This window comes from Coenobita brevimanus, chromosome 57 (genome assembly GCF_032717465.1).
Source record: "Coenobita brevimanus isolate Jiangsu-jjx chromosome 57, ASM3271746v2, whole genome shotgun sequence".
In the NCBI taxonomy this organism is placed as follows: domain Eukaryota; kingdom Metazoa; phylum Arthropoda; class Malacostraca; order Decapoda; family Coenobitidae; genus Coenobita; species Coenobita brevimanus.
This window is the reverse complement of record NC_137010.1, coordinates 20,169,830-20,447,329: the sequence shown is the minus strand read 5'-3', so window position 1 is coordinate 20,447,329 and position 277,500 is coordinate 20,169,830. Positions and strand designations below refer to the sequence as shown.

Sequence of the window (277,500 nt, the reverse complement as noted above, 5' to 3'; positions counted from 1 at the left end):
CTGGCACCACCACACACTGCATCCTCTGTTCACTGATCCCTAGCACTAACAATACCTACCTCACTGAAACAGTTTTATCAATGACAGGATTACGCTCAAGTGAACAATATCGTCTGACTTAAGCCTAAATAAAATAATACAGTGATCCATTAGCGACCAAAGAGTTATTCGTGTTACTCTTTAACCCGCTGACAGCTGGAATTTTCCTTATATGAAGAAAACTGTGCAGCACCATCCTGAATATACATTAATGTTCAATCGTGTCCATAGCAGTGAAAATGTTAATCCAGACAGTCATTCACCCTTTGATTTCCTGAAGGAGTATATTCGTGGGCTCTGGAGGCTCCCTTGCACCTCATTCTTATCACCCCATTTATCTTCACATTAGCTCCTTCACTCCGATAACGTACTAATCATTATGTTCTTGATACCTCCAAACGACTGTGTTCAGCTTAGCAGATACTTTCCGAGTTGGAGGGATTAGATATTGTCAGTAGGCTAATCCTTTCACTACTAAAGGGGTCTCTAAGCCAAGTAAAATAGTGTGGTAGTGGTAATAAGAAAGTCTACAGTATGTCATCAAACGGAAAGGATTTATTCCTAGGTGATGATGATGATGTGTATGTGTGTGTGTGTGTGTGTGTGTGTGTGTGTGTGTGTGTGTGTGTGTGTGAGACAGACTTTATGATGATACCAGAAAAAGTGCAATAAACATACTCAAAATAAGGCGTAAATATGCGAGGTATACTGCTGAGGAACAGGTGCTTTAAGCCTCCTGGGTCCGAGGGAATACCCTGAAGTGAAGGGCTCGGCCACGCTCACCAACCAGCTTCAAGACGAAAAAAAGTAAATATATAAAAGAATTGCGGTGAGCTGGGGGAAGGGCATAGGAGTGAGTGAGTGAGGATGGAATATTAGTGTGTAAATTATAGTTACTTTCTGAGAGAGAGAGAGAGAGAGAGAGAGAGAGAGAGAGAGAGAGAGAGAGATTTTTTAATACGTTATGGCAATCCTTCCTATCTGTCTTCTTACTGTCAAAATCAAAGCTAACCCAGGGCGGCCGCAACTAATACCGTAAGTCTCTGAACTCATTCATCGTGCATCCTCTCCAGCCCCACTTGCCAAACCAAACAGCGCTCCTCCATATGCTCTTCTATTTTCTGAGTTGTAGTGTGCATTGCGATGATGACAAGACTATACCTGTTTTTCTTTGCTTGATTAATGAAGATAATCATGACGAACTAGCAAAGGAGAAGCTAATTCATGATGATGATGATGATGATGATGATGATGATAATGATGATGATGATGACCTGTGAGAAGGAAAAAGAGCGTGTGGTAGGTTAGGGAGCAAGGATCATGTGGGGTGGGAGAGGGTGGTAGGTGGGGTGGGTGGGAGATGGGGGATGCACTCAAAATAGAACTGTAAGAAAAACACGAATCTGCCCGGCGCTGTACCTGCCAACAACTTACCTCCCTCGCCTGACAGACCGGGGACCTTGAGGGGGACTTGGGGGGACCTGGGGGGGGAGATTTGGAGAGGGACCAGGGAGGGGCGTTGAAAGGGGGAACTCAGGACGAAGTTTGATTGCTGAAAATGGACCTAGATGCGTGACGGGGGACCTGGAAGGGGGCCTGAAGGGTGACTGGAATGGGACCTGGAGGGTGACTTGAATGGAGCCTGGAGAGCTACATGTAAGGGAGTTTGAGGGGGACTGTGGGCGAAATTTATGAACTGGTGAAAATGAACCTTGTGGCTGGAATAGGACTTGGAGGAGATTTAGAGGGAGACCTAGAAGGAGAATTGCAGGAGGAACTGGAAGAAGGCAAAGAGGGGAACCTAAGAGAGGATCTGGGCCAGGACTTGAAGGGGAGCCTGGAAGGGGATCCGGAAGAGGACTTAAAGGCAACCTGATGAACAACGATCCGCCGAAACTTGGATGGGAACCTGGGGATCTGGCTGTGGGGACTGACAGGCAGTTGGACAAGACATGAGAGAAACATGACTCCGCCAACCGCTCTACCTGCCACTGCCTTCCGTCCTCCATCCCCTGAAGAGAATCTGAAGGAGCACGTGTAGGGACCTGGAGACCCAAGTGCGAGAATTTGAGGGAGATATGAAGGGAGCTTTGAGCGGGGACCTGGTTAGGGACTGGGCAACTATGAGAGAACAGGTAGGAAACATCAATGCGGACCTCCTGAAAGGGGGCTTGTAGAAACGTGGAGGGAAGAGGAAACTAGAGGGTGAAGGGTGACCTAGAGTTGAAGGGGGAAGTTGGAGGGCCAGATGTGACCTGAAAGCGAAGGGGGAACTGGAGTGTGAAGGATGACCTGGAAGGTGAAGGTTGACCTAGAGTGAAGGGTGACCTGGAGGGTGGAGGGTGCTCTGGAGGGTTAAGGGTGACATGGAAGGTGAAGTGGGACCTGGAGAGTGAAGGGTGACCTAGAGGCTGAAAGGGAACCTGGAGAACGAAGGATAATCTTGAGGCTGAAGAATGACGTGGAGGGTGAAGGTGATCTGGATGGTGAAGGGTGACATGGAGGGTGAAGAGAGGCATGGGCGGTGAAAGGTAACTTTGAGGGTGATGGGGAACCTGGAGAGTGAAAGGTGACCTGGAGGCTGAAGGGTGACCTGGAAGGTGGAGGGTGATCTAGAGGGTGAAGGGGAACCTGGAAGGTGGACGGAGACCTGAAGGGTGGAGGGTGACCTGGAGACTGAAGGGTGACCTGGAGGCTGAAGGGTGACCAGACGGTCCACCTGGAGGGTGGACAGGGACCTGAAGAATGAAGGGTAACCTGGAGGGTGAAGAATGATCCGAAAGGTGAAGGGGGAACTAGAGGGTGAAGGGTGACCTGAAGAATGAAGGGTGACATGGATTATGATGAGGGAACTGGAGAGTGTAGGGGTTCCTGGAGGATGAAGTGTGACCTGGAGGGTGTGGGGGAATGTAGAAGGTGAAGAAAGATCTGGAGGATGAAGGATGACCTGGAGGGTGAAGGAGGACCTGAAAGATGAAGGGAAATTGAGGGTGAGGAGTAATCTGAAGGTGAAGGGTGACCTGGAGGGTGGAGGGGAACCTGGAGGGCGGAGGGGGACTTGGAATATGAAGGGGAACCTGGAGAGTGAAGGGGGAACTGGAAGGTGGAGGGTGACCTTAAGGATGAACAGGGAACTGGAGGGTGGACAAGGACCTGGAGGGTGATGGGTGAACTTAAAAGTAGAGGGAGACCTGGAGAGAGGAGAGGGACCCGGAGTGTTGAGAGGGACCTAGGGGTGGAGGGGGACCTAGGGGGTAAAGGAGAAATGGAAAGTGGAGAGGGAACTGGAATGCGACGTGGGAACTGGAAGGTGGAGGGAGACCTAGAGTGTGGAGGGAGACCTGGAGGGTGGAGGGGGACCTGGAAGGTGGAGGGAGACCTGGAGGGTGGAGGGGGACCTGGAGGGTGGAGGGGGACCTGGAGAGTAGAGGAAGACCTGGAGGGTGGGGGGGACCTGGAGGGTGGGGGGGGACATGGGGGATGGAGGGAGACCTGAGGGGCGGAGGAGGACCTGGGGGGCGGAGGGGGACCTGGGGGTGGAGGGGGACCTGGGGTGGAGGGGGACCTGGGGGTGGAGGGGGACCTGGAGGGTGGAGGGGGACCTGGGGGTGGAAGGGGACCTGGGGGTGAAGGGGGACCTGGATGTGGAGGGGGACCTGGGGGATGGAGGGGAACCTGGGGGATAGAGGGGGACCTGGGGGATAGAGGGGGACCTGAAAGGCGGAGGGGGACCTGGGGATGGAGGGGGACCTGGGGGATTGAGGGGGACCTGGGGGGTTGAGGGGGACCTGGGGGATGGAGGGGAACCTGGGGGATGGAGGGGAACCTGGAGGATGGAGGGGGACCTGGGGGGTGTAGGGAGACCTGGAGGGTGAAGGGGGACCTGGATGTGGAGGGGGATCTGGGGGTGGAGGGGGATCTGGGGGTGGAGGGGACCTAGGGGGTGGAGGGGGACCTAGGGGGTGGAGGGGGACCTAGGGGTGGAGGAGGACCTGGGGGTGGATGGGACCTGAAGGTGGATGGGGACCTGGGGGTGGAAGGGGACCTGAGGAGTGGAGGGGAATCTGGAGGGTGGAAGGGGACCTGGGGGGTGGAGGGGGACGTGGGGATGGAGGGGGACCTGGAGGGTGGAGGGGGACCGGGGGGTGAAGGGGGACCTGGAGGGTGGAGGGGACTTGGAGGTGGAAGGGGACCTGGAGGTGGAAGGGGACCTGGAGGGTGGAAGGGGACCTGGGGTGGAGGGGGACCTGGAGGGTGGAGGGGGACCTGGAGGGTGGAGGGGGACTTGGAGGTGGAAGGGGACCTGGGGATGGAAGGGGACCTGGGGGTGGAAGGGGACCTGGAGGGTGGAGGGGGACCTGGAGGGTGGAGGGGGACCTGGAGGGTGGAAGGGGACCTGGAGGGTGGAGGGGGACCTGGGGTGGAAGGGGACCTGGAGGATGGAAGGGGACCTGGGGTGGAAGTGGACCTGGGGTGGAAGGGGACCTGGGTGTGGAGGTCAAACTTTACACGTTACCCTCATCCGATTTTCGACTTTTCGTTAACATTTTCTAGTAGAACTGGTCATTCTAAGAATCTTTTCTTCTATGACATTTCTCTCGCAAATTGATAATAAACGAGTTACTTCCACCAATCACAATCACAGACGAGCACGCGCTCTGTCCGCTCACCCGCTCACATTTGAAAGTTTGTCCCCGAAGACCAAACTTTACACGTACTCCTCATGCGATTTTCGGCTTTTCTTTAACATTTTCATTTGTTTTTGTTAGTGATTTTCGACTTTTCTTTAACATTTTCAATAATTTTTGGTTAGTGTTACGATCTTTTCTTGAATCGTTTCTTGAATTGTTGTTGCCGTTTACCGCTACAGACGGCTCTTCAGATGCAGACGAGGAACTGTAAACTGCTATGTAAATGCATTATTTCTTATTACACTCAGTTAGGTTAGGTTAGATGAGGTTTGGTTAATGTCATGGGGGGTCTGGGGGGCGAAGCCCCCAGTTAGGAAGCACGGCCAGGGTTCGGGGGTCTGGGGGGCAAAGCCCCCCAGTTAGGAAGCACGGCCAAGGTTGGGGGGTCTGGGGGGCGAAGCCCCCCAGTTAGGAAACACGAATTCCCTAAGAAGCTGAAAATTATTTTCTTCCGAGGGATTTTAGTGTTTTTCATATGATTTTGATAACAGTTCCAGTAGGAAATCACTAGCTTTTGCGTTTTTCCCCCACCCAACACCCCGGTTTCCCACAGGTCCCCCAGTATTCCTGGGGGAGGGGGAAGAACCGCAAAAAATTACATTTCAAGTGATAACAAACATCCAACCTGAGTGTTTTCGGTTGTTTTTGGTGTGATTTTTGCTGATTTGGATCGGTCCTTTCCACTGGAAGTCGCTAGTGGCGTTCAACAAAAACTAGCGACTTGCGATAGAAACGAAGGTCAAAATCGATCGAATCACACCAAAAACAACAGGAAACACTAAGGTTGGATGAAAAAATCGGATGAGGGCAACGTGTAAAAATGAGGAGTACGTGTAAAGTTTGGTCTTCCGGGACAAACTTTCAAATGTGAGCGGGTGAGCGGACAGAGCGCGCGCTCGTCTGTGATTGTGATTGGTGGAAGTAAATCGCGTGTAACTCGTTTATTATCAATTTGCGAGAGAAATGTCATAGAAGAAAAGATTCTTAGAATGAATAGTTCTACTAGAAAATGTGAACGAAAAGTCGAAAATCGGATGAGGGTAACGTGTAAAAATTGACCGGTGTGGAAGGGGACCTGGGGGGTGGAGGGGGAGCTAGAGGTAGAAGGGGAGATGGGGGTGGAAGGGAACCAGGAGGTTGGAAGGGGACCTGGGGGTGGAGGGGACCTTGGGGTGGAAGGGGACCTGGAGGGTGGAGGGGTACCTGGGGGTGGAAGGGGACCCGGGGGTGGAAGGGGACCTGGGGGGTGGAGGGGGACCTGGAGATAGAAGGGGACCTGGGGGTGGAAGGGGACCCGGGGGTGGAGGGGGACCTGGGGGGTGGAGGGAGACCTGGGGGTGGAAGGGGACCTGGGGGTGGAGGGGACCTGGAGGTGGAAAGGGACCTGGGGGTGGAGGGGGACATGGGGGATGGAGAGGGACATGGGGAGTGGAGGGGGACCTGGGGAGTGGAGGGGGACCTGTGGAATGGAGAGGGACCTGGTGGGTGGAGGAGGGGGCCCTGGGGGTGGAGGAGGAGAAGGAACTCGGGGTGGAAGAGGGGGACCTGGGGGTGGGGGAGGGGAACCTGGAGGGTGGAGGGGACCTGGGGAGTGGAGGGGGACCTGGAGGGTGGAGGAGGAGGACCTGGAGGTGGAGGAAGGGGACCAGGGGGGTAGAAGGGGGACCTGGAGGGTGGAAGGGGACCTGGAGGGTGGAGGTGGACCTGGGGGTGGAAGGGGACCTGGAGGGTGGAGAAGGACCTGGGGTGGAAGGGGACCTGGAGGGTGGAGGGGGACCTGGGGGATGGAGGGGGACCTGGGGGTAGAGGGGGACCTGGAGGGTGGAGGGGGACCTGGAGGGTGGAGGGGGACCTGGAGGGTGGAGGGGGACCTGGAGGGTGAAAGGGAACCTGGGGTGGGGGGGGACCTGGAGGTGGAAGGGGACCCCGAGGGTGGAGGGGGACCTGGGGAATGGAAGGGGACCTGGGGTATGGAGAGGGACCTGGAGGGTGGAGGGGGACCTGGAGGGTGGAAGGGGACCTGGGGGTGGAGGGGGACTGAGGAGTGGAGGGGGACCTGGAGGGTAGAGGGGGACCTGGGGGGTTGAGGGGGACCTGGGAGGTTGAGGGGGACCTGGGGGTGGAGGGGGACCTGAAGGGTGAAGGCTGGAGGGTGGAAGGGGACCTGGAGGGTAGAGGGGGACCTGGGAGGTGGAGGGGGACCTGGGGAATGGAGAGGGACCTCGGGGTGGAAGGGGACCTGGAGAATGAAGGAGGAATTGAAAGAGCCTGATCTGCCTACCTTCCCAGGCAGGCAGGCAAACTGGTAGGCAGACAAGCAGGCAGGCAAGACGGAAGGCAGATAGACAAACTAACCGACAGGGAGGCAGCAAAGTAGGTACACAGAGAGACAAACAGACGGACTGGCAGACAAGCAGACAGGAAAGAAGACAAGCTTGACAGAAAGGAGAGAAGGGGGGGAGGTTAGCGGGCAGAAAGGGAGGTAGGAATAAGGGGGAAGGGAGGTACAGTAAGTAGGAAGGAAGTCCAGAGGAAGGGAAGAAGGAAGGAAGAAGGGGAAGAAGAAAAGTTATGTTCAAGGGACGGTTGGAGAGAAGGTAGAGAGGGAAGGTCAATATCTCTCCACCCCTTCCCTCTTCTCTCTAATGTATATTCATCTTCATTCTCAAAACCATTAGCTTTCCCCTCTCTCTCTCATTCCCAATCCTTTTCCTCTCCCCTTTTTCCTCCCTTCCCTCTCTCTCTTGACTCAAGCTTTCTCAAATCCTTCTCTTCTTCAGTCCTTTCCTCTCCCCATGCTTTCCTCCCTCTCTCCTTCCCCTGTTCTTCTCTCCTTCCTTCCCTCTCTCTTTTACAGTCTTCCCTCCCTCTTCCATGCACAATCTTCCCTCCCTCCCTCCCTCCCTCCCTATAACTACCTGTCTGCCTCCTCCCCCGGCGAGAAGAGAGTACAAAGGGTGAGTACAAAAGAAGTGTGAGTACAAAAAAGTATATTATTTTGATAAGAGGGAAGGTTTGGTGTTGTTCTGCCAGCCTCGGGGACCTCACGCCACCACCACTACCGACACTGCAACAACCACAATTACCACCATTACCAACATTGCAACCACATTACAGCCACCACAACTATAACCTTTACCAATACTGCAACCACCAACACCACTGACTACATTGCAATTGCCACACCTACTAACACTGTAATAATAATAATAACTGCCAGTACTGCAAGCATTATCAAAACTATCAATCTTCCTACCAGCAGTCCTACCAATATTCTCATCTCTACTGCCACAACAACTAAAGCTCAAACCACCATCGTTACAACCACCATCACCACCATCGTCACAATTACCGTACCAACATAAGAACCACCAAATTATTATCACCAGCACTACCAACATAACAATCACTATCACTACCAGCACTGCAACCATTATCACAACTATCAACATTATAACCACAACCACCACTACTAACATCGTAACCGCTGTCAAAACCACCCACATCACAGACACTTTTACAACTTCTACTTTTGGAAACACAGCCACAAGCACCACAACTACCACATCTACCAACATTTACAACCACTGTCAACTACCAACACTGCAACCACCATTTCCAGCAATATATCCACCACCACAACTACAACTCCCAATACTGCAACTACTCACGCCTAACATTAACATTATTACCATGACTACTTCGACAACTATCAACACTGGACCCACTAACACAGCTATTAACACCAACATTACCACCACTACCAACATTAACACCACTACCAACAGTACCACCATTACCAACACAACCATCACTACCAGCATTAACACCACTACCAACACAACCATCACTACCAGCATTAACACCACTACCAACAGTACCATCACTAACAAAATAACCATCACTACCAGCATTACCACCAAGTTCTCACACATTACTACCAACAGTGCCACCACCTGTTCCCCAGCTAATACCAGAACCACCAATGTCACACTCTACCACCAGTACTGTCATCAACGCAACCACTACTTCTACGAACAAAATGCTCTTCCTATTACTACACCAGCCAAATTAGCAACACCACCACTGCAACTACCAACATGTCCACCACTACCCCAAGCGCCAAAATTTCCAACCTGCCACAACATTACCACCACGACAACCAACATCACTATCATTACCACCACCATTACCACAACCAACATAACTACCACAACTACCTCCATCACCACACACCACAACAAGTACCATATTCCAGCCAAAAACAAAACGTCTAAATCTCATAAACGGGTAACTTCACTTGTTCAGAACGGAGGTCCTCGCAGGGAACACTCAGGTAATAATTTTTCATGCAAATAGTGAATGCAGTGTGTGTGTGTGTGTGTGTGTGTTGGAGAGGGGTGGTGAGAAGTGTGAGTGAGATTGGAATGAGTGAATTAAACAGAGAGAGAGTTATACCCGGTACATGGATACAAAGACAGCACAGACCTTCCAGTCCTTTACAGATGCTCCAACCTAAATACAGTATTAATAATATGAACCACTCATTATTTCATAAATGTTAAGAACAGCTACTATGGGTCGCGGAAGTATAGGCGCACGATATGCGTGAAACATCTGGAAACACAGAACGAAGGTCACTGAAATATGAGCGTCCGACCTAACACACGTTGACTTGACAGCCCTGATGTCGGGAGGTGTCACATATCGCCAACTAGCAAAATCATCTCGCAGACATATAGCACATGTTATGTTTATATAAACAGACATTGTTAATACACAATGAGAAGTTGGTAACGTACAACAGTTGTTTGAATGTTTTCGGCAGGCATCGGATCCCCTGTGCACCGATATTTTTGTGACCCATAGTATCTGTAGCAAAGTAGAAATCCCTCTTCCACCAACCTCCATAATCTCTAGCAACCACTTGGCAAGGCTGCGGCACTTAAGTAAATCTTACAGGAACGGAAGAATACAGTACGGTGCTAAAAAGGGATCTGCAGATTATTAACTAGTAATAAAAGCAATATTGATAATTCTCCATTTTACTTATCTTTTATTCATTTTTACTCAATGTTCGGGCTAGCGAACGAGACCATAATATTATTTTGGGGAAAAGAGCACACTACCAAAACACAGTTACTTGGGAAATTGTTGGCGCTACAGCGGATTATTCGTACAACTGTACAAAAAAGTATCGTTACAACGTTGTGCTAAACAATATGACAAACGACGATGATTTAGGAAAAACAGGCAGGGGGCTAGGAAACTGTTGGTACCCCTGCATATCCACCAATGTTGGTTATGCATGGGATACAAGAGGCATTTCCTGTGTTTGAGGTAATAAATGCGTCGGTATGAATGTATCAACCCTTCGGAAACAACAGCCATCGTAGTGTTCGTTACGTATCTATCGGACCCCTGAACAACGATACTTTTTTGTACAGTTGTACATCGTTGGAAACACACGAAAAATTTTTGCGTGTTGCTTGGGTGATGTTTCTCTAAATTTAACACCATACTGCAAACTTCTAAATATACAACTGATCTATACTCACTGTTGGAGAGCTCCTATAAAAATAATAGGTGTTGCTTTACAACTTTTCTCAGTACTTACTCACCATGGTCATACTGCCGAAAAAGCAAGGTCCTGTTAAACGTCAGAACTGTATAATCTCAGAAACCATTAAAGCTTCAGTGAACCTAAAGTACATCACTGGAGAGCTATGAAAAAGCTTAACATTATTCATGCTCAGGCACTTTGACCAAGCCTCCAGGGCATAATCGGTTATCAGTATGTAACTTATTAACCACTGCATTACAATGACGTAATTTTAAACCTGCACGTGAGAACGGGTGTGCACTGTATCACTTGATGTTTTTATCAGCTCAGACAGGTTCGATCCTTTAAAGGCCAAACTTGATGGAAGGGTCGAGGGTTAGCTAAGTATGAAGTGACCTGATTTTGAGAGCAATCAGTGAAAAGAAAAGGTCATAGGGAAAGGTCAAAGATTCGACCCTATAACTCGGAGTTTTTAATCAATTTAAACCAAACTTAATGGAAGTGTTGAATGTCAGCCAAGGATGAAACTTCAAATTAAGAAACAACACGTCAAGCTAAAGTTATAATAATAATAATAACTAGTTGCCAATTTACTTATTGTTCCGTATAGCTACAGTAAGGATGCTTTGCCATAACTATTTATGACACTGATTGTCTTTGAAGTTATGTAAATGGTGCTTTTGTTTTCACCGCCTAGAAACTTCATTTGAAGATAACAGATATTTGCACAATTTTATCTGGCTAACTATGCATAACTGTGACCATATTCTTTTCAGATATTGAAAGGGACCACAGCTATAGGCCTATTTTTGTAAAGTTACAGCTTTTCAGCTTTTATGGTTTTCTCTAAAACGTGTTAAAGAAAACACTGAGCAGATCTGAATTTGGTACTTTCCACTAGGCTAAATGGCAAAATATTTAGCCTAAATTCTCAGCCAATTTTTTTATCATAGGATTTTCAACCAAATAGCTGTATCTCAATTAGTTTCTGAGATATTTCAATTTCAAACATGCAATTTTTGCACCAAAAATGAGGATATGATCTTCAAAAGTAGGTCACGGTCATTTATACTTGGCACAAGTACTTGGGTTACCCTCGAGTACCTTCCTGTATAATACCGTCAAGATCTTAGGAAAAAAAAAAAGGTTTAAAGAAAATTAATAGTACATATACAACAACAACAATAATAATAATAATAATAATAATAATAAATCGCTTTGGGTCAAACATAGTGGCAGGTTTAAGGACTGGGCAAGGAGGAAATAATTCGATTTTGTGAGCAATCCGTCGAAGGTCAAGGTCACTGGGTAAGATCAAAATTTTGGCCCTTAAACGAACTGTAGGACAACGGTACTGTAATCTTTGAGTGCTCCCCCCCCTTTTTTTTTTCTTACTACCTCAAGATGACTTCATTTAGCTAAAATGAGCACTCTACCAATAAAGAGGTTAATCAAGGTTGTATCTACCCTGTCTGCTTCTAATATAAACATCAGGAAAATAAAAGCTAATAAAATTACGTACTCAGGCTGAAGGGCTAACGCTGGCTGAAGAGAAGAGAGTTAACCTTTACTGTTGAGGGAAGTTGCCTCTGACGTGTAAAACCGTCAGACAGCCAGAATACAATACCTGCGTCCCTGCCCTCTACAGAGTTAAATAATCTTTATTACGTACTTTCAGCAAAGTTGTTCAGGTTACATTATGTTATTACACCAGCAGTCATGTGTTGGCCTCATGTGTGTACCGGTACTTTAACCAAAAGCTTCAGTTAATAATTCTCAACATTCTTTGCTTTTTTGGTTACATTAATAATTCTCAATATTCTGTTTGTTTTTTGGTTATATTGTTTTATTGCTGGGATCATTTCGAGTCATGTGAGACTAACTCCCACAACAGCAGTGCAGGAGTGTATTGGACCTACTACCTACTGCCACATAGTTTCTTCATGGAATTTCGTACTGTACTACCGGCACGTTTCCCTGTTTGGCATAATCCTATTCTAAACTTCCATTTAGTGATGTGATTGACTTCCTGCTGTAGGCTTAGTTTTCTCTCTTAGTTATGACGAACTGAACATTTTACATACATAGAGAGAGAGAGAGAGAGAGAGAGAGAGAGAGTGTGTGTGTGTGTGTGTGTGTGTGTGTGTGTGTGTGTGTGAGAGAGAGAGAGAGAGAGAGAGAGAGAGAGGGTGGTAGTCACGCCTGAGTCAGTCAAAATGTCAGGGTGGTGGAGGAGTCGTGAGTACCGATAATGAACCACAACTAAACGCACTAACTATATATATATATATATATATATATATATATATATATATATATATATATATATATATATATATATAATTATCGTAACATACATTACATTAAAATAAATATGAAAAGGTAAAATAAATTAATTACGGTATATAGATAGATAAGTAAAGTTAAAAATAAATTATAAATAAATGCAAAGTATATTAATTATGTATATAAAAACAGACTAGTACGCAATCAAACAAATATAATAAAAATACTGTAAATATAAGGTAAATACCTCAAACTTACTTATCATTTTCACGCTCTCTCTCTCTCTCTCTCTCTCTAATCGGTATAGTATGGCATTATCAGGGAGGGGAGGAAAGGAGAAAGAGGAAGGGGAAAGGAGAGAGGAGGAGAGTAGAGAGGGGGAGAGTGGGTGTGGGAGTGGATGACAAATGGAAGGAGAGGGATAGGCTAGTGGGGATGGGAGAGAGATGGAAGGGGGACTGGGAAGGGAAGTAAAAATGTGGAAGGGAAGAGAAGGTGTTGGAGAGATAGGGTGAGGGAGTGTGTGGGAGAGGGGGAACATGTGCAAAGGTGGGACACAAGAGGAGGAGTAAAGGTGTATGAGGGTGAAAAGTGGGGGACTGGGAGGGGAAGGGAGTGTATGGGAGAGGAAACTGAGTGAGAGAGGGGTGGCAGAATATGAAGAGTCGATAGATGGAGTGTGGGGTTGAAAGGGAGGGGCGAGTGCAGAAAGGGGTGTAAAAGGTGGGTGGGGGAAGAGATGAGGGCGAGTTGATTAGGGGTACGGAAGGGGGGAGAGAAGGGTGGGAGTGGGAGCAGGCGGTGAAAAATAGAATAAGTGAGTAGGAAGTGTGTGGGAGAGGGAAGGGGAGGAGAAGGGGAAGAAAGGGGGGTGGGAAAGAGCGAAAAGTCGGTGGAAGAGAAAGGGAGGGGATAAAGAATGGTGTGGGAGAGGGAGGGGGTGAGAGTGTGTGGGAGTGAGAAAGGGAGGGGGAGGGGAGGTGTAAAGTGGTTCCTCGCGTGTCACCCCCCTCACCCCCTCCTAAACAACGGTCTGTCTCTCTCTGTCTGTCTGAAATTGGCAAAGCTCATAGTGTTATTTTTAATGTTGTTAATGATGTTGTTGCCATTGTTGTTTTTCTTGTTACATTAACAGCGCCGATACCTGGCGCTGTTAATGTCGTTGCTGCTGTTTTATACAATGTTGTTGTTAGTTACCTTTGCTGTTAGGATGATTTAATCGGTAATCAGTTCTTCATCTATACAACTGGTCAATCTGTCTCAACCTGTCTTTCCCACTGCCTACGACCTCCAGTCCTTTAAAAGTAATCTTTGCAACGCATATTATCGTCGTTGCTACTTTTATTGTTGTCGCTATCGTTGTTGTTTTTCTTATCTGCACAGAAATGACTTTTTGATATACATTATTGTTGTTGTTGCTGTTTCTTTTTTTTCTCCACAGAAATTACTATTTTAGTGTACATGTTGTAGTTGGTGGTGGTGGTGGTTTTTCCTCTTTCCTACAGAACTTATGTTTTTAGTGTACTTGTTATTGCTGCTGCTGCTGTTGTTGTTACTGTTGTGGTAGAATATAACACTAAAGTTCGTCCACCTAAACTTGGCGCAGATTTTCGTCCTTTTGCTACATATTCCGTAGTTCACTGGCAACGTCAGTACTACGAGTCTACAGCGTTCCCAATGCATTTTTCTTCGTTACAAGCACCGTTTTAAAGTGTCAGTCTCTTGCTACACTTTAGCATTCAAGATAGAGTGACAACAACATCTGGTTAAGTTAAAACGGACAGAAGGAACTTGAATTTCCCTGTTTCAAAGACATGTGACAGTGAAGGGGGGGAGGGGGAGGAGGGGGCTGGCGGCGTATTATAAACTGGGTACGGGAGAGGGTAGACCAAACTGCTAATCTCTGACGACCAATTTCAAAACACCAATGAGGATAAGGAACTGATGGCCTCAATTTCAAATCAGTGAGGATAAGAAACTGTTAACTTGCATTCCATCTTACACAATGCAATTAGCAGTGAGGCAAAAAGGTCAGAGTTCATTCATTTTCCATCGTGTTTAAAAACTGGGATGGATATTGTGTGTTTATCTTCTTCGTTGTCTCAGGTTAGCACTTTCAATTCCATGTGGTATTACGAGAGCCGTTTCCTAGGCTGAAAGAAATCGGTTGGAGGTAACAAGAATATCCCTATAAAACACCAAACTGAGGGGGTTAATAGTACGACCTAACTCCCTCTTTTGGTACTAAAGCACGGGTGTGTTGCAAGCAGCATCGTACCTCTTACAACACTGGAGGGGCGCATTGTACTCAGAGATTCCTTGCTCCTTTGAACATTGATCTCCCCACCCCTTGTGAACGTCCGGCGACTGATGATGATATTGCTGATGATGGTAGCTGTGTTCTCATTGTTACTGGCTGTATTATTACTGTTGTTATTATTATTATTTTTATTATTATTACTATTACTACCGTATAAAATAAAACTGTAACACTGGATCGCATAGTACCCGCTCTGAGCCAAATGGCCCAAGGCTTGGCTACCGTACGGATACAGTACTCCAGAACATTTAAAGAGTGAGAAACCAACCCACCGGCACGACTAAATATGGACGCATCATCATCATCATCATCATCATCAACCACTGCAAGTCCACTGCTGAACAAAGGCCTACCCCGATCTTCTCCACGAATTCCTTGACTAAGCCAATCTCTGCCACGTTTTGCCTGGAACATCTCTACCTCATCTCTCCACAATATGTCTCGCCTTTTTCTACTACGCTTACAAACTCTTAAAGGCCAGTCAGTCAGCCCCTTGCTCCATCGATTATCCCTTATTCTTACCACATGACCTGCCCACCTCCATTTATGTTCTATAACTTCTATAATGTCACTGACTTGCCTGCTCTCTCACCCAAGTTGATCTTTTCCTGACTCTTAAAGATATTCCCAACATTGACCTTTCCATTGCTCTTTGAGAACAGATTAGTTGATATTCCATCGATTTTGTTAGTTTCGAGGTCTCACAACCGAACGTCATAGCTGGAATTATACATTCGTTATTTTACTTTTCGTTTCATACATATCGGTAAGGTACATTCATGATGTCTATGTTTATCGAAAAAATTTCCATCCAATTGTAATGCGTCTTTTTATTTTGTTATCATGGTCTTTCGTTAGTTTTAGTATTTGCCCCAAGTAACTATCCTCTTCGACTTCTTCAAGAATTTCTTCACTTACTTTGAAAACGCTCTTTGGTGTATTTGGATTAAACACTAGTTTTACTCCGGTTCATTTACAGCCCTACTTTGAAACTTTCTCTGTTCAGGTCATTAAACATTTCTTGCAATGTCTGCTGTTTCTGAGATCAGGACAATGTCATCTGCAAACCATAAATGGTTTAGCTTTTCTCCATCTATGTTTACTCCTTTGTTTTCCCAGTCTAGCTTTCTTTTAATAATTTTGGCGAGACCGTATCTCCCGGATGCACGCCCTTCTCAATCTTCATTTTTCCGAGCCTTGTATTTTAACTGTAGCAGTTCCCTCTGTATACAAGCTTTTGAAGAGTTTTACAATGTTCTCATTCACTCCCTGCTCTTGCCATGAATTTATAATTGCTATGTGCTCCACTGAGTCGAAAGCCTTTTCGTAACCAACATAACCTAAGCACAGTGGTTTATTATGTTCTGTAGTTTTCTCAATTAGCTGATTCAGTGTTTGTAGATGATCAGTAGTCGAATACCCGCTTCGGAATCCTGCCTGTTCACGAGACTGGTTTTCTTCCAAATCTGGTTTTTATTCTGTTCATAAGGGCTTCAGTGAGGAGTTTGTAAATGACTGATAATATGCTAATGGGTCGATAGTTACTACGATCATTTGCGCCGCCTTTTTTGTACAGTAAAATAACAACTGCATTACACCATACTTTAGGAATTTTCTTTTTTATACACCTATAGCCTAGTCTATTTGATTGACCTGTGCACCTGAGATGTATGGGGCAAGTAGGGTGTGTTTGACTTGCGGCTGCTGATTGGCCGCTGATGTAATTACAGTAAATGCAGGCATGTACTGTTGTGCAATATCCGGACGTGGGTGTACACCGTGGGTGGATAATTTACATCAGGCGCCACTTATCGTTCATAAAACTTTACTTTCAACTTTAATTTTCTTTGGTAATAGTAAAATTTAAAGCTAATTTTGACCTCTTTAGCTTCGGAAATTATTCCATAATTAAAGTGGACGCTTATATTACAGGCAGTTTAAAAATAAAAATATATATGTGTTGAAATAAGAAGAGCTGTAGATTTACACAATCGGCGGCCAATCAGCGGCCGCGAAACAAACACACCCTACTCACCCCATACATCTCAGCTGCACAGGTCAATCAAACAGGGTATAGTAAATAAGTGGGCAAGCCTGTTTTCTACTTCTACTCCTGCATCCAATAGTAAATCTTCTATTATTCCATCTTCTGAGGCCTTCCCTATTTTCATATTTTCTCCCTCACTCTCTATGCAGAAGTTGAAACCTCTCTCTCTATCTATCTACCTACTGTATCTCTCTCTATCTATCTATCTACTGTATCTCTCTCTCTCTATCTATCTATCTATCTACTGTATCTCTCTCTCTCTCTCTCTCTCTCTCTCTCTGCAAAGGTTGAATCATCTCTCTTAATGCAAAGGTTGAAACCTCTCGCTTAATGCAAAGGTTGAAACCTGTCTGTCTGTCTGTCTGTCTGTCTCTCTCTCTCTCTCTCAGTGCAAAGATTGAACCCCCCCTCTCTCTCTCTGTGAAAAGGTTAAAACCTCTCTCTCTCTCTCTCTCTCTCTCTCTTAATGCAAAGGTTGAAACCTCTCTCTCTCTCTCTCTCTCTCTCTCTCTGCAAAGGTTGAAACATCTCTCTGTTAACGCAAAGGTTGAACCCCCCCCCTCTCTCTAGGCAAAGGTTGAAACATCTCTCTCTCTCTCTCTGCGAAGGTTGAAACCTCTCTCTCTCTCTCTCTCTCTCTCTCTCTCTCTCTTAATGCAAAGGTTGAAACATCTCTCTCTCTCTGCGAAGGTTGAAACATCTCTCTCTGTTAATGCAAAGGCTGAAACCCCCACCCCTCTCTCTCTAGGGAAAGGTTGAAACATCTCTCTCTCTCTCTCTCTCTCTCTCTCTCTCTCTCTCTCTAATGCAAAGGTTGAAACCTCTCTCTCTCTCTCTCTCTCTCTCTCTCTCTCTCTCTCTCTCTCAGGTGTTTCCGTCACCAAATTTCCCTCAGGAAGCTATCGAAAGAAAATGTACTCTGCTTCCTTTTGAATCCGCTGACGTAACTTTTTTTTTTTTTTTTTTTTTTTTTAGCATATTCTTGCGACTCCCTGACGATTTAATTCAACTCGGGACAAGACATTTTTTGAGATGGCAATAATGAAAGTTGTATCGAACCCCATCAGTTCGAAAACCCTCTCCTAAGCTGAATGAAACCGTCTGGAGGGAGGAAGAATAAAATGTGAAGCGACCACAGTGAAGGTTAAAGGTTGGCTCGTGGTGTGTGAAGGGGTATCCGAGCTGTGTGTTGTTGGTTTTGTTAGCATTATCAATATCACCATCATCGTCTTATTCTCTGCGGGTCGTGAAGAGAGAGAGAGAGAGAGAGAGAGACTGACCAGTCTCCTCCCAGTTATCATTTCAACATCCATCACTCTCTTTCATGTTATTCTCCTCACCCTTGGGCCATGTGCGTGTGTACTTGTCTCTGTATGTATGTATGTATGCACGTATGTGTATGTATGCATGCATGCATGCATGCATGCGCGCGCGTGCGTGCGTGCGTGCGTGCGTGTGTGTGTGTGTGTGTGTGTGTGTGTGTGTGTGTGTGTGTGTGTGTGTGTGTTTACAGGAATGAGTCAAGCTCGTACTCTCCTGTGTATTAAGCCATTTTTATCATACATATCCTTAAATTTATGAATAGTTTTGGCACACACTATTTTATTCGGCAGTGCATTCCACTGATCAATTGCTTTATTTGTGAAATTGAATTTTCTTAGGTCTTTTATCACCTCTCTTTTTGTACAGTTTTTTGTAGTGTCCTCTTCATGTTGCTTCCCCATATATTACATACTCATTTAGGTCTATTTTATCTTTTCCTGAAACATTTATATAACATAATCATGTCTCCTCTTTTCCTTCTCTCCTGTAATGTTGGTACGTTTAATTTTTCGAGTATTTCTTCATAGCTTAGATCCCTTAAGCTTGGTACCCATCTTGTAGCGGCCCTTTGTACCTTTTTAGTCATATCTATGTGTTTTATGAGATGTGGATCCCAGACTACTGATGCATACTCCAGAGTTGCTCTGATGAATGATGTTATTATCTTTCTCAGCATGTCTTCATTTATATATGTGATGCTGTCCACCTATTAGCAAGCAGTGTGTACATGTTCCTTACTTCTTCATTTATGTGGTCAGTCAGTGATAGTCTGTTACTGATAGTAACTCCTAAATCCTTTTCTCTTTCTGATGTGTGTTGGGTTGAACACTCTAACATAGCCCCAGTCTGGTCTTTTTTTCACTTTTACCAAATTTTATTACATGACATTTGTCTACACTGAATTCCATTTGCCATCTATTGCTCCATTCATTAAGCTTATTTTATTCCGCTTGTAGCCCTATGCAAGAGTCTGTGTTTGTAATTTCCCTTTGTATTTTTCATCATCAGCAAACATATTTAGGTAGCTTCCATTTCCAATGTTGCTGTCTGTCATTTATATATACCAAAAACATAATTGGTGCCAGCACCAAGCCCTGTGGAACTCTACTAAACGCACTGTTCTCATTTCCCTTTTACTGAGAAAATCTTGCATCCAATCGTACAGATTACCTTGGATTCCCCCTTGATGGTACGTTTCCGTAAGTCTTTTATGTGGAACTCTGTCAAATGCTTCCTTGAAATCCAAATATATGCTGTCTACCCAGCCATCGCTTTTCTGCATTATTTCTGCAACTCTATCATAGTGGCTTAATGGTTTAGTAACATGATTTTCCCTTTCTTAAACCAAACTGACTTTCCGTTATCACGTTGTGTTTTTGCAGGTGATTACCCAAATTCTTCGTATCAGTTTATCTAACGTCTTGCTTACGATGCTAGTCAGTGATACTGGTCGGTAGTTAAGTGGATTTTATCTATTTCCTTTCTTGAAAGGGGCACAATGTTTGCTTTCTTCCAAATATCAATTAGTTTTCCTTGCCTTAAGGATTCTCTGAATATTAAATGTAATGGACTGCTTAGCTCTTTTGCACATTCCTGTAATACCCAACACAAAATCTCGTCAGGGCCACTGGGTTTTCCCTTGTCTAACTTCCTTATCTCTTCCTGGACCTCATGTTTCGTTACACGTATATTTGTTAATATATGAGGGCATGCTTGTTCGTTTTCATCTCTCGCAAATCTCCTGTACTTTCTTTAGTAAAAACTGATTGGAAATTTTTGTTTAGTACTTCACAAATGTCTTCTTCATCGACACAGAGTTTTCCCCTCATCCATGATCGATTGTATTTTATCTTTAGCTTTTGTTTTGTTGCATTTGTAGCTGTAAAACAATTTCGGCTGATCAGTACTTTTATTTACAACGTCTTCCTCAAACTGCCTTTGAGCTTCTCGCCTTATTCCTGTATAATAATTTCTTGCCTGCTTGTAGTTATTATATGCTCTCTCTCTTTTATGTCGTCTGTATCTGATCCATAGCAAATCTCTTTTCTCTTGCATTTTTACAATCAGTATTAAACCAGTTCTTTATCCTTATTTCCGTTTCTCTGTGCAGTAGGACATAATTATGGATGCCTGTTTCGTAAAATTAACAATTTTTTTTTTTATAACATTTATATCTTGTCCACTTAACTCCTTTTCCCAATCTATACCCTTAAAGTACTTCTTTAGGTCATGATAGTTTCCCTTTTTATAGTTTAGCCTCTTTTTGTAATTTCCAATGCCTCTATCATATGCTATCCTGAAATTGTAATCTAATACTGCATGGTTGCTTTTTCCAAATGGGAGGAGACAGTTTATATTGTCAGTTTCATTTTCTTGCCCAGTAAATATGAGATCTAATATGAGGGGTCTTCTGTTCCTATTTTTCTGGTGTTTTCCTTTACATGTTGTGTTAGAAATAATCCTGTATAAGATCCAAAAGCTTTTGATCCCAACAACTTTCATGGCTTTCCAGTTTATATCTGTGTTAAAATCTCTCGTTAGTATAATTCTTTCAGATTTTTCTTCCATTCTGTATAGCAGTGTTCTTAAACTCTGAATTGTCTTTTCTGCCAGGTGGCATATATAGATTTGCCACAATTATTATCCCTTCTGGTATACTAATTTCTACTGCAATTAATTCTACTTGTGAGGGTATGTCTATTTCCATCTCTTTTACTTCGAGTCTTTTCTCTGTTAGTATCATAATTCCTCCTCATTTTTTTTTTCTATCTCTTCGCTAAATACTGTACTCATCCAAATTAAAGGAGTCGTTTGATATCCTTGCGGTTAATTTTGTTTCTGTTAGACAACTAATAGGCCATGAGGATCATTTTCTATGATGCCGGGTAGTCTTTTATCTCTAACAATTTGGATACCATTATCTACATTTGGGTACATAATTTAGCCATACTGTTCACATATTTGACATTGGTTGTCCGCTATCTTGCTTTTATTTAGTCCCTGCTGTTTATGTGCCATTTTTTTTACTTGTAATCCTACTACTTTAAAAAAATATACTTCTCTCTTCATCTGATCTTGCATCATTCTTTTTTTTTTTTGCTTCTTCCTTCATTTCCTTTAGTAATCCCCATTCCTCTTGAGTTAGGCACGTTTTTCTCCACACTTCTTTGTACTCCCTTGATTCTTTAAGTTTGTTAGCATTTTCAATACCTCATCTACTGTGTTCACACTTTGGAAGGTTACTTTCAGGGGTTTGACTTGCATCTCTCATATTTCCCTAATCTCTTAAAGTCCTCTACATCTTTCTCACAGATTTCCTCTGATACTACTTTCAATATCTTCATTGTATTTATCATCTTGTTATCTCCGGTGATTATATTCCTTATTTCTTCATCTTTACCAGTGATGACTATAGATTTGTTGGTATTATTTTACAAGTTGCCAATACGCAGTTCAGGGATATTATCACCATAAACGCATAGTATATTACCTAAGAATGCTAATGAACCCCCATAACCCCATTCGGAAATTGATATTTAGAGAATGATTAAAAAAAAAAAAAAAAAAAAAAACATACTTTAGATCTTGACTCGGCCAGTCCGCATAAAAAAATGCATGCATTCATACGTGTGTTTCTCCTTCCGTTGACTGCGCATGCATTTGCTAGGTCTATTTCACCCACTCATTGGCATACTTTGTCACATGACGGTATTCTACCAATCAATTTGAAGCGCGGTCTTTGATTCCTCCTGGGTGGAAAATTCAAATCCTTCTCGCTATAGCTTGCGACAACCAGTGCTGGGCAGGTGCACAAACACTTGCGCAAAGCACAATCGCGCACCGTTGCACTCCGGTGAATATCGTTTGCGCATTGCACACCGCATGAGACCATGCGCAATATTGCGCTTTCGCACATGAAAAGGTAGATGCGCATGCGCAAATTTAGTTGTGCTTGCACAACTAAATTTGCATGTGCTCACCTGCCTTGCACACCTGTCCTGTACACTAAACAATCCAAGGGACACATGGTCTTGGGAGCTTCCCATATGTGTGGACAAGAGATGGGGAAGCCTCAGGCGGGTCACAAAGGTTCTGGGGGAGGCGGGAGGGACCAACGGTAGTAGCATTTCTTAAAATGCTTCAACAGAGATAATGTATTTTAATACATATTAAATTATTATTATTAGTAAATAATAATAAATTAAAAATACATTATTTATTAAATGTAGCATATGCAATTCCTTACAAAAGTCATTAAAACCTATTATTTAAATCAAGTATCCACAGCCTAATAATTTATTAGGCTGTGGATATTTGATTTAAACATGTTTTAATGATTTTTGTAAGGAATTACACATGCTATTGTATATCTATAATGAATTATTAAATACAACATTGCAAAAATGCAGATAAAAGTAAAACTGGCAACATCACAGACTTTGTTTCTCTGTCCCTCCCCTCCACAGCCTGCTCACTCCTCTGTTTGGACTTCCACGAGTGAAAAAGCTGCTACATAACTGTGTTGTGATACCAACTCTAATGTACTGAAGTGAAGCTTTGCCCTTGTTGAAGGGTCAGAAGTCAAGAGAGAGAGCTGTGGAAATAAATGAGTTATATGAGAGGAGCATGTAAAGTTACATGGAGAGACAGACTGACAAATGAGAAGTGAAGGATCATTGTGGTGTGGATGTGGATGTGATAGGAAGCGTTAGGAGAAACACATCGAGGTGGTTTGGTCATATGGAGAGGATGGAGAGTGAAAGACTAACGAGGAGAGTGTAGGTGAGTGAGGTGAGGGGGGGAGAGGAAGGGGGAGGCCAAGGATGAGATGGAGCGGTGGAGTGGAGAAATATATGAGAGGGGGTTGTCAGCTTGGAGCAAGAAAGTGAAAAGGCAGAGGACAGGGTGACATGGAGGGGATTTGTTGCTTCTTTGTGGCCAGTGGCCACCCCTTACAGAATTAAGGCGTTTGGCAATAGATAAATAGATAGAATAATAATAAATAAAAGTATGCTAATTTATTTATCTATCTCAATATTTTACAGTAATTCCCAAAAATATATGCAAATGGTTTGCGCTAGCGCTTACGACCTTGCGCAAGCTAAATATTTGATTGAACACTTGCGCAAATTACAAATGACAGAAAATAATACATTAAGTAAATTAATATGCACGCCCCCGCCACCGGACCTCCCACCCCGCTACTGAGCCGCAGCCCTACAACCACCCCAAGAACACACCACGGCGGGCCAGGTGAGTGAGGGACTGGCCCAGAGCAAGATGGGCGCTGGGGCACCCCAACCTTGTATCCTTCTTCCCCTCAACATACCCAACCGCGACATCGCAGGAATGCAACACTACTTCTCAGCCATAGCAGCCCTCACCAGGATCGGGTGGGACTGCTCCAGATACAGTCCCACGCAACACCACGGTAACGGCCACTGTACATACCGGGGAGGGAACAGCCACTGTACATCCCTCAGTTGCTTCCCCCTGCAGCCCCGCGGTAATGGCCACTGTACGTACTGGGGAAGGAATGGCCACTGTACGTACTGGGGAAGGAATGGCCACTGTACGTACTGGGGAAGGAATGGCCACTGTACATCCTTCTGCTGCAGCCACATCTGGAGTCCGCCTCGGTGTGTTAGCTATTGAGCACACACCGACAGGCAAAGGCAGGAGGAGTGGAACCGCGACGACGGCCACTGTACGTCCCTCAGCTGCAACCACATCTGGAGACCGCCTCGGTGTGCTAGCTATTGAGCACACACCAACAGGCAAAGGCAGGAGGAGTGGAACTGTGATGACTGTCACTATACGTCCCTCAGCTGCAGCCACATCTGAAGACCACCTCGGTGTGCTAGCTATTGAGCACACACAGACAGGCAAAGGCAGGAGGAGTGGAACCGTGACAGCAGCCACTGTATGCGTCAGGTATGGAACAGCCACTGTACGTCCCTCATCCACTTTTTCCTCCTCCTCCTACGAGAGTAGCCCTGCGGTAACGGCCACTGTATGTACCGGGGAGGGAACGGCCACTGTACATCCCTCAGCTACTTCCCGTTGGGCAGGCAGACCCGCGGCAATGGCCACTGCACGTGCCGGGGAGGGAAGGGCCACTATACATCCCTCATCTGCCTCTTCCTCCTTCGGGAGCAGCACCGCAGTAGTGGCCACGGTACATACCGGGGAAGGAACGGCCACTGTACGTCCTTCTGCTGCTGCCCTTAGACACTGTGGAACCGCAATGATGGCCACTGTACACGTTGGGGAAGGGACGGCCACTGTACGTCCTTCATCCACAGTCTCGAGGGTTCTCCTGGAGGGGAAGGCCCCTTGCGCAGCCGGCTCACTACCTCTCGGCTGAGTGGGATGCCTTTCTCTGTCTCCCTCCAGGTGTGGTTCCCCGGAGGTGTTGCCGTTCCAGGAGTGGTGGCAAGGTCTTGTCCCCGAAGGCCGGATTCCTGCCCTACAGCCTGCCTCTGGATGTCGCCGGCCCCTGACGGACGCCCAGCAGGAGAGGTGCTGCAGCCAACCCCTGACAGCGCCCCAACCTGTAGGTGACCGCAGACCAGGCCTCCCAGGGCCAGCCTGCGGACCCCAAGGCAGGACCGCTCAGGCCTTGCTCTCCATCAGCCCTCTGCCCGGAGTAAGAAGTGGCGTGCCCGACTCCTGATGCTGTTTGGCCCCAGTCCCGAGGGCCACTTACCAGGTTGAGGCCCCCAGGCAGAAGGGCCTCCCTGCACCCCAGACCACCCCAGAAACGGTCCCAGGTTGTGACACCCTCAAGAGCTGTGCCGTGCTTCCTACAGAAGAGTTCTCCATAGGGGCCCCCTCCCACTCCCGGGCGCCACCTCAGTTAACCCCAGGCATCGGCAATCCAGTGACAACACCTTCAACCTCCAGAGTCGTGTTAAAGACTTAGTGAAAGTGAGTCAGTGAATGTGAACAGTGAGACAGAAACGATACACTAAAGTTCCTACTCTAGTTTACCCAAGGTACAGTGTTTATGCTCAAGCCCTTCGGAACCAGGATAATGTATTAGTGTGCGACCCAACACTAACCTACTAAGAACAATCCTAAAGATAAAACGTGTGATCAGTGTCGCCACAGCTAAGTGACATTCCCTCATGCCTTGACTCAGGTATAGACACCGGGCCTGTGTGATATGTATGCTAGTACTAATTAACTTGTCACTTCACTCTATTCATATGTAGTGTACCCTGACATGTATACTGAATGGAAATTGTGCACTAACTCTGACATCTATATTGTGTCCTTGTGATCTGTTATATACCGGTATGTGTATTGAAGTGAAGTGGTACACTGACTCAGACATCAAGACGTTGCCTATGAACACATTGTGCCTATGAACACATTGTACCAATATTAGTCACTCTGTCACTTTACCTCTTCCATATTCAGTACCGGTATATCTTTGTATGTGTATTGTAAGGAGTTTGAATTAAGAAAAAAAATGTGTTAACCCGAGGTATCCCATCGACGTATGGATACGTCGCAACATTTTGTTGCAGCTAGACCTGTCAACGTACTGGTACATCATGCAATTGCAAGGTTTATAATTTGCACAATTTTCAATTTTCGCACATGATTTTTGGTATGTATACATGGGACACCTTCCTCTATTCCCCTACAAGATGCCAGGCAGGGACAATGCCTTACCCTGCATGCCCTCCCCCCCCCTGCACTCCATTGTCTCGGCAATTCACCTGTTACCAGTGACATGGCCAATAAAGGCATTCAGGGACAGGGTGATTCCCCAATCGCTGATAATATGGAGGACAAAGTTTACGTAGCATTAGAGGAAGAAACAGTCAGAAATGATGATCAGGTAATGTCGCCAAAAAAGGTCCGGTATGTTGATGTGTTAGTGAGTGAAACAATGCTTATATTGCCTATATTACTTTTTGAAAAACAATATACTCTTGTACTACATATAAATTCGTACCAAATAAATACCGTTTATGAGTGGTGTGGAATAGTTACCCTCCCATAGAACTCGTTTTCTTTGGAGCCAGCCTGATAGAAAACCCAGTAAGGTAAGGAATACTGCTATCTGTATCGAGTATTTAAAACCTCAGGTGAGCGATTTCTCTATGAATTTTCAATGTTTCTCACCAAACGCGGAGGTTTGAGCCAATAAAATTTTTTTCCAAAATTGGTCGGGACTGGGGGGTGTCAGTGGTGGAAAATCGGTCAGGACGTGATGGGTTAAGGTATACTGCTGAGTTTTTATGCCCTGCTCCTTTGTGAGTGTTCTACTTCCGGTCTAGGAAGTGGACCCCTCTCAGTCGCTGGTGTCTTTAAGACAAGAGGTCGGGCTAAAAATACCCAGCACAACATAAATATACTATTTTATTTAAATATCTCAGTATTTTACAGTAATTCCCACAAATATATGCAAATGGTTTGCGCTTGCGCTTTGCGACATTGCGCAAGCTAAATATTTGTCAGATGTGCACTTGCGCTTGCGCAAGGTAGTGAACTGTGGATTGCGCATTGCGCTTGCGCAAGGTAGTGAACTGTGGATTGCGCATTGCGCTTGCGCAAGGTAGTGAACTGTGGATTGCGCATTGCGCTTGCGCAAGGTAGTGAACTGTGGATTGCGCATTGCGCTTGCGCAAGGTAGTGAACTGTGGATTGCGCATTGCGCTTGCGCAAGGTCCTTCTTCGTTTGCGCTGCCCGTGACTGGTGACAAAGTAGGACGTGATCTGTGCACCGGGTGTAATACTGTTTATTTACATGTTATTAAGCATTTCCCCTCGAAACCAGAGGAAGCCATTGAGTTATTGAGAAAACACAGTGTATTTTTTCTGGTAGTTTTTGATGAGATTTGAGTGACTTTGACCTTCATTTTTGTCAGAAATGCTTCATTCTGCCTCTTTTCCAATCATGAATTTTGACTGGATGAGGAGGTGAAATGAAGCATTTTCGACAGAAATTGAAGGCAAAAATAACTCAAAAAGCATAAAGAACCACCAGAAAAAGATACTGCACAACCTGGACCATTGTATCGCTAAGATAAGCATTCCACTGCAGCACGTTAGGTTAGGTTTGGTTAGTTTAGGGCTGTTTGGTTAGGTTAACCAGTTGTGCTGTATATTTTTCTGGTGGGTTTGATGCGATTTGAGTGATTTTTGCCTTCGTTTTCTGTCGGTTAGGATAGGTCTGTTTGTTTAGGTTAACTGGCTGTGCAGTATAGGCTATTTATCAGGTGGTTTTTGATGCGATTTGTGTGATTTTTCCCTTCGTTTTCTGTCGAAAATGCTTATTTCACCTCCTCATCCAAAGTTCATGATTGGAAATGAGGCAAAATGAAGCATTTCCGACAAAAATGAAGGTCAAAATCACTCAAATCTCATCAAAAACTACCAGAAAAATATACTGCACAACCTGGGGAGGGTATTTGCAACTTGTAAAAATTTACCAGAAAGTGCTCAGTTGAGCTTAGAAGTGGGCTATACAGGTGACCCTTTAAACACCTGACCGTGATCTCGAGCCGTGCTGCGGCTGTCATATTTTCTATGGTAGCGGTAACTATTGCAAACCACTCAGATTAGATAGATATTTGGGTAATTTTTTACAAGTGCACAGGGATGTCTTTTTGGGTGAAACCAAGGTATTTCTGATAGTTTTTGATGTGTTTTGAACGAATCTGACCTTCATTTCTGCCGCAAATCAGTATATTTCAAGATATCCCCCACCCCCCCTTCCCACCACAAGAATGGGGGAGATGGGCGAACCCATGGTTTTTGGGTGGGGGAAATCACATAATATATTGATCTGCGATAGAAATGAAGGTTAGAATAATTCACAGCACATCAAAAACCATTAGAAACACATTGGTTTCACCAGCCAGGCCGCTGCGCGCCGGGCCGTCTGGCCTACTCCCCACCGCCTTGCACCAACAATTGCCTGCCCACTGTCACCAGCAAACCATTATCTCCTAAGCTAAACCAAGCTAAGCCATAAAATTATATTTTTCTGTGCCAAGAACAATGGGGGACCTGTGGGAAAGCGGGGTTTTGGGTGGGGAAAACATGCAAAAAAAGAGTGATTTCCGACTGAAACTGTTATCAAATTCAAACCGAAAATACTAAAATCCTTTGGAAAAATGAAATTTTAAGCTTCTTAGGGAGTCCGTGTTTGCTAACTGGGAGGCTTTGCCCCCCAGACCCCCCAGCCCTGGCTGTGCTTTCTAACTGGGGGGCTTCGCCCCCCAGTCCCCCCCTGACATTAACCAAACCTCATCTAACCTAACCTAACCGGGTGTAAATACGAAATAATGCCTTTACTCACCAGTTTACACCTCTTGAAGTACTTACGGTAATTTTGCAGGCTTCACAGGTTGTGGCTGGAGACGAACTGACTTTCAAATCCTAGCGTACCTGAAATTCAAATTTGTGCGCCGGTTGTATCAGTTTGCACTTCATGCATGAGCAGATAGCGCGTGAAGTAACAGTAGACACATGCTTTAGCCCCACCCATAAGTCACGTGAACCGTGACGTGAGACAGGACCACAATGCATTAGGCATGCGCCACGATGGGTCTCACGTATCGCCAGACTATGTAGAGAGTAATTTTTTGGAAAATTTTTAAAAATCTTTTTCACATTAATATTTGCGGAAGTTGTTTCTAGGGTTCAAAATGTTTGCAATGGTGAGATTTAGATATCTGTAGGAGTAAAATTGAGATTCCAAATCCCTGTGCACTTGTAAAATAATACCGATATTTGTTCATTTGGTACGAATTTATATATAGTATAAGAATATATTGGGTTTTCACACAATAATATAGGTGATATAGCTAGGTGTTGTTTCACTCACTGAACACATCAACATACCGCACCTTCCTTGGCGATGTTGCCTCCTCATCACTTCTACTCATTTCTTCCTCTGGTGCTATATAATCATTGTCCTCCACTTTGTCACTGATTGGGGAATCACTCTCGCCTTGAATTTTGTCATCAGAGAAACCATGGCGCAATGTCTTTACTGGCCAGGTCACTGCTAACAGGCGAGTTGTGAGACAATGGCGTGCAGGGGGGGGGGCGGTGGTCAGGCAGTGTCGCCGCCTGGTGGTGGGTAGAGGAAGGTCTCCCACATATGCCTACCAAAAATCACCCACAAAACTTGAAAAATGTTCAAATGACGGACCTCACCATTTCAAAACGTATGGGTACATCGATGGGACTCAGCATGACAAAACGTTGTGACGTACATCAACAGGACACAGCAATTAAGAGGACTCTGTAAAAACTGTACAAAAAGAGGGGTGATAAGGAAGTAGGGAAATTCAGTTTCATAAATAGAGCAGTTGATCAGTGGAATGCACTACCAAATGAAAGTGTGCGAAAACAGTTCGTAAATATGATGACATGTATGATAAAAACGGTGCAAAACACGGGTCAGTACGAGCTTGACTCATTCTTGTAAAGATACAATTAGGTAAGAATACATACGAGTGAACACGGGACAGACCAGACGTGCGTCACTGCACTCAGCTCAACTGCATCAAAACACCTAAGTGCATCTAAAAATTAGTCAGGCTCGATACAAAGTTATAGATGACTGCAGATCAAGTCAAAGCGAAAAAGTGCATTCCAAAGAAAGTATATCAAATAACCAGAGCCCTAAGGAATTTACGGCATTAGCAGACACACAGACGAGTGCTGGGTAAATTCCAACACTTGACATAACAGAGATGCTAAACTGTAAGTAGAAAGTATATTTCTTTGAGATTGCGTACTTTCAAGAAGTGCATGTAGGTAAGAGAAAGGGAAACATTAAAAAACAAAATGATTACATATACCTGGTGGAACTGGTTACACTTCATAAAATTAGCATAGAAAGTGAATAATCTGGAGAAAACTTTCAAACGAATTGGACGAAATAAGGAAGGAACTGTACCAACAAAATGAAAAAAAAAAAAAAAATTAGGAACTGGTAAAGGAATTAAACAGAAAAGATGCAACAACAGGTGAGCTACAAGATGAGGTAGACATTTTGAGAAAGAAAATGAACGAAATGGGAAATACAATAGTCACCCATGAAAGAGTTTTGAAGTACAATAATGATAAAGACAATTAGACAAGCAGGTAATCTGACAAAGCAAAGCAGAGACATTGATGAGAAAATAACCCAGGCAAATGATATGAGAAAGTACAGAGGAAGTACAAAAGACATGGGCAAAAGTAGCCGAAACAAGTCAAGATCTAAAAAACAAGGCTGAAGCAAAAGCAATCAGAAGTGAGATGAAAGACATAAGGAAGAACCCAAGGCTGATAAAGGATAATTGGCACCTTATAAAATAATACTTTCCGAATTTTCGATGTTTCTCATAAAAAGCGGAGGTTTTAGCAAAAAAAAAAAAACGAAAATCTGCCGGAATTGGGGGGGTCATTGTTGAAAAATCTGCTCATATACGCCTATTGGTAAATTTTTATAAGTAACTTTTTAAATTATTTTTTGGTTTCCAATGGAAAATAGTGTGATTCAATTAATTTTGACCTTCATTTTTGGGGGAATCCCCCTTTTGAAATTCTGAGTAAGATTTCCAAAAGTGGGTTTATCCCCCAAAATCGACATCAAAATTAATTAAAAACACACTATCTTGCATTATACTAACCTAACCTGACCTGACCTACCTTTAAGGATATAGTTCCGAGTCGAAGGTCCAGGTTGAGAGTCATCTGGATCCACCTCCTCTTCCTCCAGTCCTGACGATTCTGGTTCTGGTTCCAGTTCTGCCACAGTGTACCGTCGCTGCGCTCGGGGTCGCTGTGGAGGGTACAATAATATATAGCCACCTCGAGGAGGAAGTCGTGGAAAGCGTCCTTAGGTGGCTTATGAAGGTATAACCAGGTATAACTTTAGAAGTAACCAACGTTACCAATTTTCATTATATTACGTCCCTGAACTATTCTAAGACTTACCTTTTAAGCCTAGTTTGAGTTGGAGGAACAAATTTTGTAGGGGTAGTCATATAGTGGCTTAGGCTATCGCTCAGTAGTGGATGAATGTCGCACCATATTGGCTGGTGCAGGCGTGTGCACTCAGTCTGTCAGGCCCTAGGTTAGGTTAGGTTAGTTAGGTTAGGGTAGGTTAGGTTAGGTTGTTAGTTTGGGTTAGTTTAATGCAAAATAGTGTGTTTTTAATTAATTTTGATCTTGATTTTGGGGGATAAAGCCTCTTTTGGAAATCATACTCAAAATTCCAAAAGGGGGAATTTCCCCCCAAAATGAAGGTCAAAACTATCTAAAGCACAGTATTTTGCATTGAAAAACATAAAAATAATAATAAAAGAAAACGTTGGTTACTTCTAAAAATTTACCCTATGATGGAACGTTAACTTCCAGCATGTCACTCTGTGCATATGACACCGCTCAGAGAAGTTTGGCTGTTTGGGGGGTATCGAGCGGGATAGTATGAAATTCTTCGTTGTCCCTTGGTTGATGAGGGTTTTAAATATCGCACTGCTGCTACTCTCACATACTACATTAAAAAATACATAAAGGAGGGCTCAACAATCATCAGTGACGGTTGGAGGGGGTACACGCCTGTACCACTGCAAGGGTACACTCGTCATTAATCACACTGACGATTACTGGATCCGTTTCACCCATTCATTCGCACACAAAATGTCGAGCGTTTGTGGAGGGACGTAAAGTAGTGGACCAAGAGGCAGGGCTTGAGGTTGGAGTATTTCAAGCAATAATTTTCCCGGGGGCGTCCACGTTCGTACTTAGCTCGGACAAAAAATGTCTCGTCCACCTCCACAATGATGTCCTGGCCACCTACTTGTTGTTGGTTATCCAACCACGACAACGTTAAATCCGAACAAAAAGGCCTCCAGTCCACGATTGTACAGGAACTCCACTTTAAGCATTCGATTACAGTTTCGTGATCCCACTTTTTTCTTAGCCAGTGATTAATAAAGAGCAGTACTTGCCACGGAGGTATGTGTGAATTATCTGGAAATGTACCTTTATAATCGTAAAGTGAATTTGCACTGGATCTTCCCCTTATTTTTCCGACTTTTATTCCACCGCCCGCAGTACCACTGATGTCTATCTTCCCGATATTTGCAGGGCAAATTACACTCTGTACACTGTACTGTCACTTGCCAAACCCTGTGTTTTCCTAGTAGTTCAATAGATGCTTCGTTATTACTATGGTAGTCCTAGATAATTTGCTAACAATCTGCGCTACATCCGATACAAGCTTGGAACTCGAAAACACGCTGCTCAGCACCAGAAGCATGATATGACTGACATTCAAATCGAACAGTGTTGCCACTTTCGTAAAAGCCATTTCCCACAGATTAGCATTTTTTTCCCCACAAATGTCAAGGAAAACCCCATGAAAATTCCCACAAGATAAAAAAATAAAAATTTGCCTTTTAATAATGCTCCAGAAAAAATGATTATTATTTCTCACAAAAAAAAAATAATAATAACTCAGTTGTTTAGTCATATGAAAACCAAATAACATTATTTGTATTCCTTAAAAAATGAAAACATAAAAGGTTAGCATATTTAATTTTCATTACCTTTATTAAATACATGCAAATTAGGAAAATTAAAGGAATTGCATATTCATTTTACAGTAAAAAAAAAAACACTGTTAAATCATTGTCTCAAGAGCAAGAATGTAAATTTCTCGTTTTCTTCCCCACAACCTTTTGCATTGAAATTTCTGAGCATATCATCAGAAGGCTCAAAATCTAGACATGTCTGAAAGTAATGAGACAGTCCATATTTAATTTGCAATAATGCCTCACCTGATCTAACACTGAGACTATTTCTCAGTTTAGAATGCACAACATTCATCTGAGAAAAGATTCTTTCTACTGAGGCATTAGAAAATGGAAGTCATAATAATGCCAGTACAAGACCACAAACATTTGGATTTTTTTTTTGTCCTGCAGTTTTTCTTTACATTCACCTCGGCCCAAAAAGTGATTGCATTACCCAGGCAACTTCTGGGCCATTGCTGAAGACCCATAGTGCTCCATTCATATTCAAGATCATCGAGATCCTCAAAAGTTGCCCTATACCCAGCACCAATAGGGGCAATAGAATCTATTTTTTATTTTTTTCCTGGGATGTGGTGAAATGCGTGGCTTTGACAGATACACATACAATACTCCGGAATATTCCGGAGAATACCGTAGTATCCCCGACATCGAGGCGAACCAGGAGCAGTGGAGTTCGCCCTCAAGAATGCCGACACCCCCACTCGGACCCCACGGAGTAGCCGCCGCCAGCCACCACCACTCCGGGCAACAACGGCGTATGTCAGCCCGGGCCGTGCGCCCCTGTGACACTCAACCACCACGCCGCCGCCACCGTAGGCAAAAGACACTACCTTCGTGTGGCGGAATCACCGAGTTAGCTAGGGGTGGAGTCAGAAACAATACTCCAGGCAGCGCCCCTCAGGTAGAGACGATCTATGGTCGCTCTGATAGTGCAAAGGTAGAGACGATCTATGGTCGCTCCCATAAAAACCCAGTAGAGACGATATATGGTCGCTCCCATAAAACCCCGGTAGAGACGATCAATGGTCGCTCCCGTAACACCCAGGTAGAGACAATCAATGGTCGCTCCCTTGGCCCTCCGGTAGAGACGATCTATGGTCGCTCCCATAAAACCCGGGTAGAGACGATCAATGGTCGCTCCCCTAAAACTCGGGTAGAGACGATCAACGGTCGCTCCCCCAAAACCCAGGTAGAGACGATCCATGGTCGCTCCCTTGGCCCCCCGGTAGAGACGATCAATGGTCGCTCCCCTGAAAACCAGGTAGAGACGATCTATGGTCGCTCCCCTAAAAATCAGGTAGAGACGATCAATGGTCGCTCCCCTAAAGCTCAGGTAGAGACGATCAACGGTCGCTCCCTCAGCACTCCGGTAGAGACGATCAATGGTCGCTCCCCTAAAAACCAGGTAGAGACGATCTATGGTCGCTCCCCTAAAAATCAGGTAGAGACAATCAATGGTCGCTCCCCTAAAGCTCAGGTAGAGATGATCAACGGTCGCTCCCTCAGCACTCCGGTAGAGACGATCAATGGTCGCTCCCCTAAAAACCTGGTAGAGACGATCTATGGTCGCTCCCCTAAAAATCAGGTAGAGACGATCAATGGTCGCTCCCCTAAAGCTCAGGTAGAGACGATCAAAGGTCGCTCCCTCAGCACTCCGGTAGAGACGATCGGTGGTCGCTCCCAGGGTATAGTGAGGAGAAAGACGTCTCCACGACCGGAGGTTGAACTCTAGGGGTCTCGCTCCGGAAATTCTCGGAGAGACCTCCCTGTTTCCCCCGGCCTCTGTTCTCTACGCGTGGCCTTTGAGAAGACCCACCTGTCGGGCCCCCGTGACAGCCGCTGCCGCAGTCCTCCCCTGACGGCGCCCCTGCTCGTGGGAGACCGCAGTCTGTCGCCTCTTCCGGCCCGCCCTAGGACACCCGGGCGAGACCTCACCACGCCCCCGCGACACCGGGACCTGACCCAGAGGTTCCTAGACCTCTTCGGCCCCAGTCCTAAGGGCCTTACACCGGAGCCCAGTCCGGAAACCCCCGGACGCGAGAGGACGCCCTCGCGAGTCGCCCCGTGCCCTCTCGGCTCGCCCCGCCCTGACGACGCCTTCCGTCCGACCGGATCACCGATGATGTGTCCGTGTTTCTCTCCATGAGGAAATACGAGTGACCCTGTAACAATCGTGAAGTAGGTTAAGTGTGACTCCTATTCTCTTAGAATAAGTATTGTGCAGTAACTTTATGTAATCTCAATTGGGGCAAACCAGGGCATAATACCCAGTTGAAGGACGAGAATGTGGGTTGAGACCTCAAGTGAAAATACGTGCGAGTGTCATCCCGAGGCTTTCTTAAGACATATCTCTAGAGCCCGAAGAAAGACTAAAATATTATTGGAGTGCTATTGGCTAATCTCTGAGTAATATGGTGGAGTAGTATTTACGAGTGTTCCGACTTTGTTACGCGTTGGGAAGCGAGAGTCTACATAACATATCTAGGAGATGTGTAATGAATAAGTTGTGCCTGCAGAAACCTATTTCCACCAAAACAACAAGGACGGCGAGTAATAACGATATTCCCCTCCTCCGCACATTATTCCTAAAAACTCTCTCCATTCCTCGTTCCCTCTCTTAAAGTCAAAGTAAGAATCAGAGTTAATTGTCAAAGAATCTTCGCCAACAGAAAACACCTAAACTCCCTTGCTAATATCGGGCATCCTTAAATATTACCATAACTGTCTCCTCGCCGTTTTAAGTCACTCTCCGTGTCTCCCCTACCTCCTCCTGGTGGATCACAAACCCCCCCCTCCCTACTCACGCGCTCCGCGCGCACCTGTATTTACTGCACTCCTAGTACTAAGATTTGTTGTATTGTCATTAGTATCTAGAAAGCTAGTATCCTGCGAGATACACAATATTTTAGATAAGGTTTTTGTATTGCTCTATATTGTGATGTAATGTCTGCTGAAGTGTCCTGTGTCTGACTGAAGTAATATACGTGTATGGTGTTGCCGAAGGTTTTTGTGTCCTACCTCTCTTTATTGCACTAGCTCCGGTCTCGAAAGAGGACCCCGCTCCGCGTTGAGTTGAATAGGTACGAGAAGTCGAGCCTAATTCAACTCAGCATTACACTGGTGGCCAGCGGTGGTTCTAGATCCGAGCGTAGAAGAGAGGTAAATAGGAAATATTTGGGAAAATGGCAACTAAACCGCACGTTCAGTTACCCAAGTTTGACCCTGACCAGTATGACATGCACACATATCTTGCAATAGTTAAACCCTTACTAGATATTGGCTTCGATAATGACCAACAAAAAATTGCAGTCACACTACCACTACTGGGTAAAGCCGCAGCGAATATTGCGCCAAAAATTGTCCCAGAACTCACCTGGCAGAACTTTACCAAGTTCGCGGTCCAAGCCATCACCCCATCACTAGGGAAAGTGGTGGCTCTATCCAAATTGGATAGCTTTACTTATGACGGGGATTTAGATAATACCCTGTTGCAGGCAAGAAGCCTGATTACTGCTGCCTACCCGGAGACAGACGAAGAAACCCGGGATCAGCACACCTTTAATACTCTGCTCCGAGTACTCCCAAGTGTTGTGAAGCAACACTTTACTATCCACGACCCGACAGGAGACATGGATAGGGATATACAGCTGATACGGCGCCTCCTGACCGCCTGCCCTCCTCCACAACAAATTAATGTTGTCAAGAAATTCCCCACCCGGCCCCCGGCTCCCCCAGCCGCACCACGTCCGCCCCTGCCCCACACCAGCCCGACCCCGACGCCTAGCCCACCCAGGGCGCACCCCTCTCGTCGGCGCCCCGCCCCGCGAGAAAACCCAAACTTAATTCTGATCAACCCGTGGGAATTCACAGCCTGCAACTCCCGTTGCCCCCTTCATGACATACGGGACCAGCTGAAAGCTGCTCGCCGCGAAAGCACAACCCCGGGTTCGCGTAAGGTCTCCGCCCTAGAAGGCGAAACCCCAGGGGACGAGCTGGCGCCGACGGACGACCCCCCATCAGGAGAATTAGAGCAGGAACAGGAGCACGAGAGCCCTAGCCAGCTGGATTTTTAGGCTCGCCCCCACACCAACCCACGGTGGCGGGGGCCATCACCCCTAAGTATCGCCCCCCGGTATACCACAAGATGAAAATCAACGGCGTGAAGGCCAGACTACTAGTTGATACGGGAGCAGCCAGATCCTGTCTTTACAGCCATTATTTCTCCCGCTACAAATCACGGTTTGGCCCGCTCCGCCCCACTACCACTCACCTTATAGACGCGGGGGATGGCCCCCTGCCCATCTGTGGGGAGACTCGGGCCCTATGGGTCGACACCCACCAGCCAGTATCTGCCCAGCACCCCTTCATCATTTTTTATTACTCCTGCCGGAGCTATGACGGATATTTAGGGCTAGACCTACTTCAAAAACTCGGAGCCACTATCGACTGTCACAACAGACAACTCCAGTTCCACCTCCCACCCCGCTCCACTCCAGCCGTTTGTACCTGCACGCCGCAGCCCCGGCTGGAGGACCCACACAAACCCCCCCCCCAGCACTCTTTCTCTTTTTTTTCCCCTTCTTCGCCTCCCCCTTCCCCCGCGCCACCGCACCCCACTCTTGCCCCCTCCTTCCCTGCCACCATTTCCGCCGCCATTACCATCCCCTCACACCACGAGGCATGGGTGCCCCTGAACAGGCCCTCGGGCCCATCCATTTTGTTCTCCCCCCTCCTCCCTGCCGGACCCCTTTCCGCCTGCCTCGTTTCCCCTACCTTTCTTCCCCCCACCGCGCTGCCATTCGCATCGCCAATCTCGCACCATCCCCTCTCACCCTCCCCAAAGGGCTTATCGTCGGAGAGATGGAAGAAGCCGAGCCCTGCGTCCCGTCCCCCCCCACCGCCCCGCCCCCCTTCCCCCCATCCCTGACCATCTCTCCGACCAACAGTCAGACGCCTTACGCCGCCTCCTCCTGGAGTTCCAGGATTTGTTTGCAGCAGGGCCCGCAGATATAGGACACACTATGTACCTGTCTCACGAGATCCATACGACAGGCCCTCCGATACGACAACCTTCCCGACGTAAGAACCCCCGACAGAGAGAAGAGGAGGACCGCCAAGTGCGCGAAATGGAAGAGGCGGGTGTTATTTCCCCCTCCACCAGCCCGTGGTCCTCCCCCGTCGTTCTAGTGAAAAAAAAAGACGGCACGATGCGGTTTTGCATCGATTACCGCCGCGTGAATGACGTCATGATTAAGGATGCTACTCCCCTCCCCCGCATCGACGATTCCCTAGACTCCCTATACGGGGCGTCTTGGTTTTCTACCCTTGACCTCCAGTCTGGATATTGGCAGGTCCCCGTCCACCCGGATCATCGAGGCAAGACGGCCTTCTCTACCAGTAATGGCCGACATTATGAATTTAATGTCCTGCCATTTGGCCTCTGCAATGCCCCTGCCACGTTTTCCAGGCTGATGGAATCTGTTTTAAGCGGCCTCACTTGGGAGATATGTTTGGCCTATCTTGATGATGTCATTGTTTTTAGCCAAACCTGGGCTGATCACTTGCAGTGCCTCCGCCGAGTTTTCACCCGAATTAGCCAGGCAGGCCTCAAGTTACATCCATCCAAATGTGTCCTGGCCGCAAAAACCGTCGCGTTTCTAGGCCATACCATTTCCCAAGCAGGAATTTCCCCAGACCCCGACAAGCTGCGTGCCATAGTGGACATACCACCTCCGCAGGATGTCCACGGCATCCGTGCCTTTTTGGGGCTCGCATCCTACTACCGCCGCTTCGTGAAGGGGTTTGCACAGATTGCTAAACCTCTTCATGACCTGACGAGAAAAGGGGAACCTTTCCTCTGGACAGAGGACCGACAAACCGCTTTCCAGCAGCTGAAAGACAAGCTTATCTCGGCCCCCATCGTGGCCTTCCCCGACTATGCCCTCCCTTTTCGCCTCTACACGGACATCTCCCTTGACACCATTGGCGCTGTTCTAGCCCAGGTACAGGCCGGTCGGGAACACATTATTGCTTGTGCCAGCCGCACACTGAACCCGGCCGAGAAAAATTATGCCGCCACCAAGCGAGAATGCCTCGGCATAATCTGGTCCCTCCAATATTTTAGGGCTTACCTTTCCGGGACCCAAGTCACTATAATAACCGACCACCAATCACTCCAGTGGCTGCGACAATCGGACTCCCAGAACGCTCAAACCGTCCGATGGCGTGACACCCTAGAGGAATTCCAATACGAGATCTCGTACAGACCCGGGAAGCTCCACACCAACGCAGATGCCCTCTCCCGCCTTCCCATCCGCGCGATCCAACCAGACCGGGACCTGCTAGAACTCTGGCACCACAAGGAACGCCCCCCCTGGATTCCGGCCTACCTGTTTCCCAAATTGTGCCGACAGGGCGACCACCTTTTAACCCTGTCTGGACACATCCTCTTGGCCCCCGATGCGGCACGTGACACCCTGCGCCAGTTACACACCCACAACGGCATCCATTTGGGCACAAAAAAATTGCTACAGGTGTTTAATGACGTCTACTGGGCCCCGAACCCCTCCACCCTCGCCAAGGAAATTATTCAAACTTGCCGCGCCTGCGCGCTCGGGAAAGACATTACCCGGACCGCCGGGCCTTCTGGCCATATCACCGCCCACAAACCCTGGCAGCTCCTAGCAGTCGACGTGGTAGGGCCTCTCCCTCCTAAATCGGGATATAAGTACGTGATCACTTTTGTCGACACGTACTCGAAGTTCGTAATAGCCTGCCCCACTAAAGAACATCACACCGTCGCTGTCGCTGATGCCTTACTCCGACACGTTTTCCCCTACTTTGGCATTCCCCAGGCCATCCATTCCGATAATGCCCCCGAATTCTCCGGGAAAGTCTGGGAAGAGCTGGCCAGGATTTTTGGATACGAAATCTCCCACTCCTCACCATATTGGCCTCAAGGGAACGCGGTATGTGAACGCAGCCATCGTACCATGGCAAATCAGCTACGGACCAGAATCGAGGCTACAAAAGACAACGATTGGCCAGCACATGTCAAAATCGTCCAGTGGGGCATGAATTCGTGCCCCCGAGAGGACGGGGTTTCCCCACACGAAAGGATCTTTGGCGAAACCCCCCTCCTACTACCTTTACGCCATCACCTGCAACCGCCCACCTCCACCCCTGCAACGGACCCACTACACTTGCTAAAAAGGTGGGTATACCACCTACAGCGGAACTTAGATCTTGAACCCGACACAGCCACCAACCCCTACAAGCAGGGTGACACCGTAGTCATCGCCCAACTCCCCACTCCCCACAAACTTGCCCCCCGTTTCACGGGCCCCCACACCATCACCAAGATCCCCAACCCTTACCAGGTGATCGTGGACTACCATGGCACTCCCCGTACCCTCCGAAACCGACACGTGCGCCCCTTCCGCACGCCCATTCCCCCCGCCCCGACCCAACCCCCCCAACCCCCCACGGCTCCCGCTCCACCCTCTACAACCACATATGAGTGCTACATCTCCTCCTCCCCTTCCCCCTCTCCCCCCTACCACCTCCGCCTCTCCTGCCCCAGGCACCTCACCTGACGTCTCCCCCGCCACCCCCCCTCCCCCTCGCCCCACCCATCCGTGGCTTGCCCCTCAGTCCTCACTCCCCCATCTCCGGCCCCTGCCGCCACCCCCTCCCCCTAGCCCATCACCACCCCTTCCGCCCACACCACCACCCCTTCACCACAACCCTCTTCCACCCCCCTTCCCCTGCCCACCACCCGGACGCCCACTCCACCAATACCACGTTCTACCACGCCCATGGCACGAAAGACAACACGCCCACACCTAACGCCCCCCTCCCGCCCACCCCTACCCGCACCACCACCACCCCTTCACCACCACCCCCTTCACCACCACCCCCTTCTCCCCCCCTTCCCCTGCCCACCACCCGTACGCCCACTCCACCAATACCACGTTCTACCACGCCCGCGGCACGAAAGACAACACGCCCACACCCAACGCCCCCCTCCCCCCCACCCCTACCCTCACCACCACCACCACCCGCTCGGGCCGCCTCTCACGCCCACCCGCCCAATATTCCCACACCCCTACACCACCCACCTCCCCACGACTTCACACCGTCCAGCTACATCGGGCCCAAATCCCTCCTACCTGCACTCCCCAGAGACTCAACGCCGCATTACTACCGCACAAAACCCGGCCTTCACCCACTCTGTCCGGCATTCCACCTCCAACCACACCGACAACCACACCAAGCAACATGAGGATTAAGCGAGCTGTATGGGCCCCTTCCTTTGCCAAGAACCACCGGCTCCGCGGGCCCCACCACCTGTTAAATATCCTCAAGCACACCACCACCCCCTCCGCCCTCTTCCTCACCTATGACCAAGCACAAGAGGAAAATTCTTACACTGCCGCCTGGCAGCACACACTCCGACACCTCCAGCCCGTTTACACCACCTCCAACACTCTAGCATTCCACCTCCAGCCACAGGGACGTGACTTTTTTCAAGAGCACGGTGGTGAAATGAGTGGCTTTGACAGATACACATACAATACTCCGGAATATTCCGGAGAATACCGTAGTATCCCCGACATCGAGGCGAACCAGGAGCAGTGAAGTTCGCCCTCAAGAATGCTGACACCCCCACTCGGACCCCACGGGGTAGCCGCCGCCAGCCACCACCACTCCGGGCAACAACGGCGTATGTCAGCCCGGGCCGTGCGCCCCTGTGACACTCAACCACCACGCCGCCGCCACCGTAGGCGAAAGAAACTACCTTTGTGTGGCGGAATCACCGAGTTAGCTAGAGGTGGAGTCAGAAACAATACTCCAGGCAGCGCCCCTCAGGTAGAGACGATCTATGGTCGCTCTGATAGTGCAAAGGTAGAGACGATCTATGGTCGCTCCCATAAAAACCCGGTAGAGACGATCTATGGTCGCTCCCATAAAACCCCGGTAGAGACGATCAATGGTCGCTCCCGTAACACCCAGGTAGAGACGATCAATGGTCGCTCCCGTAACACCCAGGTAGAGACGATCTATGGTCGCTCCCATAAAACCCCGGTAGAGACGATCAATGGTCGCTCCCCTAAAACTCGGGTAGAGACGATCAACGGTCGCTCCCCCAAAACCCAGGTAGAGACGATCCATGGTCGCTCCCTTGGCCCCCCGGTAGAGACGATCAATGGTCGCTCCCCTAAAAACCAGGTAGAGACGATCTATGGTCGCTCCCCTAAAAATCAGGTAGAGACGATCAATGGTCGCTCCCAAAGCACTCCGGTAGAGACGATCAATGGTCGCTCCCTTTTCACCCCGGTAGAGACGATCAATGGTCGCTCCCCTAAAAACCAGGTAGAGACGATCTATGGTCGCTCCCCTAAAAATCAGGTAGAGACGATCAATGGTCGCTCCCCTAAAGCTCAGGTAGAGACGATCAACGGTCGCTCCCTCAGCACTCCGGTAGAGACGATCAATGGTCGCTCCCCTAAAAACCAGGTAGAGACGATCTATGGTCGCTCCCCTAAAAATCAGGTAGAGACGATCAATGGTCGCTCCCCTAAAGCTCAGGTAGAGACGATCAACGGTCGCTCCCTCAGCACTCCGGTAGAGACGATCAATGGTCGCTCCCCTAAAAACCAGGTAGAGACGATCTATGGTCGCTCCCCTAAAAATCAGGTAGAGACGATCAATGGTCGCTCCCCTAAAGCTCAGGTAGAGACGATCAACGGTCGCTCCCTCAGCACTCCGGTAGAGACGATCGGTGGTCGCTCCCAGGGTATAGTGAGGAGAAAGACGTCTCCACGACCGGAGGTTGAACTCCAGGGGACTCGCTCCGGAAATTCTCGGAGAGACCTCCCTGTTTCCCCCGGCCTCTGTTCCCTACGCGTGGCCTTTGAGAAGACCCACCTGTCGGGCCCCTGTGACAGCCGCTGCCGCAGTCCTCCCCTGACGGCGCCCCTGCTCGTGGGAGACCGCAGTCTGTCGCCTCTTCCGGCCCGCCCTAGGACACCCGGGCGAGACCTCACCACGCCCCCGCGACACCGGGACCTGACCCAGAGGTTCCTAGACCTCTTCGGCCCCAGTCCTAAGGGCCTTACACCGGAGCCCAGTCCGGAAACCCCCGGACGCGAGAGGACACCCTCGCGAGTCGCCCCGTGCCCTCTCGGCTCGCCCCGCCCTGACGACGCCCTCAGTCCGACCGGATCACCGATGATGTGTCCGTGTTTCTCTCCATGAGGAAATACGAGTGACCCTGTAACAATCGTGAAGTAGGTTAAGTGTGACTCCTTTTCTCTTAGAATAAGTATTGTGCAGTAACTTTATGTAATCTCAACTGGGGCAAACCAGGGCATAATACCCAGTTGAAGGACGAGAATGTGGGTTGAGACCTCAAGTGAAAATACGTGCGAGTGTCATCCCGAAGCTTTCTAAAGACATATCTCTAGAGCCCGAAGAAAGACTAAAATATTATTGGAGTGCTGTTGGCTAATCTCTGAGTAATATGGTGGAGTAGTATTTACGAGTGTTCCGACTTTGTTACGCGTTGGGAAGCGAGAGTCTACATAACATATCTAGGAGATGTGTAATGAATAAGTTGTGCCTGCAGAAACCTATTTCCACCAAAACAACAAGGACGGCGAGTAATAACGATATTCCCCTCCTCCGCACATTATTCCTAAAAACTCTCTCCATTCCTCGCTCCCTCTCTTAAAGTCAAAGTAAGAATCAGAGTTAATTGTCAAAGAATCTTCGCCAACAGAAAACACCTAAACTCCCTTGCTAATATCGGGCATCCTTAAATATTACCATAACTGTCTCCTCGCCGTTTTAAGTCACTCTCCGTGTCTCCCCTACCTCCTCCTGGTGGATCACAAACCCCCCCCCTCCCTACTCACGCGCTCCGCGCGCACCTGTATTTACTGCACTCCTAGTACTAAGATTTGTTGTATTGTCATTAGTATCTAGAAAGCTAGTATCCTGCGAGATACACAATATTTTAGATAAGGTTTTTGTATTGCTCTATACTGTGATGTAATGTCTGCTGAAGTGTCCTGTGTCTGACTGAAGTAATATACGTGTATGGTGTTGCCGAAGGTTTTTATGTCCTACCTCTCTTTATTGCACTAGCTCCGGTCTCGAAAGAGGACCCCGCTCCGCGTTGAGTTGAATAGGTACGAGAAGTCGAGCCTAATTCAACTCAGCATTACATGTGGCATAGGATGGATGAAAACTTTTCAGCATTAGAAGAATGTCTACATATTCTGATAAACGCATCTGAACTTGGTTTATGAGTTGTTACAAATGTTTTGCACCTGTCCTTATACTTGATTTGAGCTTCGTTTAAAGAACAGGCTGCTGCACATGTGGTTAGCTCATAACCAAAGTTCATTGCTTCAGAAGACAAAATATGGTCCGGGCGGCAGCCGGCAGTGCGGCTGGGACCTGAGTAGAGGCACGGCTGTACGAGACTAAAACTTATACCATACGGATCAAATCTTTCACAAGGAAGGGAAGCTCCAATTCAGACATGACTCATTTAACACCATCTGATTAATCATTTCCATAATACCCAAATTCTCCTTTTTTGTGTGTGTGGAAATAACAGTTAGTTTCTGGCAAACTTTGTAGATTCCATTGAATTTCCCACAATGCTTACTAATTCCCAAGACAATTCCCACAGTTTAAGTGAGAAATTTGCTCCCTCACAAACAGTCCTACGTCAGGCCATTTGTCCCACAGATTTGTGGGAAATTCCCATGCAGTGGCAACATTGATCTTGAGCGTCCCAGCGTCACCCACAAATACTTTACGGTGATTGGCTAGTTTGACTTACTACTATTGAAATTGGCTGGCTTCAAAAGCCTCTGTTGCTTGGGAACGTCCGATTGGCTACTTTTAAAACTCACATGCATACGAAAGTGCACGCCAACTTCGCCAAGTACACTACACTCGAGTCCAGCCGACATAGACCGAGTGCACACTCATGCACCACTGAGCTCTATAGTATGGAGATGCTATCTCTGCCGCGGGCGTGTGATTTGGGCCTCCATATTGAAACACCAGCACTCTAATCAAATTCAATTACCTTATTTCCACTAAGCAGTGGGAAATACCAGCCGTGGCAACTAGGGACACAACAACATCCCCAGGAGGCGACTACGGAGGGGTTTCGAGGGCGCGCACACGGCCCGTGCAGTAAGGCATATGTCCCATGCGGCTGCGCCCCTATTCCACAGATCCTGCCCGACACAAACACCGCATTCCCGGTACGTTACCCTCCTGCCGAACCAGCCCTCGTCAGGGTCAGGGTGGAGCTGAAAGATCAGCTCCTGGCAGCACCCCAGTGACGGCCTGTAGATGCACACCAATAGAGACGGCCTGTAGCCTCACAAAAACAGCAACGGCCTGTAGCCGCTCTGGTGCAGCCCACATCCCCCCCTGCAGAACCAGTGACGGCCTGCAGCCACACTTGGGGAGAGTACGGTACACCCCCTCTCCTTCTGCAGTTGCCTCGAGGAGCACGACACCGGTGACGGCCTGTAGCCGCACCAGTAGGCAGGAGACGGCTGGTAGCCGCTCCCTGCCTACACGTCGCTCCTTATACAGGACACCGGCGATGGCCTGTAGCGGCGCCCATGGTCAGGTGATGACCTTTAGCTGCACTTCATCCACGGTCCCATCAGAAAGTCAGGCCCCGGTGATGGCCTGTAGCCACACCGACGGGGAAGGGACAGCCTGTAGCCACCCTCCCCGTGTTGTCCATGGGACCTCGGTGATGGCCTGTATCTATGCCAGGGAGAGACGCCACTCAAAAAGTCTCCCGCCCCCTGTGACTTGGCAACCAGAGGGCGACCTTTGCTCAGCCCGCCTTTCCTGTGGCAGAATGGGTCGTTCCTCTATCTCCCCCAACAGAGGCAGCCCCCAGAAGGAGAACCTCAGCCTAGAGGACGTGTGGAGAGACCCTGTGTTATCCCCGGGAGTGTGCACCATCCAGTTGGCGCCCAAGGGAGATGAGAGCCTGACGGACTCCTGCTGGAGGCGACGCCGCAGTCTGATGGCGACCTGATGGAAGAGAGACCGCAGATGGCAGGTCCTCGGTGGCGCCCCCAGAACCCCAGGGCACATCCTCTCCAGTCCCAGGTGACGGCAACTTCCTCCCCAAGGCAGGTGCCGGCAAGAGTGCCTGCTCAAGTTGTTCAGCCTCAGCCCAAAGGGCCAGACTCCCCTACCGAGCCCTATGAGTGAGAGGCCCTTCACCACGCCCGACCGTAGTCCACGACAGGCGACAACACCACTGCAGGAAGTCCCATGGCCCTTGCAAGAAGGGACACCTGCCGGGACTCCACCAACATCTGACCGATAACTGCAAGACCCCGGGCCCTCTCCGCCCAGCCAGAACCCCCGGCCCTATCCCACTAAACAGTGACTACTTCCCCCGTGAGTGCAGTTACTGTGCCCGTGCCCTATACAGTGAGGAAACATGGTGCCCTAGACAGTGAGTGTTGAAAGTAGTATTCTTGTGGCTACACCCCGAACAGTGCATATCTCTCAATCTACAGTGTCAGAATAGTGCTCTATCACCATACCTAGTGTATAACGGGACGCCTATACCCAGATTGTGAAATACACAGCCCTAGACCAATATCGTGTACAAACTCCACTCACCTATTACGTAGTGTCCATCCTGTATCTTCGTGACTGGAAGTATCCTGCGAGATACTTATACCTTAGCAGCCAGTCCGAATCCCTAACCTGTCTAACACCTCCCGACATTGTATAGTGTACTGTGTATCTTTGTATTGTATTCTGGAGAATATAGTAATATACGTGTAAGTTAGTTGCCCAGAGTTTTTATGCCCTGTTCCTCTCGTGGTGCATCCTAGCTCCGGTCTAGACAAAGGACCCGGCTATACAATAGGTGTTTCCAGGACGTCAAGCCGACCTAAAAACATCTAGCATAACACGGTGATTATTAATAATGATACACACGTCGCTTATAATACAATATCATATATGAATCATTTTTTTTTTTTTTTTTGGTCTAGTTCAACGAATAATATTGGGTATATTTAGGCAATGAGTATAAAACGCCATAGGTTCCTGCAGTGCAGAATTTATCCTTTATGGCAATATCCATGTCATGAAACCGAATGTCCAGATTGATAAAAGCCGGAAGAACCATGGAAATATCAACAAGAGAGTGTGAACAGAAGAGAAGAGGACATGGAGAGAAAGACTGGAGATAAATGGGTCCGTTTTAGTGGCCTCTTTCATGCAGGGATACTGGGGAAGAATATTCCCGCCCCACCCCTGGGGGCAGTAATGTTACAGAATTAGCAGCAATATACATTTCTTGTGAAATGTAACTCCATCTCTCTTCGATGAATTCCTGTGCCCATTTTTGTATCCGTAAGCTGTACAGTGGACCATGGCACTGTATTTTCCGGAACCATCAGCTGCTAACAAAAACCCACAGAGCGGCTCAGTACAAAAACGTGGGCATCAGGAGTGGTGTAACATGGCTGCCGTTACAACAGCGGCGGCTACATCAATTACGCGGTGCTACTCATGAGAAAGCCTCTCCATACTCCATACTACAGAGCTTAGTGAGTGCGCTTGATCATGAGTGTTTTGGTGCTACCCACCCGCTATAAGGGGGGAGGGATGTAAGCAGACAAGAACAGCATCCATTGATTAAGATTTGATGGATGATCTGCGTGAGGTTCACAGTACCAGCTCGGGAGTAAGAAAGGTGTATGATGTCTCTGCTGTTTATCTGCATATGTATATGGATGGGGTTATGAGACATGTTAAAACTCATGTTGTGGAAATGGCGTTAAGGATGATGAATAATGGTGAAGGGTGAAATATCTCAAATCTGATGAATGAAGATGATGCTGTGTTGGCTGCTAAAAGTCACCATCCAGCACCTTTGCAGGCTGGTTCAGAGTTTTGTGAATAATTGTTCTGTGAATGCCATCATGACAGTCTGAAAGTATATGTACAGTCAGGGAAAGTTCCGCATTACCCACTGTTCGGAGCATTGGTCGACGAAGAGTCACGAAGCAGCAGCCAAACCCCACTCGTCTGGTAACTGTGAGTGAGAGGGAGGGTGGCCGGGGGTGGGAGGGTTCGGAGAGTTGCTCATATCACAGTACCAATACATGTTTACTGTCAAAGGTATGCTTCTTTGGCTTCGTTTTGTGATGTTCGATAGGAATGATAGTTAAAGAGACCGATCTTATAATTAGGACTTCCCATGTCATTCTGTCTATAGAAAAACGAAAAATCTGTTAATCGCTTATATAAGTATTCTTATTTAGTATTGCTATTGCACATTACTCTTAACTAAGTTCGAGATGAATATTTACCAGAATAACACTGAAAATGTTTGTAGGCGGATGTTTACAGTGGGACGACAGAGGATAAATAAATCTGTACGAATTTACATAAATACATATACATAGAGAGAGAGGGGGGGGGGATTGACTGATAATATAGTGGTGTTGTTTTCGAGTCAACACAAAATACAAAAATATGTTATAGCCTATCATTATTATGAATATCTCCTGGGGAAACGTCTCATGTTAAATGAAATGAATGAAAGCATTCAAACCTCTGTCCGAACCCAGCAAACTTCCATAACTTTCCTGACAACACTAGCTCTAGACATTTATGCAATTTTCTTCATAAAATGTTAACATCATACAGTCATCTATCCTTACTAAATTAACTCAAAAACACCGTCCAAATCTAACGCTGGACACCTACACGTGATTCCTAATCCATCACTAGACCCTCCCCTGCCCCCAGTCCCCCACCTCCCCCTCCTTCACACTCACAGTTACCAGACATATGAGGTCTGGCTGCTGCCTCACATTCACCCGTCTCACAACAGTGCTTCGCGAGGTGGATAATGCGGAACTTTCCCTGACTGTAAAATAAAGTGACTTAACGAAGAGAGCGGGTGATTCAGTGTAATGTGCTGGTGAAAGAAGAGGGACGATGTGAAGGTTATAGTACAATGCATGCCATTTCCCTCAACTGAGTTGAGTTTGGACATGTGGAGAGGATGGAGACTAACAAGGAGAGTGTAATGAAATGGGGGAGAGGGAGGAGGAGGCCAAGGATGAGATGAAAGGATGGGGTGTGGAGAAGTATATGAGAGAAGGGGCTGTGAGCTGGGGGGAGGGCAGAGAAATGGCAGGGGACAGGGCGACATGGAGTCGATTTGTTTGTGGCCACCCCTTCCGAGATTAAAGCGTCTGGCAATAGTTAGACAGATAGATAAGAGTTAACAGCATCTAACATCATCTGTGAAGGGGTTGGGTTGGGATGGGGTTAGGTCAAAGTAAATCTATCAGGTATAAATTTGACTGTGATTGATAAGAAATCTCATCTCAACTCCAATCCACCACAAGTGATGTGAAATGCTGCTGACCAAGCCAAGAAACTTTGGCCCGAGTTGCAGCTTAATGATGCATCAGATAAAAGGGGATAGGGAAATGTGCAAAGGAAGTGACTCAGGGCATAATAATGGTCAGTGCTATGAGGGTCTTCATATGATTCAGTGCTAGGAGGGTCTTCATATGAAACAAAGTACTGAACATAAAGGTAAGAGGAGGATGGCACGAAGGTGTGCTATCACTCACATTAACAGATGGGTGAGACTAGTATGGATTTAGTAAAGAGTGGGAACAATGGAAATGGGACTGTTAAGGAATATATGTGGGTTGCAATGGTTTGATAAGTAGTAATATTAGTTACAATCCCAGGCTCATCTGCGTATGAGATCACTGGATTGCAGGCTGAAGTTAATTCTACAGCCCACCATCCTACTTATGGGAAATAGGAAGGGAGTTCAGGGACATAATTATAACCAGGCAGCAGGGCCACCCAGTTAACCGGTTACGTCAGTGCCACCATTTGATGGTGTCCCTCTCCAGCACTTGGCTGGATAAGAAACAGATTTAAGAAAGATATAAGTATATAAGTCTGTTGATAACAGTTAGGACAAGAGTGTGCTTAGATGGTATGGTCACATGAAAAGAACTGATTTAAATATGGTGGTGGAATGGGTATTTGTGAATCTGTAGGTGGAAGGTGGAGTGGTAAGCACAGAAGCTAGTGGATGATTATGATAAAAAGGTATTTAAAAAAGTGAGGTATGGTAGCCGATGACGCAAGAAAATTGAAAGGAAATTAAAGTTCGTTTGACAAGAATATGTGAAGGCACATGACAACTTGGCAGTAAAAAAAAAAAAAAAAAAAAAAAACTATCCCACACGCAGTTGTAACTGCATCTAAAAATAATAGTAAAAATGCATATGATTTTTGCCAGTAGGAATAATCCAAGGTCTCAAAGGTTTGAACTATATATGGGAGACTGTGTGGGCCATTTCACTGGGCATTCCGTTAATATTCTTCTGTACTTTCTCTTCCCTGTTTCTTTATGCTACAAACACCAATCTTTAGTATAATGCTCCTTTATGAAAAAGAAAAATTGGTCATTTCATAAGGACATGGGAGAACTACTTGTTGTCATCATTGTTGCTCTACCCTGGTTTGTCTGGTCAAGCAGACCAGTTGACCACAAGCAAGCAATTGCCTCGTCAGGGTTCTTCCACATGGCTAGATGCAGGTGAAATGGATGAGGCATAGTTTTTACGATACAGGAGATATGCATGAGCAGTAGTCTCAATCCAGACTTTGATTACTTCCCTGCCAGCTACCAGGCCTTGGGCCCATGTCACTTCCATGACCATATTCCATGCATATTGTAAAAGGCTACTTTAGGTGGAAGGGATGATCTTGAAATTTGTGTTGCCCTGAACTATTAGCCCAGGGTTGCAGCAGCACCACCATTCAACACTACAGTGCCCTGTAGTATGCAGCATACTGCTTTCCTACAGCATGAAAAAAAGTGAACTGAACTTAAGGCTTCTCTATTTTCAGAGGCATTATCCCTTAAAAAATTACATTTTCTCTGTTTCCCCAATCCACCTGAACACAGGAAATGAGTTAAGACAATGATGATGATAATTTCACTTTTATCAAATACCGTACTTTTATGTTGACACTGTTCACAATCAGTGTCTCATTTGGCAGTGGTGGCTGACAGGTGAGGACACGGGAAGTAAGACTTATTATTTAAAATCACTGAGCCCACCCATTCTCACCACAGAGGTGGGGAAGTTCATTAAGGATGTGGAGTATTCTAAACTAGAAGGTATTTCTTTCAAGCCCATATTATTATGCTGCTTCATGACAGTTCAAATTCTGACACAATGTGTTTTACAAATAAGTATTTTTAATCTCCCTTGAGGATGGAAGGCTACAGCCGTATCATTAAGTAACTGTCCTTTCATCACAAAAATATGATCAACTTCTCTTGATATACACTGTGCAACTCAGGAATACAGAGTTCCTCTGTCCAATACACATATGTACCATCACATGATGAGCAGCATTTGAATTTCAACTAATTATAATGTGCCTTTTATTACCCATTTTAAAACTTCATAAGGTCTCATCTCTATATGCATACAAATTCTGTTATCAATTATATATATATACAGAAAGACTAATCTAATTCTAAAGGTCCTAGACACTGAAAGTGTGCTATAACCAACCTAGAGAGTACTGTATGTACATTCAGGCCAAAGTGAAAATGTGTGTGGAGTACAAACATCTTTTATTACATTAAATAAGCACAGCATACAATCAGGCCTGCCATCCCTCCACTTTCACTTTGCCAAATCTGTTAGTCATCATTCAAAACTGTGTGATGGACAGTTCCATCTATCTGGTTACACATCCACTCTGTCCAGGGGTTTGTGCTGCATAATTCACTGGTCTGTAGTTAGAATGGGTCAGTGTGGAGACCAACACATACAAACCACTAGTCTTGGAAACATTCTCTTATACAGCACAAACTTTCTCAACTGTGTCAACATAGCCACACTAGCAGAGCTGTCCAATGCCACAGGATCAGAGGCAGGGAGATGTTGTGCTTTCATTCTTCCTACACTGAGCTAAACTTAACTCTTTGGAGAAAAAAAAAAAAAAAATATATCACCTCTACTGGAAATCAATTTTTTAACAATGGTGAAAAACCTCTGGTTTTAATGTACAATAAATAAACTGGCCTGGTAGAGGCCATATTCATAACTAGGTCAGGTGTCTTATCTGGAATAGCAACCCTTTACTAGACTATCAAAAACTTCAAATGCTTGGTACTCTATTCAGTTCCTGTACCTTACACTATACTTCTTGTAGTCATGCTCCCCTTATCTGCTGTCATCATTCAAAATTAATTTCTAAGGGACTGAACTTGAATATATTAGGCCTATGTGACATGCAAAAAGAAGAAAAATAATAATTATAATAAATAAGTAAACAATAAACATGTTAAGGTTTCCACGAGGATCTCCTTGCAGTGCCGAAAACACACACAACACACCATGTTCATGGTTCAACATTGTAAAGTCAACACTGTCAACAGGAACAGAGGAATATACTCACTGCAAAAGACCTGAAAATTAGCATATATATATATATATATATATATATATATATATATATATTTAAAAAAAAAAAAAAAAAAAATGAAAGAAAAAAAAGACAACTCTGCCTGCTACTGAAACGATGAAAGTATGTGTAGATGAAGATGCTGTTTGAGGCCGTATGTTAATTATTGACTTTTGAAATAGCACATACCCTAAAAACCAGACTGAAAGATTTATTAATATTATCTGAGGGAAAGTGGAAAACTCAAGAGATCTGATTCAACCTGGAAACTTCAATGAAAGATCAGGTCCATATGAAACCAGATGTGTTTTTGAAATTGGCAATTTTTTTTTTTTTTTGGTAAAATGTGTGAAGCCTAAATTAGACTGTGGCTATGTCAGAGAAGATCAAAGAAGAACTGAAGTCAAGATGATGCTGGAAGGATTAGGAATGAACAACAGACAAGACCAACAGAAGGCGAGGATGATAAAACTAAACAAAGAAACACTGCGGTGAGCAGCGACATACTGACTGAAATCTGGCAAACAAAAATGGGGCACCAATGAACATATCAACATGTGAGAAGAAAATACAGGTTATCTCAGCATGACATGTAAGGAACGGATATTAAGCACTACATTTTAACTGCCATTTTGAGCATCATCATTAACCCTTTGTGACCAAAATGTAATGCTCTTCCAGTTGTTTATATATCAATATGAGACTGCCTGTATTATCAAAAGTTCTATTGGACAAGCCAGGAAGAATTTATGATGCAATCAGAACATCAAGCTGGGCAGGCAGGCAGAGTAGGCTAGTAACATCTTAAAGTGGGTGATGAGAGGAGGTCAAGAATTATTGACACAGGTTGCAGAAATCTTGTAATATAATACACAGCAACGCCACCATTTTCATACGAAACTTATCCAGCTCACCAACTGTTGCAACTCTGAATTATGAGGCTAAAATCAACCACAGTGGATACAAGCTTGGGTCAAGTGAACATTAAAAACTTCAAACATTAAAAATCCAGCAAATGTTGGTGAATTGGGCCATCTGTCTCCTTATCTGACCCCCTCCCAACACAAGAGTCAACAAGTGCACAGGGCACACCTCACAGGTCCCGTTTGACACACAAATGGGTACTGGCTGCAATAATGAACAATTCTTCTCAGTACAAAATTTACCATTAGCTATGTCCCACTTAATGCAAACAAAGTATTGCAAGAGAAAAGTACCAGTACATGCTTTAAATACTGAAAACATTAAAGTTGAATAAATTATCTCAAAATAAAATTTATGTCTAATCACACAAGAGGCTGGAGAAAGAAGAATGCATGTGATCACATCCGATGACTGCAGATTTTAATTTACAAATCTTGACGGATCCTTGATGACTGATGAAGCTTTGAGTCGACCGCTCACCTCTCCAAAAAAAACCCCTTGCCACAGCGTCACTTACAAGAGGGGAGGAGAGGGGTGCATACACTTGGCTGGGTATGGACCGATGTGCACTTGTACACTTGTTTCATCTGTACACTTGAAGGATGATCACTTGGGAGTACCATACCTTGCACACCACCACTGCATTTGAGTGGGCGTGCCAGCTTCCCTCGGTGTGTTGACTGCGCCGCGGACGGAAGCCTGAGTCGCACGCACCTACCTGTGGCATCGTTGTATCGCACCTTCCCATGTGACTCATGTACCTCTTGGACAATGTCTCACATCGTGACTCTATCATGCCAGTCTTCCTTACTTAATTGACGATTACTTGGGACTTACTCCTCTCTCTCCCTCTCTCTCTCTCTCTTTTTTTTTTTTTTTCTGGTTTGTGATATGCAGCTTTTGATAACTGAAGAGACATTAACATTTTACTAGATCTTCAAAGTCTGATTAATTCTCAATCATTGTAAGTCCACAAAGTTACCTGCTGGTTCATTCATTTTTGCTTATTTTTCAATACATACAAAAACATCTTTGGACAAATGAAATGTGCCAAAATATACAAAATAGCTTAAAATTTATTAAATTGACTTTAAAATGAAAAACAGTAAAAAAGTTTAAAATATCATACAGGTTATCTTTGATAAAACAACAAGATCACAGCCAGAAGGTACTGAGTCACCCGCCTGAGAAATATAAATAATTGCATCAATCACCAATCACAGGTAGAGCGTCACCTGCAGCATCACTGATATGACTTCCAGGCTTCTCGTCCCAGTGTGTCTGTGTGCCTAAAATTAAACACACAACAGACCTCTGTAACTTTCCCTCCCTCACGAGTCTAACTCAGAGTTCAAGTGTTTTCACAGCACTTCAACCAATGACATGAGACACTCAACTTTGCACTTTAATTCAATTGTACAGAGCATATGTTCCCTGCTCACACTACACTTCATTGTTTAGGCACACATCTATCATAAACACCAGGTGCAACTGTGTCGTCGACACAAAATTATATCCCGCATATGCATTACGAGGTTGTCAATTATCATGCTAACCCAACAAGCCAAACTGTCAGATCATATAAAAATCTGAGCAGTAAAACATGTCAAACAGCATAATATAGACAAAATGCTGCCAGACTATATGACAGTGACTTACAAGCCAGCCAGAATATAATGCTCTGACTATGGCACAGCACTTGGCTAGTCTTCATTGAGGGGACCATCATCCTCATACTCCCTCTCCTCCTGTTGCTGCTGTTCCTCATCTGCCACACTATCCTGTTCCATCTCACACCCTTCATTAGCCCGGCCATCTCCATCACTCACATCACAGTTGTTTTGTGGACTATTGGGATCACCATACTCGGCTGTGTGAGACCTAGAATCTTGTAACTGTGGTTCTTCAGAGTCTATCCTTTCACTATCTAACTCCTGGGTTTCACTGTACTCAGCTCTTTGACAGGATTCCTCAGGACCAGCATCCTCTGCTCCCGAATAGCTTTCCTCAGGCCTACTGTACTCTGCTGCATTATATGACTCTTGGGGCTCACTGCCTTCTGCTCCTCTAAATGAGTCATCAGGACCACTGTCATCCCTTTTTCGGTAAGGCTCCTGGGGTTCTTCAGAACATTCTTCCTTGACGGACTCCTGTGCCACTTCTGAATTCTCTACTTTATTGAAACCTTCTTGATTCTCACTATTCTCCTCTCTACCTTGCTCAGGAGGCTTGGAAGTAATCTCCTCGTGCCTCATTTCCTCCGCCCAACCTGACATCTCATGGTCTTGCTCTTGGCTCTGATGCTGTGACTGGTGTTCCATAGGTTCTACTTGAGGGTTCTCTGGAAACTCTCTTGGTTGATTGTCTTCATCTGTACAAGTGTCCATCTCTTGGACATGTTCCATTTGTTGAGTTAATTGCTCAGGGGGTTGATTTTCATGTTCTTCCACCACAGGGCAATCCTGTTGGGTTTGAACTTCCTCCTGAGGAGGTTCATCTTGAGGAACTGTATTTGCTGTCTCCTCCTGGGATTTACTGGTATTCTCCATGTGTTGATCCGCTTCCACTACAGCATCTTCAGACCTCCTCTCCTCCTCTGTGGTTGGCTGAGAAGGTGGTTGGTCATCTTGTGACTGGGTGCAAGGTGGTTGCTGTGTGTCTGAGGAGGCTGGGGTGATCTCAGACTCCCTGGTTTTTACTACCTCCTCCACACCTGCACTTGCCTTGGGGGTCTCATCATCACTGTTTATCTGGATGACATCCTTTGGTATGTCCGGTGAGTCCCGTGGGCGTGAATGTCTTGATCTGTCTTCCCTACGGCCATCATCCTTCACGGGTCGATCACTGGGTCCTTGGTTGCCTGTAGCCATCATGGCCCAGACATCCCAACTGCCCGGACCTGCTGCATCTCCACCCTCAGGCACTGGCTCTTCCTGGTCGTCTCGGGGTGCCCAGCGAGATTTGTCCCATGGCCGGCGCTCGTCTCTTCGTCGGTCGCTCTCCCACCCCTTGTCCCACGAGCGGTCCTCTCTCCCACGGTCATCCCGAGACTGGTCGTCCTTCCCCCGCTCGTCCCTTGACCTACTATCACGCATTCTGTCATCTCTACCCCGGTCATCCCTGGACCGGTCATCCCTGGATCGGTCACTTCTGTATCGGTCACTTCTAGATCGATCATCACGTGACCTGTCATCTCTAGACCTATCATCCCTAGATCGGTCACTCCTCGAGCGATCATCCCTCGATCTGTCATCTCTAGACCGGTCATCTCGGAATCGGTCATCTCGTGAGCGATCATCACGTGAACGGTCATTTCTGGAGCGATCATCTCGAGAGCGGTCATCTCTCGATCTGTCATTTCTGGCACGATCATCTAACCCACGATCATCCATAGGCCGGTCATCCATGGGTGGTCGGTCTATTGAGCGCTGATCTAGATTACGATCACGGTCACGGTCCATGGGTGGTCGGTCTGGACCGCCACGGTCACGATCACGGTCCATATCCCGCGATCTATCATCATCTCGGGATCGATCTCCATCTCTGAAGCGGTCCATGTCCTGGTCCCTGGAGCGGTCACTGTCCCAAGGGCGGTCAGCAAGGCCTTCCCTACCTCCCGGCGGTGGTCCGTGCGGCATGTCGTGACCCTGGAACCTGGGGCCTGGACCAGGACCAGGGCCAGGACCAGGGCCAGGACCCTCTAGCCACACACCTGCCGGCAGAAGACTTATCAACATCATATTATAACACAAAAACCAATTTCTACACTAGGTCAACTTATACTTGCAGGCATTCTTAACTTATAATCTAGTAGGCAGATGCAAAATACTATTTCCAGTGAATTATCTTCAGTAATACATGGTTCTCATTATTATGCAGCTGTAAGCATAAAAATCAGAAATTTCTGGAACTGAAACACATCAAAGGGAACTAAATATAATTTGAAGTCAAAATTAAAACTGATTTGTATGGAGATTAAACACTAATATTTCTAAACATCCATTCATAAACTGTGTGGAGAGGATCCAGAAAGAAGATGACAGAAAGCCATAAAAGTAGAGCAACCAACAAAGTGATCAGTGAAATAGGCCATAAAACCATTCATTCATCACGCAACCCTTTGAAATTACATGGCAACAATTCACATAAAATACCGGTATGTTTTACAGGATTAAATTATTTTCATAATATTTGTCGGGTAGAGATCATTCTGTCAACTGACTGCTTAACACATAATACAACCACTGCCATGTGTTTAACTACACATACTTCATCCATTCTTGTTTTTTTTTCATTAAGCACTTTACTTCCTCAACTTCTTTACCTCTCTTTTTCAGACCTTCAACCATCTCTTTGGCCTTCCACACCTCCTTCCAAATTTAAATTCATTCATACCAGGTATATACCCTTGTCACCACCCTTTTCACGTCCACTCTCTCTCCATGATCATTTAAGTGCACTCACTTCTACTCCTGCTCAACAAATATCAGTACTCCATATACTATAGTTTAGGAATCTATCTTCCTCACCCTGTTAAAACAACAAAACTTATACTTATTTTAAACTGCAAAACTCATACATATTTATTTATTTATTTATTTTTTTTATGAACTAAATTCTACTGCTCTCTTAATTTCTGATAACCATACTGAAATCTCACACCCATACATTAATACCAACACTAACACAACTTCATGTGGTCCTGGTGAAGTCTCAGTACTAAATTCTTTATTTCACAGGAAGGCTTTCATAACAATTTCCACATTCTTCCCAAAACCACATTGTTTTCCACATTGATTACACATATACCTCAATTTTCTATCGGTGCACCAAGACAAAATTTAAAATTATCAAAAAATTCTAGTCTCTCCATGCACCAGCATACCATAAGCCCTTTCTCTCAATAATCAACACTTTACTATCATCTACAATAACTTTTTTACTTCACTGCTCACAGATATTTAAAAAAAACCCTGAGCCTGTCTCCAGAGATGTAATTTAATATTAACAACTAGTACAGTATCATCTGAATAAATCTGAATTGAAACATTCCATCCCTCACCATTCATTACCAGCTTCACTCCCTTTCAATATATATATATATGTATATAAATTCATCCATCCATCCATCATCTACTCCTGTGTCACCCCATGAGAAGCGTAGGAGGCCAGGGCTAGGCAAGTTGGTCCTTACATTTACGATGAGACTGACCAGCCTCACTCATCCCTGAGCGGCACTACATAAGCAATAAACCCCAACCACCCCTTGGACATAAACCTGCACCGGCTCAATCCAGTTGGAACGCCTTCATTACCCATTAAACCACCAGGCACCATAATTTGGCAGTATATGGTTACCACCCAGCAAAATAAATGGTTTCCTGGTGTGTGTGTGTGTGTGTGTGTGTGTATATATATATATATATATATATATATATATATATATATATACATACCTGTCATAATGCCATCCAAATATAGTGGAGTACCAAACAATGGGGTCATCACACAGTAATGTTCACTCTACCACAAATCCTGAACCTTACATTCCATCATCTTTCTACATAATGCTTACTGATTTACTTTAATTACATCACAAAAACTTCAGTGTTAAACAGTTTTTCTTCTATCCCTTACATTAGTAACACCACATATACTTCCTCCCAATTAACCTATCATCCACTTTTTAAAATCAAGAAATGCTATAAACATGTTGCAATCCTTATCACATGCTCTCTACACTGTTCTAATACAAATATTTGATCTACAGGTCCCCTAACACTGAAAACCACCACTTTCTTACTAACATTCTGAACCTATCTTACCTTCTCCATCATTATTCTTCCATAACTGTTCAACAACATTCTCCTGACTTATCCCCTAATAATATCTGCAATGGCTTCCGGTCACCTTAACTTCTGCACAAAGGCTCAACTCCACTGTACAGATTATCTAACATCTTTATCATAAACAGCTGACCGAACACTCTTCATGTCATTACCCCTAAGCATACCCAATCAACACCTGCTGCCTTTCCTTCTTCAACCTTTTCCTAATTTACTTAATTTCTGCTGCTGCTGTAATGTTCTCAGGCACCATATTCCTTCCTTGTGTGCATTCATATCCAGCATGTTTATAACTGCTCAGCTCTCATCATTCCCATTCATCAGCCTTTCCATCTGGCCCTAATTTCTCTTTCACTACTTAGCACCCTATGCATTTTCCCACTGTGATCTTACATTTCGATCCCTTCAAGCATGTACAGGCTATGCAGTTGCAATGCATACCATATCATTATTTTATATATCTTTCTCTATATATATACACAGATAGATGGACAGATATAGAGTATATAACTGGCACTCATATAATACAGTAGACACCTGTATACTGCAATCATATACGACATTTCTTTCTGGACAGTTTACAGTACAATAGTGCACTGTGTTCACTACCATATCTACAGTACCCTCGCATCCAGTATGCGTTTGTCCAGTACTATTCTCGTCCAGTACGGTTGGCAAAAAAAAATAAAAAATAATTTATTATTCTAGTACAGATTTGTTGGGCTAGTATGGGTCAGCCGTGCAAAGTGAGCCAAATCCGAGGAGTTCTTCTCTTGTACTGACGTGCTGCATCCAGTAGTATTACCCACGCGCGCGCGGGAAGATGGCCAACACCAAGGATCATTTCCCTAGTACTGCAGCACCAGTCCAGTATGCTTTCCTCGTGACTTGTGACATGTGCCAGTCAAATTGCAGTATTGCACTTCCCCCGATGACGGAGACAACGACGTGTCAGTGTGCGACTATGAAGGATTCATGAGGGAGGTTAAGGCAGAGAGGCCTCCTCAGGATTCTGAAGGGGGTCAGTAGGACCTTTTACAGCCTTGGATACTCCTCCCCCTTCCCCCCCAAGCCCATCACCACACACCTTAAACTTTGGTATAATCTTCATTGTGTCAAAATGTAAAGTTGAATTTCGGGGGGTCTTTTTTAAAGCTTGTCTGACATTATTAATTTTTCCCATAAGGTCTGTTGTTTGGCCAGTACGGATTTAGTCCAGTAAGGTAGTACTGTCTGACAAAAATACTGTACTGCATGCGAGGGTACTGTACAATTCTGGACATGTATTCCTTTCCACACTCCTATCTCTAATCTGTAAACATGACACAGTCACATATAATCTTGGAATATAAAACAAAAAGAATGCAGCTGCACAGTAACTGGTCTTAGTCAGTATTGCATACATTCACGGAACAAGTATGACTCTGCCATATTTACATATTTGAGATATCAGGGTGGGAAGAAATACCTGGCAAAAATTGTACATGCACAGATTATTTTATAATCCCCAACTCATACGACTCCAACAAATTTTCCCAAATACTGTAAACTGAACCACAGGCTGAAGTATCAAGAAACTCTCTTATAGAGCTACTGAAAACCTGTGAATGTCAGGTCTCAGCATTTTTTTTTTCTTTTCTTTTTTAGAACAGGTCTTTCCCCTATCAGTTTGATACAGGGAAGTTTTACTTACTATACCCTGTACTGTACATAGCTATAAATGCTGCATTTATAACTTTTCACAGCAAGAATATCAGCAAAAAATACTATTTGTATACTCACATGCACATACAGTAGACCCTTGCTATTATGAACCACAGTATAGTGGATACTGGATTTAATGGATGCCATGAAGTCCACTGAACTTTCATTGGCTATAATGAACAATGTCCATTTAAATGGGATGTAATGCATGTGTTTCCCACTCTTTATACTCCACCCGGGCCTGAAATTGCTCACTTCCCATTGTGGTTGCTGAGTTGTAATAAGAGACTAGTAATACTGCACAAGTCATGAAGAAGTGCTATGACATGGATGTAAACTAAACTGAAAAAGGGCAAAATTATAGGCCAAGTTAGTGTAACATAGGCATAATTTATATTTTCGGAGCTAGAAAATGCTACTGTGCTCATTTATTTTCAAACATGCCTGAACTCCCACTTCAGGGGGGAACCCTCAGATATAATGGACTATTGGCTTTACAAGACCTGACTTTCCCCTAATTAGCCCATTATAACAAGCCTGTATTGTTTGTATATGTATATATATACCGGTATACTGTGGAACCCCAGAATTCGTATGTCTCTCTACTCGTACAACTCGGTTTTCGTACAGTTTTTTCGTCGAAAAATCACTCCAGTTTTCGTACAGGAACCTGCTATTCTACTAAGAAACGCAGTGTCGTAGGTGCCATGTGGTTGCCAGTCCCACTTTGTCTTCCGCTAGCTACGCATCAGTCATACAGGCTCCATTATACTTTGTCATAAATTATGTATTTTTGTTACAAAATTGTACATAATCAATGTACAGTACAATCAATAAGCAATGCCACAACCCCAAGCATCTCCCCAACCCCAAGCATCTCCTCGTCCAAAGTGACAGAAAAAAAAACACCAGAAGGGCAGTTACCTATAGTTCTCATGGAAGGTGACTCCCCTTCCAAAAACTAACACCCCTCCTCCTCCTCCTCCTCTCCACATCCATCCACTTAAGCCATTAGCTCTCCTCCATACAGGTAAGATGCAGTAAAATTATCATTTATATCATCTATAGGGTATAATTCTTTATTTTAAAGGTTTTATGTACGGATTAATGTAAAATACATTGTTTCTTATGGAAAAAAATGATCCAGTTTTCGAACAATTCGCAACTCATACAGCCTCTAGAAATGAACTGTGTACAAATTCCAGGGTTCTTCTGTGTGTGTGTGTGTGTGTGTGTGTGTGTCTGTGTGTGTGTGTGTGTGTGTGTGTGTGTGTGTGTGTGTGTGTGTGTGTGTGTGTGTGTGTGTGTATACAGTAAACCCTCGATAGAACGAACCCGGGTACTGAAAATTTCGGATATAGCGAACGACCAAATCATGACCAAACCTCCAGATTTTGCAAACAAAGGTCGCTAAATGCGGAGGAAGTTTGAGAATCAGCCAATGGTGACAACAGCATCCCTTCCTGACACAGTAAGTGTACTTCAACAGCATTTCTTCCTGGCACAGTAAGTGCACTGTTACAGTACTACATTATACTGTACAGTAATACCTCGATATATGATACCCCTAGATGAGATACCCTGCCTTAACAATGGCAGTAGAAATATCACCATACCCAGGTTAATGATGGCCAAACCCTGGTTTAACGATGGGTTTTGATTTTTTGTTACTGATTTTAATGTTATTTTAGACTAAAATTGTGTGTTTAGGTTGATTTATAAACTGTTTTTAGACTTAGATTAATGTGTTTCAGCCACAGGTGGGGTGAACATTGTCATTTTAGGGTACAGAATACTAAGCTTGATTTTTTCCAGACTTACAATATATTTGACGATTTTCAGATTTTAGTTGTTGGTTTTAGTGAGTTATTTACAGGTTTTAGGCTTTGGTTAGCTTCTTTTACAGCTGTTAAGCCATTTAAATTGGCTTTGAACTTGTTTGGGGGTTCATTTGGGTGGGTTATGGACTTGGTTGGGGGGGGGGAACCCAAGGCTGGTAAATACTCCCCATTACTTTCCATGCTAAAAGTACCCCGATATATGATACCCCGCCTAACGATGGGGTTTTTATCTAACCAATTACGTTGTTAAACCTGGGTATGCCTGTATTCTTATTATAGGTATTGTATTTATATGTACAACTTCATACAATATTGTATTTACATGTACAGCTTCATAAACCATTGAATTCTCCATGTAAACCTTCATAGAGTAAGTTTAGGTTGTGGTTGCGGACGTAGGACCGAATGACTCCCCAGATATTGCGAATTATAGGATACAACGACTCACCCTTCCCCCTAAATAGTTCGTTATATTGAGGGTCTACTGTATATATACACCAGGCCCTCCACATTCGCAGGGGTTAGGGGACACAGACCCCTGCGAAAGTGGAATTTCCGCGAATGTTTGGTGCACCCTCCCGTAAATGCCTCTACAGCCGCAAATCACTCCCTGTGAGCAAGTGTACACATACTGTATCTAATAAACCATACCTGGGACCTGAAAGCAGCATAAAATATCCCAAATAGCTGATGACTTGCCCAAACTCACGTGTGAGCAAGTCATCAGCTACATATATACCCCAACTTCTTACAATCATACCCATTAAATTCAGTCCTGGCTCCATAGAGGGACAATCCATGAATGTGCGAAGCCCACGAAAGTAGAATCCGCAATTGTGGAGGGCCTGGTGTATATAAATATTTATTTATCTCTCTATCTATCTATCGGATACATTTATGTGAAGCTACAGAACGTGGTGAATGTTTCTGGCATATCAGATACAGACAGGATTCCAGGGGCTTGAATGGTGAGTGAATGGATGCGTGGCCCACTGGACTGAGCAAATCTGGGCTGTCTGGAGATTGCTACTCCTCACCCTGCCCTAGGGTGGGAAAGGAGGTCCAGATGATGATGATATATGTACTGTATATATATCTATATCTATCTATCTATCCATCTATATATACAGTGCCCTCACGCAGTAAACATATTCTGAGTAAACGATTCACCTAGTGAACAAGCAAGGGGTAACCAGGTCCACAAAACCATAATGAACAAGTTGAACCCTGAGTGAACAAAATCGGGGGAAACAGTAGACCATAACTGCCATCTCCCATACTAAACGACCCCCTTCCCCCAAGCAGATGCTGCACAAGAGGCCAGATCTGAGCATGCTTTTGAGCAGAACCCAATGGAGGACGAAGATCTGCCTATGTCTATATGCCTAAGCTCAGTAAAATTCTAGCAGCAATGTAAGCTGAAATGTTCTGAGAGAAGAAGTAAAGACAATTGAAACCAGCTACCTTAGGACACAGGAAGTGCTCAGTGGAGCAGAAACCACTTTTTGTTATTGTACTGAAAGGCACAACGTGGAAGTCAACAGAAGAAACAAACACTCATCACACGCTACCACCAAACTCAAGAACAACAGGAACCAGTTGCCTCTACATCATCTGATACACTTCCTGGGGAAGGCAATGATGATGTGATGTCAGTGGTGTCATCTTTGGACTTTGAAGGTTTTATGGAAGAGGTGAATGAGGGAGAGGCACGTGGGGAAGTGGTTCAGTCAAGTGATGAGGGCGAGACTGGTGATGGGAATTAGGGAGTGGAGGGTGATGTGGTGAGGACAAACTAAGTGTATCTCCCTGCTTAAGAACCACCTGTATTCAGGAATCAGGGCCACCAACCGCTTCATTTAAGGTAGGGTAAATAACCCTGTGTTTTATATTTTATATATCTGAACTGTATGTGTTTGAAATGTGTACATTTCAGTACATCCCTATGGCTCAAAAAGTGAACTCTGAGGGAGCAGTGCTGCCCACATGCTGTTTTTTCCACATGTTCACAGTGAACGAATTCACTTTGAATGAGCTCTTCTGCCGCCCATAAACTTGTTCACTGTACGAGGACACTGTATATACAGTACATCCCCTTAGTATGCGCCTATATGGGCGGCAAAGGATGTCGCGTACTAGGAATTTGCATACTGTGAGTACATAAACTTATGGGAAAAATTACATACGAGCAGCACCCCCCTTCACGGGCAACCCTTGAGATGCCTTTCAGACCTAAATATTGTACTATACAGGGAAACTATCTAAGACATATTACCTAAGATAAAGTAAACCAACAAGATTATGAGTTTAAATCAACAAGGATATGGCTTAACTAAACCAACATGAATGTGGCTGCTCACCTTTACCCATGAGAACAATAGGCGTGATGGAGGTAAGAAGAGGATCCAAGGCAGGATGAGGCACCTAGCATGCATCTCCTGCATCACCCACCACACCACCTTCCTCGCCACTTTTGTCACCAGCACTCTCGACACTTTCACTACCTAATGAACTCACTTTGTTCATAAACTCTTCAAAGTCTGTTTCTGACACCTCAGACATCGAATCAGCCTCGTGATCCTCCTCATGATATAGCTCTTCTGATGCTGAAGGGAGTGACTCCTCACTTTATTCAAGCCAAAGGAAATGGGTGATGAGTGTTTGCTTCCGTCTGTTTACTTCCTGGTTGTGCTTGTCGGTGTAGTAGCGGAAGGTTCTGTCCAGTGAAGACATCACCTCCTCCACTCACAACTGAGAGCGTTCAATGTTCTTGAATTCTTCCTTGAATTTATCAAGCGCACACAGTACCCAGCTGATCTCCATCATGATCAAATCTTCACTCTCCATCACTGGTGTTGTTGCCCCTTCTGCTGCTTATCTCCTACTCAAAGTGGGCGGAGTGTAGGCAACCGTTATCGCTTCTTGGGGGGGCAATGTTGCGTACTCGAAGTAACCCCGGATTGGGGCCATTCTTCGCTGCCCGTCTTGCGTACAAGGAGTTCAATTCACGTACTAAAAAAAAAAAAAAAAAAAAAAAAAGGTCCTCGCATACAAGGGGGATCGCGTACTGTAGGGATGTACTGTATATATGTTAGTGACTTGTTTGGGCAAGAACACTCCGCAATCATACTATAGAACTGATCCTATCTTTCCTTCCATCCTCTTCTGTCTTTCTTTCCTTCATTCTTTCCTCGTCCTTCAGCTTATGGGTGACTTTACATTCCCTCTTCCATCTTTTTTTCCTTCATTCTTTCCTCTTCCTTCTGCCTGTGGGTGACTCTACACTGAGAGACAAGCCAAATGGTTTCCTGTACAGCAGGAAACAATTTACTATGCTGCATGGTAACTGTAACCAAATTTTGGCACCTGGTAGTTTCGTGGGTATTTATGGCACCCCAAATGGACTGAACCGGTGAAGATTTATATCCAAGGGGTGGTTGAGGTTTACTGCTAACATAATGCCACTCAGGGATGAGTGAAGCTGGTCACTCTAATCTTAAATGTCAGGCCCAACTTGCCTAGTCCCGGGCTCCTCGGTCCTCATGGAGCAACATAGGATTCGATGATGAATGAACGTATGAATATATATATATATATTTTCTGTGATGAGTGGGGGCGCTCACCATCCACTCACTCAATGTAGTGCTGCTTTGGGTGTCTGCCCTTTCCTCTCTTCCTTCCTTCCTCTTCCACCTTTCTTTCCTTCATTCTTGCCTCCTCCCTTCTTTCTACAAGTGACTTTTCACTCCCTCTTCTGCCTGTCTTTCCTCCATTCTTTCTTCTTCTTCTGCCTATGGGTGACTTTACATTGAGTGACAAGCCAAATGGTTTTCTGTACACCAGGAAACCATTTACTGTGCTGGGTGGTAACCGTATCACCAAACTATGGCACCTGGTGGTTTAGTGAGCAATTAAGGCACTCCAATCGGACTAGGCTGGTGCATGTTTATATCCGAGGGGTGGTTGGAGTTTACTGCTCGTTTAATGCCACTCAGGGATGAGTGAAGCTGCTCACTCTCATATCAAATGTCAGGACCAACTTGCCTAGCCACAGGCTCCTACACTCCTCATACAGCAACAAAGGACTGGATGATGGATAGACATACATATACATATTATATATGTATATATATATATGGAGCCTCTGTGGTACAGTGGTAGAGTGTGCATTTCGCACGCTGGTGAGCGCGGGTTCGCCTCCCGCCAGAATTGTAAAAACTTTGGGAAGCGTTCACCAAGCCACTTGCTACTTTGGCGGACACAAGGGGTGCTGTGGGTGAACCAGTGTCGCATACTAGTATGCTTGCACCCAATCAGCTTAAGGCGGGCCGATTACACTTGGTTCACAGACTACACACACATCCAAAGACACTACAACACTACAATCACACTCACAAGCACTTCTCACCCTACATACAGTCTCTACCAGACAGCCTAAGCCACTAGGTAGAGATACATTGGCTGTATCGTCCCTGCTTCGGTAGGGATAGGCCGGTCCTGCAGTGGACCTCAACGGCTGATGATGATGATGATGATGATGATATATATATATATATATCTCCATCATCCAGTCCTATGTTGCCTAGCCACAGGCTCCTACGCTCTTCATGCGGCAACATAGGACTGGATGATGGAGATACCCTATATATATATATATATACAGCAGCTCCTCATGTGGCAACATAGAACTGGATGATGGATATATATATATATATATATATATATATATATATATATATATATGTACCGGTATATACATCCATCCATCATCCAATCTTACACTGCCCCAGGAGGAGTGTAGGAGTCCGGGGCTAGGCAGTTGGTCCTGACATTTAAGATAAGAGTGACCAACCTCACTCATCCCTGCATGGCATTATGTGGGCAATAAACCCCAAACACCCCTTGGATAGAAACTTTCACTGGCTCAATCCAATTGGAGCACAATAATTACCCACTAAACCACCAGGCGCCAAAATTTGGTTATATGGTTACCACCCAGATCATCCAGGCCTATGTTGCCGCATGAGAAGCGTAGGAGCCTGTGGCTAGGCAAGTTGGTCCTGACATTTAGTATGAGAGTGAGCTACCTCACTCATCCCTGAGTGGCATTAAGCGAGCAGGAAACCCCAACCACCCCTTGGACATAAACATGCCCCGGCTAAGTCCGACTGGAGTGCCTTACTCACTCACTAAACCACCAGGCACCATAATCTGGTGATATGGTTACCACCCAGCACAGTAAATGACTTCCTGGTGTACAGAAAACCATTTGGCTTGTCACTCAATGTATATACTCTGTATATACTGTATATCTTACCACCTGGCACTAATGATTCTAAAGTAAAGCTGGATAACATAATGAAGTATGCAGTCTTGACTGATGACACTGCAGTAGAAGCCACACTGAGAAAAACATTTATAAAATACTGGATGGTTCAGATTATGCCCTTCAGCTCTGTGCACTATGGGAAGGCTCAGTCTGCTGACATGAGGACAGCAGACATTCTGGGTATTTTGTGAATATATTAATGAGCCATGCAATCAATGGACAAGAAAAAGCATATGCAATAAAACATGGAGAGGTTTATGGAATGCAGAAACTGAAGTAACCAAGGCAGTAAAGACTGATCCATACCTGCAACACACAAAACTTAGAATATACAATATATGGATCACCCAGCACATAACTAAGACATCAGTACTGACCTGGCCTCTGCCCAGGCATGCCTCCTGGCCCCCTCATGCCCCCTGCACCACCCCCTGGCATGTCTCCCATCAGTGGAGGCCGGCTGCCCATCAGAGAGCCAATGCCCATGGGTGGAGGTCCCAGCAGACCCCGGGGGCCATTGAATCCACCGTGCATACCTCTAGGGCCAAAGCCTGAAAGCAGAGAAAAAATAATTAACTTCAAAATAATTAAGGGTGTGATTTTCGAGAGAGAGAGAGCACCTGCGAGTTTCTCACACCTACGCTGTCCTTTCAGGTGACCGCAAAGAGTACAAACTGCCAACAGGTTTTGTGTCACTATATACTGTGTGTTCCCCCTGCACACTGAACTCTTTCCCTTTTAGGAGAGTTCTCTGATGCATGCACGGAGAGAAAGATGGGACCTTTAAGCTGTGTACTACTGTAGTGAATTTCTCTAGCTGCCCTCCTACAATTTTTAGACACTCATGTGGTCCAGAGGGTTAAGGTTCTCTAGCCGTATGTGGCTCAAAACTGTTTATTTCCAAGGAGTGGTTGACATTTTTTGTTCAGACAATACCACTTCCAGTCTGCCATCACCACCCCAGAATTACAATAATTTAATCTTCAAAATTCATCAGTAGTTTGTTGGGTGGTAACCTTAAAAACAATTTCTGGGGTACATGAGCAAGAATAGTTTTCTTCCATCCTTTCTCTTCAGACTTTCATTCCTTCATTCTTTCTTCTGCCTACAGGCTTTACATTCCCTCTTCTGTCTTTCCTTCATTCTTTCTTCTTCCTTCTGCCTGTGTGTGACTCTGAGTGCCAAGCCAAATGGTTTCCACTACACCAGGAAACCATTTACTAGGCTGTGTGGTAACCATATAACCAAATTATGGCACCTGGTGGTTTAGTGGGTAATTAGGGAGCTTCAATCGGATTGAGCCCAAGTAGGTTTATATCCAAGGGGTGGTTGGGGTTTATTGGTCACATAATGCCACTCAGGGATGAGTAAGGCTGGTCGTTCTCATCTTATGTCAGGACCAACTTGCCTAGCCCAGGGCTCCTACGTTCCTAATGGGGCAACGTAGGATTGGATGATGGACGGATGGATGGTAACCTCAGTATGTTTAACTGGTGAAAAGGGAGAGGATGATGCTGATTGGGATCTCCCACCATCTACTCTTCCCTTTGGATCTGGCTCCTGTACCTATTCAGGAGACATGAAAAATAATTAGGCATGTAGGGCTGTGTGGTATACGAGAACATGAAAGGTATGAATAATGAATGTAAATGAGTGAAAACTGTGAAAGTGTTTGAGGAGACTGGGTAGGGTGTAATGGTACTGTGTGAATGATGGAATAAACCAATTTACTTGGGAACTAAACTAGCAACTATACAGTTTGTACATTTCATTTTTACTGTTTCTGAAATCTACCCAATCATTTTATTGGTGTGAAATATAAAAGAAAATGATAATGATGATGCCTCTGAGGAACTAACAAGGTATATGGAGACTCCTACCTGGTCCGGGCTGGCCAGACATCATGCCCATGCCCATGGGCCCAAATCCCTCGTTCCTCATGCCTCCAGGTCCGTGTGGCCCTGGTGGTCCAGTCATCAAACCAGGAGGTCCTCCCTGGTTCCCACCATGTGGATTAAAGCCCTGCACAGGGACAAAGTTGTTGAAGCCTCCAGGCCCCACTGGACCATTAGGGCCACTACCATCTGGCCGGAAGTTTGGTGGCCCATCCGGTGGTCCACGCTGACCCTGCTGGGGAAATCCTGGTGGTGGCCCACTGAACCCTTCACCACCAAACCGACCACCTGTAACAAAAAAACAAGTGCATCAGCCACTTAGATTGCGAAACTCCTCTGAAGGTGCATAAGTCTCACTCTGCCAATAACAAAACTACTGTACTGGTACCTGTATTTATCTAAACAACAACACACATGATAAGCAGAGATCAGAATGTCCGGCAAATGACATACAGTAGTTTTGAAAAAGTGGTCAGGATGTGTGAACTGAATGTCTATGGTAAAAGCAACTGAGGACAAGGCATAAAAGACAGACTGAAATAAGCAGGGCAATTATGTAGTATCAGGAAAGAGCACATGTTAAGGTGTGCATGGAGGAATTAGGGCATGTATTACATATGTAAACTATGATGGTAGTGAGGCAATGGGAGCATTCACAAACTGAGGAGTTGCCAGTAATCACTAGGCAATTTAATTATGAACTCGGTCAACTAATCCCGGCTAGCCCAGTCACATATAATCTAAAATCCCTTCCATGATAATTAGTGATGCTATAAATTCTTCATTACTGTAATCAATGGTTATTATTCTAGCTTTTGATATATGATTTACTAAATAAAATACTGCAGAACAGTTACCTGAATGCATAAAATGACACATGGTCCATTAGCATTCATCACAAAAAAAAAAAATTGTAAGTCTCACACCATGTTTAATTTGAAATGCTTATCATTTAGTTATCAAACAGATTAGTGTTTCATCTGGCAAGTGCTGAAAAGAATGTACTGACTAATAGTTATACGGAAAAAAAAAAAAAAAAAAAAAAAAAAGCATAATTTGTGGAGCTGATACCATGCAAAGATGAAGCCGCTGACTGAAATCACAAGTACTGTACACCAAGCCCTTGTTTTTCGACCAACTGTTATTCAACATTTTGTTGTTGTGACATATATAAATCTAAACCCTTTTTCATTGTTCGACATGGTTATCCCAGCCATTTCAACAATTCAAACCGAGCACCACCAGGCAGACCGTCTAGGCTGCCTCAGTCTCCTGCGCTCTGACCTGCTGAGTGGCTGCCTCTTCATCTGTCTGCATTTCTATTTGACCACGTGGAATACTACAGCACCATCATGGCTCCACCCAGGACCCCTACTATTACCCTTGTCAAGCGCAGTTATGTGCTCACCAGCCTGAGTGAGCATTTCGCCATTGCACTGTGCCAATGATTAACGAATGCTCTTAACACACAATACTGTTTTGGCGCCAGTTTTACGTAATGCACATCATACTTTGCACTTGGTTAGGTACGTTATAATCACTGAGGGGTCTTGGAGGTGAAGCCCCCCAGTTAAGTTTCAGTGTTTCCAGTTAGGCTTCCACAGCTATTTATGGTTTTAAATTGTGTACATTTGAGTCTGTTTGGTGTGGTGACATCATGTCCAGTCAGAGGGATCAGCAGTAAACATGCAATCGAAGGCATTCAGGTGGCTTTCTGTAATGTTGATAAGTAGGTATATTTTGTTTGTTCTCCAGTATTTTTTTGATCGAAAATCGAATGTCAGTCATCTGAGATGTATGTAGTCTATCTATCTATCTATCTATTGCCTGATGCCATAATCCCGTTAGGGGTGGCCATTTGACTCCGAGTTATTTGTTTTACAGGAAGGGGCACTAACCCTCCACCAACCCACTTGATGACACGTAGGGAGCACGTAATTGTTTGGTTATATGGTTACCACCCAGCGTTATAAATGGTTTCTTGGCTTCCAGGAAACCATTAGGCTTGTCACTCAATGTAAAGCCACCTGTAAAGGAAAGAAAAGCAATAAGAAGTGACAGGAAAGATGGGAGAAATAGGAAGAGAGGAGGGCAGGCACAGAAAAAGAATGATAAAGGCTGAGGAAGAAGTAGGCAGCACTACATCAAGTGAGTGGATGATGGTCGCCACCACCTACCACTAGTGTATGTAGTACGGTACTAAAATAATTTTCCTCGAGAAAACAGGTCTATACAAAAACAGCTCAAACCCGTGTCACTTTCTTTCATATTTATCAGTATTTATTCCACCTTTATTGAATATTTTTTGAATGATGAAGGTGGTCAGGAACCTAACCCCCAATTTCTTAACACTCTTATGGGAAAAATAGGTTCGTTATATGACCAGTTCGTTATTCAACTCCTGTTGTATATATAATCTTAATCTGATCTCTATAAATATTTTGCAGGCAAATGACTTTATATTAGCATTATATACAGACATACGTCTGAGGATTATTTTTGATTAAATTTATATTAAAAGACATGACTGGGACTGAGAATAATCACTTTTAAGCTACAAAAATATTTGTCCTGAGGGTTTGATGGTATTGTATATTAGTTTCAGTTTTGTGATTCCCATCAACTTTATCACACTGAAGCTCTTTTTCATTTTACTGAGTAAATGATATGTTCAAAAGATCATACTTCTGAACAAAGTGATAAAGGAAACATACAAAACTGCAGTTTTGTTGCCTGCATTTTTATTTTTCAAATTATCAGGTGAAAATTAGTAACTTTTGGGAGTTTGTGAAAACTCCCAATGTGAAAACAGAAGATTGAATGGCTCAATTCCGTACTAAAGTAAAAAAAAAAAATATAATGTCACCAATGTTGTTCAGTACACACAGTACTGTATACAGATGAGGTCAAAACATGTGTGCAATTAAGAAATGAAGCTGCTGATAAAAGATGATGGATGGAACAATTCATGTCTGATGTATGCAAGTGATGCTGTGCTACTTGCTAACACTGCATGAGTTATTTTCATATATAGTTCAGTGTTCTGACTGTTTGTTAGCAGTAAGGTTTGAATGTAAACCTCTCACTTTAACGGACTAACTGGCGGAAAGCCAGGTCCGTTGAAGCCAATAGTCTGTTATATCTCAGAGTCCTCCTTTGGGGTGGGATTTGAAGCACAAATTTGGAAGGTGTGTCCAAAATATTCACATAAAAAATCTATGCAGCATGAGAGGTGGTGTGCGAGATGAAGAGAAAACAAAAGGGGGCACAAGGAACAGCATGGTGGAAAGAAGAGGTGAGACAGGATGTGGCACAAAAGAAGAAAGCATATATGTAGGGATGCAAGCAGACAGTTCAGAGGAGCAGTGACCATGGAAGTAGCGACAGAAAAGAGATAAAGAGGCAACAGTGAAGTGAAGAGACAGAGGTTGAAGGGAGCCAGTAAGAGGTGTAGAGTTAATGAGATGAAAAGCCTTTAACTCCACCCTATTGAGCAAAGCTGTACGTGGGGAGCCTCCCCACACATGAGAGTTGAACTCTACACAAGGGCGAATAAAACCCGTGTATAAAGTCAACAACTGTGCAGGGGTAAAGAAGGTACGGAGTCGGCTTAGCACACCTAATCTCCTGGAAGCTGATTTTACAAAAGATGTAATATGATCTTTCCAAGATAAATCCCAAGTGAATGAAGCCCCAAGCATGTGCAAGGACAATGCAGGATTGAACTGGATATTATTAAATATAAGTGGGTATTCCTGTGGAAGATTCTGTCGGGTTGATAGGTGTAAAAACTGAGTTTTTGATGCATTAAAAACAACAAAATTATTTTTACCCCAGTCAGAGATACGAACCAAGTCAGATATTAGGTGTACCATAGCCTTATCCTTTGTTTGTTGAAGTAACTGCTGGGATGGATGTTGCGGGAACTGAATGGCAAGGTGAAGGGTAGAATCATCAGCTACGAGTGGATAGGGTTAGATGTACAGCTTAGAAGATCGTTGATGAATAAAAGGAAGAGAGTTGGTGAGAGGACAGAGCCCTGAGGAACACCACTGTTGATAGATCCAGGAGAAGAACAATGGCCGTCTACAACAGCAGCTACAGAACGACCAGAAGGGAAGCTGTAGATGAAGGTGCAGATAGAAGGATACAAACCATAAGAGTGTAGTTTGGAAAATAAAGATTTATGCCAGACTCAATCGAAAGCCTTTGAGATGTCAAGTGTGATGGCAAAGCTTTCGCCAAAGTCCCAAATGGAGGATGACCGGGAGTCTGAAAGGTAGGCAAGAAGATCGCCCCTATGTCAATAAGTGTGCTACCTATGGTAATATACTTATTGACAGAGCTGGGGAAATAACAAAGGAATTAAATGGAGAAGCATAGGGAGGTTTTAGGAAGGGATGAGGTTATGTAGATCAGATATTTATTCTCAGGTCTTTAATGGAAAGTTTCTAGAGAAGGGAAAGAAGTTGCCTGTGGCCTTCATGGAATTGGAGAAAGCATATGACCGAGTGGACAGACAAGGATTGTGGCAAGTATTAAGAATATATGGAGGAAATGGGAAGTAGTTGAATGCCATGAAGAATATGTATAAGGGTGCTATGGCTGCAGTGCGTGTGGACAGTGAACTGAGTGAATTCTTCTATTTGAAGGTTGGATTGAAACAGGAATGTGTCATGACTCCATGGTTGTTTAATCTGTATATGGATGGGGTTATAATAGAGACACAAGGTAGGGCAGTGGATGCTGGAGTGGCCCTAATGAGAGAGGGCACTGTGTGGAAACTCCCTGTACTGTTGTTTGCAGATGATAATGTGTTGTAAAGAGAAGATGAAGGGGAGCTGCAAGGCTTGTTGAATGAGACTGTTAGTGTAAGAAACGGAATCTAAAGGTCAAAGTAAGGAAGAGTAAAGTTATGGTCTTCAAGAGCAGTGAAGTCACTGAATGTACAGTGAGGTCGGATGAGAAGGAAATGAAAAATGTGAGTGCGTTTACGTACTTGGGTACTGTGATGAGTAAATATGGAAGTTTAGAGGGTGAGGTGCTTGAAAGGTACAACAAGGAAGAAAGGGTGTTGGTTCATTGAAAGCAGTGATATGAAACAGGGAAGTGAGCATGGAAGTGAAAAAGTTACTGCATGACAGTATTGTGATAACAACTCTAACGTATGGAAGCGAAGCTTGGACCTTGAAGGGATACAAGTCAAGAGTGAGGGCAGTGGAAATGAGTTATTTGACAGGAGCATGTGGAGTCACATGGAGAGACAGACTGACAAATGAGGAAGTGAATGAGCATCATGGCATGGATGTGGATGTGATAGGATGTGTTAGGTGAAAAACATCGAGGTGGTTTGGCCATGTGGAGAGGATGGAGAGCGAAAGAATGACGAGGAGAGTGCATGCGAGTGAGGTGGAGGGGGGGAGGGAGGAGGAGGCCAAGGATAGAGGGATGGAGTGTAGAGGTAAATGAGAGAGGGGGTGTGTGAGCTGGGAACAGGGCAGTGAAATGACAGCAGACGGGGCAACATGGAGCCGATTTGTTTGTGGCCACCCCTTACGGGAGTAAGGTGTCTGGCAATAGACAGATAGCTAAGTAGCTAGATAAATATATATATACAGAATGTATGTATATATATATATAAATATATAGTGTGTATCTATCTATCTATCTATTTATATATATACAGTAATCCCTCACCTATCTGATGTAATAGAGCCAAAGGCATGTCTGGAAAGTGGGCCCCTGGCTCCTGGACTGGTACTTAAGGACCCTAACCCAGCCTAACTTTGAAAGCCACCTAAATAACTCCCTACTGGACATGCATAGCACTTATTGAAACCTATTTAAGACCCTACTCACACTAATAATGGACATAAAGCATGAAATAAATGAAAAGGAACCAAAAAATGAGGAATTAGAAGTGACTGTACCTCAGCCAGGGTACTTACAGCACATCTGTGGCTGCCTTCTCTAAAGGCTTTGGCAGTGGTGAAAATGTTCTTGAAGCACGTACAGCATTCCAGTGTTGTGCTACACTTACAGTAATTCTTTGCACTGAGTTACAATTGTTTAACACTGCACATTGTTAATTGCACCACGCCAGTTTCAACTGCCAGTTTAAACAGCCAGTTTGCACTCCACAGTTAATCCTTTACACTCTAAATTCTAATTACTTAACACTGCACACCTGTTCATTCCCGTGTGGTCTAGTGGCGAGGTATTGCAGTTTATTCACTGTTTATTCACAAAAACCAAGCATGTGTGGCACCCACTGTGATAGGCATCTACTCATGATCGCAGTTATGCAGTAACTGGTGGTGAGGAAGGAGCAGGGTTGCCAGATCAGAACTAGGCCACATTACCACTCCTCAATTTTCATTATCAAATTTAACTTTTCTTTACCAAATTCAATAGAGCTAGCATTTATTCTTCACTAATTATATATACAAGTGGAAATAAATGTAATCACTCTCCTTATAATTAACAGCATGTTGATTATTTTCACGCTATGTAGGCTAGCAAATTAATCAGAGACAGCAGACAATCCACAATCTCCATCCTGTGTATCCTCATACATAAGAAAAATCTGTTTGGTAATGCATTATTCTCATTCATTACCAAATGAATTTTTCATTACCAAATTGGTCTACATTTGGTAATGAAAAATACCAAATGACAACTCTGACAGGGGAGGGGGGAGGAAGGAAGGGGTGAAGGGGCTGTGGTGTAAACAGCTGTTCGGTGCTGGGTAGCAATTTCAAATTACGGGTGGGAAAAAAATTGGATTTTGGGGGGATTTTCTTCTTTTTTTGGCCATTTTTGGGTTCCAAAGCCCCAGGCCCATAATGTCCGAAAAGTGGGATGTCCAGAAAGTGGGCATCCTCCAGATAGTATAAGGATTACAGTATATATTATATACATATATATATATATATAGATAGATAGATAGATAGATAGATAGATATAGATATAGACATATAGATAGATAGATATATATATATACATACATTATATATATATATATATATATATATATATATATATATATATATATATATATATATATATATATACACACACAATAAAAGTCCAATTATTTGGCATCTATGGGACCGGGCTGATGCCAAGAAACTGGATTTGCCAAATAATCGAAAAACCTACCCATTCAGTACCTTAAACGTATAAGTGAAAACTGCCATCACCACTTATGGTATTACAATTGTGTTTGAAGAGAGTACTGTATACTGTACAATACTGTAATCAATACAGTACTATACCTGAATCTGAAATACCCTGTACAGGTATATATAAATTAGTGAACATATACAAGTGTAATGACACAGTAGGCCTACAAGTCACAGATAACACTTCCAGGATGGCCGAAATCTCTATCTATCTATCTATTGCCAGAGCCTCAATCCCGTTTGGGGTGGCCACAAACAAATTGCCTCCACGTCTCCCTGTCCCCCGCCATTTCACTGCCCTGCTCCCAACTCACCCCTCCCTCTCTCATATACCTCTCCACCCCATCCCTCCAACTCATCCTTGGCCTCTCCCTCCCTCTTCCCCCCTCCACCTCACTAACATACACTCTCTTCGTCAGTCTTGCACCCTCCATCCTCTCCACATGGCCAAACCACCTCAGTGTGTTCCTCATAACGCTTTCTATCACATCCACATCCACACCACAGCGTTCCTTTATATCCCCATTCATCAGCCTGTCTCTCCATGTGACTCCACAGGCTCCTCTCAAATAACTCATTTCCACTGCTCTCACTCTTGACTTGTGTCCTTCCAACAACGTCCAAGCTTCACTTCCATACGTTAGAGTTGGTATCACAATACTGTCATGTAGTAACTTTTTAACTTCCATGCTCACTTCCCTGTTACTTATCACTGCTTTCAAGGAACCAGCAACCTTTCTTCCCTGCTGTACCCTTTCAAGCACTTCACCCTCCAAACCTCCATCCTTACTCATCGCACTACCCAAGTACTTAAACGTACTCACAATTTCCAATTCCTCACCATCCAATCTTGCTGTACATTCACTGACGTCACCTCTCTCAAAGACCATCACTTTACTCTTCCCTACATTCACCTTTAGATTCCGTTTCTTACACACTCTCCCAAACTCATCCACCATGCCTTGCAGCTCCCCTTCGTCTTCACTCAACAACACAGTATTATCTGCAAACAACAGTACAGGGAGTTTCCAAACACTATCCTCTCTCACCAGGGCCACTCCAACATCCACTACTCTACCTTGTACCTCTTATTACCCCATCCATGAACAGATTGAACAACCATGGAGACATGACACATCCCTGTTTCAACCAAACCTCCAAAGAGAAAAATTCACTTAGTTCACCATCCACACGCACTGCAGCCTTAGCATCATCATACATACTCTTCAAAGCATTCAACAACTTCCCATCTACTCCATATATTCGTAATACTTTCCACAATCCTTGTCTATCCACCCTCTCATTTGCTTTCTCCAAATCCATGAAAGCCGCATACAACTTCTTTCCCTTCTCTAGAAACTTTTCCACTAAAGATCTAAGAATGAATATCTGATCTACACAACCTCTTCCCTTCCTAAAGCCTCCCTGTTCTTCTCCAACTAATTCCTCCGTTCTTTCTCTAACTCTGTCAATAAGTATCCAACCATACACTTTTCCTATTATACTAAGAAGACAAATACCCCTATGATTACCACACACTTCTTTTTCCCCTTTTCCTTTGTACAAGGGAATAATTATACCTGACTTCCAATCCTCTGGGACTCTACCTTCCTCCCAGGCAAATCTGCACATTTTCCACATCCATTCTACTACTATCTCTCCCCCATGCTTCAGCATTTCCCCACACACTCCATCAATTCCTGGGGCTTTCCTCAATTTAACTTTCTTCATTGCTTCCACAACTTCTATCCTACTGATTTCTTCCTGTCTTCTCACCTCCCTCCTTCTCCCAGCCATTCTCCAGCCACTTATACTCGCATTACTTCCATCCTCTACGTTCAACAAATCCTTAAAGTGTTCTCTCCATCTGCTCACTTTTTCTCCCTTCTCCACTAGTAATCTACCATTTTTATCTTTCACTCCCCTGCTAACTTCATTTCCACCCTGTCTTACTCTTTTCACCTCTTTCCAGAACATTTTCTTACAGTCCCTCCACTTAACACTCAAATTCCTTCCAAACTCCTTATCCACTCTCTTCTTACTCTCTCTTACTAATCTTTTCACCTCTCTCTTTCTTTCTACATATAACTCTCTCTTCCGCCTCTCAATTTCTTCCATGCCCCTATTTCTCATCCATTCATTGTATGCTTTCTTCTTTTGTGCCACAGCCTGTTTCACCTCTTCAGTCCACCACGCTGTTCCTTGCACCCCCCTCCGTCTTCTCTTCCTTCCACACACCACATCACATGCTGCACATATTTCTCCTATAAATATCCTACACACACCTTCCATGTCTCCCATCTGCTCCAATTCATATTTGCCCAATCGTTCCTCCACTTCTCTCTTATACTGTGCCATTTTCTCATCCTCTTGTAACCTTTCCACTCTCCTTGCAACTACTCCTTCCTCTCGTCTTTCCCTTCTTCTGTTCCTCCATCTTACTTGAATTCTCATTCTGGCCACCACCAAGTAGTGGTCAGAAAGTCCACTCCCCCAACCTCTATAAACTCTTGCATCCATTACACATCTTCGCATCCTTTCATCCAAACACACATAATCAATCATTGCCTTCCTTTCATTCAGTTCACCACCCACCCTTCTCATCACTCGCCATGTATTCCTGTGGATCATTTTATGCCTGAAGTGGGTATTGGCTATCACCAACCCCCTCCCAGCACAAATGTCCACTAATGCACTCCCATTCTCATCTATCTCAGCAGGCACACCCCACTCACCAACTATTCCATCCACCTTCACATTCCCAACTGTACCATTCATATCACCAATCAAAAACACTCTCTCATTCCTTCCCAACTTATCCATGCACACTTCTACATTTGTCCAGAACTCCTCTCACTCTTCTAGCACGATCTTGCGTTGGCGCATACACACACACAATCACCCACATTTGTCTTCCAACTTTCAACTTTACCCACACAATCCTTGACCCAACTGATCCATACTGTCTTATGCTCCTCTTCCATCTTTTACTCACAACTATACATACTCCTTCCTTTGCCCTCTCATTCTCACCTACTCCTGCACATATACCCCATCCATGCTTCCATTCTCTCACATTTTCTCCTCTCCATTTTGTTTCAGATATTCCACATACATCCACTTTCGCACCCTCAAGCACCTGGACAATCTCTCTCTCTTTCACCTCATCATTCGCTTCCAACTTAAAAAGAAAAAAAAAATCTGTTAGCAAATAAAGTGAAAGACGTGTCTTTTTTGATCAGCTGACTGGCACAAACAATGCTCTTGCACTCCATACCTCTGATGTAATGGTATTTTCTCACATCCAATCTCAACTTATACCGTCAATGTGATAAGAAACTATTGTAATTCACCCCTGATGCCTCATTACCTATGGACAACACATTTGCATCCTTAAATGAAAAACATTGCTTTAAAAAAAAAAAAAAAAAAAAAAAAAAAAAGGGCACAAAACATGCTCTTGTATAGGCTGCACCATTTTGTCACCATCACTAATTATGCACTCCCACTAACTTCTAAATACCTCCACAATAATATCAAAATGTAGAACTTGTATGCACACAATACAACAAAATTCATATCTACAATGATTTACAACTGATGTTCAATGCTACTATACTTTTGGTGAACAGAGTAGGCAGCTGTCTCTATCCTCTTCTCTCACTACCACTATCTCACTGTCAATTATGTTTGCCTCAACACAAAAAATTTACAAATCATACTTAACTGATCAGAATTTAATAAAAACATGCTGTCATTCATGTCAAAACAGCACCTCCTTTTGTTCTATATGTAATCTATATACCATTACAACAATAAACATTTCAATCAAATCTGGTAAAGCGAAAACTTCTACTGGTACGCCTGGTAACACTGCTGCCTCCTAGCTGTTACACGTTCACACACGTACACATACATGCAAGCACTTGCTCACCTCTGAGCTTACATTAACTGTACTACATCAGTAACAGTTTGGGGGTACTGGTAACTTCATTATCTGCCAAAGATAATACTGTACTGGTAAAGCACGTTTGGTTGTACAGCATCAATACTGGCCACACAAATGAATATCATCACATGAAGGGCAATAAACTAACCTTTACAACAATAAACATTTCAATCAATCAACCAACATCTTAAGCATTTTATTCATCCTTAAAATAGCAAGGTCAGTATGAAGCTACATGACTGCATTCTCCCTTCAGTACAAGGTATTTCTTCTGAATAAAATACTCTGGCAAGCAAGAATAAAATACCCTATATAAGATGATACAGGGCTGAGGGGATTATACGAAGCAGCTCATTGTGTCCCAACCTGGCTTTCTCCCTCCCATCCCTCTTTAACCACATGCATGAGTGTGTACACACACACACACACACACACACACACACACACACACACACACACACACACACAAACACACACACACACAAACACACACACACACAAGAACACACACAAGAACACACACACACACACACACACACACACACACACACACAAACACACACACACACAAACACACACACACACAAGAACACACACAAGAACACACACACACACACACACACACACACACACACACACACACACACATGCATTTGCCCTATGATAATCATGACAGCTTTGCTGAGGCAGCAGCAAGGTGAAGGGTGAACAGGTGTGATCACAGACCACTTGTCTGTCACTCTGCTGTGAGGACAACAAAAATGGCAGACGAGGCTATGAATATCAATTAAGTATTGCTAATTTCAAATACAGTGTTGTATTAATTATACTACTCAGAAAATTTATTCCATTTTCATAACAAAGTACTGTACTGCAATTGGCTATGTCCTGAGTGGCTTAGCCATAAGTCATAGCAGAGGAGCTATGATTTCAGGCTGTAGTTAAACATTAAAACTTTTTCATGGTTTCTACTAATATAAGACTGCTTCCTTCTAGGATACTCTTGTCTTGGATAAAACAAAATATCAGTAAGAGAAGCCAGTCTAACAAGGGTGATTGAATTTCCATACATGACCAAAGTTTATGTTGACTCACCATTGTCTCGCTAGCCATAATCTCTCCAACATTATTACTATGCTAATGGACTGGTTGATGGTAGATTTTTTTTTTTTAAGTAAACAATTTATTTGAGTGATAAATGTGCTGAATTATCCTATTATAAAGTTAATTTGACAAATCAAAGTAAAAACTGGGTGATATAAGCCTTCAAAGTTGCACAAAAAGAGGTTGATGGAAGTACGAGCCTTGAGTGGCTGTGACGTCATAGGCCACCAAGCCCAGGGCCTGGAGATAAAACACGACTGTGATCGCCAGCTTTGTGATTGTGGTGCTGCTGATTAGCCATGCTTTGCTTCATCATGGCCAAGACAACAAATAACCACCATTGGAGCTTTGTTCCACTGTACAAGAACATAAGTAGAATCACACCAGACAAGATTCATCACTCTTTCAAGAGATGAAAGCCAGGCAGCTGTGGTGGGAAGCAGAGTGTTGGGAGTACACCATCACAAATGACAACTCCTACTGTTGTGCGGCGGTGTGAGGAAATACTGAATCGGTGGTCACTTTAAAATGGAAAACATCATAACTTTAATCACATTATACGTTCATGCACACCTAATTATCTGAAATCCAGTAAAAAATTAGTGCTAAATATGATTTAATAAAAAAAATCAGGTTTCAGGGCTAAAAGATGCTAAAATTAGAGGATACTTCACCTTCAGATCGTGAACACGCACTGACAGACTTCCATTTTGCATAAATATTGTTTTAACCCCTTAAACGCGGATTGTCTCGTTTGCGACGCTCGGCAAAAAGGACATAACGGCGGATCGTCGCATTTGCGATTCTTGTAAATTTTGAATAACCGCGGGCAAGCAGGCTCCAGCTGGTATTGTCTATCAGTACCACCACCCTTTAGCTACAACTAGCATACTTTACCTTTGTACTACTGACCTCAGTTGTTGCCAAGTATCGCGTTTTTCCCCCGTCTCCCCCCCACCACGGCCCGGCCAGCCTGGCTGTGATACATGGCAGCGCTCTGAGCGCTCAGAACTGTAAATCTGCGCTCTCCTCTCACAAGCAGTTTATGCTAATATGAAACGCTTGTTTCCCCAGTTGTAACACTAGCTTTTTTTCTCACGGTTTGCCCCTGTTTAGCATCAGTTTGCTGCAGGCTTTCAAAGTGACATTATGGCGAGTTCTAGCTCTTCCCAGTCAGTGCAAGCGACCGACAGGAACGAGAATAAAGTGGCGGGCGTAAGGCAGAATAAAAAGCGCGCCGTGGTGATCTTTTGGGAAGTAATATGATTGAAAATAATGTAGTATACATGTTTTTAGCTGTGAAAATGGAAATGTTTGTTGAGTGACGGCAAGACCACCGCCACGGTGCGTGTCGGCTGTACGCTCTGCTGATTTTAGTCTTATTTTCAGTGCTTATTGTACAAATACGGATTCCAAACTACCTTTACGTTGTAGTATAAAGTTTACTGTGACAGAATGAGGCTGTGGTAGAGGGGAAACCGGGTTGCTGGAGGTATGAAAGTGAATTTGGTTACCCCACTTTGCAAGTCTCCACAAGTCCTTGGGTAGTCCACAAAGGCTCAACACCTGTCTCTGGAGAAAGCTGAATGTAAGTACTATCTGCCATACCAAGTATAATGTTCTAGGGTTAATCTCTGATCTTTGGCTAATATTTTCCGACAGGTACTCAGACCGCGATACAACCCCACCACTCGGGGGGGGGAGCGACTGTTCACGGCCGCGTTTAAGGGGTTAAGGCACAAATAAATGTATTCACATTGTTAATCAATACTTACACATAACAGAAGTCTGTCAAGGCAACTTGTCAAGCTATAGGTGAAACACTTTTACTAACTTTAGCAAATTTTGAATCCTGAATTTTTACTAATAGTCAAATTAAACACAAATTTTTGACCAGATTTCAGATAATTAGGTGTGTATGAGCCTATATGGTGATAAAAATTATAATAACATATACTACTTAACCTAACCTAACCTAACAGTCACTTGACAAGCAAAATCAACCCTAACTTTGACTTAAGGCATTGGCAGGGATGTGAAAATCTTATTACCCAGATCATACTGGTTGTTACTAAAATGATTTTCAAACATCATCAGTACATAAGACCAAGAAATCAGATAACCGAATACTCCAAAGAGGTCTAGCTGTCCATGGTCAGGCCTATCTAGAAGGAAAAAACATTGAAATATTTCGGTCTCTGACATCTTCCCTATGTGTAACTGCCCAGTTTTAGGGCTATATGCCCCTGGAGTCTGGACCTAGCAATACTTATACTGATTCAGTTCATAAATCACTTCATTACTTTATCTAATCTAATCTTAGTGCTACCAAGTTGTCCTACAGGTACCTGGTTGTCACAGGGTTCGCCATCACTACTAGCCTCTAAAACCAACAAAACTCTTCATTAAAGCACACACATAGCATACTTCATCTTTATCACACTAAGATTTACATGCCTATCATGATAATAACAGCTGAACATCACAGAATCTTCCCTTTACTGGACTGGCATAGAATTCCCAAACATTGTTGTGAGTGGTGGTCAGCTGTGGCAATGGTATGGGTTGTGACGTCACAGCGAGGGTGCATGTTTCTCACAAGGTACGATAATCTCCAACTCTGACTATTTTTTTTCATAAATATTAAATCAGAGAGAAAAATTAATGATAATTTGACAATTACAAGTGACCATTTTATTACTTTATGTAACTTGTACACGACCATCAACCAGTACATTATTGAGTGAACAGCTAGCCAAGTGATCATGACTGCCTTTCTGAAAGTTAGCTGGCAGTTCACCACTGATCATGTCAGCTCACTAGAATAGAGTGTACGCTAGACACAAAACTACTATAATGCTAAACTGCTACACACGCGGCTAGTTGTAAACAAACGAGTAATTTGTGTGTTCTTCTTGCATGTTTCCAGAATCTGTTCAGTATATATTCAAGTGCATCTTATTTTTTTACACTAAATCAAGTGTTTATAATCTTGAAATCAACTGTGACTAAGCAGTGATCATCATCTGCGTAATGTTTCCTATAAATCGAGCCAAGCTAACCCTTGCCTAATTCATCACCTCTTGCCTTGAGGATGCATGGAGATATTTCAAGGTAACTTTCAGTCAAAAAAGTGAGTCTCAGATGCCGCAAAATACCTGAGTTGAGCTTGAAGTAAGGGGTTCTGAGGCTAGGGGGTGGAGAGTTAGTGGTCTCCACCACTCGGGATTAACTCCTCGAGTAAGGCCTCATCTCTGAATCCCTCAATGCCATCAAAAACCACAGACACTGCACCAGTGCTGCTGGCAGAAGCCAGCATGATAACGGTATGAGTGCAGATTTTCATCTTGTAATGATTACAAAAACTACTGTAACATATTTTTCTGGAAGGAGAAAAAATATTAATAATAATAATCCTACCAAAGGGTTTTGTGATGAGAGCATACGTGGTTGGAATATCAACAAAGGACTCACTGGGCTCACGTGGCCTCATGCCGGCATCACGGTCTCTGTCACGATCATCTCTCTCCTGCATGTCTCGGTCCCTGCGGTCTCTTTCATGGTCACGATCCCTTCTGTCGAAGCGGTCCCTCTGTGGCTCTAAGTCCCCACGGTCACCCCCACCTGAGGCCAGGTTCCTCAGCCTCTCCACTAGTCCCCCCTTCTCACCTCCACCCCCTTGTGACACCTGGGGCGGAGGTGACCGACCTCCCGGACGTTCAAATCGAGATGGCCGATCTCTCTCACGACGACGATCACCACGGTCATCCTTGTCTTTAGATGGTAGCCCATTTTCCTTCCTGCAAGGAGAGAAAGAGACTGGTTAAAAGCATTCATTCCTGAACAGAAAGCCACAGCGTAACAATTCCACAAAATCATCATCAGAGTAGCCGTTTTCCAATACAAATTTTATTAGGTAGGATCCCTTCCTCATTCCCCAACAGGACAGTATAAAGGCAGAAAACTGTCAGTTATGTGCCTAATAAATAAGTAAGAACAAAAAAGTATCATCTTAATTAATATCTATCTACACGCCTATCTATAGCCTGACGCCCTAATCCCACAAAGGGTGGCTGCAGACAAAACGCCTCCAAGTCGCTCTGTCACCCATCATTTGACTACCCTCCCCCAACTCACCCCCCCCATCCCTCATATACCTCTCAACTCCATCCCTCCACCTCATCATCGGTCTACCCCTCCCTCTCTCCCTCCCTCCACCTCACCTACATACACCCTCTTAGTCAGTCTTTCATTCTCCATTCACTCCACATGTCCAAACCACCTCAGTGTATTTCTCCTAATCTTCTCAACCACATCCATCCCACAACATTCCTTCACTTCTTCATTCGTCAACCTGTCCCTCCACGTCACTCCACATGCTCCTCTCAAGTAACTCATTTCCACTGTCCTCACTCATGACTTGTTCCCCTCTTGCAAGATCCACGTCTCGCTTCCATACGTCAGGGTAGGGATCACAATACTATCATGCAGTGACTTCTTAACTTCCATACTCACCTCCCTATTTCCCATCACTGCTTTCAGTGAACCAACAACCTTCCTTCCCTGCTGTACCCTTTCACGCACTTCATCCCCCAAACTTCCATCCTTACTCATCACACTACCCAAGTACTTGAATGCACTCATATTCTCCATATCTTCACCATCCAACCTCACTGTACATACCACTCCCTCTCCCTCCCTCCACCTCACCTACATACACCCTCTTAGTCAGTCTTTCATTCTCCATTCTCTCCACATGTCCAAACCACCTCAGTGTATTTCTCCTAATCTTCTCAACCACATCCACAGCCACATCACAACGTTCCTTCACTTCTTCATTCGTCAACCTGTCCCTCCATGTCAATCCACATGCTCCTCTCAAGTAACTCATTTCCACTGCTCTCACTCTTGACTTGTTCCCCTCTTGCAAGGTCCACGCCTCGCTTCCATACGTCAGGGTAGGGATCACAATACTATCATGCAGTGACTTCTTAACTTCCATACTCACCTTCCTATTTCCCATCACTGCTTTCAGTGAACCAACAACCTTCCTTCCCTGCTGTACCCTTTCACACACTTCATCCCCCAAAGTTCCATCCTGACTCATCACACTACCCAAGTACTTGAATGCACTCATATTCTCCATATCCTCACCATCCAACCTCACTGTACATACCCCTCCCTCTCCCTCCCTCCACCTCACCTACATACACCCTCTTAGTCAGTCTTTCATTTACATTCTCCATTCTCTCCACATGTCCAAACCACCTCAGTGTATTTCTCCTAATCTTCTCAACCACATCCACATCCACCCCACAACGTTCCTTCACTTCTTCATTCGTCAACCTGTCCCTTCATGTCACTCCACATGCTCCTCTCAAGTAACTCATTTCCACTGCTCTCACTCTTGACTTGTTCCCCTCTTGCAAGGTCCACGCCTCGCTTCAATACGTCAGGGTAGGGATCACAATACTATCATGCACTGACTTCTTAACTTCCATACTCACCTCCCTATTTCCCATCACTGCTTTCAGTGAACCAACAACCTTCCTTCCCTGCTGTACCCTTTCACGCACTTCATCCCCCAAACTTCCATCCTGACTCATCACACTACCCAAGTACTTGAATGCACTCATATTCTCCATATCCTCACCATCCAACCTCACTGTACATACCCCTCCTTCTCCCTCCCTCCACCTCACCTACATACACCCTGTTAGTCAGTCTTTCATTTACATTCTCCATTCTCTCCACATGTCCAAACCACCTCAGTGTATTTCTCCTAATCTTCTCAACCACATCCACATCCACCCCACAACGTTCCTTCGCTTCTTCATTCGTCAACCTGTCCCTTCATGTCACTCCACATGCTCCTCTCAAGTAACTCATTTCCACTGCTCTCACTCTTGACTTGTTCCCCTCTTGCAAGGTCCACGCCTCGCTTCAATACGTCAGGGTAGGGATCACAATACTATCATGCACTGACTTCTTAACTTCCATACTCACCTCCCTATTTCTCATCACTGCTTTCAGTGAACCAACAACCTTCCTTCCCTGCTGTACCCTTTCACGCACTTCATCCCCCAAAGTTCCATCCTTACTCATCACACTACCCAAGTACTTGAATGCACTCATATTCTCCATATCCTCAACATCCAACCTCATTGTACATTCTGTGACTTCATTCTTCTCAAACACCATAACTTTACTTTTGTTTACATTAACTCTCAGATTCCTCCTCCTACACACTGTCTCAAATTCATTCACCAAACCTTGCAACTCCCATTCATCTTCACTCAACAATACTGTATCATCAGCAAACAGCAACACCGGAATCTTCCAAATCTCACCCTCATTCATTAGAGCCACCCCCACATCCACTGCCCTACCTTGCACCTCCTTTACAACCCCATCCATGTATATATTAAACAGCCATGGAGACATCACACAACCCTGTTTCAGTCCCACACTGAGATCAAAGAACTCACTCAGCTCACCATCCACTCGCACCGTAGCCCTAGCTCCTTCGTACGTACTCTTCATAGCACTCAACAATTTCCCCTCCACTCCATATATTCTTAACAACTTCCACATACCTTGCCTATCTATTCTGTCATAAGCTTTCTCCAAGTTCATGAAGGCAGCATACACTTCACTTCTTTCCCTTCTCTAGATACCTCTCCACTAAACATCTTAGAACAAATATCTGATCTACACACCCTTTTCCCTTCCTAAATCCCCCTTGTTCTTCTCCAACTAGCTCCTCTGTCATATGCCTAACCCTATCAATGAGTATTCTACCATATATTTAATTAATATGGTCGCAAGAAAAAAATAGCCAAACCCACAATACATTATATGGGCCACAGAGGGACCAAGGCTAGGCTACAACAGTCTACATTATCTATAGGTAGTAGGCCATCCTATGCTCCAAGAAACATTATACAAGTTAGGAAACCTCCAGCAACCTCTCTGAAACATGGCCATCGGCAGCCTAAGACTTCAGACACCAGACATTAAGTTAATCACTAGTAAAGTATGCTAATTCATTTTACATCAACTCAAGCCCTGAATCCATCATTACCTTACCATCTGTCTTTCTTGAATTACCCAACAAATTTTTAATACTAAAAACATTACACTGGTATTACACTCTTCATCCTTTATCTATCTATCTATTGCCAAACTCCTTAAGCTCAGACAGAGTGGTCTCAAATAAATCTCCACATCATCCTGATCCCTGCTACGAGGCTGTCTTTCCTACAATACAAACTTTCATTCCCACACATCTCTACTCTATCCCTCCACTTCATCCTCAGTCTCTGCCTCCCCCTTCACCTCATACTATCTTAGTCGAGCTCTCAATCTCCATTTGCTCCGCATGACCAAACCATCTCAAGGTGTCCTCACACTGTCCAGTACAACTACATCAATAATGCTCCATGACTTCCTCATTTGTCTGTCTCTCCATGCAATTCCATACGCTCCTCTCAAATAACTCATTCCATTCCTCTCACCCTTGACTTCTGTCCTTTCACCAAAATCCAAGCTTCACTTCCATACATTTAGATGGGGATCAGAATATTGCTTTTGTATTCTCCTCTAAATTTTCATATGCAATAATGTAAAATGTATACCATTTTTTCATTTTTCTTTTTTTACAACGTGGCAGACTTGCAGATGAATACCAAGAAAAATTAGTGAAGTAGTTGGAACCAATGAACTGGGAACAAATGGATCTTGACAACTTGTGGAATGCATATTGGGAATGTTTAGTTAGGAATGCAAAAGCAGAATGTGGTGTTACGAGGTTCACAAATAAGAGGGTATGATGTGGTGCAATGATGAGGTTCAATGAGTAGTGGAGAAAGCTGATGAAATTCTCTTTCTAAAAATGTAATACAGTACACCCTCATTATCGACGTTTTTTTATTGACGGATTTGATTATCGACGTTTTTTTTTCTCCTGGGAGTTAAATTATTATTATTAAAAGAATAAAAAAATAAAGAATTGTATTGGCACCTCCTAGCAAGTTTGCACGCCATCCCGCCAGGTGTCTCTGGCTGCTCGCGGCATGTTCCCGCCGACCCAACAAACAACAGTATCAGTACACGTTTGTCTGTTGTTCTCATATCGTGTTCGGCCACATCTATCATGCTTTCGCGATCATCATGGCTCTGAAGCGCCCTTGTAACACTCCAACTGGAAATAAGGCAGCTAAGAGAGCAAGGAAAGTACAGTAATCCCTCTAATATCCGGACGCCCAATAACCGAACATCCCCACTAACCGAACCTTATCGTCCTGGGATCAAACATTCCCAAAATGGTCCGAAAATCCAAAAAAATTGGAAAAAAAATCGATTTTTTGCCGTCCGTAATTTGAACTTGCCGCGCGCGCCGCGTGAGAGCATTGTTTTGGTTCGTCATTCCTCCGACGTCCGATAGAGCGCCGCTGCATCCTCCCTACTTCCCGCCTGTCTCTCACCGCGACAAGACCTACGCTCTTCGCCATGGCTTGGGAAAAGTTAATGTGCAACACTTAAATTTAATGGAACATTATTTGGACTAAAGTGAACACTGTGAAAAGAACGGACTTCTGTGTGTTAGTGACTAAGTTCAGTGCAAGACTTCAGGAAGAGTGTAGTGCAAGTGCTTCAGGAAATCGTTCTTACTGTCAGAGTCCGAGAGGAGGCGGTTATTCATCGAGGTGGCCAGGGACTTGCTGTAAGTAGCCAAAATGTTTCATGTTGTACTATTTTCCATACTATATTTACCAGAATGTTTCATATTGTATTTTTTCCCATACTATACTTACCAGAAAGTGTCATACTGTACTTCTTTCCATACTAAACTTACCTCATGCATGTGCAGTAGGAATGTGTTTTTCAGAGTTCGGTTAGGTTCGGTTAGGTTAGGTTCGGTTAGAGTCCATAAGTACCAGAATGTTTATTAATGTATGAACATACTTCTAAACCCACATTTTATGTGTCTATTGCATTTATTTCAGTCATTTATGTGCCTTATTGGTGTGATTTGGGTGTTAAATAGGTGCTATGCATGTCCGGAGGGAGTTGTATAGGTGTTTCTCTGTGTTAGGGTCCGTAAGTACAAGTCCATAAGCTGGGGCCCAATATCCGGACAAAACCAATATCCGAACCTACCGATGGCTCTATTGATCCGGATATTGGAGTGATTACTGTACTTACCTTGGAAGTAATGAACGAAATATTACAAAAACTTAGAAGTGGAATGAGCTATGCAGCGGTTGGTCGTGAGTATGGCATGAATGAGTCCAGTGTTCATGGCATAAAACGGAGAGAAAAAGACATTAAAGATGCTCTGGCTTCGTGCACACCAGGATCGGCTAAAGTAACGATGCATGTGAGAGATGATGCCTTGGTAAAAATGGAAAAGGCACTGAATATTTGGATTGAGGACATAAACTGTCGACACGTGCTGCTAGACTCCCAGTTCATAAGAAACAAAGCAAAACAACTTTATGCTCGGTTTGCTGGTGAGAGCAATGGTGTTGGTGAAGATAATGGTGATGAAAGTGAGGCAGGTGAAAATAGTGATGATGGTGATGAAAGTAATGACGATGGTGATAGGCTTAGTATTGTTGGTGCTTCTAGGCAAAAGAAATTTGCAGCCAGCAAGGGCTGGTTCGAGAATTTTAAGAAAAGGTATGGTCTACATAACATTAGGATGACTGGTGAAGCAGCTTCAGCAGATCAGATAGCAGGAGAATCGTACCCACGTGACTTTGCTGAACTTATAAGGGAGAAAGGGTACAGGCCTGAACAAGTGTTTAATGCGGACGAAACAGGCCTGTGGTGGAAGAAAATGCCTAAAAGAACGTACATTTCAAAGGAGGAGAAAAGTGCGCCAGGCTTTAAAGCAGCAAAAGATCGTGTGTCTGTGCTGTTGTGTGGTAATGCAGCAGGACATATGATAAAACCCATGCTCCTGTATCATTTGTTATAATGTTAAAGACGAGTTGAATTTTTTGTCAATAAAGGATATTTCTTGCAAAAGTTAAGCAGAGATTAAATATGAAATATATGAGCATAAGGAGAGTTGAATTTTCCTAAAAGAAGATCCTAGCGAAAGCTAGACTAAGATTTATCTTTGATAGCATAAACTGCCATACAGTCGTGAAAATTTAGGTCTGGGAGAAATGGAATATCAAGAATGAAAGGAAGCTCTTGAGAATGAAAGTAAATAGGAGAGCGTGGTCTCTCTGGTATGAGCTAGCAGCACCACGCGTGTGTTGTGAAGAGCGGTGCGAACAGCTGATCTAACGTAACACTTGCCTCACACTCTCAGTTATTAGAACGTATGAATGACCACCACTGCTGCTTTCGTTCCCCCCCCCCCACTCGGTTATGTAAACGTATGGATGGCTACAACTGCTGGTTTCGCCTTTTATTTTTAGATGGAGTGAGGTGTAAGTGGAGAGAGAAGTGATGATACAGCAGCCATTACAAGTTGAGGTCCAGTGTACGACCACTATGCATCAACATCAGAGATTATGCTATTTTTTCCATAATTCTTTACTTAATATAAGTAGTTTTATTATGATATACAGTTTTTCAATTGCTTAACTAATTTATTTCTAAGAAACACTAAAACTAAACTGCATATTACATAAGAGTGATTGAAGGGATACTAAAATATATAAACAAAGGGTACCTGACCAGACGAAAATTGTTATCGACGGTTTTAGGCATCGACGGGTATCTTAGGTACCTAACCCCCGTCGATAATGAGGGTGTACTGTAACAGTAAGAAGTATGATGGAAAACATTTGAGCTATGATGCTGAGAAGTGAGACTGATGTTCCCAGATGTTTATTCACAAAGGCCTAATGTACCTCCACTCATACTTTTCTGTAAGCTTTTTTTGCTTATCGGCTAGAACAAATATCGACAAATAAGATGATGTAGTTTTTATGGCAATATAAGTATGTTTGGGTGGTGAAAATAAGGGGAGAATACATGTTTTCATAGGTGTGGGGGGGGGGGCGCGGGCAGAAAGGGGGGTGGAATAAAATTGTGAGCCAGGAAACTTACCGAAACTTACTGAGCGCGAGACGGTTAACAGTCTCTCTAGGGATGTGGTTAAGTGGGTAATGAGAAAGCTTAGGACTGAGGAGTGGCTGGTTAGAGTGGCTGTGGCAATGTATGTGGGTGCTCACACCCAGGTGAGAGTGAATGAAGATTTGAGTGGTGAGTTTTCCATGAATGTTGAGGTGCATCACGGGTCAATCTTGAGCCCCTTATTGTTTATCATGGTGCTTGAAGCTCTCATGTGATTTCAGAAATGGACTCCCATGGGAAATGTTGTATGTTGATGACTTGGTGTTGGCTGCAAAGAATGAAGGGGAGGCAGAGGAAAGATTTAGGAAGTGCGGAGACAAAATGGGGCACAAGGGTCTGAGAGTAATGCAGATGAAATAAAAGTGGTGATATCCAGGACTAGTGGTGGTATTGTCAAGGCAGGAGAGTGGCCATGTGCAGTTTGCCACAACAGAGAGAGAGGTAACTCCATCTTGTGCAGTACTTGTGATAAGTGGGTGTATAAGAGATGTAGTAGCATTAGTGGTAGGCTACAAGACAATGCTGATTTCGTGTATGCTGTGTGTCGGGAAGAGCATGTATAGATTTTGAGGTGTGAAAGGTTTGACCATACTGATGAGTCTCTTGGGTGTGTGGAAGTATTCTGTTATTTGGGGGATGTTATGTGCTCGAGGTAAGGCTGAAGCTAGCTCTGGCTAGGGTCAGGTCCGTTATTTCCCCTGACACTGAGAAGGCTCTCTCTCTATGCTCTGGGATTTTTGTATGTAGCATGTGTTACGAGTGTAATGCTGTATGGTAATGAGACCTGGGCAGTAAAAGAGGAGGATATTAATAAGCTCAAATGTTCAGAAAAAACAATGATTAGATGGATGTGTGGTACATCCTTAAATGTGAGGTCTGGAGAGGCTAGTTTACAACAAAAGAGTTAAAAGGAAGTGTGTGTGTGTGTGTGTGTGTTTGTGTGTGTGTAATTCACCGGGTCGGTCAGGATCACTTGATGGTCGTGATCGTCAGCTTTTACCCTCCCGGAAGGGAGCTGAGAGCTCATATAGTCCGATCTAAGGGCAAGGCTGTGGCCTTCACACATGCACACACCCGTCCCCTTGCTCAAGGGGGACAGTAACCACCCACTTCGTCAGTTAAACTTTTCGCAACCTGAGCGAGGCGCGAACTCCCGTCCACCAGTTGGCAAGCGAGAGCGTTACCACTGCACCAGCGAGCGCTGTGTGTGTGTGTGTGTGTGTGTGTGTGTGTGTGAGAGAGAGAGAGAGAGAGAGAGAGAGAGAGAGAGAGAGAGAGAGAGAGAGAGAGAGACGACGAAGCAACCAAAGGCCACGAGCCTGCAATAACTGTTCCCTCCAAGAGAAAAACAAAATACAAGAGAGAGCCAAATTCAAGATCATGTGGAGACAAAGGAGGATCACAAATGGGTGTGGAAAGTGAAAGTGTGAACATCAGGGGTAGGGTTGCAAGGGACAGACCAGAAAAGACCTGGGAAAAGTCCATAGATTGTGACCTCAGGGATAAGGGACTGAAAAGAGAGGCTGCCAGAGATCGAGCAGCATGGAGAGCAGCCATTTGGCGACTAAGGCCGACATATGCATGCATGTTGGCGCCTTTATAAACAAAACGAAACTTCACTACATCCACAATGAAACTTCGCTACGTCCACATTTAAACTCACCAACTTCACTACATAAGGATCATCACCTAATTTCTCTGAGTGTTTTAACTACCCTAGCCTACTCCTATGCAGCAATGAGGCGCTGTCAACTGTAAGAGAACACTGGTTCATTATGCAGGATAGTACTGCAGGGGTGGCTGCTGGGCCACAGTTGATGGGTCTGCACAGCCAGACAAACCATGGTTGATCAACAACAACAACTATGTCAAACCTTGAGAATTTTTTTAACCTAGATTACCCTTACACATCAATCAACCTACCATTCAACATTACTCATCCAATATTGTTCTTATTCATATCTACTCCCCCACAAAACTTTGTGAATATGTTTTAACCTAGCTTAACCCTCCAAAGTGATCCATCTACCGTTCAAAAAAAACATAATTCATCTAATATTCTTATCCACATCAACTCCTCTGCAGAACCCACTGAGTGTGTTCTAAATCTAGCTTACCTCTCCACTCTGCTTAATTTACCTCTCAATAACATGCTACTCACCCAATGTCATTTTTATCCACATCCTCCATTTCGATGTCCATGTCGTTGGAGTCATGTGAATGAGAGTTTGTGTTCACAATGTTGGCGTTGGTGTTGGCAGAGTTTATGTTACCCTGCATATCTCCCCCAGGGCCCACTGGAGAGAGACACCAAGGGCATTAGTTGCATCAGGTTGGCAGATAATTAAAGAATATATACACCATGGGAAAGATAATGAGGCAACAAAGCAGGGAAGCTGCAGGAGACTGAGCAGTGAAAACAACTATCAGATGAAACTAACTGATTTGCAAAAACAAATCTATCTACAGTACAAGTACCATTATTCGGCATCTATGGGACCAGGATGATGCCGAGAAATTAGATTTGCCGAATAATCAAAAACCTACCCACTCAGTACCTTAAATATATTGGTGAACACTCATCACCACTTATGGTACAGTATTACAACTGTGTTTGGAGAGAGTACTGTGTACTGTACAATACTGCAATCAATACAGTACTATACCTGAATCTGAAATATATATATATATAAATTAGTGAACTTATACAAGGGTAATGACACAGTAGGCCTACAAGTCAGATAACACTTCCTGGATGGCCGAAATGATACGGAATATTACCTACCAGCTCAGTACACCATTTGTATTGGTGAACTCATCACTACTTATATTATTACAAATACGTTTGGAGTGAGGACTGTATACAGTACTTTTTCCAAACAAAGTAAAATAGTTGGAAAATTGCATAAAATAAAGGGATCTGAAATGGTAAGGTCTTTCTGATGAAAGTTATAACTTACATTTAGCTCTCACCCTTTTGTTCATTTTTTTGTTTACATGTGAAAGGAGAGTACTGATGGAAACAGTAATGTATTCCATGAACCCCTTAATAACCTCCGACATTGAACAACCCTTTACAGTACCGATGTAGAGTTAGTGAGCTATGGAAAAACTGTGAACAATTATGGGAATGGAACGAAGGTCACTGGTATGTTTACACGACTCTAAGCTACGATTCCAAGCAGTCAGGGGGTCAGTTAATCTCAGATGTTTTCGCCCATTTGGTAAATGCACCGTAGCTTTATCAATTCTCCAGTCAATCATAGCGAATCATAGCATGGGTTTAGGAAGCTAAATAACACATTTCTAGGTGCGCCAGACGATTATCTTCACATTTGATAAGAAAATGGAAGAAATTAAATCCCTCTCTGAGTACGTAAAGTTCTTCCATTCTTCTGAAATCAATTTATTTTTCTTAAAGATGGGAAGATAATCGTCTGGCTCACCTAGCAATGTGTTATTTAGCTTCCTAAACCCATGCTATGATTCGCTATGAGTCACGGAAAGATTGATAAAGTTACGGTGTATTTACCAAATGGGCAAAAACATCTGAGATTAACCGACCGCCTAACTGCTTGGAATCGTAGCGTAGTCATGTAAACATACCACTGACCTTCGTTCCCTCCCCATAATTGTTCAGTTTTCTTTATAGCTCACACTAACTTAACATCACTGACATTGGTACTGTAAAAGGTTGTTCAGTGCCGAAGGTTATTAACCCTTTAACCGCGGGTGTCATTCCAGAATGACGTTGCAAAAACTGGACCAAACCGCGGGTGTCATTCTCGAATGTTTGTGAATATTTTGAATACCCCGCGTTTTTTCCGTACGCCAATTGTTTCAAGGGAGAGTAGCTATTAAGTTCTTTCACTCCAGCCGACCCCCACCTCCCTCTTCCCCCCCCTGGGGCCCCACCTCCCACCCCCTGGGCCCCCCACCCCACCCCTGACCAAGCGCGCATCAGTATCTGTCCAGCTGTGTGAGTGACAACACATGTTGATGTGGCAGTGAAGTGCAGGCAATTACAGTGCCTTTTACCTGTCTCAGTGAACACAGAGTGGGTGTTTATCGTATGTGCAGTGTTCATATATGTTTATAGTATTATTATCAGAATGTGATTGGCATTTGGTAATGGTGTGTGAGCGAAAAATAGTGATTACAACACCGCTGATGTGGCAGTGAAGTGCAGGCAATTACAGTGCCTTTTACCTGCCTCAGTGAACACAGAGTGGGTGTTTATCGTATGTGCAGTGTTCATATATGTTTATAGTATTATTATCAGAATGAGGTTGGCATTTGGTAATGGTGTGTGAGCGAAAAATAGTGATTACAACACCGCTGATGTGGCAGTGAAGTGCAGGTAATTACAGTGCCTTTTACCTGCCTCAGTGAACACAGAGTGGGTGTTTATCGTATGTGCAGTGTTCATATATGTTTATAGTATTATTATCAGAATGAGGTTGGCATTTGGTAATGGTGTATGAGCGAAGGTAATGATGTGTGAGCGAAAAATAGTGATTTTACACCCCTCACTTCTAACGGCACTGCCCGTTCTGTGAAAGTCAACAAAGTCATGAAACCTACATCAATGGAAAGCTGAAGGTTAGTACTTTCTAATGGTACCTTATTTTTTTCTCTAGCTTTATTCTGTGCAGAGTTATTAAGGTTTAAAGGTTTGTTTACATTTGGCTGAAACCCCCGCGGGAGAGGACAGTCAGACCAAAACAATACCCGCGGTTAAAGGGTTAAGGGGTTAATAGGATATATTACTGTTTGCATCAATGCTCTCTCTTTCATGTTAAGCACAAAAACAAACAAAAGAATGAGCACTAAATGTACGTTTAACTTTCATCAGAGACCTTAGCAATTCATATTCCTCCAGTTTATTTTTAAGTATTTTTCTGACTTTAGGTTAGGTTAGGTTTGGTTAAATTATTAGGTACAGTTTAACTCGGTTAGGTTAGGTTCAGTTAAACAGGACAGTCCCTTCCACCATTATGCTGAGGAATAAAAATACTAGAGCGGTCACAAAGGTACAGCTAAAAACAACGGGAAAACTGATTTAACAAGCAACATTTATTTATGGGTAATGCATTACAGTGTCAGTGGTTCATGGGCTACTCAATTACCGGTAAGTGTCATTTTCAGGAAGGCATCAAGAAAAAGAATTTCAAGAATTAGCGTGAGGGCTTGGAACGTAACCCTCGCTAATTTGGTGGGGGTGGTTACTGTAGTGTATGATACTGTGGAATATTGTAATCAATACAGTACTATATCTGAATCTGAATAAAAATATAGAAATTAGTGAACATACAGAAGTGTAATGAAACATTAGGCCTACAAGCCACAGATAACACTTCCTAGGCTGCCGAGATGATTCCGGACATCTGCCGAACAATCAATGATTTTCGTAAATGGGACTATTTCTCAAAACTGCCGAAATGTCGGATCTACCAAACAATCAGTTGCCGAATAATAGGACTTTTACTGTATCTACTGCCAGATACCTCAATCCCACAAGAGGTAGTCACAAACAAATTGCCTCCATGTCACCCTGTCCTCTGCCATTTCACTGCCCTCCCCCCAGCTCACACTCCCCCCCCTTCTCTCTCTCTCTCATAAACCTCCCCACTCCATCCCTCCATCTCATCCTCAACTTCCCCCTCCCTCTCCCTCCCCTCCACCTCACTCACATACACTCTTGTCATTAGTCTATCAATCTCCATCCTCTCCACATGGCCAAACCACCACAGTGTATTTCTCCAAATGCTTTCTATCACATAAAAAAAAATAAATAAATAAATTGCTTTTAAATTTTTTTCCTGTTTTAAGGAATCCACAAGCAGTACCAGGGTTCTGCAGTGAGGAATGCAAGATAAAAGCTGTCTGTGCTGCTGATAAAAAAAAAAAGTGTTGAGAAGATCAGCCTATATAACTCAGAAAGAGAGAGAGAGACTGGTACCAACATGTTTGTTTCTTCTTAAACACTCTTCCATCAGACATTCAGGATTCTTAAATATATCTTCTATTAATGTAAACTAAATATGAATTGAATATAAACTTACTAAGGCCCCTGTTGGGCATGTTGGGTGCCATGCTGACAGGCGGTGGGATGGCTCCAATCAGTGGTTGACCTAATATGGAGGACACTGGAGGGTGGACACCCAGAGGAGGAAGTCCTAGGGGTGGGGGCACTCCCAGAGGGGGCAGGTTGGGAGGCACAAACCCCTGGGGGAGAGGTGGTATCCCTCCTGGCCCAGGACCTGGTCCCACTTGTGGTGCTGTTAAGGAAAAGAAATGATTGGTTACCACCACCATCTTAGTCCCCCATTCCCTTTAATTTATATGGAATGGGCAGGATCTAACAAAAATAGGCAAAACATCCAATCACTCTTAGTTCCAGCCTTTAAAAATTACAATGGTTTCTCATTATCTCCGGCTTCACTATTGTTGGCTATGGTTATTTGAGGATTAATAAATAAATTCAAAATACATTAATTTAGGGTGTATTTTGGAATCTGGCAATAGATAGATAGATAGTATTTTGGAATTATTTAACTTGTTAACTGAACCTAGGGAAATGCTGAAGTGCCATACAAGGGGGGGTGGATCAACTAATTTGGTCATACTGGCTCATAAAGAAGTGATGAAATACTATATTGGTGTTTCAATTTTTAGGTTGACATGTGCAACAGTTTAAAGTTACAGAGTCCCGAGGTTATGAATTTTTCACATAAAAAAGTCAAAATACAGGTACAAGTATTTTCATTTCCTAGTTCTATATGTATAGTATGAAAGTGGGCACACTGCAAAATGAGTAGACATATTTCCAGGTAAATCTACTATACTTATGCAGCAATGAGTATCATAAAAATAAACACACGAGAAATTCAAATTTATCTGGTCTACATTAAGGTATCCCCCAACCTGAGCCACATCCTATACTGAGGTATACAATCTCAGTTATCCAAGAAGCTTGGGGACTTTGCCTTCCCATTTACTGAATTTTCCTGGATATACAACAAACTTTTATACACATGCTATATCACTGCAACATATACAGTACTCACCACTTATATCCAGGGACACACATATTCCATTTGAAACATTACCTCCTCTTATAACACACCCAACAGACGTAACACACGTGCTTGCAGTGTCCTGCAGCAGTGCACAATGCACATAAACATTATTTGTTATTTTATTCATAATAACATGGAAAAATAAATTTTAAAAATAAGTCTAGAGCATTTACTGGTGAACTAATGATCTGGAGGGAAAGATTGTAGAGTAGAATTATCACAACTCCCAAACTTACACATCAGCTGTGTATATGGCCATGACACACCCATTTCTTCCTCACCTGACTGCCTTTTGCAGATAATAAATACATAGGAATTACAAGCACAGCAATTTTGTCTAACAACACCAACATTCATTTCAATCAATTACAGGTTATCTTCTCAGCCAGTGGAGAGGCATACTATGATGATGTATAAATTCATCTTAGAATGCATTTGCACTGCTAGAGATAAAAACTAGTTAGAAACAAAGGTTTGTGTCGTTGGGTAAAATTACCATGCTTGCGATTCCTACATATGTATTACCTACAAAACATCTAAGTAACGAGTGAGGGGTGGAGTGACAATGGTCAGGTGAGGAAGTAATGGGCGGGTCATGGTCATATACACAGCTAACGCGTGAGCATGGAAGTCGTGATAATTCCCCTGTGCAACGCTTCTTTCCAAATCATCAATTCATAAATAAATGCTTAATTAATTTCTTTAGTTAATTTTTCTATGTTTTTATGAATAAAATACAGTATAATCCAAATTGTCTGGTTACCATGCAACAGGAATTATCGGAGAAAAGGTAAATTCATGGACTGGCAAGTGTATAAATAATATAACAGTGTGTGCCACTTTGATTGGCCACCCCTGTACAGGTTAGTCACACGAGACTGGGTGAAGTCAGGGGACGTGAAGTGAAGGCTTTTCCGGTCAAGGTCATTTCCTAGTTAATCCCCTTTCCAACCCTCCTCCCCTATTTTCCCCTCCTCCAGTTTAGTTACCCTACATACTTCCACAAATCACCAGTCAGCCTTCCACTGTCAGTCAGTAAACTAGCGCTCTTGCTGTTGTGTTGTGTTGTCCTGATTCATGATTTGTACTTTGAAGCCTAAAGGGCAAACTAATCTTGACACACTGTGGCCACCTTGAAACATAAGCTGGAAAAGTGCAACAGTCTTGAAAATGGTGAACATTGTAAGGCACTGATAACAGATTTTAACGTAGGAAATTCCATAATTTATGATACGAAGTCCCAGAGACCCAAGCTATTTTTCTGTGTGTGTGTGTGTGTGTGTGTGTGTGTGTGTGTGTGTGTGTGTGTGAAAAGCAAGATGAATAATTCCTCTGAAAAAACGTATACCCTTCATTAGCCGAAAATGTGTAGTACAAGCATAGTTTCCTACCTAGCCAACCAACTTTAACTACCTTCAAGCTTCCAATATCTTACAGGACCTTGGCAAGTTCATTCTGTTAAATATTAATCATTTTATTCATAAAAACTCTCTATCTATCTATCTATCTATTGCCAGACACCATAATCTCGTATGGGGTGGCCATTTGACGTTGAGTTATTTCTTTTTCAGGGAGGGGCACTAACCCTCCACCAACCCACTTGTTGACATGTAGGGAGCATGTATGGCTTGGTTATATGGTTACCACCCAGCGCTGTAAATGGTTTCTTGGTTTACAGGAAACCATTTGGCTTGTCACTCAATGCAAAGTCACCTGTAAAGGAAAGAAAAGTTAAAAGAAGTGACAGGAAAGAAGGGAGAAATGGGAAGAGAGGAGGGCAGGCACAGAAAAAGAATGATAAAAGCTAAGGAAGAAGTAGGAAACACTACATCAAGTGAGTAGATGATGGTCACCACCACCTACCACCATTCACAAAAACATGGAAAAATAAACTATAGGAATAAATCTTGAGCATATATTGGAGAACTGATGATTTGGAAAGAAGTATTCAACAGTAGAGTATCACAAGTTCATGAATCCCTTGCTCAGTTGTGTGTATGTGTCCTCACTGACTGCCATCACTCCACCCCTCACTCGCCACTCAGCTGTTTTGCAAATAATACAATAAATACTGTAAAAAGGAACTGCAAGTACATTAATTTCATCACAAAAAACAAATGATTCATTTCTATTAGCTAGAGTTTATCTTTTCTGCCAATGCAAATGCAATGTAAAATTATGTCATCTTAGAAAGCATTTGCATTGTCATCAAATGTTATGTCATCTTAAAATGCATTTGCAAAGGCATCAAATACATCTTACGATGATTTAATCTTAAAAAACATTTGCTGGCATCAAATGTGTTACAAGACTGTCATCTTAGAATGCATCTGCATTGTCATCAAATGCGTTCCAAGATGACGTCACCTTAACCCTTTGAGATTCCGATGCCGATTTAGAGTGTCGTTTCAAATCCAGTCTCAGAGATTCCGATGACGATTTTAATCATTTTAAGATAGTTTCGTAAAATATTCACCATACAGTGCTCGTCAGAAGTATTCAGCGTTGTCCGCCGGGCGCGCAATACTTATGGCCCAAAAAGAATCACCCATTTTTGGGGGTAAGAATTGAGCCATAAGTTTGAGCTCCGAGCATGACGTCACGGTAGCCTGAGGCCTTCTGACGCGCTGGTTGGTTCCCGCCTCAGTCGCCCACGGGCTGCCTGAGAGAGAGGAACTCCGCCGAGTGTCCCTCTCAAATTGCGCCATTTTTTACCGAGTGTCCCGCAGTGTTTTGGCCTTCAAAACTTTGTTATGGCACCTACCCGTGAACTATCGAGTGAAATCATATCCCAGATCATTGCTCTAAAGGAGGCAGGCCACCACACAAAGGAAATTAGTGAATTGGTTGGTGTGGCACGATCGACAATGCGTCGTTGGTGTGCGCGGTTTTGGGAGGAAAATGGTGGCGAAGTTCCCACAAAGAAACCGAGGTCTGGTAGGCCTAGGAAAACTTCCCCAAGGTCTGTTAATGTTTTAAAACGTGCAGTGGAGTTTAATCCTTGTGTGAGTGCAAGGAAAATTAAGGAGAGCAACCTGGAAGTGTTTGGTGAGGTGTCAGTGAGAACAGTGTCTCGTAGGGTGCATGAGCTTGGTTACACAAGTCACAGGCCTGTGAAAAAGCCTCTTCTCTCTAGCAGCCAGAGAATTCGTAGGCTTGCCTTTGCTAATAAATATCTAAATTGAGGTGAGGAGCAATGGTTGTCAGTGTTGTGGTCTGATGAGGCAACATTTAGTGTTACCTGTAACAGAGGAGCATGCAAAGGTAGTGACCCACTTGACCCACGGTATGTAGAAAGCACAGTTAAACATCCTGATTCACTCATGGTATGGGGTTGTTTCTCAGGGAAGGGTTTGGGGAAGCTTGTTGTACTTCCCAAGAACCTCAGAGTGAATCAGGATGTTTACCTGGAGCTTCTGTGTGATCATTTACCAGACTCCTTCGAGCTAACAGGTGCACGAGAGTTTCAGCAGGACAGTGCACCTGCTCACAAGGCCAAATCGGTCACCAATTGACTTCGTGACTGCGAGGTATCATTCATGACAGACTGGCCAGGAAATAGCCCAGACCTCAACCCGATTGAAAACCTTTGGTACGTCGTAAAGAAGAGTCTCCAAGGGAAGGACGTGAGCTCTCTGCCTAAGCTGGAAGCCGCCATTCGTGACTCCTGGGACAAAATACCCCTCCAGCACCTCAGGAGCCTTGTCCTTTCATTTCCAAGATGTCTCAGGTCCGTGAAGAAACGTAAAGGCTACACTACGAAGCACTAAAGGTAAACAAAATGCATTATTTATATGTTTTTTCAATGTTGAAAGGTTTGTTTCTCAGGAGGGACGCAGGGCGCCCCATACTTCTGACGAGCACTGTACTCTGCATTTACGCATCATAACAAAGACTCTAAGGCACGATGTCGTGGGATGGTTGCTTTGTCCATGGCGGGCAGTGTGTGTTTGGTATGACTCATGGCTTTGTCTCAGGGCAGGGAACAAAGGCAGTTGCGCTGCAGCTATCGTGATGGTCAGACGTCACGTAATTGCCTCGCACTTTTCCAAGCTCTATCTTCGTTATTTCTAGATTTTTTTTTTTTTTCTGTGGTTGTGTAAAAGGCCTTGGTGAACATATTCACAATGCCCAAGTGTGTAAGAGCGCTGTTTTCTAAGGGCAAGGCCTCTCAGAAACAAGGGGGTGAACGACCTGAGCAAGCAGGTACCAGTGGGATGGCGCCTAACTGCTTCTATATATCCCAGCTTAGTGAATTACAAATGCATTCACTGACCCCTAGCAGGTATCAGAAGGTGCTAGACTGTTTTTCAAGTGATGTAGAAGAAAGTGATGATAGTGGTGATGAATATGTGATGCGGAAGAGTGATGAAGGAAGCAACAGTGAGAACGATGTTGCAATCCCTTGTGTGTCATGAGGCATGCATGGCTCCAGTCGAGGTATAGCGACACGTCTCCGATATGGGGGAGGATGAGCACCCTCTTCCCTTCCCTCAACCTCTGACCCAACCACTGCTACAACCTCTGACCCTTGTGAGGAAGATAAAGAGGGATGGACCATGGACCCAGAGCCCCCTCCACCAACTTATTTACCACTTCACCAGGCATGACAGTTCCAGTGCCGCAGACTCCTCTAGGGTTTATTCAACTTTTTATAACACATTCCTCTTCATCCTTCTTTCCTTCCATTCTCTTCTGTCTTTCTCTCCTTCATTCTTTCCTTGTCCTTCTGCCTACGGGTGACTTTACACGCCCTATTCTTTCTTTCTTTCCTCATTCTTTCCACTTCCTTCAGCCCGTGGGTGACTCTACACTGAGTGACAAGCCAAGTGGTTTCCTGTGCACCAAGAAACCATTTACTACGCTGGGTGGTAACCATATAACCAAATTTTGGTGCCTGGTGGTTTAGTGGGTAAATATTGCGCTCCAATCGGATTGAGCCGGTGAAGGTTTATATCCAAGGGGTTGTTGGAGTTTGATTGCTCATGTAATGCCACTCAGGGATGAGTGAGGCTGGTCACTATCATCTTAAATGTCGGGACCAACTGCCCAGCCCCAGGCTCCTACGCTCCTCATGGGGCAATGCAGGATTGGATGATGGATGAATTTATAACACATGAACTCCAGCAATATTTGATGGAGGAGATGAATGAGTATGCTAAGTATTGCAGGGACGTCCTTCATCAAGGGTCAATGTACAAGTGGGAGGAGGTGGCTCAATCGGTAGAGAGGTGGCCTGCAGTTCTCTAGGACCCAGGTTCAAATCTCAGCTGGGGCAGGGAACAGTTTACGGATTTGAATTTCATTAAATCAGGCTTTACTGATCTACCAGAAGAACCGCCGACATGTCATAAAAATACCCCCAGTAATACCAATACACCAGTCCTGTATGAGACAGCCCTAGCATGTATTCAATGTGGACAGTGGGTGTTAGCGCCGAAGTGGTGACATGTAGAAGTGTATGGTATGTAGGAGGACTGCTGGGCCTTGATAGCAGGCTGTGAAGCCTATGCCCAGGGTTGAACACATCAAAAAAAAAAAAAAAAAAAAAAAAAAAAAAACAAGGCTGGGGTGCAATGTTATTGATACTGTACCTTTATATTACCTGGGTATACGAATTTTGATGGGAGTGCTGAAATTCCCCCAAGAACGTATACAGTGCTCGTCACAAGTATCGAGCGCCTATGGCAAGGAGCGCAATACTTTTGGCGAAAAAAGAATCACCCATTTTTGGTACTAAAAATTGAGCCAGATGTTTGGGGCGCTAGCATGATGTCACGGCAGCCTGAGGCCTTACTGCACGCTGGTTGGCTCCCGCCTGAGTTGCCTATGGGCTGCCTGAGAGAGAGGAACTCCGCCGCGTCTCCCTCTCTTCTTGCGCCATTTTTTACCTAGTGTCCCGCAGTGTTTTGGCTTTCGCCACTTTGTTATGGCCCCTACCTGTGAACTTTCGAGTGAAATCATATCCCAGATCATTGCTCTAAAGGATGCAGGCCACCCCACAAAGGAAATTAGTGAAATGGTTGGTGTGGCTTGATCGACAGTGCGTAGGTGGTGCGCCCATTTTCGAGTGGAAAATAGTGGTGACGTTCCCACAAAGAAACCGCGGTCTGGTAGCCCCACGAAAACCTCCCCGAGGTATGTTAATGTTTTAAAATGTGCAGTGGAGTCTAATCCTCATGTGAGTGCAAGGAAAATTAAGGAGAGCAACCCGGAAGTGTTTGGTGAGGTTTCTGTGTCCACGGTGTCTCGAAGAGTCCATGAACTTGGTTACACAAGCCACAGACCTGTGAGAAAGCCTCTTCTTACACGTTACCAGCGACTTCGTAGGCTTGCCTTTGCTAACAAGTACCTTAACTGGGGTGAGGACCAATGGTTGTCAGTGTTGGGGTCTGATGAGGCAACGTTTAGTGTTACCTGTAATCGAGGAGCAAGGGTGTACCGGCGCAAAGGTAGTGACCCGCTTGACCCCCGTTACGTGGAGTGCACAGTTAAACACCCTGATTCACTAATGGTATGGGCTTGTTTCTCTGGTAAAGGTTTGGGGAAGCTTGTTGTGCTTCCCAAGAACTGCAGAGTGAATCAGGACATTCATCTGGAGCTTCTTTGTGATCATTTACCTGAGTCCTTCCAGCTCACAGGTGCACGAGTGTTTCAGCTGGACAGTGCACCTGCTCATAAAGCCAAATCGGTCACCAACTGGCTTCGTGACTGCGAGGTATCATTCATGAAAGACTGGCCAGGCAATAGCCCAGACCTCAACCTGATAGAAAACCTCTGGTACCTCATAAAGAAGAATCTCCAAGGGAAGGACGTGAGCTCTCTGCCTAAGCTGGAAGCAGCCATTCGTGACTCCTGGGACAAAATACCACTCCAGCAAAATTACTGTGCTTGCAATTCCTTTGCATTTACTGTGTTATCTGCAGAACAGCTGAGTGGCAAGTGAGTAGTGAAGTGACGGCAGTCAAGTGAGAATGGGTAGGCCAAGGCACATATAAACAACCGTAAGCAAGGGAGTCATAGAACTGTACTGTAGAACACTTCTTTCCAAATCATCTGTTCAACAATAAATGCTCAAGATTTATTACTTTATTTTTCCGTGTCTGATGAATAAAATACCGTGTAATGAATAATATTTAACAAAATAGACTTACAGTGTGCATTCTGCACAACCCCAAGACACTGCAACCAAGTGTGTTAAGTCAATGAGGGTGTGTTTTAGGTTATTTCAATTGAAAAAAGTTAGTCTGGCCTGAATATGAGTGGTATTGTATATTAATGCAATGATTTAGCCTATGTATCAGTACTGTATTTGCCAGTGTATAAGACTACTCTCAATATTTCCATACAAAATGTGGGTTCTGAGGTATACCAGTACTCTGTGCATAAGACGAACCCCAACTCTTTGGACACAGGGAGCTTGCTGCCCCAGTAACCCCAGTCCTTTATTACTCTTCCCACCGACCAGTGAAGTGATACTATTAAAAGGTTGCTATGCAACACAACCTTTGGTTAGGTTTCACTTTAAACCAGCTTCTTCTATGGGTTTTACAGGCTATCTAGGCTGCATGTGCCACCTCCAATATCACAATGGATTATACATTTCATATTCAAGTATAAACTCAAGGTGTATTAAAAACTTAAAATCATGTTACTGTGAGTTTTATACAATCGGTGAAAAGAAAGTTACATATTATTAAGTCATCACATCAACTGTCAGTGATTAAAAACCTTCATAATCAGTGTCATCCACATCTGACATCATCAGTTCATTAACTTTATCCTGCATTAAACTTTGCAGTTCTTCGTTTTAAGGATCAAACTCTGAAATCAAAGGAGTAGCTTCGGCATCGGCTTCCTCTTCCGCCCACAAAATGTCATCCTCTATGCCATCCACTGAACTGAATATTCCACATTTCTTGAAAGAGCTGATGACTGTTTCCAAAGAAATATCATTCCATGCCTTGATAATAAAATCACAGCTCATCCAGACTTCAAGCATGCATATTCTCACCACTTGTACACGACTTTTTACAACTAATCATTCACTCACTCCATTGCTCACAGATGTGGTTTTTGAATAGTTTATTCAGAAAGACATCAAGTGGCAGTAGTACTGAAGTTAATCGTTTTCATTTTTGAAGGCTCCAACATGCTTGCATGTGTCAGCCTTGGTCACCTAATGGTGGCTCTCCAAGCTGCTCAATCTATGGCAGCCTCCCTGTTCAATCCCTTAACCCTGAGGTCACACTTAATGACCTCATCCCACGTCTTTCTCGGTTTACCCCTCGCAAACCCACCCCCATTATTAACGCTTCTCATTTTCTGCACCCAATTATCATTCCTCATCCTCTTCTCATACCCAAACCATCTTAATCTACCTCTCCTCATCACAACACCAATACACTCCAGTCCCATCCTACCCCTCAACTCTTCCATCGTAAACCCAGCCCTCCCACGCCTTGCATGGTGGGACGCACTGCACATTCACCTAATCATTGTCATTTCTGTATGTCTGAGCCTGCGAATATCTTCTTCCTTTACTGCCCAGGTCTCACTACCATACAGCATTACACTCCTAACATGCTGCGTACAAAGACTCCTTAGCACGTATGGAGAGTTCTCTCAATGCCAGGAGAGGCAACAGCTCCCTGAACTTCTTCCAACCACTTCTCACCCTAGCCACAGAGCTAGCTCCAGCCCTACCTCCAGCACAAAACATGTCTCCCAAATAACAAAACTCTTCCACACACTCAAGAAACTCACCAGCAAGTTCAATCCTTTCACGCATGACAATCTCCACCTGCTCTCCCCGGCACGTCACACACATAAAATCAGCACTATCTCACAGTCCACCGCTAATACCACTACATCTCTTGTGTACCCACTTATCACAAACACTGCACAAGACAGAATTACTTCCCATGCCTTTAAGGCAAATTGCACATGGCCACTCTCCCTCTTCTTTGACAGTACCACCACCAACCCTAGATATCATCGCTTTTGTTTTATCTGCATTTACTCTTAAGCCCTTGTGCCCCATAACATCTCTCCACTTCCTAAATCTTTCCTCCACCTCCCTTTCATTTTCTGCAATCAACACCAAATCATCAGCATTCAACACCTCCCACGGGAGTCCATTTCCGAAGTCATATGAGAGGGCTTCAAATACCACGATAAATAACAGACTCAAAACTGACCCCTGATGCACACTAACATTCACAGAAAACTCGTCACTCAAATTTCCATTCACTCTTACATGGGTGTGAGCATCCACATACATGGCCATGACCACCCTAACCAGCCACTCCATCCCAAGCTTTCTCATTGCCCACTTCACCACCCCTCTAGGGACTGTCAATGGCCTTCTCCAAATCAACAAAAACAAAGTACAATTCCCTTTTCTTTCCTAAATATTTTTCCTGAAGCTGTCAAACAATATGGCATCAGTGGTCCCCCTGCCTGGCATAAACCCAAACTGCATCTCATCAATATTCACTCTTTCTCGAATCATACCTTCTAGAACTCTCTCCAATACCTTCATTATCTGATCTAAAACCTTTATACCTCTATACTGCTAATTTCCTCTTTCCATGACATCACCCTTCCCTTTTGTACATATTTACAATTACACTCATCAGCCAATCATCTGGGAAAACACACTCATATATAATCACATTTATCATAACAGCAATGTCACTGTTGTTTATCACTGTTGGTAATCAGCCCTGCTTCAGATATGGCAACCCTGCGCTTGATGGTAATTTGCAAACAACCTAGCCAGTCGCTACCGAGACACATGATGGTGTTCATGGTGTGGGCTCAACAGGTTACTCATCTTTTTTATGCCCTCATGGCCATATCCATGGAGATATTTTCTTTATAAAAGATTGCCTTCATATAGAAAACAAGTTGTGTTTGATGATGATGATGGTAATTTCAACCGTTTTTGACAGTATATGCACTATACTCATGGAAACAAGGGTCAAGGTGAGTGTTTGGCGATGTTAGTTGTCACGCCTATGGATCCCATAACCACAGGATGTAGAAGTTAGGATTTTATACCCGGTGTTTAGGACAACTCACAATTTTGGGCATTTTTTTACGAAATTCAAGAGTCGCCCTATACACTGGCAAATATGGTATATAATATCAGCTACACGGGAAAAGTTGGTAACCAGGAGGGAAAATTTCCCAAGCTACTCAGTTAACTTGAGTTGTACTGTAATGAGTAATATTTAACAGAATGTAGTTCATTAGGCAGAAAACCGTATAAGAACCACACATTTTCGGCCAATGAAGAATGTGCCTTCTTTCAGTGGATCTGTTCATCTTGCTTTTCCTGACAAAGTCCTTGAGCTTGGATCCCTGGGACCTGATAGAGTAAAATGTGGAATTTCCAACACTAAATTCTGCCATCAGTGTCTTATAATGTTCACTTTTTTTCAAACCTACTGATATGTCCAGCTTCTGTTTCAAGGTGAGCACAATTCACTAAGATTAATTTGCACTTAAGGCATCACAAAATGTAGAATTCATCCATCCATCATCCAATCCTACATTGCCCCACTAGGAGCATAGGAGCCCAAGGCTAGGCAGTTGGTCTTGACATTTAAGATGAGAGTGACCAGCCTCACTCATCCCTCAGTGGCATTACATGAGCAATCAACCCCAACCATCCCTTGGATATAAACCTTTACCAGCTCAATCTGACTGGAGTGCAATAATTACCCACTAGACCACCAGGTGCCAAAATTTGGTTATATAGTTACCACCCAGCATAGTAAATGGTTTCCTGGTGTACAGGAAACCATTTGGCTTGTCACTCAGTAATCACCATCTATTATGACAAGACAACAACACCGAGAGTGCTTGTCTACTGACTGGCGGTGGTTTACAGACAGGTGATCTATGGAGGTATGGAGTGTGGACTGAATTAGAGGAGGGGAAAGTGGGGAGGGGGGGGGACGTAGGGCTGGGAAGGGGATTCATTAGGAAATGACCTTGACCAGAAATGCCTTCACGTCACCCTGCCTGACTTCACTGTCTCACATGACATGTAACTATCCTATGCAGGAGTGGACATTCAAGTGGCATTCACTGTTATATTTTTATTTATATATTTGCCAGTATGTGAATTTTTCTGGTTGTCTGATAATCCCAGTTATCTAGATACCGGATATCCACGACTGTACTGTATTTGCAATCAAAGCCAAGTCTCATAATTATGGCGAGTTGCAATTTACAGGCTGAAAATCTATCTTACTGAATCATCTGATAATACACTTTAATGAAGTAGATTCTCACATATGGTGACCTCCTGGGTCACTAAAATGAATTTTCAGGCAATTTCAAACTGTAATAAAATTTTCACTGTAAGGTTCTTTTTAGACAGGCTTAATTATTCAGTGGATTATGTTCCCTGATGCATGTAAGTAGTTGAGGACCACAATACATCATTATCATTATAACCATTGTTTTCACCTAAAAAGATGGGGTGAGGTTTAGATTCAGGGTTAAGATTCTGAAACTATGAGAGAAAGCAAAAAGCTAAGGACCTTTCAGCAGCAAGCCCAGTGAAATAGGACGAAACAGTCACTCACATCTCATTCCATTATAAGGAATCCTGGTTCCACTTCAAAAGCCTAACCAGCTTCCCCCCACCCCCCCTCCCAGACAAGATGTGCTTCACAAGCACCTCCCAGAGAGTCAGTGTCAAGAGTTACCTATTAGATGCCAAACCTGTTGTATGTGCTTCTCCAGACACACTTCACCCATCCATTTCCATTATTTATCAATCCCTTAGCATCTTTAACTTTCATATCCAGCTTCTGCACATATTCATCATATTCATCCATTTTCTTAGTCTACCAAGTCTCCTCACCATTTCAAACTCACACCCTTACACCCACTTTAACACCCACCAATTCTTTCTACATGATAATACCTTTTACACACACTCTTATCTTTAATAGCTTTCAAGCCATTCCACAAAGACATTAACAAAATCCTGACTCAACTGGTCTAATATAATCCTGTTCATTTGCAAGCTGCAAATTACCATCTCCATGAATCATATTAGTATTACCCACTCTTCACTTTTCATCACATATCTTTTTATCATAGCTGTTTTTATTTCTCTCTCTCACACAGATACTAAACAATCGTGGGCTCACACAGATACTAAACAATCATGGGGATATCACACATTCTTGTCTTACTCCAACACTGACAATGAACCACTCTCCTAACATTCATCTACTTCACATCCATCATAAAAACTCTTTCCAGTATTCACCGACTTTCCATCCACAACACACATAGTGAACACCTTGCACAGAACCTCCTTATTTGTATTGTCATTATGCTTTTTCCAGATTCATTAAGTCATTAATATCTTTCAATTTTTCTCACAAACTTTATCAGCTACATGCCTTATGGCATATATCCAATTCAAATATCCCCTACTGCTCCACAAATCATGCTGTTCATCTCTTTCCCACATACTTTAATATTTTCCTTTCTTTATTTTTCCATATATTTTTCCTACAACAAGGCAAACTTAAGCAGCATAATATTTCTGTACTCACTCCAATTACCTATTCTTCAGTACAGTACAAGGGTACAATTACTGTCCAGTGAGCCCTTGTTTTATGCAGGTGGTGAAGGGAGTAAGGTCCTCATGAAAACAAATTTCATGTAAATGGTTATATATGATACAATGTTATACGGCTAATGTGGCCGCTCTATCTCACAATTGTAAAAGTAAAAATGAGTGTTGAGAACTAGTGAATTCCTTAGGAAGAGCTGGCGCTTTTGAGAGAGAGAGAGAGAGAAAAAAAAAAGATTATTATTAATCCATCTATTCATCATCCAATCCTAAGTCGCCCCACAGAGGAGCGTAGGAACATGGGGCTGGGAAAGTTGTTTGCAAACTGTGTGAAAATATGTCCTAGTAATGGGAAAAAGTAGTAAAAGACCTAGTTATGAGTATAAAATGGGATGAGAGAGGATCAGTAAAGCAAGGAGAGAGAATGATCTAAGAGTGATCATACATGCTAATATATTACCAGAGAGGCATGTAAGATCATTGGAGGGGCATATAGACTGATGGTCAATTTAAGAGTGGTTTTCAGCTATCTGGATGAGGAAATCTGAATATGCAGCAGTGATATGGTCATCGCATTTGAAGAAGCATGTAAAAAAATTGGAAAAGGTACAGAGGATGGCAACTAGAATGTTACCAACGCTGAGAGAAATGCTATAAGAAGAGAGACTGAAGTTGAAGTTCCCAATGCTCTGTGAGAGAAAAGAAAGAGTAAACTTGACTATGATGTTTAAGGGAATTAGAAAACTGGAAAAGATGGATACACAAGATGTTTGTGGACGATGATGGAAGCGCAGGAGTTTCACAAACAGAAGTACAGTCATAAAGAACAGTGTGAAAGAGAAGACGGTGCATGCAAAGAACATCAGTGTGTTGAAAAGTAGACTGAAAATTTCAAGATACAGAGACAGGACAACATGAGCTGAGCTCAAATCCTGCATACTACGACTTTAGTCGTTTTTTTTCCAGTTGACGTATATGTCGACAATCGTCATCCAACCACCTGAGCTAGGAAGGAAATACATAATCTCTTTATTTCCCTACAAATCCTTCTAAGCACAAGCACATTCCAAGCATTTTCACTCTCATGATGGTTATGAATAAGTGTAGGAGCAATCTAGAAAAAAAGAAAAATGTTTATCAAGCTTAAATGCAAAGAAAATCTATCTATCTATCTATCTGTTGCCAGACGCCTCAATCCCGTTTCGGGTGGCCACAAACAAATCGCCTCCAAGTCGCCCTGTCCCCCGCCATTTCACTGCCCTGCTCCCAACTCACCCCCCCCCTCTCTCATATACCTCTCCACCCCATCCCTCCATCTCATCCTCGGTCTCCCCCTCCCTCTTCCACCCTCCACCTCACTCGCATACACTCTCTTCGTCAGTCTTTCACCCTCCATCCTCTCCACATGGCCAAACCACCTCAGTGTGTTCCTCACAACGCTTCCTATCACATCCACATCCACACCACAATGCTCCTTTATATCCTCATTCGTCAGCCTGTCTCTCCACGTGACTCCACAGGCTCCTCTTAAATAACTCATTTCCACTGCTCTCACTCTTGACTTGTGTCCTTCCAACAATGTCCAAGCTTCACTTCCGTACGTTAGAGTTGGTATCACAATACTGTCATGTAGTAACTTTTTAACTTCCATGCTCACTTCCCTGTTTCTTATCACTGCTTTCAAGGAACCAGCAACCTTTCTTCCCTGCTGTACCCTTTCAAGCACTTCACCCTCCAAACCTCCATCCTTACTCATCACACTACCCAAATACTTAAACGTACTCACATTTTCCAATTCCTCACCATCCAACCTCGCTGTACATTCACTGACTTCACCTCTCTCAAAGACCATCACTTTACTCTTCCCTACATTCACCTTTAGGTTCCGTTTCTTACACACTCTCTCAAACTCATCCACCAAGCCTTGCAGCTCCCCTTCGTCTTCACTCAACAACACAGTATCATCTGCAAACAACAGTACAGGGAGTTTCCAAACACTATCCTCTCTCACTAGGGCCACTCCAACATCCACTACCCTACCTTGTACCTCTTTTATTACCCAATCCATGTACAGATTGAACAACCATGGAGACATGACACATCCCAGTTTCAAACCAACTTTCAAAGAGAAAAATTCACTTAGTTCACCATCCACATGCACTGCAGCCTTCGCACCATCGTTCATACTCTTCACAGCATTCAACAACTTCCCATCTACTCCATATATTCTTAACACTTTCCACAATCCTTGTATATCCACCCTGTCATATGCTTTCTCCAAATCCATGAAAGCCGCATACAACTTCTTTCCCTTCTCTAGAAACTTTTCCACTAAAGATCTAAGAATGAATATCTGATCTACACAACCTCTTCCCTTCCTAAAGCCTCCCTGTTCTTCTCCAACTAATTTCTCTGTTCTTTCTCTAACTCTGTCTATAAGTATCCTACCATACACTTTTCCTATTATACTAAGAAGACAAATGCCCCTATGATTACCACACACTTCTTTTTCCCCTTTTCCATTGTACATGGAAATACTTATACCTGACTTCCAATCCTCCGGGACTCTACCTTCCTCCCAGGCCAATCTGCACATCTTCCACATCCATTCTACTACTATCTCTCCCCCATGTTTCAGCATTTCACCACACACTCCATCAATTCCTGGGGCTTTCCCCGATTTAACTTTCTTCATTGCTTCCACAACTTCTATCCTACTGATTTCTTCCTGTCTTCTCACCTCCCTCCTTCTCCCAGCCATTCCCCAGCCACTTATACTCGCATTACTTCCATCCTCTACGTTCAACAATTCCTTAAATTGTTCTCTCCATCTGCTCACTTTTTCTCCCTTCTTCACTAGTAATCTACCATTTTTATCTTTCACTCCCCTGCTAACTTCACTTCCACCCTGTCTTACTCTTTTCACTTCTCTCCAGAACATTTTCTTACAGTCTCTCCACTTTACACTCAAATTCCTTCCAAATTCCTCATCCACTCTCTTCTTACTCTCTCTTACTAATCTTTTCACCTCTCTCTTCCTTTCCACATATAACTCTCTCTTCCGCCTCTCAACTTCTTTCACGCCCCTATTTCTCATCCATTCATTGTATGCTTTCTTCTTTTGTGCCACAGCCTGTTTCACCTCTTCAGTTCACCACGCTGTTCCTTGCACCCCCCTCTGTCTTCTCTTCCTTCCACACACCACATCACATGCTGCACATATTTCTTCTGTAAATATCTTACACACACCTTCCACGTCTCCCATCTGCTCCAATTCATATTTGCCCAATCGTTCCTCCACTTTTCTCTTATACTCTGCCTTTTTCTCATCCTCTTGTAACCTTTCCACTCTCCTTGCAACTACTCCTTCCTCTCGTCTTTCCCTTCTTCTATTCCTCCATCTTACTTGCATCCTAATTCTGGCCACCACCAAGTAGTGGTCAGAAAGTCCACTCCCCCAACCTCTATACACTCTTGCATCCTTTACACATCTTCGCATCCTTTCATCCACACACACATAATCAATCATTGCCTTCCTTTCATTCAGTTCACCACCCACCCTTCTCATCACTCGCCATGTATACCTGTGGATCATTTTATGCCTGAAGAGGGTATTGGCTATCACCAACCCCCTCCCAGCACAAATGTCCACTAACGCACTCCCATTCTCATCTATCTCAGCAGGCACACCCCACTCACCAACTATTCCATTCACCTTCACATTACCAACTTTACCATTCATTTCACCAATCAAAAACACTCTCTCATTCCTTCCAAACTTTTCCATGCATACTTCCACATTTGTCCAGAACTCTTCTCTCACTCTTCTAGCACGATCTTGCGTTGGCGCATACACACACACAATCGCCCACATTTGTATTCCAACTTTCAACTTTACCCACACAATCCTTGACCCAACCGATCCATACTGTCTTATGCTCTTCTTCCATCTTTTACTCACAACTATACACACTCCTTCCTTTGCCCTCTCATTCTCATCTACTCCTGCACATATACCCCATCCATACTCCCATTCTCTCACACTTTCTCCTCTCCATTTTGTTTCAGTTATTCCACATACATCCACTTTCGCATCCTCAAGCACCTGGACAATCTCTCTCTCTTTCACCTCATCATTCGCTCCTCTTACATTCCATGTACACATTACCAAGTCCTTTGTCCGGTCCTGGGTCGTCAACGTTTGGTCAGTCCTTGTCCGAGGCTTCTTGTTTGTTTTTTTTAGTTAGTTGTTTTCCGGGGAGGGGCACTAACCCTCCGCCAACCCTTTTAGTCGCCTTTTACGACAAGCAGGGATACTGGGGGAGTATTCTTGAAAACCCCCCTACCTCCACGACAATACTTGCTTTTTCGGTCATCCAGAGGCGTTTACTGTATCATCTTTCATGACTGAAATGACTTTGGATTTCGTTTCATATTAACAGTGGTTAATGCATTGAGCTAACGTGAATGAATATCAGCATTTTCTAGTGTCTGATTTTATGAATGAGGTGACGATGGATTTTGAATCAATGGTAAATACATTGAGCTAATGTGAAGAAATGTATTGTTAATTCCTATCTGCATTATACAATGAAAATAAAAATTAAAAAATACTTCAAAATGTTAATTAGGGAAAAAATACAAACAAAAGGAAAACTGGCCGCAAAAGTTAGCGCCCGTGCAGTATTTTGAAATATACCATATCCCACTATTTCTCAGTGCCTCCCACCATTCCCTCCACTTCCAACCTCCACTCCTACCATTCTCTCCCAAAACCACTCCCTCCTCTCACAACAGTAAGAGTGTACAATATAATTATAGGTTTCATTAGTAACTTGTTTTATTATTGCTTTAAAGGCCCCCAGCTAATTTTTTATATGCCAATACAACAATATGTGGCAACTCCGTGCCCAGTAGGTCGTTAAAATTTTAACCGCTGCCCATTGGGTCAGACTTAGTATCCACCAGGATGTGACAGGGGATGCATGTATTAAGTCATACTTCATTTTTTTTTTTACTCCTTGTTGTTCAGTGATTCTCCAGGCATGGCTTGTTGTAGCATTAGCTGCTCTCACCAAGGAAACAATGTTTTGGGCTGGAATGGAATGACAGGACATGTTATCCTTTTTAGATATTAAATGAGATCAAGAATCCGTGCATATTTACCGTACTATTTTGACTAGATAAGTGATCATGAAAACACATGTGAAAATTATGTGTATACACAAAATCATACCGAAATCAGCGAGGCTCATAAAGAATTGAGTATGGTGTAGAGAGGTGTTGACGGCAGCACTGTCCGAAGGCGAGAGGTAATGTTCATGACTGTTAACTCTGGCAGGAGGGATGTCAATTGCCGACATTTATGTCAGCTGGAAAAAAACTGACTACAGGTAATTGCACAGTTACTGAAACAGGATATACAGTAGGGCATTTAAACCTTGGACAGATGTATTTAAAAAACTCACGTGGCATGTTGGGAAGTCCAAATGGTGGGGGTAACATTGTAGGTGGGAGTCCTGGAGCATTGGCTGGCATAGGTGGCGGTGGACCTTCCCGGGGCACCTCCTGGGCCTTTTCCACTGGGGGTGGGGGAAGAGGTGGGAGGGGGGCCACCAGCTCCTGACTGCGAGTGTTGGGAGGATGGCCTGGGGGTACTCCAATCGGTACAAACCCTGGGGGTGGACCTGGTGGTGCTCCTTCTAGCCCATACCGTCCTGACCACAGAGAACACCATCAAACAATAATGGATACACAGTTTTTACTGTAGAAGAGCAATCATTAATTTCTCAATAACAATTCAGCTAATAAGACAAACTACTGGTCTGCAAGAGACAGACTACCTGTAATAATGTTATCAAACACCATTATGATCTCCACCTCTAACGATGATTACCAAATGCTAAGCTCAGTATGATACATAACCCCTTTTGCCCATGGGCAAATTTTATTTTATTCTGGCTAATGCTTGATTATTTTATTCACCTTGAGAGAAATGTAATATGCTGTAGAGGTTAGAAATAATACCAATAACCCCCTTTGGCCTAAGATTTTCTTTACTTTATTCAGGCAAATGTCTTATGCCTTAACCTACTTTCCCAGGCAGTATGCATTAAAGCAATAACAATGAACAAGAATGAATTATTGTTACTTCTACCATGGCATTTTACAAGTAAATGGTAACATTATGCTAAACATTCCTAACTTCATCATTATCAACCAAACCCTCCTTCCCATTATACAATGAGCTGAAGGAAACCAGATATGGAAAATGGGAAGCACAAACAGAATATTTTCTTACATTCCCTCCACTTTACATTCAAATTCCTTCCAAATTCCTCATCCACTCTCTTCATACTCTCTTTTACTAATCTTTTCATCTCTCTCTTCCTCTCTATATCACTCTTCCATCTCTCAACTTCCTCCATGCCCCTGTTTCTCATCCACTCACTATATGCTTTCTTCTTTTATGCCACAGCCTCTGTCATCTCTTCATTCCACCATGCTCATCCCTGCATCCCATTTTGTCTTCTCTTCATCCCACACACAACCTCACATGCTGCACAGATTTCTTCCATGAATATCTTGCACACACCTTCCGTGTGCCCTATCTGCTCCAATCCATATTTAACCAATCGCTTCTCCACTTCACTCTTATATTCTGCCTTTTCTCCACCCTCCTGCAAACTTTCCACCCTCCTTGTATGAACTACTTCCTCCGGTCCTTCCCTTCCTCTAATCTCCATATCATTTGGACCTTGATTCTCACCACCAAGTGGTGGTCAGAAACTCCGCTCCCCCAACTTCTATATGCTTTTGCATCCATTACACACCTCATCCTTTCATTCACACACATATAATCAATCAGTGTCTTTCATTCATTCAGTTCACCACCCAGCCTCGGATTATCCCTAATCCAGATTATGGGGCCACAAAGCTATGCTTGCACTATAATCTGACCTTTGAATGAACCCCTCTCTATGGTTAACTAAATTTCAGTTATCTATTCATATATATGCAGCTTCTGGCGATTTTCCGATTCTTTTGTTTAGATCTTTCTTGATAATTTTTGAGTTTTCCCAATCTGGAAGGTTATTATATTTCTCTATATGCAGTACAAGAGAGTCTGATGTTCTGTGATGTTTGACATCTCTCTTACGTCCTTCAAATCTCTTTTCTAGACCTTGTCCTGTTTCCCCTATGTATATGGCTTCACATCCTTTGCATGGTATCTGATAAATGACACTTTTATCATTCTTTCTCTTATTTTGTATAGCCTTTACCAATTCACCTGTCCTTATACCTGATGAACAAACAATATTCAGTTTTCTTTATGCAGGTATCTATCTATGACAGACACCATATCTGGGTCTGGGGCAGAGATATCTCTCTCAGTCTTGTTCCTTGTCTTATTACCATCATTCCTTTTCTTCATAATTATGTTTAAGGCTTTGTTCTTAAGTTGTAATGGTAAGCTTTAAGGATACCATACCTTCTTAAAGGACTCTAAGATATATTTGATTTCTTCTTCAATGAATTCTTCACTACCTATTTGGTTTGCTCTCAAGAAGAATCTTATTACCATACCTGATTTTATCTTATCACTATGGGCAGATAAATATTGAATGTAGTCATCCTTAACGGTTGGTTTCATGTACACAGAGAACTTAACCCTTTGAGATTTTCAGCCCTCCGCCGATTGTGTTTGTGCCAGATTCAGCTGGGTACACATAGAGCACTCCGTCACGCAGCAATATTTGTACTTAATCAGCTACTGTACACTAACTTTTTATGCTAGACTAATGAATGTGGTACCGTTTTAAAGTTGAGTAGTTGCTCTTTATCATAGTATGGTTGAAACAGGTAAATACGATAGCTAAAAGGCCAATAGGACAAGAAGTATTTAGCCGAAAGGGAAAAATCGTACACCCTTCCATAGAAAAATATTTGTAAAAAAAAAAAAAAAAAAAAAAAGTATTATAGTTACGTGAAACTTGATAGCATCTTGTCAATCTACAGTAAATTCCCTTTCTATTGATATATAGGTTATGGCAATTTATGATAGTTTTCACAGAGAAAAGCAAAAGCTCTCGCTGTCACGCTGCCAAAAATCCATGCTGGTAATACCAATATTATTCATGGTAAAAACCTATTCATTATGCATACCTATCTGATGTACTCGTCACTGTAAAAACAAATAGTTGGAAAAGGATAAACAGGATAGTGTATGTGGAATAAGGCCACATAGGACACAGAAGACATGCAAAAAAAAAAAACAGTTTCGTATGACTCAAATTTGAGTCATCAGAATCTCAACGGTTGGATTTACGATGACGCAAAATTGTGCTGTCAGAATCTCAAAGGTTTAACTGTCTTCTTGCCTCTCCAAATTGCCATAAATAAGATTGACAAATTGCCGTTCTTAGATACAGTAATTTGGAGAGGCAAGACAGTTAAATTTTCAGTATACAGGAAACCAACCAACAAGGATGACTACGTATGCTTGAGTTAATGTGTGTCTAGAGCACTTGGCAATTTGCCGCAAGCTGAATGTTGAAGGATCTCGAAGAGCAACATGTTTGTGTGAAACTCTATTTCAGGTTAGAAAAAATTTTACTTTCTGAAAAATGCTATAACAGGTAATGCAATGTCAGTGTATGGCTATGATATCAAAACAAAATGGCAGTCACTGCCGTGGGCTGAAACATCATCACTGCGACCAAAAAAAGCAGGTTAGTGTCACTCATATGTGAAGGTGATTATCTTTTTTTATTGGAAGGGCAATGTTTATCATGAGTTCTTCCACATGGATAGACAGTCAGTTTTACTAGGATGACTTGAAGCTGCACCATGACAATGCACCAGCTAACAAGCCGTTCCTTAACTGTGACCTTTTGGTGAAGCAAAAGACAACTATCGTCCCTGAGATATCCTACTCTCCGGATTTGGCGATTTGGCCCCTGTGGACTCCCCCCCTCCCTCCCCAAGCAGTTGAAATCCACCCTGAAAGGTTGCTGATTTCAGACGATAGAAGGGATAGAGAAATTCTTGCCAAGCATACTAAACAGGTCCACTCAAGTTTATGTACCATGATGACTTAATGATGCAGTACAATGCAGTTAGTGTTAGACTAAAGCTCAAAGTCGCCACTACACAGCGTTCCTGTCATGGTCACGATACAGCTGCCAGTTGGTGCTGGTGCGCTACTCAGAATGTTCAGTTTCTTTTTGGACAGACCTTGCACACTGCTGTTTCTGCTACTCACCAAAATTTCACACAAAACTTTTCGAAATTATTACAACACTTGACAGTAAATGATATCTACATGATGGGGTTATGTAAAGTGACAACCCTTCATATGGCAATTTATTCTATCGAGACACAAATATAATGTTTTCAATGGGGATGTTTTTGGCCAAGGGTCACCCACCCATGTCAGCTTCTAGCTTTCTGGTAGAAAATAACCATTTTGCAATACAAAGTATGTGAGGGAGAACAACCAGGAGAGCAAGCAGCCAATGATCACTATGTGGAGATGCTACTTTTTGTATGTTCATTAATCATTAAGGGAATTTACACATAAGAATGTCAGTGTACTACTGCTGTGTAGAGACTGTTCTGCATTCCCTTAGAATTTTGGTAGTCATTTATTCACTTTGTGAATTATGTGGACAGTATTCTTAAAAATTAAAGTGAGATACTGCTTACTCTTAAGGAAAATTAGTGTTATTACATTACCCCTTCCTCATTGATAAAATAAACACTGATATAACAGATATTGAATTTAACAAACACCATAAAGCCTACTGAACAATCCAACAGCTAAACTGAACAATTTTCATTAAATGAGGAGCATCACGTGGCCCTTCTGAGCACCTCTGAGCCCACCAAACAGCTTCTTGGCTATAACATACAATGTTAAACAGGGTGCATCACATTGCCCTTACAAACCCTTTCCTGTATGTGTGGTGTCTCAGAATGCAGTTATCAGGCTGGCATCAGTTTTTTCCACCCACTTGGGCTAGTTTGGAAGTCTGCAGGTGGGAACAGATGATAAGCTGTACACGTTGGCCTGGGCGGGACCAGAGTCTATAGACACACTATACTGTACATAATCAGCCTCAGACTTTCTGCATCTTTCAATGAATTCAGACAATCGCATGCACATTTCCCATCTCTCGACTTTGACAAGTATTTTCCCACTGTGATTGTGAAAAATGACACTTAACTCAGTGTACAGCCTACAAGAAAAGTGGAAGTGAAAGCAGTATAGAGCCATCTCGACACATACAGTGTACATGTGTTTCCTGCCCATTTTACTCTAACCTGGCCTGAAAATGCCCACTCTCCATCATGAATGTTGAGTGGTAATAACAGACTACATTATATACTGCACTAATCATGATGAGGTGTTATGACAAGGCTGTGATATAAGCTGCAAAAGGATGACATTTTGAGCCAAGTTTATGAAAAATGAGTATCATTTATATTTTTTGAACTAGAATTGCTACTGGACTCATTTACAGTAGACCCTTGCTTTAACAAACTGTGACAGACTGGATATCAGATTTAATGAACACTACAAAGGTTACTGAACTTCTATCAGCTATAATGAACGTTAGTTAAATGGGTCGCAATTTGATTCTTGAGTGTAATAACAGACTACAGTAATACTGTACCAACAATGAAGAAGTGTTATGAAAAGGATGTGAAATAAGCCGCAAAAGGGTGACATTATGAGACAAGTTCGTACAAAATAGGTATTGTTTACATTTTTTGTACAGTACTAGAATGTTACTGTGTTAATTTACAAGACCCTCAGTTTAATGGACCTTGACAGACTGGATGTCAAATTTAACGGATATTACAAGGGTCACTGAACCTCCATCAACTATAATGAACAATGTCAGTTAAATGGGGCACAATATGTGGGGGCATCCCCTTACCCCCATACCCTGTAGCTATACTGCTGCACTCTCTCAAAGACTCCACTTTTCTCTCTTATTGTGCTGCTCCATGCTCTTCTTCCACGCCAATGAGGTCACAGCATCACCTGCTAACTCAGTAATTCATAATACTACACATAAATGAAAATTCCAATTCTCAAGTGTTGTGGGGACGGATCAGTCAGCATTACCACTTTTGGTCCTTCATTATTTTCTAACTCCCATTGCCCTTTTCATGCTTTATCATGTCTGCTTTTTACATACACTGACAGCATGTTTGATTAGCAACTTCTTGAAGCAGCCGAAAAATCTGCACTTCTAATACCTGTGGATTGAGCCATCCCTGCAAGATACACAATAAGAGAGCGCAATATATGGGCCACCATGTACACTCGTGGTACTATACCTTTAAGCCAATCAGGGACAGTCTCCTCATCAATCATGCCACCCTCCTCCAGGTTATCAAGGTCAATGCTGCTCATGGTGATCAGCTTGTGGAAGGGAACATAGGAACATCCCACCTCTACCTCCCAATAGTCCTTGAACTCCTTGCCCTTCACTCCCTTCCCTGGTGCCCATGCCAAGGTGATTGCTTTGTTCTGTAACAAATAATTCAATTTTAACTGGAAGTGTATTACAGTACCCTCGCGCCCAACATGGTAATATTGTCATGCATGGGTCCTGTGTTGGACCAAAAACGTGTTGGACAAACAACAGAGCTTATGGGGAAAAATGAATTAAGTCAGCAACCCTAGGAAAAGTCACCCTAAATACCTACCATATATCTATACATATATTGGTACTACTGTAATTATAATAAATGGTACTGTACTATGAATGATAACTAACCTTTTAGGACAGTGTTGGTGGGCTTGCTGGGAATGGAAGGTGATATCCGAGGCTGTAGGTATTCCTACTGGGTCCCTGGAGGATGGCTGCTGGTGTCACTAGCGGATAATGGCTGCTGCTCCTCCTCAACCTCCCTCATAAACCCTTTGAAATTCCTCTCCCCTTTCTTCTGTCTCTCAATGAATTCTAGCTTGGTGGCCTGAGGGAGGTGCCACCACTTCTTGGGGTTCTCAGAAGGCTTCCTAGGCATCGTGAGCAGGGTAAAATGCAATAGCAAGGGCAGAAAATGGAGCAAAAAAAAAGCACCGTCCAATGTGAATTATGCAACTGAATGGCACTGTGGCGGGAGAAATTTAAACAAAACATCACGTGAGAGCAGAAGTGTTTTTCATTGGGCGACATCACGATCACGTCATGATAGCGGGTGGGGGATTCTACTTGATCGGAAGTTTTGATTGGCTGTCAGCGTCACAGGAATGTCCAGTATGACCGTGTTGGATCAGGGGTGATCGTGCTAGAGGCGAACTCTGCGGATTTTGCCCACTTCTCGAAGCTCCGTCAGTGTTATGCATACGCACCCGTTTTATAGTACTTAAATTGTATTAAATAAAACTAATTTTTTGCTCTCCGTGCTGGACGCAAATCGTGCTGGACAAACGCGTGTTGGACACGAGGGTACTGTACTGTACTTCCTCAATGGAAGCATTCACAAACTCCCAAAAGCTGCCAATTCTCACCTTCTCACCTGACAGCTTAATCTGAAAAATAAAAACCCAGTCAACTAAGCTACTGCTCTGTAGGTGTTTCCTTTATCACTCTGTTCATATGTATACTTTTATGAACACATTTACTCAATAAAATGAAGAAAAACAGATTCAGTATGATAAAAGTCGAAAGGAATCACTAATTAACTTTACATACCATCTAAACCTTGGGACTTATAGTCCTCACTGCTTAAAGGTCATTATTCACATTCTCAGTCATGTCTTTTAACATAATCTTAATCTTAATATTTTTTTCAGGCATATACTATCTATCTATTGCCAGACGCCTCAATCCCATACGGGGTGGCCACAAACAAATCACCTCCACGTCACCCTGTCCCCCACCATTTCACTGCCCTGCTCCCAACTCACACCCCCCACTTTCATACATCTCTCCACTCCATCCCTCCATCTCATCCTCAGCCTCCCCCTCCCTCTCCCCCCCTCCACCTCACTCACATACACTCTCCTCATCAGTCTGTCACCCCCCATCCTGTCCACATAGCCAAACCACCTCAGTGTGTTCCTCCTAACACTTCCTATCACATCCACATCCACATCATAACACTCCTTCACATCCTCATTTGTCAGCCTGTCTCTCCATGTGACACCACAGGCTCCTCTTAAATAACTCATTTCCACTGTTCTCACTCTTGACTTGTGTCCTTCCAACAACATCCAAGCTTCACTTCCATACGTTAGAGTTGGTATCACAATACTGTCATGTAGTAACTTTTTCACTTCCATGCTCACTTCCCTGTTTCTTATCACTGCTTTCAAGGAACAGCAACCTTTCTTCCTTGTTGTACCCTTTCAAGCACTTCACCCTCCAAACTTCCATTATTACACATCACACTACCCAAGTACTTAAACGAAATCACACTTTCCATTTCCTCACCATCCAACCTCACTGTACATTCACTGACTTCGCCTCTCTCAAAGACCATCACTCTACTCTTCCCTACATTCAACTTTAAATTTTGTTTCTTACACACTCCCCCAGACTCATCCACCAAGCCTTGCAGATCCCCTTCATCCTCACTCAACAACACAGTATCATCTGCAAACAACAGTACAGGGAGTTTCCAAACACTATCCTCTCTCACTAGGGCCACTCCCACATCCACTGCCCTACCTTGTACCTCTTTTATTACCTCATCCATGTACAGACTGAACAACCATGAAGATATGACACATCCCTGTTTCAAGCCAACCTTCAAAGAGAAAAATTCACTCAGTTCACCATCCACACGCACTGCAGCCTTAGCACCATCATACATACTCTTCACAGCATTCAGCAACTTCCCATCTACTCCATATATTCGTAATACTTTCCACAATCCTTGTCTATCCACCCTGTCATATGAGTTCTCCAAATCCATGAAAGCCGCATACAACTTCTTTCCCTTCTCTAGAAACTTTTCCACTAAAGATCTAAGAATGAATATCTGATCTACACAACCTCTTCCCTTCCTAAAGCCTCCCGGTTCTTCTCCAATTATATTCTCTGTTCTTTCCCCGACTCTGTCAATAAGTATCCTACCATACACTTTTCCTATTACACTAAGAAGACAAATGCTCCTATGATTACCACACACTTCTTTTTCCTCTTTTCCATTGTACATGGAAATACTTATACCTGACTTCCAATCCTCCGGGACTCTACCTTCCTCCCAGGCCAATCTGCACATCTTCCACATCCCTTCTACTACTATCTCTCCCCCATGCTTTAGCATTTCACCACACACTCCATCAATTCCTGCAGCTTTCCCCAATTTGACTTTCTTCATTGCTTCCATAACTTCTACCCTACTGATTTCTTCCTGTCTTCTCACCTCCCTGTTTCTCCTAGCCATTCCCCAGCCACTTATACTTGCATTACTTCCATCCTCTATGTTCAACAATTCCTTAAAGTGTTCTCTCCATCTGCTCACTTTTTCTCCCTTCTCCACTAGTAATCTACCATTTCTATCTTTCACTCCTGCTAACTTCACTGCCACCCTGTCTTACTCTCTTCATCTCTTTCCAGAACATTTTCTTATAGTCCCTCCACTTTTCACTCAAATTCCTTCCAAATTCCTCATCCACTCTCTTCTTACTCTTACTAATTGTTTCACCTCTCTCTTCCTTTCTACATATAACTCTCTCTTCCGCCTCTCAACTTCTTCCACGCCCCTATTTCTCATCCATTTATTGTATGCTTTCTTCTTTTGTGCCACAGCCTGTCTCACCTCTTCATTCCACCATGCTGTTCCTTGCACCCCCCTCCGTCTTCTCCCCACACACATCACATGCTGCACATATTTCTTTTGTGAATATCCTGCACACACCTTCCATGTCCCCTATCTGCTCCAATTCATATTTACCCAATCATTCCTCCACATATATGCCTCAGACATATACGCCTGTATATAATATAAACATAAAGTCGTTTGGATGCAAAATATTTATAGGGGTCAGATGAAGATTATAATCACATGCCCATGTAAAGCTTTGTTGTTGACTTCCTGGAAAACATCAGCACTTGCGATTCCGGTTGGCGGCTTTGTCTTCACATGATTTTGGCTTCATAAATTATTATTAAGATTATTTCTGTGGTACGTGGGGGCGCTCACCATCCACTCACTGGATGTAGTGCTGCTCTCAGGTGTCTGCCCTTTTCTCTCCTCCATCCTTCTTTCCTTCCATCCTCTTCTGTCTTTCTTTCCTTCATTCTTTCCTCGTCCTTCTGCTTAAGGGTGACTTTACACTCCCTCTTCTGTCTTTCATTCTTTCAGTCTTTCTTTGTTGTTCTGCCTGTGGGTGACTCTACACTGAGCGACAGGCTAAACGGTTTCCTGTACACCAGGAAACCATTTACTATGCTGGGTGATAACCATACAACCAAATTTTGGCGCCTGGTGGTTTAGTGGGTAACTACGGCGCTCCAATCAGACTGAGACAGTGAAGGTTTATATCCAAGGGGTAGCTGGGGTTTTTTGCTCACGTAATGCCACTAAGGGATGAGTGAGGCTGGTCACTCTCATCTTCGTCAGGACCAACTTGCTTAGCCCCGGGTTCCTACGCTCCTCATGGGGAAATGCAGGATTGGATGATGATGGATGATTATTTTTAAATTATTAAAATAGTTAGTACATTCTCTTTAGCACTTGCTGGATGAAACATTAACCTCTTTGATAACTAGATGTTAAGTATTTCAAATCAAACATGCAATGAGACTTCTAAGGCAATGTGATGAATGTTAATGGACCATTTGTTGCTTTATGCATTAAAGTATCAGCAAAAAACCTTGAGACCCGGCAACAAAGACACGATAATTCCGCATAAACGGGTAATAAGACATGATTACATTTACTGACAATTACTACTTAATTATATGGTCTTTGGCTTTGATGACCTTCTCTAGTTTGTATGGAATGTTTCTGGCGAGATTCTCAAAATAGTGGGAGTCTAATGTGATCCATCGGCATTACAGGGCTTCCATCAGGCGGGGAACTGCCGAGGTGTCCTTGTCCTCCAAAACATTCTTAAACCTAGCCCACTTGTTTTCTATTGGATTCAGGTCCAGATAATTATAGTGCCTGGCAAGTCTAACACAGCGATTTTGTGGTCTGCAAGCCAATTCATAATTTTCTTTGATTTGTAACATGGAGCTGAATCTTGCATAAAAGAAATTGCTCTTGTGGTTTTCATATCATGAGAGCAATTTTTTCCTCTAGCACATGGATACAGAAGTCTGAGTTCACTGTTGTGTTGTGTGAGAGGAAGTACAGGCTCCCACATCCTTTTAAACCAGTGAAGAAGCCCCAGACCATGACTGAATGTGAGTGCTTGACCATCTTGATGGCCCTGTCCATTCCTACTGACCATTTCAGCTACCTTGCTTACTCCTGATGCATCTGAAAGTGCATTCATCACTGAACATGACTCGTTCCCACATCTCAGGTGTCCAGTCTTTATACTGATGGGCAAATTTCAGTCAATTGTGCCTCATTTTGCAAGTTATTAATGGCTTAAGGGAAGCACTGTGGGATGACAAGCAGAGATCCTTCTGTTGCCAATGACATATGGGCTACGTGGAGATGTTCTTGAGCAGACTGGGGTTGTTCTGTTTTATCTGAGTGAATGTAATTATGGTCTCCTTCAATATATCCCTCTTTATGATTACATCTGGCTGCAGCAATGCCTTCCTAGGGCAACCACGGATTGGCTTGTGGGCAAGAATATCATTCAGCACCAGCTTCCAGGCAGCAGCAAGGCGGTAGGATGTGGTGGCTCTTGGGCGCCCTACATGTGCACATATATCCATGACTGGAACATTCTACTCCCTTAGAGTGAGAATATGGACCCTCTCTTCCTTGCTCAAATACTTGTTACGCATCCTGCAGTAAATTATAAATTTTGTGGCACATTATGGCTGATAAGTCCTAAACCATCAAGAATGGAAAGATATGCAGTCATGCATGCCCACCCTTTGACTACTATAGAGACACTATGCAAGTTTCGGAGGGTTGGGTGTGTTGCCACGCCCCTCTACCCTGCCTGCAAAATGTGCGATCAACTGCTAGCCACCCACGTAGGGTACACAGTAAACCCCCTCATACAAAATGTTCCTGTTTCAGTTGCAGGGTCTCAAGGTTTTTTGCCAATGCCATATAGTGACTGTTCTGCAGTATCTGACTTAATGAATCATATCCAGTATACAGAAAACTGACATAATAACCAATGATTACGGTACAGAAGAATGTATACACTGTTCATCACTTAGTATCATGGAAGTATATGTGACTGTGAGCCGGCAAGAATTAACTAAGTTCCTATTTAAATTACCCGCTGATCACTGGCAACTCCTCAATTTGTGAATGCTCCCATTAACCTCTACCCCCTGGGGGACAGGTGCAGCTGCTACAAAACAGATGGACGGAGACTGTCGGGTGACAGAAGGAGCCGCAAATGTGATCCCATCAAAGTTTGAACTGGATGCCATTTGATCTTGGCACCAAAGGGTAGGGAGAGATTCCAGCCACCCGATGCAAGTGTACCTCAGTCTTCTCTGTGACTCTGTCAGGAGTAGAATGACGTTTTCTGAAACCTCCTCATCTGATTCCATTTCTGCCTCATGCAGGCCACCTCCCTCATTCACCCTTGCTAAGCCTCTTTCCAGGGATACTAGGAAAGGGCTCCATGTTAGTGCCATAGGGTGTGCCTTGGACACCACTGTTTCTAGTTTATCTAGTAGGCGAGAAGTTATCACGTTGAAAGCGAAGCAACGGTTGGGGCCACGCACACACACACAAGTACATCCTGCCTCAAGCACCGAAAATTACTGATCTCTTTCATGCTGTTACTCATCTATGCGACCACCTGCAAACCTCAGGATGCTTTCACTAGCCAGAAAATGAGTTGGAGAGTAATACGGTCTTTAATTTGTTTCCCTAACTGCTATACTTCCCCAGATATGCAGGTTTGAAAAAAGGCTATTTTGAGAAATATGCCTGTACGGAGAAGGTAGCGCGCACCCAAAATATTCCCAGCGTCTAGGTGTTAACAAGCATTAACTTCACATGTACTATGAGGCTGCTCATTAACACAGGAACTACTTTCATGTAATATGTCACTGTTCACTATTAAATGATCAAGGTGTCTGAATATACAGTACATATGTATATCACTTATATCTAAGTTACAGTACATACAGATTAACATTTATTACACGTACACCCAACAAACCACTACATACAAACTGATACAAACTGCAGCCTTGAATAAGATCTTTTTAATACCTAAATTTTAGAAGATAATAATTTATGTGGAAAATAATCCTCAAAAAAGCAAATTCACTTAACATGGTGGTGGTAGGTGATGGAGACCACCAACCACTTACTTGATGTAGTGATGCCTATTTTTTCCTTTCCCTCTCTCATTTCCTCCTTGTCTGACCTCTTATCTTCCTATTTCCCCTTTTCCTTCCTGTCAGTCTTTATTACTCTTCTTCCCACTTCATATGGTTCTACACTGAGTGACATGTTTAATGGTTTCCTGTGGCCCAGTAAACCATTTACAAAACTGGATGGTATCCACATAACCAAATTACAGGGTGTGGTAGAGCCTGCTATGGTGTCCCACTTAAATGGATGGAGAGACATAAATGCAGCATCTGTCCAAGAACCAAATCTCCACCTCTTCTCCTTGCTGTGACAAGGCACTGTCAGCCACAAGGGAACATCGTGACAGTTAGGGAAAGTTCCGCATTACCCACTGTTCAGAGCACTGATGGTTGACGAATAGTCACGAAGCAGAAGCCAGATCCCACGTGTCTGGTAACTGTGAGTGTCAGGGAGGGTGGCCGGGGGTGGGGGGATTTGGAGAGTTGCACACGTCACAGTATCAATACAAGTTTACTGTCAAAGGTATGCTTCTTTGCCTTCCTTTTGTACTGTTTGATAGGAATGATGGTTACAGAGACTGATCATATAACTAGGACTTCCCATGTTATTCAGTCTAAAGGAAAATGAGAAACCTGTTGATCGCTCATACTGATTTTTTTTTTTTTTGTATTATTACACACTGATCTTGACTCAAAGTTCAAGATAAATAATTACCGGAATAACACTCGAAATGTTTGCAGGCGGCTGTTTACAGTGGGATGAGAGGATAAATATATAAATAAACAAATTTATAAGAATTTGCATATATACTGTAGACAGACAGACAGATAGATAGATAGTCTATTGCCAAATGCCTTAATCCCATACGATAGGTAGATAAAATAGCGGCATTGTTTTCAAGTCAACACAAAATATATTTTTTATCGTTACGAGTATATCCTGGGGAAATGTCTTATGTTAAAGTCAAGAGGGAATGAAAGCATTCAAACCTCTGTCTGAACCCAGCAAGTTGAGTATATCCTGGGGAAATGTCTTATGTTAAAGTCAAGAGGGAATGAAAGCATTCAAACCTCTGTCTGAACCCAGCAAGTTGAGTATATCCTGGGGAAATGTCTTATGTTAAAGTCAAGAGGGAATGAAAGCATTCAAACCTCTGTCTGAACCCAGCAAACTTCCATAACTTTCCTGACGACACTAACTCTACCGACACCTACGTCTTTCTATTTAGTTTTTTTTTCTTTTTAGTGCTAGCATCATATTGTCATCTATCCTTACTAAAGTAACTTAAACACACTGTCCAAGTCATCCACTGCAGACTTGCACAGGATTCCCAACCTATCACCAAACCCTCCTGTGCCCCCAATCCCCCACCTCCCCTTCTTTCACATCACAGTTACCAGACATATGAGGTTTGGCTGCCACTTCGCATTCATCCGTCTCACACCAGTGCTTCGGGAGGTGGGCAATGCAGAACTTTCCCCAACTGTACATTGCAGGTAGTGGCCCTGCAGGGAAAATTGCTTGCCTGCAGTTGATGGGTCTGCTTGGCCAGAGAAAATGGGACTGATCAAAAACAACGCAACATGGTACAGTAGGATCTCGCTAATAACATCTAATTGGTGCCAGAAAAACGTTGTCATTAGCGAAAACATTATTTGCGTGACATCAAAATACATGTATAAAGGGTTTATTGGTGCTGCCACCCCAGGACTTTTACACATTTGAAACCTTCCTATCACTACTTTTTTTAGCTGAAATAATAAGATTAGTTATTAAATCATCATGAGTAATATAAAACTTACCTTAACCCCTACACCGCGGGCTTGTTTACCAATGACTTGCGTGTCCCGCAGGGTTATTTGGGCTCCGACAGACTCTCAAAAAATATTTGCCAAAAATCAGTTATTAGTCCTAGAATAATAAAATTACATATGCTTATGGCACAAACCTTCAGCTTTCTCCTGGAATGATTGTTGAGCCTTCGTCGGTTACCGTAGGACTTGTGGAGACCTCTGAAGTAGGGTAACGAAGTCTCCACTTTACACTTCCCGACAACCCGTAATATGATTACCACAGCCAGATACAAACACTATAAACACTATTCTACATTTTTTAAGTAGTTTGGGATCCATACTCAAAAAAAAAAAAAAAACACTGTGAAAGCAATGGAAATTACGAGCGCATCTGATCGTCGCACTGGCACTAGTTCGCTCTTGGTACTCTGTCATTTATTATTCATAAGACCCCTCACACTTTATATTTCTATTACTATATAACACTTATATATATCTACAGTCTTTATCCATAAGTTTCCTTCAGTAGTATTAGTTTATTGTCACTGTAGGGATTCAATTTCTTTCAGTAAAATACGCAGCATTCACTTTCTCGTCCTGTTTACTAGCATTGAGAGTGAATGTCACTTTCATCTTCACTCTCATAACTCATAGCATTCAGACATGCTAGAGTGAAACTTTCACTTTCATTACTCCTAGGGTATATACTCGTATTCTTATAATACTACTCATTTACATTTCTATTTACGTTCTCTATTTTATTTACGTTATTTACATTTCTATTTTATTTACACTGTGTTATGCACTGTCACTTGAAGTAACTTATAAAACTATTTTCCATTGTTCACGTATATTTACATTCATTACTTTCACTTGCTGTTTACACATTATTTACACATTATTTACAATTCCACTTGCACTGTTTTACTCAATAGAAAGATCGTAGTCACTCTTTTATCAATTGTCAGCCCTTTACCTCTTTCCACACGAGGTTTAGTAGGGGGTAAAGGTCACAGGGCCCTTTGCATGGGGGTGAAAAAAGTCCTTGAAGTCAGCAAGAAGAAACATAAGTACTCTCACTTCGGAAGATGAGAGTAAACTGATAACGGAGGGCCGGGGTGGAGGCCTATTTAGGGGTTATTCAGAGCTACCAATGTTAGCTCTTGAAACAGCTCTGTCTAGCACTGAAATGACTGGCAGGAAATCTAGACAATACATTATAAATTAGGTAGTTCCAGGTGAATGTAAATATCACTTAGGCTTCTCCCTTCCCTCCTTACATGTATATTTATTACGAAAATAGATTAGAGGCCTACTTAGGGTATATTCAGAGCTACCAATGTTAGCTCTTGAAACAACTATGTCTAGCACTGAAATGATTAGCAGGAAATCTAGACAATACATTATAAATTAGGTAGTTCCAGGTGAATGTAAATATCACTTAGGCTTCTCCCTTCCCTCCTTACATGTATATTTATTACAAAAATAGATAATACGGCATATTTCAAGGGGAAAAAAACAGCGAAAATTAGCGAACGAGTGCACGTGAGGTGCTGTCAGGTGATAATTAGCCAATTCCAGGTGTATGGCACTCTCACTTACCTTATTTCTTTCTTGTATATATTATTTGGTATAAGAATAGGACATAGGGCTATTTCGATGGATGAAATCAGTGAAAAATTCCAGGGAAGATTTACTTAGCGCAGCACGGCCGGGCAGGCAAGAGGATAGGGTAATGGAGGGGGGATAGGGAGGGGAGTCAAGAACGGGGAGAAATGGCTAAATTATCAACAATGGATGGGAGTACAGATGAGATTAGGAGTGCTGACTAGTGTTGGACATTGGCAGTACTGATAGATGATACAAGCCCCCACTTGGAAGCCCGGGTGAATTCAAAATAACACAGAATCACAAAAGCGACGCCCCGCGGTATGATCCCTTGCTCCCAAGCGTCACGAAAGTGACGCCCTGCGGTTAAGGGGTTAAAGGAGTTAATGAGGTGTCTGGTGTGATGACTGTTCCGAGGCTTGCACATGGAGGCTACTGCAGTGTACCCCGACCTCGCTGGCCTCGTCCCCACTCCCGCCTCTCGCGCCAGGGTCACCCACTTCCATCAACACTTCATCAAACCCCACAAAGTCGAAATCTTCAGGCAGGTCCCCAATGTCAACAAAGTCTTCATCTACTTCAACCCCCCTCTGCTGTTCTTCCTCGGCTGGCGGTTGTTGTGAAAGAAACCGAGTGATGAGTGACTGTTGTCAGGCATTCACTTGGTTGTAATACTGTTTCTGGTATTTGCTTAAAATCTGACTTACAAGTCCAACCATTTACTCCCTTTCGCTTGAGTCACTCTCATGTCTTGAAGGCTGGAGCAGACACCCAATTGGAGTGACAGCTTCTGTGTCGTCACTTTTCTCTGCTTAGGTTCTTCTGAATCACTCACTGCTTCACCACTATCACCACCTTCTTCATCCACTAGATCCTCAATGTTGTCAGCATTGCCATCGTGCAGCATTTCTTCTAATTCTTCATGAGTCACTTCTTCAAATCCTGGGGCTGGGAGATTGTGGACAGCGTCTAAGACTTGAGTCATTAATTTTGATGGCCGCTCTCTCTCCATCTCAGCAGCCTTGAGTTGTGGTAGGAGTGCCGACCAGGCATGTTTAACAGTTGCCATTGTTGTATTATTCCAGGCTTTGACGAAGAAATTTACTGCCTGTCGAATGTTAAATTTCTTCCAGAATGCTGCAACAGTCATTATGGTGGGAGTTGCAGGTATGCCACATGGGGCAGGTGAGTCAGGTGGGGATGTGGAGGTGGAGGGGCAGGCAGCAGGTGAGTCAGGTGGGGCAGTGAAGGTGGAGGAGTTGGCAGTGAGGGGAGGATCCTTCATCTCCTCCTCACTACTGCTCACATTTTCGTCTATTTCCTTCATCCCTTCTTGTTTGTCTGTTTCATTCCTCATCTTGTCATGGACGTATTTGTAAAACAACAACCTGGCATTCGCAATAATTTCTTGGTCTAACGGTTGTAGTTTGGAGGTTGTATTAGGGAGCAGAAAAACAACCTGAACTCCAGGGTGTCGTCCTAATAGAAATCGTGCATGACCGGGGGCACTGTCTAGAAACAGCACTACTTTGAAGGCTCGATTCTTCTTCCGACAGTACTCTCTATCATCTTTAACAAAACATTCATCAAACCACCTTCTCAACAACTCAGTGGACATGCAGCCTTTCTTTGTCTGCTCCCAATAGACATTAAGTTTTGCCATATCACATCCCTTGTATGCCCTTGGCCTTTTATATCTGTAAATCACCATAGGCTTCATGAGACAGTCACCCAATGCATTGCATGTTAAGAGGAGACTAAATCGATCCTTGGCCATTTTCACTCCTTTTGCTTGTTTTTCTTTCGTTTAAATAAATATTGATCTGGGTGATTTTTTCCAATATAATCCTGTCTCATCACAGTTAAAAATCTGATCTAGGGTGTAACTTCCCTCTTGAATAATCCGAGTGGCAACTGCAGGGAAAGAATCTGCGGCCACCAAGTCAGTTAATGAAACCTCACTTTGATATACTGCATGTTGTGTGCCACTTCTATCCTTAAATTTGTGCAGCCACCCTACTGAGGCATTGAAAGGAGGGGAACACTTAATGTTTTTCTTTCATGCAACTGCAGCATATAAGGCCCTTGCCTGATCTCGTATCAGAGTACCACTAACACTTGCATTTTCCCTCATTCTTCGAGCTAACCATTTCATTAGATAATACTCGGTTATTACTAACATATGTTTCTATCACCTTTGTCATTCATAGCTTGCCTGGCGTTACCATCACTGCTGTAATATTTTTTAGCCAGTGCAATACTCTTCGATTTCTCCTCTAAGTTTCTCTTTATATTTCGCACTGTAGACTCAGGACAGTTCAATTTCTTCACAAAGTCAATGTTTCATGCACCACTTTCAATCAATTCAACAATCTTTTCCTCATCCTTGACCAAATATGCACGCTTCTTGTGGCTTTGTCTTTTTACCTTTGAGTTCTTTTTTTGGCAGTCACTTTAGAAGTTCTTGGGTGTTCTGACCGCTGATCATTCCCTCCACCCCAACCCCCAGTCCCCAAAGGTACAGTAGAGGCCATTATCAACCACCAACCCTTGCAACCACTGGTTATAGAGGCGAAAGTAACACACGTGTCTCTGCACAGTACAGCTGTACTCCACAAAGCCTGGTGAACTTATGCTGCACATGTGACTCTGTGTGAGCTGTGTGAGCATTTGAGCAAGTTTGAGCAAAAGGAGGGTAAAGGAACGCTTTATACGAAGCAATAGAAGCACCTAATGAAATCAGTTCTTCTTCTTCATGATAGTTCGTTATATTATTCTCATTATTTCTGGGCTGGTAAATAAACATTTCTTGTAAAACTTATTTCCCCCGTAGTTTTTAGCAATGTTCCACTGTGCCAACTCATTTGAGTTTTCAATCATAATGGCGGAAGAGACTGCCCTAACCTAAGCGTTAACTAAAACCTAACCTAGCTTAACTGTACCTAATAACCTAACCTAACCAAGCATTCAGCTGAGAAGTTGGGAAACAAAATCCACATTTCAGTACCGAGTAAAATTCTTCCATTACGCCATTGACAAACAACCGAAGGTACAGCTTAAGGACCATAATGATAAAAAGTGGGACACCTTTCATCAGGAAATATACAGAAAACGTACTAGAAGAATATGACTTGAGTTCGTAAGGTCCTTCTACTGCTTCTAGTAAAGTGTACCTTTACCTGAAGGAGCAACAACGTCATCAAGATGACAGCCAACGAACGCTATCCAAGATGCACCTGGACATTTCCCATGAAATAACCGTTAATCGAGTGAATCCAAATGTTGTTATGGAAACTGGGTATCTATTATAACTTACCATTACTGCCGAAAACGTTATTGTTGAAATCGTTATTGGCAAGATCCTGCTGTAGTTTTTAGGAAAATCCAGTGCTGGGTGACAAGTCCTTGAATGCAAGGCCTAGTGAGGCTAGGACTACAACTGAAGTGTTGAGAGGAAGGACGGGACTGGACTGTATCGGTGCTGTGATGAGGAGGGGTAGATTCGGATGGTTTGGGCCAGTTCTGAGGATGAAGTATAACAAATGGGTGCGGATGGTGAGAAGTGTCTATTTAGCTCTATTACAGAGCTAAATTTTTTGGCAATTAACTTAAGAGGGAGAAAAAAAATGAATGAAGGTATGGAGGAAAGGGAAGGAGAGAATACAGCTTAAGCAAGGTTTAATACTCGGGAGGTGGTGACTGCATCGAGTACGGTGAAGCCATGTCTTGCATGAGAAAGGATCTACCTATCTATTGCCAGACACCTAAACCCCACAAGGGGTGGCCACAAACAAATCATCTCCATGTCACCTGGTCCCCTGCCATTTCACTGACCTGCTCCCAGCTCACACACCCCTCTCTCATATACCTCTCCACTCCGTCTCTTCATCTCATCTTTGGCCTCCCCTTTCCTCTCTCTCCCTCCACCTCACTCACATACACTCTCCTCATTAGTCTCTCGCTCTCCATCCTCTCCACATGGCCAAAGCGGCTCAATGTGTTTCACATCCACATCCACACCACAATGCTCCTTCACTTCCTCATTTGTCAGTTTGTCTCTCCATGTAACTCCACAAGCTCCTCTCAAATAACCCATTTCCACTGCTCTCGCTCTTGACTTGTGTCCTTCCAACAAAGTCCAAGCTTCACCTCCATCTGTCAGAGTTAGTATCACAATACTGTTCTGTCATGCTGCAAATTTTTTACTTCCATCCTCACTTCCCTGTTTCTTATCACTGCTTTCAAAGAACCAGCAACCTTTCCTTCTTGCTGTATCCTTTCAAGCACTTCACCCTCCAAACTTCCATCCTTACTCATCACACCACCGAACTACTTAAATGCACTCACATTTTCATTTCCTCATCATCCAACCTCACTGTACACCCAGTGCCTTCACTTCTCTCGAAGACCATAACTTTACTTTTCCCTATATTCACCTTTAGATAACGTTTCTTACACACTCTTACAAACTCATTCACCAAGACTTGCAGCTCCCCTTTGTCTTCACTTAACAACACGTATCATCTGCAGACAACAGTATGGGGAGTTTCCAAACGTTACCCTCTCATATTCAAGCTGCTCCATCATCCACTGCCAGAATTTGTATCTCTTTATAACCTCATCCATATACAGACTGAACAACAACAGGAACATGACATTCCTGCTTCAACATTCAGATAGAAAAACTTACCCAATCACACGCACTACAGCCTTAGCTCTCTCTTACATACTCTTCATGGCATTCAGCAACTTCCCACTTACCTCATTTATTCTTAATATTTTCCACATTCTATGTCTATCCACCTTGTCATAAGCTTTCTCCAAATCCGTGAAGGCCACACACAACTTCATTCCTTTCTCTAGAAACTTCTCCCCTAAAGACCTAAGAATGAATATCTGATGTAAACAACATTTTCCCTTCCTAAAACCTCCCTGTACTTCACCAACCAATTCCTCTGTTATTTATCTGATGTACACAACCTCTTCCCTTCCTAAAACCTCCCTGTACTTCACAAACCAATTCCTCTGTTATTTCCCTAACTCTGTCAATAAGTATCCTACCATACACTTTTCCTATTACACTAAGAAGACAAATGCCCCTATAATTACCATTGCCACACACTTCTTTTCCCCCCTTTTTCCTTGCACAGCGGAATGATTATACCCGACTTCCAATCCTCTGGGACTCGACCTTCCTCCCAGGCTAATCTGCACAACTTCCATATCCATCCTACTACTACCTCTTCCCCATGCTTTTGTATTTCACCACACACTTCATCAATTCCTGAGGCTTTCCCTTCTTTGACTTACTTCATTGCTTCCTCAACTTCTATCCTACTGATTTCCTCCTCTCTTCTCACCTCCCTCCTCCTCTCAACCATTCCCTAGCCACTTATCTTCAAATCACTTGCATTCTCTATGTTTAACAGTTCCTGAAAGTGTTTTCTCCATCTGCTCACTTTTTCTCCCTTCCCCATTAGCAATTTACCAGTTTCATCATTTACTACCCGTTTAACTTCTTTATCTCCGTATCTAACTCTCTTTACCTCTTTCCACAACATTTTCTTACATTCCCTCCACTTTACACTCAAATTCCTTCCAAATTCCTCATCCACTTTCTTCTTACTCTCTCTTACCAATATATTCACCTCTCTCTTCCTCTCTGCATAGAACTCTCTCTTCCGTCTCTAAACTTCCTCCACACCCCTGCTTCCCGTCCACTCACTATATATATGCTTTCTACTTTTGCACTATAGCCTGTCTCACCTCTTCATTCCACCATGCTGTTCCTTGCACCCCCTATTGTCTTCTCTTCATCTAACACACCACCTCAAATGCTGCACAGATTTCTTCCATGAATATTTTGCACACACCTTCTGCCACCCCCATCGGCTCCAAATCATATTTACCCAATTGCTCCTCCACATTTCTTTTATATTCTGCCTTTTTTCCATCCTCTTGCTGCCTTTCTACTGTCCTTGTATGGACTACTACTTCCTGTCCTTCCCTCCTCCTATTCCTCCATTGCAATTGAACCTTGACTTTCACCACCACCACATGATGGTCATAAAGTCCCTACTTCTGTATGCTCTTGCATCCATTACACATCTTCTCATTCTGTCATCCACACACACACATAATCAATCTCTGCCTTCCGTTTGTTCAATTCACCACCCACCCTTCTCATCACTTGCCACGTATACTTGTGGGCAATGAGAGAGTGAAAAATTATAGCCGCAACTGTACAGTACAGTACTGTATATACAGGTTGACCCTGCTATAACCATGAGATGCGTTTGGGAAAATCCATCACTTTGCCAGAGTACCATTAAACGGGGATGTTATAGAAAGTATTTGGATGCGTTTGGGAGACTTGGGATTCCCCTCCCCACCACCAAGTCCAAAGCCCACCCAAATGAGTCCAAAAACAAGTTTCAAGCTCACCTAAACCCCCAGATAGCTTTAAAACAAGCTAATTTAAGTCCAGAAGCAGTTTATATTTCACCTAAACCTAAAATCGATCTATCTATTGCCAGACGCCTCAATCCTGTAAGGGGTGGCCAAAAACAAATCACCTCCATGTCACCCTGTCCAATGCCTTTATAATGACTTGCTCCCAAAAATAAAATCTGAAAATCATAAAAAATAAGTCTGGAAAAAATCAACCTTAATATGTTGTAACCAAAATTGACAGTGTTCACCCCACTTATGACTAAAACACATTATTCTAAGTCTAAAAACAGTTTATAAATCAACCTAAACACAAAATTTAAGTCTAAAACATCATCAAAGTTGGTAAAACAAAAAAACACACACACACACACACATATATCGGATAACCGGGGACTGGCCACTGATAAGCAGGGAAGGGTGTTAATTTTTTCACGTCGTTAAGGCGGGGTACCGTATAGCAGGGAATAAAGTCAACCCTCGATTCAATGGATTAATAGGGAGGGATGAGTGTCTGTTGCTTGAAAATGAAGGGAACAATAGCCTAAAACTCGAAAAATAGCAAAAGAAATACGATGGTACTGAAGATGAAGTGCAGCGACACTATTGTGGACTAGTTTACCTCACAATACCCCGTTCTCTATGGCCCCATTATATTACGACTTGCCTCATGGTGTACTGTGCAGTATAGTACAGTATGATGTTAGTTATCTTTTATGTTCAACTACAGTATCATTTATTTTTGTACTTGTAAAGAGAAATACTGTACATAGTTAGAAATAAAAAAAGATGTAGTGTATTATGACTAGCTTCATGGTGTACTGCACAGTACAGTACTGTGTTACGGTAATTTATGTTCAACTACAGTATCATTTATTTTTGTACCTATAAAGGGGAACTCTGTATGTAATTAGAAATGGAAAAAGATGTACCTGTAATGAAAAAATCAGAACAACAGAATTACAGTAGAGTAGTTGCTTTTATTACGTACCTTAAAGTATTTACAGAAGTATTTATGTATACAGAGATAGCCCGATTATCCGGGCTATATGGTGTTAAGGGGTGCCTGATTAATCCGAAAGCACGATTAATCCGGCGGAAACACAAGTACTGCACTGTTAGACTGATTTATTTACCGGTAAATGTACACTTAAGTACCAGAAAGACCTTTCCAGTTCAACGTAGATTCTGCCAGCTTGTTTCAGTATTTTTCAGACTATATTCAGTTCGGTAAATCACGTTTTCTTACTGAAAGATTTCCTCCCTGTTAGTATCGTCACGTTCTAAAGCTGTACCTACGATTGTTTCCAGCACAATGGACGAAACTCATCGTACTCAAATGTGGACTTCGTTTCCCAACTTCCCAATTGAAGATTAGGTTAGGTTACAGTATTAGGTGCAGTTAAGCTAGGTTAGGCCAGGTTTAAACACTTAGATTAGAACAGTGTCTTCTGCCATTACGTTAACGAATCAAAGAGTCGTCGCACCAGAACAGATAAAAACAGCGGGGAAAGATTTAACAAGAAATGTTTATTTACCAATCCAGAAATAATCAGAAAAATATAACAGACTATCAGGATGAACTGATTTGGTAAGGTGCTCTTACTGCTTACAGCAAAGCGTATGTTTACCCCCCTCAAATACTCAATGTTCGTGAGTTTAGAAATTTGTGTGCTCCCGTGGCAGACCTTGAAACCATTTTTTCAAAGTTATAAAGTCAGTTTCTTTTTCTTACAGATGTGAAAAGACTCGTCTGGTACACCTGGCTTTTTCCCCTCCTCCCTAAACCCATCTTGTGATTTGTTATGATTCGTGAAAGAAAATTAGGGGGCATGTTACATTAGAATTTAAACATAAAGTTAGGGTGCATGTTACTTTAGCATTTAAACATATCGGCGAAAACATCTAGGATGAAAGGACCGCCAAGCTGTTTGGGATGGTAGAGTAGGGTCGTATAAACATACCAGTGACCTTGGTTCCCTTCCCAAATTGTTCACAGTTTTTATGGCTCTCCCTAACTTAACGTTACTGACACCGGTACAGTAAAGCATTGTTCAAGGCTAGCAGCCATAAGGGGTTAATGGAATACATTATTGTTTGTATCAATACTCTCTCTTTCACACATACACGAACGAACAAAAGAATGTGCAATAAATGTACACTTAACTGTAAGGAGCAGAAATAACTGTATGCTCTGTCGGTCCCAAATGTGTTGGGAAGCGACATCGAACAAAGAATGTGGAACTGAATGCCACCTTACGAGAACACTTGAGATGAAAGTATTTTTTCTTATTAGTAAACATAATTGTTCCATTTCGTCCCCTATAATTGTGAAACTCGTAAATTTTCGTCCAAGCATACAGCCTAATAACCTTACCAATTCAATTCATATTCTCTAGTTTGTTTTTGTATTTTTCTAGTTTGTTTTCTTATTATCATAACGTTCCTTAAGCCTTACCTATGTTTGTTTCCGGCATATTGGAAGAAACTTACTCATAATTAGGGTGCATGTTACATTAGCATTTAAACATATCGGCGAAAACATCTGAGATGAAGTGGCAGGCCGCCTGACTGTTTGCGATGGTAGAGGAGGGTCGTGAAAACATACCAGTGACCTTCGTTCCCTTCCCATAATTGTTCGCAGTTTTTTATAGCTCTCCCTAACCCAACATCCCTGACACCGGTACAGTAAAGCATTGTTCAAGGCTGACAGCTATGATGGGGTTAATGGAATGCATTATTGTTTGTATTAATACTCTCTTTCACACATACAGTACACTTAAGAACGAACAAAAGAGTGAACAGTAAATGTAAGAGGAAGAAATAACAATGCTCTGTTGGTCCGAAATGTGTTGGGAGGCGCGATACCTAACAAAGAATGCAGAACTGAATGCTAACTTACGAGAACATGAGATGAGTATTTTTTTTTTTTTTTTTCTGATTAGCAGACATTCTTGTTTCATTTCGTTCCCTAAAACTAGGAAACCCATTACTTTTCGTCTAAGCATACAGTCTAAAGACCTCACCAATTCACTTCATATTCCTCCAGTTTGTTTTCTGTGATTTTCTATTTTGAGGGTAGTAAATTACCTTCTCTTGCTGAAAGATTTTCTTTTATCACGTTCTTTCAGCCGTACCTACGATTGCTTCGGGCATAATGGAAGAAACTCATCGTACACAAAAGTGGATTTAGTTTCCCAATTTCCCAACTGGAGCCCTGGTTAGGTTAAATTAGGTTAAATTATTAAGTAGTTAAGCAAGGTTAGGCTACGTCAGGAGTATCAGTTGCCTCACCAAACTCCATCCTACCACCCTTGTGATCGAGTTGTGAGCAGGAGGTGTGGGTGGGGGCAGGGTGAGAAAGACTCTCTCTGGTTTATCCATGCCTCTCTCCCTAGAAACTGGATGCTTCCTGTTTAAACCGGAGCTATCGTACGGATAATTCTATGAATTACTGTACCACTGAACCATTGGGTCACGGCCCGGATATACCGAAAGCTGGATAATCCGAGCCTGGATAATCGAGCTTCCACTGTACTATGTACAGGACTCGAGTTTCTTGGCAGGAAACATCTATCATCTCACACTGCCATCTACCGGCCTACCGGACAAACTTTCAGATAATGGACAAATGACCAGTGTCCAAACGATTCTCTGCCAGCAGATATTGTCCGTTGCTTCCAAAATCCGTTGATTCAGGGTCTGTCGAATCAAGGGTCGACTGTACCTGTAAACTGTGCGAGGTCTGTTCAAAAAGCATCTGGCCTCATTTCCCCCCCCCCCCCTCAGCAACCAGCTGTCACGCAGTGCAGGACCTTCACGCACATGCGTGATTAATGCCAGCCATCATGAGTGGCACGGTGGCTGTCAATAAGCTTGTGCTTATGGTCATGTGCCTCATGCTCGTCAGGTTCTCGCGTTCATAACATTGACCGAAAAAGTCGACCAACATTACTGCAACGAATTTTGCCAGAAAGTAGGTAATACCCAAGCTGAAACTAACAGGATGATCCAGCAAGCTTTGAAGAATGAAGCCATGGGGGTAACACAAAATAAGGAGTGGTACCATTGCTTTAAAAATAACCAAATGTCAGTTGAAAATGATCCACGTCCTGAGAAGACATCAACAAGCAGGACTGCTGAAAATGTGAAGAAAGTCTGTGATTTGGTTATAGGAAATTGTTGGCTGACTGTCAGACAAACTGCTAATGAAACTGGAATCAGCAATGGATCAGCACACAAAGTTTTATTGCATAATTTGGGCATGCGTACAGTTGCTGCCAAGTTCATTCCAAAGCTCCTTTCAGGTCAGACTGTCAACAAACATTACTACCACGACGTTATCCGCTGTCTTCATGATGCAGTTCACCGGAAAAGACCAGACCTATGGAAAGTGGCAAGTTGGAAGCTGCACCATAACAACGCACACCAGACATGGTTCCGTGCGACTTTTGTTTATTTCCCATGCTCAAGACTCTGCTGAAGGGTTCCTGATTTGATAAGAGAGAAAATATCATGACAAATGTGACAAAGCACCTGTAGGAGACAGATATGGGGTCTATTACTGGGTTTCTACTACTACTGTATTACTATTACTATTAATTTCAATTGCACTCTATTATATTACTATTATGATTACTTTCGTGGTCATCTATTACTATTACTTGGTCATCTATTAGTATTACTATTACTACTGATATATTATTTATGATAACGGTATTGACTAAACTGAAAATGGTTTTTATTTTCATTATCGCTGGGAGGCTGTTCCACTGAATGCACAAGTGTGTCCAGATCACCTGATGGCCTGTTGACCACTCTCCATTCTGCATGGTCTCCTGTGTACCTGCAGCTTGGAGAGCAGCCAACAAGTAACCAAGGTGAGAAGGCTGTTTTTATTGATTATGGTAAATGGTATTAAAGAAGTGTCTGTAATGGGAAAGTAATATACAATTATCTATTACTTTGCCTTCTATTACTATTACAATTACTATTACAGCCAGGAACTTGTGATCTATTACTATTACTATTACTTTGAAAACCCTGTAATAGTCTATTACTATTACTAATACCCCACGTCTGGTAGGAGATACTGAAAATCGACTTTGAAAAATGTTTCAGGCAGTGAAAAGAACGCTGTGCCACGTGTGTCAAGTCAGAAGGAGGCTACTTTGGGGGGGATTAGCGTCCTAGCTCAACAGGTTACCTGTTTATTATAAAACCTAAGGTCGGATACTTTCTGAACAAACCCTGTATAGGGAATTGGCATCCCTTTGCAACACACAGCGCTTCACCATGGTCAGACCAGGGTCTTTTCCTATAGTAAGATGCAGAGAAATATGAGGAGGGTTGGTTCCATGTGGATACAGAAGCTGTTTCACTTTACCTATAGTGCACTGTGCCACCAAGTGTAGCCACCACATCAGCAATGTTAACAAGGTAACATTATACTGTAACTGTTGTGAACCCTAGCTGATCTGGAAATGATCTCTCAAACGAGAGCTGAAATTAACAGCTGGATACTTCCATGTATCTTCTGGAGAAGCTTGGTAGATGGCCTGTCTGTTCTGAGAGTGAGGAGCATGAGGTAAATCAGTGTTGTGTGGTGTAAGTGGTAGCATAGACTGGTAATATGATGCATTTGGATAAAAAGAGAAATTAAAGTAGTACAGCAGAAAGTTTTAAGACAGAACACAAAACCAGCACAACATACATGCATTTTGTGGTTCTTGAGCTTGGAGAGTGCCCTGGCCGCATCCTGGCGGCGATTCATGCAGATGAAGGCACATCCACGGGGAGGGATCAAGTCAATGGATACAATATCACCATACTCGCCAAATGTGTCACTTAATTCCTCTTGATGCACCAACTGAAAGAAACCAAGATACAATTTGGTTATCCCTCTCCAGACTAATAACATCATACTGAGTTCATAACAATAAAACTTACAAGTTGTTTCTTTGTTACCTCACCCAATGAAGCTGGAGAAGGTTATGTATTCACCTATGTTTGTCTGTTTGTTTGTTTGCCCACATGATATCTTCAAAAGTTCTCCATGAATTTCAATTAGGTTTTGTTGAAGGGTGAGCCATGGGCCAAGAAAGAGTTGATTAAATTTGGGGGCAGATTCAGAACTGGATCTGGATCCTGCAATGGCATTGGCGGAGGTATGCACTCTCTGAGTGCTTTCTAGTTTTAAATGTTTTCCATAGAAAGCTGTTGCTCAACTTCGGAAAATCTGTTTTACATGACATGCCATTTTTTCAGTATAAGTCGACAGGATGTCAGTGAACAGTCAGGGCTGAAACAGCACATATAATTATTTCACCTTAACATGGTTTAGAATTCCATCATTTTGCTGCTCATTTCACACAGTTCAGTGGTAGCAAAAAACACTACTACTGCTCAACTAGTACTGTAACCGATACGATTTGACGAACTGATATATCGCCCATACAGTAATGTATTTGCATTTTTCTGAGGGAGAACCGATACTGATATTTACTGTCAATATTGGGATATCAGATATGGACAGAAGAAACATTAAAATGACTTTTATTGAGGATTTAGTTCATTGTTTTGCCTGATTCTGTGTGAAAGAATGTTGTTACCTTGATACTGTTTTGCAGCTTAATAGTCTTCCTCAGAATCTTTAATGATTCATAATAATAAGTGGGTGAGAAAGAAGAGAGAAAGAGAAAAAAGGGAACTGAAGGTCGAAAGCAGCGAGCTGAGAGTGAGTCCGCTGATCAGGTGACTGACCAAAACATAAAAGATGACAGAGACTCCCTGGTCCAGCACTGACTGAAGGTTATTTGATGAAGTCTGTATGCTCAAATGTCAACAAAACTCACATTTAACACATTAATAATCATTCTTATATACAGTACATGACGATGATGATGGGAGGCATTACTGTATATGGTACTTCATCTTAGCTCAGAGGTAGGTGCTTCGTCACTAACCAGCTCATACCGGTTTTACAAATGACTGAATTATACCCAAGTAGACACAAGGCTGATCACCCTCCCGTTTTTTGTGCCTGTCGTTATGTGTAATACTTGCACTGACTGATTGCTTGATTGTGTGCCTGTGTACAGTGGGGGCAAATGGTGAAAAGTGGGGTGAGAAGGGGGATTTTGGATGAATGTCCAGAACCAAATTCAATTTTTCCCATAAGTTTAGTTATTTCTATGGCGCGGGATTGTTCCAGAAGTGGGCAATGAGAAAGCTTGGCTTGGAGGAGTGGCTGGTTAGGGTGGTTATGGCTATGTATGTGGGTGCTCACACCCAGGTAAGAGTGAATGGAGATTTGAGTGATGAGTTTTCTGTGAATGTTGGTGTGCATCAGGAGTCAGTCTTGAGTCCCATGTTGTTTATCATGGTACTGCAAGATAATCCTGATTTTATGTGTACTGCGTGCCGGGGTGAGCAGGTGGAGATTGTCAGACGTGAAAGGATTGAACTTGCTGGTGAATCTCTTGAGTGTGTGGAAGAGTTTTGTTATTTGGGAGACATGTTGTGTGCTGCAGGTGGAGTTGGAGCTAGCTCTGTGGCTAGGGTGAGAAGTGGTTGGAAGAAGCTCAGGGAGCTCTTGCCTCTCCTGACATTGAGAGGGCCCTCCCTACGTGCTAAGGGGTCTTTGTATGCAGCAAGTGTTAGGAGTGTAATGCTGTATGGTAGTGAGACCTGAGCAGTGAAGAAGGAAGATATTTGCCAGCTCCGATGTACAGAAATGACAATGATTAGGTGGATGTGCAGTGCGTCCCTGCGTCCAAGGCCTGGAGGGGCTGGGTTTACGATGGAAGAGTTGAGGGGTAGGATGGGACTGGAGTGTATTGGTGTTGTGATGAGGAGAGGTAGATTGAGGTGGTTTGGACATGTGGAGAGGATGGGGGATGATAATTGGGTGAGGAAGGTGGGAAGTGTTAATATTGGGGGTGGGGTTATGAGGGGTAGACCGAGAAAGACATGGGACGAGGTCATTAAGTGTGACCTTAGGGTTAAGGGACTGAACAGGGAGGCTGCAATGGATCGTGCAGTGTGGAGAGCTGCCATTAGGTGACCAAGGCCGACACATGCAAGCATGTTGGAGCCTTTAAAAACAAAACAAAAAAATGAAACGAAACGAAACGAAACGAAAAAGAACGATCCCTTGGATATAAACCTTCACCGGCTCAATCCGACTGGAGTGCTGCAATTACCCACTAAACCACCAGGCGCCATAATTTGGTTATATGGTTACCACCCAGCATAGTAAATGGTTTCCTGGTGAACAGGAAACCATTTGGCTTGTCGCTCAGTGTAGAGTCACCCATAGGCAGAAGGAACAGGAAAGAATGAAGGAAAAAAAGACAAAAGAAGGAGTGTAAAGTCACCCATAGGCAGAAGGACGAGGAATGCATGAAGTAAAGAAAGACAGAAGAGGAAGGAAGGAAAAGAGGGAGGAGAGAAAAGGGCAGACACCTGAGAGCAACTCTACATCGAGTGAGTGGATGGTGAACATTACATTAGCATGAAAACATCGGCGAAAACATCTGAGATGAAGTGAACGCCTTCCCATAATTGTTCGCAGTTTTCTATAGCTCGCCCTAACTCAACATCACTGACATCAGTCCAGTAAAGCATCGTTCGAGACAGGCAGCTACGAAGGGGTTAATGGAATACATTATTGTTTGTATCAGTACTCTCTCTTTCACACATACACATAAGAACAAACAAAAAAACGAGCAGTAAATGTACACTTGACCCTATCAGGTTTCTGGGCCACCACATTATCTATGTGCTATACTCAGCCATTCGCATGCTGACCATCTTTGCGGCTCGATATTTTTCTTTGATCCCTCTGTAATGTTGGTTTTGGTGTCATTTTAAAGCTAAACAATTGTACACTATTGTAATATGTTCAAAAAAGGAGAACTGAGAAAATACAATGTCAAAATGATGAGTTGAAGTTAGGTGAAAACCAAAAATTGTATACCTTGCTGTAGAAAAACATTCAGAAAAAAAAAAAAAAACTAATATGGATATACAAATCTGGTTTAAACCATGCAAAACAACAATAAATTATCTTTACAAAGGTATACAGACTATGGTAATTTTTTATTTTATCGCGCAGTAAAGCAAAAAGGAAAGAGATGCACAATTTTATTTTAGTCTCAGAAACACATTCGCTTTGCAATCTTTTTCTTTGATCGTTCAGTGAAAATACACTTTTTATGACAGGATGCTGGTTGTGGTGTTATTCTGAAGCTGAATAATTGTCTATCTATCTACCCATCTACTGCCAGACACCATAATCCCGTAAAGGGTGGCCATTTGAGTTTGAGTTATTTGTTTTACGGGGAGGGTCACTAACTCTCCACCAACCCACTTGCTGACACATAGGGAGCACGTATGATTTGGTTATATGATTACCACCCTGTGTTGTAAATGGTTTCTTGGCTTACAGGAAACCATTTGGCTTGTCACTCAATGTAAAGCCACCTGTAAAGGAAAGAAAAGCAATAAGAAGTGACAGGAAACATGAGAGAAACAGGAAGAGAGGAGGGCAGGCACAGAAAAAGAATGATACAGGCTAAGGTAGAAGTAAGCAGCACTACATCATGTGAGTGGATGATGGTCGCCACCACCTACCGCTTCCTGTACTTTATCATAGTATATTCAAAAAAGGAAAACAAGAAAATAAAAAGTCAAAGTGATGAAAACCCCCCTGGGGGTAGGGGGGGTTTTCAAGAATACTCCCCCAGTATCCCTGCTTGTCGTAAAAGGCGACTAAAAGGGTTGGCGGAGGGTTAGTGCCTCTCCCCAGAAAACAACTAACTAAAAAAACAAACAATAAGCCTCGGACAAGGACTGACAAAACGATGACAACCAAGGACCAGACAAAGGACATGGTTATCGGAACGTGGAATGTAAGGGGAACGAATGATGAGGTGAAAGAGAGAGAGATTGTCCAGGTGCTTGAGAGTGCGAAAGTGGATGTATGTGGAATAACTGAAACAAAATGGAGAGGAGAAAGTGTGAGAGAATGGGAGTATGGATGGGGTATATGTGCAGGAGTAGGTGAGAAAGAGAGGGCAAAGGAAGGAGTATGTATAGTTGTGAGTAAAAGATGGAAGAGGAGCATAAGACAGTATGAATCAGTTGGGTCAAGGATTGTGTGGGTAAAGTTGAAAGTTGGAATACAAATCTGGGCGATTGTGTGTGTGTATGCGCCAACGCAAGCTCGTGCTAGAAGAGTGAGAGAAGAGTTCTGGACAAATGTAGAGGTGTGCATGGAAAAGTTTGGAAGGAATGAGAGTGTTTTTGATTGGAGATATGAATGGTAAAGTTGGGAATGTGAAGGTGGATCGAATAGTTGGTGAGTGGGGTGTGCCTGCTGAGATAGATGAGAATGGGAGTGCGTTAGTGGACATTTGTGCTGGGAGGGAGTTGGTGATAGCCAATACCCTCTTCAGGCATAAAATGATCCACAGGTATACATGGCGAGTGATGAGAAGGGTGGGTGGTGAACTGAATGAAAGGAAGCCAATGATTGATTATGTGTGTGTGGATGAAAGGATGCGAAGATGTGTAATGGATGCATGAGTTTATAGAGGTTGGGGGAGTGGACTTTCTGACCACTACTTGGTGGCGGCCAGAATTAGAATTCAAGTAAGATGGAGGAATAGAAGAAGAGAAAGACGAGAGGAAGTAGTTGCAAGGAGAGTGGAAAGGTTACAAGAGGATGAGAAAAAGGCAGAGTATAAGAGAGAAGTGGAGGGATACTGGGCAAATATGAATTGGAGCAGATGGGAGACGTGGAAGGAGTGTGTAGGATATTTACAGAAGAAATATGTGCAGCATGTGATGTGGTGTGTGGAAGGAAGAGAAGACGGAGGGGGATGCAAGGAACAGCGTGGTGGACTGAAGAGGTGAAACAGGCTGTGGCACAAAAGAAGAAAGCATACAATGAATGGATGAGAAATAGGGGCGTGGAAGAAGTTGAGAGGCGGAAGAGAGAGTTATATGTAGAAAGAAAGAGAGAGGTGAAAAGATTAGTAAGAGAGAGTAAGAAGAGAGTGGATGAGGAATTTGGAAGGAATTTGAGTGTAAAGTGGAGGGACTGTAAGAAAATGTTCTGGAAAGAGGTGAAAAGAATAAGACAGGGTGGAAGTGAAGTTAGCAGGGGAGTGAAAGATAAAAATGGTAGATTACTAGTGGAGTAGGGAGAAAAAGTGAACAGATGGAGAGAACACTTTAAGGAACTGCTGAACGTAGAGGATGGAAGTAATGCGAGTATAAGTGGCTGGGGAATGGCTGGGAGAAGGAGGGAGGTGAGAAGACAGGAAGAAATCAGTAGGATAGAAGTTGTGGAAGCAATGAAGAAAGTTAAATCGGGGAAAGCCCCAGGAATTGATGGAGTGTGTGGTGAAATGCTGAAGCATGGGGGAGAGATAGTAGTAGAAGGGATGTGGAAGATATGCAGATTGGCCCGGGAGGAAGGTAGAGTCCCGGAGGATTGGAAGTCAGGTATAATTATTCCCTTGTACAAAGGAAAAGGGGAAAAAGAAGTGTGTGGTAATCATAGGGGCATTTGTCTTCTTAGTATAATAGGAAAAGTGTATGGTAGGATACTTATTGACAGAGTTAGAGAAAGAACAGAGAAATTAGTTGGAGAAGAACAGGGAGGCTTTAGGAAGGGAAGAGGTTGTGTAGATCAGATATTCATTCTTAGATCTTTAGTGGAAAAGTTTCTAGAGAAGGGAAAGAAGGTGTATGCGGCTTTCATGGATTTGGAGAAAGCATATGACAGGGTGGATAGACAAGGATTGTGGAAAGTGTTAAGAATATATGGAGTAGATGGGAAGTTGTTGAATGCTGTGAAGAGTATGTACGATGGTGCGAAGGCTGCAGTGTGTGTGGAAGGTGAACTAAGTGAACTTTTCTCTTTGAAAGTTGGGTTGAAACAGGGATGTGTCATGTCTCCATGGTTGTTCAATCTGTACATGGATGGGGTAATAAAAGAGGTACAAGGTAGGGTAGTGGATGTTGGAGTGGCCCTGGTGAGAGAGGATAGTGTTTGGAAACTCCCTGTACTGTTGTTTGCAGATGATACTGTGTCGTTGAGTGAAGACGAAGGGGAGCTGCAAGGCTTGGTGGATGAGTTTGGGAGAGTGTGTAAGAAACGGAATCTAAAGATGAATGTAGGGAAGGGTAAAGTGATGGTCTTTGAGAGAGGTGAAGTCAGTGAATGTACAGCGAGGTTGGATGGTGAGGAATTGGAAAATGTGAGTACGTTTAAGTACTTGGGTAGTGTGATGAGTAAGGATGGAGGTTTGGAGGGTGAAGTGCTTGAAAGGGTACAGCAGGGAAGAAAGGTTGCTGGTTCTTTGAAAGCAGTGATAAGAAACTGGGAAGTGAGCATGGAAGTGAAAAAGTTACTACACAACAGTATTGTGATACCAACTCTAACGTACAGAAGTGAAGCTTGGACGTTGTTGGAAGGACACAAGTCAAGAGTGAGAGCAGTGGAAATGAGTTATTTAAGAGGAGCCTGTGGAGTCACATCGAGAGACAGGCTGACGAATGAGGATATAAAGGAGCATTGTGGTGTTGATATGGATGTGATAGGAAGCGTTATGAGGAACACACTGAGGTGGTTTGGCCATGTGGAGAGGATGGAGGGTGAAAGACTGACGAAGAGAGTGTATGTGAGTGAGGTGGAGGGGGGAAGAGGGAGGGGAAGGCCGAGGATGAGATGGAGGGATGGGGTGGAGAGGTATATGAGAGAGGGGGGTGTGAGTTGGGAGCAGGGCAGTGAAATGGCGGGGGACAGGGCGACTTGGAGGCAATTTGTTTGTGGCCACCCCAAATGGGATTGAGGCATCTGGCAATAGATAGACAGATAGACAGAGATGAGTTATAGTAAGACTAAAACCAAAAATTTTATACCTTGCTGTAGGAACATATTCGCCGAAAATAAAATGATAAAGACACAAAGCCATGAGTCAGACCAGCTGTGCAGTAATCACCACACATTGAGCAACCACTCCGTGACGTCAAATTCGAGTCTCTTTGTTATGAAGCGTAAATGCAAATTATGGTGAATATTTTACGAAAGTTTGTTACAATGATGATTAAAAGCGTCATCAGAATATCTGAGGTTGGATCTGAAATGACGATCAAAATCATCATTGGAATCTCAAAGGGTTAACTTTAACTCCTATGCGTTGGCTGACGTGTATAGCCGTCACAATTTTGGGCACAGAGCAATGCTGGTTGAAATGTATAGCTGCAAGCGCCTTCCCACCACCCTTTGAAATTTAACTTATCCTTACTCATCAATGAGACCACCTGGACACGTGGGGATACTTTCAATTGAAAGAGGAAGAGTTGGTGAGTCTTATGTATCTTTATTTTCTTCTGTAGCTGTTGTAATTTGGCAGATATTACAGTTTGAAGTATGGGTATTTTTTTTCCATCATTGTGGTAGGTGGGGGCATTCACCATCCACTCACTCGATGTAGTGCTGCTCTCAGGTGTCTGCCCTTTCCTCTCCATCCTTCTTTCCTTCCATTCTCTTCTGTCTTTCTTTCCTTCAATCTTTCCTTGTCCTTCTGCCTATGGGTGACTTTACACTCCCTCTTCTGTCCTTCTTTCCTTCATTCTTTCCACTTCCTTCAGCCTGTGGATGACTCAATACTGAGTGACAAGCCAAATGGTTTCCTGTGCACCAGGAAACCATTTACTATGCTGGGTGGTAACCATATAACCAAATTTTGGCACTTGGTGGCTTAGTGGGTAATTACTGCACTCCAATCGGATTGAGCTGGTGAAGGTTTATATCCAAGGGGTGGTTGGGGTTGATTGCTCATGTAATGCCACTCAGGGATGAGTGAGGCTGGTCACTCTCATCTTAAATGTCGGGACCAACTGCCTAGCCCCGGGCTCCTACGCTCCTCATGGGGCAATGTAGGATTGGATGATGGACGGATGGATATCCCCCGTATGGAGGAGTGTGCGACATTGGAAGAACCCCAGCGTGTAGGGGTTAAGGAGAAGAAAAAACTGTATGCTCAGTCGGTACGAAATGTGTTGGGAAGAGCGACATCAAACAAAAAATGTGGAACTGAATGCTAACTTACTAGAACATGTGGGATAAAAGTAATATTTTTCTGATTAGCAAAAACATTTTTGGTCCATTTCATCCCCTAAATTTGTGAAACCCATAAATTTTCATCTATAAACACAGCCTAAAGACCTTACTAATTCAATTCATATTCCTCTAGTTTGTTCTCCGTACTTTTCTATTTTGAGGGTGGTAAATTATCTTCTTTGCTGAAGTGTTTCCTCCCTCATCATCATCACACCTTAAGCCGTACCTACAACTGTTTCCGATATAATGGAAGAAACTCAAAATTAGCATGTAAACATCAGCGAAAACACCAGGGATGAAATGAACGCCTGGCTGCTTGGGAAGGCGGAGTAGGGTGGTGTAAACACACTGGTGACCTTCGTTCCATTACCACAATTGTTCGCAGTTTTTTATAGCTCGCCCTATTTAAATGTCACTGACATCAATACGGTAAAGCATTGTTCAAGGCCAGCAGCTATGAAGGGGTTACTGGAATACATCATTGTTTGTATCAATACTCTCTCTCTCTCACATATACACTTAAGAATGAACAATGGCAGTAAATGTAGACTTAACTTTAAGGAGGAGAATAACTATGCTCAGTCAGTCTGAAATGTGTTGGAAAGAGTGATATCTAACGAAGAATGTGGAACTCTAACGAAGGATGTGGAACTGAATGCTAAAGTACAAGAACATGTGGGATGAAAGAGTAATTTTTTTTTTATTAGCAAACATTTTTATTCCATTTCGTCCCCTACAACTGTGAAACCCATAAATTTTCGTCTATGCACACAGCCTAAAGACCTTACCAATTCATTTCATATTCCTCTAGTTTTCTATACTTTTCTAACTATTTTGAGGGTAGTAAATTACCTTCTCTTGCTGAAAGATTTCCTCCCTTAACGTACTCAAAGGTGGATTTTGTTTCCCACTTTCACAGCTGGAGCCCAGGCTAGGTTGGGTTAGGTTAAATTATTAGGTAGTTAAGCTTGGTTAGGTTAGGTTATCAGTCCCCTCACCAGACTCTGCCCCACCACCCTTGTGATCGAGTTGGGAGGAGGAGGTGTGAGTGGAGCGTAGACTCACACTCGTTTACCTGTGGCTCACTCGCTAGCAACCGGATGCTTGTTGTTTAAACAGGAGCTATCATACGGATGATTCAATGTATGTATCACTGTACCACTGAACCATTTGGTCAAGGCCTGGACATACCAAAACCAGGATAATCCGAACCTGGATAATCGAGCTTTCACTGTACTCATTACTCTTTGTCACTCACGGACAAACATTTTATAGATCTAAGAAACTGAGTCAGACCTCACCACACTCATTTTATCATTTAATCTGATGTTTTGCCTTTTGAGAACCTTATCTACATCATCATCAAAAATAATCTCTGATATTAGAAAATACTGTTCTCTTACAGCAATTATCATTAAAGATAGTGGTTATGGTCTTCATACTATGCTGGTCACACTGTAGTTGTTCAGATTTTTAAAACTTCCTTTCAATGGATAAAATATTATCACAGTCAAGAGGAATGAAGTCAATGAATGCACAGTGTGGCTGGATAGTGAGGAAATAGAAAATGTGAGTGCATTTAAGTACTGTACTTGGGTAGTGTGATGTGTAAGGATGGAAGTTTAGAGGATGATGTGCTTGAAAGGGTACAGCAGGGAAGAATGAGAGCTTGTTCAATGAAAGCAATGATACGAAACAGGGAAGTGAGCATGGAAATAAAAGAGTTGCTGCATGACAGTATTGTGATCCCCACTCTAACACATGGAAGCGAAGCTTGGCCCTTGTTGGAAGGACATGTCAAGGGTGAGAGCAGTGGAAATGAGTTACTTGAAAGGAGCATGTGGAATTACATGGACAGAGGAACTGACAAATGAGGAAGTGAAGGAGCATTATGGTGTGGATGAGACAGAAAAGATAAGGAGAAATACATGGAAGTGGTTTGGCCATGTGGAGGATGGAGAGAGAGAGAGACTGACTGGGAGAGGGTATGTGAGTGAAGTGGAGGGGGGGAGATGGAGGACAAGACCATGGATGAGATGGAGGGATGGAGTGGAGAGGTACCAGTATACGAGAGAGGGAGATGTAGATTGGGTGAGAGGGCGAAGAAATAGCAGGGGACAGGGAGACATGGAGACAATTTGTTTGTGGTCACCCCTTACAGAATTCAAGCATTTGGCTATATATAGATAAATCTTCCAAACACTCTTCAATGCGGTGGCATTCCTCTAGTTATTCATGATCCACATGAAACATGGTACAATTGGTTCTTGGGCACATACCCCTTGACATCTTTTTCACTGTTTGGATTTGGGCCTTTCAAAGGGTTTTAAGGGTAAGGATCAAACAATACACACACACACACATATTTTGGGATCTTAACTTCACAATTCATTAATCATTATAGCAATCTGCACAGAAATTTTGCCTTTTCTATATGTCTGTGTACTGCACCTGCATGGAGATCAGCCTGCACTCCCCTGGGAATGTTAGCACTCTTTATTCTAGAACACATTCACCATTTATTCAAGCCATCAAAATTCTCAGCTACTACTTGCAAGAAAATATTAAACAGCATACCTTGGATAAGTGTCCAACCCAAAGCGTGGTGGAACATACACTGAGGTGCTCTTTCTTGACTGGTGGAAGACCTCGTTTCTTCCTCTCCCTCTCCTTCTCTCGTTCCCTTTCCCGTTCCCTCTCTTTCTCTGGATCTAGCTTCTCCTTCTCTCTCTCTTTTTCACGTTCTCTCTCACGGTCGCGGTCACGGTCTCTGTCTCGGTCTCTTCTGTCTCTATCACGGTCACGTTCCCTGTCTCGAGATCGTGATCTGTAAGGGAATGCAATATTATTAACACTATTAAATAACTTAAAACTAAACATTACGAGGTCTCTTCAATGTGTCTGACTTTAAGCTCTAAAAAAAATAAATAGCTAACCTGTTGAGCTAGGACACTAATCCCCCTCAAAGTAGGCCCCTTCTGACTTGATTCACGTAGCCTAGTGTTCTTTCCACTGCCTGAAACATTTTTCAAAGTCAGTTTTTGGTATCTCCTGCAGATGTGTCATTGCATTTATCATGATTTTGTCTCTCAAATGAACATTGCTCAAGACATGTTGGAGTGTGCAAATCATGATCCACTCTTTCTGAATATGCTCAAGACATTTTGGAGCGTGCAAATCACGATCCACTCTTTCTGAATGTGCTCAAGACATGTTGGAGTGTGCAAATTGCAATCCAGACTTTCTGAATAGTTATCACTGGAGATGAGACTTGGGTATACAGATATGACACAGAAACCAAAGCATAGTCATCCCAGTGGAAGCATCCAGGGTCGCCTCGGCCAAAAATAGCTCAACATGTCCGCACCAAGATGAAATGCACGTTGACAGTTTTTTTCAAATATCTTGGTGTTGTGCATCATGAATACACACCAGAAGGTCAGACTATCAACAAACACTACTATCTTGACATTATCTCTTGTCTTCATGATGCAGTTTTGCGGAAAAGACCAGACATTTGGAATGCGGCAAGTTGGAACCTGCACCATAACAATGCCCCCATCCGTTCCTCTCAACTGATTCAGGAATTTTTGGCCAAGCACAACATCCTGCAGGTCTGGTAGGCTCCCTACTCATCACACATTGCTCTGTGCAACTTTTGGTTATTCCCCAAGCTCAAAACTCCACTGAAGAGTTCCCAGTCTGAGACGAGACGAGATCACAACAAATGTGATGAAGCACCTGCAGGATATATCAAAAACCAACTTTGAAAAATGTTTCAGGCAGTGGAAAGAACGCTGCGCTGCCTGTGTCTAGCCGGAAGGGGCCAATTTTGAGGGAGATTAAAGTCCTAGTTCAACAGGTTGGCTATTTATTTTTTCAGAGCCTAAGGTCGGACACTTACTGAACAGACCTCATATAGCTGTTAAATACATACACACATGATGTATTGCAGCACAAATCAGCTGTCTGTGTAAATGAGAGCCCTTAAGCAGTCCACTGAAACACAAGACCTCTCCATGGAGGAAGGGATGTATCCAAAAATTTGCTCATCCCATTGCTGGCCAAGTACCATACAAACTATGAAGGAATGTTGGTAATGAGATGTTCATTGCTCTGCTTGAATGTACGGACTTTATTCACCCAATAGCAGTATCTTTAAATCCAATTTAGATCCTCCAGTCTCTCTAAATGTCCTGCTTGTGGAGTTCTATCTTGCAGCAGTGAGCAGGGGTGAGTACTTCAACCTAGTAGGGCCAGACTAAATATGTGCAACCATACCAGAAGGGCCTACTAGCGAGAGGCAAACTAAAAGCACTCTTCCCCCCTCACTTCCCCCATTGGAGATGTCAATAAGCCAAGATGGGTATGTATAATGTTCCCCCTTCCCCCATCTCTCAATACCCTCAGAGTCAGAGCCCCAGCTTAAAAGGGTGGTGGCCCTTCGGGGATGGGGACGAGGAGGGTGTAGAGGAGAATGGCAAGGCCACCTCTCCCTCGATCCTCTTGAGCTGGAGCCCCAGCCAGAAAATGTGGAGGCCTTTCAGGGGTACAGACAAGAGGAGTAAAGAGGAAGATAGTCTTGACAGACTAGTGCGGAGTTTTGAATATGTCAGTGAGCATCGTACCCTGAGAGTAAATGAAGAAAAGAGTAAAGTGATGGTTACTGAGACAGAAAGTGCCTCCCGGTGTGATGTTAGTGAGAAAGGAGAGAGACTGGAACTGGTGAGAGATTTCATATACCTGGGTACATTGATAGAAAAAGAGAGGAAAATGTGCAAAAGAAGTGGAAAGTAGAATGCCACAAGGAAGGAAAGCAGTTGGTGCTAAGAAGGCCTTGAAAAAAATAAGGCTTGAGTGTTGCAGCTGCACGAGGCTTCCACGATGGAGTGTTAATGTCAACTTTAATATACGGATAAGAGACCATGGTGTGGCATGAAAATGAAATGTCAAGGGTAAGAGCAATGGAAATGGGACTGCTGAGGAGTACAGAGAGTGGATAGGATACGAAATAATATGATTCGTAAAAGATGCGGAGTGAGGAAATCTCTGGACACCAGAATCAAAGAGTGTACTGAGATAGTATAGTCGCTTGGAGAGAATGGATAAAAACTGAGTAGTGAAAATAGTATATCTGAGCGAATTTGAAGGAGGGAGGAGGTGAGGTGGAGAAGGTGGAGGGATATGATGAATGAGTATCTGAGGAGAGGTATGGAAGTCAGTGAGACTAGGGGACTGCCTAGACATTGGGTTGGCTGGGTGAATGTTGTGAGAAGAAGTGCACGATCAGTGATTTGGTACTCCTTTTAACCCGTTATCACCCGACCAGTCCAAGATGCCAACAAGAGGCCTATTTTGCCTTGTGGACAAGACGGTGTTAGGCCTATGAGGCTGGTTGCCCATGACATCTCAGTTTGAGACATGCTCTTGCCATGTGAGGTGCAACTGTGTGGTTCCTGTCTCTACCATAGAGTTAGAGCCCCATTGTCCAGAATCCCAGACATGCCTGGTGCACAGAAACATATCCTTCATTTTGCAACATAGCAAACAGCAACCCATGCAAGGAACTAGAGCGTCACATGCGGCGTGTGGACTCCACGTGTGCCAAGTTTCAGTGGCATACCTCAAAACTGAGGCTGGCTGTGATCCTTAGAAGATAAAAGTCATTTTTTCTCCCATTTTTGACAACATTTTTTTTTTTTTTTTTTTTTTTTTTTTTTTTATGCTAGTTTCATTTTGAAATGTAAGTAACAGATAATTTACTTCAGAAATGGATGCATTTCAAGTAAGAAATATAGGAATAAAATTTGTGCCATTTCTACAGTATACAGTATATATATTTTTTTACCAACAAAGTTTGTCGGGAATCCCGTAAATGCCTGGTATTAACGGAAGATTCCTAGGTCTGGTGATTAAGGGTTAACGTGACAGCGTTTGGATTGACTCCATCAGTTAAGCTACAGAATGTTGTGAAAGTTTTGGGCGTATCATATTAAGCCAAGATTCCGGGGGCTTGAATGATGAGTGAATGGGAGGCGTGGCCCATTGAACTGGGCAAACTTGGGATGTCAGGACACTGCTTCTCCTCACCCTGCCCTACGGTGGGAAAGGAGGCACGGATGATGATGATGATTATGATGATGATGATGACGATGATATATATCCTGTATATATATTTTGTGTATACCTCCATATATAGGTACCGGGTATACCTCAATATACAATACCCCTAGATGGGATAACCTGACTTAACGATGGAGGTAGAAATACCACCATACCCCACCCACGATGGCCAAACCCCAGTTTAATGATGGGTGTTCATTTTTTTCTACTGATTTTCAATATATTTTAGACTAAAATTGTGTGTTTAGGTTGATTTATAAACTGTTTTTAGACTTAGATTAATGTGTTTTAGCCACTGCTGTTGTGAACATTGTCACTTGGGGGTACAGTTTACTAAGCCTGATATTTTCCTGACTTATACTTGACAATTTTCAGGTTTTATTTCTTAGTTGTAGTGAGTTACTTACAGGTGTTAGGATTGGGTTAGCTTCTTTTATGGCTGTTAGGCCATTTAGATTGGCCTTAAACTTGGTTTTGGACTCATTTGGGTGAGTTTAGTACTTGGTTGGGGAGCAAACCCAAGGCTCAAAAACGCAACCCTATACCTTACACGTTAAATCTACCCCGAGATACGATACCCCGGCAAACGATGGGTTTTTACTTAACCAAATGCGTTGTAAAACCGCGGTACTGATTATATATATACTGTACTGGTATATATACACTGCATACTTATACTGTGTATATGTGAATGTACATCTATCTATCTACTGCCAGATGCCTTAATCCCTTATACGGGGTGGTCACAAACAAATCACCTCCACGTCACCCTGTCCCCCGCCATTTCAATGCCCCGCTCCCAATTCACACACTCCTCTCTCATATACATCTCCACTCCATCCATCCATCTCATCCTTGGCCTTCCCTTCCCACTCTCTCCCTCCACCTCACTCACATACACTCTCCTTGTCAGTCTCTCACTCATTTCCACTGCTCTCACTCTTGACTTGTGTCCCTCCAACAATGTCCAAGCTTCACTTCCATATGTCAGAGTCGGTATAACAATACTGTCATGTACCGTAATAACTTTTTCACTTCCATGCTCACCTCCCTACTTCTTATCACTGTCATCAAGGAACCAGCAACCTTTCTTCCTTGTTGTACCCTTTCATGCACTTCACCCTCCAAACTTCCACCCTTACTCATCACACTACCCAAGTACTTAAACGTACTCACATTCTCCATTTCCTCCCCATCCACTCTCACTGTACATTCACTGACTTCACTTCTCTCAAAGACCATCACTTTACTCTTCCCTACATTCACCTTAAATTCTGTTTCTTACACATTCTCCCAAACTCATCCACAAAGCCTTGCAGCTCCCCTTCGTCTTCACTTAACAACACAGTATCATCCGGAAACAACAGTACAGGGAGTTTCAAAACACTATCCTCTCTCACTAGGGACACTCCAACATCCACTGCCCTACCTTGTATCTCCTTTATAACCCCATCAATATACAGACTGAACAACCATGGAGACATGACATCCTTGTTTCAATCCAACCTTCAAAGAGAAAAATTCACTCAGTTCACCATCCACATGCACTGTAGCTTTAGCACCCTCATACGTATTTTTCACGGCCTTCAACAACTTCACATCTACTCCATATGTTCTTAATACTTTCCACAATCTTTGTCTATCCACCCTCTCATATGCTTTATCCAAATCCATGAAGGCCGCATACAAATTCTTTCCTTTCTCTAGAAACTTTTCCACTAAAGATATAAGAATGAATATCAGATCTACACAACCTCTTCCCTTCCTAAAACCTTCCTGTTCTTCTCCAACTAATTCCTCTGTTATTTCCCTAACTCTGTCAATAAGTATCCTACTAAGTACTTTTCCTGTTACATTAAGAAGGCAAATGCCCCTATGATTACCACACACTTCTTTTTCCTTTTTCCTTTGTACAGGGGAATAACTACACCTGACTTCCAATCCTCTGGGACTATACCTTCCTCCCAGGCCAATTTGCACATCTTCCACATCCATTCTACTACTACCTCTCCCACATGCTTTAGTATTTCACCACACACTCTATAAATTCCTGGTGCTTTCCACATTTTAACTTTCTTCATTGCCTCCACAACTTCCATCCTACTGATTTCTTCCTCTCTGCTCACATCCCTCCTTCTACCAGCCATTCCCCAGCCACTTATACTTGCATTACTTTGATTCTCTATGTTCAACAATTCATTAATGTGTTCTCTCCATCTGCTCACTTTTTCTCCCTTGTCCACCAGTAATCTACCATTTCTATCTTTCACTTCCCGACTAACTTCTTTAACACCCTGTCTAACTCTCTTTGCCTCTTTCAAGAACATTTTCTTACATTCCTTTCACTTTACACTCAAATTCCTTCCATATTCTTTATCCACTATCTTCTTACTCTCTCTTACTAATCTATTCACATCTCTACATATAACTCTCTCTTCCGTCTCTCAATTTCTTCGACGCCCGTTTCCACTCACTATATGCTTTCTTCTTTTGTGCCACAACCTCTCTCACCTCATCAGTCCACCATGCTATTCCCTGCATCCCCTTTCATCTTCTCTTCACCCCCCACACCACCTCACATGCTGCACAGATTTCTTCTGTGAATATCTTGCACACACCTTCCACGTCCCCCATCTGCTCCAATCTTTAATGGTATTTACCCAATCGTTCCTCCACTTCCGTCTTATATTCTGCCTTTTTTCCAACCTCTTGTAGCTTTTCTACCCTCCTTGTAAGAACTACTTCCTCCTGTCCTTCCCTTCTTCTATTTCTCCATTTTGTTTGGACTTTGATTCTGACCACCACCAAATATTCATTAACAATAGTTTTCACGGGAAATGCATCAAACTTCGATGTGTCATAGAGGTGTGTATGCTTGCTCTGTGAAATGATTGGCAACACTGTCTCGTCTATTTCGTGGTTGCCAGAGAAGATAATGCAATCATGTGTTGCCAGCATTTTTTTTTTTTTTTTTTTTTTTAATAGCTTTAGGCGATTTAGTCAAAAACTGTTGGTAGTATCAAAACTTCAAAAACAAGTTGAAAAAGCTCATGAAATTCTACATCTAGACAGATGCAGTGCTCTTGCATGGTGCATGCAAAATTTCTCACAAGGATGGCAGGAATATTTTTCAAAGTGATTTTTACCCTTGATCAGTTTATTCTCACTGCATTTCTGTAATTCACTCAACAGTTTTGTGTGTAATTATTTGCTTATGTTACAGAAGAAACACTATTGATATAACTAATTTCCAGGGGCTAATTTGTCCACTGAACCTTTTCTTTTCAGGCAGCTCCCTAAGCTGGGTTCTCTACTCTGTTTATGTTCCAGAAACTTATTGGAAACTTACAGTTCCCGAGAGGGTTAACACAATATGACTGACCTCCTCCTGCGTGATCGTGATGATGATCGTCGGCCTCTGGAGCGTGACCTGGAACGGCGGTGACGTGATCGAGACCGAGATCGTGACCGTGACCTGCTCCTTCGTCTCCGCCTTGACCTTGATCTTGACCGTGAACGGCTGCGGCGGCGACGTTCACTGTCACGCTCCTCATGATGGCTGAGGAAAGATAATGGTCATATGCTAGAATAACCTGCAGTTAAAAACACCATCACCACCACCATCCCAACCCTAAATCCCAACTAAACAACTGGGTGATGGAATTCACTAACAAAAAGAAATACGGTAAATGTATCATTAAGGTAGAAGAAAGGTAGAAGAACTAACACACAATATTCTGACTCCAACTCAAAATAAAAACCACATTCATATACAGGTCTGTTCAAGAAGTATCCAACCTTAGGCTCTAAAAAAAATAAATAGCTAACCTGTTGAGCTAGGACACTAATCCCCCTCGAAGTAGTAGGCCCCTTTTGACTTGACACAAGTAGCCCAGCATTCTTTCCACTGACTGAAACATTTTTCTAAGTCAGTTTTCAGTATCTCCTGCAGGTACAGTAGAAGCTTGATTTAACAAACACCGATTTAGTGGAAGCCCGAGATAATGGAATCTTCTTCATTTTCTTCCTTTTTTTTTAAGGTGGGGGCGCCCATCACACACCCAATTAGTGTGGCGGTACTCTTGTTTTAGGGTAGCTCTACACTGAGCGGCAAACCAAATGATTTCCTGTATACCAGGAAATCACTGACAACACTGGGTGGTAACCTTGTAACTAACTAACATGTGTTCCCTACATGACAAGTGGGTTGGTGGAGGGTTAGTGCCCCTCCCAGGGAAACAACTAAAAATACACACAGGAAGCCTCAGACCAGGACTGACCAACAGGTGACGACTAAGGATCGAACAAAGGACATGATACGGATTGCGACGTGGAATGTACGGGATGCAAATGATGAGGTGAAAGACAGAAAGATTGTCCAGGTGCTTGAGGGAACAAAAGTGAATGTATGTGGATTAACTGAAACTAAATGGAGAGGTGTGACAGTGAGAGAATGGGAGCATGGATGGGGCAGGTTATATGCCCCGGAGTGGGTGAGAATGAGAGGGCAAAAGGAGGAGTGTGTATTGTTGTGAGTAACCGATGGAAGGAGAACATAAAAGAGTATGGATCAGTTGGCTCAAGGATTGTGTGGGTAAGACTGAAAGTTGAACTACAAATGTGTGTGTGTGTGTGTGTGTGTGTGTGTGTGTGTGTGTGTGTGTGTGTGTGTGTGTGTGTGTGTGTGTGTGTGTGTGTGTGTGCACGCGCGCGCACCAATGCAAAATTATGCAAGCAGTGAAAGAAGAATTCTGGACAAATGTGGAAGCATGCATGGAAAAGTCTGAAAGGAATGAGAGAGTGTTCTTGATTGGAGATATGAATGAAAAAAGCAGGGAATGTGAAAGTGGATGGAGTAGCTGGTGAGTGGGGTGTGCCTGCAGAAGTGGATGAGAATGGCAGTTCTCTAGTGGACATTGTGCCGGGAGGGGGTTGGTGATAGCCAATACCCTCTTCAGACATAAAATCATCCACAGGTATACATGGAGAGTGATGAGAAGGGTGCATGGTGAACTGAATGAACGGAAGACAATGATCGATAATGTGTGTGTGGATGATACAATGAGGTGTGTAATAGATGCAAGAGCACATAGAGATTGGGGGAATGGACTCTCTGACCACCACTTGGCGGTGGTTAAAGTCAGGTTTCAAATGAAATGGAGGAATTGAAGAAGGAAAGGACAGGAGGAAGTAGTTCATACAACGAAGGTAGAAAGGTTACAAGAGGATGGACAAAAGGTAGAATATAAGAGAGAAATGGAGGAGCGATTAGGTAAATATGATTTAGAGCACATGGGGGACGTGGAAGGTGCATGCAAGATATTTGCAGAAATCTGTGCAGCATGTGAGGTGGTGTGGGGAGTGAAGAGAAGATGAAAGGGGGTGCAAGAAACAGCATGGTGGAATGAAGAGGTGAGACAGGTTGTGGCACACAAGAGGAAAGCATATAGTGAGTCGATGAGAAACGGGTGTGAAGGAAGTTAAGAGACAGAAGAGAGAGGTGAAATGAATAGTATGAGAGAGTAAGAAGAGAGTGGATGCGGAATTTGGAAGGAAATTAAAAGTGGAGGGAATGTAACAAAATGTTCTAGAAAGAGGTAATGAGAGTCAGACAGGGTTATACAGAAGTTGATCAGGGAGCGAAAGATAAAAGTGGTAGATTACTGGTGGACAAGGGAGAAAAAGTGAGCAGATGGAGAGAACACTTTAACCCCTAAAACGCGGCTGTGTACGGGCGATCCCCCCGCTGTGGCGGGGTTGTAGCGGGGTCTGAGTACCTGTGGAAAAATATTTGCCAAAAATCATAGATTAACCCTAGAGCATTAAAATTTTTATGGCATATAGTACTTACATTCAGCTTTCTCCTGAGCCACGTGTTGAGCCTTCGTTGACTACCAAAGGACTTGTGAAGACTTGCAAAGTTGGGTAACAAAGTCTTCACTCTCACACCTCCAGAAACCCGGTTTTCTTTCTACCACAGCCTCAATCTGTCACAGTACACTTTATACAACAACGTACAGGTTGTTTGGAATCCGTATTTGTAAATAAGCACTGAAAATAAGGCTAAAATGAACGGAGCGCACGGCCGACATGCAGCGCGGTGGCGATCTTCCCGTCAATATTGTCACATTTGCCTTTTCTCGGCAAAAAACACGTATACTACATTTTTTTTCATCATAGGACTTCGCAAACGTTTGCCTGTCACTATTACGGCCATAAAAATCACTGTCACTGCCAGTATTGTGGATTGGGACTGAGGAAGACCACCGCGGCGCAAGTTTATTCAGCCTTACGGCAGGCACTTTATTCTCGCTCCTGTCGGCCACTCGCACTTCATTTCTATCGCTCACTTTCACTGTATCTGTTCTTTTTTTTTGCCTTATTCATCAGTGTCACTGTCCAGTGTTATAAAAATAATATTTTCTAGACAACAAACTGTCACTGTCAGAACATAGAATAGGAAAATATGCTTTCATCTTCTTACACCGGAGTGACTGTCACTCGCAATACTTATATTATTACTATGTACAATTATTTACACCAAAAAACACTGTCACTGTCAGTGCTTTTACAAGTACATACACTAATTTACACTCATCAGGCTGTCACTGTCAGCACGTAAAAGAAAACTAAACAATATTATCACTGTCACTCTCAGTATTATTTCAAAGAATCTTACCCTTATTTTCAAAATCTACTTAGGTTGTGGTAGTCAAAGAAACACGGGTAAGCACAGAGGGGAACTTTGCACTCTTTGCACTGCAAGGAGGTGCGCCTAAAGGTTCTTTCCTGCCTGGTAGTGTGGCTGCACACATGACACCTCCTCAGTGCTTTCCCCCTCTTTGCAGTGGCTGGCAGTGGCTCCAGGCGGTGTCGCTGAAGGCAGGCCATACACTGTAGGCGGTCTGGAGGTGTGTGAGGGTGGCGTTTGGGACCTGTAGAAAGAACCTGGCCGTAACGCTGAAGCAGCTGGTAGACACAAGTCTTGGAAAATCGTCTGAGAGAGTAGTTGGCTGGCTTCCTGTTCTTGATTTTGTACAGGATGAAGGCGTTCAACATGCACATATCAATCAAGTGCAAGAACACCTTCCTGTACCAACGACGATTTTTCCTCAGGCAGTCAATCTCTCCAATCATCATATCAGACTTGTCCACCAGCCGCATATTGACGTTATGGTCAATGACAGCATCAGGCTTCATCACAGGCTCGCCAGTCCTTCTGTCGACCTTCCCTGTTGCCAGCATTTCACCCTTGTGTACCGTGGTGAGCATGTTCACGGATCTCTTATCATGCCACCTGATCGCAAGCATCTTGTCAGATTTCTTCAGGTGCACGTCTCCCCGCTTTGACTTTTCAGCCTCGGGGAAGGCAGGGTAATGTGCCCTTTTACTTCTGACAGTGCCACAGGAGCCGACGCCGTGTTCAGAAAGGTACTTGGCGAGTTTAGGAGCGGTATAGTAATTGTCCATATACAGGACATGATTCTCGCCAAAGTACTTTTCCAAAAGCACTTTCACCACAGAACCAGAGAATCCAAGGGGGTCAGTCTTATCCAAATCGACATTGCTGGCGGTGTAAATGACGAAGTCAAGGATGAACCCCGTCTTGCAGTCGCACAGCACGAAAAACTTGATTCCAAAGCGGTGGCGTTTGCTTGGAATGTACTGGACGAACCGAAGACGGCCCCTGAACAATACCAAAGACTCGTCAATCACGACTTTCTTGAACGGGCGCAAGAACCTCGTAAACTTATCCTTGATCGTGTTCAGGATTCCCCTCACTTTCCATAATGGGTCAGTTTGGGAAGGCTCATCATTGTTCGCGAAGTGAAGATAAGTCATCAGCTGCCTAAAACGATCGCGGCTCATGTATTTATTGAAAATGGGTGTTGGGCACAGCTCGTCGGAAGTCCAGTATTCTTCTAACTTGTGTTTCCAGTTGTGCGGCATTAGCAACATCAATCCAATAAATACAAAAAGCTCGCGGATCGTAAGAGGCACCCATGCTGCCATCCGCGACGTGGATGGCGTGGCCGCCTCACCTTCTCCTTCGCGAACTGGAGCACATTGCCCCTCGTACCTGTTTGTCTCGGTACAGATGTGCTCCATAACCTCGTCGTCAAGGAAGGCCAACAGGTAGTCAAGGCATTCACCATCCTCGTCCACAGGGAAGTCAGCCTGAAGTCCACACTCACTGTCGTCAAAGGGCAGATCCTCAGGCACAAAATCTGATCCCTCTGACCACACGAAGGCATCCAGCATTCCCTGCCTAGGCTGGGAGGTGCTTGGGGCGGCGGGGGGTGAGGCAGGTCGTGTGGGAGTGGGTGAGGCAGGCGGGGCAACAGTAGGTGAGGCAGAGGCTATCCCAGGTCGTGTTGGTGTTGTGGTGGTGGTGGTGGTGGTGGTGGTGGGAGGGACATTATCACTGGGCTCAAGGTCACTCGCGGTGGCGTGACTCCTGAGTTGCCTAGTGCGAGTTAGCCCTATACTAGGGGACTTAACTCTACCAACACGAACACTAGGCCTACGAAAACCTCTCAAACGTAAAGATGCTCTTTTACTTCCCTTTCTCGGTGGTGAAGGAGACTCCGACGACTCAAGAGACAGGACAGCAGAGGAGGAGGACGAGAGAACAGGGCTGGGAGTACGTGGCGGGCTTGCGGTGGCGTGACGTGGCGTAGGGGACAATGGCGGTGAGCTGGGGTCACCGCTCCTTTTCCGTTTTTCCCCCTTCCCATACTCGAGGCCCCTTCTCACCGGAGCCTTCCCTGTTGAGGTGCTGGGCACTGACACAGTCTCCTCCGGCACAGAAACAATCACTTCTGGCCCGGACTCTGCACTGGATTGTGTGTCAGACTCAGCCAGGCTCGACCACACACCGACGTCACTGCCATAGTCCATTGAGGCTTTCAAAAGTTCTGAGGCTATTGCAGAGTCACTTAGCCCCTTAGTAGTTCCTGGTAAGGTTTTGAAGGGGGTTGTGGTCACAAAACCCTTTTTCGGAGGGCTAGAAGGCACAGACTTGGAAGAGCTCGAGTTAGACATGGTGTCACCGTGGCAGATTTGCGTGGACTGACGCTATTCTGGGGCAAACCGCGTGAAAAAATGACAGTGTGACAACTGGGGAAACAAGCGTTTCCCAGTAGTAAAAAGTGCTTGCGAGATGACGGCGCAGATTGACACGTATCAGCCGTCCGCGCGTTGCCATATCGCACGACGAGGGAGGGCCGCGCATCTGTGCGTCGGTGGGTTAAAAAAATGAGACTCGGCAACAACCGAGGTCAGTAGTACAAAGGTCAAGTGTGCTAAACGTAGCTCACGGGTGGCGGGACTGATAGACAATACCAGCTGGAGCATGCTTGCCCGCGGTTATTCAAAATTAACTCAAATCGCAAACGCGACGACCCGCCGTTCTGCCCTTTGGGCCGACCGTCGCAAATGCGACGATCCGCGTTTTAGGGGTTAAGGAACTGCTGAACATAAAGAATGAATGCAATGCAAGTATAAGTGGCTAGGGAATGGCTGGGAGAAGGAGGGATGTGCGAAGAGAGGAGGAAATCAGTAGGATGGAGGTTATGGAAGCAATGAATAAAGTCAAAATGAGGAAAGCACCAGGAATTGATGAAGTGTGTGGTGAAATGCTGAAGCATGGGGGAGAGATAGTATTAGAATGGATGTGGATGATGTGCAGATTGGCCTAGGAGGAAGGTAAAGTCCCGGAGGATTGGAAGTCGGGTATAATTATTCCCCTATTCAATGGAAATGGGGAAAAAGAAGTGTGTGGTAACCACAGAAGCATTTGTCTACATAGTGTAAGTGGAGAAGTATATGGTAGGATACTTACTGACTGAGTTAGGGAAATAACAGAGGAATTATATAGAGAAGAACAGGGAGATTTTAGGAAGGAAGTGGTTGTGTAGATCAGATAATCGTTCTTAGGCCTTTAGTGAAAAAGTTTCTAGAGAGGGGAATGAAGTTGTATGTGGCCTTCATGGATTTGGATAAAGCATATGACAGGGTGGATAGGCATGGATTGTGGAAAGTATTAAGAATACAGTAAAAGTCCCCTCATTCAGTATCTGGTCTTACGGTATTTCCGGTCTTTTGGTGGTTTTAATAAGTACAGTAGTCCCATTACGAAAGCTCTCTGCTCATCCAGCAAACATGCTGAGACAATCGGCACCCGTGACGGGATCGCCAGCTCGTCGCTGGTAACGTGCACTCATAGTTGCAAACTTGGTGCTGTTGGCGCTAGATCCAACACTTTTCATAATAAGTTAGTGCCAATAAATATTAAATTTTCTTCTACAGTATATCAAGTGTGTTCCGAAGTCCAATTAACCGCGAAAATTTGAACAGTTTACCTGTAGCTTAGTGCATTTTAAAGTTGAGCTTAGCGCTTTTAAAGATTTCTGCTTGCCAGCAACGCATGCGTCATCGGCCATCATAACTTGTGAGTGACTGGCTTTGTGAGTGGGACCTTTCAAAAATTTGGAAACTTTGTTGTGCTATTTTATGATGTACACCTGAAAGTACTAATTTCTCCACCCCTCCCCAGTAGTCGAAGTCATGGCCAGTGAGCGACCGGGTTATCAAACAGCCCACACTCACCACCCGTACCGAACCCAGACATTTTCACTTGTAAACACTTTTAAAACTCTGGACCTGTCTGCAAAGATATCATTCACTATTAGCAATGAGCAACACATCCTCTGTCTTCACCAGATGTGAAATATTGTCCCTCACCAGCTTCACATATGTAATACAATACTAAGGGGAGGGGGGGAATCACTAGGAAAAAGAGTAAAAAATTAAAACATTCAGCATTATAATTACTAAAGCCAATTTTTTTTTTTTTTTTTTTTTTTTTAATGTACTACCCTTTTGGTTTCATTGAGAGAGAGAGAGAGAGACAGACAGAGAGAGAGCACTGCATTATACACACCCCAATTTAGAAGACAATAATAAAAAACAGCTAGGTGAGCATAATACAATCAATACAATAAGCACTCGAGCTATGATGGATCTTCTTGGGACAATTCAGCTTTACGACATTATCAGAGTTAGAAGTGAGCGGCAACCATCATCTACTCGCTTGATGTAGTGCTGCCTACTTCTTCCTTCATCTTTATCATTCTTTTTCTGTGTCTACCCTCCTCTCTTCCTATTTCTCCCATCTTTCCTGTCACTTTTTATTACACTTCTTCTTTAAGTGGCTTTACATTGAGTCACAAGCCTAATGGTCTCCTTTAAACCGGGAAACCATTTACAACTTTGGGTGGTACCCATATAACCAACCCATATGCATTCCCTACGTGTCAACAAGCGGGTTGGCAGGGGGTCAGTGTCCGTCCCCATAAAAGAACTAACTCAAAAGACAAATGGCCATCCTTTTGGGGATTACGGTGTCTGACTGCAGATACATAGAATGACATTCAAGTTACACTTATAAGAACTTTGTATTAATGCTGAAATTTTGCCATTAATAATTAGTAAGTACAGAAAAGATAAAAATATAGTAAGTCACATAATTAATGGTGTGTATAGTGTCAGCTGTTCATGTGGTCAAGGAAGCAGCCTCACATGGGGCAAGAATGCAGTCAAAGACGTTCAGTCCTGATTTAGTCTCGGCAAAAGAACACAAGAATAGAGTGTCGAATATTGCAAACTACAGAGCAACATTAAAAATGAGGGGAATAAAGAGATGTATGAAAATACAGAATCATAATACTGCATATACCAACTACAATGTGCTTTCTGTGTACCCTTCTTTTGCAACTCAGTCCCAATCAAGCCCCTGCGAAAATGATATGATGAGCAGCATCATATATCGGAAATTATTTATGGACAACATAACATTAAAGTTTAGTGGAGTAATGACATTCAAAGAATGGTTATGCAAGTATCAGCTCCGTGCATTTTGAGTATCCTTTCTGTTAGACCTAGTCCCCACCAAATCAACATGTGAATAGCAGCATTATACAATCACATCACATTACTTACAGGCAATACAAAACTGAAAACGAGAGCAATAAAGACACTGAGTGAACACAGGTAACAGCTATGTATATTCTGTGCATTCATTCTTTTGCAACAAAATGTATTTATTGCTATCAGACAAACCAGGATAAAATACCCTAACCTAGTGGATAATGAATCTTGAGCAGAGTACAAATAAAAAACTAACTGAACTACCTAACCCAACTTTCACTGACAATAACCGTTTTGCGAAGAGCTGAAATAAAAGATAATATATGACAACTAACAAGTATTAGAGGCTATGATACAACCACACACATCAGCGATGGAACTCAGATGAAGGTGATAACTGGGAGGTGCCAGTATGTTCCAGCTGATCAACTTCTTCCAGCTTTAATGTTTACAAAATTCTGACCATTGCTATGACATGGCAACATATATAGTATGTTGTTGTTAACAATCCAGTGGCAAGTATTTATTCCCTGGGCAATAATTGGTAAAGGAGATAGCGTAAATAGTTAGTTTGTAACTTATTTATATTTTGTGTACTGATTAAACAGACATAAAGATTCCCTGATGCGACAAACCGCTTAATGTCACATAACTGAAGAGCACATGTCCGTCATAAGTTGAGGGTGTACTGTATTTACTGCAATAAAAATAAACTTTTCTTTCAGCCTGATAACCACACTAATGATCAGGAATTAATCATAAACCAAATGTGCATTTATTAAGTCAGATACGGAAAATTCACTTTTTACGGAACTGCACTGGATGTGAAACACAGTAATATACCTCAACTCGTGCAAGACGTGAAGACCCGAAAACCAACGGCAGCAGAGTACAAGGGAGCACACTTAGTCATACTGGAGAGAATAAGTATATACTGTAATGGGTGGTGAAAAGGGTACATGTGAGTGTGCGTGAAGGTAGGGTGAGACACAGTAGGACTAGAAGAACAGATATGGTAAATGAGCATATGAGGAAGCAAGGTATGGAGGTTGATGAGGCTAGGGAACTATCACAGGACTGACCTGGGTGGATGAATTTCTATGCAGTAGTGCATGAGAAGGGTGTCACAACAATTTTTTCATATGGCTAATCATTGGATTGACTCAACAGGTACCAATAAATATAAAGTGCCCAGGTATGGAAAGATGTGCCTGTGATGTGAAGTAAGATTTCCTAGGGTTCGAATGGTCAGTGAATAAGAGTGTGGCCCATTTTGCTGGGCATGCAGTAGTCCTGATTAGGAAAAAGAAGCATGGTGATTATGATGGAATACCCAACTGTAATAATCTAAAACAGCACCTATTAGATTCAAAATCTATAAAAACATAGGTTTACCAGTCTCCATGCCCTCAGGCCAGCATGCTTTTAACATACAGTATTCAATATAAATATATGCATCCGTTGATGACAGTTGTGTAAGAAAGTGTTCACATTTATCCTAATGTTTTGTAATACAGTACATTATTTCACAGTCTATTTGGAAAATTGGTTAATTTGGATTTTTTTTTTTTTTTTTTTTTTTTTACAAGGCCCACCGTCTCCTGGTTAACAGTGTTTGTTTCCTTTCATGTGGAATCTGGTTTATCTGGAAACTTTATTAATTTGGACTAGCTCCCTCTTCTGTCTTTCTTTCCTTCATTCTTTCCTCTTCCTTCTGCCTATGGGTGACTCAACACTGAGCGACAAGCCAAATGGTTTCCTGTACACCAGGAAACCATTTACTACACTAGGTGGTAAACTGGTAACCATATACCCAAATTATGGTGCCTGGTGGTTTAGTGGGTAATTAAGGCACTACAATCGAACTGAGCCAGTTCTGGTTTATATCCAAGGGATGGTTGGGGTTTATTGCTCATGTAATGCCACTCAGGGATGAGTGAGGCTGGTCACTCTCACCTTAAATGTCAGGACCAACCTGCCAAGCCCTGGGCTCCTAAGCTCCTCCTGAAGCAACGTAGGAATAGATGGATGGAGTAGCTTTCCCCTTGATTAGTCTGGATTTACCAGACTGTATTATGCCATATTCCAATAAATTTAATTCAATGATTAATGTGAGAATTACATTATAATCATGACCAGCTGCTTATGGCTGGAATGAAACTTTTATACTAGTACAGTACGTAATGACCTTTCCCACAATTCAATAGTACAATATCATGAAGTAAACAGTATGCTGTCAATGACACCAGGATATGAAAACAGTATTTTACGCTATGCTTATCTAAATGTTATATAATGAGTTAACTCGTGGATTGTGCAATTACGGTAATCCCTCGATATACGATACCCCTAGATGCGATGCCCCGGCTTAACCCCTACACCGCGGGCTTGTTTACCAATGACTTGCGTGTGCCGCGGGGTTATTTGGGCTCCGACAGACTCTCAAAAAATATTTGCCAAAAATCAGTTATTAGTCCTAGAATAATAAAATTACATATGCTTATGGCACAAACCTTCAGCTTTCTCCTGGAATGATTGTTGAGCCTTTGTCTGTTACCGTAGGACTTGTGGAGACCTCTGAAGTAGGGTAACGAAGTCTCCACTTTACACTTCCCGACAACCCGTAATATGATTACCACAGCCAGATACAAACACTATAAACACTATTCTACAATTTTCAAGTAGTTTGGGATCCATACTAAAAAAAAAAAAAAAACACTGTGAAAGCAATGGAAATTACGAGCGCGTCTGATCGTCGCACTGGCACTAGTTCGCTTTTGTTACTCTGTCATTTATTATTCATAAAACCCCTCACACTTTATATTCCTATTACTATATAACACTTATATATATCGACAGTCTTTATCCATAAGTTTCCTTCAGTAGTATTAGTTTATTGTCACTGTAGGGATTCAATTTCTTTCAGTAAAATACGTAGCATTCACTTTCTCGTCCTGTATACTGGCACTGAGAGTGAATGTCACTTTCATCTTCACTCTCATAACCCATAGCATTCAGACATGCTAGAGTGAACTTTCACTTTCATTACTCCTAGGGTATATACTCGTATTCTTATAATACTACTCATTTACATTTCTATTTACGTTCTCTATTTTATTTACGTTATTTACATTTCTATTTTATTTACACTGTGTTGTGCACTGTCACTTGAAATAACTTATAAAACTATTTTCCATTGTTCACGTATATTTACATTCATTACTTTCACTTGCTGTTTACACATTATTTACACATTATTTACAATTCCACTTGCACTGTTTTACTCAATAGAAAGATCGTAGTCACTCTTTTATCAATTGTCAGCCCTTTACCTCTTTCCACACGAGGTTTAGTAGGGGGTAAAGGTCACAGAGCCATTTGCATGGGGGTGAAAAAAGGCCTTGAAGTCAGCAAGAAGAAACATAAGTCCCCTCACTTCGGAAGATGAGAGTAAACTGATAACGCAGGGCCAGCCTGGAGGCCTGTTTAGGGGTTATTCAGAGTTACCAATATTGGTTCTTGAAACAGCTAAGTCTAGCACGCATATGATTGGCAGGAAATCTAGACAATACATTATAAATTTGGTAGTTCCAGGTGAATGTAAATATCACTTAGGCTTCTCCCTTCCCTCCTTACATGTATATTTATTACGAAAATAGATTAGAGGCCTACTTAGGAGATATATGATCAGAGCTACCAATGTTAAATCTTGAAACAGCTTTGTGTAGCACTGATATGATTGGCAGGAAATCTAGACAATACATTATAAATTAGGTAGTTCCAGGTGAATGTAAATATCACTTAGGCTTCTCCCTTCCCTCCTTACATGTATATTTATTACGAAAATAGATTACACGGCATATTTCAAGGGGAAAAAAACAGCAAAAATTAGCGAACGAGTGCACGTGAGGTGTTGTCAGGTGATAATTAGCCAATTCCAGGTGTATGGCACTCTCACTTACCTTATTTCTTTCTTGTATATATTATTTGGTATAAGAATACGACATAGGGCTTATTTCAATGGATGAAATCAGTGAAAAATTCCAGGGAAGATTTACTTAGCGTAGCATGGCCGGGCAGGCAAGAGGATAGGGTAATGGAGGGGGGGTAGGGAGGGGAGTCAAGAACGGGGAGAAATGGCTAAACTGTCAACAATGGATGGGAGTACAGATGAGATTAGGAGTGCTGACTAGTGTTGGACATTGGCAGTACTGATAGATGATACAAGCCCCCACTTGGAAGCCCGGGTGAATTCAAAATAACACAGAATCACAAAAGCGACGCCCCGCGGTATGATCCCTTGCTCCCAAGCGTCACGAAAGTGACGCCCCGCGGTTAAGGGGTTAACGATGGGGGTAGAAATACCACCATACCCCCGCCTAACGATGCCCAAACCCCAGCTGAACAATGGTTCCAATTTTTTTTTTTTTTTTTTACCGATTTTGATGATACAGACTAATATTGTGTTTAGGTTGATTCATAAACTGTTTTTAGACTTAGAGTAATGTGTTTTAGCCATAGTTGGGGTGAACATTATCAATTTGGGATACAGATTACTAAGCTTGATTTTTTTCCAGACTTATATTTGACAATTTTCAGATTTTATTTGTCAGTTTCTGCGATTCATTTACAGGTGTTAGGCTTAGGTTCGCTTCCTTGACAGCTGTTAGGCCATTTAGATTGGCTTTAAACTTGTTTTGGGGCTCATTTGGGTGGGTTTTGGGCTTGGTTTAGGGGGGAACCCAAGGCTGGTAAACAGTTCACATTGAAATAGATGTTAAAAGTACACCGATACACAGTACCTGCCTAATGACAGGGTTTTACCTAACCAATTATACTGTTAAACCAGGGTATGCTTGTACCTTATTTATTCCACCCCGTGGTGCGCAGAAAATGAAGGATTTTTTTATTTATATGTATATATATATATATATATATATATATATATATGCTTGAAGGTAAACATCCAGGGCATCATCTGGTGAAAAAAAGAATAATAATAATCTCTCTCCATCTTTGCATACGGCCATGCATAAGTTTACGTAGTGGAGTGGTGAAAAAATAATTAAAAAAAAAATTTGTTCTTGTTTATTATAAACTTGAAGATAAACATCCAGGGCATCATCTGGTGAAAAAAAATATATATATATATCTCTCTATCTTTGCATAACGCCATTCGTAAGTTTGCGTAGGGGTCGAGTAGTTAACGATGATGCACAGCCAGCACAGCCTGAGCTGTGGATCACAGTGCGACACTACCCAGCCTAAGCTGTGGCTTGCAATCCACGGGTTAAACTGGGATCAATGCTATAAACCTTCAATTCACTAACAAAATCTGGAGGTGCCCTACTATGATACCTGAAACAATACTGATACGTCGTTCTGCTAAACAATCCCAGTTTACCAAAATTGGTGATATCTCCAGCCATTTTTATTTTAACCGTATGCCATTTAGGAAAAAGCACTTGGAAATTAATGTTCTGGATATCAACTCCATATTTCTATAGTACTGTTAGTGGAATGCTTCCAAAAACCTATAATGGTTTGTACTTTTGGCACTTTAAAAAGTTTACATATTGATTCTGCACATGATAAGATGGACACTGTATTGGACAAATGATAATATCAACAGAAATTTACTGAAGAATCAGTAACTTTTTCTTTGTAATAAAAACATACATTATTAAAAATTTACATCTACACTACACAGCAGACATTTTACAGCATTGCACATACCAGAATTCCATCACCAACACTCAGCATATGGGACACTGGGATGTTCTATGTGACATGATATGGGGAAAAAATTCATCTTATTAGCCATGATATTTGGTAAATTTGCATGTAAACTTAAGAGGGGATCATTTCCAACTTGTTTTCCACTGCAAGATGAAAATCTACACTCCTGCCATTATCATGCATATTTTGGCTTAAAAAAAAAAAAAAAAAAAAAAAAAAATGGTTATTGCTCACCTGAGCTGGCTTCTGCTGACAATGATCATGCAGTAACTGTGGTTTATGATGGCTCTGAAGGATTCGAAGATGAAGCCCTACTCAACAAATTAATCCCAGGTGGTAGAGACCACTATCTCTCCACCCCCTAGTTTCAAAACCCCTTAACTCAAGCCCATCTCCAGTCTCTATATGGTATGTGTCCTTAGGGTGCCCTTTTCATCAATTTCTATTAACCTAACCATATTTATGTGTGTTACTCATTCTTACCATAACAACAGTATGTATTTAGTGGGTATAAATTGTTGTAAACTAGAAAATTTGGGTTTACAAGTGGGTTGATGGGTACCATCTAGGCTAAATCCCATAGATTCTGTGCTTTCGTTATCGCGTATTTCATTACCACACACTAAGCTCAGTACCAATAAAGTGCAATAATCATGGGATCACTGTACTTCACTGCTTCAGTCATACCACAAGGCAAGCAATCTATACTGAGTTCTTAATGGATAAACATCTCCTTAGATAAATGACAGTTTTGTGCTTCAGTAAACATGTTTGTCATGACCCTACCCCTGAATACAGCAGTGAATAACCATGTAATTACAGTAATCCCTGCAATATCCGGACCTCCAATAACTGGACATCCCACTACCCGGACATTATGGGTCCGGGCCTTGGGGACCCCCCCCCCCCCCATTTCAACCGTACTTTGAACTTGGCGCTGAACAGCTGTGTTTACGCGTGCCCCTTGCTTTTCCATCCCTAGTTACAGCCTAACTACCATCCTGACTAGACGCTCATCGCAATGCATGCTGCACGTGCTCATTTTTGTGAATAAACAGTGTACAAACTGCAATACCTCACCACTAGGCAACATGGGAATTTAGTGTTGTGCATCATCATCATCATCACCCGGACCTCCTTTCCCACCCAAGGGCAGGGTGAGGAGTAACAATGTCCAGACAGCACAAACTTGCCCAATCCAATAGGCCACACTTCCATTCACTCATCATTCAAGCCCCCAGAATCCTGGCTCAACCGGATAAGCCAGAAACATTCACCACGTTCTGCAACTTCACACAAACGTATCTGATTGAGTCAATCCAGACGTTGCCATGCTCACAAGGGGTGCCAAAATTCCTGATCATGCACTTCTCTTCCCAACGTTCATCCTGCCAGCTCGATCTCTTGCCAGTTCCCTAGCCTCACCAACTTTCAAACCTCTCTTCTTCAAACACTCCTCCACCATATCTCTCCACCTTCTCCTTGGCCTACCTCGCCTCCTCCCTCCTTCAAATTAGCTCAGGTATACCTTTTTTCACCACTCTATTAGTATCCATTCTTTCCACATGACCATACCATCTCAGGACACTCTCTTCAATTCTGATGTCCACCGACTTCCTCACTCCTCACCTTTCACAAATCATATTAATTCGTATCCTATCCACCCTCTGTACTCCACATACATTCTCCAGCAATCCCATCTCCACTGCTCTTACTTTTGCTTTTTCATTTTCATGCCACACCATAGTCTCACACCCATATGTTAAAGCTGGCACTAACACTCCCTCATGTAAGCCTTGTGCAACTGCAACACTCAAGCCACTGTTTCTTATCAAGGCCTTCATTGCATCAGCTGCCTTTCTTCCTTTTGTCACTCTACTTTCCGCTTCTTTTGCACATTTTCCTCTCTTTTCTATCATTGTATCCAAGTATTTGAACTCTCTCACCAATTCCAGTCTCTCTCCATTCACTGTGACATCACTCTGGGAGTCACCTTCTCTCTGAATAACCAACACTTTACTCTTCTCTACATTTACTCTCAAGGCATGACACTCACAGACATCAGCAAAACTCTGCACTAGTCTACCAAGTTCTTGTCCGGTACTTGCAAGCAGTACTGCATCATCTGCATACAACAAATTTGAGATATTCCATCTAAAACCCTTCATTACCAATGCCATCCCTCTTTCCATTACTCATGTTTTTACTTCTCTCATCACCCCATCCATATATATATGAAACAACCATGGTGACATCACACAACCTTGTCACATGTCCACACCGATCGTGAACCATTCACTTAGATGCCCATTATCCCTTGCACATGCTTTGCTACCATCATAATAACTCTTGACAGCACCTAGCAGCTTACCATCTACACCATACATGCAAAAAACTTTCCACAATCCTTCTCTGTCTACTTTGTTGTATGCTTTTTCCAGATCCATGGAAGCCATAAAATCCTTATGGTCCTTGTCACAAGCCTTCTCTGCTATCTGTCTCACTGCAAATACTTGATCCACACATCCTTTGCCACTCCTAAAACCACCCTGTTCATCACTCACTAGGACTTCTGATATCTCTCTTACTTTCTCTATAATAATTCTTCCATATACATACCCTACCACACTCAATAAACTTATGCCACGATAATTCTTGCACGCTTCACTTACCTTTATTTTTGTACAGGGGTATAATCACAGCCTTATTCCACTCTGCAGGTTCAGTTTCACTCATCCATGCCTTCTTACATATCTCCATCATGCACTTCATTCCACCCTCTCCCCTACACTTAAGCATCTCTGCATACACCTCATCAACCCCAGCTGCTTTCCCATTTTTCAGCCGCTTCACAGCACTCTTCTACCTGTGCAAGTGCCACGTCTCCTGGCACTGCATTTCTTCTCTGCACACCCCCAAAACCAATTATGTTTACAGCCGCTCTGCTCTCTCTATTCCCATTCATCAGGCTTTCAAAATATTCTTTCCATCTGGTCCTTACTTCATCTCCATGGGTTAGTAACCTGCCACCTGCATCCTTCACACCATCTCATTTCTTTCCGCTTTCACTTCTACATTTCTGCACCTCTTTCCAGAATAACTTCCTATTTTCAGAGTAGTTCGCATTCATTTTTCTTCCCAGATCATCATTTACCTCATTTTTCCTCTTCACTAGTCTCTTTACGTGCTTCTTGCTCTCGATATACTCAGTTCTTATTTCAACTGAACCCCTATCCTGTAACCACAGCCACTTCTTCTTTTCCTCCACTGCTCTCTTAACCTCCTCATCCCACCATGCCGTACGAAATTAGAATTCAGAGTGCAAAGATTAAGTACAGAGTGCAAACTGGCGGCTGAAACTGGCATGGCACAAATAAGAATAGAATGTGCAGTGTTAAACATTATAACTCACAGTGCAAAGGATTAAGTGCAGCACAACACTAGATTACTCTATGTGGTTCAAGAACATTTTCAACACTGACAGTGCCTTAGAGGAGGTGGGTTAACCTTCGCAACAAATGGCCATAAGTGTGTTGTAAGTACAGTACAATCCTAGTTAACCGGGAGGCTTGGGGAATTAACCTTCCCGATTACAGATTTTTCCCGTATTTCTGATATTCAAATCAAGTCTATACAAAGGCTATAATTCTTACAGTAGTAAATACAATTCAGGTACTCAACACTCACATCAAGGGGTAAACACACACCATGGTCATAATGCACATGCATGCAATACCTAGTAGTACAGCAAAATGCACAACTCTTCTATTAACTACCGAATTATTCGGTGTATGTACTGTAGTCATAGAAATGGAAAAATAAAGAAAACCTTGAACATTTATTGGTGAACTGAAAATCTTGATCATTTATTAGTGAACCGATGTTAAGACTGCACTGTAGAATTATCACGACACCTGTTTCCCCACGAGCTTTGTTTACGGTCCCGGCCCCAACTGACCGCCACCTTTCCACCCCTCACCCACCAGTCAGCTGTTTTGCACCATTCTGTTAACTACCGAAGTATTCATTGTATGTATTGTACTAATGAAAATGGAAAAATAAAGAAATAAAATCTTGAACATTTATTGGTGAACTGATGTTAAGACTGCACTGTAGAATTATCACGACACCTGTGCCCCCACATGAGCATTGTTTATATTCCCAGCCCCAACTGTTCTTCCTAACCTGACCACCACCATTCCACCCCTCACCAGTCAATCAGCTGTTTTGCACAAAATAAAATAAATGATGTACAAAGTGCAAGCATATTATTTTTTTTCTTCCAACAAAGTAAACATTCATTCCTATTAACATTTTGTTTTTCAACTCTGCCAGTGCAAATAAGTTCTAACACGAATTAATGTGGTGCAAGTTAGAGTCAGTCGGTTAGGTTAGGAAGAAAAACGCACCGGTGTTTGCTGATTTGCTCTACCGAGATGTCTGGTTTATGAATTCCATGCCTGTCTTTGAGACGATTTAACCGTCCAATACTGAAATCACACTTGACTTCTATATTCATTTTACTGTGAAACTCTTTTGCTTTTTCTTGTATAAGAGGACCAGAAATAATGTGCTTCCTTAGATCTTGCTAAGCAAAACAACTCGTACGATGAAGAGTATGCCATTTTTTCAATTGACTTCTTTTTTTCGCTTTCCATGAAAAATTCATTGAGCTTGGATGCTTGGGTCTTCATATCATAAATCATTGAATTTCCTACATTATATTCAGTCATCAGTGTTTTATAATGTTCGCCATTTTCAAGTCTATTGCATATGTCCAGCTTCTGTTTCAAGGTAAGCATGACACGCTTACGTTTAGTTTGCTCTTTAGGCATTTTGGAGTGTAGAAATTACCGTCCAACAGAGCAACACAACAGCAAGAGAGCTTGTTTACTGTCTGGTGGTAAAAAGCAGACTGGTGATTTGTGGAGGGTGTGGAGGATGACTGGGAAAGAGGGGGAGAGGAGGGGTGGTTAAGAGGATTTACTAGGGATTTACATTAGCCGAAAATGCCTTCACCTCACTTTGTCCAACTTCACTCAGCCTCGCATGACACGATAAAATGGCAGTTTGGCGATCCACTCAAATTGGCGTACAGTTATAACTTACTGACACATTCACCAGCCCTTGAATTTACCCGTTTTTCTGAGTATTCCGTTTCTCTGGATACCGGATAGCAGGGACTGTACTGTACCCTGTACACTGCTAAATATTTTCCATACTCACTTCTAATTCCTCATTCTGTAGTTCCTTTCCATTTCTTTCATGCTTTCTGTCCATTATTTAAGTGAATAGGGTCTTAAACAGGTGCTATGCATGTCCGGTAGGGAGTTACATAGGTAGTTTTCTGAGTTAGGCTGGGTTAGGGTCCATAAGTACCAGTCCAGGAGGCGGGGGCCCACTATCCGGACGAACCTACCTTCCGGACATGCCTTTGGCATAATGGGATGATTATTGTATTTGGATAATCAGTTTCACTATACAGTACCAGTACTGTACTGGTAACATGATGGTGGACTACAGAAAATCTTTAACTTTTGAGCACTTGTTTACAGGTGCTTGAAGAAACATCTGAGGTACTGAATTAGCACGACCAGACACCATAAAAAAACAGCAAGCTTGTAATACTGCACGAACTATTAATCTATCTATCTATTGCCAGATGCCTTAATCCCATACGGGTAGGCCACAAATAAATCGTCTCCACGTCGCCCTGTCCCCCGCCATTTTACTGCCCTGCTCCCAACTCACACCCCCCTCTCTCATATACGAAATATTAATCAAATTATTATGTACTGCATTAAAATCTCCATGTTCTTGGTGAAATACCGTTGTGAATCACTTATTTACAAATACAAAGCATGATACATCAGTGCCTGTAACCTTCATCTGCTCGAATACAAAGCACACAAATAACAGTAATCAGCTAAAAAAGTTGCACTCAAGTGAAACAGGACTTACAATGTGAGAAGTTATGTTGGTAGTGCTTTGTGTGAAGACCAGCGAGGTACAGAAAAGGATGCTGGTGTTGGATGCCTGCATCTCCCACTCTCATGTCCAAGCTTGTGTACACAGAAAACATTGGCCAGTCATTCATGCCAAGATGCACAGAACTATTCTTTAGCAGTTTTTAAAAAGGAAGGATGCAAACAGTACAGTCTCAACAGAATCTTAGCCTTGAAATCAAGATACACTCATGTTAATGCAGTAATGTATATGAATTACTATCTTCCAGAATATAAAGACCCCAACAGAACTACTCTAAATACATTCCTCACGTGAAAAGTGTGAAAATCTATTTCTTTGAGGATGAATTCAACACTTGAAGCTTTGTTTCTGGCTACTGCCAGATGATTTTACAAGGCTGACTTCCAGAGATCAGCAATTCATGCTCGAAGGTATTCAACTTTAAATGATGAAAAAGATCAGCAAAAATCTCAAGGACTGATGGACATCATAATCATAAAAGGTTGTTGAGCAACCTTTGTTAGTGATGGCCAATCCCAATTCACTAATTCCTCATTCAGCAAACTCTCACTTAATATGTTTTTCATTATACAGCACATCCTCAAGAACAGCATTTCTGGCACCCTAAAAATCTCACATGGATACAATTAATTTGGGTCAAAAGGTCTTCCATGTCTGACTACTTTCACCTGTTTCCCCAAATTCTGACTTCATGTCTGCATTAATACAAATTAAGAGTAAACCAATAGATGTACAATGAACATAGTATATATGTATGTATATATATATATATATATATATATATATATATATATATATATATACATATATAAACATTCATATATATAATTATATATACGGTATATAGATATATAAACAAGTGCTCATGGGCCCTTCGGGCCCCTTGCACTTGCTCCTGCGGAGGGCTCTCCTGCTGCTATAGTACAGTATATTTTAGATGTAGCTATGGGCAAAAAATTCTACAGAGATCCTATGTCGGGCACCTGGAGCGATGTTTTTTGGTCAGAATGTGATTGCTCATTAAATACAGTACAGTAAAAGTTTCTTAATCATGATGGGACCAAGTTTTTTCACGTCAGCAAATTTTTTGCGATTTTTGTGTGATTTGAATGTGTAGTTTCGGCTGCCCAAAACACACACACACATGGCCAGTGCTATAGTATATTAGATATACAAACATATTATAAATATATATATATATATATATATATATATATATATATATATATATATATATATATATATATATATATATATCCATCCATCATCCAATCCTATGTTGCCCAATGAGGAGGGTAGGAGGCCAGGGCCAGACAAGTTGGTCCTGACATTTAAGATGAGAGTGACCAGCCTCACTCATCCCTGAGTGGCATTACGTGAGCAATAAACCCCAACCACCCCTTGGATATAAACCTGCACTGGCTCAATCCGACTAGAGCGCCATAATTACCCACTAAATCACCACGCACCAAAATTTGGTTATATGGTTACCACCCAGCATAGTAAATGGTTTCCTGGTGTACAGGAAACCATCTGGCTTGTCACTCAGTGTAGAGGCACCCACAGGCAGAAGGAAGGGAAAAGAATGAAGGAAAGGCAGGCAAAACAGGGAGTGTAAAGTCACCCATGGGCAGAAGGACAAGGAAAGAATTAAGGAAAGACAGAAGAGGACGGAAGGAAAGAAGGATGGAGGAGTTGAAAGGGCAGACACCCGAGAGCAGCACTACATCAAGTGAGTGGATGTTGAGCACCCTCACCTATATCTGCAAACTTACTGTACTTGTATGACTACACATCATGGACTCCACTGTTCTTAAGATGAAAGCCTATTGTTTTAATTTGATTTTTCAGTAGATGTACGAATATCACCAAGACTCCACGTATTACCTGCACTCATTTGTCCTTTCTTTCAGGTGGCTGAAAATTGTGGCAGCTGGTGGTGACCATCAATCACTCACTCAATGTTGTGCTGCCTACTTCTTCCTTCACCTTTATCATTCTTTTTCTGTGTCTACCTTCCTATCTTCCTGCTTCTCCAACCTTTCCTGTCACTTTTTATTACTCTTCTTTCCTTGTCAGGTGAATTTACATTGAATGACAAGCCAGATGGTTTCCTGTAAGCAAGGATACCATTTACAACGTTGGGTGGTAACCATATAACCAACCTATCCGTGTTCCCTACATGTCAGCTCGTAGGTTAGTGGAGAGTTAGTACCCCTCCCCATAAAACAACTAAAAGACATATGGCCATCCCTTATGGGATTATGGCATCAAGCAATAGTTAGATAGAAAGAAAATTCTGACAACAACATGTACAGTGAGAACCTGACAACTGAATTAGTCTCTTGGTGAACGTCACCCATCATCCATGAGGAAGAAATGGACCTTACAAAGGCAATCAAAGTACTGTACAGTAGACCTTTGCTATAAAGGACTACGTTGCGGGGAAGCCTGATTTGATAAAACCGATATTCTGTTATATCCTCTGGTCCCCACCTAAGTTGGGACTTCAAGCACGTGCCTGAAATTAAATGAGTACAATACCATATTCTAGTACTAAAAATGAAAACTATAGTCACTTTACACAAAGTAGGCCCATAATTTCAACCTTCTGTTGTTTATGTCCTTGTCACAGGACTTCATGACTAGTAGTTATTACTATGGTCTGTTATAACAAATCAGCAATCATGATGGGGAGAGGGCAACTGCAGGCCAAGATGGAGCAAAAAGGGTAGGAAACACATATACTGCACCCCATTTAATGGGCACTGTTCATAATACCTGACAGATGTTCAGTGGCCTTCACTGTGTCAATTAAATCTGATATAATGGTCCATTAAAGCGAGGGTCTACTGTACTGTAATCATAAAACAGAGGAAAACTACAGGAGCTAAACAGATAATTCTCCTAAGAATTCCACAGGCCAAATTCACTAGTCCAAGCTCACAGATGGATGACATATACAGACATCCAATGGAGTCACACTAAAGATGTGATACTGTATGCACAATAAGCGTAAACAAGACTGAGCATTCAAAGAGCAAATACCATCCCCTCCAACTGATTGACTGACTGGCTAATTATACTACAAAGATCATGGCAGTGTAATAACAGAGGTCATTATCACTGTAAAACAGAAGTAAAGCAGAGCACAGATACCTAAAATATATACAGTTATATACTAAATATACAGTATATAATTATATACATATACTGGTAACAACATAATATCCATCCATCCATCATCCAATCCTACGTTGCCCCATGAGGGGCGTAGGAGCCCGGGACTATGCAAGTTGGTCCTGACAGTTAAGATGAGAGTGACCAGCCTCACTCATCCCTGAGTCCACTAAACCACCAGGGGCCTTAATTTGGCTACATGGTTACCACCCAGAGCAGTAAATGGTTTCCTGGGGTACAGGAAATCATTTGGCTTGCCATTCAGTGTAGAGTCACCCACAGGCAGACGAAAGAGGAAAGAATGAAGGAAAGAAAGACACAAGAGGGAGTGTAAAGTCGCCCGTAGGCAGCAGGAAGAGGAAAGAAGGAAGGAATGAAAGACAGACGAGGAAGGAAAGAAGAGAGGAAAGGGCAGGCACCTGAGAGCAGCACTACATCAAGGGAGCTGATGGCGAGCGCCCCCACCTACCACTAACAACATAATAACAATAGTTAAAATAACCATCTAACATTGCCCTCTAAATGTCGAGCTGTTTATAGTGCAACTGTTCTCTCACTATGGGCATTTTTTTGAAAATAGCCAATTTTCAAACCTCAGTATCTTGGAAACACATAGCTGTTAGGGAAGCATATCAAAGACCATATTACTCAACAATTCCTCTTGCAAATGAAAGTATCTCCAGGTCTGTAGGTCGTTGCGCTGAAGAGTAAGGACGCGATGAAGAGTAATTTTTGGCACGGGAGGTCGAATGTATTCATGTGTGCACATGGCCCTGATTTTGGCTTTGCTCTCAACGTGATAACTTCTCCATTACTGGATAAACTAGACACAGTGGCAGCCAAGGCATGTCCTATGGCACTATCATTGAGTCCTATCCTAGTATCCTTGGAAAGAGGCTTGGCAAAGGTGGATAAGGCAAAGGTCCATTTGAGGCAGGAATGGATGAGGCAGGAATGGAATCAGATAAGACGGTTAAGAAAACACAATCTTACACTGGCAAAGTCACAGAGGCAACTGACGTATGGTTGGCTCAACTAGTGGGAGTCCATCCCTAGCTTTTGGTGACGAGATCAAGTGGCAGCCACTGCAAACTCTGCCGGGAAAACAATTGCGGTTCTTACCAAAACTCGGCAGCCTCCCGCTACCTCTTTTGTGTTGGTCCATACCGATATCAAGCAGTTATGAGTTAAAGCCTGCTTCCTAAAGTGAGAAGATAGCTCCTCCCATCATACATGCCTCCACTCCAATGACTGAGGACAGAAAATAAGACCCATCTCCCACCCTTAACTTGGGGAGGTATTGAAGGTGGGCATCCCCCACATTGTAGAACTCAAGTAAGAGGTGCTGCACAGTCAGTGGGAATAAACAGCTTTCACAACACAGATGGGGTATTCCCTCAAGGAGATAGCAATGCATTATGCGTGCATGACCAATCAATGCGGGTCATGGTAACTTCCTAATGACAGGGCATGGCTTAACAGATCCATGAACTAGCTGCCACTGTCACTTCCCCATAGCTTGCCTGGAAAAGGAAGTATATCTCAAACATGCTGCCAGGAGGTCCAGACAGCAGCCTTAATCACTGGGAACTAATGTCTATAGAGGAAAGGTCTGACAATGGCATCAAGGGTAGATGCAGCCCTTGCTGCGTATCTGGACATTCATTTATCTGCAGTTCAACATGGGCTGGCACCCAACAAAACAGACTCTGGCCATGGCAGCCCACAAGGAGGAGCTTTACAAAGATTTCCACAATCAAGGGATGGCGAGTTAAAATGCTCTACGGCAAATAAGGCTGCCCCAGGGTCACTAAAAATGGTACAATTAATTCTCTCACTGGTATGGATAAGCTGGAGAGCCATCAGAACTGCTGACAGGTCAGCAGTAAAAACTGCGGCGGAGGAGGGTAGGATGCCAATCCAGCTAAAATTAGGGAAGACAAGCCCAAATCCAACACCAACATCAGACTTTGTGACATCATTAAAAACTGAGACATATCCAGTACGGACAGCCACATGAGGTAAACACTGGATGCAGATCACTACATCTGATGCCACAGACTTGGGAGCAGAACATACTAGCAAAAGCTTTCTTCAAGCAACACCCAAGAGAACACCAGTTGTCTCCATACTTTAGACTGGATTACGTGGGAGACTGAGTAGCCATGACTTCGTCCGGGCAATAGCTAAAGAAGTAAGGATACTGCAAATGAAGGAAATAAAAAGTGTGCTGGGCAGAACTAACAACACAGTCATATATTGGAGTCTCATGAGGCCTCTGGACTCTGTATCAGCACCTCACTATATGGGACCGACGCCACAGCTCCACCCCATTACTCCTGCATCCACAAACTGGCTTGGGACAGGGGAGATGTGAAATGCTTCTGTAGCCAAACGAAGGACTGTGTGATGTAAAGAGTCATAGATGCATAACCAAGCAAGGGTAGCTGAGGAATACACCTCACAACCATACTCCAGCCTGGATAGCACCAGGACTTGATGGAGCAGAAGGAGGGTATGTCTGTCAGAACCCCATCCAGTATGAGTCAGAACCTTTTAAAGGTTCAAAACCTTTGGGCATGAAGCCTTTACAGTAAACTTTCAATTATCCATCATCACAATATCCAGCCCAATCATATCTGGCACTGTTTGCTCAGCTCTATTAAGACAATATCCAGTGGAATTTGGCAATATCTGGCACCAAAATGGGAAGCAATTAGTGGTTACTACGAATTTTTCAGCAGTACTGTGTATTATCTGGCTCACATATGGGACCTAATCAGCCCGCAGGCAGACCCCACAGCACAGCAACACGTCAGCCAATCACAATGCACTGCGGAGAAGCCCACCCAACGTGCCAAGCCAATCATCACCCTCCCCCCTAGGCCTCGCTCATTGTTGTAGTGCTGTGAAATGTAATCTAGCCCTGCATGATGGCTGAGTTTGTCACTGAGTTTGTCATTTTTGTGGCAGTGCCAATACTAGGTGAGTATGATAATGATTACAATAAGTATGGTATTACTGTGCAGTACTATATGTACACTCACAAGAACTAGTTTCTGTTCAGGGCTGCCCCCTTCCTACCCCTGTATACCAAGAGGGGAGGGGGGTAGATGAAGTGAACTCCACTCCCCTCTACCCCAAATCCCAACCCTCCTGCACAACCCTAACCTCCCACATATCATTCTTAACTGGCCGTTACATATCAAGCTTACTTATTACTCAAAACTCTTGGTAACAATAATATTACACAAACTAACAGCACTATGACATATAAAAACATATAATATAACCATCAACATGCTGCAGCAAGAAATTAATGCTTTATAACAATGGCCACTCCTTATGCGATTATCTCTATCTATCTATCTATCTATATACCTAGGCTGCTTCCCCCAAGGAAAGGGAGGTAGCCGAGACAGGACGACACACTCCCCATTTACTCATCCATTCAAACACATTCATTCGCATCTTAGCCCCAAAGGGGAGAATGGACAGATCCTCACCACACCACACAGCACAAGGGTCAACTATGCAATGCAATCAGTGACATCCGCAGCAGGGCCCGACAGCAGAACTGGTTTACCCCTACCACATCATAACAGACCCGCGATTATACCGTCTGGCAATAGATAGATAGATAGATAGATAGCACTGAGACCAAAACAATAGTGTAAACAACAGCCATCTAAGGCCTCATGTGCTGGGCTCAATGTTTGTTTTGAATGTGCACACACACACACACACACACACACACACACACACACACACACACACAATTTTTTTCGTATCTGTGGATTTTTCGTTAGTCGATCCTTCGTAAGTAGGGGTCTGACTGTATTCCAAAAAACAATAGTTCAACCAGTTGGGTGTCAAAAAATTTAGGCCCAAATCAGATCTAATGAGTTTTAGTTACAATAATTCCTCACTTTGGAAAGGGGAAAGGGTGAATATTGATGAGATGCAGTTTGGGTTTATGCCAAGCAAAGGAACCACTTATGCTACATTCACTGTCTGACAGCTTCAGGAAAAATACACAGGAAAGAAAAGGGTACCGACTTTTTGTTAGTTTGGAGAATGCCTCTGACAGAGTCCATAAGGTGGTGGTGAAGTAAGCAGTGGGAAAGCTTGAGACCACAAGTGGCTGGCTAGAGTGGTTTTGGCAGTGTGTGGGTTCTCACACCCACGTGAGAGTGAATGAAGATTTGAGTAATGAGTTTTCCATGAATGTTGGCATCATCACGGATTTGTCTTGAACCCCTTACTGTTTATCATGGTGCTTGAAGCCCTCTCACGTGACTTAGCGAAATGCACTACCGTGGGTATGTTACATGCTGTTGACTTGGTGTTAATTTGGTGCTGCTGTTTGCTGATGATACAGTATTCCTGAGTGAAGATGAATGGGAGTTGCAAGGTTTGGTGAATGAATTCGGAACAGTGTGTAGGAAGAGGAATCTGAAAGTTAATATAAACAAGAGTAAAGTTATGGTGTTTGAGAGGAATGAAGTCACAGAATGCACAGTAAGGCTGCATGGTGAGGATATGGAGAATGTGAGTGCATTGAAGTACTTGGGTAGTGTGATGAGTAAGGATGGAACTTTTAGGGATGAAGTGCTTGAAAGGGTACAGCAGGGAAGGAAGGCTGTTGGTTCCCTGAAAGCAGTGATAAGAAATAGGGAGGTGAGTATGGAAGTTAAGTCACTGCATGATAGTACTGTGATCCCTACACTAATGTATGGAACCGAGGCATGGACTTTGCTAGAGGGGAACAAGTCTGGAGTGAGAGCAGTGGAAATGAGTTACCTGAGAGGAGTATGTGGAGTGACATCGAGGGACAGGTTGACGAATGAAGTGAAGGAACGTTGTGGGGTGGATGTGGATGTGAATGTGGTTGATAAAATTAGGAGAAACACACTAAGGTGGTTTGGACATGTGGAGAGAATGGAGAATGAAAGACTGGCTAAGAGGGTGTATTCAGGTGAAGTAGAGGGAGGGAGAGGGAGGGGAAGACTGAGGATGAGGCGGAGGGATGGAGTTGAGAGGTATATGAGGGAGGGGGGAGTGAGATGGGGGGAGGGCAGTCAAATGGTGGGTAAGAGAGTGACTTGGAGGCGTTTTGTCTGTGGCCACCCTCTGCGGGATTAGGGTGTTGGGTTATAGATAGACAGACAGATAGATTTAGTGTTGACCGCAAAGAATGAAAGGAAAGTTGGGGAAAGATTTAGGAAGTAGAGAGATGGTATGGGGCACAAGGGCTCAAGAGTAAATGCAGATAAAACAAAGGTGATGGTATCTAGAGTTGGTGGTGGTACTGTCAAAGAAAGGGGAGAGTGGCCATATGCAGTTTGCCACAAAGGTGTGGGAAGTAATTCCATCTTGCGCAGTGTTTGTGATAAGTGGGTGCATAAGAGATGTACTGGCATTAAAGGTACAGTAATCCCTCGATTATCCAACATAATGGAGCCCAAGTCATGTCCGGAAAATGGATCCATCTGGATAGTGGACTCCTCTCATGGCCCCCCTTCGTACATAAGCTAACCTTGAAAGTCACTGTAAAAGGCCACTATAGTACACTGTACATTACTTGTTCTTGTTGTTTAACACTATCTGGTCAAGCAGAACTATAAACCACAGCCAAGTAATTACCAAAGTCAAGCAGACCCATCAACCACAGACAAGCAATCACCAATGCTGAGCCATATCCTGCATGGACATGAAAAAAAACATGAAAAAATCGTTACAGATGAAAAATGCAGTGGGAACACAAAACATAATGGTAACATGGAATAAAATCATGGTAAAAGAAAATAAAACCATGGTACAGTACAGTAAGCTAGAATTAAATCAACGTCAATATTCATATGATTCGACCATCCCACATCAATCTTACGCACACTCTCCCACTTCTTCTCCAGAGTCAGCACTACCCTCTCTCTTTTTCCTGGTGGAGAGGCCAACATCACACACCCTAGGAAGGGGCATGCAAGGAACAGCATCACCTGAAGCAGGTAGGATACAGCCACAAAAGCCACCATGTGAGCCACCACAACAACAGTCTGAGAGGAGCTGTTCACTACACGGTCACTGGGTGGGAACTGGGAACGACCGAAGGGGGTCTCTAGCAGATCAGATGCTGGATGAACTACTAGCTAGACAGAGAGATGCCACCGGGCTATTCCTGCTCGGTCAGGTGAAAATGTTCATGCAACCATAATTTCCACCCAGATGCAAGCATTTTGTTTGGATAAAACAGAAAAATGTACGAATAATGGTTTCAAACAACCAGTTCACAGCATCTGGGAAATGAATTGCTAGGTAACAGATGTCTGGATAATAAAGGATTGCTGTGGTCTGCGAGATAATGTTGATTTCGTGTGTGTGTGTCAGAGACAGCACGTGGAGACTGCCAGACATGAAAGGACTGATCTTGCTGGTGAGTTTCTTGAGTGTGTGGAAGAGTTATGTTACTTGAGAGATGTGTTATGTCCTGGAGATGGAGCTGGAGCTAGATCTGTGGCTAGAGTAGAGAGTGGTTGGAGGAAGTTCAGGGAGCTGTTACCTCTCCTGACACTGAGAGGGCTCTCCCTCTGTGCTAGGAGATTTTTGTATGCAGCATGTGTTAGGAGTGGAATGCTGTATGAAAGTGAGACCTGGACAGCAAAAGAAGAGATATTCACAGACTCAAACATACAGAAATGACAATGAATTTGGTGGATGTGCAGTGTGTCCTTAAATGCGAGGTCTGGGGGGGCTAGGTTTACGATGGAAGAGTTAAGTGGAAGAATGGCCTGGAATGTACTGGTGCTGAGATGAGCAGAGGTAGGTTGAAATGCTGTGGGCATATGAAGAGGATGAGGGATGACAGTTTGGTGCAGAAAGTGAGAATTTTAAATATTGAGAGTGGGGTTGTGAGGGGCAGATAGAAGACTTGGGACAAGGGCACAGAGAGCGGCCTCTGGGATACGGGACTGAATAGGGAGGCTGCCAGAGATCGAGAAGCATGGTGAGCTGCCATTAGTAATCAAGGCTGACGCATGCCAACACATTGGAGCCTTTATAAATGAAACAAAACAAAATTGGGCAGTCAAAGACAGCAAAATCTATGAATGTCAGTGACCGTGAGTGCATCAATGAAACTGCAGCTTCAATATTCACTAGTGTTTCTGTGAGAGTTCCAATGAGATTGCTGATATCAATACTCACTACGGTCGTGGTGCACGACTCTGAGGTTATTATCTTACCTTGGTAACCTACCCCTCAACAGTGTGCCCAATTTCGTGTATAATGTGATACAGTTGTGATTCAAGTATAGTATGTTCGTGTATAATAATACTCGTGTACAATGAATCAGTGCATAATAATATGATTTGTGTATAATATGATACGAAATCAAAGGCACTTCTGAATGGCAGGTTGCCAAGGTACGATAATGTCAACCTCAGAGTCGTGCACCGCGGCTGTAGTATATGCACTCGTTTATTTATGAGTGCTAAATATTAATTCTTTCTTACTGCCATCTGCTTTTTAGTTGCTCTTCTTTCTGCTTCAATATTCTTACTATACCCTGGGGAGATTTATCTGGGTAGCACAGCACTGGATAAGAGGGAAGTTTATTAGATCTTGCGAACAAAACTGTGATAAATGTATCCAAGGACTTTCTGATGAAGTATGCAAAGCCTGTGAATGGCTAAAGGGACCTAAGTGAGATGGACTAATCTTTTCCCTGAAATTTTCTCTGAAGTCAATGAATACCAAATGCCATTTCCTTATTCAACGCACCATCATCATCTTAACCAAATCTTCCAATGATATGTGAAATGGGTATGATCCAAAAACAGGAAAAGAAAATTATGCATGAACCATCAACACCACCCGTGAGAGTCCAAACCTCATTCTCTAAGCTTTCAATAGGTCTAGGTTCTATTATGCCCAACTACATCTACCTGTCCCAAGTACCCTCCCATTGCTGTACTACTAGAACAGTCTACCTCTAACAGTGTGCTCTTAAAATATGTAAATGGGACTGGGAAATGAGAAACACAGAATTCCCAAATATTCCTAGCATTTTAACAAAAGGTAACAAAAGGGGTGGGGGTCCATCCTTTTTAGGGTAGCACAAGGATATATGGCCATATGGAGAGGATGGAGAGAGTGAGGCTGATGAGGAGAGTAGTGTGTACATGAGTGAGGTGGAGGGGGGTAAAGGGAGGGGAAGGCCAAGGATGAAATGGAGGGATGGAGTACAGAGATATATGAGAGAGGGGGTGTGAGCTGGGAGCAAGACAGTGAAATGGTGGGGGACAGGGTGACATGGAGGCGATATGTTTGTGGCCACCCCTTAAGGGATTAGGGTGCCTGGGAATAGACAGAAATAGACAAGGATATGATACTCCCACTACCCACATGTTGTGTACCAAAAGCCCTCACATCTTCTTCATCATAAAAGACTAGACTGCTTTAAGCTAACTTTCATACTTTAGTCATGTCTCAAATGACATTAAATAGCTATGCTGTGGCTATCCCTTGCATTTTAGCAACAGACACTGGATGATGAATATGACAGAATGATCATAATGATGGTGCTAATGATGATGATGATTGATGATGATGATGGTGATGATAATGATGATGATCATGATGATGATGATGGTTAGTGATATGAACTGTGCCTTCTTGTACTCACATCTCCTTGATATCATCACTGTCGTCCGAGTGTTCTCCCTCTTCCCGTGGACTCTTGGGCTGCTCAGGTGGTGGTGGGTGTACTGGTGGAAACTCCATAGCAGGAGGAGGGACAGCCATGGGGGCAGGAGGTGGCATCCCTCCCAAGAAAGGCCCCTGGGGGAGGTACCCAGGTGGTGGCTGTGATGTGTCAACAGCAAGGAATGGGATTGACCGTCCATCATAGTCACCTGTCGGCATATTAATAAAACAGTACAGTAACCCCAACATCACTGAATTTTACCAAGCATATCAAACTATACATATGGTACCAGCGAAACCCATGCCATATGGCTAAGTGGAATGGTGAAATCCAAAAATTCTCCCAAACTCCCCCCCGGGAAATGTGATGCTCACACGGGTGAAGAATTATGTGAAGCGGCTGAAAAACAGGAAGGCAGCTGGGGTTCAGGAAGTGTATGCAGAGATGTTAAGTGTAGAGAACAGAATGAAGTGTTTGTTGGATGTAAGAGGGTAAAGATAAATGAAACACTGCAAGTGCAGGTGGAGTAGACTGTAGCACCAGTCAGGCAGGGCAGTGCGCCCAAGGTGGATGGAAAGCTGATGATAGGGAGAGCTGGAGCTCCCGTTTCATCAGCCCTCGGGACTAGGTCCCGACCATCCCCCTTTGCTGAACTCTTTTAGTGTCTCAGTAACACAAAGAGTAGGCCAGCATGCTCTCCAGTACAAGTTTCTCTAACTATCAGCACCAAACTACATGCACAGTACACACCACACTTCCTTTTCAAAATTTAAAAAGAAAAAAATGGCATCGAATAACATAGCCTCGGAGTCCCGGGGGGGGGGGGGAACATAAATGGCCCCACCTTCTGCCCCTCTCCCGGTGACGACTCTAGATGCCTGGAACCACTGTCTGACTCTCTTCTTCTTCATTTCTGCAACATTAGTGGCCTTTCCTCTAACTTTCGCTCTGTTGAGCACCACCTCTCCTTCTCTAAACCTCACCTTCTTTTTCTAACTGAGACTCAGCTGTCTGAGGCAACTGACAGCAGACCCTTTTCTGTATCCTCCTTCTTTCTCTATACTCATTTCAAAGCCAAAGGTGGCTGTTGTGTATATATACGCAACAACTTATCCTGCTCTCGTGTTCCTGAACTTGATTCTTCCAAATTCTCTACACTCTGGCTTCGGCTTTCCTGTCATTCTCTGACTAAATATATCTGTGCTGTTTACTTATCTCCTAATTCTACTGACTATCAAAAATTCTTTGACTATCTTACTTCTACGATGGAACACATTCTATCCATTTCTCCTTTCTCTGAAATCTCCATTATAGGAGATTTCAATGTTCACCACCACCTTTGGCTCTCCTCTCCTTTCACTGATCCACCTGGTGAACAAGCTTACATCTTTTCTATCCTTAATGACCTAGAGCAGCTTGTACAGCACCCTACCCGTATCCCTGACCGCCTTGGAGAGAGCTCCAACATACTTGACCTCTTCCTCACAACTAATCTTTCTGCTTACTCTGTTAATCTTTTCCCTCCGTTGGGCTCCTCTGATCACAACCTTATTACCTTAACCTGTCCTATCACTCCGGTACGGCCTGTGAACCCTCCAGGGAAACGTCGTCTGTGGCATTTTGGAGCCGCGGACTGGGAGGCCCTCAGGCAGTACTTCTTCGATTTTCCCTGGAATGATTATTGCTTCCATGCCCGGGAGCCATCTGAGTGTGCCTTGCGCATTACGGAGGTTATTCTCTCGGGCATGGAAGCATACATTCCTTTCTCATATCCTTTGACTAACGCAAGAAAGCCTTGGTTTAATCATGCTTGTTCTAATGCTGTCCGCATCAAGGAGAGGGCCTACAAAAGGTACCGGAGCCAACCCACCCCTGAATCACATCATCTTTACGTTTCTGCCCGGAATCGTGCTAAGTCTGTTCTTCGCTCTACTAAAAATAATTTCATCCATACTAAATGCTCTCAACTCTCCAACTCGAATTCTTCCCGCTCCTTCTGGCACCTTGCCAAAAATCTTTCTAACAACTTTACCTCATCATCCTTCCCTCCTCTTTTCTACTCTGATGGTTCTGTAGCTATTTCTTCTACTGATAAAGCAGATCTCTTCGCACAGACTTTCTCCTCCAATTCCACCTTAGACGATTCCGGTGCTGTTCCTCCATCACTTCCCCCCTCTGACTTCCACATGGCTGACATTAAAATTTCTTCAGTTGATGTACTTTCTGCCATCACTGGCCTCAGTACTAACAAGGCATATGGGCCTGATGGGGTCCCTCCTGTTGTTCTCAAGAACTGTGCTTCTGTGCTTACACCCTGCCTAGGCAAACTCTTTCGCCTTTGTCTGTCAACTTGTACCTTTCCTTCTTGCTGGAAGTTTGCTCTCATTCAGCCAGTCCCAAAGAAGGGTGACAACTCCCAACCCTCCAACTATCGTCCAATTGCTTTAACGTCCTGTATTTCAAAAGTTTTCGAGTCAATTCTCAATAGAAAAATTTTAAGGCATCTTCCCTATCACAACCTTCTTTCCGATCGTCAGTACGGGTTCCGTCAGGGACGCTCCACTGGCGATCTTCTCACCTACCTTTCAGACTCCTGGTCATCCTCCTTTCGAGACTTTGGCGAAAGCTTTGCCATTGCACTTGACATCTCAAAGGCTTTCAATCGAGTCTGGCATAAATCTTTAATTTCCAAACTGTCCTCCTACAGTTTCTATCCTATCTGTGCCTTCATCGCTAGCTTCCTTTCTGGTCGTTCTATAGCCGCTGTTGTAGATGGCCATCGTTCTTCTCCTAGATCTATTAACAGTGGTGTTCCTCAGGGCTCTGTCCTATCACCAACTCTCTTCCTTTTATTCATCAATGATCTTCTAAGCTGTACATCTAACCCTATCCACTCATACGCTGATGACTCCACCCTTCACCTTTCCATTCAGTTCCCGCAACGCCCATCTCAACAGTTACTTCAACAAACAAGGGATGAGGCTATGGCACACATAATGTCTGACTTGGCTCGTATCTCTGACTGGGGTAAAAATAATATGGTTGTTTTTAATGCATCTAAGACTCAGTTCTTACACCTATCAACCCGACAAAATCTTCCACAGGTATATATACCCACTAATGTTTAATAATATTCAGCTTAATCCTGCATCATCCTTGAACATGCTTGGGGTTTCATTTACTCGGGACTTATCTTGGAAAGATCATATTACATCTCTTGTAAAATCTGCTTCCAAGAGATTGGGTGTGCTAAGCCGACTCCGCTCTTTCTTTACTCTTGCACAATTGTTGACTCTATACAGGGGTTTTATCCGCCCCTGTGTGGAGTACAACTCTCATGTGTGGGGAGGCTCCCCACATACAGCTCTTCTCAATAGGGTGGAGTCAAAGGCTTGTCGTCTTATTAACTCTCTTCCTCTTACTGACTCCCTTCAACCTCTGTCTCTTCGCCGCACTGTTGCATCTTTATCTCTTTTCTATCGCTACTTTAATGGTCACTGCTCCTCTGAACTGTCTGCTTGCATTCCTCCACCTCTACGACGGGCGCGTAGCACCCGTCTAGCAGCAAACTCTCATCCCTTTTCTCTCCAACTCTCTAATGCAAGAGTTAACCGTTACTCCCAGTCTTTCATTTATGCACCAGGTCAGCTCTGGAACTGTCTCCCTCTGTCTGTATTTCCTGCTTCCTATGATCTCCAGTCTTTCAAACGCAGTGTGTCCAGGCATCTCAAAATGAACGTATCTTGAATTTGGCTCTCTATTGTATTTTGTTTTTCTCTTGGAGGGAACTGTTACTGTGGGCTCATGGCCTTTGGTTCCTTCTTCCTCGCATTAAAAAAAAAAAAAAAAAAAAAAAAAAAAAAAGGCCGAGATTTGTGTTTTGTAATTTTAAGGTTTCAGATCTTAATATATTTTTCGCATTGATATGCCAATATGTTGAAGGCTGAAGTGTTATTCTTCACTCAGCAACTCAAGGCTGAAATTTCAATGGTCACTAATTTTGCAAATTGCAAATTCACGTGCAGTAATCACTCCAAGATCCGATGAAACAGAGCCAAAGTTATGTTCGGGACTCAGGAAAATGCCCCCTGGACAGGAACTTATGGACCCTAACCCAACCTAACCTTGAAAACCACCCAAATAACTCCCTAACAGACATGCACTGTGCCTATTTAAGACCCTATTCACACAAATAAGGGACAGAAAGCATGACAAAAATGAAAAGGAACCAGAGAATGAGGAATTAGAAGTGAGTATGGAAAATATTTAGCAGCGTAGAGAGTACAGTACAGTAATCCCGCATTTTTTGTGGATTTTTTGTCTACGGTTTTGCCCTCTCGCAGATTTTCTTAGCATTAATAAGTTCAACAAAAATATCCTTGAATATACAGAAAACAAAAAATTTGAAATTCCCGCAGCTTCCAATTGTAGCGTGGTAAACTCACGCCACCCTCTGTCCCTTTCCCGTGGCCCCTCTGCCAGTGTTACCATATCTAGCATAATTTTATTCTTTTAGCATAATTTTGATCAAATTTTCGAGTCTGGAATATTTTTTAGCATATTAGAAGTTTTAGAATCATTCTAGCATAATTTAGAATGGAATGGAATATTTTTGGAATAATTTTATAAAAGCTACAAATCAGAGAGAGAGAGAGAGAGAGAGAGAAAGAGAGAGAGAGAGAGAGGAGAGAGAGAGAGAGAGACAGAGAGAGAGAGAGAGAGAGAAAGAGAGAGAGAGAGAGACGAATAAGGTAAGATGTTTGAATAGTTGGTTACTTTCAGTTTGGGCTTGGTTGGGTTGGATTAGGTTAGGTTAGGTTGGATTAGGTTAGGTTAGGTTATGTTAGGTTTTAGGTTAGGTTTTAGGTTAGGTTCGGTTAGGTTAGGATAAGTTTGAGCTTTGTACTTTACCCATGAAACCTAGGTTTTTCCGATGGATTTTGGTATGATTCATTCGATTTTCAGCTTCATTTCAGTCGGAAATGACCATTTTCTGTGTTTCCCCCCCCTCCCTATAACCCCCGATTCCCCAAAGATCCCCCATTATTTCAGGGGGATGGGGGGGGGTCATATCTCAAAATCTGGTTATTTCCGACGGAAATGATGCTCAAAATCGAATGAATCACATCAAAATCCATCAGAAAAACATAAGTTTCGTGGGAAAAAGCAGTATGGGCAGATACCGATATCTATCCTCTTACTGTATGTAGGTTCATTTTAATATTTTCATAGTAAACAATACATAATTAATATGTTGCACGAATATGTATAGAATTTTATCATTTAGCTTCAAGTTAGCATAATTCATTTTTTACTTGGAACAAATCTGCTCAATCTAGCATAATTTTTTCATTGCCCTAGCATAATTTCGTTGTTTGGATATGGCAACACTGCTCTCTGCCCCGGATTCCTCAGTCCACGCCTGACTGCCCTAAGTGGCTGGTGTGCTTGTAACCACACTATGATATGAGCCTCTTGCCTCCCACTTGCTTTCCACATGGCCCCAGGACGTAAGCCAGCCTCACCAAAGGCTAATAATACAATTAGCAAGAACTCCAAAGTGACAAAACGATCAAGAAAAGTTATGACCTTAGCAGAGAAAATTGTGTTACTGGACAAGCTAAGAAACGAACGTGCGAGTGTTTGCTATCACCAGTTAATGCATCTTTTTATTTTGTACTGTTTTGTGAATAAATGTGTAGATAATTGTGTATTACAGTATGGTGTTTACGTTTTTCCTTCATAATGGAGTATGTGCTTTCAATTTTGTAAGAAGGTATTTCGGGATGAGTATGGAGGTTTCGGGACAATTCGCAGTTACAACAAACAAAAAACAATTCGCCTTCATTAAAGAAGATAGCTATGGGTGACGCTAGAATATAATTCAAAGGCAACTACAGCGAGGAAGAAACAAGTTAATTATTGACTAAAGGTGCAACTAATAAATAATATCCAGAACCTACGCTACTGAACATAGACTTTGCTGGATCCCCCTGAAATATAGTTATTAAAGTATTGATTAATTAATAATAAGTATATTGATGAAAGTATTGATTAGTATATTTATAGAATGGCGGGGAATCGTCCAGGGTGCGAATTGTTCTGAAGGGGAATCGTCCATGTTTTGACAGAGAATTGTCTGACGGCGAATTGTCTCGCAATCAGTATGGACATGGACTGTGTGATGGGCAGCATGGTGGACACAAGTGTAAGATTCAATTGTTAATAGAGTATTCGCGGAATTGACTTTTCGCGGGGGTTACAAGAACGTAACTACCGCGAAATATGCGGGATTACTGTACTTACAACACATTCGTGGCCATTACAAAGATTAACCTGCCTCCTCTAAAGGCCCCGTCACACGATCAGTGGACAAGTGTGGTGGCCGAGTATTGTGCCGAAGAGCGTGGTTCAGCTGGAGTTTTGTGTCGTTGACTAACCTGCTCGAGCAAGGATGGTGCTTCAGTCCTGCACGTCTACATGATCATTTTCCCCGCATTCTCCGCTCTCATACTGAATCACGACACTTGCCCACGGATCGTGTGACGGGGCCTTAAGGCTCTGACAGTGGTGAAAATGCTCTTGAAGCAAGTACAGTAATCCAGTGTTGTGCTGCACTTAATCTTTTGCACTGTGAATTATAACTGTTTAACAATGCACATTCTGTTCTTACTTGCGCCATGCCAGTTGCAACATGCCAATTTGCACTCTGCACTTAATCTTTTGCACTCCGAATTCTAATTTCTTAATGCTGCACAACACTGTAAATTTCCATGTGGTCTAGTGGCGAGGTATTGCAGTTTATTCACTGTTTGTTCACAAAAACGAGCACATGGGGCAGCCATGGCAGGAAGCGTCTAGTCACGATGGTAGTTAGGCAGGAACTGGGGAGGGGAGGATGCAAGGAGGCGCTCTACTACACGTGAAAATGCAGCTGTTCGTCACCATGCAGCAAATTTAAAGTAGAGATGAACACATATCACCTTTTTCGGGGAGGGGGGGGATGTGGGGGGACATTTTTATGTTTTTTGGCCATTTTTGGTGTCCAAGAACCTGAGCCCAACAGGAGTTGGGTGTCAGGGTCCTCAAGGGATTACTGTACAAATTTTTTGGCGGCATCCCCAGCTGCAGATATTTTTTCCACCACAAGCCTTCATACACTTTATTCTATGATGCTGTTTAAACCCTGAACACCATAAATCTCCCACCCTGACTATCTCCCTAGACATATTTTGGGTCTGAATTTTCAACTTTCACCAAGGTTAATTTGGGTCTTATCAATTTCAGGAGCTTGAATTTACACACATAAAAATGTATGTCACTCTCATATGTCTAATGGTTACCGCATTATCAACCATCAAAGATAAAATAAAGTCACCCCTCGCATAAGAATGAAAATAGTAAAATTTTGGAAAATAAATTATTTTTGCCAAATAACCTTGCAGAAATCACTAAAAGCAATATAGTTATGTCCCTAGGCATGCAATAAGTTGAAAGAATGAGCATGAAAGTAAAAAAAAAAATAATAATGATAATTAAAATTTAAAAAAATCATGCAAGATAAATATTTATATTATTCTGTCTGTCTACGATCCTCAGTACAGGTAACTCGCACGGAACATGTGGGTTTCGTTCCTACCGTGCCGTGTTAGGTGCGAAATCGCGTATATTTAAACTACTCCGTATTTTGCTCCCTAGACCCCCCAAATGTGTTGTTTTGCTGTTATCTGTCACTGGTAATCACTAGAAAGCACTTTAAGTGGTTAGAAGGTTTATTTAATGTTATAACTCATAAATACAGTACTCCAGAGCAAAACTTCAACACACAAATACTGTACATAAACACAAGGAAACATTCCGACGCCGATCATAGGTAATCATATAAATCAGGTTAACTGGTACCAGTGCTTTAACTTACAAGTACATACCAGAACAGTACATATTTAACTTAGAAATGCAGTACAGTAATCCCGCATGTTTCGCGGTAGTTACATTCTTGTAACCCCCGCGAAAATTTAAATCCGCGAATACTCTATTAATTGAATCTTGCACTTGTGTCCACCATGCTGCCCATCACACAGTCCATGTCCATACTGATTGCGAGACAATTCGCCGTCAGACAATTCCCCGTCAAAACATGGACGATTCCCCTTCAGAACAATTTGCACCCTGGACGATTCCCTGCCATTTTATAAATATACTAATCAATACTTTTATAAATATACTTATTATTAATTAATCAATACTTTAATAACTATATTTCAGGGGGATCCGGGATCCAGCAAAGTCTATGTTCAGTAGCGTAGGTTCTGGATATTATTTATTAGTTGCACCTTTAGTCAATAATTAACTTGTTTCTTCCTCGCTGTAGTCGCCTTTGAATTATATTCTAGCGTCACCCATAGCTATCTTCATTAATGAAGGCGAATTATCTTGTGTTTGTTGTGACTGCGAATTGTCCCGAAACCTCCATACTCATCCCGAAATACCTTCTTACAAGATTGAAAGCACATACTCCATTGTGAAGGAAAAACGTAAACACCGTACTGTAATACACAATTATCTACACATTTATTCACAAAACAGTACAAAATGAAAAGATGCATTAACTGGTGATAGCAAACACTCCCACGGTCGCTTCTTAGCTTGTCCAATAACACAATTTTCTCTGCTGTCATAACTTTTCTTGATCGTTTTGTCACTTTGGAGTGTTAACTAATTGTATTATTAGCCTTTGGTGAGGCTGGCTTACGTCCTGGGGCCATGTGGAAAGCAAGTGGGAGGCAAGAGGCTCGAATCATAGTGCAGTTACAAGAACACCAAACACGTGAGGCAGTCAGGCGTTGACTGAAGAATGTGGGGCAGAGAGCAGTGTTGCCATATCCAAACAACGAAATTATGCTAGGGCAGTGAAAAAATTATGCTAGATTGAGCAAATTTGTTCCAAGTAAAAAATGAATTATGCTAACTTGAAGCTAAATAATAAAATTCTATACATATTCATGCTACATATTAATTATGTACTGTTTACTATGAAAATATTAAAATGAACCTACATACAGTAAGAGGGTAAATATCGGTTTTCTGCCCATACTGCTTTTTCCCACGAAACTTACGTTTTTCTGATGGATTTTGATGTGATTCATTCGATTTTGAGCATCATTTCCGTCGGAAATAACCAGATTTTGAGATATCCCCCCCCCATCCCCCTGCAACAATGGGGGAGCTTTGGGGAATCGGGGGTTATAGGGAGCGGGGGAAACACAGAAAATGGTCATTTCCGACTGAAATGAAGCTGAAAATCGAATGAATCATACCAAAATCCATCGGAAAAACCTAGGTTTCATGGGTAAAATACAAAGCTCAAACTTATCCTAACCAAACCTAACCGAACCAAACCGAACCAAACCTAAAACCTAACCTAACCTAAAACCTAACCTAACCTAATCCAACCCAACCTAATCCAACCCAACCTAATCCAACCCAACCAAGCCCAAGCTGAAAGTAACCAACTATTCAAACCTTACATCTTCTTACCTTATTCGTCTCTTTCTCTCTCTCTCTCTCTCTCTCTCTCTCTCTCTGATTTGTAGCTTTTATAAAATTATTCCAAAAATATTCCATTCCATTCTAAATTATACTAGAATGATGCTAAAACTTCTAATATGCTAAAAAATATTCCAGACTCGAAAATTTTATCAAAATTATGCTAAAAGAATAAAATTATGCTAGATATGGTAACACTGGCAGAGGGGCCGCGGGAAAGGGACAGAGGGTGGCGTGAGTTTACCGCGCTACAATTGGAAGTTGCGGGAATTTCAATTTTTTTTTTTTTTTCTGTATATTCAAGGATATTTTAGTTGAACTTATTAATGCTAAGAAAATCCGCGAGAGGGCAAAACCGTAGACAAAAAATCCGCAAAAAATGCGGGATTACTGTACTGTGATATCGAATGATTTCAGTACATAATCTGTTAGGAATGGCTGGAAAAAAAAAAATGTTATGAATACATTTTCACCTTTTTGATATATGTTTATGGTAGTTTCGAGTTATTTTTTACGTTATCGTTGTGCCCAAGCTTGGAAAAGGGAGCGAAAGAGTTGAATTTTCAGTCCTAAATGAGAAAACTGCACGTCCTCCAAGGCTAGACTCTGCCACGGGAGAATAAAGTGGAGGGTCAGTCCGATTAGCAATAAGTTGTCACAACTTCCAGCTCCCACACCACGAGAATGGCTAAAAATAGAATCGTAATGCAGTTTCAGAACTAACATTAAGTCTAATTATTACGAATACAGATACAAAGCAGAAATAAATACGTTCACAGACGGGGAAAACGTACTTCTTCCGTCATAACATGTTCATCTTTCTCTATCATTTTACGTTCATCTTTATCATTTTACCTTGTTATTTTCGCAATATATATTGCTGTCTCGTAAACAGGATGGTTGTTTGTGTTTTGCAAGGGAGGAAAAAGATTGTATTTTCTGTCTGGGTCGAGATAATGGGTGTAACTATGTGTGGTTAGGCATGGCCACGAGCGAAAAAATCGTACATCCACTCATCACGATAGCAGGTGGTGAACTGACAGATGATACATGAGAGGGTGAAGTCAAGGTCAGTCTCATGTCCCAGATTTTCGTTCAGTTCCCGAAAGTTTTCATAGTTTTCTACAAGTTGCACTGCATCAAATGATCCAAACCATTACAGCAAACCTGAGCAAATAGGTAAAGATACCAAGACAAAAATGTATTTTTCTCTTATTATAAGTCTTTAACGAACAAACAAAAAAGGCAATATTCCGACGCCGATCATGGCTAATCATATAAATCAGGTTAACTGGTTACAAGGCCTTATTTAATGCTTTAATTGCTTATAAGTACATACCAGAACAGTAAATATTTAACTTACAAATACAGTACTGTAGAAAAGCAGTACAGTAAGAGTTTAACGAACAAACAAAAGAGGCAATATTCCGACGCCGATCATGGGTAATCATATAATTCGGGTTAACTGGTTACAAGGCTTTATTTAATGATTTAACTTAATTTAAGTGCTTACAAGTACAGTACATACGAGAACAGTAAATATTTAACTTACAAATACTGTACAGTACTGTGGAAAAAACGACCAAATAAAAAAGGCAATATTCTGACGCCTATCAGGTAAACTGGTTATAAGACTTTATTTCTTGCTTTAACGTTATTTAATAGTACTTTAAGTTGCACATAAACTTACCAGAACAGTACAGTACTGTAAATATTTAACTTACAAATACTGTGCTACTGTACTCGGGAATGTCTCACTCACTGAATAATTTCCCGCCTACATCGTCACGTAATCAAAACAAACCGCGCGCTGCGGTGACGTTCGAGGATTTGATCTTTCAAAGGCCTCTCCTGTGTTAATTTGTAGTTTTCATAATGGTTTTTTAATCTTACTTTGTCTTATATGTATCCCAGCCCTTACCGTGTATAATTGCGAGCGCGTTCCATGAGATCGTGTTCCGTGCGAGTTACCTGTACTGGGACTTTACGTGACAGGACTCGAAACTAATGACCATCAGACAACGATCTTTAGGGGTCAAATCTGTTCAGTCAGCCAATGGAATATTCACAGGACTGAGTGAAGTTATGTCAAGCTGTCTGTGAAATTCCTTGGCTTTCTCAATCAATGAATGGTCTGAAATAGCAATTATTTTACTCTTATTTGTTTACAGCATTCATGCAGCACTTGATCAACGTTAACAGATTTAGGTTCACTTAATTTTATCCTGTTTGTCATAATTTCAGTATTTTCACTTGCAGCATAAAATTTCAATATTATCTTTCAAACTGATTCTTCAAGTCATACACAATCATAGTTCCAATCCCATACTCATCTTGCAGCTTGCTTGCTGCAACACCTCTGTCCAACTTCTTTAGAATTTTCACCTTGTCTCTGATATTTAGTACTTTATTTTCTTATAACAGTACTGCAGTAATTATCACCCCTACTAACCTTCTCTGATGATATTTTCGGAGTTTAAATGTACAAGTTTTACATTGAAAAAGGGCAATATTCTGTCCAAACTGGCAGAACAAAGAATGATGAGATCACCCACGTATGTGACATAGTTTGAGAGCTAGCTTGGGGATGTGTGTGACTTGTTCTTTAGCCAAGTTTTTGGGCTAGCTTTGGCAAGTGACTTTTCCATGAGCTTTTCTAAAGAATAAGTCACGCTCGCCCCCAAACCAGCTCAGTTAGTTAAACAGTGTATCATTATAACAACCACATTGCTTTGTAAGCATGGTGTTAACTGCAGAAAATAAAAACATGATTCTCTGAAGCAACAAAAATTTCTATCTTAAATAAATGTACTTGAAAAATCTTACTGATATCTGGTATTTAGGGATATTTGGTATCTGGATTTTCTTAACCGCACTGTATATATTTAATAACCACTCCTGCAGTGATGCTGAATGAGGTATGCCTGTAAACCAAACTAAAAAAAAAAATACAAATGTGGTAGAAAACCTACCAGTATTAGTGAGGCCTGGAATGCCCTGATTCTTGACCTCTTCGGGCACACTGGGAGCAACCATACCAGCAGCAGCAGCCGCAGCGGCAGCAGCAGCCATGCCGGCTGCAGCACCACCATCGTCTGGGGCCTGAGGCTTGCTCATCAATATCTGCTGGATCTGTTGGATCAGTCCGGGGTCCAGGTTGGTCACTGCAGCGTTCATCACCTGGCTCGACACACTTGTCACTGGCACACTCTGCCAAAATAAGTAAATTATATATGCCTATACATGTATCTCAAGCTTTGACGATGAGATACATTAAGAAAAAAAAAAAATCATCATTCGGTGGGGTATCGTACATCGGGGTTGATTTGAGGTGGTTTGGACATGTGGAGAGGATGGGGAGTGATAATTGAGTGAGGAAGGTGAGAAGTGTTAATATTGGGGGTGGGGTTATGAGGGGTAGACCGAGAAAGACATGGGACGAGGTCATTAAGTGTGACCTTAGGGTTAAGGGACTGAACAGGGAGGCTGCAGTGGATCGTGCAGCGTGGAGAGCCGCCATTAGGTGACCAAGGCCGACACATGCAAGCATGTTGGAGTCTTTAAAAACAAAACGAAAACGAGTTCAGGGATGCATTTTTGAGCCTTAGGATTCCCCACCCCCCCAAACCAAGTCCTAAACCCACCCAATGAGTCCAAGACCAAGTTTCCAGCTCACATAAACAGCCAAATAGCCTGAAAACAAGCTAAACTAAGCCTAAAAGCAGTTTATAACTCACCTAAATCCAAAAACAAACTCTGAAAACCACAAAAATTAAGTCTGGAAAAAATTAAACTTAGTAAACTGCACCCCAAAATGACAATGTTCACCCCACCTATGACTAAAACACTTAAAGTCTATCCATCCATCCATCATCCAATCCTACAGTGCCCCATGAGGAGCGTAGGAGCCCGGGGCTAGGCAGTTGGTCCCGACATTTAAGATGAGAGTGACCAGCCTCACTCATCCCTGAGTGGCATTACATGAGCAATCAACCCCAAACACCCCCTGGATATAAACCTTCACTGGCTCAATCTGATTGGAGAGCAAAATAATTACCCACTAAAAACCACCAGGCACCAAAATCTGGTTATATGGTTATCACCCAGCATAGTAAATGCTTTCCTGGTGCATAGGAAACCATTTGGCTTGTCACTCAGTGTAGAGTCACCCACAGGCTGAAGGAAGAGGAAAGAATGAAGGAAAGAAAGACAGAAGAAGGAGTGTAAAGTCACCCATAGGCAGAAGGACAAGGAAAGAATGAAGGAAAGAAAGACATAAGACAAAGGAAGGAATGAGGGATGGAGAAGAAAGGGCAGACACCCGAGAGCAGCACTACATCGAGTGAGTGGATGGTAAGTGCCCCCACCTACCACATATATATATATATATATATATATATATATATATATATATATATATATATATATATATACACACACACAGTACAGTAAGCAAAAGAGTGGCAACTGAGATAGTGAAATGTGTATAAGGATATGGTTGCCTGGAGGTGTTTGACAAGGCTATCTCCTGTTTATGGGTTCCTAGGGAGGATCAATATTGTACCTTACATTCCTTCTTCATTAACTATCTTACTGGAAAAACCTTACCAACACATCTCTTACCACTTGTAATTTTTAAAAATATGTACAAACTCGACCAGTTCTCTAACAGCATGAAAACAATGTTCACTTGTTGGCAATTTAGTGATGACACAATTCTAAAAGATGAGACCATAGAATTTAACAAACCATTCATCAACTCAAAAGGCTGATTAATTAGTCAGCACCTTTGTATGATAAATTTAAAGAGAAGTACTATACAATATACCGTAGTACATGCAGTGCTTGTAACAAAATATTAACCTTTTGTCAAGATTTTCCTGATTTAAATAAAATTATCTGGCATCTGCCAGAATGCAATACTAAAGTATGACACTCCTATAATATCAATCCTTTGTTAACTAGACAAGCCAGACAAAGCTTTCTAATATTAAATGCAAGCTACAGAAATGAAATACTACTCCTGTATAAGTTAATAAATACAAACTGTTTTCTCCCCTGACCTGCTGCTGCGGTGGCATGCCAGGTGCAGTGTTATTCATGGGAACCTCAGGGGGCCGGACATCATGCCTCACACCAGCACCTCCTCCACCACCTCCACCGCCACCGCCACCACCACCACCACCACCACCGGCGCCTCCCCCTCCTCCGCCACCCACAGGACCCCCGGGGGTACCCTGCTGTACTACATCCTGGGCCTTTGCCTTACTCGCCTTCTGAGCAATCTGATTGCTGACCTCCTTCTGGATGGGGTGGTTGGGATCAGCCAGGTCAAACAGTGGCTGGATCACCTCCTCAGCAAACACCTGGTTCTTCTGCCACAAGTTCAGCACACGTATCACCTTGCTCTGCTCAACAAGATACCAATAACTAATACATGCCTTCACAAATAGCTGGTGGAAAATGGAAAGTGATCAGGTGGAGAGGACATTTTAAGGAGCTGTTGAATATAAGACCGAACACAGTGCAAAAATACATGGTCAGGGAGTGGCTAGGAGAAGAGAAGAAAGAAGGTAGGCAGAGATCACGAATACAGGAGTGTGCTAGGCACTGAAGGGAGTCAAAATAGGGAAGGCACGTGGAACTGATGAAGTGTGCGGCAAAATGCCGTAATATGGTGGAGAAATAATAACTTCATAGAGATGGAAGATGTGCAGCTAGCCTGAGAGGAAGGTAGAGTTCCGGAAGACTGGAATTCAGGTATAACAGTTCTCACAAAGGGGAAAGAGAAGCATGTGGCAATCACAAAGGTATTACTCTTCTCAGCATAAGAGGAAAGATATATGATGGAATATTTGTCAACAGTAAGGGAGATATCCGTGGAACTAGAATAAAAGAAGTTTATGAAGGGGATGGAATGTGCAGACCTGATAAAGTAGGATGCTGATTTAATACTGTATGTCAATTTAAAATTATCAGTTTAACCCCTAAAGCGCTAACAGGATCGGTCGATACTTTTTCAGGATTACGCAAGATACCGAATATGATCGATTGTGGAGCTCAGGGAAAAACATGCTCCACCCCCATAGTGACGTATATCCCTTCCAACCAATCAGAACTAAGTGCTGAATAGGCGGGAAGGAGGGATGGGAGGAATGAGGGAGGAATGGAGTGGGACAGCATAGAAAATGGGAGTCGCAATGCCTGGAAGGGTAACTTTTTTCAACTTTGACGGGCTATAGCTCATGAACCAGCTCATCTAAAAAGCTCTGGTTTGTGGCACAAGGTGTGTAAATTCAAGCTCTAAACCTTGGGCATAACACTTTTTACTTCTGTAAGAGTAGAAAAATCGGCTCCATATACAGATTTTCACGTCAGTACGGTCAACTGCATTGCATATCCTAGGGGTTAAAATGAGACCCTAAATAAAGGACTCATTATCTTTTTTTTTTTTCTATTTTAAATAGGTCAGATTAGGCAAGCAATATTCCTGCCACACACAACAAGTGTTTCAGTCCACTTTCTTCTCCTGCCTGCTGCTCCCCTATACGGCCACACTCATTACCGCGCGGCCCATGCACCAAACACATCCTCAGTTCACGTACACTAGCCTGCTAAACAAGGTGATTGTGCCAGCAGCAAAATAAGCTAACCTCATCCTTTGGTCAATCACTTTCATCAGGCGGGCTTGAGTGCTTATGGACGTGCTTTCAGTGACATACTCTCTGGAAAACTAACATATAATTCTGGATGCATAATATGCAATAATTATGTGGTAGAAATTCAATGTAATATATAGGGATGGCCCAAGAAGTATGATTGGGGGGGGTAAGGACAATTTTGAACCAACTTGATCCATTTGGCATTACGGTTTGACCAACTATATAGATATAAACAAACCGAATTTATGACTCTTCCCCCCCTCCTTGCCACCGTTCCATGGGTGAAGGGGGTCCAGGTCCTGTCACCTTGATTAATTACCATATGGTACTTGATTTTGGCTTAGATTATTCCCCTGACAGGAAGAAAACTTGAGTATTTTGTATTTTGTCCTCTAAAAATATATAATATAAATATATATATAGGTATATATATATCATTCATTCATTCATTGCCAGACGCCATGTATCCCAAACGGGGTGGCCAAGGGCTCAGAGTTAACTGTTTTACAGGGAGGGGCACTAATCCTCCACCAACCCCACTTGACACGTGTATATATATATATATATATATATATATATATACAGTATACAGTAAAACCTCGATATAATGGACTTCAATAGACCAGAATTCATTTTTATCGGACTCAAGGAGCTACCGGACCAAATTCCGATACATCGGAAAAAGTCCGATAAAGCCAGACGGAGTCCGGACTGCCTGACCATTTCAGCTATGTTCACCACAATAAGGTAAATAAAAGACATGTTTATCAGTGTACAGTACAGTATTATTATATATATTATACCATCTGATTAATGTAGTGAAGTTATAACACAGTACAGTACCGCAATGGTAGTCAATACAGTTTAAAAACCGTTCATGCGATCTGGACTAATGTCTGATATATCGGAAAAAGTCTGGATTAGCAGGGGGAAGTCCAGATGTAGCTTTTATCGGAATTTCGCATTTTTTGGAATGGTTTGGGCCCCAATTAGTCCATTATAGTGAGGTCTTACTGTATATGTAAAAAAAAAAGTCTCCACTCTCCATTTTTGACCAACTCAGTAATTTTTTGACTAACTCAGAACACACATTGGGGGATGGTGACCCCCCCACCCCCCACTCCCGGTTGGGCCATCCCTGGTAATATAACTGTTCTCCACTCCCATCACCTGGAAAAATGTCAGCCCACTAGAATATGTGTGTGTGTGTGTGTGTGTGTGTGTGTGTGTGTGTGTGTGTGTGTGTGTGTGTGTGTGTGTGTTCTTACCTAATTGTATCAATACAGGAATGAGTCAAGCCAATACTATCTTATGTAATAAATCATTTCTATTATACACATCCTTAAATTTATGAATAGTTTTGGCACACACCATTTCATTTGGTAGTGTATTCCACTGATCAACTGCTCAATTCGGGAAACTGAATTTCCGTATGTCTTTGTCACCTCTCTTTTTATACAATTTTTGCAGTGTCCTCTTGCTCATGCCTCCCCATATATTATATACTCACTGATGTCTATTTTATCTTTCCCTGACATGCATTTACATAGCATAATCATGTCTCCTCTTTTCCTTCTCTCTTGTAATGTTGGTAGGTTCAGTTTTTCTAGTCTTTCTTCATAGCTTAGATACTTCAAGCTTGGCACCCATCTTGTAGTGGCCCTTTGTACTTTTTCAATCTTATCTATGTTTTTTGAGATGGGGATTCCAGACTACACATGCATATTCCAGGGATGCTCTAATGAAGAATGTCATTACCTTTCTCAGCATGTCTTCATTTATATATGCGAATGTTATTCTCACATTAGCATGCAGTGTATGCATGTTCCGAGCCTTGTCATTTATGTGGTCAGCCGGAGGAGATAGTCTGTTATAATCACTCCCAGGTCCTTCTCCTTTTCTGATATGTGTAGGGATGAACTTTCAAGCTTATAATCCCAATCTGGTCTGTTTTCACTTTTACCAAACTTAATTACATGGCATCTGTCCACACTGAATTCCATTTGCCATCTATTGCTCCATTCATGAAGCTTATTTTTCTTGTAGCTCTCTGCAGAAGTCTGTTTGTAATTCTCCTTTGCATTTTTGCATCAACAGCAAACATATTTAGATAGCTTCCATTTCCACTGTTGCTGCCTATATCATTTATATATACTAAAAACATAATTAGTGCCAGCACCGAGTCCTGTGGAACTCTGCTAGTCACTTCCCTCCACGATGAGTAATTACCCTTATTACTGTTCTCATTTCCCTTTTTCTGAAAAAATCCTGCCTCCAACAGTACAGATTACCTTGGTTTCGTCCTTGATGGTACAGTTTCCATATAAGTCTTTGGTGCAGTACTTGGTCAAATGCTTTCTTAAAATCAAAATACTGTAGATAATGTCCACCAGTCCTTCTCTTTTCTGTAGTGTTTCTGCTACTCTATCATAGTTGCTTAATAGATTTGTAACACACGATTTTCCTTTTCTAAAACTGAACTCTCTTTCCGTTATAATACTGTATTTCTTCAGATGACTTACCCAAAGTTTTCTTATTAGCTTTTCTAGTACCTTGCTTACAACACTGGTCATGAATACTGATCGGCATGAGTGGATTTTGTCTATTTCCTTTCTTAAATAGAGGAACAATGTTTGCTTTCTTCCAAATTTCAGGTAGTTTACCTTGACTTAAGGATTCCTTGAATATTAAATATACTGGTCTGCATTTCTCATATTCATGTAGCACCCAACCTAAAACTTTGTCAGGACCATTTGCTTTTCCTTTGTCTAATTTACTCAACTCTTCCTGTACCTCTTGTTCTGATATTGTATATCTGGTAATACATGTGGGCATGCATGTTCCTTATCAGCTCTTTCAAAATTAGTTTCTTCTGTAAAAACTGATTGGAAATCTTTGTTAAGAACTTCGCATATTATCTTTTCTTGGATATAGGTTTTCCCCTCACCCATGATGGCCTGAATTTTACCTTTGCTTTTGCTCCAGATGTAGCTGTAAAACAGCTTTGGCTGATCACAGCTTTTGCTCATAATGTCTTCCTCAAACTGCCTTTGAGCGTCTCTCCTTATCCTTGTGTAATCATTTCCTGCCTGTTTATGCTGCAGTTGTTATATGCCCTCTCATTATTGTGTCTTCTGTATCTATTCCACAGCAAGTCTCTTTTCCCTTTTGATCTTTTACATTCTATGTTAAAGCACTACTTTATCCTTATTTCTGTTTCTTTGTGTTGAGGGATATAATTTTGGACTCCTGTTTCATAAAATTCATGGAGTTTTCTATATATATAACATTTATATCTTGTCCTCTAAGCTCCTTTTCCCAACCTTCTTCTATGAAGTACCTATTTAGGTCATGGTAGTTGCCTTTTTTGTAGTTTAGGTTCTTTTTGTAACTTTCATTAATCCTAACTAAACCGAATGCAATCCCGAAGCTGCACTTAAATACTGCATGGTCGCTTTTGCCGAATGGAGGGTGATACATTATGCAGTCAATATCAATATCTTGCCTGGTAAACATAACATCTTATAATAATGGATCATCTAGTCTTCTTTTTCAGGAATCTTCCATGTTGTGTTAGGAAAAACTCCCGTACAAGATCCAGGAGCTTTTGCTTCCAACAGCTTTCATAGCTTCTTACATCTACAGTATTCCGATTTATTTTGTACTGTATTATCCAGTTAATATAATTCTTTCAGATTTCTCTTCCATTCTAAGTAGTACAGCTCTTAAACCCTGAATTGTACTTTCTGCCAGGTCCTCACATTCACCTCTCTCCAAAGTGTTTGTTTTGGGTGGCACGTATAAGTCTGCCACAATTATTTTCCCTTCAGATGTGTTAATTTCTAATGCAATCACTTCTACTTGTGAGGGTATACCTAGTTCTATCTCTTGGACCTGTAGATTTTTCTTTGTTAATACCAGAATTCCTCCTCCTTTTTTTCAAATTTCTACTTCTTCTCTATATATTGTAATCCTCAAAGCTCAGGGTGCCATTTGATATCCTTATAATTAATTTTGTTTCAGTCGGACAAATAATATGAGGCTCCATTTCTTCAGTACAGTCTTTTATTTCTAATCATTTGGATACCATTCCATCTACAGCCGAGCAGAGATGGGCACCGTAATATAAAATTCAACTGTACAATCGCAATTCCACAACCTCTGACCCTTACCTTCCACTACTGCAATTCCGCAATAAACTTGGAATGTGCCGCTACCTCAATACTGCAACCGCAATCCAGTTTTACAATTTTCAGTACAAAGTGCACAAATAGGGGGTAAATCAATTGGTAATGTAGTGAATTATTGCATTTAAAATCTATGACATTTACAATATATTTTTAAAATGTCGCCGATACCTTGGTGTATTTACTGAAAATTTACCCATTACAAGTATCTTCCTCAGAATCGTAATTTTGTAAGGTAATGATGTATACTCAGGTGTACAGTATATCCATCACTTTTTATTTTGTATCAGAGTTAGGGCATACCATGAAAATTTCACAATATTAATATCATAATAATATAATCATATCCTTTATTACAAAAATAATATTACAAGAAAAATAAATAGCCTTTGTGCCACTCAGGAAAATCAATCCGACCAGCAGCAGAATGCTGTCCACAGAACTTACAATAGAAAATTCAAAGAAATGTGCTTACTCTTGCAGATAATAACTCAGTAAGACCATTAAAAAAAAAAAAAAAAAAAAAAAAAAAAAATCAGTGATCACCATTAAATTAGCTCTTAAGATCATCACCTGTCAAACCGTGGAACAACTGTGCATGATTTGCTATGTGTGCCACAAAATTTACTGCCATGCTGGCTTATAGTATATCGTATCGTATCAAATAACTTCTCCTGTATCGCCCATCCCTACTGCTAACTGACGCAGCAACGCCTTGCCCACCACCACCACTGGTCGGGAATCCTGTTCAAGCTTGATATTTCTTGAGTCATGCTGTAGCCTGTACTAACCAACAGAGACTGCCATGTGGGAGATTGCGAACAGGATTACGACTGCGGAAGTACTTACGCCACGAGTTTCAGACAAGTTTGCTGCAATCACAATTCCGCAACTGAAATCATGTGATCTGCTGTTGCAGAAATTGCGGATTGTGGAAGTGATTGCAGAGGTGCCCAGCTCTGCATTTGAGTACATTAACTTGATCATGTTGTTTATATATCTGACACATTTTGAGTCTACTATCTTCCCTTCCCTTAGTCGCTGTTGTTTATGTAGGTCGTTCGCACAGTACACATGATCACAGTGCGCAAATTGCATATTACACGAATGACCAAAAATCATAACCATAAAAAAGTTTAGCCGATAAATGGCCGCAGGCGTCATTTGAGCGCGGCCTAAAAAAACCTGCAAAAACTTTTGGGATGTAAACGAACGTTCTGAATGTCTTCAGACTGACCTACACTACACTCCCATACACCATACCAAGCAGTTCAGAGCCTGCTGCTGAGATGAGTGATTTTCGTTTTTTTCGTTCCTGGCCATGCCTAAACAAGCACAACTACACCCAATGTCTCAACCGAGGAAGAAAATATCATCTTTGTCCTCTCTTGCAAAACACACACAACCACCTGTTCATAAGACTGACCTTCACGCTCTCACACTTCATGTCACTGACAGTTCGCCACCTGCTGCTAGTGGCCATGCCTAAACACATATAGTTACACCCATTATCTCAACCCAGACAGAAAATATCATCTTTTTCCTCCCTTGCAAAACACACACAACCACCCTGTTTACGATTATAAATAAACAAAGGCATAAACCAAAAAAGATACAAAAACAGAAAAATTCATTTTTGTTTGGTATCTTTACCTATTTGCTCAGGTTTGTTGCACTGTTCTGAATCATTTTACATATTCTTTGCCTTTTACAAGCATAACAGGATACAGTAGTTTTCTGTGTTCACATGATGCTTTTGTGAGTGAAAAGAACTTCCTTCCCTTCCTGCTAATCAGCTCGTGCAAGGTGCGAATGGTAGGTCGTCTTGTAATTCTGACAGTGTAAAGTGTTGAGAAACATCAAGCTGTACCTTTTTTCCTTACCCAGGCAGAAAATATCATACTGTACTTTCCCACACTCACAACAGACAGGCAGCAACATATATTGCAAAAATAACAAGGTAAAATGATAGAGAAAGGTAAACATGTTATTACAGAAAAAATACGTTTTCCATCGTCTGTATACGAATTTATTTTTGTTTTGTCTCTGTATTCGTAATAATTAGACTTATACATAGATTTGAAACTGCATTATGATTCTATTTTTGGCCATGCACGTGGTGTGGGAGCGGCAAGTTACGACTCGACTTCCTGTTGCTAATCGGATCTGACCCTCCACTTTCATCTCCCATGGGAGAGCCTACCCTTGGGGGACAGGCAATTTTCTCATTTAGGCCTGAAAATTTAACCCTTTCCCAAGCATGGGCACAACGATAACGTAAAAAATAACTTGATGCTACCATAAACATATATCAAAAAGGTAAAAAAATACAGTAATCCCTCTAATATCCGGACGCCCAATAACCGAACATCCCCACTAACCGAACCTTATCGTCCTGGGATCAAACATTCCCAAAATGGTCCGAAAATCCAAAAAAATTGGAAAAAAAATCGATTTTTTGCCGTCCGTAATTTGAACTTGCCGCGCGCGCCGCGTGAGAGCATTGTTTTGGTTCATCATTCCTCCGACGTCCGATAGAGCGCCGCTGCATCCTCCCCACTTCCCGCCTGTCTCTCACCGCGACAAGACCTACGCTCTTCGCCATGGCTTGGGAAAAGTTAATGTGCAACACTTAAATTTAATGGAACATTATTTGGACTAAAGTGAACACTGTGAAAAGAACGGACTTCTGTGTGTTAGTGACTAAGTTCAGTGCAAGACTTCAGGAAGAGTGTAGTGCAAGTGCTTCAGGAAATTGTTCTTACTGTCAGAGTCCGAGAGGAGGCGGTTATTCATCGAGGTGGCCAGGGACTTGCTGTAAGTAGCCAAAATGTTTCATGTTGTACTATTTTCCATACTATATTTACCAGAATGTTTCATATTGTATTTTTTCCCATACTATACTTACCAGAAAGTGTCATACTGTACTTCTTTCCATACTAAACTTACCTCATGCATGTGCAGTAGGAATGTGTTTTTCAGAGTTCGGTTAGGTTCGGTTAGGTTAGGTTCGGTTAGAGTCCATAAGTACCAGAATGTTTATTAATGTATGAACATACTTCTAAACCCACATTTTATGTGTCTATTGCATTTATTTCAGTCATTTATGTGCCTTATTGGTGTGATTTGGGTGTTAAATAGGTGCTATGCATGTCCGGAGGGAGTTGTATAGGTGTTTCTCTGTGTTAGGGTCCGTAAGTACAAGTCCATAAGCTGGGGCCCAATATCCGGACAAAACCAATATCCGAACCTACTGATGGCTCTATTGATCCGGATATTGGAGTGATTACTGTATTCATATTTTTTTTTTCGGGCCAATCCTAACATATTACAGTATGTACTGAAATCATTCAATATCATTATATCTAATATATGCGCAACATTTCAGCACCATTCACATTGTTTTGGGAGGTAATAAAAAAAAAAAAAAAAAAAAAAGATAATACATGCGACGTTGCAGTGCGGCAGCACCTCTCGGCGGCAAATATCGGATGCTGATATTTCTGCAACTTTCGTGCTCCATTGCAAGCCACAGAATGGGTTGAGGAAGCTGGGATTTACACTGTTAGGTGTGTCTGAACTTTCTCCTCAACATACCAAAAAAAAAAAAAAAAAAAAAAAAAAAAAAAAAAATCAATTTTCGAGACTTCAGAAATTGGCCCTGGCGTTGGCCTGGGGTCCACATAAAATTATGGACCCATAGCCATGGAGGGGTTAAATACAGACAGACTGCTATAGTAAGTATCAGAGACACGCATAGGGGTGGTTAGGTTAACAGAAAATGAGAGAATGGGCACAATACGGAAGAAACATGTACCATATTGAGACCTGAGATGGGCCTGAAGTAAGGGGCTCTGAGAAAAGGAAGTAGAGGATTAGAGGTCTTCACCACCTGGAATTAACTCCTAAAGCAGAGCCTAATCTCAGAATCCCCCAAACCATCAGAAACCAGAGATTCTGTACCAGCATTGTTGGCACAAACCAGCGAAGGTGAGCAATAATGGTACGAGTGCAGATTTTCACCTAACAGTGATAAAGAACAACCCTATAACCAAGGGATCATTGTATGTATATATATAGTCTATTCTACACGTGGTTATATCTGGTAGTGAGACAGGTGTACCAATAAATACTTACTAGATGTGTTAGAAACTTCATCCAATGTTCCAAGGCAGCATGCTAATACAGCAGCTGCAATACTTTTCTAGGACACTGTACATCCTGTGTCTACATATCTAAATAAATATGGTTAGTAAACTGACATACAGTGGTCAAAACAGCCATACCCACCTTATCCTCCTGTGGACACTTGAAGAGATAGAAAAAGGTAACAAGTATGTTCTTGGAGAACCTTGGTGCAAAAACATCCTTCTCAATTCCAAACTGGTGGCGGCTCTGTCTTACAATGCTGTCAATCACATACAGGCCTGGGATCTTGTACTCAGTCTTGCACTAGAAGGAAAGAAGATGCCTTTAACAACCAGTCACTATACAGGCAACGAGCAAAACAAAAATTAATGAAGCTTGCCCCTTTTTCTAATTTATCTCTACTTCAGAATCCTACTCATTCCATTTATCGCTGTGGAAACAGAATGATATGATGTTCATGACTGACCTGTACTGGATGATATAGTGAATATATGCAGTCATGATTTTTTTTTTTTTTTTTTTTTTAAGCTTCTCTGAATGCAAAACGAAACCATGTTAGACACGGTGGACAGGTTATGAGAAAAAAAAAAAAATTGGTACTAGCAAGAAAATATGGTATATACTGTACAGTAAAACCTCGATAGAACAGACTTCAATACAGTATACCGGAAATCACTTTTATCGGATTCAAGGAGCCGACCTGACTAAATTCTTATACAGTACTGTACATCAGGAAAAGTCCAATAAAGCCAAAAGCAGTCCGGACTGCCTGACCTCAGTCCAGCTTGGGCAGCGAGATGGTTGAGGATGAAGATGTTTAGGTATATTGTTGTGACCTTGATGATGGGCATTGGATGGGCACTGGGTGGTTGTTGTGACCTTGATGATGGGCATTGGATGGGTACTGGGTGGTTGTTGTGACCTCGATGATGGGCATTGGGTGGTTGTGGTGACCTTGATGATGGGTGTTCGATGGGCATTGGGTGGTTGTCACCTTGATGATGGGCGTTGGATGGCACTGGATGGTTGTGGTGACCTTGATGATGGGTATTGGATGGCTGTGGTGACCTTGATGATAGGCATTGGATGATTGTGGTGACCTTGATGATGGGCTTTGGATGGACATTGGTTGTCGTGACCCTGATGATAGGCATTGGATGGGCATTGGAGTGCATCAGGATCTTGAGGATGTAGACTGCTGGATATGAGTTGGATAACAAGTAATGAAGCAACAATGCTAATTAAAAAGAGAAGTTGGTGCGATCTGGACTAATGTCTGATTTATCAGGAAAAGTCTGGGTTATCAGGGGGAAATCCATATGTAGCTTATGTCGGAATTTTGTTTTTTCGGAATGGCTTGGGCCCCAAATAGTCCATTATTGTGAGGTGTAATTGTATACATAAACAGAAACATCTTGATATTGATTATGTAAAGAGAGACTACTGGAGATCTCTTTAGCTACTACTGTACATGTCTCTCTCCCCTAATAAAACAATTTGGTAATGAAAAAAAAAATACTGTAAACTCTGAATCAAATTACTGAACAAATGTGTCATTACACTGAATAAGTTAACCATACAACATACAGTGCAATCCCTGTTAACCGAGAAGCTTGGGGAATTTACCTTCCCGGTTACCGATTTTTCTCAGGTATATGATATTACTGTATATACTCATACATAGACCATATCATTGCAGTTTATACAATACCACTCATATCCAAGGCCACACTAACATTTTTCTACTGAAGTAACCTAAAACACACCCAACTGACGCAACACACTTGGTTGCAATGTCTTGCGGCAGTGTGAAGTGCACATGGTAAGTCTGTTTTAAATATTATTTCATTCATTCATTCATTGCCAGACGCCATGTATCCCAAACGGGATGGCCAAGGCTTAGAGTTAATTGTTTTACAGGGAGGGGCACTACTCCTCCACCAACCCCACTTGACACGTAGGGAGAACGTTATGCCAACAGCATCTGGTGTTCCCAGGCGGTCACCCATCCAAGTACTAACCAGACCCAACGTTGCTTATTCATTACAGTATTTTATTCATCAAACAGAAAAATTAACTAAATAAATCTTAAGCATTTATTGGTGAACAGACGATGTGGAAAGAAGTGTTCTACAGTACAGTTATTACAACTCCCTTGCTCACAGTTGTGTACAGGTGCCGTGGCCTAAGTCTAACCATTTATTCCTCACTTGACCGGCGTCACCATCCCTCACTAACCACTCAGCTGTTTTGCAGATAATACAGTAAATACAAAGAAATTGCAAGCACAGTAATTTTGTCAAACAGCCTAAAATAAATGCTTAATTTCTATCAGCTAGTTTTTCTTCTCTGCCAGTGCAAAGGTGTTCTAAGTTGACATCATCTTAGAACACATTTGATGACAGTGACAATGCAAATGTGTTCTAATATGACATCAACTTAAAACATCTGATGACAATGCAAATACGTTCTAAGACAGCATCATCTTGGAACACATTTGATGACTGAAAATGGGTTCTAAGACGACAATCTTAAAACAAATTTGATGCCAATGCAAATATGATTTAAGATGACATCATCTTAGAAGGCATTTGATGACAATGCAGATGCATTCTAAAATGACAATTTTGGAACATGTTTGATGCCAATGCCAATGCCAATGCAGATGCATTCTAAGATTATATCATTTTAAAATGCATTTGATGCCATTGCAAATGCATTTGAAGATGGCAACTTAGAACACATTTGATGACAATGCAAATGCATTCTAAGATGACATAATCTTAGAATGCATTTGCATTGGCAGAAAAAATAAACTCTTCGCTAATAGAAATGAACCATTTCTTTTTATTTGACGAAATTACTGTACTTAAATCCCTAAGTATTTACTGTATTATTTGCAAAACAGCTGAGTCGCAAGTGATGGGTGGAGTGACGGCATATACACAAAACCAAGAGAGTTGTGAACTCGTGATAACTCTAATGCAGAACACTTCTTCCCAAATCATCAGTTCACCAATAAATGCTTATGATTTTTTTCTGTAGTTTATTTTTCCATGTTTTTATGAATAAAATGAATAATATTTAACAGAATGGACTTGCCAAGGTATGTAATGTAAGATGCTGAAAGCATGTGGGTTTTTAGAGTTGGTTGGATAGGTAGAAAACTGCACTGGTACCACACATTTTCAGCCAGCAATGAATATACCTTTTTTCAGTGGAATTATTCATCTTGCTTTTCACACACACACACACACACACACACACACACACACACACACACACACGCAATAGCTTGGGTCCCTGGGATTTCGTATCATCTATCTATCTATCTATAGCCCGACGCCCTAATCCCGCAAAGGGTGGCCGCAGACAAAACGCCTCCAAGTCACTCTGTCACCCACCATTTGACTCCCCTCCCCCCAACTCACCCCCCCTCCCTCATATACCTCTCAACTCCATCCCTCCACCTCATCCTCGGTCTACCCCTCCCTCTCCCTCCCTCCACCTCACCTACATACACCCTCTTAGTCAGTCTTTCGTATCATAACTTGTGGAATTTCCTACGTTAAATTCTGTTATCATTCTTACAACGTTCACAATTTTCAAGGCTGTTGAATTTGTACAGCTTTTGTTTCAAGGTGACCACAATGTGTTAAGATTAGTCTGCACTTTAGGCTTCAGAGTACAAATCACGAATCAGGACAACACAACGGTGAGTGCTTGTTTACTGATTGACGGCAGGAAGCTGACTGGAGATTAAAGATTTGTGGACATACGTCTGGTGACTAAACAAGAGGAGGGGGAAGAGGGGGAGCAGGGCTGGAAAGGGGATAGACTAGGAAATGACCTTGACCAGAAATGCCTTCACTTCACATCCCCTGACTTCACCCAGTCTCATGTGAATAACCTGTGTGGGTGGCCAATGTAAGTGGCACACATTTTTATTATTTATATAACTGTCAGTTCGTGAATTTTCCTGTTTGTCTGATAATTTTGGTTGCCTGATAACCGGATAATTGGAATTATACTGTAATACTAATTAACTGTATTGTAATACTTATTCAACACGAAGTTATGATACCTATAATCTTAAAAACATGGTAACAAGACAAATTTTATGAAAGTTTTAATATTTCTGCTCAATTAACAAAACCTAAATGTACTAAAAATAAACACAGAAAAATTCAGAACCACAAAGCACACCATAATGTGCACTGTTACATTACTCATCACACCGGTAATTTTATTTTCAACTCCTTCGTTCGCATAAGCTGTACAGCACAGGCATACATGCTCCAAAATTTCAATCATATTCTACTGTACCCAAGTAGGACTTAAATGGTACAATAGGTAACAACTAGGAGACCTGAATGGACACACTAGTACTGATCGGAGAGGGTACAAGGAAGTTATAGGAGTCTTTGGCTTTGAAGAAATAGAGAGAGGATACTGGAGTTCTGCCAGGGTATGGATTTGAAAATTATAAACACAACGTTCAAAAAGGAAAGAGAGAAGTTGATAACTTACAAAAGTGGAGGAGCAGAAACTCAAACTGATTTTAAGCTGATGAGAAAGGAGCAAGATATTGAAGTCTATCTATCTATTGCCAGACGCCTCAGTCCCGTTTGGGGTGGCCACAAACAAATCGCCTCCAAGTCGCCCTGTCCCCCGCCATTTCACTCCCCTGCTCCCAACTCACACCCCCCTCTCTCATATACCTCTCCACCCCATCCCTCCATCTCATCCTCGGCCTCCCCCTCCCTCTTTCCCCCTCCACCTCACTCACATACACTCTCTTCGTCAGTCTTTCACCCTCCATCCTCTCCACATGGCCAAACCACCTCAGTATGTTCCTCATAACGCTTCCTATCACATCCACATCCACACCACAACGCTCCTTTATATCCTCATTCGTCAGCCTGTCTCTCCATGTGACTCCACAGGCTCCTCTTAAATAACTCATTTCCACTGCTCTCACTCTTGACTTGTGTCCTTCCAACAACGTCCAAGCTTCACTTCCGTACGTTAGAGTTGGTATCACAATACTGTCATGTAGTAACTTTTTCACTTCCATGCTCACTTCCCAGTTTCTTATCACTGCTTTCAAAGAACCAGCAACCTTTCTTCCCTACTGTACCCTTTCAAGCACTTCACCCTCCAAACCTCCATCCTTACTCATCACACTACCCAAGTACTTAAACGTACTCACATTTTCCAATTCCTCACCATCCAACCTCGCTGTACATTCACTGACTTCACCTCTCTCAAAGACCATCACTTTACTCTTCCCTACATTCACCTTTAGATTCCGTTTCTTACACACTCTCCCAAACTCATCCACCAAGCCTTGCAGCTCCCCTTCGTCTTCACTCAACAAAAAGATTGTAAAGTTATACCAGGTGAAGCATGTCTACCACAACACTGACTCTTAGCTATGGATTTCAGAGTGGAAAATACGAAAGGAAGAAAGAAGGGTGTTAAAAGAGTAAAGGAGTGGATATTGAAGGATGAGGAGATACGACTACAATCTGAAGAGAATTTAAGAGAAGAAATGAGAGACAGAGAAGTGATTGGAAACACTTCAAGGATAATATAAGAAAGGCTGTGAGGGAAGTCTGTGGAGAAACAATGGGTCACACGAGAAAAGAAAGAGAGATGTAGTGGTGGTGAGAGGAAGTGAAGCAGGCGATAAGTGAGCAGAGCATTTAAAGTATGGCAGAGAACTAGAAGGGAAAAAGACAGAAGAGAATACAGTACTCTCGCATCCAACACGATAATATTGTCATGCATGGGTCCTGTGTTGGACCAAAAACGTGTTGGACAAACAACAGAGCTTACGGGGAAAAAAAAATTATGTCAGTAACCCTAGGAAAAGTCACCCTACATACCTACGACATACCTATACATATATTGGTACTACTGTAATTATAATAAATGGTACTGTACTAAGAATGATAACTAACCTTTTAGGATAGTGTTGGTGGGCTTGCTGGGAATGGAAGGTGATATCCGAGGCTGTAGGTAGTCCTACTGGGTCCCTGGAGGATGGTTGCTGGCGTCACTAGCGGATAATGGCTGCTGCTCCTCCTCAACCTCCCTCATAAATCCTTTGAAATTCCTCTCCCCTTTCTTCTGCCTCTCAATGAATTCTAACCTGGTGGCCTGAGGGAGGTGCAACTGCTTCTTGGGGATCTCAGAAGGCTTCTTAGGCATCGTGAGCAGGGTAAAATGCAGTAGCAAGGGCAGAAAATGCAGCGAGAAAAAAGCACCTTCCAATGTGAATTATGCGACTGAATGGCATTGTGGCGGGAGAAATTTAAACAAAACATCACGTGAGAGCAGAAGTGTTTTTCATTGGACGACATCACGATCACATCATGATAGCGGGTGGGGGATTCTACTTGATCGGAAGTTTTGATTGGCTGTCAGCATCACGGGAATGTCCAGTATGACCGTGTTGGACCAGGGGTGATCGTGCTAAAGGCGAACTCTGCGGATTTCGACTACTTCTCGGAGCTCCATCAGTGTTATGCTTACGCACTCGTTTTACAGTACTTAAATCATATTAAATTGTACTAATTTTTTGCTCTCCGTGCTGGACAGCATGTTGGACGCGAGGGTACTGTACAATGAAAAGACAGGCAGAGAGAGAAGTGGCCAGAGCAAAAAGGGTGGCCTGGGAAAGTTGGAGTAGAGATCTGGAGAGTGCACATGGATGGACAAAAATGTTTAAAATTGCAAGACAGATAAGGAAGAAGAGGAAAGACATGGTGGAAGCTAAATTTGTAAAGGATGAAAATGGGGAAATACAAACTGACGAGGCAGAAATACTGGAAAGGTGGAAGAGGTACTTTAAGGAGTTGTTAAATGAAGTAAATAATTACGAGATAGAAGAGATGGGAAAAGTTTAAGGGCCAGTTGCAGTGATAACAGAAGTTGAAGTGGAGATAGTCTTAACCCATTAACTGCTCTATACAGCCTGGGATGTTCCGAGTGCGACTGCTCAATACGACCCTGGCCGCACAGGTGAATTTTGAATATAGCGCCATGGTGACCAAGGCCCATGCATGCAAGCATGTTGGAGCCTTCAAAACCGAAACCGAAAATGAAAACGAAAACCATACATTCCAATAGGGTATCAAACACTTCAATGTTCTTCCACGGCTTTTCCAAGGTAAATATTGAGCTATATTTTGTTACTACATACTTTGGCATGTATTCTCTCAATTCCTAAGACAAAATTTGGCCTCTGGGAAATTTCAGTTTTACCCCTATGTCTAAGCACCACAGACACTTCCAAAAATCAGCCTTGAGCAGTTAACGGGTTAAAGGAAATGATGACCGGGAAAGCTCTAGGCCCAACAAGTATAACAGATGATCTGATAAAAAAGGCTGGAAGTACTGGTGTAAAAGAATTGACAAGCATTTTTAATAACATCAGAGTAGGACAGCCACCTGAGAACTGAAGAGATAGCTGGACAACACCAATTTATAAAGGCAAAGGAAATGCCCTTCTGTGTGGAAAGTATCGAGGGGGTCAGACTGTTGAGGCATGGAATGAAGATATTTGAAAAGGTGCTGGAAAGAAGGCTGAAGCAGATAGTGAAGATAGATAACCGATAGTTTGGATTCTGCGCAGGTAAATCAACAACAGAGCCAATATTCATCATGAGACAGCTGCAGGAAAAGTTTCAATTGAGGAGGAAATGCTTGTAAAGTGTTTGTGGACCTGGAAAAAGCTTTTGATAGAGTACCAAGGATTGTTATTGAGTGGGCCTTGAGAAGACAGAATGTGCCTGAGACTCACTACAGCTGTCATGTCTCTCTATATTGATACAAGATTAAAAGGCAAGACAACAACAGGAGCATCAGGAAATTTTGGAATAGGAGTTGGGGTACATAAAGGCTCAGCACTCAATCCACTGCTGTTCAACATAGTAATGGAGGAGGCAACATCGGAATGTAGGGGGGAAGGTCCATGGGAATTGCTGTATGCTGATGAACTAGTGCTGACAGCGGGGACTAAGGAAGAAGTGGTGGAAATGTTTAATAGATGGGAAAATGGAATGGAGAAGAGGGGAATGAAAATAAATATGGATAAGACAACAGTAATGGTGACAGGCAAGAAACCAGTAGAAAGAATTCAGTCAAGAAAATGCCCATGTGGATCCTGTGGCAGAGGAGTAGGAGTGAACTCGGTGTTGTACACGGAGTGTAATAAGTGGTGCCGTAGGAGGTGTTCAGGTCTGCAGAATTTGAGAGGAGTGCAAAATTTCCGCTGCCCAGCCTGCATAAGAAGAGAGGCGGAGGGAGATGAAGCAGAGGATGAGCTAGAGGTGAATGGGGGCATACTACAGGAAGTGCAGCAATTCTGCTATCTAGGAGATGTATTGGACTGTGAAGCAGGGGTGGAAAGATCAGTTTGAACAAGAGTGGCATCAGCATGGTTAAAGTGGAAGGAAATAGCCAGCCTACTGATCAACAAACACATACCACTGAGACACAGAAGTAAAATATATGAGGCCTGCATTAGACCAGTATTGATATATGGTGCTGAAACATGGGCTTTGACAGATAGACTAATGAATGTTCTGAGGAGTACTGATCGTAGAATGTTAAGATACATGGCAGGAGTGAGATGGGGGGACAGAGTTTTGAGTGAGGAGGTAGCCAGAAGTGGGGTGAAGGATCTCGATATCATCTTGAGGCAGGGGTGACTTGGATGGTTTGGTCACGTGAGGAGGAGTGAGGAGGGAAGCTGTGTGAGAATAGGTGAGGAACTGGAGATGGTGGGACGTCAACCGCCAGGAAGACCTAAGAAGACCTGGAAAAGTGTTGTAACGCAAGATATGGAAAGACTGGGTATTGGAGAAGATTTAATCCAGGATAGGAAGCAGTGGAGAAAAGCCATCGCACGTCCAACCCCAGTTTGAATATAGGAACAAAAGGACGAAAAACGAAGATGATGATGATGATGATGATGATGAAACTCACTACTCACTCATGTAGTTACAGGAGCCATGCTACAAGCTACCAGCACAGAGGTTACATTGAAAGGGTATTCTGATTCTAGGCACTGTTAACCCTTTTCCTCAGATGATGTACTTTTCACTTCATTCATGGAATGCCAGATGATTTTATTCAGTTTGGGAGACTTTTCAAACCAATTTTCTTTAAACCCTTTGTCAACCCTTCACAACTAAGGTTCCTCCTGAGTTGAAGAAAATCATCAGGTGGGGTGCTCACCATCCACTCACTCGATGTAGTGCTGCTTTGGGTATCTGCCCTTTCCTCTCTTCCATCCTTCCTCTTCTGTCTTTCTTTCCTTCATTCTTTCCTCTTCCTTCTGCCTATGGGCAACTCTATACTGAGCGACAAGTCAAATGGTTTCTTGTATACCAGGAAACCATTTACTACACTGGGTGGTAGCTATATAACCAAATTATGAAGTCTGGTGGTTTAGTGGGTAATTAAGGTGTTCAAATCGGACTGAGCCTGTGTAGGTTTATATCCAAGGGGTGGCAGGGGTTTAATGCTCATGTAATGCCACTTACGGATGAGTGAGGCTGGTCACTCTCATCTTAAATGTTATGACCAACTTGCCTAGCCCTGGGTTCCTGTGCTCCTTATGGGGCAACATAGGATTGGATGATGGATGGATTATAAAAAAATAATATCCATCCATTCATCATCTAATCCTACATTGCCCCATGAGATGCATAGAAGCCCGGGGCTAGGAAAGTTGGTCCTGGCATTTAAGATGAAAGTGACCAGCCTCACTTATCCCTCAGTGGCATTACGTGAGCAATAAACCCCAACAACCCCTTGGATATAAATCTTCACCAGCTCAATCCAACTGGAGCACCTTTATTACCCAATAAACCACCAGAAGCCAAAATTTGGTTATATGGTTACCACCCAGCGTAGTAAATGGTTTCCTGGTGTACAGGAAACCATTTGGCTTGGCACTCAGTGTAGAGTCACCCACAGGCAGAAGGAAGAGGAAAGAATGAAGGAAAGAAAGACACATGAGAGTGTAAAGTCACCTGCAGGCAGAAGAAAGAGGAAAGAATGAAGGAAAGAAAGACAGAAGAAGATGGATGGAAAGAAGGATGGAGGAGAGGAAAGGGCAGACACCCAAGAGCAGCACATCAAGTGAGTGGATAGTGAGCGCCCCCACCTACCACAATAAAAATAAATAAATAAATAAATAAATAAAAAATAGAGTGCTAAACACCATAATGGCCACAAGCAAAACTAAGCTAAAAGGCTACTAGTATATTTACATCATTGTATTTCTTTATTAGCTCAGCAGAAGTGTACTGCAGCCATATTTTCATTTCAAACTGTTTTTTTATACTATACAGGTAATAATGAGCAAACACTTACGGAACCAAGTTTCTTTTTTTTCTTTAAGGATGCAGGAACCAAAGGCCAGGAGCCGATAAGACTGTTCCCTCCAGGAAAAAAACAAAAACAAATTAAGAGAGCCAAAATAAAAATCCATTCATTTCATTTAGAGATGCCTGGACACACTGTGTTTCAACCACTGGAGATCATAAGGAGTACGAAATAGACAGAAGGAGACTGCTCCAGAGTTGACCTGTTGCATACAAGAAGGACTGGGAGTACAGTAACAGTTAACTCTAGCATTAAGGAGCTGGACAGAAATGGGATGACAGTTTGTTGCTAGATGGATGCTACGTTCCCCACCATAGAGGTGGAAGGATCCAAGCACATGGTTCAGTGGAACAATAACCACTGGAGTAGTGATGGAAAAAGAGATAAAGATGCAACAGTGTGGCGAAGAGACAGAGGTTGAAGGGCGCCCATAAGAGGAGGAGAGTTAATAAGACGAAAAGCCTCTGACTCACCTTGTCAAGAATAGCTGCACATGGGAAGCCTCCCCACAGGTGAGAGTTGTACTCTACACAGGGGCAAATAAAACCCATGTATAAAGTCAACAACTGTGCAGGGGTAAAGAAGGTACGGAGCTGGCTTAGCACACCTTATCTCTTGGAAGCAGATCTTACAAGACAGGTAATACGATCTTCCAAGATAAAAAAAAAAGCCCTAAGGTCTTAGATGATGCAGGATTGTGTTGGATGTTAAACTATTAAAGGATACTCCTGTGGAAGATTTTGTTGGGTTGAAAGATGTAAAAAAATAAGTATTTGATGCATTAAAAATGACAAGATTACTTTACCCCAATCAGAGATAAGAGCCAAGTCAGACATTATGTGTGCCATAACCTCATCCATTGCTTGTTGCAGTAACTACTAAGATGGATGCTGCGAGAAGCAAATGGAAAGGTGAAGGGTGGAGTCATCAGCATATGGGTGGATAGGGTTAGATGTACACCTTAGGTCACTGACAAATAAAAGGAAGAGTTGGTAATAGGACAGAGCCCTGAGGAACACCACTATTAATACCTCTAGGAGAAGAACGGTGGCCGTTTACAACAGCAGCTATGGAACAACCAGAAAGAAAGCTAGAGATGAAGGTGCAGATAGCATAGAAACCGTAAGAGGGTAGTTTGGAAATTAAAAATTTATGCAAGCCTCAATCAAAAGCTTTTGAGGTGTCAAGTACAATAACAAAGTTTACACCAAGGTCATGAAAGGAGGTTGACCAAGAGTCTGAAAGATAGGGAAGTAGATCGTCAGTGGAGCGTCCCTGGTGAGAACCATACTGACGACCAGAAAGAAGGTTATGATGGGAAATGAGCTTTAACATTTTTTTCAAAAGCTTTTGAAATACAGGATCTGAAAGCAACTGGGCGATAATTTGGGGGCTAGGAAAGGTCACTCTTCTTTGGGACAAGCTGAATGAGAGCAAACTTCCAGCAAGAAGGAAAGATACAAGCTGACAGACAATGATGATAGAGTTTATCTAGACAGGGTGTAAGCATGGAAGCACAGTTCTTGTGGAAAACAGGAGGGACCCCATCAGGGCCATATGCCTTGTTAGTACTGAGGCCAGAGATGGCAGAAAATACATCAATTGAAGGAATTTTAATGTTAGCCATGAAGAAGTCAGAGGAGGGAAATGATGGAGGAACAACACCGGAATCATCTATGGTGGAATTGGAGAAAGTCTGGGCGAAATGTTCTGCTTTATCAGTAGGAGAAATAGTTACAGACCCATCATAGTGGAAAAGACGAGGGAAGGATGATTAAGCAAAGTTGTTAGAAAATTTTTTGGCAAGGTGCCAGATGGACCGGGAAGAATCTCAGTAGCAGAGTTTTGCGCATTTAGTACAAACGGAATAATTGTTAGCAGGGCAAAGAACAGACTCAGCACAATTCCGGGCAGAAACATTTAAGAGATGAGACTCAGGGGTGGGTTGGCTCCGGTACCTTTTGTAGGCCTTCTTGTTGTGGATAGCATTAGAAAAAATGTGATTAAACCAAGTTTTTTTTTTTTTTCCCATCAGTCACAGGATATCAGAAAGGAATGTATGCTTCCATGCCAGAAAGAATAACCTCCGTAATATGGAAGGCACACTCAGATGACTCTTGGCCATGGAAGCAATAATCATTCCAGGGAAAATCAAAGAAGTACCGTACTGCCTAAGGGCTTCCCAATCAGCAGTTCCAAAGTGCCACAACTGATGCTTCTTGGGAGGGTCTACAGGCCTTACTGGAGCAATGGGATAGGTTAAAGTGATGAGCTTGTGACCAGAGGAGCCTAAAGGAGAGGATAGAATTATGGCATAAGGAGAAGGATTGGCTGTACGGAAGAGGTCAAGTATGTTGGAACTCTCTCCAAGGCAGTCAGGGAGACAGGTAATGTGCTGTACAAGCTGCTCTAGGTCATTAAGGATAGAAAAGATGTACCACAGGCTTGTTCACCATGTAGATCAGAGAAAGGGGAGGAGAGTCAAAGGTGGTCGTGAACACTGAAATCTCCTAGAATGGAGATTTCAGAAAAAGGAGAAACTGATATGTTCCAGCTTAGTAGTAAGACAGTCGACGAATTTTTTATAGTCAGCAGAAGTAGGGGATAAGCAAACAGAATACATTTAGTCTGAAAATGACAGGGTAGCTAAAATCAGTGAGTAGAGAATTCAGAAGATTCAAATTCAGGAACATGAGCAAAATATGTCGTGGCATTGGCTCTGTAATGAGTATACAGAAAGTAAGAGGGTACAGAACCAGGTTTGCTATCAGTCACCTCAGACAGATGAGTCTCAGTTAAGAAGAGAAGGTGAGGTTCAGAGAAGGAGGTGGTGGTGTTCTGAGAAAGTTCGAGGAAAGGCCACAAATGTTGCAGAAATGTTGAAATGAATCACACAGTGGTTCCAGGAATTTAGTCTGGTCGTCACTGGGAGAGGGGCAGATGGTGGAGGCTTTAATGGTCCCACCCCCCCAGGACTCTGAGGCTTGGTGAACTGCAGCCATTTTCTTTTTAATAATAAAAAGGGAGGGGAGGTACTGGTCCATAATTCAAATATTTAATGAGCAGAGTCAACCTGTGCTTCAATTCTCTTAAAAAATAATTACTACGGTGAACAAGACATGGTTAACAAAAGGATGTGGTGGGGACACACACCATGAAGCACTTAACCATAGCGCTCACTTCCGTAACATAGGCCTTAGAGCCTGTTGTGGGATATTTACCTGCTATCATGAGATAAAAAGCAACTGCATCTTCCATGTTACCAGCATCACAGTTACCTCTCCACATAGTGGGTGGACACCAGAACCAAGTGGTGCCAGCTGCTTGCACAAAGGTTGAAACTCTAGTGTTATCAGGCCGACAGCAATATCGTTCGTAATGCTAACCACTTGGATATAATAAGCAATGCAAATATAATAAAGTGACCTGTAAGTAAAATATTGAACCTACAATATTCATGAAAACACACACACACACACACACACACACACACAAACAGTATATGTCAAATGCAGAAATCATTTACTGTTTATTTCTTCAAGCCCTACCTTCTGTATAAACTTCTCGACACTTTGGACAACGTGTTTGTAGAACTTGATCGCTCGTATAGCCCCCTTTGTGATGGCAGTCATCTTGGCCTTCGATATGGGCGGCTTGCATTCGTATAGCCCAGCCAGCTGGAAAATTTAAAAAAAAGAGAGAAAGGGGGATATTAATCACATGTAATCATGGGTCACCACGTATGTTCTGGTAATACCGGACTGGTGCTTCCACCTACTAAACTGAACTCAGAACCTCAATATTCCATAGTAGGGGTACAGTGCAGGTATCACGTTAACAATGCTAAACCACGCAAGTGCAGATTAGTCTTTGAAAAAAAAAAAAAAAAAAAAAAGGAATGAAGGAGAGCATTACTGATGTTCTTCAAAAAACTTAGTGGACGTCTCCAACTGCCATATGTACTCACTTCTAAATTCATATTCACTATGCAACCAGAATAATCCATCTTATTACTAAATTCTGGGGGTTGAATGCTGAAAGAATGCAAGTGTGGCCCATTTCATTGGGCACCTTTTTACCTCACCCCATCTGCAGGTGGCAAAAAGAGGCAGGACAATGATGATGATGACTAGGTTGCAGCAATTCAACCTAATCATAACATAAAGAATATCAGAAGACTGACTAAAGCAGATGGCTGTGAACGTTACCAAACAGAAGGCCACCTGAGCAGAGCAACTGCAGGGTTCTCTAGTTGTTTGCTGAAAGGGTATGGGAGAGCTTGATTAGGTAGAGAGTGAACCATGATAAAGTACCATATGGATTTATGCCAGGAAGGGCTATAACAGATACTATTTTCACTGTTCAGCAATAAGAGAAGTTCCTGGGAAAAGTAAGCCTCCATCTAGAATTTGCAGATTTTAAGATGGAGTATGCTAAAGTATTCAAAGCTGGTACTGGTATACAATATACAAAGAAAAAACTGGGACTGGAAGCGAGGCATATATTCATTCTTTGTTCACGTCCATATCATCTCAATGTACTCCTCTTTACCCACTCAGCCAATTCCACATCTCCATCCTATATAGCTCTTCTTCCATTCCATAGTGCCCATAAATTTCACCAGTACAGTAACCTCTCAGCTAATACGAGTTTAAACAGCGAGTTTTCGTTTTGAACACGAACAAATATTTAAGGAGATATATTTAACTAACAGGGGTTTCTCGATTTAAAGCGACTTTACACGTATGTGATGTTTTCAAATTAGCCGCGCGTGCCCTGGACAGTGTCGACCTGACAGACCGTCTCAGGGACCGTTTAATATATTCAGTTGAAAAAAATTATATATATTGTTGATGTAGTGTTGCCTACTTCTTCCTTAGCCTTTACCATTCTTTTTTTGTGCCTGCCCTCCTCTCTTCCTATTTCTCCCATCTTTCCTGTCACTTCTTATTGCTTTTCTTTCCCTTACAGGTGGCTTTACATCAAGTGACAAGCCAAATGGTTTCGTGTAAGCCAAGAAACCATTTACAACGCTGAGTGGTAACCATATAACCAGACCATACGTGCTCCCTACGTGTCAACAAGTGGGTTGGTGGAGGGTTACTGCCCCTCCCCGTAAAACAAATAACTCAAAGTCAAATGACCACCCCTTACGGGATTATGGCATCTGGCAATAGATAGATAGTATCTGTTTCAATTTGGTAAATTAAGTCTTTACATATCAGGACAGCAGAGCGAGGTGGGGGAGGGCTGGAGGTGGGGTAGCAGGGTGAGGAGGGACAGCAGCAAACAAGTGATGCGTAGATGAAGTGATGCTGGTAGAACACCATTGTATGTACAAGTCTAGTTGTGTTATTTTGAAAAGAAATGCTGATGATTTCTTACAGAGAAGGTGAACACTGACAAACATTTTTAATGGTGCACCAAGACTTAGTATAGGGCAACCAGTGATCAGATCAACATGTCATGTCACACTGGGTCAAGTACTTGGAGGGAAAAAAATGTAAAAAATAACAATTATTTTACTCCTGCATGAATGATTAGTTGACAACCATGATTGCATAGTCCAAACACTTAGCCTATGGTGATTAGCCATTACCACAATGCAGTTTTGGCCTGAATGATTATGCTGATTTATTATGAATGTTTTATTTTATTTTTCTTACCCCCCCAAAAGGGTGAGATACATGCTTTGGATAAGAAGAAACAGCCCAAGTATTATGGCTTAAAATATTAGCATCCTTAATATTCTGTATAACTGAAATCCCATGTTTACTGATATTTACAAATGTTTATCACAATTACAGTGTCTGCTTAAATTCAGAGCAATACTGCAATATTGTTTTAAAATGAGAATGATATATCAAAACTGCATGTAGTTTAATAGTTTTTCAAACGCCATTATGCAAAATCTAAAATACTGTACAGAAGTGTTCTTCAGACTAGAAGTGCTTATCAGAAGTTCACATCTAAGAATTCACTCTTCTGTACAAAGTTTTATATACCGTACTGTATATAAGGGTTGACTGCCGAAATATTGAAAGCCTCAGGAGACACAGGGGTGAGGTTAGTCACTGACCTGATAAATATGATTATATATGAGTGTGTTGTCCCAGATGATTGGTTGAAGAGTGCAATTGTAAATGTGTACAAAGGGAAGGGTGATGCCCTGGAAACAGGAAATTATAGAGGTATAAAGCTTTTAGATCAGATAATGAAAGTAATGGAGAGAGTTCTAGAAGGTATGATTAGAGAAAGAGTGAATATTAATGACATGCAGTTTGGGTTTATGCCAGGTGGGGGGACAACTGATGCCATATTCAATGTTCAACAGATTCAGGATAAAGCCTTTGACAGAGTCCTTAGAGAGGTGGTGAAGTGGGCAATGAGAAAGCTTGGCTTGGAGGAGTGGCTGGTTAGGATGGTTATGGCCTATGTATGTGGGTGCTCACACCCAGGTAAGAGTGAACGGAGATTTGAGTGATGAGTTTTCCATGAAAGTTGGTCTGCATCAGGGGTCAGTTTTGAGTCCCATGTTGTTTATCATGGTACCTGAAGCCCTCTCACATGACTTCGGAAACGGACTCCCGTGGGAGATGTTGTATGCTGATGATTCGGTGCTGACTGCAGAGAGCGAGAGGGAGGCGGAGGAAAGATTTAGGAAGTGAAGAGATGGCATGGGGCACAAGGGCTTAAAGGTAAATACAGATTAAACAAAAGTGATGATATCTAGGGTTGGTGGCGGTACTGTCAAAAACGAGGAAGAGTGGCCATGTGCAGTTTACCACAAGGGCGTGGGAAGTAATACCATCATATGCAGTGTTTGTGATAAATGGGTGCACAAGAGATGTAGTGGTACCAGAGGTAGACTGCAAGATAATGCTGATTTTATGTGTACTGCATGTCAGGGAGAGCAGGTGGAGATAGTCAGGCAGGAAAGAATTGAATTTGCTGGTGAGTCTCATGAGTGTGTGGAAGAGTTTTGTTATTTGGGAGACATGTTGTGTGCTGGAGATGGGGCTGGAGCTAGCTCTGTGGCTAGGGTGAGAAGTGGTTGGAAGAAGTTCAGGGAGCTCTTGCCTCTCCTGACACTGAGAGGACTCTCCCTAAGTGCTAGGGGGTCTTTGTATGAAGTGTGTGTTTGGAGTGCAATGCTGTATGGTAGTGAGACCTGGGCAGTAAAGGAGGAGGATATTCACAGGTTCAGACATACAGAAATGACAATGATTAGGTGGATGTGTAGTGCGTCCCTGCGTGCAAGGTCTAGGGGGGCTGGGGTTACGATGGAAGAGTTGAGAGGTAGGATGGGACCGGAGTGTGTTGGTGTTGTGATGAGGAGAGGTAGATTGAGATGGTTTGGACATGTGGAGAGGATGGGGGATGATAATTGGGTGCAGAAGGAGAGAGGTGTTAATATTGGGGGTGGGGTTATGAGGGGTAGACCAAGGAAGACATGGGACGAGGTGTGACCTCAGGGTTAAGGGACTGAACAGGGAGGCTGCAATAGATCGTGCAGCATGGACAGCCACCATTAGCTGACCAGGGCTGACACATGCATGCATGTTGGAGCCTTCAAAAACAAACACGATATATATGTATACCGGTATATGTAATATTATAGTTATATATATAAATATATATATATATATATATATACCGGTATACAGTATATATATATATATATATATATATATACAGTATATATTGGTAGAGATAGATAGATAAATAGATAGATACCGTACATAAATATCGTTTCATTTTTAAAGGCTCCAACATGCTTGCATGCTTCGGCCTTGGTCACCTAATGGCGGCTCTCCATGCTGCATGATCCATTTCAGCCTCCCTGTTCAGTCCCCTAACCCTGAGGTCAAACTTAATGACCTCGTCCCGTGTCTTTCTCGGTCTACCCCTCATATCAATAAATGGTGATCCACCCCTCTCACCTCACCTCTACCCCATCTTCCCACACAAATGCACACATAAAAAGGAGCCCTTGCATAAACATGTCATTCCTTGTCTCTATCTTGACCACTGGGGAATGGTGGTAGTGTCAAACAAAACTGTTTGGTAAATATATTCTCCGTCTACAAGTGTGGGTTTTATTCACCGTCTCTGATTACCATGCCTGAGTGGTTTATCTACGGTAGCCATTGACTTAACTTACAAATTCCTGTTGAAACTGGCACTCATTACTTTTCTCCATACATAAATATAAAGCACACTTAATCCCATGAAAAATGCTAGGTTAAGACAGCAACTTATTCTGCTTAGACGGTTTTACTTTGGCACGGGAAGCTCCCAGGCCCCAAACAGTACGGCAACCATCGTGCATCTCTACCCAGTATTGCAGGCAGTAAACTAACGGTACCTCACTTCAATGAATGCCAACTACTATTGAATGCAAGCGTCCATCTTTAAAAAGGTGGCAGGCCCTGATTCTCTTATATCCCAAGCCTAAACTCGCATTATGTATTGTTATTAACAGGGACCGTGATAGTAAATAATTTGCATAACACGGGTGACTGGCCCACATGATACGACGACCACCTCAACCCCTACACACCCTCCCTTCCTCGCTTCTGTAACACCATTCTGAACACAAATATCTCCGTACGTAATAGCAATTACAGGGAAGCACACGAGGGCAATTTATTAGAGACAGACATTGACGGCATGTTTACGCCGAGGGTGCCAGGCGGCCGCTACCGACGCCACCACGACCTCCGCAAATTACTACCCAATTCTAACATCTTCCAGCGCCATTTTTTCGGCTTTCACTCCTCGTACACTCACCTCAGCATTGAAGGACTTGACGGCGTCCATCCTGAAGTGGACACTAACACTACTTCCTCGTCAGAAAATTGCGAATTACAAATAAAATTCCACATTACTGTCCGCCATAATGTTTGAGGACAGCTAAACTATAGATATCAGAATAGCACAAGCGCCAGACCAAAATAAAACAAAATAGCATCGAAATTACAGATTGGATTAAATTAATCCTAATGCTTCCCCTCTTATTTTGACTTGTATACTTCTAAATGCTCTTCGGTCCTCTAAATTCTATATCCTATAAATATAGATGTCCCTTTCGCAAACTAAATATTTTAAGATAAAGGCTATCAATACATTGGCCTTACATTTAAGTGAACACATATAATTCTTCTTATAATTTTAGAATTGGGCTAGGTGAATTTCTGCAGCAGATCTGCATTCAGTATTGCAAAGTAGCATGGTAGAACACGAACACCGCTTGAATTCCTGCACAGTAAGAGTATTGTAGGACTGCTGTTTACTGACATTTCTCGGACTGTAGTATTTGCTGTTGAGGTGTACAATCATGCATCGTTACTCTCAAGATTTATACATCTTTAGTAATTCGATGCATAAATACATTTGTTTATTATACTAAACCTATTCATTCCTCTGTAGCAAGATTGCAAAACTAAAAACAAGCTATTTATCTATTGCCAGACGCCTGAATGCCGTAAGGGGTGGCCACAAACAAATCGCCTCCATGTTGCCCTGTCCCCCGCCATTTCACTGCCCTGCTCCCACCTCACCCCCCGTCTTTCATATACCTCTCCACTCCATCCCTCCATCTCATCCTTGGCCTACCCCTCTCTCTCCCCCCCTCCACCTCACTCACATACACACTCCTCACCAGTTTCTCACTTCTCATCCTCTCCACATGGCCACCAGGCCAAACCACAGTGTGTTTCTCCTAACACTTCCTATCACATTCACATCCACACTACGACGCTCCTTCACTTCCTCATTTGTCAGTAAAATGCAGTAGCCTATAGTCTTATGGAGGACAGCCCAACACCCCCAGAATGAGCCTACGGAGGGGCAAATAGAGCGCGACCTGACTCCGGGCGACAGGGACATAAGTCCGCCCGGGCCGTGCGTCCCTATAACCCGGAACTCGCCCGCTGCCACCATAGCAGGAAAAAGAGACTGCCTTCCAGGCGAGCCGACCACCGACAACCACGGGTTGGGGCTATAGTCAGCACCCCTGAGACGGCCGGTAGCCGCTCAACCCTCTTACAGGAGACGGTCTGCAGCCACTCTGGAGGTAATAAGGAGATGGCCTGTAGCCACTCCCACCTTCGTCAGAAGACGGCCAGAAGCCTCTCTGAAGGTGCCCTTAAAGAGACGGCCTGTAGCCACTCTACCCTCCTACAAGGGACAGCTGGTAGCACTCTGGAGGTAATAAGGAGACAGCCAGTAGCCACTCCCACCTTTGTCAGGAGACAGCCGGTAGCTGTTCTGAAGGTGCCCCAACAGAGACTGCCTGTAGCAGCTTGACCCTCCTAAAGGAGACAGTCGGTAGCCACTCCGGAGGTAACCAGGAGACGGCCAGTAGCTGCTCAGGAGGTAACCAGGAGACGGCTGGTAGCTGCTCCCGCCTTCGTCAGGAGACGGCCAGTAGCCACTCCAAAGGTGCCCTTGAATCGGCCTGTAGTCGCTCCCTTCCCCAGGCCATGGCCAGTAGCCACACCTTTGCGACAGCCAGTAGCCGCGCCCCTAGAAGGCCACGCCAGTAGTCGGGCCTTACGAAAGGAGACGGCTGATAGCCGCTCCTCCATCAGGTGCTGACTCCCCTACACAAGACTACGACCCAGAGGGAGGCCCCAGCCTGGAGGACTACTGGAGAGGCCCCGTGACCACCACCGGGCTCTTCTCACTACAGCCGGTCCATGAGATGCCTTGCCTGACGGACCCCGGCAGAGGCTGATGCTGCAGCCCACTCCTGACAGTGTCCCCAACCACCGGAGACTGCAGCCCATCAGACCTCCAGACTGCCCCAGGACCCCCGGACGGGATATCCTTACACCCCAACGCCAGAGATCCTCGTCCTCCGTCAGGTGCCTGAGCGAGAGATTCCGGCAGCTGTTCGGACCCAGCCCAGAGGGCCAGACTCCTGCCCCGAGCCCCGAGAGCGTGGAACCCTTCGTCACCAACAGTCCCGGACGAGAAAGGACGTCCGTATGCGTGATCCCGTGACCCCTGAATACCGAGGCTCCCGGAGGAGCTCAGCTCCGTCAGTAGTTAGGCTGAGTTGTTCCCGCCGCCCTTGTACCTGACCGCCACTACACCCAGTCCCGAAAGTGAGTGACAGTGAAAGCACAGTGAAAGTGATACAGTGAAGCAAGGGCAGAACCGTGAATTATCAGAATATGGGAAGTCAGAAATAAAAGCATCAGTGTTAGTGTAAAAGAAAGCTGGAATAAATAAAGTAACTGTGAGACAGTGAATACGGCCGGGCAGTGAAATAAGTGTCTGTCTGAGTGAACACACTACCATCTTAGTGATATACGCCGAGATCGTACAGAGGTTCCAGTGAAATAACAATAATTAATAACACGACAGACAAACGAGTTAGAATGCCAACAGTGAAAACAGTGCCACGGCCCTAGTGAACAGAACTCCACCCGATAGATAAAACCTGGACTTCCCTTAAGTGATAGTATTTGGTCTCACTGCCCTAGGACTCCTGATTATAGTGCTATTCACTCTACCTGATCTTGTCTCGAATAATATCCTGCATGATACTAATACCCACAATCTAGGCCTAAGGTTTATAATTGTTCGGTAAAATTACTCTTGTGACATCTACCCATTCCACTTGTAGAATTTAGCAAATACACGTGTAAGGTTGTTGCCTTGAGTTTTTGTGTCCTGCCTCTCTCTTTTTTGTCTAAACTCCGGTCTAGAAAGAGAACCCAGCTACACACTAGGCGTTAGAGGGACGGGAAGCCGACCCTAAAAGACCTAGCATTACAGTCAGTCTGCCTCTCCATGTGACTCCACATGCTCCTCTCAAATAACTCATTTCCACTGCTCTCACTCTTGACTTCTGTCCCTCCAACAAGGTCCAAGCTTCTCTTCCATACGTTAAAGTTGGTATCACAATATTGTCATGTAGCAGCTTTTTCACTTCCATGCTCACTTCCCTGTTTCTTATTACTGCTTTCAAGGAACCAGCAATCTTTATTCCCTGTCGCACCCTTTCAAGCACTTCACCCTCTAAAACTTCCATCCTTACTCATTACACAAGTACTTAAACGCACTCACATTTTCCATTTCCTCCCTATTCAGCCTCACCGTACATTCACTGACTTCACTTCTCTCTAAGACCATAACTTTACTTTTCCCTACATTCACCTTTAGATTTCGTTTCTTACATACTCTCCCAAACTCATCCACCAAGCCTTGTAGCTCCCCTTCGTCTTCAGTTAACAACACAGTATCATCTGCACACAACAGTACAGGTAGTTTCCAAACACTGCCCTCTCACTAGAGCCGCTCCAGCATCAACTGCCCTACCTTGTATCTCTTTTGTAACCCCATCCGTACACAGATTGAACAACCATGGAGACATGACACATCCCTGTTTCAACCCAACCTTCAAAGAGAAAAATTCACTCAGTTCACTATCCACACGCTCTGCAGCCTTAGCACCCTCATACATATTCTTCACGGCCTTCAACAGCTTCCCATCTACTCCATAAATTCTTAATACTTTCCACGCTCCTTGTCTATCCACCCTCTCATATGATTTCTCCAAATCCATGAAGGCCACATACAACTTCTTTCCCTTCTCTAGAAACTTTTCCACTAAAGATCTAAGAATGAATATCTGATCTACACAACCTCTTTCCTTCCTATAACCTCCCTGTTCTTCTCCAACTAATTCCTCTGTTATTTCCTTAACTCTGTCAGTACGTATATCCTACCATACACTTATCCTATTATACTAAGAAGACAAATGCCCTTATGATTACCACACACTTCTTTTTCCCCTTTTCCTTTGTACAGGGGAATACTTATACCTGACTTCAAATTCTCCGGGACTCTACCTTCCTCCCAGGTCAATGTGAACATCTTCCACATCCATTCTACTACTATCTGTCCCCCATGCTTCAGCATTTCACCACACACTCCATCAGTTCCTGGGGCAGTCCCCATTTTAACTTTATTAATTGCTTCCACAACTTCTATCCTACTGATTTCTTCTTCTCTTCTCACATCCCTCCTTCTCCCAGCCATTCCCCAGCCATTTATACTTGCATTACTCTCATTCTCTACGTTCAACAATTCCTTAGTGTTCTCTCCATCTACTCACTTTTTCTCCCTTCTCCACTAATAATCTACCATTTTTATCTTTCACTCCCCAGCTAACTTCTTTGGCACCCTGTCTAACTTTCTTTACCTCTTTCCAGAACATTTTCTTACATTCCCTCCACTTTACACTCAAATTCCTTCCAAATTCCTCATCCACTCTCTTCTTACTCTCTCATACTGATCTTTTCACCTCTCTCTTCCTCTCTACATATAACTCTCTCTTCCGTCTCTCAACTTCTTCCACGTCTCTATTTCTCATCCTTTCACTATATGCTTTCTTCTTTTGTGCCACAGCCTCTTTCACCTCCTCAGTTCACTATGCTGTTCCCTGCACCCTCTTTCGTCTTCTCTTCACCCCACACACCATCTCACATGCCGCACACATTTCTTCTGTGAATATCTTGCGTCCCCCACCTACTCCAATCTATATTTACACAATCACTCCTCCACTTCCCTCTTATATTCTGCCTTTTTGCCTTCCTCTTGTAGCTTTTCCACTTCCCTTGTATGTACTACTTCCTCCTGTCCTTCCCTTCTTCCATTTCTCCATATTATTTGGACTTTAATTCTGACCACCACCAAGTGGTGATCCGAAAGTCCACTTCCCCAACCTCTATAGACTCTTGGATCCATTACAGTCCTTCTCATCCTTTCACCCACACACACATAATCAATCATTGCCTTCCGTTCATTCAGTTCACCATGACCCACCCTTCTCATCACTCGCCATGCATACCTGTGGATCATTTTGTGCCTGATGAGGGTATTAGCTATCACCAATCCCCTCCTGGCACAAATGTCCACTAAAGCACTACCATGCTCAACCATCTCTGCAGGCACACCACTCTCACCAACTATTCCATCCACCTTCCCATTCCCTACGTTTCCAATCATATCTCCAAAAACTCTCTCTCATTTCTTTCAAACTTTTCCACGCACGCTTCCACATTTGTCCAGAACTCTTCTCTCACTCTGCTTGCACGATCTTGCGTTGGCGTATACATGCACACAATCGTCCACATTTGTAGTCTAAGCTTCAATCTTACCCACACAATCCTCGAGCCAACTGGTCCATATTCTTTTATAGTCTCCTTCCATCTGTTACTCACAACAATACACACTCTTTCTTTTGCCCTCTCATTCTCACCTACTCCTGCGCATACACCCTATCCATACTCTCATTCTCTCTCACTCTCACCCCCCCCCCATTTAGTTTCAGTTAACCCACATACATCCACTTTTTCACCCTCAGGCACCTGGACAATCTTTCTTTCACCTCATCATTTGCGCCTCTTACGTTCCAAGTCGCCATCCGTACCTTGTCCTTTGTTCGGTCCTTAGTCGTTACCTTTTGGTCAGTCCTAGTCCGAGGCTTCTTGTTCGTATTTTTAGTTCGTTGTTTTCCGGGGAGGGGCACTAACCCTCCGCCAACCCACTTGTTGTCACGTAGGGAACACGAATTGGTTGGTTATAAGGTTATCACCCAGGGTTGTAAATGCTTTCCTGGTTTACAGGAAATAATTTGGCTTGCCACTCAGTGCAGAGCTACCATAAAAATAGAGTATCACTACACTAAGTGGGTGGATGATCGACGCCTCCACCTACCACAAGCTATATTATCTTAATTATGGGTCTCTTAGCAAATGTCAGTCTGCCCTTGTGTGGAAGGGAGCAAATTCCACCTCCCTCCCCCATTACACACACACACACACACACACACACACACACACACACACACACCGCTCGCTGGTGCAGTGGTAACGTTCTCGCTTGCCAACTGGTGGACGGGAGTTCGCGCCTCGCTCAGGTTGCGAAAAGTTTCACTGACGAAGTGGGTGGTTACTGTCCCCCTTGAGCAAGGGGACGGGTGTGTGCTTGTGTGAAGGTCACAGCCTTGCCCTTAGATCGGACTATATGAGCTCTCAGCTCCCTTCCGGGAGGGTAAAAGCTGACGATCACGACCATCAAGTGATCCTGACCGACCCGGTGAATTACACACACACACACACACGTAATGCACTGGATGAATTTAGAGTGATCTCTAGAGATTCTTAATTAGTCACATTTAGTCAGGATGCGGCAACAAGTGTGTTCGTTGCCCCCGTAACTGCATCACACCGACCAAGGTCTAGACCTTCACATGACATTCAATGTCCTATTACATACCGAGATCCAGCCAAATCAATCAAGTTCCTTCTAGCCCAGTCAGGTGAATTTAGGTCTATTCATATCATCTCCAGTATGTTCTGATTTCACCACTGAAGTTCTGTAGGTCACTTCAGCTCCAGTCGAGTAAATTCAGGTTCAGCTAGGTCAGTTGAGGTTCAGTAAAATCAGGTCCATTTAGGTCAAATCCGGTCCAGTTAGGTCAGTTCAGGTCAAGTCATATTAGGTGCAGTTAGGTCAGTTCAGGTCTAGCCAAGTCAAATTAGATCCAGTTAGATTAGTTCAAGTCCAGTCAGTTCAAATCAGACCCAGTTAAGTTAATTTAGGTAAATTTAGGCCATGCAATCAGACCCAGCCAGGTCAGTTCAAGTCCATTCAGACCACATCAGGTTCACTCAGGCCAATTCAGGGTATCTGCGTCCAGGTCAGCCGAAAAAAAAAAAGGAGAAATGTTCCCCTGAGTTAGACCTAGTTAGATCATAATAATCCTGCTAGGTGACAGGAGGGCGCTACCCCTTCCGGCATGGCAGCTACCGGGCGTGGCTCCAACTCACGAATCCCTGGTCCCGAGTCCGACGTTCTATCATTGAGTCACCTTGCCCCCTCCCCCACCAATTCAGCCAGGTAATATCAGCCAAGGTCCGCTGAATTTATTTCAGACCATTTTAGACTCAGTCAGACCCATCACATGCACTGCTGCCCAATTACATCAATTTAAGCTTAATAACGATGATTCAGTTTAAGCTGATGGAGCTACAGTATAATATGCAACATGAAATATCGACCGTGGCGACGGAGCACCACCGGGACAGAGTGACACCCCCTCAGGAGGTGACCACAGAGGGGCTCCAAAGGCACGCGAGTTACAGGCTATACGGACGTATGTCCCCAACTACCTTGCGCCCCTATTCCCCAGCACAGACCCAGCAGGAGCACCACAGTCCGTGCACACTACCCTCTGACCGGACTAGCCCTTGACAGGCTCCTGGTGGGCTGAACGCACAATCCCGAGCAGCACCCATGTGATGGCCTCTAGCCGTTCCCATAATAGTGATGGCCTCAGATGCACACCAAACCTGACGACCTCCAGCCGCACATCAAACGTGACGGCTTCCAGCCGCACATCAATACGTGATGGTCTCAGCTGCACAACCATAGAGCTGGCCTCCAGCCGCTCAGGTGCTGTTTGACCCCCTCCCTCTCCTGCAGAAACCAGCAACGGCCTCCAGCCGCGTCTGGGGGGAGACTGGTACGCCCCTCTCCTTCTGCAGCTGACTGTGGGAGTACAACATAGATGACGGCCTCCAGCCGCACCAGCAGGTAGGTGACGGAATCCGCCCGCACCTTGACTTCACGTCATTCCCCCTGCAGGACACAGGTGATGGCCTCCAGCCGCACCCATGGTCAGGTGACAGCCTTTGCCCACACCTCGCCCACGGTCCTGCTCAGAAGTTGGGCCTCAGAGACGGCTTCAGCCGCACTGACAGGGAAGGTACAGCCTCTAGCCACCCTCCCCCTGTTGCCTATGGGACCTCAGTGACGGCCTCCAGCCACGCCAGGGAGAGGCATCACCACAAATGCCTCTCACTCTCTGTGATTTCTCCAGTGAAGGACAGTCCTCGCTCGGCCCCCCCCTCCTGTAGCCGATTGGGATATTCCTCCACCCCTCCCCACCAGGAAACCCCCAGGAGGAACCTCCCTGCCTGGAGGGAGTGTGGCGAGGTCCTGTGCTGTCCCTGGGAGTGTGTGCCTTCCAGCCAGCGCCTGTGGGTGACGACGACCTGACAGACTCCTGCCGGAGGCGACGCTGCAGTTCGGCCCTGATGGCGGCCCAACAGAAGGGAGGCTGCAGATGCCAGACTCCCCGAGGCGCCCCTACAACTCCAGGGCGAGCCCTCTCCAGCCCCAGGCAATGGCGACCTTCTTCTCAGAGTGGGCACGGACAAGCGCACCTGCTCGCGCTGTTTGGTCCCAGTCCTAAGGACCAGACTTCCCCGCCAGACCCCACGAGAAGAGGGCCTCCCACCACGCCCGACCACAGCTCCCAGCAGACGACGTCACCTATGAGGGTCGTCCTGTGGCCCTTGAAAGAAGGGACACCAGACGGGATCCCTCCAACACCTGGCCGACACCTGGAGATCACCCGACCCCTGAAGCCTGGCCGGAGTTCTCCGGCCTGCCCAGTGTAATAATGACTGCCCAAACCTATAGTGACGGCAGTGCTCATGATACATATATGTACAGTGCCAAACTAGTGCCCTAGTGAATATGTAGTACGCCTACGTGCCCATGTGTGTATATTGTGCTGTACTAGTGCATTTACCACTGTGTAATATATGGTGAGACACTTATGTTCAGATTGATGTCAGAGCCCAAGTAGCAAACTGTGTGAGAATTAATACCCTTCATTGTGCAGTGTCCGTCCAGCGTCCTCTGGCTGGGTAGTATCCAACAAGTCGATCGGGACCCTCTGGTTTATCCAGCACAGTTGATAATAAAAAGTGTGTCGTGTGTAACATCCATATTGTACGAAGGTTGTAATTTGGATAATATACGTGTAAGGTTGTTGCCTAGAGTTTTTAGGTCCTGCTCATCTCGTTGTGTATTCTAGCTCCGGTCTCGAAAGAGGATCCCGGCTATATCGCAGGTGTTTCTAGGACGAGAAGTCGCCCTTAAAACCACCTAGCATAAGAGCAACAATTCACTCTTGTCCAGGCAATAGTTTCCGAGATATGTTGTTTATATTCTCGTTATATTCCAAGCTTATTTATTCTTTTTATTTATTTACTTATTTATTGTACTGGGGAGTAGAAGATGGAGTGATGAGCAGGACAGGATGTGACGGTATAGTTCTGCCAACTGAACCTACCGTAGAGTTTCGTCCCTTTGCAGGAAAACTTGGTGCTACGGACCTAAGTTACATGTTTTCCAGAGCGCTTCTTCGTGACTAGAATCATACTCTAGCTTTGATTTATTGTTCCAGCTCAACATATAAGATGGAGTGATGGTAATTTTAGGCCAAGTTAAAGTAAGGAGTATACTCGTAGATGGTGGTGGCTCATGGTGGAGGAGTACAACCTACAAAGATGTCCATTGTAGGTTGCCCGACAAAGTGTAAGTCAAGCATTTCTAGGTAGATTATGTAGAGAAACACAACTTTGGGCAATATTCGTGTTTTTGACTTCATCCTCCCGTAACTATCCAGTCTCATTAAGTACTGTACGTTTTCTCGATAATGAGTGTGTAAAATTAGGCGAGCCAGACGGAGAGTGAGAGAGAGAGAGAGACAGACAGACAGACAGACAGAATGAGTGGTAACGGGAGCTGTTTTGAGGGCCGTTTATCGCACACAGTATCTGCTAACCCTTTCAAAGCGGTGACATCTGTTTGATTTACCGTAGTTATTCTTGCTATCCCCAGACGATTTCATTCAGCACTCCTATTAGTGACTAAAATGCAGTATAGTATCACCGAGGGCAACCCAACATCCCAAGAAGGAACCCACAGAGGAGCATATACAGCGTGACTGGACTCCGGGAGAACTGGACATAAGTCGGCCCTGGCCGCGCGCCCCTATGACCCGGAACTCGCCCGCCGCCACATAGCAGGAAAGCGAGACTACCTTCCAGGCAAGCCGACCACCAACAACCACGGGATGGAGCTATTACTCTAGCTATAGTCAGCACCCCTGAGACGGCCGGTAGCCGCTCAACCCTCCTACAGGAGACAGCCTGCAGCCGCTCTGGAGGTAATTAGGAGACGGCCTGTAGCCGCTCCCGCCTTTGTCAGGAGACAGCCAGAAGCCGCTCTGAAGGTGCCCTAGAAGAGACGGCCGGTAGCTGCTCGACCCTCCTACAGGAGACTGCCTGCAGCCGCTCTGGAGGTAACAAGGAGATGGCCAGTAGCCACTCTAAAGGTGCCCCTCGAGAGATGGCCTGCAGCCGCTCAACCCTCCTATAGGAGACGGCCTGCAGCCACTCCGGAGGTAACGAGGAGACGGCTGGTAGCCACTCCCACCTTCATCAGGAGACGGCTGGTAGCCGCTCCAAAGGTGCCCTTGAGTCGGCCTGTAGCTGCTCCCTCCCCCAGGCCATGGCCAGCAGCTGGGGCTTAGCGATGGCCGGTGGCCGAGTCCCTAGAAGGCCACGGCCAGTAGCCAGGCTCTACAGCAGGAGATGGCCAGTAGCCGCTCCTCCATCAGGTGCTGACTCCTGCCCACCAACCTACGAACCAGAGGAAGACCCCAGCCCAGAGTATTGGAGAGGCCCTGTAACTACCACTGGGCTCTTTTCACTACAGCTGGTTCCTGAGAGGACCCGCCTGACGGACCCCAATGGAGGCCGATGCCACAGCCCACTCCTGACGGCATCCCCAACCGCCGAAGATCGCAGCCCCCGGGACCTCCGGACTGCCCCCAGGACCCCGGGCAGGACATCCCTTCACCCCGACGCCGGAGATCTTCGTCCTCCATCAGGAGCCTGAGCGAGCAGTTCAGGCAGTTGTTCGGCCCCAGCCCTGAGGGCCAGTCTCCCGCCCCAAGCCCTGAAAGCACGGGACCCTTCGCCACCAGCAGCCCCGGACGAGAGAGGACGCCTCCTACGCGTGATCCCGTGGCCCCTGAATACGGAGGCCCCTGGCGGAGCTCGGCCCCGTCAGTAGTGAGACAGCCATTCCCGCCGCCCTTGTGCCTGACCGCCAGTACGCCCAGTCCCAAAAGTGAGTGAAAGTGAAAGCGCAGTGTTCGTGACATAATGAAACAATGTCAGAACAGTGAGTTATCAGATTATGCAAAGTCAGTGAGAAAGCATCAGTAATAACATAAAAGAGAGGTGGTATAAGTAAGATAACAGTGAAACAGTGAACATGGCAAAGCAGTGAAATAAGGGTCTGTCTCAAGTGAACACTCTGCCATATATAGTGACTCCGCATCACATTAAGATCACACGGAGGCCCCAGTGTAAGAGTAATAATTAACGACACGACAGACAAACCAGTTAGCCTGCCAGCAGTGAAAATAGTGCTACAAACTCTACCAGTATACAGAACCTAGACTCTCCCAAATAGTAGTGTTTAGCTTCACTGCCCTAAGTGTTATTCACCTTACCCGACCTTGTCCTAAACAGTATCCTGCATGTGCGATACTAACACCCGATATCTAAGCCTTAGAATTATAATTGTTCAGCATAACTGTATTTGTGACATCTGCCAGTTCCACTGTAGAATTTAGCAACACACATGTAAGGTTGTTGCCTCGAGTTTTTGTGTCTTGCCTCTCTCTTATTTGTCTAAGCTCCGGTCTAGAAAGAGAACCCAGCTACACACTAGGCGTTAGAGGGACGGGAAGCCGATCCCTAAAACACCTGGCATTACAGTGACAGGGTTAATGAAGGCTATATCTAACTTCTCCAGTTCTAAGAAGCTCTCTTAAGGTGAAGAAAATCATGTGGAGATACAAAAAAAGAAGAGAGAGAGAGAGAGGAACAATAAAAGAAAAATACGTTTACTTATGTGTTCACGGCAGTATAGGCTGGCCGTTTCAATGCGATGAGCTCATTTTGTTGTTTATTCTTACTATCTCAAGATGTTTTATCCATCACCTTTTTTGTAGTTTATTATTGCTATCTCGAGACGTTTTCATCCAACTTAAGAAAGATCAGATATAGAAGGATTAAACCCTCTCATGGTTGGAACAATTCTACTAATCTCTTCCAGTTAACGCCAGGAGATTTTACTTAGCTAAGAGTAAGTGAAGTTTGAAAATTAATTGTCAAAGTATACCCTCTTACGATCAGAACCACACCACTAATCTATTCCAACTAGCGTCAGACGATTTAACTCAGCTGATAGTGCGTCTTGGGAGCCAGAGAATGTTAATAAAGACAACATCCAACTTCTTCATTTCAAAAAGTCACTTCTAAGCTGAATGAAACTGCTAAATAATAGCAATGATAAAACAAAAGATGTCATCGTAATCATAAGAGCACGAGGGGAGGAGGGGAAGGAGTTTGCCCTGAAAATGCTCTGAGTTACCCTGATCAAATTATTATCAAATGTGCATAGTACACGAATATCTGAAATTATACAGAAACAATGTGTAAGTAATATAAGTGCTTAAAATTTCATATGCAGAGCTGCATTCACATGAAAATTGTGAGTACCGGTACTGAATACATAATTATATGAACAAACCGAAACCAGTTAAATCAGTTTACCTTCACACACTAAGATTACCTTTAATAGTGCAAGGATCGAAGCATTTTCCCTGAGAAATCAGCTTTTGCCCTAGAAAATTAGCTATTGTCCAGAGAAACTCATTTTTCTAGTCCTTGGGGCTGCCCCCAGACCCCCCTGCTTCGTGGGTCTATGACTGTAGCAAAGGGGTTAACATAGTTCAAATCCACGGCTCTTAGACATGTACGATATTCAAAATAGCATTGTAGGCTTTGCAGCATCGTTTTCTTAGCGATTTATTATACTTGTTACATCTTGATATTCTGTTTTGTGGTATTTATGTATTTTCTAGTACTGACATAGTTTGCATCATTAATATGCTAGAGGATCTTGAGGTGAAATGTGCAAAATTACTGAAGAGGTTTTACAAAATCTTCAGACGCAGTTAGAATGTAGTCCTTTGTCAACCATAGGAAAGAAAGTAAAAAAAAAAAAAAAAAAAAAAAAAGTAATGGAAGACCATCGACGGAAAAAAGAATGAAGAAAAAGCAATGGAAAAAAAGTAACAGGAAACAAAGCATCACTATAAATAATATTAGCTTCGTCCAAAGACATCTTCGAAGGAACACTGCCTTACTGTGGCGAAGGAGCTTGTGCATCCCAGTGATAAATGGTGCCATAGCAGTCAGGAGCGGTAGCATTTAGGTTCACTGTTAGGGATCATACTTCAATATAACATATGCTACAGGCTCTTACAGCATAATATAGTGTGAGATTTCAAGAGGGACACTGTTTCAGATTCCCTCTGCATTTCTTCCTCATATTTCAAATGTTTATGAGGCTACCTGGGAAAACAACGCCACATTCAAACTGCACTTGAGGGCTGGTAATACAGGTTTCAGAACCTGATTGGCCATGACCATCTTTCTATGTGGAAATGTGTAGAGGGTTCATCAAGGACCACCGCCTTGTATCTTACAATGAGATTTGGTCATTAATACATAAACATTTTATATATATATATATATATATATATATATATATATATATATATATATATATATATATATATATATATATATATATATAGCGTGTAAACCTGATCGTATCACTTTCCGATGGTGAAGCCTTGCGTGAATAAAACTTGTGTGTTTTGAGGTCAGGGCGTGGGCTGAACGGGTAACATATCACGGCATGTTAATGGGGAGTAAAGCTCCACGTGTATCATGTGACAATCTTGATATATTTCCGTATTAATAAAGAGTATTCAGTTCATAATAATGAGCATCATCATCGTCATCATTATCAGCCCGGGGCAGTTCTCTGTAGAACGATGACCTCTTCCATCGTATGCCATTCTGACCTATTGGCTGTTAGCCTGTTCCATCAAGTACCAGCGAATCTCATCTCGCAGTTTTGTCTGTCTGCTTCTTCCTCTCACTCCATCCTAGTTGTCCATATGCTATCTATTTTACGAAAGACGTGACCTGTCCATAACAATATTTGCTTTTTTATTGTATAGATTATAGGCTATCTTCTGCTTTCGTCTGTTGTCTTATCCAGTAAGCTCCCTTTTGATCTTACCGCATTGTCACTATCCTTCCCATTCTTCTCTTAGCATTCCTGCGTTTACGTTCCAAGGATCTGACAGACGCCGCATTTCAAAGTGAAACAGAAGTGGCACATTGGTTATATAACCGCCTCTTCTGGAACAATGGCAATTATTTATCTTTCCTTTAGTTATCTAGTTCACCAAAAGTCGCCCTCCATTCCATTCTTATTCTCTACTTGATTTCACTGTCATGGCCTGAGTTTGCCTGAACTGTATTCCTCAACACAGTTTAGTTCTTCATTTCTTGCTTTTACATGAATAGCCTGTACATGGCTGTGAAACATAATTATGTTCACTTGGGTCTTTTCCGGTCAGTTCAAGGTCACTCAGATCCATTGTGGTTGATTCAGGTTATCTAGATCCATTGAGTTCATTTAAAATCTATTGAGACCTCTAACAGTTCAGTTAAGGCCCTTGCCCTTCATCCGATCCACTCAGATTAATTTAAGGCCACTTAGGTCAGCTTAGGTTCATTTAGGAAATATGCAGGCCACTGATCTCTCATATGTCTGGGGTAATTCCAGTAATCTATTCCTGATCACGTCCAAGGAACCTGAAAGTGTCTACCGTCTCTTAGCCCTCTCATGGTCGGGACAACTCTAGTATTCTATTCCGACTAACACCAAATTATTTCATACAGCTGAGACATAGGAACCTCAGATTGTTAAGGTCCAATCATGCAAGTCACAACCATTTAAGTCCTATCAGATCAGCGCAGCTCAGTCCAAGGCCAGTTAAGTCAATTCAGGTCCATTTCGGTTCATCGGCGCCATTTCAGATCCATTCAAGTCCGTCACATCCACTGTGTCATTTCAGGTCAACTTAAGTCCACTCGCTTTACTTCAGATCAGTTTAGGGTCCTTTGGGTCCATTTAGGTTCAACTAGATTTTTTCAGGCTATTTAAGTTCACTCAGGTTTTCACATCCATTCAGGCTCAAATCAGTTCAGGGACATTCATTTAAAATAAAATCCATTCACATCCACTGAGGTCAGCTCAAATCCATTTTACGCATTCTTATTCCTTTCCGCCATATTTAATTCCTAGCAGTTCAGTTCTGTTCCACTCATTTGCGATAATCCCTGGTTCTTCCAGGTCACGTCTGTTCTGTCAGACTGGTCAATATACCTTAGACTGGTTCAGAGCGTGTCCATGAAAACATGTGGAAAAAGTAAGAATGATCGGTGCAGTGGTTTTCGTGACACAACAATTCAGGTATTAATGATCATTTCAGTTGTCTTCAGGTCCACCCACCATCATTGTAACCCATCCCACACACTTTTCTCCACCCACGCCTTCTTTTTTGCATCCCCAGCTCTGACTTACACTTTATCGGCATACCTACTACTGTACATTCATCTTTAAAAGGTTGACTCCCTCATGCATGTCCCGCCAACCATCACCATCAAAGCCAAAGCCATCATACCCTTTCCTGGCTGTGTCTGAACTACCTAACTATGCCTAAGTGGATGCGAGGTGTCTTAATGGATCTAAATGGCTTGACTGGCCCTGAATTCACCTAATTAGTGAATTCGCCTGAACTGATCAGTTTGGACTAGAATCGGATATCTAAACCTGAGTGGACCTTAAGTGGTTTGAACTGTCTTGAATGAACCTGAACTGATCCAGTGAACCAAAACTGATATAAGTGAACTTCACTGGCAGAAATGAGCCTGAACTGTTAGAGCTGGGTCTGAAAAAAAAAAAAAAAAAAAAAAACTATCTGAGGTGGCCTGAATGGTTCTACGCATCATGACCGATCCAGATGGACATAAAGAGGGTCAGCACGAACCTAGAGTAACCTGAACTGACCACTGGGCTAATTAATCTCTAATTAAGCAAAAAAAAAAAAAAAAAAGGCCATTCGACTGCCGTCCTCTTGAGTGTTATGGTGGGTGACATTTATACCGGCTGGAGTTAGGCCGGCTGATGGTACGACACAGGTATGCGGTCGATGAACGCGCTTGTTCTCTTATTTTTATTATTATTATTATGTGGTAGGTGGGGCCACTCACCATCCACTCATTCTATGTAGTGTTGCTCTCGGGTGTCTGCCCTTTCCTCTCCTTCATCCTTCTTTCCTTCCATCCTCTTCTTTCTTCTTTCCTTCATTCTTTCCTATGCCTTCTGCCTGTCGGCAACTCTACACTGAGTGACAAGCCAAATGGTTTCATGTACACCAGGAAACCATTTACTACGCTGGGTGGTAACCATATAAACAGATTTTGGCGCCTGGTGGTTTAGTGGCTTTCCAATCGGATTGAACAGGTGCAGGTTTATATCCAAGGGGTGGTTGGGGTTTATTGCTTACGTAATGCCACTCAGGGATGAGTGAGGCTGGTCACTCTGATCGTAAATGTCAGGACCAACTTGCCTAGCCCCGGGCTCCTACGCTCCTCATGGGACAACGTAGGATTGGATGATGAATGAATGATGATGATGATGATTATTATTATTATATTATCATCATCATTATCATCATTATCAGTCCTGCAAAGTAGGACTGTATTATTTTCAGCAATTCGCCCTGTATTGTTGCGCGAGATTCAACCTGCGTGTGTGTGCCTTACCTTAACTCCACCTAGGCTATTGATGGACCTGAGTGAAACTTCCCAGGTGAGTTCGTCTAGTCACTGTACTTCGAAGATCTTCCACTAAATACAATTTTTCAACCATGATTTGGGGGGCATCCCCCTCACCAAGTAAAATATATATATATATATATATATATATATATATATATATATATATATATATATATATATATATATATATATATATATATATATCAGAAATATGGAAAGGAAGGAAAATATGACTTTGATTCCTTAATACATGTTGTATAATTTAACATCTTTAATGTGATATTTGTGGAGCGTGACCCCCAATAATTCTTGGGGTTAGCCCCTCTCAAAAAGAAAAAGAAAAAAATCAGAAATAGGGAAAAGTGAGCACATGGATTTCAACGAAGCTTTTCAGGTCAGTTTGCCTGGTTCCTTGATATCTTCCACTCACTCCTCTATATGAAATTTTCTACCATTACTTTAGGGGGATCAGCCCCCTCGAAAATTTATAAAGGATACAAAATAGGGGAAGGAGGACAGACATCGCTTTGATACCTTAGTACATGTTGTAGAATGGGCTCCCCTCCGTTAACTACCACTGCTGCTACTACTACTACTACTGCTACCAGCACTACTACTACTACCAGCACTTCTACTACTGCTGCATCTACTAGCACTACTACTGCTACTACTACTACTGCTACTACCACTACTATTACCAGCATTACTACTACTACTACTGCTGCTACTACTACTACTACTACTACTGCTACTGCTGCTACTTCTACTATAACACTGCTACTACTACTACTACAACTACTACTACTACGACCCAGGGAGTGTATCCTAGTATATCACCCCATCACATACGCCACCACTGCGATCATATGGCGCTTACATCGGGATAGTAACTTTTATGACGTAGTGAAGTTATTTTCTAATTCTTTCAAATAAGCAGGCATATCGCAGGACTGGGTTTGCAGTTACCAGGTTTTGTCTGAATGCACAGGAAGAAATTGCACATCTATTTGAGTAATGTTGTTGTTGTTACTATTATTATTATTATTATTATCATTATTATTTGAGAGGGACAGGAAAATAATGGAGTTTGCGAAAAGGAATGGGTGGGTTATGCTGGGAAGGTAGTGGTGGCGTTGTAGGTACTGTACGATAGTGAGGATGCAGGGAAGGTTTTAATCAGTCTTCTACAATACCACCGCCACCCACAACAACAACAAAAACAGCAGCCTGAAGAGAGTCACCACATGCTGCCCTCACATACTTGGCGTCTCAAGCAGTATCATCAACAACAACAACATTAATGGAGCCAGCACATGCCGCTCTCATAGAATTGGCGTCTAAGGCTGAAGGCAAAAATATGGTGTTTCTATGCCTCTGCTACGCTGTGTTCCTATGGTCACACGTCGGCTCAGCGTGCTTCAAATTCTTGGAAAGGTGTGGGGCCTAGCGAACACGTGTGCTTGTAGGCAAGTGAAGACACGGGCACCTTGGATACGGGTGGTCTTGTTTTTTGCCTTGTGCGCGTGTGTGTGTGTGTGTGTGTGTGTGTGTGTGTGTGTGTGTGTGTGTGTGTGTTTCTATCTCTTGTCTTTGTTTTGTGGTCGTGAGTAATACTTAGCATCTGTTGACTGTTGCCGTGCTCTTATATTGTGCTACTGGACAACGAAATACATCCACATCTCTTACCCCCTCAGTTTACTACGTACGAATCTAATACTCTTTTGCATTTCGTTTACCGTTTGCTTACGAGAAAGCAATCTTACAATATTATGGCTACCGTACAAGATCTGTATTTATTGCCAGTTTTTTAACGTTTCGTTAAAGTCAAAAGTCAGGTCAAACGTTCAGTATTTCGACCAAATTTGTCAGCAGTTGACCGAGTTCAGATGAAAACGGCGCCTCATAAATCTTTTACCCGGGGGGGAAAAAAAGTAACAAGTGGTAGGTGAAGGACTGATTTACAAAGTGAAAGAAATCCACTCATGCAAGAATTTATTTAGTCTTAACCAGCGTAAAAAAACAAAAATGGGGTAGCTTTTCAATAAATGACTTGATTCATTAAGTTATATTTAAGTATATCACAACTTTAGTCCATTATAGTCTGTAATTACGTGCGATATCTCAGAAAGTACCCAATTGTGAGATAATGTTATGATCAATTCTCCGTCGTATTTACAATTTGTTTTTACTGGAAGAACTAGGCAAGGGAAGATTTTTTTTTTCTGCTTTCCTTGATTTCCCTGCAGAAAACGGCTATAACCTACAGTAATTTTCGTCTCACAACTACGATTCATTTGTGTAGTACTGGATATGAAGAAAGATTCGACAGCCTACTTGCCCTTCCTGCAATTAAAAAATCTGATTTACGACAAGGCTTTGATCGTAAGTGCCATTGCATACCTTGACACAGGTCTCCGAGACATGACTGATGAGAAAATATACTTACGGAAATATCTTACTAGGGAATTCGTAGTCGTTATTTTTGGAATATTAACTTTTTATTAAATTAACTGTCGAAACTATATGTGATAAATTCACAGAAGGGGTGTTTCGGCCCCTAGGAAAACAGTTCTCCAAAAAGTCCAGCATGGCGCTTTTCATAAGCCTCATCCTACCCAGACAATGATATGAAGACTCCCACTTGTAAGCTGTTCGCAGTGCGATGTTTTTAAAATCCTCGCGAATGTTATCTTCCTCAATTTCTTTAAAAACTTCAGTTGTCTTCCTTTGCTTATTTGATCCTTTGATATGCTATTCTGTAACATTAGTAATTTTTCATGTGTAAGAATGAGTCATAGTAACACATCCAAAGCATCTATTTTGTTTCAGGTGACTTGCTAATGCTATCAGCTAAATCATCAGTAGATATGCACGCCATGGCACTCATTGTAGTAACCGGCCAACACGACAGTATAGCACGGTACAACACTGGTTTATTGTATTGCTGGATGAAGCAGTAGTCTGTACAGGCCCGTGGTGAGGACGCAGAGGTCTTAGTGGAATATACGTTACATAGTATAGTGTGATCCAACAGCACTATGTCAGGATGAGATAGATCTGCCGTCGGACTGGGCTGGCCAATTTTAATCAGTTCGAGTATTTGACGATGTCAGTGTATGTGTAGAAAGACGAAAATGTGCATCCTCAATGTGCTGGTGCTCTGTTTTACTTTACTGAGTGGTGAACTGACACATTTAGTAGGTTTCTACGTACCTTTGCAGGATCATGGGGTCTCGTTAGGACCGGATTCGTAAAGAGCGGCTATGCCGTGACATTAAGTCAATGCCTATTACTTGCACAATGCGTGAACACCAACTCCTGTTGTATGGGCATGTGCCGCATTTCCGTGAGGCTGATCCTGCTCACAGATTGATATCTTAGAGTCAACTCGGGGCAGATAAGACCCAGGGAAAGGCAGATGACTAGAGTAATTAAGTTGATCGTTCCTGTCGGAAGATATTTAGTAAAAGAGTTGTTGCCTGGAGACTTACACGAAGGAGACCGACACAAATGGAGTCGGATAGTGAGTGTGGCTATGTACGCCACGGTGTTCGCTGCAAGTGAGTGAGTGAAGGAATACCATCATTATCGGCTGCACAGAATAATTATTATTGACAGTAATTGAACATTAAAATAAACATCGATCGTGTAAGAACCTTTACAGTTTGCCCCCGTTTACTGTGAAAGAAAATTCACACAATTAATGTTCTAAGAGAAAAAAATACACTTTCATTGTTCTTTTACTGTTTATTGTAAAGGAACTAAATGGCCAGGTAATTTCTCTCTCTCTCTCTCTCTCTCTCTCTCTCTCTCTATCTATCTATCTATCTATCTATCTATCTTGTAGGAAGCAAAAGTGCTTTTAGTTTTTATTTGCTGTATTGTGAAAGAAGCAAAATTAATCTATTCTAGCAGCTTTTCTTACGTCTCTTACTTAGAGAGGAAGTCCAAAGTTACAGGAATTTTACACTATGATTGTTTTGAAACAAATTTATGCTCTCATCTTTTCGTGTTTATTATCCAGAAAAGGTGCCGCACACTTTCAGTTCCCTTCGTTTAATAGAAAAATAATGACACTCAGTTTCTGTTCACTACGGAAGAAGAAAATACAGACTGGTGGTTCGTCTTCCTAAATGTAGGGAAAAAATCTCATGCAGGTGTCATGTTTATTATGGAGCTGCTTTACTCCTACATGAATGTAAGTGGCCACTGCCACTGCCCTGTCGTCTGACGAGAACTATATAAATAACACTCACAGTCCATATCCACAAGCTCAGTTTTGCTCTACGGACCTTAGGAACATCAGGGCATGTTTGTTGTCTATTCATCAGGATAATCTACACGCAACCTTTTCAGTTACGATTTAGTTTTTAAATAACTGAGTCACCGTTATTTTGCATTCGATTTCTTTTCCTCCCTGTGACCTACTACAGAAATTTATTCAAAATTTAATGCTTGCAGTGTACATATCCATACCATCATCATCATCATCATCCCACTAAAACAATGGAGTGAGTAGGATCCACAAACAAGAAAGGAAAACCCGAAAGTACGCAAGCCCTCAGCAGTTCTTGAAAATTCTCGACTCCCTTATTACCAACCGTTACTACATCATTTCTCTCTCTCTCTCTCTCTCTCTCTCTCTCTCTCTCTCACACACACACACACACACACACACACACGTTTAACCGCTTCAGCTTCTGCTGCAAACAAATGGACGCCTTCACGTGGTAGAACCGATGTAACCGGACGGCTCCGCTATCAGGTACCCTACATGTCCCACAACTTCTCTGTTCTCCGATTGGAGAATGTGAACTGCAGCCTGCAATCCACCGAAATCACGGACAACAACAACATAGTTTTTCATAGATCATTTAATTTTGCTGTTTTTATATTGTACTACACACACACACACACACACGCACGCACATATATATATATATATATATATATATATATATATATATATATGGAGAGAGACAGACAGACAGACAGACAGACAGAAATTCATGCTACTAAAGTATTATTTAGGTTTCATAGCCACGATTCCCTTTCTTTGTGCTGTATAATCTTTAACGTTCACATGGTCAAATTTTGCTTGATTCAATGGGCTGTACGAAAACTGACCAATAAATAGCCAAGTAAGCCAGGTAATTAGGTTGGTTAAACAGACTTCCAGGTAAATTATTAGCTTGGAAATTTCGCCCACCAGCAGGTCATTTAGAGGTGGTTGGCTGAAGATACTATGCTTTGATCAAAGAATACGGGAAACGGTGCATGAGTCATGTGCGTGGAGCTCATAAAACCGAAAATGAAAGCCACATTGTTGAAAAAGTTGTGCGTCAAGATTACGGGGGGTGGGGGTGAAATTTAGGAGTTCTGAGAATGCTTAGACAGGCAGCGGGTGCCAGGTGTGAGGACAAAAGATGAGTGCCAGCTGGACTTGGCACCCAGTACCCTCACGCCACCCTCACCTTTCACCCTCCCCTGGTTCACCCTCATCTTGCACCCACCCCTGGCCCACCCTCACCTTTCACCCACCCCTGACCCACCCTTATCTTTCACCCTCCCCTTTGCCACCCTTACCTTTCACCCACCCCTGGCCCACCCTCACCTTTCACCCACCCCTGGCCCACCCTTACCTTTCACCCTCCCCTTTGCCACCCTCACCTTTCACCGACCCCTGGCCCACCCTCACCTTTCACCCACCCCTGGCCCATCCTCACCTTTCACCCACCCCTGGCCCACCCTCACCTTTCATCCACCCCTGAACCACCCTCATATTTCACCCTCCCGTCAGCCACCCTAATCTTTCACCCTCCCCTTGGCCACCCCAACATTTCACCCTCCCCTTTGCCTCCTTATCCTTTCGCCTTCCCTTCTATCACCCTGACCTTTCACTCTCCCCTCAGCCACCCTCATTTTTCACTCTCCTCTCTCCCAGCTTCATCTTTCACCCTCCCCTCTTCCACCCTCACCTTTCACCCTTCTCCTTCCCGTCACCTCTCAATACCACCGGGTCGTGTGCATCATTACCCTATAAGTCCCGTCAGACTGGGGGACTCTTTTGAACTCGTGCTGGGACTGGCTGACAGGGACTCTGGTGCTTTTGTGTTGTGACAGTCATGTGGGACAGTTAATAAATATGTGGCAGGAATAGTTGGTGATCTGCTGTAGCAATTTTAGCGAATGAAGTGACAGTAGCAATAGATGGTGCAGTGCTTTGTATGTACTGCTACTAAATTCAAAAGAGTACAAAGTATATATTCGTTGTACAAAGGACAGCAAAAACCAACAGAATTAATGGTCCTTTCGGGTCTGTTTGTTACAGAAAAAAACTACGACTACGATATCTAATTGTATGAGTTGAAAATAAGGACAGCAAAGCAAAAAGATGGTAGTAGCAGTGGTAGTTGCAGAGTGGTGGTGGTGGTGGTACGCTTAGTTACATCTGCACACAGTTTTACCTTTTAAATGTTCAAGATTTCTTCTGGTGAACAAAATCATCTAGCCGTAGCAAAACCAAAGAAAAAATCGTTCTGAAGGGATTAAAAGAGAGACTTTCTTTGTCGTTCTTATCCTGAAGTCTTCCATTAACTGGGCGACAGCTGAAGAGCAATAAGGAAAAGGCATCTTACTGAAAAAGATAAAGTAGTAGGCAGGGCACAATAACCAGGATATAATATAAATCTGGACAGTTTGCTAGTGTAGGAATGGCATATCTATCTGTCCGTCTGTCTGTCTATCTATCTATCTATCTATATACTGTAGTGTCTCACCCTTTCTCTCTGTATATATACGGTACATACAGTATTTACATACGTACATACATACAGAGAGAGAGAGAGAGAGAGAGAGAGAGAGAGAGAGAGAGAGAGAGAGAGAGAGAGCAGCTTTGTGTGGCTCTCGAGTGCACTGAAACCTCCCGACAAGTTTCTAATGCTCACCCTTGACTTTTTGTCGACAACTAATTCCCGTAGCAGGTCTTCTTTATTGACTTCTCCGCAAAGGACTTCCCTTTACTCCCTTTGTTTTCTCCCCTGTTCTCCACCCTTTATTTTATTTCTTATTTTACTTTTTCCTTTCATATTTTTTGAGTCCCTGAGCGATTTATTGTATTTCCTTCAGTTCAGTTACCCTTTCTGTAGCTTCTGATTCTTTATCCAAATTTCAGTCCTTATTTTTCTTTTATACCTCATCTGTCTGTTTGTCTGTGTGTCTTTTTGTGTCTGTGTGTCTGTGTGTCTGTCTCTGTCTGTGTGTCTGTCTGTCTCTGTCTCTGTCTCTGTCTGTCTCTCTCTCTCTCTCTCTCTCTCTCTCTCTCTCTCTCTCTCTCTCTCTCGTTTTTTTGCAGCCATCATGAGTCCAGGGAGCAGCATGTGTCTATTAGGCATTGACGAGAGAGATAACGAGGCTACGACTGCCAAAAGCAACAAGCGTGCAAATGTGGGTGTTATTTTAGGCTTGGATACAACCTTGAGATGCTATGATGCTTTTGAACGCCTTGATATTAGTATGTGAAGGTAAGTTACAGAAAATGAACTGAATATTTCATTAAACTTGATCAGTATTTTCTTTTTTCATCCAATGTAGATATTATACATTTTTAAAAAATGTTATTATGAAGTAAATGAATTAAAATCATGTGAAACTGGTGCAGTGGCACTAATATAATTCTTATTTTTACTTCTCGGTCTCCAAACAAAAAAGACATGGAAAGATGTTGTCGTGCGGCCAATGTATTTCTCTTTATTTTGCTGCAGCGCCTGACAACAACGAAGAAATAATATCTAGAGTGGTTCGGTGCTGTCAGAACTTTATGCACGTTGCCAAGCGTTACTATGCCATCTCTGCGTAGTGTGTATCCCTTCGTGATGATAGGCATGGTAGTCAATGTAAAACTCAAATTCCCTTAAAATCGTGGATAATTATTTAGCTGCCACAAACAGCTACATAAAGAAATTATTACTACAATGGCTTACAAACTGCAACAAAATTACCAAATTCTCACACAAATTATCATTAATTCAACATCGTTATATAATTACCACTCAGCACTACCAAACGTTGAACCTTTAGCATATACCCTTCACGATTTACAAACGATCATTATGAAAGCTACACAACTGCTCTAAAAGTTACAAGCATACCACGTATCACTATATAACACAAGTTAACCAACAACATGAACAAACGTTACATAATCACGAAGTACCAGACGCATAAATGATTAAGACATTACAAAATTACCAACACAGAGCAACAGCCACAACTATTCTGTCAATTCCATCAGTCATTCCTTTTTTACCTCATCAGACGCATAGGGGTCCGGGGCTAGGCTACTCAGTCCTGACATTTAAGACATGGGTGACCAGCTTCGCTCGCCTTTGAGTGGGATTAATTGAACAATAAACCCCATCTATTCCTCTGATGTAAACCCTTACAGGCCTCGCGCGGTTGGAGCAACTAGACCCGCTAGACCACCAAGCATCATTTGGTTATATGGCTACTACCAAACGTTGCAAATGTTTCATAAATTAAAAGAAACCATTTGGTTTGTCACTCATTGTAGATTCTCCTGAAGGTAGCACTACATCAAGTGAGTGGATGGTGAGCTCACCCATCTACCATTGGCAAAGTAATGGAGCAAACATGCCTATTCAGTTAAATTGCTTTTTGTTTAAATTCCGTTTATATTTGGACAGTGTGATTGGGTTTCAGGGAGAGGTTAAGAAAAGCCTTCATTGACCCTTTTTGTTTCAAACAGATCTCCCCTACAACAGAATATTATTGTCTGGTGGCAACAAGAATATATTGAAAATGTTGTTACGGGGTTAAACGCTACACAGTGGTCGACAACCGGTATAAAAGTTCTAGGTGTGTCACAACCAGTCAACCACTCAAACATTTTTGACGCAATGTGACTCTGAGACGTCACAAAATGGCGTTACTTTCCAATAGCAATTAACTCCCTGAATCCGATGAGATTTTTTTTTTTTTTAATTCTTGCTATCTCCACACGTTTTTGTTAACTTTGGAGAAATCATTTGTGGTGACGAGTTTAGGAACAGTCCCCAGTAACCCCTTCACAACTTTATTTCACTCCCGAAGGTGAACAAAAACTCATATCACCAAGGGCAGAAAGAAAAAGTACATCACCGGACGGAAGGAATTAAGGACAAGTACGAAACAATTTCAAGAACAGCAACAAATAAAGTAAATATTTCAGAATATCAGAACATTTCAAACTGATCCTAAATCGTTATTAAAGGAACAGCCATTGATGCAAGCCATACGAAATACTTAACCCAGTTTTGTTTTCCATTTGGAGATTATTTCACGTAGTTCAGTGGCAGTAAAAATAACAATGTGGCTCTACATCCTGTTTACAGCATTTTGACGCGGTTAGCATCATATTCAAGTGTTAATCTACTGTTACAAGTCGGTATTCAAGATGGAGAGAGGGTAGTTTTAGGTAGCCAAGTTAAAGAGTATAGTAACCAAGGAGGTTTATTCCTGACCTCACGACTAAAGGCTTTCAGAATTTCATGCAACCCCAAGTTAGTGCCGTATTATCAAACCTAAGATCACGAATAAGGAGACAAACACCTAATTTTTAAGGTATATTTACGAAACACCTAACGTTATTACATTTGATAAAACTGCGTGCCGCATAATGCAATGCAGTTAGCAATTATATGGAGGCCAAGCACGTTTTATCTTCACCACATGCTTCATGGATAATAATCGTTAAAAAAAAAAAAAAATGAGAGCTTGCCTTCCCCTTCATAGTCGTGGGTTTAATAACAGCCTATGTCATTCTGTTATCAGTATGCGGGAGTTGCCCAGTTCCGACAGGTAAAGACAGAGCGATTATAAGAACCAGTAAAAAAAAAAAAAAAATGAATAAATAAATAAGTCCAGTTCCGACAGATAATTACAAGAACCAGTTCAATAAATAAATAAATAAAGAAGCTAACGGTGTATGGTTACTAAAACACTATTATTTAGGTCATTTATTTTACAATGGAGTAAAAAATTGGTCCACGCATAGAAAAAGGGTCTAATATGCCGGGAGCACTAGGGTACACATCTAAAAATATTATGCTTGGGTCGCCACGCCTTCTGTCCTTATATACCCAATCTGGCCGGCTCACGTGCACCTCACTAGCCTTCTACACGTGTTTAGGGTATGCTGGGGTGGCGGTGCAGGTGTCAGAGTATAGCCTAACCTCATTTCACGCCTGCCAAGCCAACAGCTTTGTATACAACTTCATATTTCTCACCTGTAACTGCGTAGAGAGAGAGAGAGAGAGAGAGAGAGAGAGAGAGAGAGAGAGAAGCAAAGAAACTATAGAAGCTATAAGGATTGACTCGTGAAATTGCTCACGTGGGGAAGCGCTTGTTAGCGCATCCAACTTCCATCTGGATGTATCCGCAGTCGATTCTCTGGCAGGACAAAGTCTTGGACAAAATATGTTTCTTCCTCGTCCCTGTTCACCCAGCAGTACAATCTGGCACCTGTATGCACACCAAAAATTGAAGGTTGTATTCTAGGGGGAAGACTGGGCCGATGAAAATTGCTTGTCTGCCTCAATAACGTTTGTGTACAGTAGTTGAAAGGACAAATTCGTGCTTTTTTTTCTCTCTCTCCATATGACATGTTCATATTCTGCCTATCTACCTATCTATCGACTGCAAGATGCCCTAAATCCCGGAAGAGGCGGCCACAAGCAAATAGCCTCCATTTCACTTTGTCTTCCGTTACCAAACTGTCCTGTTTCCTGCTGTATGTTATATAGGTAAACATATTAGCGTTAATCCCTTTGCGCTACGGTTCACTGACTATACTGAATATCAAAAATTAATAAAGTGCCAAAATTCTCAAGGTAATGCAAGATGGTTCCACACACATACAGTAAATTAGCATACTTCTGTGCAAATTGCCATAATGATTAATGACCATAGAAAAACACTAGATTCCCAAATTTATGTGTCTGTGTAGTTTGACCCGGGCTCCTTAAATCCATTTAAAAGGCCTTAAAAAAGTGTAAAAGATGTCAGGGGGTATTTGCCCAAGGAACTTAATGTGCCAAGTGTGAAGATAAGTGATGAAGAAATAAGGAAATGGCATCACATTCAAAAGTGTTTGAAAAACAAGAAAAGAAGAAAGAAAGAAGAAACAAACAAATAGAGCAGATACAGAAGGTCTCTTGACTATAGTGTGCAGACGTAAATGGCAAAAACATAAAAATCATACTAAAGAGGTTCAGTATACAACGTGCAAGATAACAGTAAGGAATGAATTAGTATGAGTGAATATGAGTTGGCATGAGTAAATAATAATTATCATGATTGAATACACAGCAGGTTAATGAGTGAGGTGATATGACTGAATATGAGTCAGTCTGAGAATGTGAATGAGAGTGAATGAAGTAGTATGAGGTATTATAAGTGAATGTGAATTAACGAGGGAATATGAGGTAGTATGAGGTAGCCTACTGTGAGTGAACATGAGTCAGTATGAGGTATAACTGACTGAATGCAAGTGAATATGAGTAAATCAAGGATAGAGTGAATGAGTGTCAGTATGAATGTATGTGAACGAATATACGTAAATATGATGCAGTATGAGCGAGTGTGAGTACATACAAATAGATTTACAGTGACTGAGTATGTGTTAGCACAGGTGAGTAAGGGTTTTCATTCATTCATTCATTGCCAGACGCCATGTATCCCAGACGGGGTGGCCAAGGGCTTAGAGTTAATTGTTTTTACAGGGAGGGGCACTAATCCTCCACCAACCCCACTTGACGTAGGGATGCCAAAAGCATCTGGTGTTCCCAGGCGGTCACCCATCCAAGTACTAACCAGACCCAACGTTGCTTAAATCTGAGAAAGTACTAAGAACAATAAGTGAGTATACACTGATTTTAGCGAGTATGAGTAAATATTAGTGAAAACTAGACTGTCAACAGTCCCCATTGACATGCCTCTGTGCAAACTGCTATAATGATTAATGAACATAAAATAATGTAGGATCTCAGAATTTGTGTTTATATGGCTTGACGTTTGACCCCATAAATCTTTTTAAAAAGACAAAATAAATAAATAAAGAATCTGTAGCTACTGACCCAAGGGACAGTTATGCCAAATCTGACGAGAAACAGTGAAGAAATACTGGAACGGCGCCATGCCGAAAAAAAATTTGGAAGAATGGATAAAGAGAAGGAGGAAATGTTGTAGCTTCCTCTCTTTGGTATGAAACCTACTAAATATGAGTGATTTGAGCAAGAATAAGTATTAGTAAATTTGAAAAAGTGACTAAATGTAAGTAAGCTACGTAACGATAAGTACATAAGTATGAGTAAATAAATGTGAGATAAGGATACTTGAGTAAGTATAAGTGAGCATAAGTATCTATGTTTAAGCAGAGTATCAGCAGCCAACCAACTTCCTCATCCCAAGTACGTATAAGTAAGTATAAGTGACCATATCTGGTATATAAGTAACCAAGAAAGCCCCTCATCCCGATCAAGTATAAGATGGAATAATTAAGCATAAGTGGAACATCAGTAACTAGGCAACCCCTTCATCAAGATAAGGATAAGTAAGTATACGTGAATGTAAGTGGTGCAGGCAATGAATAATCAAGTAAGCCTCTCATCCTGTTTCCCAAGGTACTAAAAGCAGTACTAGCAGAAGGTTAGCACATCAATGACTGATTTGTTTTCATCCATTCCGGATTGTTTTTGTGTCGCTTATTTGGCTTCAAGGTATGTTGTTGCAAAGTGTGTGTGTGTGTGTGTGTGTGTGTGTGTGTGTGTGTGTGTGTGTGTGTGTGTGTGTGTGTGCTGAAATAACAGAACTGAGGAAGCAAAAATAAATGAATAAAAAAACAAAAACTAACTAATCCATACACCAGATTACTGGTGTCCTCTGTTCATAAAATATCTTTAACAGTTAGACTTGAACAGCTGTAGGTTGAAGTTTTGAGGGAAAAAACTATGAGGAAGCGAGTTCCAGAGAGATGCAGTTCGCATAATGAAAGAATTCTGATAGGCAGAAGTTCTGCAATATGACTGAGTGACATTTCAGTCATGAGCGCTACTAGATGCCCGTGTTGCACAAGGGAAGGCATGGAGAGGTGGCACAATGGATGCAACTTCGTCTGAGCATTTGCTATACAAATATCTGTAAAAAAAAATGCAAGGGAGGCAACATTCCTTCTTACTTGTAGGGGAGGTAGTTTATTAGTAATAGCAGGGTTATTAATAATTCTAATAAGTTTGTTCTGAATTTTGTCTAGTTGTTTTAATGCATCCTCTCCACATCCATTTCACAAGGGTGAGCAGTATTCAAGCTAAGAACGCACATGACTCATAAAAATTGTACCTAACTGCTCGTCAGTGAGGAAGTTACGGACTCTGCACAATAATCTAAGTTTCTCTGAGGCGGTTTCAGCAAGTGATCTGACATGAGAGGTCCAGCTGAGGGCATTGTTAAGTGAGACCGAGAATTTCAATACTTTTGGCGATGGGAATATTTGTAGCATTGAAGGTAATATACGAATCTGGCAATACCTGTCTATTAGTAAACTGTATATATTTAGTTTTACTAGCATTAAATGAGACAAGGTTGTTTTTTCCCCATTCACAGATCGCAGATAAGTCATGATTTATGGAGATGGCTCTACTGAGTTAAGAGTTGGAGGTATCAGACTTTGTAAATGGGTATCTGAGTGTGAATGAACTATGAAGTCTTCAGTCATCTGCATATGAATAGATGGGATTGTGGGTGACAGATCACACACACCACAAAGCCAGTCAGGAGACAGGACGTGTGTGCTGGGCATTCCCCAGGTCCTGTCCTCCCCACTTACTGTTTTTTTTAATCAGTCCATACACCACTGACCGGGCTAATGTATGGCCCGGCCTGCACTATATGTGCAGGGAAACTTTAAACGAACGAACGAACGGTGACAGATCACACACCACAAAGCCCGCCAGGAGGCAGGACGTGTGTGCTAGGCAATCCCTAGGTCCTGTCTTCCCCACTTACTATTCTTTAACCAGCCCATACCCCACTGACCGGGCTAATGTATGGCCCGGCCTGCAATAAAGTTGCAGGAAATCTTTGAACGAACGAATGAACGGTGACAGACCACACACACCACAAAGCCAGTCAGGAGACAGGACGTGTGTGCTGGGCATTCCCCAGGTCCTGTTCTCCCCACTTACTCTTTTTTAATCAGCCCAACACCACTGACCGAGCTAATGTATGGCCCGGCCTGCACTATATGTGCAGGGAATCTTTCAACGAACGAACGAACGGTGACAGACCAGCTTATACCCTACTGACCGGGCAAATGTATGGCCCGGCCTGCACTATATGTGCAGGAAATCTTCGAACGAACGGTGACAGATAAGAGATTAATATGAACCAGGAACAGGATTGGCACCAGAACTGATCCCTGAAGCACGCCAGTGTGTGTGTATGTTTGTGTGTGTGTGTGTGTGTGTATGTGAGAGAGAGAGAGAGGGGGGAGGACAAATATGCATCTGAAGAAGATAGGAAAGCACAAAGGAGAAATAGATGAATTATACAGATATAGATAAACAGATAGATGGACAGACAAACAGATAATCGAGTAGATAGTATAGATGTAGATATATATAGAGAAAGAAATAGGGTTATGAAGATGATGATCATGATAATAACGATGATTCTCTGACCCTGATTTCATGTCTTGTTTTTAATTTATCTATATGCTTATTAATTCATATGTTTATTTATCTTTTACCCCATCAACCCCTCTATAACAATGATGACAAGGGTTAGGGTAGTGATGATGATAATGATGCTTTGTAACTAAAAAAGAAGACTGTGTGGTATATCCTTGACGTTAAACCCTTCCTACTGTCACATCTCAAGTCATGCGTACTAGTTGTCCTCTCTCTCTCTCTCTCTCTCTCTCTCTCTCTCTCTCTCTCTCTCTCTCTCTCTCTCTCTCTCCAGTTTTAATTTCCCCCATTTTACTGCCTTTCTATTTGTAATGGGCTGTAATATTGCCTAAGCCATAATACAAGTTCAAGAATCACACTCCCTTTACCTTCGTTGCTTCCCTGGCATCCCTCACTAATGATTATGTTTGCATGGTGCACTTTAGTAGTCTTTTGTATTATACGGATGTTTGATATCAAGTCCTGAAAGAAAAAAACCACCCCCAAACTGGAAGAGACAACTCTGCGGGTGTAATGGAGGATTAGTTAAAGTATGAGTGCAGCGCATAGGATAGTATTTTCGAGGGATCAAAATTCCTTCTTCGACGTGAATAATAAAGTAAGAAGAATATCGATTACACTGCTGTGGGCCCCTCGAGAAACTACACCAGCAACTTGCAAGATTTCACTTCCCTCGCCTGGATTATGACATGGGAGAGGACGCTAGCTTCTTCAGTGCGATGACGTGTTTTCTAACGTATTCTTGCAATTCCTAGACGATTTTACGAAATTAAGGACAAATTTTTAGCAATGAAGAGGTTAATATATGAAATTTGTAACTCCTCATGTTGGAAAAGTTTCTCCAGAGTTGGATGAAATCGTCAGGAGGTAGCAAGAATAAAATGCATCATCGGATTGAAGGGGTTAAGCGTTTGGAGGAGGGATTGAAGAGGCAAGGTGAATGGTGTGAGGGGACCAAATGGGGACATGATTCCCTTATCAGAGCTCTTGAGATCCCATCTGAGAGTGCAGCCCACGCCTTTCTTTTTATCTAATATACTATAGCACTAGTTGTGTGTGTGTGTATTTTGGGTAGCCGAAACTACACACTCAAATCGCACCAAAATTGGCACAAAAAATCGCAAAAAAATCGCCGATGTAAAAAAAACTTGGTCCCATCACGATTGAAAAACTTTTACTATATTTAATAAACGATCACATTTTGGGTCTGGTTAGTACTTGGATGGGTGACCGCCTGGGAACACCAGATGCTGTTGGCATAACATTCTCCCTACATGTCAAGTGGGGTTGGTGGAGGATTAGTGCCCCTCCCTGTAAAACAATTAACTCTAAGCCCTTGGCCACCCTGTTTGGGATACATGGCGTCTGGCAATGAATGAATGAAAATCACATTTTGACCAAAAAACGCTGCTCCCGCAGCCCGGCATAGGATCTCCGTAGAATTTTTTGGCCAGAGGTAGAACTAAAATAAACTGGGAGAAGCGGTGGCTGAACCGGTAGAGAGGTGGCCTGCAGTCCTAATGGACCCAGGATCGAATCCCGGCTGAGGCAGGGAACAGTTTAAGGATTTGAATTTCCTAAAAGTAGACTTTCCTGATCTACCAGATAACCCGCCGACAAGTAAAAATACCCCCGCTAATGCCAATACACCAGTCCTGTATGAGACAGCCCTAGCATGTATTTAATATTGATGGTGGGTGTTAGTGCAGAAGTAGTGACATGTGGAGGTGTAGGAGGACTACTGAGCCTTGGGATAGGTCACTGCCCCCAAGAAATAGGCCCTGAAGCCTTTGCCCAGAGTCGGACACTTAAAAAAAAAAAAAAAGTAGCAGTGGCCATGTGTCTTTGTGTGTACTTCGCACTTGCGTTCGGATAACTTGGGTTCCATTCCCGAAACTGCAAATAACATGATCAATTGGTTAGCTGCAAAAAATCCAAGTGACAACGTTACACTAGAACAGCACATAAACACAAGAGCACTCTGCAGGAGCAAGTGCGAGGGGCCCGAAGGGCCCAAGAGCACTTCTCTACTATACTATAGCAGTAGGCGTGTGTGTGTGTGTGTGTGTGTGTGTATTTTGGGCAGCCGAAACTACATTCAAATCGCACCAAAATTGGCAAAAAAAAAAAAAAAAAAAATCGGAAAAAAATCGCTGATGTGAAAAAACTTGGTCCCATCACGATTGACAAACTTTTACTAAATTTAATGAGCGATCACATTTTGACCAAAAAACGTTGCTCCCGAAGCCTGGCATAGGATCTCCGCAAAATTTTTTCCCCAGAGGTAGAACTAAAATAAACTGGGTTCCATTACCGAAGCTGCAAATAACACGATCAATTTGTTAGCTGCAAAAAATCCAGGAGACAACATTACACTAGAACAGCACATAAACGCGAGAGCCCTCCGCAGGAGCAAGTGCGAGGGGCCCAAAGAGCCCATGAGCACTTGTATCTTCTAATATACTATAGCAATAGCCGTGTGTGTGTGTGTGTGTGTGTGTGTGTGTGTGTTTTGGGCAGCTGAAACTACACATTCAAATCGCACCAAAATTGGCACAAAAATCGCAAAAAATTCGCTGATGTAGAAAAACTTGGTCCCATCACGATTGAAAAACTTTTATTATATTTAATAAGCGATCACATTTTGACCAAAAAACGCTGCTCCCAAAGCCCAGCATAGGATCTCCGTAGAATTTTTCGCCCAGAGGTAGAACTAAAATAAACCGTAGCAGTAGCCGTGTGTCTGTGTGTGTACTTTGGACTTGCGTTTGGACAACTTGGTTTCATTCCCGAAGCTGCAAATAACACGATCAATTGGTTAGCTGCAAAAAATCCAAGTGACGTTACACTACTGTAGAAGAGCATATATACGAGAGAGTCCTCCGCAGGAGCAAGTGGGAGGGGCCCGAAGGGCCCACGAGCACTTGTAATATACCATAGCAGTAGCCGTGTGTGTGTGTGTGTGTGTGTGTGTGTGTGTGTGTGTGTGTGTGTGTGTGTTGTGGGCAGCCGAAACTACATATTCAAATCATAACAAAACTGGCACAAAAATCGCAAAAAATTCGCTGATGTGAAAAAACTTAGTCCCATCACGATAGAAAAACTTTTACTATATTTAATGAGCGATCAAATTTTGACCAAAAAATGCCGCTCCCGGCGCCCGGTCAGTTGCCGTGGCCGAGTGGTTAATATTTCGGACCTGCGTGCAGACAACTTGGGTTCCATTCCCGAAGCTGCAAATAACACGATCAATTGGTTAGCAGCAAAAAATCCAAGTGACAACGTTACACTAGAACAGCAAATAAACGGACCATCATGGGCCCTTCGATGTCGCCTTGACGGCCGATAGTGACAACGTTAGACTAGAACAGCACATAAACGTGAATCGGATTACCTGAAATGATTGCAACGCCCGCGCAAAGCGCGAGGAAACGAGTGCGATGTACGAGAAAACGAGCGCGCAGCGCGAGAGCTCTCCGTAGGAGCAAGTGCGAGAGGGCCCTAAGGACCCACGATCATTTGTGTATATATATATATATATGGACAAACAGACATACAGACACACCGAAGCAGGGAGAAACTGCGGTCTGACTCAGGTAAGTATAAAGTGTGGCACAACCGGCTTCGTGGCACCTCTTTCTTAGCTATTTATTCTGCACATTACACCTCATTATCATCATGTACGCTAGAAATCGAAAGTATGTCAGTATTAAAGCATTAGCATAAAAGAGAATGTTAAGGTGCAACCGAAATAAATCGCTAATAAAGGGGTGCTACGGTGCCTTCTATGTCACTTAAAATTCCTGTCTCGTATTCACTAGTCAGCTTAAATACCTTTGTATTATCCTCGTTATTGATAGCGTTTGGACCTGAACGATGTTTTTTCCCCTTATGCTTCGGTTTGTCTGATGATTCTGAGTAACTGCAACACCCATACCAATTCCATTATTTTGTCTTAGTATTGTAACCACCGCTGCTACCAAATATAGTATCTTACTCGTTGCCGAGCTTTTCCAAAAGCGTGTTAGATTGTAGGGATTTTAAGAAAGAGAGAATGTTCGTTGCACTTGTCGTGGATGGCAGAAGAAAGATAAGATGAGTCTGGGGTTTGATCGCAGTTTATTTCTTCAGAGGGAGTATCTCACATGAGCAGTAGGCCTACTGAGGCGACAGCGGTTTTATGCTTGCTAACTCCGAGCGCTCTTTTCCTGCCTCTCCTCACCGTCTCTCTCTCCTAACCCCTTCTGCCCTTTCTCTCCCATTTCCCCTGTATAGGACTGGCTGTGTCACGTGTAAGGGCACGGGTGTGTGGAACTTTCCAAGCCTGGGGAGTTTCCTATCAGGTGTAGTACTGTCCTGAGTTGCGAAATTCCCTAACTAGAATGTGCTTTGGTGTTTCCTCTAAATCTCTCGCTTAGGCATGACTTTCTTTTAACCTCCATATTACATATATACGTTACTAGCTATTATGTAGTGTGTTATGATATTTTAGTGTCCTGACATCAGTAAGTGATGAAAACATAACACAGTTTCAGACACATGATAAACAGAAATTTCTCAAAACTCTTCATCCTTTATCATCTCCGCCAAAGAATTTTTTTTTTTTTTATTCACCATTGTTTGTGTAAATGTCACAAGATATCTCAAAACGTATTTGATAGATTTCAAAGATAGTTTGTGGATATGCGGGTCATGGGCAAAGGAAGATTTAATACAAATTTGGTGGTGATCTAAATTCGAGCCTCGGTTCATGACTGTTTTTGTTTGTTTGTCCACAAGATGTCTCAAAAAGTTATTCCCGGATTTTCAGTGAAATTTTGTGGATATGAGAGTCATGGGCCAAGGAATTTATTAAATTTTGATGGTGAGCTGAATTGTCTAGCATAGGCGTTGGCGGAGGTATGCGCTCTCTGATGCTGTCTACTTTGCGACTGTAAAGCACAGCAAGGACAAAGATATTTTTGTTAATGACTATACACCATACGAAATTAGTTAGCAATAATAAAAGGACCTGTGTGTGTGTGTGTGTGTGTGTGTGTGTGTGTGTGTGTGTGAGAGAGAGAGAGAGAGAGAGACAGACAGACAGAGA

At 43.0% G+C, this 277,500-nt stretch overlaps 1 protein-coding gene across 1 annotated transcript; it reads right to left on the bottom strand.

Annotated features, from left to right (window-relative positions):
• Positions 1–51,533: 51,533 nt before the first annotated feature.
• LOC145402114 (uncharacterized) lies at positions 51,534–240,912 on the bottom strand. The gene is made up of 18 exons (XM_080274232.1): positions 240,797–240,912; positions 235,552–235,680; positions 221,741–221,902; positions 211,799–212,009; positions 211,665–211,756; positions 209,574–209,811; positions 197,035–197,263; positions 164,896–165,072; positions 157,968–158,217; positions 146,964–147,119; positions 124,305–124,497; positions 118,421–118,669; positions 99,326–99,541; positions 95,422–95,557; positions 85,635–85,960; positions 69,909–70,211; positions 68,406–68,579; positions 51,534–57,020 (listed from the first exon to the last, which is right to left on the bottom strand). The coding sequence occupies exons 1-18, from the start codon at positions 240,824–240,826 to the stop codon at positions 55,012–55,014; spliced, it is 5,280 nt and encodes a 1,759-aa protein (XP_080130358.1). The 5' UTR covers positions 240,827–240,912; the 3' UTR covers positions 51,534–55,011.
• Between the last annotated feature and the right edge of the window lie 36,588 nt (positions 240,913–277,500).

Excerpts from the sequence above, each read along its gene's own strand:
- LOC145402114 (XM_080274232.1), bottom strand. The coding sequence starts at position 240,826 with ATGGACGCCGTCAAGTCCTTCAATGCTGAG. Across the intron at positions 85,961-95,421 it reads GTGGATAAAAATGACATTGG|GAAGGAAAATGGGCTACCAT; the intron begins GTGAGTAGCATG and ends CTCTCCTTGCAG. Across the intron at positions 68,580-69,908 it reads GTCTGGCCAGCCCGGACCAG|GCTTTGGCCCTAGAGGTATG; the intron begins GTAGGAGTCTCC and ends CTCTGCTTTCAG.